The sequence below is a fragment of the Monodelphis domestica genome, chromosome 3 (genome assembly GCF_027887165.1).
Source record: "Monodelphis domestica isolate mMonDom1 chromosome 3, mMonDom1.pri, whole genome shotgun sequence".
Taxonomy (NCBI): Eukaryota; Metazoa; Chordata; class Mammalia; order Didelphimorphia; family Didelphidae; genus Monodelphis; species Monodelphis domestica.
The window spans coordinates 480,657,752-480,901,544 of record NC_077229.1 but is presented as its reverse complement, the minus strand read 5'-3'; the positions used below and the strand labels follow the sequence as shown (position 1 = coordinate 480,901,544).

Sequence of the window (243,793 nt, the reverse complement as noted above, 5' to 3'; positions counted from 1 at the left end):
CTGATCTCATCATTCTATTAATTGCTTTTTTCTTAGTCCTCATTCTTGACCCATCTTCAGTCTTTGACACTTTTGGTCACCCTCTTTTCTTTAATACTCTTTAAACCCTAGGTTTTCTGTTCACCACTTTCTCCTGGCTCTCTTTATAGCTACCTGACTATTCCTCAACCTCTTCATCCAGATCATGTCACTTAACTGTGGATATGCCACAGGAGTTTGTTTTGAGCCTTCTTCTATTTTCCTGTGGTACTTCAGTTGGTGAACTCATAGATTTAATTATCATCCCAATGCCAATGATTCTCAAATTTTCCTTAAAGCTGACCTTTGAATATTTGACCTCCGGTTCATGGCTGCCTACAATTTCCTTTCCCTCCTCCCCCCCCCCCCCCCATTAGATAAGTAGGAGGACTTTGTACTTCAAAGCACATTTCCTACTTCTCTATGACTAACACGTGGGACACACAGACACGTGAGCTCTCCTCTTGGCGCTTGCGCACTCATTTTCTTATCCCCCTTCCTCCCCCTCCTCAATCCCAGCCCACCACTTTATTCCGTTTATTACTGCAGCTCCTTCTCAGCCGTCTTTGAACTTCTAATTCACAGTACTTTCCCCATGATAACTGGGCTTGTTTCTTGTTCATGGGAAATTTTCTTGTAGGTTTTCAAACCTACAAGATTAAAGTTTGGATTGACGCCTCTCACCCTTAAAGGACATGGAGGAAAGGAAATAATGGCTTGATTTAACTGCCACCATCCTTACCTGGTGGGTGAGCTAATATAATATCCCTCCTCCCATTCATTCCCTTCCCCACTTCCTACCCACTCTCCTCAATCAGAACAAAAGCCCGAAAATCGTGAAAACACTAACGGAAAGGGACCACAATGACAGGATAGCAAAGTAGCTGTGAACCAAAAGACAAGGACGAGTAGCTTCCAGAGGAAAGAAAGTGGTCCCTCTTCATAGATCTTCCTGTGTCAGCTGCCTTTACACGGGTTGACTAACTGAAAGGAACTAAGACGGAACAGATCAATGCTTCTTCTGCCCCTTACTTAATCTAGTAAATTACTCTCGCCGGTTTCCTCCTTATTCTCATCCTCAGACTGAGGTCTTCGTCAAATCACCTCTTTCCCGCTCCTCATTTTCCTTCCTCTCCCGCAGATGTGCACCTTTTCGCCAGATTCCCTTTCTCCTCTCCTGATTCATTTCCTCTCCTAACCACACCTCACAAATCCTATTCTGGTATAGGTTCCTCCACTCCCAGCTCTTTCTTTTCCTTTCCCCCAACCTCTCCACTCTACCTCTCCTCAGGCCCCATGTATTCGGAGCTACACTCCAGGCCCCCAAAGACAGCCCCCAGCCTTGGCCAAAAAGTTTACAGTCTCAAAATGTGCATGTTGGACACGTAGTATCTTGTATTTCCTTTTTTAACCCTGGCTTCTTTTCTTTCTTCACTGATTCTAGAGCTGCCACTGCCTCTACTGCACTTCTAGCTCCTTTTACAGTCAGAAAATGATTCTGAACATTTTTCCTTTTTCCCATCTTAAACGTCGTCTCAATTGCTAGAAAACCAAGTGGCTGGGTCTACCTGGCCATTTTATTTTTAAGCGTCTTAAAGGTTTGGTTTTTGTTTGTTTGTTTGCTGTTGTTTGTTTTGGGCTTATTTTTCATTATACAATTACAATATGCGTTTTTGTTCATTCCCATCCTTGGGTGGTTCTTCTTTCGGGAGTTGGGGTGATTCTCCGCTGGGAATGCAAAACCGACCAAGAAGAGATTGGCCACTGCGCTTGTTCTTGAAAACGAAGGGAAGCAAGGTGAGGGGTGGCAAGATAGCCCCCGTGGAAATACGGGAGCTCACGAAAAAAAAAAAAAAGCCCTGGATCTAAGTGTAATTGTTTTTCTGGGTGTAGAAGTGATTGTGATTATAATGCCTTATTATTTTTTTAAAGGAGTCATTTTTTTTCTTTACCACTCTACTGCATGGCCTTCAGTCTCCGTCGTTTTTGTATTTTCAGAATGGGAGAAAGAAATTCGGTTTGAAACTTTTTTGTGCGATTGTGGTGTATGGCATTCTGGACACAAGGTGCAGCCCCAGCAGCTGCCATCACCACTTCAGAAGCTACAGCTGTATTTTGTGATTGACAGCGTCTGCCCTTGTCCTGGATTTTTTGGAGGAGGGCGCCAAGTCTCCTTCCAGCAAGCTGGAAGCCCAGCAAGCCACAGAGTCAGAAAGCTAGGCCAGCAGGATTTGCTCAGAGGGTAGGCAGACAACACTCTATCTCCGACATTTCTGTCCCTGGGTCCCAACCAGGACCTGAACATGAGCTTGTTTTAATGCTATCCTACTTCTCTGAGTCTTCATACTCTCCATCCTATGCCAATGATTCTCAAATGTTCCTTATAGTTGACCTCCAATCTCACATTTCCAGCCATCTGTTAGACACTTTGAATAGGATGTCCAGTAAACATCTACACGACTACTACTGCCATTATTCCTATCTGTCTTTCCTAATTAAAGTAGTTCATATGGGAATTCTCCACGTTTCATTCCTCCCCCAAAAGCAGGCAAGCCAACAAACAAAGGTCTGTAAGTAGATTGAATTTGGAATGGTCACACAGCTGGTTCAAGAGAGCAATAAAAATAGAGAAATTAGAAGTTATGATTTTATTTAGGCAGAATAAAAAAAAACATAAATCTATGGTGGCAAGTCTTGCCAAAGAAACAAACAAAAAGAGCAACTGATTTGAGCAAACAGGATCACAGAAGTATATTTGAAATGTTCTATTGAAATGGCAGTATTCTTTTTCCCAATGATTCTGCTAATGGATTTATATCCCAAGAAGATAATTATCCAGATAGGAAAAGAAGCTATTAAGAAACAGAATTTACCTGGAGAATCTTCATTCTTTATAAAAAGTTACCCTTTCTAGTTAGTACTTTTTAAATTTTGTGTGGCAGACAGCTTTAACTTTATATATTTGTTATTTTTCCTTAGTCACTTCTTAAGAATATAAGCATCTTTTAAGTATATTTCATTCTTAACCTACAATAGGAACTGCTATTTAGAATAAGGTAACTGATTTGATTTGGTTCCTATACTAGTAGTATACACACACACACACACACACACACACACACACACACACACACACACACACACATAGTAGAAGGCATTACATAAGACTATTAAATTAAATACTCATAAATTTTTAATATTTTCCCATAGAAATTTATTAAAGTATAAACAAATGTATCATTTCTAAAAGTGAATAAGGTGAAAAATATTTGGTATCCTAAAGGCTTAAGGAGAATATCATGCATAGTGTTAGTTTCAATCCTTATTTCTATATTGATATACATATATATATATAAGATTATGGAATTAAAACCAACATTGCAATACCTTGTTTCTAAAAGGACTTTAATTCTTCTAAAATGGCAGAAACAATAATTCTCAATGTTTTGTTTGGTAACATTAATTTTCTTTAAAGAACTAGAAAAGAATCAGAATTTGAATTTACCCCACAGGATAATCATATTTTATTATAGGAAGAAATTAAATATAATTTATTTAAAGTTTTTCTAATGTGTAAAAGATTTACTTGCTAAACAGCTTCATAATATTTAAATTTTTTCAGCCACCTCACATCCATCTACCCAGAGGCATACAAGCACATTCTAAAATATGGACTTGGACTTTTTGTCAAATAGATATAAAATGCAAGGGTACAAATTTACCAGGAATCTATCACATCATAAGATTTATAGCAACATTTGTTTGAATAATATTTTGTAGAAACATGTAGCTATTCTAATAAACCTTTCCTTCTGGATTACAAATATAAATGAATATGAAAGCAATCCACATGCCACTGATATCTACAAGAACAATCTTGCCTCTTTAATTTGTTGGTGTTCATCAGGAAGTAAACTGAGCTCATTTCACATGATCATTTTCTTTTCATTTTTGCTTTTTCTGATTCAACTCCAAAAGTAAATAGGGGCATACTCAGAAGTGATCTTTTCCTTAGGAAAGTGCATAAAATGATAAGAGGAAATTAATAACTGAATACTGTATTTTCATTCCTCTTCCAAAATGTTTTGTTATTCTTTAGCAAGATTAAATGAAATCATTTTATCATTTTAGATAACTTCTAAAAATATATTAGAATCTACTGTAATAAAACAATCAAGATGCTGATACCTAAACCAGAAAGAGCAAAAATGGAGAAAGAAAATTGTAGACCAATTGCTTTAGTGAATATAGAAGTAAAATCTTAAATAAAATACTAGTTAGGAAACTACAAAAATACATCACAAAGATTATAAATTGTGACTGATGGTTTAATATAAATAAAACTATCAACAAAAAATATCAAGTTAATAAAAATCATGATTAAATCAATAGATGCAAAAAAGCCTTTGATAAAATAAAACACTCATTCCTATTAAAACACTAGAAAGCATAAGTATAAATGTACTTTTTCTTAAAATGATAAGAAATATCTACCTAAAACCATCAGCATATATTATTTGTAATGGGGATTAGCAAGAAGTCTTAATAAGATCAGGAGTGAACTCAATATACATATTATCACCAATATTATTTAACTGGATATTAGAAATGCTAACAATAGCAATGAGAAGAAAAAGACATTGGAAAAATTACAATGGTCAAAAAAGTAATAAAACAATTTCTTTTTGCAAATGGCATGATGGTAAATGTGGAAAATCCTAGGGATTCCCCTAAAATTAGTGGAAACTATCAATAATTTTAGTAAGTAGTAGGATATAAAATAAAGTCACAAATCATCAGCATTTCTATATATTACTGATAAATTTCTTTAAGAAGAGAAATAATCATGGACAGAATAAATACCTGGGAGCATATCTGCCAAAACAAACCAGGAACTACATGAACATAATTCTAAAACAATTTTTATACAGAAATAAAGTAAGAGCTAAATAATTGGAGAAATATTGTTTGTGGATGGGCATAGCCAACATAATTAAAATGAAAATCCCAACTAAACTAATCTGCTTATTCAATATCATACCATTCAAATGACCAGAAATTATTTTTATTGAACTAGAAAAAAATAAAAAGTAAAATTCATTTGGAAGAGTTAAAGATCAAGATTATTAAGAGAATTATTGGGAAAAAATGTGAACAAGTCTAGCAGTACCAAATTTTAAACTGTATTATAAAGCAGTAATTATCAAAACTATTTGGTACTGACTAAGAAATAGAAAGGTAGAACAGGCAAACAGTATAGACACAAAACAAACAGTAAAACATTATGGTAATATTGTATTTAAGAAAATTATAGATCTAGGATATTGGGATAAGAAATCACTATTTGATTAAAATTATTTAGACATATTGGAACACTAAAACACTGCTGGTGTTGTGAATTGGTCCAGCCATTCTGGAGGGCAATTTGGAACTATGCCCAAAGGGAACTAAAAGACTGTCTGCCCTTTGATCCAGTCATAGATCCCTGCTGGGTTTGTACCCCAAAGAGATAATAAGGAAAAAGATTTGTACAAAAATATTTATAGCCATGCTCTTTGTGGTGCCAAAAATATTAGAAAACGAGGGGATGCCCATCTATTGGGGAATGCCTGAACAAATTGTGGTATCTGATGGTGATGGAATACCATTATGCTGAGAGGAGTAATGAACTGGAGAAATTCCATGTGTACTGGAAAGACCTCCAGGAATTGATGCAGAGCAAAAGGAGCAAACCAGGAAAAATTGTAAATGGAGACATTGTGGCACAATCAAATATAACAGACTTTTCTACTAGTAGCAATACAATGATCCAGGACAATCCAGAGGAATTTATGAGAAAGAATGCATGCTATCCACAGTCAGAGAAAGAACTGTGGGGGTAGAAATGCATAAGAAAAACATATGATCAATCACATGGTTTGATGGTTATATCATTGGGGTTTTGGTGTTAAAAGATCACTCTATTGAAAATAATAATATGTAAATAGGTTTTGAACAATGATATATGTATAACCCAGTGGAGCTGCTTGTCAGCTCTGGGAGGGGGAGAAAAGAGGAGAGGGAAAGAACATGAATCATGTAACCATGGAAAAATATTCTAAGTAAATAAATAATTTTTAAAAAATTGTTTGGACAGTCAGAATGAAGTTTGGCAGAAATTAGGTATAGACAATTATCTTACACCATTCACTAAGATAATATAAAAATGGATGCATGATATAGATAAAAAAGGAGATATAAGCAAATAGAAGAATAAAGAATATATTATCTGTCAGTTTTATGGATAGGAGAAGAGTTTATGAATGAGTGAGAAAGAGATTGTGAGATACAAAATAGATAATTGTATTTTTATTTAAATTTTAATTAGTTGATTAAATTTTTTAATTTTTAAAATTTGGAAAATTTTAATTAATTTAGAATATTTTTCCATGGTTACAAGATTCATGTTCTTTCCTACCCATTTCCCCAACCACCTCCCACAGTCTACACACAATTCCAGTGAGTTTTATATGTGTCATTGATCAAGACCTATTTCCCTATTATTGATATTTGCATTAAGGTTGATTATTTAGAGTCTACATCCCCAATCATATCCCTATCAACCCATGTGATCAAGCAGTTGTTTTTCTTCTGTATGTCTGTTCCCACAGTTCTTCCTCTGGATGTGGATAGTGTTCTTTCTCATAAGTCCCTCAGAATTGTCCTGGATCATTGCATTGCTGCTAGTAGAGAAGTTTATTACATTCGATTGTACCACAGTGTATGGTCTCTATGTATAATGTTCTCCTGGTTCTGCTCCTTTCACTGTGATAATTTTGATTATACTACATTTTAAAAGTTTTTTTTGTACAAATAAGACAAATGTTGCCAAGATTAGAAGGAAAGAAGAAAATTGGGGAAAATTTCTTGTAAGACAGCCTCTCTGACCTAAAAATCAGTCATATATAGGTACATGAAAAAAATGCTCTAAATCACTGATTAGAGAAATGCAAACCAAAACAATTTTGAGGTATCATCTCACATGTATCAAGTTGGCTAAAATGAGAAAAGGGCAAAATGACAAATGATAGAGGGAATGTGGAAAAATGGAAATACTAATTCATTGTTGGTGAAGCTGTGACTGATTCAATCATTTTGGAGAGCAAATTGGAAATTACATCCAGAGTATAAGACTATATACTTAGTCTTAACAATACAATTACTAGGTCTATTTCCCAAGGAGATCCAGGAAAAGGGGAAAGAACCTATATTTCCAAAATATTTATAGCAGCTCTCTTTGTGGTGGCAAAGAATTGAAACTTTAGCAGATGTCCATCAGTTGGAGAATGGCTAAATAAATTGTGGTATTTTATTGTGAAGGAACACTACTGTGATATAAGAAAAGAGGAGTAGAATATTTTTTTAATTGGAAAGAACTACATGAGATAACGAAGAGTGAAATGAATAGAACCAAGAGAATATAATATATGGCTTATTGATTTAATACTTGAAGAATAATTTGTGAATTTTTACCTCCAAAGAATAAACAGAAAAATGGAAATATAAAAGACATTATATATGCATATCTATTTGCTGCATGCACCTTCTACAGTGCAAGGAGGAGGAGAAGATGAGCTAACCATGAAATAAATTCTTTTAATAATTTTTTAAGTAGATGTTGTTCAGTCATTTCTGTTGAGTTGAACCCACTTGGGATTTTCTTGGCAGAGATACTGACATGGTTTTTTATTTCTTTCTCCAGCTTAAAAGATGAGAATTTTAAAGGAAATAGAGGTTAAGTAAGTGATTTGCCCAGGGTTACACAGCTAATTAAACATCTGAGGTCAGACTTGAACTCAAGTTTTCTGGACACCAGCTTCAACACTATTACTGTGCAGTACTAGCAGATTATTGATTTAAAAAAATGTCCCCGTTATGCAACAGATTATTTATAGTAACACTTTTTTTCTAGTAGGGAAACTGGGAAAAAATTAGAAACCCATTGATTCAACATTGGCTAAACAAATTGTGACATTTGAATGTAAAAGAATGTTACTATGCTGTAAGAAATGACGAATATAATCTAGAGAAACTTCTAAAAACTTCCATAAACTGATGCAAGTAAGCAGATCCAAGAAAACAATATACACAATGACTACAATCATGTAAATTTGAGAAACAACCATAAAAATATTACAAAGAACAAGTGTGACAAGAAGATACAACACACCCTCCTTTGCAAAGGTTAATTGGCATGGACAATTTCATATATTTTCAGGCTTTTTCAATGTATTGGACAGTTTTGCAACATTTTTCTCTTATTCATCATTTTCTTAAAAATATCATTTGGCTCTCTGGGAAGACATTAAGGGAGAGATACTGAGACACATCTAGATGATTTTTTCATTGGCTGCTCTGCTTGGTTTTGACCCTAGGAATATCATTGCTTGAAGTCATCACCTCATCACCATAGAGATTAATTCAGCTTTGTTAGAATCTTTTCCCAGAATCTTCAGTTTTTGCATCTATTTCTGAAGCATGTTACAGAAAGCATATGTACTATTAATATAATGAATACAAGAACTATTGTGTCAAGTAAGGTAACTGAAAGTCATATTTTCTGCATGGTTATCAGAATTGTAACTTATAGCAGGGAAGAAAGGATAAAGGAAAAAAGAAGAGGAGGAGAAGGAAGATATAAACATAATTTATATAATAATTTAAAGATTACAAAATGGTCTCCTCATTTCAACTTTTTCAGTTCTCCATTTTACAAAGTTTCTGAGTGTTAGAAATGTTAAGTGATTTGCCTATGGTCACATATCTAGTAAATGTCAGAGCTCTCATCAAATCACTAAATATTTTTCTTTTTTTTTTACACTAACAAACATCATTTCCATATACGTAGTAGAAAAGAAAAAAGAGATTGTATGTGAAATTTTATCTGTACACCTCGTTTTTCCTTTTAAAATATATAGTAATTCAACATGTAGCTTTTTCAAGTTGACATGCTTCCTTTTTTTTTGGCCATCTTCTGTTCTCATCTATATATTTCTTTCCATTTTTTCCCTTAGATACCCTATCCCTTCTACCTCTCCCTCCTAACTGCGCCCCCCAATCAGACCAAAACACTTTTTTGTAACACATATTTGTAACATATTTGTAATCACATGTGTGGTTAAGCAAAACAAATTCCCACATTTAATTCCTTGGATTTGTCATCCTTCTGTTGATGATTCTACAATATAATTACTCAGTTCTTAACTTCTCTTCTTATCTCCAATCTCTTGTCTAAAACTGCATATTAGACTCAACTTGCCCAAACTGAATTTATTGTCTTTTCCCCAGAAACTTCCCCACTTCTAAACATTTTTGTGACCTAGATGTGGACCACCAACTATTCCTGTTATTCAACCTCACAATATAAGTGTTCTCTTCAAATCCTAATTCTCATTACCATTTCCACCTATTGACAAGGCAATCTGATAATTTGATAACAAATAACAATTGCTTACATACCAACCACTCCCACCCCTGACTTCCCTCTACTGACATTGCCACCATGTTAATGCAAACCTTCATTACTTCACACCTAGACTATTTCAAACACCTGCTGATTGATTTTCCCTCCACAAATGTCTTGTCACTCCAATCCATCTTCCACTCATCTATTAATGTGATCCTCCTAAAGCAAAAGTCTGACCATGTCACGTACACCACCTACTCAGTAAACTTCCTATCACCTTCAGGAGCAGATATAAATCTGCTTTGGGGGATTTAAGCCCTCCATAATCTCCTGTCCTTTTCTCTCAACCTTACAGTCTTCTTCCATCTTAAATCGTCCCCCTTCATATACATTTTGATCCAGTAACACTAGTTTCCTTGATGTTCCTCACACAAGACACCTCTATTGACTGGGCATCTTCACTGATTGAGCCTCATGCATTACTATTTAGTGACTTTGTTAACAGTGAAAATATGTCTCATTGCATACCTTGAATCCATCACCATTCTGTCACAAGGTGGGTAGCATGCTTTATTGTCTGTTCGCTAGAATTATTAATCAGTGTTCTTAAGTCTTTCAAAATTATTTTTCATTATGATGTTTTTGTTAATGTAGAAATAGTTCTTTATCCTAGTCATTTCACTCTGTAAGTCTTCATGTAACCTTTTTAATCATTTCTTATAGCGCTATCATATTCTATTACATTCATACACTTAAATTTGTTCAGCCTTTCCTCAGTTGATGGACATACTATTTTCCAATTCTTTTCTATAATAAAAAGTAATTGCACTATACTCATATATATGAGTAATTTCCCTTTTCATCTGATCCACTTGGGGTACAGATTCATATGGTGGGTTAAAGAGGATGCAAAATTTGGTGTTTTTTTAATTATAGTTCCAAATCGTTTTCCCAAATGGCTAGGCCAGTTAAGAACTCCAGTAACACCCACATTGGTATGCCTGTGTTCAGATAGCATTTCCAACAATGATCCTTTTTCCTTTTGTCATGCCAGTGTGATGGGTAAGAGTTAGAACCTAGATTTGCTTTTCTCAAATTATTTATCATCTTAATATTTTTTCATATGGTTGTTGATAGATTACTTTCTTTAAAAATTGCATGTTCATATATCCTTTAAACATTAATCTTTCTTACAAATTTGAATCAAATTTTTATATATGTTTATGTAAGATCTTTATGAAAAAGTTTTACTGGAAATATTCCCAGTTAGCTGATTTCCCTTCTAATTTTAATTGACAATGGTTTATTTAAATAGTTTAAGTACTGTTTATAACTGAAGAAGTAAAGAAATAAAAAGGAAAAAGTTTCCTTGCAAGAATGCCAAGAAAAAATTTTAAGGACTGAACACATTATTTATATAAGATTTTTTTTAAAGCAAATGCTCGATTCCTTTGAGAAGTATTTTAAAATTGAAACATATTAAAACACTACATAGCAGAAGGCTTTTCTACTTTCAAAAACAAGGGTCATATGTTGAATTTTGTCTAATCAATAATTTTATCAGATCAGGAATATAAATCAATTCTCTTTATGCCAAGTTCTTTCTCTGTTGTGTATAGGTACACTGAATAGCTACACCTTAATCAGATATCATTCATTTAGCAAGCATGATAACTCATATTTTTAAAGAATGCAGTCTATTACACATTATATTATAGATCCATAACAGCAAATAAAAGTACAAAAAGTTCATTGTCATTCCTCGGATACTACTACTATTTTGTATTTGTATGATAATAGATAAATATGATTCTTGCCCTTTTGAATCTATCCCTTTGCCAATGAGTTACATCCTACCCCTGCTCACAGGAACCTCATCTTCAACTGTTCCCAATCAAGGAGGTATTGTTATTGTTATTGTTGCAGCCAACACAATAGATTTGCCATAAAAGCTTCCCGAAGTATCTCAAAACACCATCCGACTTTGGTTGCCATCGCCATAGCTAAACTTTTTCTTCCACTTGACATTTTGTCATTTTCTACCCAGGAAGACATAAAGTCTCTTTAAAAACAACAACTACTACCCTCTTGGTTCCAGAATTCTGACAGAGAGAAAGGTGACTCTGCCAGTTGCCAGTGACAGTTTTGGCAGTTGGGAACAGGAATGAACCCCAGGCTCAGCTCCCCTGATTCCCCCTGCTGCTGGTTATCTGAACAAATCTTTGTCCTACATGACACAGACTTCCCTGATATTTCAAATGAGCTATACATTCCCCTGAAAGGTGAAATCTCACCCTTTAACTCTTGTTCATTTCAGTCCATTTTATTCTTTAAAATCAGACATTGATGAATGCAAGATTTCCCCTGACCTTTGTGGAAGTGGTACTTGTGTCAATACTCCAGGCAGTTTTGAGTGTGAATGTTTTGAAGGCTATGAAATCGGGTTCATGATGATGAAGAACTGTATGGGTAAGTATGGTTGACTTGCTCTCAAAACTTGAAGCAAATGTAGCATAGACTCATTATGCTTGCCACATAACTGTGGACCAAGATGTAACAGAATAAATTGATGAAACAAAAAAAAAATATGTTCCTTGATTGCTTTTAGCTCACTAAAAACTCAACATCTCAATGGGAGTAAAATAATGATACTGAATTCTATTTATTCATGGAAATCTAAAGTCTACAAATAAACTAGGTTCACACAGTTTTATATTAAAATTTATAACGTTTTATTGGAATTATTATTCCCTTGGCCCAGGTTTTATAACACCTTCAATTTTGAGTTATTGCAACCCTAATCATATGTTGTTTTAACCCACTTTTAAGTGAGCAAATTATAAATTTCTGTTCTAATATTTAATTTGGCCTCTTCAGTGGATATTCATTGGAGAGCAGCTATCTGTTCCCAAGAGTTTACATTCATTTAGAAAACCTGAAAATTAACACTAAAAGTTAGAAAACAAAATCTTTTCTTCTAATAATTTGTGATGAATGTGTTGCCTTCCTTGCCTAGTTTGTGATATGTACTTTTTCTCCACCACCACCCTCTCCACTCAAGCTACTAAATTTCTTAATAAAATAGTAATTTTAGTTATATTAGGACTTTTTATTAGATAATATTTTTCCAGTACTATATTAGAAGACAAAGGAGGGGCTTTCATAAATAAAAACATATATCTCATTTTTGAAGTTCATTCATTTTAAGATAATTATTACATTTCTCATTTTTAACTATTTTTTCTAAAAATCATTTAATTGATAATATTTATTTTTCAGACATTAATGAATGTGAACATAACTCTCTACTTTGTAGAGGTGGAGACTGTGTGAATGCAGAAAGCAACTTTGAATGTGACTGCCCACTTGGACATGAACTATCATCATTACATGAGGATTGTGTGGGTGAGTTTGTCCCCAGTGTGTATTCACCAAATTAAATGAATCTTAGTCAGAAAATGGAGCTACCCATAATGCTTTCTACATTATTTGTTCTTTATCATTAAATTTGAGTATTGGATTAGAAATCAAGAAACCTGGTTATGATTTGATTCTGGGAAGAAAGACTGAGGATAAAAAGCCTTTTTTTTTTACCTTAGTGAAACCATTTTACCACTCTGGGCACTCTGGACACTCTGGGGGTCAATTTATTCTTACACTGATGAGGAAATTGGACCTGATGTTTCTTGGGTCTCTTTTAGTTCTAAAGATGAATTTTCCACTCGTAAAAAAACTTTCATAATTTAGATTTTAAAAATCCAGATCTTCCACATCCATATTCAGATTGCTTTTTTTACAATTGATTTTATTTGATCTTATATATTATCATTTGCAGTAAAAGTTCTAGATGCTAGGAGAAAAGAAATGTGTGTGTGTGTGTGTGTGTGTATGATGCTGTTTTAAAAGTCTTTTTGCTTATGCCCTTAAGATCTTGCACAAATGTTTCTACATACCCCTGAGCACATACATGTAAAAATGTTCCCTTCTCATCTTGGCTCTGACTCCATATCTATCAAATGAGATATTTTAAAAGTGTTTATCACAGTCCCTGGCATATAATCATTGCTTGATAAATTTCTTATTCCTTTCCTTTCCCTGTGTCACATACAAATTTCTAAATTTATCATTTATATATTTAAGATCAACTTTTCTGTTTATGTACATTGCTAAACTTTTGGTTTTATAAGGAATGAAAATTAAATATATATATATATGTGTGTGTGTGTATACACACTATATATGTATATACACATAAATACAATCTATGTGTACACATATAAGTGCATATGTCTATATGATATTTAGATCATTGAAATGCCCCAGTAGAAGTCCACATCAGTTTGTGTACTGTCTGCCTTAACTCTATTGAATTTCAGGGCATCACTTTATTATCCAGCAAAGGAATAAAATGTCTAAATAGTTCACAAATGGCCTTTTTCAAAAGTTACAGCTAAGTAGTCTCATTTAAGACTGCTAAAAGGCTGCATTATCTCCACTAGCCACCAGTCGGCACTGAATCTACAAGTATGCAGAATATTCTTCCTCCACTTTTGAGATGTACAACAGTCACAGACTGAATTGCCTGATTTGAAATACTGCTCAAAACATTAAAAAAAAAAATTCTGGTGCCACCCATATTAAATACAAATTGTTAATAACTTGTATATGGATAACCCGGCTTCAGATATTCCAAATTCCTTCTACTTAGTCAGTATTGGAAGGATAAGGAAAAAGGGTATATGTTTCCAGATCTGGAACTCCTGACTTCCAGATTGTTTCAAGGGAAATTAGAGGAAATAAGAGAACAACTGTACTTCTTTTTTCCTCCATGATCCAGTTAGCTGGCTGACTCTCTGGACTAAAAATAATTGATACTAATAAACTCTGCAACACTAATTTCAAGTATTCTCAGACAAGTAGTTAGAGTCTTAGGTAGGTACAGTTAGTGGGTCCTCAGCATTTTATTGGATATCCAAACCCTATAGTAAACTAGATGAGCAGAAAGATTTCTCAAGGGCAAAAAGACAGGAAAAGAAGCATTAAATAAATGTCTACATGTAGGCTTGCCACTTTCCTGTATTTTTTGGTCTTTTTTTGTCCACTGCAATTATACTTCCCCTAAACCCAGTGAGGGGGGAAGAGTATACATCAGAAATACCTTTCTAGTCATCTCTGTCTTTAATTCACTGGCACTGAACTAAACAATAATTGAGAACATCCAGGGGTTGAGGCTTTTGTCAGAAACAGACAGGAGAGTGTATAGAAAAAGAAATATACTTGTCATTACAGAAATCCACTTGTCTTTGAAATTTGAAAATTGACTTCATAAATTGAGATTCTCTTATGCTGTTGGATAGTTCTTAGTGATTCTTTCATGTGAATTATTACAGAATGATTAATTTCTACATAGAAACATAACTTTTTTCTTTTGCAGATATTAATGAATGTTCTCTGAGTGATAATATGTGTAGAAGTGGAAAATGTGTGAACATGATTGGACTATACCAGTGTACTTGTAATCCTGGCTATCAAGCAACTCCAGATAGGCAAAGCTGTATGGGTAAGAAGGGGGCACATTTCTAAAGTCAGTAAAAGGAAGATAATCACACTTCTAAGTCACTGAGTTCTCGGGATATTTCATATAATCAGGCTTTCCTAATATTGTTTGTCCTTTGTAATAAGAATCCTTTCACTGTCTTTTTTGGTGTCATTTATACTTCATTTTTTGTTCAACTTCTATAATAATTTGGTACAGTTTGCACTTTTAGTTTGTGTTCACTAACCAAAAGTAAAGCTTTAAGATTAGGAAGCAAGTAGTTCCATAAGTCAACATGGTTCTTTTCTTTGCCCTGTAATCACAGATATAAACTCCCAACAATATATTCTTTTATTTCATTGATCTTAGCAATTATGTTCCTAATTTCCTTAATCTTGGGAAAATAAGGAAAATGTCAAAAAGAATACTACCCAAAACAGCTGCTAGTTTGTATAGGCAAAAATAAAAAAAAATCATCATGAGAAGTGATTAAACATTCAGCATGATCTGTATAATTATTCTTTTAAAAGGCAAACTTTTGCAAAATAAGAATAGCTGACAAATAATACATTTTAAATGTTTTTTCCCTAGATGTTGATGAGTGTATGATAATGAATGGAGACTGTGACACTCAGTGTAGTAACTCAGAAAGCAGCTATGAATGTAATTGCAGTGAAGGTTATACCCTGATGCCAGATATGAGAACCTGTGCAGGTAAGGAAACAAAAACACAATGGTTTTTTTCATTTTAGCTAATTTTCATGTACAAATTGGCCTTATTTAATTCAATTCATCCTAACTAACATTTATTAAATGCTTATTATATACAAAGCAGTGTGATAGTCACTGGGAATACAAAAATAAAAATGAAACAAACCCTTCCTCCAAATACTTTCCATTTTACAATATGTACAAAGGTAAGTAAATAGCAAATATATACACAAAGCAGTTCCAAAAGTCCTTATGACATGGCATTAGAATTGTCTTTGAAGTCATGTTTCGATTCTAAGGAGTGGTGGTCAGGAGGGAATGCATTCTAGACATGGAGTACCACATGTGTAAAGGTGTGAAGATAGAATGCTGTGCAGGAGGAACAAATAGGAGGGCAGTTTGACTGAAGTGAAGATTCCATGAAGGGGTGTAAAGTGAAAAAAGACTGAAAAGTGTATCATGGCCAAACATTGTCTAGCTATGACTAGTACAATGGAACTCATTGAACATTTTTTAGAAGGGAGTGATATAGTCAGATCTGTATTTTAGGAATATCAGTTTGCCATTTGTATGGAGGTTTGATTAGAGAGAGAGAGAGGATAGATTGGAAGCAGAAAGACAAAGCAGAACACTCTCTACCAGGTAAGGATAGGGACCGTGTAAGTGAAGAGAGGAATGATGTGAGATATATTTTGGAAGGAGAATCACAAGGGATAAGATATGGGGAGTGAGGAAGAGAGAAGAGCCAAATATGACTTTAAGGATGCCAACCTGGGTGACTGAAAGGAAGGTAATATCCTCAATAGAAGTTTGGGAGAAAGTTAGGATTTTGTGCCAAAGGGAAGGAAAAGTAAAGAAGGAATATATAATGAAGTTCATTTAGGAGATGCTGAATTTGAAGTGCCTATGGGACATCCACCCGGAAAAGCCTAATAGACAGTAATGTTGAATTGGAGTCCTGGAAAGAAATTTGAACTCAATATAAATGTGTATGGAGCCTTAAAAGACAATTCCTTCTTTGTGTGTTTTATGTCTTACAAAAGGGTTGGAAATAGGAAATCTTTGGTATGCTCAAAAATTACTTTAATTTTATTTCTTTAGATATTGATGAATGTGAAAATAATCCTGGTATCTGTGATGGTGGTCGATGTGGTACTAACATTCCTGGAGTGTATCACTGTCTCTCTTATGATGGTTTAATGGCTTCTGTGGATATGAAAACAGATGTTGGTGAGTATTTGGAGAACAAGATATTAAGTTTATACATTATATAATGTCACTAGATGGAGATATAGATATTTTGGTCCAGCTCTTGTCATTTCATTTAATGTAGAAACTATTCTCATCTACTAATGCAGGTCAGTAACTCCCTGGAAAAGTATAGTCTTTGATACGTGGAGGTCAAGGGTCTTGTTCAGAATCATATAGCATTTCTATGTCAAAGGCAAGACTTGAACTCACGACTTCCTAGCTTCAAGATCTGTTCTATCAATTGTACCATGCTTACTCTTAATGTTTATGTATATGTAGACACATAGGGTTTCATGATGTTCATATAAAAATAGATTTTTCTAAAACTTCCAAAAAGTTTGAAAAGAAAAAGCTTCAATGTGTTAAACTAGAAAAATATGGCTTCAGCCCTCTGTGTTTGAATAAAATAATAGTAAATGTTTATTTATTGCTTTATAGTTTGCAAATGTTTCCACTACTTATTTCATAATTGTGAAGAAAGCATTTTCCAAATGCTTATAGTGACCTCAGACTCCAAAATGATAAATTGCTTTCCTGCAAACACATATCTAGTTAAGTTTTTGAGGCTGGGACTCAAAACAAGTTCCAACTCAAATTCTAATAGCTTTATTCCTCTAAAAGATTCTGCCTCTTTTATGATTCTATTAAAACAACAAATATGCAATTATTAATGAAATAGATGGTTTACAGTAATGTTATTATAGTATAGAATTCTACTGAGGTCTTTGAAAGTCCTCTGACACAGATCTCAGACCTTTCAGTAGAAAATCTTCTTGTATTGTTAAAACTAATAAAAAGTAAATTCAAGTATGGACAAAGAGTCCACACTATGGCAATGAGCCCCTCTAAAATTTAGTTAGACTACTCCTTTGTCAAACCATTTTCATATGCGCATATATATAAACATATGCATATATATATATACACATACACATGAACATATCATGCAATCTTCCAGAAATCAGGTCAGCTCCATATTAAGATGAGACATTTGGAGTAGGACTTTAGTAGAGAAAGCTAATAGTCAATTTAAAGCATTTTCTGCTTTTGATTTAAAAACTTGGTTGTCATTATGAAATTGAGAAAAGTAAAGAATTAAATAATTGGTGTTATTTGGGTTGCATGTGTTTTAATTTCTCAAACACTGTAATACAAGTTGGGAAATAGGAAGGACATACTAGTTTTTTAAACACATCTCCTGAACTAATAAATATATTGTGTTTCTGAAAAATGTGCTACCCAAAATAGATATTTAAAATATATTTAAATATTAGCAATACTTTTGATTTCTGTCATTTATACTTGGTTGCAGATAAAAGACATTTCTTTATATGTGATGGATGATTATTATAGGTAAATGTTAACCAAAATATTTCAATATAACCTTATAGATGTGAATGAATGTGACATAGATTCTAACATCTGTATGTTCGGGGAATGTGAGAACACAAAGGGATCCTTTATTTGTCATGGTCAACTGGGCTATTCTGGAAAAAAGGGAACTGTTGGATGTGCAGGTATGTGCTAAACATGTATCCATTGTTACATTTTTCTATTTGCATTTCAGGGAGCTATCATCCTCATTGTGCTATTTATTTAGTTTCTTACTCTAGGTAAGCCCAAATAGACTGACTAAAAACAATACTCCAATATAAATTAACTACAACATATCCTATCTTATTGCCTCTGAAAGATGGAAAAAACTGAAAACAGTTGACTTGGTTGTAGTATATTATCACAGGAGGAATTAACTGGTATACTATGTAAAGAATTCATTAGTTATGATGTTCTTGGGTCTAATTATTGTTTCAGCAAAATATGTATGTCCTTGATCATATCAAACCCAATTCTAATCTGTTAACTTATAATAAATCTATATGCAAAAGGCATTCTGAAGCCCCCAATTTAAAATTATTTATGAGATATTAGAAGTTTTCATATTTTTATTAATATTATGCTAAGTAAAATGTATTTGGAAGTTGAATTAAAAATTTTTATGTCAAATTTTAAAGTTTCTGTCTTCTACTGCATCATCTTACTTTTATTAACCAACTGTTTTCTTAGATGTAGATGAATGTGACATTGGTGTTCACAACTGCAATATGCATACCTCGTGCTTAAATATCCAAGGAAACTTTAAATGTAGCTGCAGGAAAGGTTGGGTTGGAAATGGTTTCAAATGTGTTGGTGAGTATGCAGCCATGGGTATCAATTACTAGGAAACAAAATTACATTATTTAAATATATATCTATTCAATTTTTGCATGAATTTCAACTTACATACTTGAATTTAAAACATTGATTTTCTTACTGATTTTTATCCTAAAAGCCAAAAGATAGCTTTAGTTGCAAGATCATCTGTGCCTAGAAGTTTCTGTTAAGTTTATTATTGAATTATATATTGAATAACAAAAGTATGATGTAGGATCTGTTTATAGAAAAGTTTCTATGTGACGACAGCATTTAAGGTAAATCCAATTATATGATGAAAAATATCTTATATATTTTCCAACTAATTTTTAACAAGTTTTAAAATTCAATGAAATGAGCAGGGAAGGTAAGACTTTTGTGACTTAATTTGAACATGCAGTGACTGGTTAACATTAGCTTTTTCGTAAAAATAAAATAAAATAATTCCTCCAACAGTCAAATTTCAAATATTTTACTTGAAGCAAAAAGGCAATGCAGTTGATATTTTATAGGCCTAAGTTTGAACAAGCTTTCGCTTTTAGAAGGTGAAGAACTATACTGTACTTTTAAAGACAGATACATTCATATTTAAACAACTTGATCTTTTTAATCCATCTCAAATATTTTATCAACCATTACCTAGGACAATTGAAAAGAAAAGTGAAACTAGATGATTTTCCCCAATCACAAATAATGTACCTACTTTGAGTGTATAAAAAAATCCATTATTTCTATTGATGATATCATTCAATTTGGCTATATCATCTTTATTGTCTTTGTATATACAAACTACTTATTTAACTTTATAACTCATATCATTTTGACATATGAGATGTAGTTTTTGCTATTCAGCTTTATTTTGCCACATAGCCATTCTTTGTCCTGTCCAACTAGTAAGCATTCCTTTTTCTTTCCTACATTCCTTCTCATTTTCATCCATTTAACTTTCTTTAATCTTTCATTACAAATTATTACCCACTCTACTTATCATCCACTTTTTACTGCTTCCTACTCACATCACCATGCAATAAAAAAGATGATGTAAAATTAAAACCAATGAAGTCTTTTGCCAAATATAATGAGAATTATAAGATAATACAATATTAGAGATTTAAGTTGATCATTAAATGATTTGAGAAGCTAGATAATATGTCTTCATTATGGGATAGAGAAGAAGATAGTATCTTTGTTATTTTAAGTTTTTATGATTTTTCAGATTTTTCATATGACTCATTTTATGCATGATTTTCTAGGGATGTCTTGTGAGTATGTGCATTTCCAGGGGTTTGGGGGAACATGTTTATTTGCTACATGCTTTTTCAAAGCATAATCAAAACTTATTTTCTCATTCCAAAATCAAATTAAGGCCAAACTTAATATTTTAAGTGTGTAAATGTTCTGGCTTAAGTTTTATTTTATTCTCTTCTTATACAGATTTGGATGAATGCTCTAATGGAAGCCACCAATGTAATATAAATGCCCAGTGTGTGAACACAACAGATTCATACCACTCTACTTGTTTTGGAGGATTCACTGGAGATAATTTTAGTTGCTTAGGTTAGTGAAATTTCAAAGATATATTTTCCAACATCTTTTATCTAGTAAACAATTTTTCTGTATTCTTTATTTTAAAATAATGCAATTAAATAAAATCAGCAACCATCTTATGGCTATAAATACAGGATTTTAAAAAAAGCTTTCATACAGGACATAAAACCATGTTACATATTTTTATTTTTCCACAAACTACAAAAATTAAAATTTATTATTAATTTCCAATGTTTTCCTGTTATCCATAAAGGTTTGACTAGAGGAAAATACCATGTATATCATTCAGAGCTCCTTACCTTTTCAAGCATGAGGATTTTTTAATCTCAAAAAATATTGTAGACCCTTCTAGTATAATAGTTGTATTATGAATATTCATTGATCTGGAAAACACATGGTACAAAAAAACTAATATGAATGAATTTGCATTTCATTAATCATGACAGCATCAATATGCTTTTGAAAAATAGTAATTTGAGCTACAAAAGTTGTTTGGGCTTTTATCATATTTTGTTGCATTTAAATGAAGATCAAAATGACAATGCCAGATATGCATGTAGATACATAGAACCTTTGTAATAAAGGATGATTTTTGAAAGTATAATGTCATATTCTGCTCAGTAAACTCCAATGACTCCCTATTACCTCTAGGATTAAATATAGTATTTTTTTTTTAATTTAAAGCTACTCACAATTTGATCTATTCCTACCTTAATAGTCTTCTTACGCTTTTACTTTCATTTAAAAATCTACAATCCAGCTCTACTGACTTAATGTTCCATGCACCTAATACTTTTAGCTCCTCTCTCTGTTCCTCATTTTTGGAATACTCTTTCCTTATCTGTAAAATGGAATTTGACTAGGTGATCTCTGAGGTTCTTTCCAGCTCTAAATCTATAATTTTATGTACCTAAGTGGTCTTTCAGACTAAGACTCACTTTAATAATATCCAATTAAGCCTTACTTTTAATGGTATTCTGGGTCATTTTTTATGTTAGAGAATTATTTGACATAATTAATAAACTAGAAAGGTTTTTGTCATTTATTTTTCATTGTCATTTTAAATATTGCAGTGCTTTTAAAACTGCTGAGGTTCTAATAATTTATCTCTAAACTTTATGGTGATTTAAGGAAATAAACACCACATTTTATAATAGTACTAAAATTATTCTGAATTTATTACAGTATTATCAATGAAGTGACAATAACAGAAATTTGTTATGAAAAAGAAAAATAACAAACATAACAAATACCCCTTAAAATTCCTTTAGACTTTTAGGATTATTGGTTCTGAAGATTTAAATGCTGCATGTCACTTGCTGTAATCATCCAAATAATTTGTCTGATGAAGGAACAAGCAAGAGAAAAAAGGATTCTTGCATAATGAATCATGAAAAATCATAATTTAATAGTAATTCTTTATTTTTCTTCTACAGATGTTGATGAGTGTGCAGAAAACATCAATCTTTGTGAGAATGGACAGTGCTTAAATATCCCTGTTACATATAATTGTGAATGTGAGATGGGCTTCACTCCAGGTTCAGATTGCAAATCCTGCCAGGGTAAGCCACCATTTTGAAGTTTGAATTGGCTACAATGAATAAAGAAAACCACAAAAAAGGAGCTGGAATGACCTTAACCTGGAAGCATATATTTCACATATAAAAAAGGATATTTTCCAGTATAGATTATTTTGCAGTGTGAATAATGATGAAGCTAGTATTCATATCTCATAATGTTTTCCTTGCCTAGAACCATGATTTCATTGTTTGTTTTGTTTTATTTCATTTAGCCATTTCTCATTTGTTATTTTTGTAGTTATTCTTTTTTATTGTAATAAAAAAAACTATTCAACTTTTTTCATTAAGTGAAATGTAGTCTACACAATTCTCAACTACTTATTTTGGGTAGCATCTTCATATTTCCCTTTTCTCATGTGATATTCTGGGTTTTGTCTCTCTGATAATACTAATCTCATTCTTCCTTTAAATTGTGATGTTGTCTCCCACTTCCCAGAATTGTTTTTGTGTTGTCTGATATATTTCTTTTTTTTAAAAAGGATATTAATTAATTTATTTAATTAATTTGGAACATTATTCCTTTGTTACAATAATTACATTATTTCTCTTCCTCCCCTCCACCCACCCTTCCCATAGCTGACACGCAATTTCATTGGGTATTACTTATGTCCTTGATCAGAACCTATTTCCATTTTGTTGGTATTTTCATTAGGATGTTCATTTAGAATCTACATCCCCAGCTTTATGCCCTCAACCCATGTATTCAAACAGTTGTTTCTGTGTTTCTGTGTTTCTACTTCCACAGTGTTTCCTATGAATGTGGATAGTGGTTTTTATCATAGATCCATCAGAGTTGTCCAGAATCGCTGCATTGCCACTAATGGAGAAGTCCATTGCATTAGATCGTACCACAGTGTATCAGTCACTGTGTACAATGTTCTCCTGGTTCTGCTCCTCTAACTCTGCATCAGTTCCTGGAGGTTGTTCTAGGTCCCATGGAATTCCTCTACTTTATTATTCCTTTGAGCACAATAGTATTCCATCACCAACATATACCACAATGTGTTCAGCCAATTCCCAATTGAAGGGCATCCCCTCATTTTACAATTTTTTTGCCACCACAAAGAACACAGCTATAAATATTATTGTACAGGTCTTTTTCCTTATTATCTCTTTGGGGTACAAACCCAGCAGTGCTATGGCTGGATCAAAGAACAGACAGTCTTTTAGCTCTCTTTGGGCATAGTTCCAAATTTCCCTCCAGCATGGTTGGATCAATTCACAGCTCCACCAAGAATGCATTAATGTCCCAACTTTGCCACATCCCCTCCAGCATTCATTACTTTCCATTGTTGTCATGTTAGCCAGTCTGCTAGGTGTGAGGTGATACCTCAGAGTTGTTTTGATTTACATTTCTCTGATTATAAGAGATTTAGAACACTTTTTCATTTGCTTATTTACAGTCTTGAGTTCTTTAACTGAAAATTGCCCATTCGTGTTCCTTGCCCATTTATCAATTGAAAAATGGCTTGATTTTTTTGCACAATTGGTTTAGTTCTTTATAAATTTGAGTAATTAGACCTTTGTCAGAGGTTTTTGTTATAAAGATTGTTTCCCAATTTGTTACTTCCCTTCTTATTTTGGATGCATTAGTTTTTATTGTACAAAAACTTTTTAATTTGATGTAATCAAAATTACTGATTTTACATTTTGTGATTTTTTTCTAGCTCTTGATTGCTTTTGATATCTTTCCTTTCCCAAAGATCTGGCATGTATAGTATTCTGTGTCACCTAATTTGCTTATAGTTTCCTTTATATTCAGGTCATTCACCCATTCTGAGTTTATCTTGGTTTGGATGTGAGATGTTGATCCAAACCTAATCTTTCCCATTCTGTCTTCCAATATTCCCAGCAGTTTTTTTTTTTTAATCAAATAGTGGGTTTTGGTCCCAAAAGCTGGGATCTTGGCACTTATCATAGACTGTCTTGCTGAGGTCATTTGCCCCAAGTCTATTCCACTGATCCTCCTTTCTGTCTCTTAGTCAGTACCAAATTGTTTTGATGACTACTGCTTTATGGTATAATTTGAGATCTGGGACTGCAAGTCCTTCCTTTGCATTTTTTTTTCATGATTTCTGTGGATATCCTTGATCTTTTGTTCTTCCAAATGAACTTTGTTATGTTTTTTTCTAAGTCAGTAAAAAAGTTTTTTGGTAGTTCAATGGGCATGGCACTAAATAAGTAAATTAATTTGGGGAGGATTGTCATTTTTATTATGTTAGTTTGTCCAACCCATGAGCAATCAATGTTTTTCCTACTGTTTAGATCTGGTTTTAATTGTGCAGAGAGTGTTCTGTAGTTGTGTTCATATAGTTCCTGTGTTTGTCTCGGCAGATAGATTCCTAAGAGGTTTACTAGGGTGATTTTAAATGGAATTTCTCATTCTAATTCTTGCTGCTGAGATGGGTTGGAGATATGAAATGCTGATGACTTATGTGGGTTTATTTTTTATCCTGCAAATTTGCTAAATTTGTTGATTATTTTGACTAGCTTTTTGCTTGGTTCTCTAGGACTCTTTAAGTAGATCATTGTATCATCTGCAAAGAGTGATGGCTTGGCCTCCTCATTGCCTATTTTAATACCTTCAATTTCTTTTTCTTCTCTAATTGCTACAGCTAGTGTTTCTAGTACAATGTTAAATAATAGAGAGGAAAATGGGCATCCTTGTTTCACTCCTGATCTTATTAGGAAGGCTTCTAGTTTATCACCGTTGCAGATGATGTTTGCTGCTGGTTTTAGATATATACTGTTTATCATTTTCAGGAAAGGCCCTTCTATTCCTATACCTTCTAGTGTTTTCAATAGGAATATGTGTTGTATTTTATCAAAGGCTTTTTCTGCATCTATTGAGATAATCATATGGTTTTTTTTTTCGGTTTGCTTGTTAATATGGTCAATTATGTGGATGGTTTTCCTAATATTGAACCAGTCCTGCATTACAGGTATAAATCCTACTTGATCATAGTGAAAGACACTCCTGATCACTTGCTTGAGTCTTATTGCTAGTATCCTATTTAAGATTTTTGCATCTATATTCATTAAGGAGATTGGTCTATAATTTTCTTTCTCTGTTTTTGACCTGCCTGGCTTTGGAATCACTACCATATTTGTGTAGTAAAATGAATTTGATAGAACTCCTTCTTTGTATATTCTGTTAAGTAGTTTTTATAATATTGGGATTAGTTGTTCTTTGAATGTTTGATAGAATTCATTTGTGAATCCATCTGGACCTGGGGATTTTTTCTCAGGGAGTTCTTTGATGACTTGTTTAATTTCTTTTTCTGATATGGGGTTGTTTAGGTAATCTATTTCTTCCTCTGTTAGTCTAGGCAATATATATATTTTGTAAATATTCATCCATATCACCTAGATTACCTTATTTGTTGCCACATAGTTGGGCATAATAGTTTTTAATGATTGCCTTAATTTCTTCTTCATTAGAGGTGAGGTCTCCTTTTTCATCTTGGATACTGTCAATTTAGTTTTCTTCTTTCCTTTTTTAAATTTTCCTTTTAAAAAAATTTTTTTAAATTTTTAAATAAAATTCCTTTTAAATTTTTAAATTAAAAAGATTGACCAGTACTTTGTCTATTTTATTTGTTTTTTTCAAAGTATCAGCTTCTAGTCTTATTTGTTAAATCAATAGTCCTTTGACCTTCAATTTTATTAATTTCTCCTTTGATTTCTAGGATCTCTAATTTAATCTTCTTCTGAGGATTTTTAATTTGTTCACTTTCTAGTTTTTTAATTTGCATGCCAATTTCATTGACTTCTGACCTCTCTAGTTTGTTAATATATGAACTCAAGGATATAAATGTCCCCCTGAGTACTGCTTCAGCTGTATCCCATAGGCTTTGAAAGGATGTTTCATCATTGTCATTTTCTTCAATGAAATTATTAATTGTTTTAATGATTTGTTCTTTAACTAACCGGTTTTGGAGAATCGTATTGTTTAATTTCCAGTTAATTTTTGATTTGTCTCTCCATGATCCCTTACTAATTATTATTTTCATTGCATTGTGATCTGAGAAGGTTCCATTTATTATTTCTGCTCTTTTGTACTTGTTTGCAATGTTTTTATGTCCTAGTACATTGTCAATCTTTGTGAATGCACCCTGTGCTGCTGAAAAGAAGGTGTATTGCTTTTGGTCACTATTTATTTTTCTCTACACATCTACTAACTCTAATTTTTCTAGAATTTCATTCACTTCTCTTACCTCTTATTTATTTTTTGGTTTGATTTACCTAGTTTGGAAAGAGGAAGGTTCAGGTCTCCCACTAGTACAGTTTTCCTTGAGTTCCACTAGTTTCTCCTTTAGAAATCTGGATTCTATGCCATTTGGTGCATACATGTTGAGTACTGATATTTCCTCATTGTCTTTACTGCCTTTTATCAGGATGTAATTACCTTCCCTTCTCTTTTGAGTAGATCTATTTTTACTTTGGCTTTGTCGGATATCATGATTGCGACTCCTGCCTTCTTTTATTCAGTTCATGCCCAATAGATTTGGTTCAATCCTCTTACTTTGACCCTATGCATATCTACCTTCCTCATGTGTGTTTCTTGTAGACAGCATATGGTAGGGTTTTTGATTGTAATCCACTCTGCTATTCGCTTGCATTTTATGGGTGAGTTCATTCCATTCACATTCTGAGTTATGATTACTAGCTGTGTATTTCCCAGCATTTTGATTTCTATTCCTAGTCCTGCCTTTTCTTCTTTCACTATTTCCTTCTACATCAATGTTTGTTTTTAATCAACCCCCCTAGTTCCCACCCTTATTTTACTTCTCTTTCTACCCCCTCCCTTGTTAGTCCCCCCCTTATTATCTTTGCAGTCTTTTTAAAACTACACCCCCACCCTCTCCCTCCCTTATACTACTTCCCTCCCCACCAATCCATTTGTTACCCTTCTATATCCCCAATGGGTTGGATTGTTTTTCCCTCAATTTGGGTCAATGCATGTAAGTGTTGAATATTTCCTATCTCCGACCTCTTTAACCCTTCTAGTTTATTGATGTTCTCCCACCTCCCACCATGAACTTCTTTGTGACATATAATTTACCCCCTTTTTTTCTTTTACCATTTCTTTTAGTATTAAACTCTTTTTTGACTCTCTTTGTATTTATATACACATGTATTTGTATTTATGCCCATATATATCTATATACATATTTATGTCTTGTCATTTCTTCCTATACAGTTTGTTACTGTTCCCTCTAAGTGTAATTCTTCTAGTTGCCCAGATGATCATAACAATTTTTAAGAGTTACCAATGACCTCTTTTCTTATATGGATACATATCATTTTAACTTATTGTGTCTCTTAAAAAAAAAGGGGTTTTTTTTGTTTGTTTTGTTTTTCTTTTTCCCTCTTTTTTAATTACCTTTTGATAATTCTCTTGAGTTCTGTGCTTGGGCATCAGATTTTCTGTTCAAGTCTGGTTTTTTCTTTACAAATGCTTGGAATTCTTCTATTTTGTTGAATGACCATAATTTCGCCTGTAAGAATATAGTCAGTTTTGCTGGGTAGTTGATTCTTGGTTCTAGACCTAGTTCCTTTGCTTTCCAGAATATCATATTCCATGCCTTTTGGTCCTTCAGTGTAGATGCAGCCAGATCCTGTGTTATCCTCACTGTGGTTCCATGGTATCTGAATGACTTCTTCTTGGCAACTTGTAATATCTTTTCTTTGCTCTGATAGTTTTTAAATTTGGCTATAACATTCCTGGGTGTTATCAATTGGGGATTAAGTACAGGAGGTGATCTGTGGATTCTTTAAATCTCCACTTTTCCTTCTTCTTCTAGAATATCGGGGCAGTTTTCTTGGATAATTTCCTGTAGCATTACATCCAGGCTTTTTCTTTTGTCATGGTCTTCTGGTAGACCAACGATTCTTAAGTTGTCTCTCCTGGAATGATTTTCTAAATCCTCTGTTTTATGAATGAGATGCTTCATATTTTCCTCAATTTTTTCATTCTTTTGGCTTTGTTTTATACTGTCCCACTGCCTTGTGAGGTCACTTAATTCTAGTTGTTGTATCCTGGTTCTTAAAGACTTTACTTCATCTTTGGCTTTTTGGTCATCCTTCTCCTTCTGGTAAGATTTTCTTTGGAGGTCATCCTTTATCCTCTTTACCTCATCTTTCATCTCCTTTGCCTTATCTTTCATCCTCTTTACCTCATCTTTCATCTCCTTTGCCATGTCTTTCGTCTTCTTTGCCTTATCTTTCATCTCCTTTACTTCATTTTCAAGCTGGTTGATTTTGGCTTTCAAGAAACTTTTTTTCTGTTTCCAGATGATTTATCTTAGTTTTTAAGTCCTTTTCCCAATTGTCTTCAGCCTCTCTAATTGTGTTTTGAATTGCATTTTGAATTCTTCCAAACCCCGTATCCAGTTTGCTGGGATTTCTGTTTTATTGCTTGATGTTCCTTGATCATCCTCTGTTAAATTTGCTCTTTTTTCATTGCCTTTATAGAAACTGTCGATTGTAATTTCTTTTTTCTTTTTTTTCCATTGTTTGCTCATATTTACCCTTCTTTGTTCCCTGTAGTTGACTGTTCTCTTGCTCCTCTCATTTTTTTAAAGGTTTTGGGGTTTTCTCTCAGTCTCCCCTCTTGGAGATTAGGAGATCTTTCAGTGCAATCTGTGGGGGAGGGGTGTTGGAGCTTGAGCTTCCCTGTCCTCTGGAGACTTTTGATGTGATTAAGTTCAGCTGGGCTGGACTGGATGTGTCCTGAGGGTAAAACCTCCTGGAAGGCTGGAGCAATATGGAGGGTCTCTGCCACTGTGACCAGACTGCCCACTATGCACTCCCTGTCCAGCTCCTTCCTGACTGCCTGTGTATGACACTCTGAGCCTGGCACAGCCCTGCCTGCAAGCTGCTCCCTCCAGACCATTGCCTTTGCCTGCCCAGAAGTTTCAGCTGCCGCTGGAGGCTTAGTGTTCTAGGTTGGGGAGGGGTCCCAGGACCTTCCTTCTTCCTTCCCCTTAAACCCGAGTGTTCTCAAATTCTGGTTTTGGGGAGGCGTACCTTCTGAATTGAGTCCAGCAGGAGGGTTTCTTGGCTCTGTTTTGTTGTTAGGTTTGATTTTCAGTCCCCTAGGAGCATTTAGTTTGTAATTGGTAAGGAAGGGTTTTCAGAGGTCTGAACTTTTGCTGCCTCTACACTGTCATATTGACTCTGCCCCTCCTCTGTCTGATATATTTCTAAGAACCAAGGTTTTGGATTTTCTTTTAAATTTTATATTTATATATATATATATATATATATATATATACATACATATATATATATATGCATACATATATTATGCAAATTACATAAAATGTTACAGATCCTTTTTTCTTAAAGAAATTATTCAAATCTACATCTTTTAAACAGGAAATTGGCTAGTGGAATGATTTTTTGCCCTAGTCTTTTTTTTTAAGATCATACAAAAAGACCACAATATCTGAAGAAGTTTCATTTGTTTTAGGAGATAAATGTAATTCTCATGTTTAAAAGTCTTAAAAAACTAAGTTGTTCATAGACAAACTGGAAACATGGCATATTATAATAACTTTAGAAATCATTCTAAACATTGCATATCCTTGAAATTAAATTTATTTCCAGCACATATAACTTTTAGTTTAAGTTGCTGGTGAATAAAATGCAGAGAAAAATCTATACAATAGAAAAGTGACTGTATTGTTTATGAAATCTGGTTTCATTTTGGAGATTTATTATCAGAACTACCTGTTCAACACAATCTGTTCCTATTAATTTTATCATAGTGGAAACTAATCATTTTATTCAGAAAACTTATGTGGAAAATTATTACATGTGATTTCTAAAATAAAATATCGTAAAAATAGAAAAATAAAAGGGGCAAAAAGAATCTAATCATTAATCTCTTTGTAAATAAGTTCTTGTGACAGATTAGAAGTTTCTATTCATCTCAAATTATGGCTAATTGAAGAAAGCCATTTAAGATATTTTTCAATTCTAAGAATCTTAAGGAAATTGTTTTTAAAGAGCCTACCTTCTTTCTGAAATGTACATATATATGCATATACATGAATATAAACACATTTACTCCAATATCAGTACAAACATGTTCATGTTGTGTTGGATGAGATTCAATGTGTAATTCTCAGAGTAGTATTTGACTTGTTGTAACCCCAATTTTCAAGACCCCTTAGTATTACTATTCCTTAGACTAAAACTACCTCCCCTTCCCCCATAAAACTTTTAGTTTTCCTGATCTATTTTCAAAAGCCTTGAGAGGAGTTTATCTGTACCCTGAGAAGAAAGCCAAACTATAAGATAAGCTGAAGGAGAGAAAGTACAGTGAGTTTCAAAAGTATCATTCTGGTCCCAGCCAAGGAATCTCATGATAGTCATGGGCTTTTCTGGATCATAGGGGTCTTTAAGGGAACGTAATGTTGAAAATTGTACACTTGAGACTTGAAACATCACAGCCCCTTCTTCTGTGGGACTGCACAGAGGGAAGGAGAATCTTGTGTCAGGATTATTATAAAAGTCTGATATTGTACCTAGAAGAAGAGAGGACATTTTTGCCCCAAGCAAACCACTTGGGAAGAGTTCCTTTTCCTCCCCTTCTACCCCCCCCCCCTACTGCTGTCTGCTGTTTTCTCAGAATAAAGCCATTTTTCTCTGCCAGCATCTTATCAAGTCTCCTCTCTGCTTATTAAAGTCATTTCTGGGAGTATAAGCCCTCCCAGAATTTCACTCCACACAGTGTTCATCAGTTTTAATACAGGAACAGAAAAATATCCTTATTTATTGATATTAAATTAACTATGTTTCTGGCTATAATTCAACAAAAATACTTTGAATGATGGGAAAAAAAGGGATGCTGGTAAGAATTTTAGAAACAAAAACTTTCCTAATAAACGCAATTAAGAAGATTTATGTTAGGTAACTTCTAGCTGAATAAAATATAAACAAAATTACAAAACATAAAAGGTTGAAATTGTCTTATAATATTATTCAAAAGAAGGTTTTTTCTATGTATTTGGTGATTCTTTTATCTGACATTTTTGACTATGGGCTATGCACCCACTGCTTTTAAGAACTTTTAGTTGAAAATTTAAGGTTTTTGTTTTTGTTTTTCATTTTGAACACAGAACCTTTAAAATTTTTTTTCAATTTATTTTGGTTTAACAAAAAATTGCTTTCTCATTCTAACACATGATTAATAAAATCAAAAATAACTAACTCATAAAAATAATAGGCATTTATAAATAAGTAAATAATTTGTAGATAAATTAATAAAATATAAATAAATTTCTATTAGTACCAACATTTTTACGTTACTGTTCTGTAAAATAATTATGTAACAATGTATATTTTTACATGGCTTTAGATATTGGTGAGTGTTCATTCCAGAATATCTGTGTCTTCGGAACCTGTAAAAACCTTCCAGGAGAGTTTCATTGCATCTGTGATGATGGTTATGAACTGGATAGAACTGGAGGAAATTGTACAGGTCTGTCAATTATGGATATATAGAAATCTATGCTAAAGACAGTTAATGTTTCAATTAGTGTATGTGAATACTATTTATGTAAATATAGATTTAAGATAAGATAAGACAATTATATAGTTATTTTGCCTTTTACATCTCTTTTTTTCTGCCTAATAACAACCCAGTGAAGTTGGCATTGCAGTACCCTCTTTTTACAGATGAGACTAATACAGGTTGAACATATTAGAATTATAATATTGGTAATGGAAATAATAGAAACAGCAAAAATAGCATTTATATAAAGCTTTAAGGTTTGCAAAATGATTTACAAATACTTCATTCAACTCTTGGAATATAGGTGTTATTATTATCCCCATTTTACAGATGAGGAAACAGAGGTAAACTGAGGGTGAGTGACTTGCTCAGGGTCATGTAATGTCTGAAGTTAGTTTTGTGACCTTCCCAAATGCAGACTCAGAAGTTTTACTTACCACATCACCAAAATGCCCTGGCACTAATCTGTATATTTGGATTAAAAGTCATTTTACAGTATATTCTTTCTCAATCTCAATTGATTGGTTAGTTAAACTTTTATAAGTTAGTTTTTTATTCTTCCTGTTTAAAAAAAAAAAAGCTTGTACTTATTATAAATGGTTTACTAATTCTTAATATTACAACTCATTTTGTATATTTGACTATAAATTGATTAAGTAATATACATTATAGACTACTAATCCATTGATTATTATGTTAGTAGATTAGTATGATCATATGAATGACTCAAATAATATTCATTATCTAATATGCAGCTATATATCCTTCCAATAAATTTTTCTGATCAGTATGTGGAAGACTTATTAAACATTGCTATGTGCAGGAAAATATATTCTGGGGATAAAAAGAAAAGCAAAAATACTCTCCTTGCCGTAAAGAAGCGTAGATTCTGATGGAGAAAACAACATGTAAATAAATTGGTCCATACAAGATATATACAGAGTAGACAGTAACCCAGGGGTGTATTGGTGGTGGGGCCTGGAAAAGACTTCCAATAGAAGGTCAGATTTTAAACGTCAAGTCAAAAAACATTTATTAAGTACTTATTATGTACCAGACACCGTGTTGAGTGCTAGGTATGCAAATAAACGCAAAAGGGAGGCAGAGAAATTAAAAAGAAGAGGGATGAAGAGGTCCACTCTCATGGAATCCTAAGACGGGGTGGAGTCAAGAAGGCAATGTGAAGAGTCACAATTGCCAAACTTTCTCTAAATCTTCACTTACAACATGACCACAGAAAGCAATAAATTTAATTCTGAGCAAAAAAAAAAACGACAACAGAAAGAAATGGTGAGTGATTTTTCCAGATTTTGGTAGCTTGGGAAGAGAGAAGGAGATATCTATGGATCCCAAAGTGGGGACTGGCTAGGAATATAGTACACAGGCACAAGAGAAGTGGTACTGACTCAGCATCTTGGAGGAGATAGCTGAAGCAGTAGTAGAATCAGCTGGAACACTGTGAGAAAAAAGGGGACTGAACACAAGATTCTAGAGTATCTTTGCAAGCATTGGGTGCAGGACTGGATGCCATTTGGTAGCTCTGTAACCTGATTTCCAACTTCCAGCCATAGTTCCAGGGCAAAAAGAAAGAGTTGTTGCTATGAGAGAGCAGGGGCCCTACCTGAGTAAGGACCAGAGCTCAGACTCCAAGATTAAAGTACAGAAGCTGCTGAAATCAATCATTTACCAGTCTAATTTTCCTTCCCAGAAGTGAGAAGATCCCAAATCTAACATAAGTCCAAAATTAAAAAAAAAATTAACTTGTAAACTGAACAAATAAACAGAAATAGAATCCAGCCATATAAACTTCTATGGTCAAAAAGCCCAAGATATAAAGATAATTTTAAAATATAAGAAAAGCCACAATGAAAAACACAGATTGGACACAGGCCCAATAAAAATGTATAAAAGAACTAAAAGTGATTTTTAAAGCAAAAAAATATATATTTTTAATAAAATCAGGGCAATAGAAGAAAAGAGACCTATGCAAGAAATTATGAAAAAATTTGACAAAAAATGGAATTCTCATGTAAGGAATGGTAGCTAGATGGCAGAATACATAGAGGTGAGTAAACTATAAGAATGAGATGATATAGTAGAGGAAAGGAATCCCTAAACTCTCCCAAATTCTCTTCCACACAATGCTTCAAATAAATAATTCAAGAAAGTCAACAGTGAAGGAGACATTTTAAAAATCCTGAAGAAAATAACAAGTTTTTAAAACAGAATAGTCCAAATGGTAAAAGAGGCATGGAAATCAACTGAAGAGAAGAATTCTGGCCAAAAAGAAAAAGGTTACAAAAATTCATGGACAAAGCTTATTAAAAAGTAGAATTGGATAAGAGGAAAACTAATTATTGTACATGAGACACCAAGAAATAATAATAATAATAATAATAATAATAATAATAAAACCTCCTCCCAGCTTTCTACTTCTCATTTTGGTTGCATTTGTTTTGTTTGTACAAAATTTTTAAATGTAATATAGTCAAAATTACCCATTTTCACATTTATAATGTTCTCTGTCTCCTCTTTGGTCCTTAATTGTAACCTTGTTCATAAATGTAAGGTAGATTATTCTATGTTTTCTCTAATTTTTTTATAGTCTCATCCTTTATATTTAGATCATGTACCCATATTGATGTTCTCTTGGTATACAATGTGGGATGTTGGTCTATTTCCAATCTCTGCCATACCATTTCCAGTTTTTTCCAATAGTTTTTATCAAATAGTAAATTCTTATCCCAAAAGGTTGGATCTTTTGATTTGTTAACCACAAAATTACTATGGTCATTTATTACTAGACTTCCTATACATATTTTATTCCACTTATCCACCACTCTATTTCTTAGCCAGTACCAGGTTGTTTTTAACACTTATTGCTTTGTAATAACAGTTTGAGATCTGATACTCCTAAGTCACCTTCCTTCACATATTTTCATTGATTCTGACCTTTTCATGATTCCTGACCTTTTGTTCTTCCAGATAAACTTTGTTATTATTATTTCCAGATGTATAAAATATTTTTGGGCAGTTTGACTGGTATAACACTAAACAAGTATATGAATCTAGGTAAAATTGTCATTTCTATTATTTTTTGGTCTACCCCATGAGCAACTAATATTTTTCCAATTATTATATCTGCCTTTTTTGTGTGAAATGCCTTTTGTAATTAAGTCCATAATTTCCTCAGTTTGTTCTTGCAAATAGACTGGAATTTCTTTTTCTACCTCTTGCTGCTGGACTTTGTTGGTAATATATAGAAATGCTAATGACATGATTTTATTTTATATTTTTTAATGTTGTTAAAGTTGTTAATTATTTCCACTAATTTTAGCTGATTCCTTAGAATTCTCTAAATATACCATCAGATCATCAGCAAAGAATAATAATTTTATTTATTCATTGTCTATCCTAATTCTTTCAATTTCTTTTTTCTTCTCTTATTGCTATAGCTAGCACTTTTAATGCAATATTGAATAGTAGTAATGATAATGAACATCCTTCCTTCATTCCTAATCATATTTGGAGAACTTCTAACTTATCCCTATTACAGATAATGCATGCTGATGGTTTTAGATAGATACTATTTATTTGAAGGAAAGCTCATGCTCTTTGATGTTTTTAATAGAGAGAGATGTTGTATTTTGTCAAAATCCTTTTCTGCCTCTTTTGAGGTAATCATTTGATTTCTGTTGGTTTTGTTATTGATATGGCAAATTATATTTGTTCTTCATTTAGGTGTCAGCACCATATTTATGTCATAAAAGGAATTTGATAGGATCCCTTCTTTGCCTATTTTTTCAAATAATTTATGTAGTATTGAAATTAATTCTTCCTTAAATATTTGGTAGAATTCACTTGTGAGTCCATCTAACTCTGGAGATTTTTTCTTGAGGAATTCACTGATAGCTTGGACAATTTCTTTTTCTAAGAGAGGATTGTTTAAGTATTCTTTTTCATCTTCTATTAATCTGGGCAGTTGACATTTTTGTAATTATTCATTCATTTCACTTAGATTATCAAATTTATTACTATATAATTGAATAATATAACTCCAAGTAATTGCTTTAATTTCCTCTTTATTGGTCAAAGCATATGAGCAGCATATAGTATCATCAATTGGATATATTGGATATCAATAATAACCATAAATATGACTTTTATTTGTCAAAAGATATTAATAGGCAGTTTTCAGACTAAGAAATCAAAGCTATCTATAGTCACATGAAAACATGTTCTAAAAAGTATTGATTAAAGAAATGCAGATTAAAGCAACTTTGAGATACCACCTCACTCTTATCAGATTTGCTAATATGACAGAAAAGGAAAATGATAAATGCTGGTTGAAGTGTAAGAAAATTGGAAAATGAATGCACACTTAATAAAGTTGTGAACTGGTCCAAACATTCTAGGGAAAGGACTTATTTGGACAAAACTAATTATTGAAACTCTTTTGTAGTAGCAAATAATTGGAAATCGAGGGGATTTCCACCAATTCGGGAATGGCTGAACAAATGATGTATAATTATACATGAATGAAATACTATTGTTCTATAAGAAATGATGAGCAGGATTTCAGAAAACCCTGGAAAGACTTGCATTAATGGAAGCAGAGTGAAGAGTGAAGAACCAGGAAGTTGTTGTATACAGTAACAGTAATGTTTTATTACTTTTTAAATTCTTACCTTCCACCTGAGAATGAATACTGTTTACTGGTTCCAAGGCAGAAGAGCAGTAAGGGATAGGCCAATGGGGGTCAAGTGGCTTGTCCAGGGTCACATAGCTGGGAAATGTCTAAGGCCAGATTTTAATCTAGGACCTCCCATCTCCAGCTGCCCTCCCAATAATATTTTATAATGAACAGTTGTGAGTGACTTAGTTATTGTCAATGATCCAAGATAATTCTCAAGGATTCATGATGAAAATGCCATCTCCCTCCAGAGTCAGAATTGTTGAAAAGGTTTTACTTTATTGAACATGTAAAATCTATATCAGATTGCTTGCAGTTTCTGGGAGGGCTCAGGGAGAGAATTTGCCTCAGAATTTTAAAGAATGTTTAAAAATTGTTTTTACATGTAATTGGGAAAAAAGAAATTTTTTTAAAATGTAAAGGTCAGCATAGAATTGAATGATTTATCAGGGTTAAGGTATGGAAGGGAGAAGAGTGGAGCTTAGGAGAAAAAAAGCCAAATAGTAGAGAAATTGGAGGTTATGCCAGGAACAAAGAACAGGATTAAGGATCATAAGGATCATAAGACCCAGGGAATGATTTGGAATGCATTAATAGGACTGGTACAATTGTGAATGATTGTAAGAGCAGGAAGATGAGGTAGAAGGTAGGAGCAGGCCACTGAAATTTAATTCCTTGAGGAACTATGAAGCCATTACAGTTTGGAAGAGTTCAGAAGATTAGAAAGGGCTGAGAATAAGTAGAGAGAAATGCTACTGATTGCTGTCCTATAGATACCTTCTTGTTTGGTAGAATTGTTACCTGACCATAGACTTCTCACAATTAGAAGACTCTTTCCCTTCTCTTTTACAGTCTTAGGGTATTTTAATATTATACTGAAAGTCTCTGGAATACTTTCCATTGTGATGAAAATATGAATTGAATTAGATTCTGAAATCTAATAAACTTTTATGTTTAGATTTGGAAGACTCCTTCCTTCAAGGTAGGGTCAATTTCTACTGATCTCTGACCACTGTACTATCCTATAATGTATGTACATATATTATGTGTATCTATTAAATGCACACATACACATAAGTACATACAATTGTTAATCTAAGATAGGAATGGGGAAGATAGAAGGGAAGGGCAGGAAGAAAGGGATAAATATTTATATTGCACCTACTATGTGTCAGCCTCTGTGCTAAGCCCATTTTTTAATAACATATTTTTGTGATATCAACTGCTTCTGGAGTGAAAGAAGAGATAGTAGAGGAAGAATGATGTTATATGTAGGTTTGCATAAATATTTGTACATATGTTAAAGCTCTGTAATATCAGGCATGAGTTGAGGTAGAGAGCCCTGAACTCATTATGGAGAGAAAACTAATGTCCTGAGGTTGATAAATGATAGCTACCAGAATTTTAATGGGGAGTTTAATTCAGATAGTGTAAAAACCAAAGAAAGAGGTAGTGCTGTATGATTATGGTAGAGGGATAGTCTAAAAATGTCAATGGAGAGCAAGGAGTATTCCTCCTCAACTTTACAATACATAATAGTCAAACACTGACTTTATTTGAACTCTAGCCCCCTCCCCCCCCACACACAGAAATCCATTTTCCCCATTTGAAATTCTAGAAGTCAGTATCAAATTTCTCCTAACATTACATAATTGATCCTTCAAACTTTGTTTATTGTATTAGTGTGGAAGTTTTTGAAGGTTTCTTTGTACCTTTCCCTTTTATTCATTTTAAACCTTTATCAACAATTTAACTGATTTGGAGCATCATCCCATGTGGCAAATTGAAAGATTAAAAATTGTATTAAAATGTTTTTCTCCTAGATGTTGATGAGTATGCTGATCCCATCAACTGTGTCAGTGGTCTTTGTGTCAATAGTCCTGGTCGATATGAAAGTAACTGTCCACTAGACTTCCAGCTAAACCCAACTGGTATAGGTTGTGTGGGTATGTATAATTTAAGAAAAAAATATTCAGAAAATAATGAATATTTATTCAACTTTCTTAGAATATAAATTCCAATGATCCTTTTTAGAGAAGATTTTTAAAATATCTAATTTAAGTTAACTTTCCCCTAATTCTTGTTAGCTGGTGGTTGTTTACTAAATATTGGGCAATGGCTGAACAAATTGTGGTATCTGTTGGTGATGATTCGAATATCATTGTGCTGAAAGGAATAAAGACCTGGGGGAATTCCATGTGACTTGAAATGACTTCCAGGAATTGATGCAGAGTGAAAGGAGCAGAACCAGGAGAACATTGTACATAGAGACTGAGAAATTATGGCACAATCGAATTTAATGGACTTCTCTACTAGCAGCAATGCAATGACCTAGGACAATCCAGAGGAATTTAGGAATATCTACATCCAGAAAAAGAACTGTGGAAATGAAATGCATTAGAAAAATATGTGATCAATCACATAGTGTGATAGAGATATGATTGGGGTTTTGATTTTAAAGGATTGCACTACTGCAGATATGAATAAGACAGAAATAAGAATGGCTTGTTGGATTCTGGAGGGGGGAGGAAAGAGTGGAGGGGGTTATCATGAATCCCGTAACCATGGAAAAATATTCTAAATAAAAAAGGGGAAAAAAGATATTAATTATTTGTAGCATTCTTTCATCCAGTACCAGTAATTTTAAGTTCCCATTTTGTTCTACAGATAATCGAGTTGGTAACTGCTACCTGAAATTTGGACCCCATGAGGATGGGAGTTTCTCCTGCAACACTGAGATTGGTGTTGGAATTAGTCATTCCTCATGTTGCTGCTCTTTGGGAAAGTCCTGGGGAAATCCTGGTGGCAGTTGCCCACCTGTGAACAGCAGTAAGTATAAATATCTTTAAAAATGTTTTCCAAATGTCACAACCTTTTTCAGATTCCCCAGCAAGCATCCAAAACTAACAAGAAATGAAAGGGGGTGGGGAAGAAATCTAAAAAGTTGGTCCTTGTGTATCTTGAATGAGTGTATAAATGTCAAAGAAATAAAAATGTACTGATGTCAACAGTAACTTAATGTTGCAGTGAATGAATAATCTGTATTTTATATATATTTTAAAAATTCTCAAAAATAATTCCATCAGGCTTTACCAATTTTAATTATAAAATGCAATGGACTACTTTTGGCACAATCCCCATGGATTTTCTATCATTCAGTTAATATTCTTCAGATTGGCATGAAAATTCCAAGTACAATGTAATATTTTCCCTGAAAATAAAGTTCATATATCAAGACTTTTCAAGAATTCAGAATGTTAAATGGCATGTCTGTTCTGGAACAAAATGCACCAACCATTGTCATTTTTAGTAATTTCCAACTCTTTGTGATCCCATTTGAATTTTCTTATCAAAGCTAAGAAATTTAGCAAAGCTAAATAATTTTCATAGCAAAGCTCATTTTGCAGAAGAGGAAACTGAGGTCAACAGGGTTAAGTAATTCAATTTGTCTAGGGTCACAGTGTCTGAGACCAAATTTGAACTCAGGAAGAGAAGTCTTCCTAACTGCAGACCTGGCATTCTATCCACTGCTCTACCTAGCTGGCCTTTATGTCTATATTTACAAAAACATATATGTTTTTGTTTACAAAAAGGAATTTGAATTTTTGTCATTTTTCAAGTTTCTGTACTATAGTAAAGTATATTAACAAGAACCCAGTGTAAACCACAATGTTGCTTTCATTGTATCATAGAGAAGAATCTATTGTATCTTTTCTCAGATTCTGTTATGCTGTTTTGAGATTAATTTCCTTTTTTAAATTAGTCACCTTCTTATCTTCCAAATGCTTTGAAGTTCCAGCACTGGAAGGAGCTATAGCTCATTTTCTGTATAGTACTGAGTTTTTATTTACAAGAGGAAAGTTTTTATTTACAAAAGAAAAAAATTTTTTTCCTTCCCCTTTATTTCCACAGAATGCATATAATTTAAAAGGTTGTAACACCATTGAAAGGAGCTTTTGGAGAGTCAAAATTACATGACCAGCACAATAGTGGGTTTAATTTATATCCTACTATGCTAAAATCATTAACTATTTTAACTAACTTTTTAGTTGTATTTCTAGGATGTTTCCATATATCCCATGATATCATTTGCAGAAAAAGTTTTACCTCTTTGCCCATTATGATTTTTTTTCCAAAGCACTTTAACTTTTCAAAAAGAGGATTTATTTACCAAATATAGAGTACTTACAGCTAAATCCATAGTAGAAAGAAGATAAGAATTCCAGCATTATGAATTAACACCAAAGATCTCTGTTTAATCCTTAAAATTGTCAGCATGCTATCTCTCATTTACCTTTACACATCCAAGGAGGAATATATAAATAGAAGTGGTTAATAGTTTGTGCAGAAACTGATCTTGTCGTTTTCTCTTCAAACTATTGTGGAGACTCTACCAAGACTTCTTTTCTCCCCCAACCCTAAAAAAATCAGACACTAATTAATCATAACTAAGGGCACCAGACCTGAAGGGAAGGGTTTATAAATCTAGTAGGCCTCTCCTATACCTCTATAGAAAATAGTGAGGGTAGTAGTGACCAAGCTCAGCAAAACCCATGTCTTTAAGGCAAAGATGCTGAGGCAGTATTGTAGCACAATGTCTTGGTTATACTCACCAGCAAAGGAAGAGAGGCCATAAAATTAGATGTGGAGAAAGTTTTAAAACTTGAAACACTAAAACTTTCAAAAGAGGAGGCCCATAAATCAAGTAGACAATTATACAGCAAGAATCCTAAAACCAGAAAGAAAAATAAATTCAAAGAATTCACAAAATAAACAAATATAACTAAACTAAATATGGAAAAATAAAAAGTGCCTCATTAAGTCTTGTGGACAACGTGAGTGGACAGCAAAGAGAGTGGACCAGATGGGTTTGCAAGCAAATTCCACTAAACATTTAAAGATCAACTAATTCCAATAGTAAAGAAATTATTTAAAATAATAGGTCAAGAAGGAGTGTTATCTAACTCCTTTTATAAAACAAATATGGGACTGATACCTAAATCATAAAGAACAGAAACAAAGAAAATTATGGGCCAATTTCATTAATGAAAATGGATGTAAAAATACTAAATACAATCAATACTAGACAGGAGAATACAGCAAAATCACAAAGATTGTGAACAAAAAGGGTTTATAGCAGGAATGATATAAAGGAAAATTTTAATAAAATTGACCACATCAATTCAAAAGTAATAAAAATTCTAAGATTTTATCAATAGATACTAAAAATGGTTTTGAAAAAACACAACATTTATTCCTATAAACACTAGAAAGCACTGATATGAATGGATTTTTTTCTTAAAATGATAATAAGTACTTAACCTAAAACCATCAGCTAGTATTATTTATAACACGGATAAGCTTGAACCTTTCCCAATAATATCAGAAGTGAAAAAAAAGAAAATCCATTGACACCACTCTTAGTCAATATTGTATTAGAAATGCTAGAAATAGAAATGAGAAGAAAAAGAAATCAAAGGAATCATAATGGGTAAAGAGGTAATAAAGCTTTTTCTGCAAATGATATCATGGGATATGTGGAAAAATCCTAGAAATGCAACTAAAAAGTTAGTTAAAATAGTTAATGATTTTAGCATAGTAGGATATAAATTAAACCCATATAAATTATCAACATTTTTAATGTAACCCTAACCAAGCCTTGTAAAAAGAGATAGAAGGAGATATACCATTTAAAATAACCATAAACAGAATTAAACACTTGGGAGTAAGCCTGACCAAACAAGATTTTTAGTTGATTCTCTAGGATTCTTTAAGTAGACAATCACATCATGTGAAAAGAGTGATAGTTTAGTCTGCTCATTGCCTACTTTAATCCCTTCAGTTTCTTTTTTTTTCCTCTAAACACTGCTAGTGATTCTAGTACAATGTTAATAATAGAGGTGATAATGGGCATCCTTGCTTCATGCCTGATTTTATTGGGACTCCTCCTAACTTATCCCCACTGCAGATGATGCTTTCTGATGGTTTTAGATATATACTGTTTATTATTTTGGGGAAGGGCACATCTACTATACTTTCTAGTGTTTTCAATTAGAACGAGTGTTATATTTGGTCAAGATTTTTCTACATCTATTGAGATAATCATGTTATCTCTGTTGGTTTGGTTGTTGATATGGTCAATTATATGGATAGTTTTCCTGATATTAAAGCATCATTGCATTCCTGGTATAAATCCCACTTGATAACAATGAATAATCCTCATGATAACTTACTAGAATCTTTTTGCTAGTATTCTGTTTAAGATTTTTGCTTCTAATGTTCATTAGGGAGATTGGTCTGCAGTTTTCTTACTCTGTTTTTGGTCTACATGGCTTTGGAATCAGTATCATATTTGTGTCATAAAAGGAATTTGGTAATACTCCTTTGCTTATTTTCTTAAATAGTTTGTATAATCTTGGAATCAGTTTTTCTGTAAATATTTGATAGAATTAATTTGTGAGATCATATGGCCATGGGATTTTTTTTAGGGAGTTCCTTGATGACATATTCAATTTAGTTTTCTGAGATGGCATTGTTTAAGTATTTTATTTCCCCTGTTAATATGGGAAATTTACCCATTTCACCTAGATTGTCATATTTTTTGCCATACAATTGGGCAAAATAGTCCTTAACAACTACCTTAATTTCTTCTTCATTAGAGATGAGGTTCCCCTTTTCATCTTTGATACTGTTATTTTGATTGCCTTTTTATTAGATTAACAAGAACTTTATATTATTTGTTTTTTCAAAGTAATAGTTCCTAGTTCTTTTACTTTCAATTTTATTAATTTCTCCTTTGATTTTTAGAATTTGGGGATTTTTAACTTGTTCACTTTCTAGTTTTTTAATTTGCATGCCCAATTCATTGACCTCTTCCCTCTCTGATTTATTGATATATGCACTCGGGGATATAAAATTTCCCCTGAGTCCTGCTTTGGCTGCATCCTATAGATTCTGATACGTAGTTTCCTCATTGTCATTCTCTTCAATTAAATCATTAATTGTTTCTATGATTTTTTTTTCTTTAACCAACCAATTTTGGAGAATCATATTATTTAATTTCCAGTTAATTTTTGATTTGTCTCTCCATGTAACCTTACTAATTATAATTGTTATTGCATTATGATCCAAAAAGTTGCATTTATTATTTCTGCTCTTTGCATTGTTTACAATGTCTTTATGCCCTAGTACATTGTCAGTCTTTGTGAATGTAACATGTACTGTTGAAATGAAGGTGCTTTACTTTTAATTCCTATTTCTTTTTCTCCATATATCAATTAACTCTAATTTTTCTAAGATTTCATTAACGTCTCTTCTTTCTTACTTTTTTTTGGTTTGATTTATCTAGATCTGATAGAAAAAGGTTGAGGTCTCCCACAAGTATAGTTTTACTATCTATTTCCTCCTTCAACTCCACTAGTTTCTCCTTTAAAAATCTAGATGCTATACCAAAAATTTGGTGCATACACATTGAGTACTGATATTTCCTCATTGTCTATACTGCCTTTTATCAGAATGTAATTACCTTCCTTATCTCTTTTAATCAGAGCTATTTTTATTTCGTCTTTGTCAGATATCATGATTGTGACTCCTGCCTTCTTTTTCTCAGTTAATGCCCAATAGATTTTGCTCCAGCCTCTTGCCTTTATCCTGTGTGTGTCTACCTGCCTCATGTGTTTCTGTAGACAACATATGGTAGGATTTTGGTTTCTAATCCATTCTGCTATCTGCTTTTGTTTTATGGGTGATTTCATCCAATTCACATTCAGAGTTATGATTACTGCCTATGTATTCCCCATCATTTTGAGTTCCTCTTTTAGTTATGCTCTTTCTTCTTTCACTATTCCTTTCTAAACCAGTGTTTTGCTTTTTAATCACTCCCCATTTTCTCATCCCTATCTTACTTTCCTTCCTCCCCCTCCCTTCTTATTTCCATTCTTTAAGGCCTATTAATTGTGACCCCTACCTTTCTCTCTCTTTTAATACTCCCCGCCCCACTCCCCCATTTGTTATTCCCCTTCACCTTCCCTATAGGTTAAGATAGAATTATATAACCCAATAGATCTGGCTACTCTTCCCTCTCAGAACTGGTTTCATTGAGAGTAAGGTTTAAGTACTATCTATTACCACTTTCTTCCTCCCCTTCTTATAAATAATAGTATTCTTCACACACACATCCATGCACCTCTTTATGTGGTATAATTTATCCTATTTTTTCTTCTACAGGTTTCTCCTAGTAACAGTCTCTATTCTCTCCTTTTTTTATATCATCTTAAATAGCTTAGTACCACAACCTCTGCCTATGAAAAATTCTTCTATCTACTATGATAATGAAAACATTTTTTAAGAATTACTGATATCATTTTATCATATAAAAATATAATCAATTCATCCTTTCTTAAGCCCTTATATTTCCCCCCTCCCCTATTTCTTAATTACCTTTTAATGGATCTCTTGAATTTTGTATTTGGACATCAAATTTTCCATTTAGTTCTAATCTATTTTTAGGAATGTTTGGAAATCTTCTGTTTTGTTAAATGCCCATACTTTCCCTTGGAAGTATATAGTGAGTTTTGATGGGTAGATGATTCTTGGTTTTAGACCTAATTCTCTTGCCTTCTGGAATATCATATTCCAAACCTTGCAATCCTTTAGTGTGGATGCTGCCAGATCCTATGCAATCTTGACAGGTTCAATGATATTGAATTGTCTCTTTCTGGCTGTTTGCAATGATTTCTTCTTGGCCTGGAAGCTCTTGAATTTGGCTATTACATTCCTAGGGGTTGTCTTTTGAGGATTTAATGTAGAGGGTGATCTGTGGACTCTTTTGATGTCTATTTTGTCCTCTTCAAGAATATCAGGGCAATTTTCTTGGATAATTTCTTGTAATATGATTATGATTTCAAGGATTTTATTTTTCCCAGACATTCAGGTAAACCAATAATTATCATATTGTCTCTCTGGCATCTGTTTTCTAGGTTGGTTGTCTTTTCAATAATATATTTTATGTTTCCTTCTATTTTGTAATTTTCTTGGTTTTCTTTTATTAATTCTTGCTGCCTAGTGAAAACATTGGCTACCCAAATGTATTTTATGGTATAAAAATGATGAGTTGAAAGTAATAAACAGGGAGAGAAGAAATAGGAGGAGAGAGGGAAATGGATAATGTCCAGTGTTGAATAGTGAAAATATAATGATTTTGATAGTTTCCCAGATATAGTGGGAGGCTGCAGAAGAAAAGGATTGATTCTGGGTGACAAGCAGGAAATATAAAACAATAAATATATATATTTGTATAATATTAACATAATAATAAAAATATATAAGACCCTTTATGTAGAGAGGGTCTCATTTATAAATATTCCTGAGGGAGAGGAAGTATATGCATAAAATATAAGATGAGGCATCATGATAGCATTAGTCTGGAAGAAGTTGGACTATTTGAAATCCATCTTCCCTGAGGAAGTGTTGTGTATCCTGCCTCAGGAAAGGAAGGTATGATCTTTAAGGGGTTAGCTGACAGTCAGAATAGTGAAAATACAGATGCAGAAGTGAGTTGGTACAGCCTTTATTGCTAATAGGCAAAGAGAAGACTAAACTATCACCCTTTGCAGATGATATAATGGTCTACTTAAAGAATCCTAGAGAATCAACTAAAAAGCTAATGGAAATAATCAACAACTTTAGCAAAGTTGCAGGATACAAGATAAACCCACATAAGTCATCAGCATTTCTATATATTTCCAACACCAGCAGCAAGAGTTAGAAAAAGAAATTCCATTTAAAATCACCCTAGACAATATAAGATATTTAAGAATCTATTTGCCAAGACAAACACGGAAATTAAATGAACACAACTACAATACACTTTCCACACAATTAAAACTAGATCTGAATAACTGGAGAATCATTAATTGCTCATGGGTAGGATGAGCTAACATAATAAAAATGACATCCTACCCAAAATAATTTACTTATTTAGTGCTATACCAATTAAACTACCAAGAAGCTTTTTTATTAAATTAGAACAAATTATAATAAAGTTCATCAGGAAGAACAAAAGATCAAGAATGTCCAGGGAAATAATGAAAATAAAATGTAAAAGATGGGGGCCCAGAAGTAGCAGATCTTAAACTGTACTATAAAGCAGTGGTCATCAAAACAATATGGTACTGGCTTAAAGTCAGAAGGAGGGGTCAATGGAATAGACTTGGGGTAAATGTCCTCAGCAAGACAGTATATGAGAAACCCCCAAATCCCAGATTTTGGGACAAGAACCCACTGTTTGACAAAAACTCCTAGAAAATAGGAAAACAGTATGGGAGAGATTAGTCGAGATGAACATCTCACACCCTATATCAAGATAAATTCAGAATGAGTAAATGACTTAAATATAAAGAAGGAAGCTATAAGTAAATTAAGTGAACATAGACTAGAATACCTATAAGATCTATGGGAAAGGAAAGAACTTAAGACCAAGCAAGAAATAGAGAATATTACAAAATGTAAAATGAATAATTTTGATTACATTAAATGAAAAAGGTTTTGTACAAACAAAACCAATGCAGCTAAAATTAGAAGGGAAGCAACAAATTGGGGGGGGGGTGATCTTTGCAACAAAAACCTCTGACAAAGATATAATTTCTCAAATATATAAGGAACTAAATCAATTATATAAAGAAATCAATTATACAAAGAAATCAAGCCATTCCCCCAATTGGTAAATTGACAAGGGACATGAATAGGCAGTTTTCAGATAAAGAAATCAAAACTATCAATAAGCACATGAAAAAGTGTTCTAAATCTCTCATATTTAGAGAAATGCAAATCAAAACAACTCTTAGGTACAACTTCACACCTAGCAGATTGACCAATATGACAGCAAAGGAAAGTAATGAATGCTGGAGGGGATGTGGCAAAATTGGGACACTCATGCATTGCTGGTGTTGTAAATTGATCCAATCATTCTGGAAGGCAATATGGAATTATGCCCAAAGGGCTTTAAATGACTGCCTGCCCTTCAATCCAGCCATATCACTGCTGGGCTTGTACCCCAAAGAGATAATAAGGAAAAAGACTTGTACAAAAATATTTATAGCCACCTTTTTGTGGTAGCAAAAAATTGGAAAATGAGGGGATGTCCTTCAATTGGAGAATGGCTGAACAAATTGTGGTATATGTTGATGATAGAATACTATTGTGGTCAAAGGAATAATGAACTGGAGGAATTCCATATGAACTGTAACGACCTCCAGGAATTTTTTTTTTCTACTAGCAGCAATGCAATGATCTAGGATAATTTGGAGGCATTTATGAGAAAGAAAGCTCTTCATATCCAGAGAAAGAACTGTGGGAGTAGAAAGTACAGAAGAATGACATTTCCTTGATCACATGGGGATATGATTGGGGATGTAGACTCTAAGTGATCACTCTATTACAAATATTAATAATATGGAAATAAGTCTTGATCAATGTAAACATGTAAAATCCAGTGGAACTCGTTGGCTACAGTAGGGAGGTGGGAGGAGGAAGGAGGAGAAGGAAAGAACATGAATCATGTAAAATAATGGAAAAAATTCTAAATTAATTAAATGAAAAAAATTTAAATAATAAAAAAGAAGAAATAAGATTATAGCAGAATCCGTTGGAATGGGAAATAAATAATAAATATTGTGTAGAACAAAGTGTAAAGAATAAAACCCCCAAACTAGGGAAAAAAGTGAGGAAAGCAAAAGCAGAAGAGACAGAAAAGTGGGAATAGTAGTTTAAGCAAAACTATTAGACAGTAAAGGGGGGGGGGGGAGTTAAAAAGTTAACAAATACTTTTAAAATACCCGAGAAAAAAATGACAGAAAACACAAGCCTTTAAGCTTGTAATTTAGTGTGAATGGATTAAACAATAAATTCAATAAATATCTTTCAATAAAATGAAAGATAAAAACAAAATACATCAGAAAACAAAATCTATATTATGTTTTATTAGATTAGAAGTATTCCACTAAACAAGAAATGACTAAAATCAAAACCAGATTCTAGAATTAAAATTTGTTGAACATCAGGTGAATATAGAAAAAAAAAACAAAAAAAACCTGGAATTGGAATCATGCTATCAGGCAAAATAAATATTGAAATGAATAAATAAATTGCATTATACTTTTCTAAAAGAACCATAGACAATGAACCAATATCCATACTGAAAATATCAAGTGACATACTGCTCAGATTTTTTTAAAGTGTAACTGAATTGCACATATGTTATAATGAGTAGGAGACCTTAATATTTTTCTCTCAGATTTTTTGCATAAATCTAACAAAATGATAAAAAAAAGAGGAGATATAGAAATATCGAACTGGATAAATTGTTGGAGGATATATTGTTTAAAAGCTTTTGACACCTGAGTAGAAATATTTTTAAAATATACATACTTCAGGAGACTAGCAACGGTGGCCTAAAAAGAAAGAAGCTCAACACTTCCTGAAATTATTCTAACAAAAACCTAGACAGAATGCTAGACCAAGTTGTTTATCAGGGATCCTGGAAATCAAGTGAATCATATTTCTAGTCTAGGTCTTCAGAGAGAGAAATCTGCAGATCTAGAAGCAGTGGGGACAAGGTATTGAGCAGAGACTTCCAGCACAAGGTCTCGTCTGGGGCCCATGTCTATGCTCATGGGCCAGAAGGGACCTGTATTGATGAAGACACCATATGGAGAGCAGAAGCCATCTGGCAACTTGATCATTTGTATTCTAGAACTGGGTTACTAATTAATTGTGGACTAAAAAGGAAATGTGTGCCTGAGAATGTCAGACCAAGGCAGTACACACACATACGCCTAAGGCCTGCAAATGAGTAATCAGTAAAAGGAGCTTAGACCACCAGGGGATCCAGCAGATCTGTTATTCTGAATCTGAGGAACCTTTTTATCTAGTTTACAGGGACTGGGGCTAGCAAGAGATCACATGAACTCAAATGAAGGGCAACTTTGCAGTTGTGTTGCTGAAGTCCAAACCAGAGCTTACAAGGATAAAATAAAAAAATACCAAGAATGGGCAAAAAGGAAAAAATGTTGTTGACAACATGATAGTTTACTTCTCAAAATGTATCAAATCTTAAGGAATCAGCAAAGTTATTAGTTAAGGCCAGGATACATACAAATTAAACTCACAAAATCAACTGCATTTCTATATAATATCAATAAAAACCAAAATAAATGATAAAAATAATAGACATAATAATAGAAAACTTAAAGTAACTCAAAAATGCAAAAAAATATCTGGGTATTAATTGTACTAAAGCACTAAAATCTTAAATAGACAAATTATGAAAATCTCATTGGAATAAAGATAAAGAACTGGTAGTATTTTCATTCACATGAATGGGCTATGCCAATACTGAAGAAAAGGAAGTATTACTGAAACAATACCACTAAAATTGATAGATTTAGTACTAAATCAGGCAAAATACCAATATGATAATTTTACAGAACTAGATAAAATAATTCATTGGGAGAAAGAAAAGATGTAGAATGGCAAGGAAAATAATGAAAAAATAGAACTAAAGAAATAATAACATGTCCATGCCTCAAACTATATTACAAAAGCAATAATCATAAAAATTAATATTATTTAAAAATAGGAAAATAGGTCTGTATAAGAAACTAGATGAGGAACAATTAAAAAAATGAAACTAAAAAAAGTCCTGCTGTTTGCTAAACTCTAAAACCCAAGTTATACATAGAGAAACTACCAGTTTGAAAGGAGGTACCAGGAAAATTGAAAATAGGCGGCAAAAAATTAGATTCAGACTAAAATTTTATTATAAACACCAACTGCATATGTGGCCTGAATGTTAAATAATGTCATATAAAAGTATGTGCCAGCTCAGTGGGTGGAAAGTCAGATCTAGAGATGGGAGGTCCTAGGTTCACATCTGGCCTCAGACACTTCCTGGCTGTGTGACCCTGGTCAAGTCTCTTAACCCCATTGCCCAGCCCTTACTGCTCTTCTGCCTTAGAACCATTCTAAGATGAAAGGTAAGGGTTTAAAACAAGGAATTTGATGGTTACAGAAGATACAGAGTAAGCTTAAGAATATTTAAAAGGCTTTTGTATGCATAAAAATAAACACAAGTGAGACAGGAAGTAATTAATTGAGGGGTCATAAAAATATCAGTTTGATAAGGGTTTGAAATCCAAGATATATAGAGAACTAAAAGAAAATGACACCATTTTTCCTCATTAAACTGAGACAGAAGAACATTTCTCTAAATATGTAATAATGAGAGAAATTAAAGTCAAAATAATTCTATGGTTTCACTTCACACTCATTAAATTGGCAAAGATGGCAAAAAATGGAAACAATTTGTTAGAAGGATTGTAGAAAATAGGTACACTAAGGCTCTTAGTAGAGCTATGACAACTATTCTGAAAAGCAATTTGAATTTATGCCTCTAAAATAATTATTTAACTGTTACCTTTGACCTGGAAATTACATTGCTAGATATGTTTTATGGAAACCAATTATTTTTTAAAGTCTTTTTAAACATACACAGAATTTAGTCATTAGTACTTATACTTTCTACTACTGGAAGACTGATAGCAGTGATTGACTTTAAGAGTTCTGAGCTTCAGTAGTGCTGTTGCTGTTTGGATATCTACCCTGTCTGGCACCAATATGGTTAGCCCCCAAGGAGCAGTGGAACAATTAGGTTTCCTCAGGACAAAGTGGTCAAGGTCAGAGACAGAGCAGTAACATCAGACCTGTGAGTGGTCATTGGACTTTATGAACTTTAAATTACTCCACCCTACTTAGATCTTACTTTATGGTGATGATAAAGTTGTAATCTCCTGACTGAACAATGAAGATACTTAGTTCTTACTTTATAGTGAAGCTAGAGCTTTAAGCTAAGTCTGTTTTTAGAGCTTAATACAAAAAAGGTGTTAAGTAACTATAAAGGTTAAATTAATCACAAAAAGGTTAAGTAACAAAAAGTAAATTTAACAAAGAAGTATTAAGTAACTCAAAAGATATAATTTAATCAAAGAAGATGAGAACTAAACAATGGGCAGTCCTGGAGAAAAGCCTCTGATATGATTGGTAGACGTGAAAATTTAGAGGAGGGGACACAAGAGTAAAAGGTCTATATATTTCCCGTCACTTCCTCTCTCTGCTACCTTTGGCGACAGAGAGATGACTGGTGGCAGCATGCTAGGCCTTTCAGCATCCTGTCGTGGCTATAGCTATTGTCTGGTTCGGTGGTGAGTTTCTGGCTGAGTTTTTCCCTCCTTTACTTTCCAAACTTTATCCTCTTAGCAGCCTCTAATCTCCTTCAAAGGCCTAGTGGCAAAAATCTTGAACTCTACCTGGCACAGGCCAGGCAGGAGAAATCCTATACCCTCTTCCCTCTTTCTCCTTAAATCCTTCCCTCTATATTAATTAAAATTACCATAAATTTCCAGACTGACTTGGGTATTTTATTTGGGACTTATCCCTGGCGACCAATTAATTTAGATTTTAAGTCACAACCCTAAAATTATCTTTACTACTTCTACCTTGGGTAAGAGAGGGAGACCACAGTATAGGATTGGGAAATACCTTATATATACACCAAAATGTTTATAGTAGCAAAGAACTGGAAACAAAATATAGAATACATAGATGTAATGAAATATTTTCTTTAAAAAAATTACTTATTTTTAACATTCTTTTTTAAAAATTTGAGTCTTGAATTTTCTTCCTCACACCTCTTCTCTATCTATTGAGAAACCAATTACACATGTAAAATCATGCAAAACATTACTGATGTTGCAAAAAAAGAGAGAGAAAGAAAAAGTGAAAATTATGCTTCAGTCTGCACTCAGACTCCATCAATTCCATCTCTGGAGGTGAGTAGAACTTCAAAAATGCTTCAGAATAGCTTGGATCATTATATTGATGAGAATAGCTAAGATGTTCACAGTTGAACATGATATAATGCTATTCTGCTCACTTCATTTTGTATCATATATTTCATATAAGTTTTCCCAGTTTTTTTAAATATCATGCTCATAATTTCAGAAAGCATTATGAGATTACATAATAATGGTAAACTATGACTTGTTCAGCCATTCATTAGTTGATGGGCATTTCCTCACCAATTCTTTCCATCACAAAAAAAATGCTGTTACAATAAACATTTTTCATATATCAGATTCCCTTTCCCTTGATCACTTTGAGATACAAATCTAGAAGTGATATTGTTGAGTCAGTATGTGTGTGCAGTTTTATAGTCCTGTCAACATAATTTAAATTGTTTTCCAGAATGGTTGGACCAATTCATGATTCAACCAACAGTACATTAATGTCCCAATTTTTCAACATCTCCTCCAACATTTGTCCTCTTTCTTTTCTATAGAATTAGCCAATTTGATGAGTGTGAAGTAGTGCTTCAGAATTGTCTTAATTTGCATTTATCTAAATCAAAAGTGATTTAGAGTACATACTTATATTACTATACATAGCTTTGATTTATTTTTCTGAAAGCTGCCTATCAGATGGTGTGCCCTCTGGTCATTATCAATTGTAGAATGGCTTATATTTTTTTTATAAATTTGACAGTTCCCTATATATTTGAGAAATGAGGCCTTTATCAGAGAAACTTGCTGTAATTTCTCTAGTTTCTGATTTCCTTCTAATCTTTGTATTGGTTTTGTTTGTGCTAAAACTTTTAAATTTAATATGATAAAAATTATCCATTACAATTTCTATGATCATCTCTTGTTTGGCCATATATTCTTTCCTTATCCATAGATTTGACAGATAAATTGCTTCATTCTCCCCTAATTTGTTTATGATATCACCCTTTGAGAATAGTTGATATTGACTTTCAGAATAGTTGGATCAGTTCACACTCCACCAGCAATGCATTAGTGTCCCAGTTTTGTCACGTCCCCTCCAACATTTATCACTTTACTATTATATTAGCCAGTTTGATAAGTGTGAGGTAGTCCCTTTGATTAGAGAAATGCAAATTAAAACAATTGTTTTAATTTGCATTTCTCTAATCAAAAGGGATCTAGAGCATTTCTTCATTTGAAAACAGTTTATTCATATCCTTTGTCTATTTATCAATTGGGGAATAACATGTATTATAAATATCTATGAAATGAGGTTTTGTGAGAAAAATGTGTTATGAAAAAATTTCCCCAGTTTGTTGTTCTTCTTCCCTTCAGTTTCCCCTTAACCCGTCTTCTTCTCCTGCCTTCAAATCAGCCAAGTCACCTCCAACTTGATAATCCCAAGTCCCAGAGATAAACCCAGCTTCTTCCTTCACATCAGCCAGAAAGCCCCAAAACCAGTCACCATTGGCTTGGCTCCAAACTGCTTTTCCTGGTAATATTCCAAAGGAATTTTCCTTTGATTGACAGTTGATCCATCTCCAGCTTCTGTCCTTTGCATGTATGCCTCTTCCACAGGAAGAAGTTAAGGAGATGAATAGAACCTCATATAAGTAAAATATGAGAGATATTAGAAAACCCTCACTGACCACCATGAGGTTAGTAAACCTCTAAACATAAGCATACATATAATCCAAGCATAGTTTCTGATGGGACAACAATAGCTTAGAGACCATAAATATTCTTTAATAGTCATCTATTCTGAATTATTGAGAGACTGTGATATTGGAATGAAAGTTCCACTGGGTATGACCCAGGTGAAAAGACTTGGTTTTGGAAACGTATGGTCCTAGTAGCAGATTGTGTCTGCTGCCTAAGAAACAACCTACCTATATATAGCCCTGGTAATGCATATTAACTGAGAAACTAGATGGGTTAAAGTGATCAAATTAATTGCTGATAGAAACTTCATAAAACAAACCCAATATTACATTCCTAGAACAGTAATGAATTTGTTTTTTTAGAAAAGAAGATGGAAATATACATTAAGAACTCTTAAGCTGTTAATGCTCATTGACCCTAGGTATGCCATTGCTAAGAATAGGGCCTAAGGTCATTATTGAGAGGGTAAAAGCTGCGTATGTATGAAGAAATTCTTGGAAGCCTTGTTTCTAATGACAAAAAAAATTGGAAATTACACAAAAGCAATTATTGGGAGAAATGGGTGAATAGATTGAAATATTTGAATGTAATGGATTGTATTATGTTATTTGAAATGGCAAATATTGGAAATATAAAGAAAATAATGGAACTTTATGAAAAGATAAAAAGAGAAGAAAAGAAAATAAGAATAACATATTGTGATTAAAATTTAAAAATAACAGCTGTAAAATCAAGAGGAAAAAATCTCCAAGTAAAACAAATCCAAATTGAACTCAAAAGCAGAGTATGTTGGGGGCAGCTGGGTAGCTCAGTGGATTGAGAGCCCAGGAAGTCCTAGGTTCAAATCTGGCCTCAGACATTTCCCAGCTGTGTGATCCCAGGCAAGTCACTTAACCCCCATTGCCTAACTGTTATTACTCTTCTGCCTTGGAACCAAAACACAGTATTGATTCCAAGAGGGAAGGTAAGGGTTAAAAAAAAAGCAGAGTATGTTTATATAAGCACAATTTACATATTTTAAACAAATTGTAAATAATATGGAGTTTGTGGTTTAGCATTTGTTTATTTAAATGTTTTTGGTGTTAGTGATGGTTATTGTGTGTGTGTGTGTGTGTGTGTGTGTGTGTATACAAGTGGTGTAATTTGGGGAAAGATGTGGTTATTCCTCTCCGATCTGTGTTCGGGATTACCTAGGAAGGACTCCTGATCCCTTGGAATTGCAATTGAGACTGCTCCTTAAGGCTCTTGCTTCCTCTTGACAGAATATCCTCCTCTTAGCCCTTACTGAACAGCATTTGCTCCTACATCTAGTGCAGTGCTAGCCCGAGGGGTCCCTTATAATCTCTTTCTTGCCATTTGCCAGAGCTCCTTTTGTCTCTGGCTAGAGATGTCCCAAAGCTACTGTTCCTTCAATCATTACCATAGTCTCACCACTGGTATTTTGTCCACATGGACTCCAGATTAGCCTCCACCCATGACACAGGTCTTTCTTTCTGACTTAGACCTTGAAGAATGTTTGTCTACAATCATTTTTTGACTCTTGTGGCATTTAAAAGAGTGGGATGCCATAAACTGTAATATTTTAAATAGTGGGAGACATAAACTGTAAGAGTTAAAATGGTTGAAGGCTATAAACTATAGTGAGTAAAAATAGTTGAAGACTAAATATATAAGAGTGGGTGAGTAAATTGACCTCAGAAAATATGTTTTCACTACAGTGTCTTGTTTTAAATCAATATATAAGGTGGTCGCCAGGGAAATATTCCCAATTATGAAATATGCCCAAGTCAACTGGGTTTTATAGAGAATTTAATTAATAATACAATGAGGAATTAAAGAAAGAGAGAGAGAGAGAGAAAGGAAATAAATGAGAAAAGGATAGACCGGCCCAGGGTAGCCCTGGCCAACCCAGGCCTAAGTCCTAAAAGAAAAGATCAGTCAGTCCTTAATCACTCACCACAAGATCTGTCCAAGCAAGGATTCTAGTGACACCAGGCCAGCATCATCTCAGCTGCTTTCACCAGCTCAATCCTGAATCTGAATGTTCCCGAGAGGGTCTCAAAAGAGACCCTTCAAGGCAGCTTTTCCCAGCTGACTGTCTCAGAATGAGTCCCTTGAGCTCCTATCTGAGCTCCCATTTAAAGGGCAATTTCTCCTATGCCACCTCCCCTAAGACCTTACATCTACCAATCACAGTAGACATTTTCCAAAGGACTGACCATTCTTAATTCACATCTTGCTCTCACCTTTTCTGGGTAGACTAAAACTTCTGAGTAATTCACATCAGGAAACCTCTGAGTAAGTTTTCACCTCTGCTCCTTGTAAGTTCACGAGTTGCTTGACCTTTATAAGTACTTAGCACCCCTTTCTAAAAATAGGCATGGCTTAAGTATGGATTTAAGTACTTTTCATTGTTCTGCAAGGAGTTTTCTTTCATAAAGCAGTCTTAAGTACGGGTGGAGTAGAGGTCTTCCCATTTCTGACTTAAGTAGAGTTCTCACATTTTAGATCTAAGTAGCTTCATTGTTTAAAATGGGGAATGGTCTTAACCAAATGTTCTAAGGTAGAGTCTGAGAATCTTTTAACATTCACAAGTCTGAGAAATTACAAGATTCACACTCTTGACACTCCAAAATTCATTTTGAGGTTGTTGTTTTTTTAAGTTGTTTATAGGGGAATATTCTTTCCCTTCTATTTCTTTTAACTTTATTACAAAGTTGACTTCTGTTTCCAAGGTGGAAAGGCCACTATCTTAAGCTTCAGGATTTATTGTGCCGCTGTTTTCAGAGCTAGTTCTATGGATCTTAAGTTTCTGGTGCTTACAAGGTGGTGTGATCCTAGGAGAGGTCTGTTCACTGATCTCTGATGCTATACCCTGGTCTTTATTTAAGAAAGAATCTTGCTCCTTTGCAGCCACAAGTGCCAGCACAATTGATCTTAAAATTGTTACCAGGTTCTTTGCTCTCCTATGGCTACAAATTTGAGTGCTCTCTCCTGCTTTGAAACTGACCAGGATCCCTGTTCCCTCATGAGCAACCACAAGCACTTTTCTTACCCCTGGAACTGTAAATGGGCAGCAGAGGGTCCCTGCTAATCTTTCTGGCCACTCATCTGACTTCCTTACCATCTCTGGACTGAAAGCTACCAAAGCTACTACTGCTCTTGTAGCAACTTCTAATCCCTGCTGCTGGTGTTAGTATACATGTATCCAGGACACCTGCTGACCACCACTACCTCTCCACCCAGTGATCACAGATCTCTCCTGCCAACCTAGTGAGTTATCTTAGACTGGGAAGAAGTTTCACCCTGACTTTTGATTGACTGTGTCACTCCAGAATTCAATTTGAAATACTATTTTAAAGTTGTTTGGAGGAGAATATTAAGAGTGTTCAGCTTTGTTTCTTCCTCTGTTTTGCTCTCTTGGCTCTACAGAAAAAAAAAATGGAAATTTTACTATGCTATAAGAAATTTAGAATAGAATAAATACAGAAAATCATGGGGAGACAATTTGAACTGATTTAATGTGAAATAAGAAAAATCAGGTCATGATGACAATGGTAAAGTTACTTTGGAGGAACAACAAAAACAAAACAAAGCTGAATTATGTAACTTCTAATTTAAAAAATCAAGCTTCTTCCCAGTGAAGACTTATGAGATGACTCCCCTTATTTACTGAACTCAGGTGCTTAGAACACTGCATGTGATATCAGACTTTTTCAGTGTGTTGATTAGTTTTATATTGTTATTGTTCAGTTGTTTATAGTCATGTCCAACTCTTTGTGACCCCATTTGGGGTTTTCATGGCAAAGATACTGGAATGGTTTGCCAATTTTCCCTCTCCAGCTCATTTTACAGATGAAGAACTGAGGCAAACAATGTTAAGTGACTTGCCCAGGGTCATACCGCTAGTAAGTTTCTGAGGCCAGATTTGAGCCTCTGGAAGAGACTGGCACTCTATCTACTGCACCACCCAGTTGCCTAGTTTTATGTAAGGCACCTATCAAAGCACTGTGCTCATCTATTGTAATTATTAAGTAAGTATACTTTGATTTATGATTATTGCTATAGCCTTATTCTTTGACTATGCATTGTAAACACAAATATTACACTTTCTTTTTTCTTCTAGCTGATTATTATACTCATTGTCCAGGAAGTGAGGGCTTCAGACCTAATCCTATCACTATCATCCTTGAAGGTAAGTTCTTATCAATAACCACCAATATCTGAACTAGCTGGAAAACATACTACTACTGAAAATAATTTTAAAATTATTCATGAAAAATTGATGTAAAATTGAAATTTATATCCCACATATCATCCAGAAAAGTTTTAGAATGCTGCATTAAAAATTGGGTTTAGCTCCATTTTATGCATGACACGCATATTATAGAAAAATAGGTAATAACAATAATGGATAGACATATTAACTATGAATGTTTCTCTTTGCCCGTTGGATACTGGGCATTTTATAATCTTTGAAACCTGTAATAATTTATGACTTGTACCAATACTATATCATTAAAAGATTATGATAGTTTAAAATGAGCCTATGTTTTAGGAAAAAGCTTTGGGTCATTAAAAAGACTGTTAAATCTTCATGCACAAGTGTCTTTGTGCACAAAAACGCACAGTCAATCATCATCCTCGGTTACTGAGAGACTACGACAAGTTCCCAAATACTTTTTTTTACTCTTCTCATTATAACTTCATCCCAGTAACCATTTGTAATGTCTAAACAAGAAATATGTAGTAATGGAAGACATCTATGGGTACTTCATTCATCTAGGTGTAGTATTTAATTTTTCCTATATGTATTAAGCCCAAATCTTCTGAGTTCTTATGGATTACATTTAGGAGATTTGGAAGCATGAGTGGCTTAAGACAGTTGTAATACATTAGAAGCAAAAAATTATGCAAAGGAAACTGATTATATCATCAGAGATATAGAGGACCAGAAAATAATTTAGGTCAGTCAGGAAATAAGAACAAGAGATTACCTATAAATAGCCCACATATTGTATTGGTATGTTGCAATATAAAGATATAGAGGACTACCACACATTCTGATGACTGACAATGGCAGATTTATAGGAAAATAAGGTAAAAGTTGCTCAAGGAACAGCTATATGACTCAGTGACTAGAAAGCCAGGCCTAGCAATGGGAAGTCCTAGGTTAAAATCTAACCTCAGACACATCTTAGCTTTGTGAACCTGAGCAAGTCACTTAACCCAGTTGCCTAGCCCTTATACTTTTCTGCCTTGGAACAGACACAGACACTTAATACCAATTCTAAGACAGATGGTATGGGTTTTTTTTTAAAGAATTTGTCAGGCATGGATGAGGTATGATCTATGCCACTGGAGGGAATTAACTAAAAATTACAGTTCATTAGAATAAATAAAAAGTCAATTTAAAGAAAGCAAAATAATAAATATTGTTCTCACAAAGTAGTTGCACCACAGTACTAACTGAATGATATACAGCAAACCATTTTTACCTTCATTGCCAAATTTGAATCATCCTTCAACTCCATCACCCTTCTAAGATTATAGTAAAACTAAATAGTCAATCATCCAGAAAATCATGTCAATTCTATATGCAATAGCTTAGCTATAATGCAATTGTTTATGTTAGAATCATTTTTGTACTACAGAAATTATTTTCAACTATAATTATACCTGTTTTGCAGACATTGATGAATGCCAAGAATTACCAGGTCTCTACCAGGATGGAAATAGTATCAACACTTTTGGAAACTTTCAATGTGAATGCCCACAAGGCTACTACCTCAGTGAGGAATCTCGTATTTGTGAAGGTGGAGCCAATTTTAGCAAATAAACTAAAATGCTTAAAGAAAAATTAGGGGTTACTTCTAGAGAAAATATATACAAATTCTATGAGAGAAATCTTTTTATTTGGGCCCATCATACTTCTTTCCAAAATGTTTTTGTAAGTCCTCAAAATTATGTAGGCACTTAAAATATTTGCCCTGAAATGTTCATTGAAATTATTCATAGTGTATTTAAGATGTTAATGTTATTTCATTTATCTTCTATTTTCAGAGCATTTTGAAATACTTTCTATTAAAAAGAGGATGGAACATATCAATTCATAAAATGTGAAAGTCTAATGACAGAGAAGAGCTGGGTTGAAGTCTCTGACACATATTGGCTGTGTTGACCTTTGGAATGTCTTAACCTAGATAGCTGTCAGAGACTCTTAAGCAATTGCTGATCTGAATTGGTGGAGGACATTTCCTCATGACAAAGAAAAAATCTAGTCACCATGAATTCTGAGAGAGTTTAGCCTGATCCAGTGGCTCATTCCTCCACAATAAATGAACCAGGGTTTTTCTTGGGAGAGAATTATATAAATATATAAAAGGAATTTTTATGAAACAAAATTATAACTCAGTAGCTCCCATAATTTCAGGACCGTAGCATACATAGTTTGTGAAAAACAAAACCCCTTCATCTATAGACATTCTGTGTCTACTCTTTTCCCAAAACAGTAAACATGGGCAAACAATGGGAATGAACTAGTTTATAAACATTAGACTCAGGCTTATAACAAGCAATGATGTTTAGCAAAACAGGCATAATGGTGTCTTTCAATGAATGAGTTTCTTAGCCAAGGAGGGAGAGTCCACTACTAATCAGGCATTCTTCCACTCAGGCTGCTGCAGAGATAGCCTGTTTACCATTCTTAAATAATCTGTCTTGTTTTCTTGTCTGCATGGCCTTTGTCCACCATGCCAACTCCTGTGCCAGCATAGAAACTTGATGGTTTAGGTGATAGAGCACTGGAGTAGGAAGACCTGAGTTCAAATTCAACCTCAGACTCGAAATTCAAGTTATTTAACCTTTGATTGCCTTCATTATCTTAGTCATAAAATGTAGATAATAACAGTACCTACATTGCAGGGGTATTGTGAGGATCAAGTGAGATAATAATTATAAAGTGCTTAGCATAGTGCCTGGCACATAATAGATGTTATATAAATGCTTATTTTTCTTCCCTTCCCCTTCCTTAAACTTTCTTGGACTGCCAGATCTACCCCATTCCCCAAAGAGCTACGGAATTCTTCCTCCAAAGCTTATGATCTGGAATATATTAGAATAACAAAATTTCTGTGTGACCCTGGGCAAGTCACTTAACCCCCATTGCCTAGCCCTTACCACTCTTCTGCCTTGGAGCCAATACACAGTATTGACTCCAAGACGGAAGGTAAGGGTTTCAAAAAGAAAAAAAGAATAACAAAATTTTCCAAAAGTATGAAAATTCAGTAAATACAAAACTACATTGGTAACTTATTTTAATTATTGTTATATTTGATAATTATACCAGGTAAAGTGGAGAATGGGGCAGAAAAATTGCATGGCAAAGATTTGTTCTCCAAACTTTTTAAAATGATGTACCTAAGCTATAAAACATCTTTGAGCAATTTCCCCAATATGTGCACATATAATTTATATTCTATTTATACTTATTTATATGTACACATATAATTTTAATACATTTATATTATGTGTGCACACATAATATAAATATACTACTGCACGGATATATTTAAATTATAAAATTTACACAAAAGATGAAAATAGGAATTGAACTTGTTTGAGGAAGGAAACTCCATTTACCAATGTGATGTAGTACTTTGTAACTTTTAATTTTAGAGAATAGACTAAAGGTCTGAAAGGTTAAGTGAAATGTACACAACCAATACGTGCCAGAATCAGTACTTGACATCAAGTCTGACCTGGTCTTCAAAACTTACTTTCCATTCACTATGCAACACAGCCTTTCATCATTAAAAAACAAAAGGAAAAGAAAAAGAAAATTTTAAAGTATGAGATAAAGATGAAATAGTAGTTGATCTTATAGTAAAATAGGGAAACATTGGAGTTTATTGAGTAGCAGCAACATAATCAGTCTAGTGCTTTAAGACAATTACTTTGTGTGTGCTAAAAAAAGATTTCAAAGAAAATATGAGATAGGGAGATAAACTAGAAAGGCATTATAGTAGTACCAGGGAGAAGTGATGAGGACGTGAGATAGGGTGATACATTATGTATTTTTCTTTTCTTTTTTTTTTTAATTTTTACCTTCTGTTTTAGTATCAATTCTAGTTAACTGATGTTAAATGACTTGCCCAGGGTCATACTGCTAAAAGTGTCTGAGGTCAAATTTGAAACCAGGTTCTCCCAATTCTAGACCTGAAGCTCTATCCACTGTGATACCTAAGGGTCCCATTCTTCATTACATATTAAAGTTAAGCATGCTAGTTTAAGTAGAGAGAGAAAGGGAACAGATAAGAGGGCTGCTGAAGACATAGAATGGCAAGTTCTGGTGACTGGTTGGACATGTGAAATGAGGTACAGAGAATTGAATGTGACACCAAGTTGATGAACCTGGATGGCAGGGAGGATGATGGTGTCCTTGACAAAAATAGGGAAGTTTGGAAGAAAGCTAGATTTGAGAAAATAATTTAATTAGAGCTGAGATGCTAGTTAAAATCTATTCCCTACAGCTCATCTCATAAGACTCACTTTGTCCTACTAAAAATAAAAATAAAAGAAGGCTTTTGTCTGTTACTGCCCCAGAATATGGAGCTCCCTCTCCAAAGGAGAGTAGCTGAATGCCAAAGGGGACTTGAGGACAGGGAGTAGATGTTATACAGAGAGAAGACTTCTAATGGTATCCACGAAGCTGTTGCTTTATGTGTGCCCCAGTAGCAATTAAGTTTTAACTATTTTAAGGGGCTTACACAAGAAGTTTCACAAGAAATTGCACTGTAGTGTAAGTATGGATCATAAGACTAGGTATGATTTTGCTAGAAACAAGCCCCAGGAATGGCTGTCAGAGAAAATGAGATGTAACCCATTTTTCTATGTTCTAATTAGCAAATTACATACTCTTTGGAGTTAAGCCATGACCCCTTTCAAATCAGACCATCAGCTCTCCTTTAGAGGGACTTGTCATAGAGATCAGTTATAAAAAGTGTTTCCAAGTCAAATGCTTTGTTATCCTATTATGAATCTATTAAGATCCCTTTAAAATTTAATATTAATATGGGAGAGTGAACAGAGTACCACCTTTCAGATCAGAAAGATGTGGGTTTAAGCCCAGTGCCTCAGGTACCTCTCTAAAATTATAAACTAGAAAGTTTTCACATTAGGACCTCCTCTTTCCAAAGAAATTTTCACAATAAAAGTTCCTTATCTCAAATAAGCCAACTTATATTCTGTTAGGATATCTTCTCATTTTTCAATAATTATTATTCAACATTCTCTGCTTAATAATTATAATTCTTTTTCTAGATATTGATGAATATTTTCCATATCCTGGTGTCTGTGGGCCTGGGACCTGCTATAATGCCTTGGGAAATTACACTTGCATTTGTCCTCCTGAATATATGCAAATCAATGGTGGGCATAACTGTATGGGTATGTAAAATTCTGTATAAACATCATTAATTTTTATTTTTAAGGTTTAATCTCATTTCTTATGAACTATATAAAAAATCTGACAAATCTTTATTACTGATGAGAAATTTGGGAGACATCTCACACTTCTTGTATGTATAAAGTTTGAAAGTTCTTGCTACTATATTTTCTAAACTTGTCTTCACAGTTGCAAAGATTTCTGTAATGTTATATTTTCAACTACCAAAAGTATGTATTAAAAAATAATGTCAGTAAACTAGAGGTAGTAATATTTTAAAACTATGTTTATGTTTCATTCACAAGATAAGATTTTTACCTTAAATTGAAAGAATTTAGGATCCTAGAATATAGTCCCACCTTGCCATTTTATAAGAGATAAAGCCCAAAGAGTTAATTGTATTATCCCAGGTACCTGAAGTAGAATTTTATATTTAAATTCATATTTGTCAATGATTAGATTGACAAAATTAAAAAACAAATTACCATTCATTATTAGCATACTATTTAATAGACCCAAGAACCCTAACCTTAAGTGTATAGACTTAAGAATTCACTGTATGTGAGGAACTTCTGGAAAACTGGAAAGCAATCCAGCAGAAACTAAGTTTAGATCAACATTTTACACCTGTAAGATTAAAATTAATACCTAATAACTCCAAGTATTATATTTTTTAAGATTTATTAATAATCACTTGAATTAGAAAAAATAAAAGAACAAAAGCAAGCCTAAGTAAAGACAGGTGAGAAAAATTCTGCCTCTCACCTCGCCCCACCTCCACAAACCCTGATCAGGTGAAAAGAGAGCAAGAGGTGGGGCTACATCAAAATATATCCTCCCTATGTAAGTATATAGGTAAACATGTAAATAGGATGCTGGGATTTAGAGTTCTCGGGAACAGAGTCTAATTATACACATCATGTGCCATAAGAGGTACCAAATGAACATATGAACTAGATACAAAATATAAACAAATTAGAGGAGTAGTGAAGGACATGTTATTTATAACAATAGATTAAAGATTTTTTAACTGAAAAATGAACAAAGAGGATTATAGGACATGAAATGAACAATTTTGACTCTAAAATCTCTAAAGATTTAGCACAAATAAAATAATTGCAATTAAAATTAGAAGTAAAGCAGGCTAGTGTGGGGGAAATCTCTTGCAAATTCTTCTGATAAAGCTCTGATAGTCAAAATAAAACTGATTCAAAAGCTGTTCTACAAAATAAATGGTCAATCAGACCTCAAAAGAAAAAAATGCAAACTATCAACCAAACAAAAAAATATTCCAAATATCTGTCAGTAAGCAAACTGTACATTAGTTGGGCAAAGATGATAAATATGGAAAACAGAAACTGTTAGAAAGGATGTGGAAGGACAGGCACAGTTAGCAGAATTGTAAATTGATTCAACCATGCTATTAGTCAATTTGGAGTTCTCTTCAAATTCACTAATATGTGCTTACCCATCAACATTATTAAGCATATAATCCCAAAGAAATGAAACAAATAGGGAGAGGGCCCATATGCACCAAAATATTTACAGCAGCATTTTTTTCCTTGTGTTGGGGGAAAAAACCAAAACAAAACTGAAAACAGAGGAAGATACCCATAAATGGGAGAATGACTGAAAAAAAAACAGTATATGAATGTAGAGAAATATTACTGTATGGGGGTATGGATTCAGAGAAAATTGGTTAGTCATGTATAAACTTTTGCAGAATAAAATTAACAAAATCAAGAAAACAAATTATACTTTGATTACACTGTGTGTTATGCTCAACCACAGTTCTAAAAGACTAATGATGAATAATGCTTCCCAGCCCTTGACAGAGAGTTGCTGAACTAGCAGTACAAAATGGGACATTTTCAGACATAGTCAATGTGTAAATTTGTTCTGCTTAACTATTTTTGTTTCTTACCAGAAAAAGATAGACCAGTAGAACAGTTTTGGAACTGTGATCCTATACAAATGTTCACAGTTTCGTGCTTTTTGTTGTTGTTCTTTTACATGTAGAAATGGTCATAATTTTCAAATTTATTTTAATAAAAATAAATTATTAAACATTAGAAGATCCCCAAAAAGCTACTAGAGTTTAGAGCTACAATTATGTGAGCTTCAGCAATGGACAACTAATATATTAGTCATTTTACAACTGTTTGCTTTATTTATAGACATGAAAAAAAGCTTTTGCTACCGGAACTACAACAAAACCACAGGTGAAAATGAGTTGCCCTTTAATGTGGCCAAAAGGATGTGCTGTTGCACATACAATGTTGGCAAAGCTTGGAATAAACCTTGTGAGCCAAACCCAACTCCAGGAGCAGGTAAGAGTTCATTTTTATATATCTGTTAAAAGTTAGTCTTGAAACCTAAACGTGCTTTATAGACAACTGTGCACTGAAACCAGTGTAGTTTAAAATATAAGAGATAGTGTGATTTTGTGCTGAACGTAGAATCAAAGACACATTCAAGTACAGATTTGGACACTTACTGACTATATGACCCTGGGAAAGTCACTGATAAAAACTTCAGTTTCTTCACTGCACTATCATCCTTGTAGGTTTATTGTGAATAAATGCTTTTGTATCAGAGTGACATATAAATGTTTAAATACTTGTGCACATAAAACCAAGATAACCTAGTTACTATGGAAGAGTTCAAGCATTTAAAATGAGTGGACCATTTTGATTTATGACTGAAAAGCCAACTGTAATTCTATGTAAATCTATAGTATATGTCTAATAAAACTCGACAGTTGAAATATTATATTGTATTAAAAGTACTGTTCTATTCCATGTTTTTTGCATTTTTAAGTCTTGCCTGTAGAAATTAAATTTACCCATCAAAATGCATATGAATAATTTACTATTACCAAAAGAACTCTTTTCCTTGTAGCTCCTCCTTACAATACACATTAAATTTCACATTAAATTTTCCCCTACAAGGAATAGGGATCATTATGAAAACTATATTGAAAAGATCACAAGACCATAAATTTAGAACTGGGAAGAACCTTTAAACCTCATATCCTTCATTTTCTGTTGGAGGAAACTGAGGTCCGCAGAAGTTACAGGATCACCCCCCATAGTGTTAATATAGTGAGGATAATAGAATTAAACTTTTAAAATTAAAGTAGGTATAACAATAATGCCTATTCTTATAGGATCTGGATCATATGGTCAGTGTTTATTTTCATAACTTCTTATTCTGTGTGTTGTTGTTCCACTCTGTGACCCTATTTTGGGGGTTCCTTTTTGAAGATACTTAGTGGGTTTCCATTTCCTTCTCTAGTGTATTAAGGCCAACAGAGTTTAAGTGACTTGTTCAGAGACACACAGTTAGTGTATGAAGCCAGATTTGAGTTCAGGAAGATAAATCTTCCTGATTCTAGGCCTTGCATTCTATCTATTGAGCCACCTAGTTGCCTCCTCATTTTGTATGTGGGCAATTTTTAAAAAAGGAAAGCATTACATAAGGTTATGAATTGTTACATTTTAATTTAACATTACATTTAATGAGAATAGTGATAACCCATCATTGATACATTTCAGAAGATCAAATATTATATATGTGTACATAAATATAAATTATAGGGGTTAATAAAATTGATTTGCTAATATAAACTAAAACAATTCATAACAGTGAATATTCAGTTTACTCTTTGTTAAAAAAATGCTTCCCAACATGCTGACCTGAAGATCTGGAGACCCTAAAATCTCTTTTCTTTCCAATATGTATATTTCTTTTTACTAAAACATTACTAGTTCTCTTTAGAATGATAGTTGATATCCATTGTTAGGGGGAAGATGAGATGGCTCAGTGGATTGAGAGCCAGGTCTATAGACAGAATGTCTTATATATTTCCTAGCTGTGTGACCTCGGCAAGTCACTTAACCCCCACTGCCTAGACCTTACCACTCTTCTGCCTTAGAATCAATAGACAGTATTGTTTCTAAGACAAAAGCCAAGACAAGAACATCAACAACAAAATCAACTAGTAGTTAACATCTCTGGTAACAAGTATCAATGTATTAAAAAGAAAAGCGATATTTTAATCTCAACTTTCTGATCTTTAAGTGTTTAAGTTGTAAAGTTTAATGAATTAATTAATTGATGACTGTTTTGGTAATTAAGTAATAATCACAGTATATATATAGGAAAAGATAAGACTTGAATTAATATTATATTAAGCATTTAATATACATCAATTATTGTGCTGTGCTAGAAATAGAAATAGAAAAATTGGCACAGTCCTTGCTTTCAGGGAAATCATACTCTAATTAGAGAAGAACATGCTTAAACAAAATTCAGCTCCAGGATAAATGGAAAGGACTGGAAATCCTAAGGATACAACAAAGAGGCAATAGCAGGACTCAGAGGTCATTAGGTTTCATTTTGAAATGTACATTATAAAAGTTCTTTTTTTCCATAATGAAAAGTAGAAGTCTTAAAAAGAAATGACTGCATGTAATGTATTTCCTAATGTAATGTAATGTAATGTAATTCCTAAGTGAAGAGGCTATAAACTAACTTGCAGAAGATACTGCCAGAACAGTTGTTAAGAACACTGGGCCTTCTGGGTTAAGATGGCTGCAGTGTAGAAGCAGGACTTTTATCTCCTCACCACCAACCAATATATGATGCCACAAAAGGACAAAAAAAAACCACAACAAGTTACAGCAATGAAGGTACATGGGATTTGGGCATTCTCACACTATAAGGGGGTGAAATAACTCACACCAAATGCAAGTTGATCAACCCTCCCTCACCCCAGCTATGGTGCCACAATCAGAGCCAGTGCTCCAGAATCAGAGTATAGCAATATCTAGATTCTTGGCAGCTGATTAAAGACCAGGGACTTACAACCCTGAGAGCAACTAGACTTGAGACCCCAGGAGCCTGAAGAGTGTGGAGAGGGGCAGCACACAGTAGAAGCCAAGGAGACTCAAAAAGTAGTCTCAGGCAAAACTGCTCCATAGCTCCATGCACAGAGAGCCTGCCCTCCTCACTCAGACTTCTGGCAAGGAAGGGAAGGAAAACCCAGCATAGGGATGGCCATCAATGTCCAAGAAATACAATCTTCAACCACCAAAAAAACTGAAAGTCACTGACCCTGGTAATTTTTATGGAGAAAAATTCAAACTACAGAGGAGACAGCAGAGGATGACAAACAACTAAACCTTCTAAAAAATGGAAATTGGTCACAAGCTCTTGAAGAGTTCAAATCTGAAATTATGAGAAAGGTAGAAGAGATTTGGCATGAAAAGTGGGAAGTAGTTCAAAAAGAAAATGACAGTTTAAAAGACAGAAACACCGAATTGGAGAAAGAAGCCCAGAAATCAAATGAAATGATAAGCAAATTGGAGTCCAAAATTAAACCAAAAAGGAAAAAAAAAAGATTATAGTGGAAAACCAGTCTTTAAAGACCAGAATTGGGCAAGTAGAAGCCAATGATCTCGTAAGACAGCAAGAATTAATAAAACAAAGTCAAAAGAGTGACAAAATAGATGGAAATATGAAATGTCTCACTGAGAAAATTAATGACCTTGAAAAGAGATATAGAAGAGACAATTTCAGAAATAAACAGAAACATTGGCATCATACTTCAAGAAATTATCCAAGAAAACTGCCCTGATATTCTTCAATTAGAGGACAAAATAGACATTGAAAGAATCTATAGATGATCCTCAACATTAAATACTCAAAAGGCAACCCCCAGGAATATAATTGCCAAATTCAAGAGCTTCCAACCTAAGGGGAAAATTTTACAAGAAGCCAGAAAGAGACAATTCAGATATCAAGGAACACCAATCAGGATTACACAGACTCTGGCAGCCTCCACACTAAAGGACCACAGGGCTTGGAATTTGATATTCAAAAATGCAAAAGAATGTAGTCTTCAAAAAAGAATCACCTATCCATCAAAACTGACTATATACTTCCAGGGGAAAGTATGGGCATTCAACAAAATAGAAGATTTCCAAGTACTTGTAAAGAAAAGACCAGAACTAAGGAGAAAGTTTGACATCCAAACATAAAAAATGCAGAGAAACATGAAAAGATAAATAAGAGAGGAAAGAAATTTTTTTTTAATTTTCTTCTTTAAGGGCTTCAATAAGATCCAATTGTTTATATTCCTATATGGAAAAATGTTATTTGTAACTCTCAAAAATTGTATTCACTATTATGATAATTAGAAGACTTATTCATAGGTAGAGGTTGGGGTACTAAATGGTCTAAGATGATATGCAAAAAAAGAAAAGGTGGGGGAATAAGATGGCACCAAAATAAATTTGAAGGAATAAGAAAAAGAGGATCATATATACCGCACAAAAAGGCGCATGGGAAGAGGAGGGGAAGAATACTACTATAAGAAGGATAGGAAGACAGGGCTTGTAGGTAATACTTAAACCTTACTCTCAGTGCAATCAATTCTGAGAGGGAAGAGCATCTAGATCCCTTGGGGTATTGAATTCTATCTTATCCTACAGGGAAAGTGAGAAGGGAAAAACTAAGGGGAAGGGATGCGGAGTACAAAAAGGGAGAGAAAGAGAGGGGGAGGAAATTTAATATACCCTAAAAAAATAATAAGAGAACAAAAAGGGACAGGGTGGAGGAAAGGGAAGTAAAATAAGGGTAGGCATTAGGAGGACTGATTAAAAGCAAACCACTGGTTTAAAAGGAAATAGCAAAAGAAGGAAGGGCAGAACTAGGAGAGGATATCAAATTTGGTGAATACAGAGGTGGCAATCCTAACTCTGAATGTGAATGGGATGAACGCATCCATAAAATGAAAGGAAATTGTAGAGTGGATTAGAAATCTAAAACCTACCATATTTTGTCTACAAGAAACACACATGAGGAAGGTAGATACAAACAGAATGAGGGTCAAAACTGGAGTAAAATATATTGGGCTTCAAATGAGAAAAAGAAGGCAGAAGTTGCAATCATGATATCTGATAAATCCACAGTAAAAATAGATCTGATTAAAAGAGATAGGGAGGTAATTACATCCTGAGAAAAGGCAGTAAAGACAATGAGGAACTATCAGTAATCAACATGTATGTACCAAATGGTATAGTATCCAAATTTCTAAAGGAGAAATTAGTGGAGTTGAAGGAGGAAATAGATAGTAAAACTATACTAGTGGGAGACCTGAACTTTCCTCTATCATATCTAGATAAATCAAACCAAAAAATGAATAAGAAAGAGGTAAGAGATGTGAATGAAATCTTAGAAAAGTTAGAGTTAATAGATATGTGGAGAAAAATAAATAGGAACAAAAAAGAATACACTTTCTTTTTGGCAGCACATGGTACATTCACAAAGACTGACTATATACTAGGGCATAAAAACATGACAAATAAGTGCAAAATAGCAGAAATAATAAATGGAACCTCTTTAGATCATAATGCAATAAAATAATAATTAGTAAGTGTACATTGAGAGGCAAATCAAAAATTAATTGGAAATTAAATATGATTCTCCAAAACCAGTTAAAGAACAAATCATAGAAACAATAATTTCATTGAAGAGAATGACAATGATTAGACATTTTTCAAAATTTATGGAATGCAGCCAAAGGAGTTCTCAGGGTGAAATTTATATCCTTGAGTTCATGTATTAACAAATTAGGGAGGGCAGAGGTCAATGAATTGGGCATGCAAATTAAAAAACTTGAATGTAAAAAAATTTAAAATACCCAGATGAAAACTAAATTAGAAATCCTAAAAATTAAAGGAGAAATTAATAAAATTGAAAGTAAAAGAACTATTGAATTAATAAATAAGACTAGAAGCTGGTATTTTGAAAAAAACAAATAAAATAGACAAAGTACTGGTCAATCTAATAAAAAAAAGGAAAGAAGAAAACCAAATTGACAGTATCATAGATGAAAAAGGGGACCTTACCTCCAATGAAGAGGAAATTAAGGCCATTATTAAAAACTATTTTGCCCAATTATATATGTCAATAAATATGGCAATCTTGGTGATATGGATGAATATTTACAAAAATATAAATTGTCTAGATTAACAGAAGAAGAAATAGAATACTTAAATAATCCCATTATTAGAAAAATTAATTAATAAGCCATCAAAGAACTCCCTAAGAAAAAATCCCCAGGACCTGATGGATTCAAGTGAATTCTATCAAACATTCAAAGAATAACTAATCCCAATATTATGCAAACTATTTGACATAATAAGCAAAGAAGGAGTTCTACCAAATTCCTTTTATGACACAAATATGGTACTGATTCCAAAGCCAGGCAGGTCAAAAAGAGAGAAAAAAAACTATAGACCAATCTCCTTAATGAACATAGATGAAAAAATCTTAAAAAGAATACTAGCAAAAAGACTCCAACAAGTGATCAGGAGGGTTTATAACAGGAAGGCAAGGATGGTTCAATATTAGGAAAACCATCCACATAATTGACCACATCAACAAGCAACAAAAACCACATGATTATCTCAATAGATGTAGAAAAAACCTTTAACAAAATACAACATTCATTTCTATTGAAAACACTAGAAAGTATAGGAATAGAAGGACCTTTCCTAAAAATAATAAAAAATATATATCTAAAACCATCAGCAAGTATCATCTGCAATGGGCATAAACTAGAAGCCTTCCCAATAAGATCAGGAGTAAAAGAAGGATGCCCACTATCATCTCAATTAGTTAACATTGTACTAGAAACACTAGCAGTAGCAATTAGAGAAGAAAAAGAAATTGAAGGTATTTTGGCAATTTAGGCAATGAAGAGACCAAACTATCACTCTTTGCAGATGATATGATGGTCTGCTTAAAGAATCCTAGAGAATTCACCAAAAAGCTCGTTGAAACAAGCAACAACTTTAGCAAAGTTTCAGGATACAAAATAAGCCCACATAAGTCATCATCATTTCTATATATTTCCAACACATCTCAGCAGCAAGAATTAGAAAGAGAAATTCCATTTAAAATCGCCCTAGACAATATAAAATACTTAGGAATCTATTGCCAAGACAAATACAGGAACTATATGAACACAACTACAATACTCTTTCCACACAACTAAAACAAGATCTAAATAATTGGAAAAACATTAATTGCTCATGGGTAGGATGAATTAACATAATAAAAATGATAGTCCTACCCAAAATTATTTACTTACCCATCGAACTACCAAAAAAATTTTTCACTGAATTAGAAAAAAAATATAACAAATTTCATTTGGAAGAACAAAAGATCAGGGAAATCCAGGGAAATAATGAAAAAAAAATGTGAAGGAAGGTTGGCCCAACAGGACCAGATCTCAAACTATACTATAAAGCAGTGGTCATCAAAACAATATGGTAGTGGCTAAGAGACAGAAAGGAGGATCAGTGGAATAAACTTGGGATAAGTGATCTCAGCAAGACAGTCTATAACAAGCCCAACTATCCCAGCTTTTGGGACAAAAATCCACAATTTGATAAAAACTTCTCGGAAAATTGGAAAATAGTATAAGAAAGATTATGCTTCAATCAACATCTCACCCCCTACACCAAGATAAACTCAGAATGAGTGAATGACTTGAATATAAAGAAGGAAACTCTAAGTAAATTAGGTGAGCACAGAATAGTATACAGTATATAGATCTTTGGGACAGGAATGATTTTAAGACCAAGCAAGAGTTAGAAAAAATTACAAAATATAAAATAATTTTGATTACATTAAATTAAAAAGGTTTTTAACAAAAATAACCAATGCAACCAAAATTAGAAGAAGCAACAAATTGGGAAAAAATATAATAAAAAACTCTGACAAAGGTCTAATTACTCAAATATGTAAGGAGCTAAATCAATTGCACAAAAAAAAAAAAATCAAGCTATTCCCCAATTGATAATGGGCAAGAAACATGAATAGGAAATTTTCAGATAAAGAAATCAAAACTGTTAATAAGCACATGAAAAAGTGTCCTAAATCTCTTATAAACAGAGAAATGCAAATCAAAACAACTCTTAAGGTACCACCACACACCTAGCATATTAGCTACCATGATAGCAAAGGAAAGTAATAAATGTTGTAGGTGCTGTGGCAAAATTGGGACATTAATGCATTGCTGGTGAAGTTGTGAATTCATCCAACCATTCTGCATAGCAATTTGGAACTATGCCCAAAGGGCTTTAAAAGATCTAGCCATTCCACTGCTGTGTTTATACCCCAAAGTGATCATAGGGTGAAAAGACTTGTACAAAAATATTTATAACTGCGCTCTTTGTGGTAGCAAAAAATTGGAATATGAGGGGGTGTCCATCAGTTGGGGAATGGCTGAACAAATTGTTGTATATGTTGGGATGGAATACTGTTGTGCTCAAAGGAATAATGAACTGGAGGAATTCCATGTGAACTGGAACCACTTCCAGGAATTGATGCAGAGTGAAAGCAGATCCAGGAGAACATTGTACACAGAGACTGATACACTGTGGTTCAGTTGAATATGATGGACTTTTCTACTAGCAACAGTGCAGTGATCCAGGACAATTTGGAGGGATTTATGAGAAAGAATGCTATCCACATTCAGAGGAAGAACTGTGGGAGTAGAAACACTGAAGAAAAACAATAGCTTGATTACATGGGTCAATGGGGGTATGATTGGGGATGTAGACTCTAAATGATCACCCTAGTGCAATTATCAATAACATGGAAATAGGTCTTGATCAACAATATATGTAAACCCAGTGGAATTGGGCATTTGATATCGGGGGTATGGGAGTAGGAGAGGATGGAAAGAACATGAATTCTGTAATCATAGAAAAATATTCTAAATTCATTAAATACAGTTTTTTAATTTTAAAGAACTCTGGATTTTAATTCAGAAGGCAATGTCTCGGCAGCCTTCAGCAATTCATGTCACCTTTATGGACCTGATTTTACCTGTGTAAAAAAAACTAGATGATCTCTGAGTTCCATTACATTCTAAATTTTCTAGGGATTCAGGAGGCTTCAAAATCATGTGAACCGTTTAAAATATTTGTTCATAGTGTTCATTTAAGTTATTCAGAGTATCATTTTTTGCATCTTTATAGTACCTATATTTTCCCAGAAGGTCAATGCAGGTTGATATAATCTTGATTTAAGGGTCTGGACACATGATCTCATTAATATAATATTAGCTAACATTTATTAGGCACTGTGCTAAGTGCTTTAAAATTATCTCATTAGATCCTCACAACATCCATAAGATGTAGGTGCTATAATTATGTCCATTTTACAGATGAGGAAGCAAAGTTAAAGTTAAGTGATTTGTACAGGGTGGTCACACAGCTAGTAAGTATCTAAGGCTATCTTTGAACTCAGGTTTTCATATCTTCAGGATATATCTTCCAATGCAGAAAGCCTCCAAATGGCTTTCCCCAATTCTCAAGCAGTATGAGTTGTAAACAAGACCTCTACCTCTAAACTTCTTTCACTCCACTTCTCCCAGGCTCCAAGACCCTCTGTCTATCATATCATGCTGATCATATTTGGGGGGATAAAACACTCAGGTTATATTAAAAAGAAAGGAGCTTTCACAGGAATTCACAGGAATGACTACTGTTTTGGTGGTTATATTTTTCAAATAGCCATTTTCTTCAAAATGAATGAAAAAGTGTTGTCATTAGCAATATCTGATATTTTGTTTTATGTTAAGAACAGTTTCAGAACTTTGGAAAATGGAGAAAGAGTAAGAATTGTTTTACCTGAAAGGGTAGTTCATCTCTTACCTCCACAAACACAAATTAAAAGCTAATTAGCAAGAAAATATATATAGCCTGTGCCTTTATTAGTATGTGATTGAAAGACTTCTAATTGAAAGGAATATACATTATGACTATAGACCGTAACTATTGACAATATGAAAATATATTTTGAGTTTGAGTTAATTGTTAGAATTCTTTAACCAACATATTTGCTTTATTTTGATTTTAAAGTTGAATTTAAAGCCATATGTGGAAATATTCCTGGATTTACCTTTGATATTCATACAGGAAAAGCTGTGGGTGAGTTTTTCTGAAATAAGTTAATTTATACACAATACTTGTAGTACTTTGTTAAATATCACTATGGTGTTTTAAAGTAACAAAATTTGTAAGAAATCATGATTCTTATTATTATTTCTTGATCCTTTGCTAAGTCTCTTCAGATTCTGAGGAATTTGGAACCTGAATTTCTACAACCCAGAATGATTGCTGTTACTTAAAAGAATTACACATTTGCATATTTCTGAACAATTAAAACAATTTTAGCAATACATCTACACCATGATTTCCTTGCCATATTGTATAAAGAAATGAATGTCTGACAGTATAATGAATGTTGGGCAAATCTTATGATTCACTGATTTCCTGTGTATCATGCATTCAATAACTCACATCCAGAAAAAAATATAAAGATCATGTTAATACACAAGCTTGACATTTAAATATTTCTCAATTTATATTATTGTGTTCTTAAAACAGAACTAAGAAGGAAAAGCCACATTGTATTGTTAGATACTAAATCCAAAGAGGCTCTCAAAAGCCTAAAATTTTAAAAAAGAATAAAACTTAAAAAGATGTTTTCTCTCCTCTCTACTTTCAATCAAATCAGATATAGCTTATATACATATAAGTGACCTTAGAACATTTATCTTAACAAAATAATACTGGAATGCCTCTTCATAATTTTTGGTTGGATTTTTCAGCATCCTTTTCTACTCAGTGCAATTGAACCTTTAGAAAATATTAGAATTATTTCTTTCTGGAGTGATTTTTTTTTAACTTTTTTATTCCTCAGAGAAAATAATACTGATAATTTATCAAAGGAATGACAAAAGTTAAGCTAGTTTCTTTATGTAATTAAATGAGAATATATTGTTTAAAATGAGAATCAGTTCACTAGAGTAATAATAAAATGTCATGGTTTAGTTTAACAAATTTTCTCCTCAGTTATTGGGAGGAAAGAATCCAGATAGTTATTTAAATACTTTTTTATATACCACAAAAGTATTTAAAGTTTAAGTGATACAGAAATCCCTCTTTTCAAATAATACAAAGAATAGTGTAAATTATTACAAAGAAAATGAGTGAAGAACAAGGAAAACCGTGGTGTACTTAATTACATCTGTTCAATTTCAGACATTGATGAATGCAAGGAGATTCCAAGTATTTGTGCAAATGGTGTTTGTATTAACCAGATTGGCTCTTTTCACTGTGAATGTCCTACAGGATTCAGTTACAATGATCTACTCTTGGTCTGTGAAGGTAATTCAGAATGTAGTTTTATTATCATAATGTTAAGCTTCTTACAATAAGTTCTTTGGAGGGGTGTAGAGATCAAGTGATCTAATTTCTACTGGGATATCTCATTTTCTTTTTTTTAGCTTGTTTTTATTTTCAGTTCCAAAGTTTCATTTTCCTTCTGCTCTCTCACCTACTCATTGAAATTATAATAAATATGATAACTCATTGCATATGTGTATGTGTAAATATAATCAAATAAAACATTTCCTCAGTCATATTCTGAAAAAAGTAAGAAAAATAAAGAAAAGAAAAAATGTAATTTCAATATTTATTCTGAGATGATCAGTTCTCTTTCTGGAAGTGGTTAACATTTTACATCAGAGGCCTTTTGGAAATTTGATGTATCTCAGTATTGACTATAATTATCTTCACAATATTGCTTTTCTGTGTATATTATTTTCTTGGTTCTACTCATTTTAATTGCATCAACCCATATAAACCTTTCCAGGTTTTTCTGAAACTCATATTCATTATTACAGCATAACATTCCATAATTTATTTGACCATTCCTCAATTGGTGGATATCCCCATGAGTTTACATTTCTTTGTCATCACAAAATGAGTCTCTATATATTTTTGTACAGATGAAATGTCTTTTTTTTTCTTTGAGATCTTTGGGAATAAAACTAGTAGCAGTTTTCAGGTATAGTTCCAAATTGATCTTCAGAATTATTGGACCAGTTTACAACTCCACCAACAGTGCATTAATGCCACTATTATTCCAATATATACCCTACAGCATTTGATGGATGTGGGGGTGGTACCTCAAAGTTGTTGTAATTTATATTTCTCTAATTATGAAAGACCTAGAGGATTCTTTCATGTGATTATTTTTTTTTCTGAAAACTGTCTGGTCATAACTTTTGATTATTTATCAAATGGACAATGATTCTTATTTTTATAAATGTGGCTCAGTTCCCTATTATGTTTCTGTAAAACCTTTTTAATTTTCTGTGTTCAGAATTAATACATTTTACTTCTCCTGAACTTCTGTCTCCTGTTTGGTCATGAATTCTTCCCCTAAATATAGATCTTACAAGTAATTTCTACCATGCTTCCCTAATTTGCTTTGTGTCTAAATCATGAACCCTTTGTGCTTTTCTTGATATATATTGCAAGATGTTGGTCTAGGTCTAGTTTCCACCAAATAGATTTCTAGTTTTCCTAGTAATTTTTATGCTCAAAAAGATTGGATATTCACATTTATCCAACAATATATTGCTATAGCCATTTGCTACTATATACTGTATACTTAATCTAGTCTACTTGTAAGAGTTAAATTTAGGGTTTATAATTGAATATGAGAATTGTAAAGTAATATTGTGGTTGCTGATTTAAAAATATTAAAACTTAAGTAAAAATTACTTTTAGCAGCTTTATTTACAAAGAGGTAGAAAGAATAAAAATGGAAAAATGTAAGAAGAATGTAGAGGATTGTCTAGTCTATCACCCTAAGTGCTACTCTGGTGTCCACCTCAGCCCTGGCAGGGCCCCCCAAGTCAGATCTCCACATGGATTTCCTGGTAGTCCTCAGTTAGAGGTCCCAGTGGTGTCTTCAGCCAGAGTTCCATCAATACAGCCACCTCCAAAGCCAAGGCAGGGATCTCAGCCACTCACTCCAAACACCAGGAAGGAATGAATCTCCAGAATGAATCTCTCCAGAAGCCAGGAAAGGAATCTCTCTAGACCAAGCTGGTCTCTTTTTTTTTTTGCTCTTTTTTTTTCATCACTTCCTGTCATTTCTCCTTCACAGAAACCAATGGCAGGTCTTTCAATTTGCCTAGCACTGCCCAAGGGGTTGGCCTTTGGGAGGAGTGAGTTTACTCTAGTAAGTTACTAGTGAACTCTTACTTAGTGTTAAGCATATTAATATTCAAGGTAGAGAGAGCCATAAGAGTAAAAATGACAATTTAAATAATTCATTTACCTAGTGCCATATCAATTAACTTATCAAAGAAATATTTTAGAGAGCTATTAAAAAATCCTAAGATTCATGTGGAAGAATAAATGCTCAAAAATATTAAGACAATCATAAAAATATGTATAAGAACCATGAAAATCTTGAATTTTCTAAAAAATGGATTGGTGGATCCATGTATAAAGATAGGATTAATTCTTCCCTTGTCTATTTTTAGCTACCAAGTATTTTATACTTTTAGCAGTTCTTTCAAATGAAATTTTTCTATCTTTTGTGACAAAATTTTGCTGCTTATAAGTACGTTTCAGCTCATTTTTTTAGTTGACTCCTAGAGTTCTCTAAGTATACTGACAGATGATATGCAAAGAGTGATACTTGTTTTTTATCATTACCTATTTTTATTTCTTCAATTTCTTTTTCTTGTCTTTTTGCTATAGCTAGTATTTCTAAAATATAATATTTAATAATGGTATTGACAATGGATGTCCTTGCTTCATCTTTGACTTACTGTAATGACTTCTAGTTTATCCCCATTACAGATAATATTTGCACTTGATGTCAAATAGATGATCTAATCATTTTAGGAAAGTCTCCATATACTCCTATTCCTTCTGGTGTATTTAATAGGAACGGGTATTGCCTTTTGCCAACAGCTTTTTCTGCATCTTTTGATATAATTATATTCTTCTTATTTCTATTATTGATATGGTCGATTATGCTGATAGTTTTCCTAATATTAAACTAGCACTACCTTCGGGGTATAAATCCAGCTTGGTCATAGTGTATTATCCTTGAGATAAATTTCTGTAATGTCCTTGCAAATACTTTCATCAATATTCATTGGGGAAGTTAGCCAGTAGTTTCTTTCTAAGAGTTTTATTTCCCTGGATTAAGTATCAAAATCGTGTTAACAGATGGAAATTGGTAGAACTGTTTCTCCCCTCCCAATATTGGAATTAATTGTTCTTAAAATGTTTGGTATTGCCATGTTTGTTTGTTTTTTCTTTCAAATTAGCCTGCTCATCATTTCTTAAAGCACGATAGTATTCCATCACAATTATACCATGTTTTTTTTTTTCAAATTAACTTGTTCATCATTTCTTAAAGCACAGTTATATTCCATCATAATTATGAGCCACAACTTGTTCAGACATTTTATTCTGTAGTTGAAGGACATCCCCTCAATTTCCACTTCTTTGCTGCCATAAAGACAGCTAATATAAATATTTTAGAAGATATTGGTTCTTTTACTTTTTCCCTGATCACCTTGGGAAATACACCCACTATTGAAATTGCTGGGTCTAATGGTATACACAGTTCTATAACTCTGGGTGTAAGTCTAGATTGCTAACCAAAATGAATAGATTAGTTCAAAGTGTATTACTGTTCTCATTGTCCTACATTTGCTCCAATATCTGTCATTTTCCCCTTTTGGGGCAATCATGTAGGTATGGGATAACATTCCAGAATTATTTTGATTTGCATTTCTCTAGTCAATAATGATTTAAAGCACCTTTTTTCATTAAATTGTACTTGGCTTTGAGTTCTTCATCCAAAAACTGTCTGTTCATACCTTTCGATCATTTATCAATTAAAGAATGGCCCATATTATTATCAATTTTACAAAATTCTTTATAGATTTGAGATCTTTGAGAAGCTGTCTATAAAATTTTTCCCCCACCCCAATTTACTGCTTTCTTTCTAATCTTAGCTACATTAGTTTTATTAGTATAAAACCTTTTAAATTTAATGTAATCAAAATTATCTATTTTATATCTCACAATCCTCTCTCTTGTTTATTCATACATTTCTCTCCCATTCATAAATCTGATAGATGACATATTTCCTATTGTAGTTTGCTTAGGATATATCCCTTTATGTATAGATCATGAATGCATTTTGATCTTATCTTGGTAAATGGTGTAAGATTTTGGTTTATTCATGGATTCTGCCAAACCACTTTCCAGTTTTCCCGACAATTTTTACCAAATAGTGAACTCTTAACCCTCAAACTTAAATCTTTATTTGCCAAATACAAGATTACTATAAACTTTCACTATTGTTTTTATGTCTTTCTCTTATACTTATCTATTGCCAATACCAAATACTTTTTTGATAAATACTGCTTTAATATCTGGTACTTTCTCTATATTTTTTCATTAATTCCTTTTAAATATTTGACCTTTTACTCTTCCAAATGAAGTTTATTATTTTTTCCAATTCAGTAAAATATTTTGGGTTAAATTATTGGGATGGCATTAAAATATAGATTTAGTTTTAATTTTAATTACATTGGCTCTGCTCACCAATGAAAAATTCATATTTAAATCTGACTTTGTGCAAAATGTGTTTTATAATTATCTTCACATAATTCCTGGGTTTGTTTTGGTATATAAACTCCCAGATATTTTATTCTGTCTGTTGATATTTTTATTTTATTTTATTTTTTAACAATATTTATTTTGCTCATGCTGAAGGTCTTCCCTTTATTTTTCTATTTCATTAAAAATTATTTATTTATTTTTTAAAGATATTTTTCCATATTTATGTAATTAATTTTCTTTCCCTCCACTCCCCCCCAGCTGACAAGCAATTCCATTGGGTTGTACAAATGTTGTGACTTGATACCTATTTCCATATTATTAATTATTTTTTAAGGCCTAAACCCCAAATCACATACTCATATATACATGTGAATATGTGATATCATGTTTGCTTTTGCATTTCTATTTCCATCATTCTTTCTCTAAATGTGGGTAGCATTTTTTTACATAAGTCCTTCAGGAGTGTCCTGGCTAGTTGCATTGATACTAATAGCAAAATTCTGTACACGTTTTAAATGGCATATCTCTATCTCTTCTTGAAAGTCTTGGTTAGTAATATATAAAAATGCTGATGATCTATTTGGGTTAATTTTATATTCTGCTGCTTAGCTTAAAATTATTATTTCAATTATCTCTTTAGTTGAATTTCTATGATTTTCCACATGTATCATCATATTGTCTACAAAAAAAGAGTCTTATTGCCTCTCTGCTAATTCTGATTCCTTCAATTTGTTTTTCTTCTTTCACTATTATTGCTAGCATTTCTAATAAAATACTAAATTACAGTGGTCATAATGGACATCCTTGTTTCACCCCTGATCTTATTGGGAAGGCTTCTAAATTATCATCTTTACAAATAGTACCTGCCGATGACTTGGACAGATGCTTCTTATAATTTTAAGAAAAATTCTATTTATACCTACGCTTTCCAGGGTTTTGATAGTCATGAGTGTTTTTTGTCAAAAAATTTTTCTATATTGATACTATCATATAGTTTTTGTTACTTTTGTTATTGATATAATCAATTATGTTGTTAGTTATATATTAAACCATACCTGCGTTCCTTGTATAAATTCTTTCATCACAGTTGCATCCATATTAATGAGATTAGTCTATAATTTTCTTTCTGTTTTTGCTCTACTTGGTTTAGATATCAGCACCATATTTGTTTTATAAAAGGATTTAGGTATAAGGAGGTTTTCTCTTTAGTAAATTTTTTATATATCTTTTTTTCATTTAGCCAATTCTCCTTCTGATGAAGTTCTCTTCAGTGGATTTTTGTGCCTCTTCTGCTAATTGAGCTTTTAGATATTATTTTCTTCAGCATTTTTTGTGCCTCCTTTACCAAACTGTTTACTCTTTTTTCATTATTTCCAGCATCACTTATATTCCCCACCTCCACCAGTGTTTCTTCTACCCCTCTTGTTTGATTTTTAAAATTCTTTTTATGTTCCTCCAGTAATTCTTTTTTTGGCTTGAGACAAATTCATATTTTTCTTAGAGGATTTAAATGCTACAAAACTAACTTTTTCTGACTTTGTATTTTGGTCTTCCCAGTTAACAAAATAACTTTTTATGGTGAGTTCCTTTTTTTTTGTGTGCTCATTTTCCAGCCTTTTTTATTGTGTTTTAGTTTTAAAAACTTCTAACTCTAGTGAAGGGAGTGCTGTTCCAAAATTCAGGTTCTTTGTGTAGCTACCTTCAGAATTCTGGGGATCTATAAGTTTGCATTCCCCTAAGGTTATATGATCTAAAGAGATGTGTGTTTAATACTCTCCTGGCCTGTATTCTAGTCTGTGAGAAGCCACAAACATTCTTTTACCAACTTCAAACTGTGACCAAGGTGGCCTGCTCTCCTGAAGCCAGAAGAAGCTGTATGCTTCTTCTCACTCCTGGCACCAGGACCTGGGATTTTGCACCCAGCACCAAAAAGACTTTCTGAGCAGTAATCAGATTCCCTTTACTATGTATGGATGAGAGCCCTGGAAGCTGTTGCTGCTGATTCAGCTACCCCCTATGCCTGTGCTACTTTGCTGAGATGGATCTGTTTCAGCACATTGGTTTGTGCTTCACTTCCTCTCTAGTGGGACAGATCTTTTGTGCTAGTCTTCTGAGTTGTTTTGAGCTGAAAAAAAAATGTTTCACCCTATCCTTTTGTGGATTCTGTTACTCCAGAATTCATTTTGACCAGTTGTAAGTTATTTGAGGGAAATTTGGTAGTGATCACGTGGGTCTGTATATCTTTGTCATCTTGCTGTCCTTATTTGTATTAATTTAGTCTGTTTTTTTTTTTTTTCTGAACAGTGCTTGCATGAACTTGGAGCGTTCAGATATACTTCAAAGAGAGCAATCCCTTTGGATTCATCCCCCTGCCTTTCACCATCCATTCTTTCTGCAGTAGCACTCAAAACTTGAGGGAACATTTATGCTGAAATTAGTAGATATAGAGACAGGGATTGAACCTGTGATTTGGCTAATATAAAAATTAACATGCAAGTCATAAAAAATTCCAACAACAAACATTTCTTTACCAATTAAGTGTAAAAAACAATTTTTTACTATTAATTTTGTTTTCCGTATTCTTTCTGTCCTTCCTTCCTCTCTACCTCCCTTCTCTGAGGTAGTAGATCATTTGAAATTGGTTATTACATGTGCTATCATCCAAAACCTATTAACATATCTGTCATTTTGTGGAAGAAGACACATTAAAAAAAACAAAGAAAATAAAGTGAGGAATAGTTTACTTTGAGCTACATTCAGACTCCATTGGTTATTTTGCTAGGAGTGGATAGCATTTTTCTTCATAAACTTTTGGGATTGTCTGGGATCATTGTATTTCTGAGAAGAGCTGTCATTCACGAGGCTTGCAGCTGTTTTTCCTGGAAGTTTCTTGTACTGGATTGATCTGAATTTTACTTACCCTGATGCTAATTTGCCCAGATTCTGCCTATGCTGGATCTTCTCTTACTTTAGGGAACAGATTTTTCCTGCCAACTTTCAATATTGTCTTCAGATTGAAAAATGTTTTATCCTGTCATTTGTTGTTTCTGCCTCTCCAGAATTCATTTTGAGGTGTTTTTGGTTTGAGGTTAGTTGTTTAGAGGTGAATTTGTGTGATCCCAGAATGTTCCTCACCATCTTAGCTTTCAAAAGCCAACAAGCATTTATTAAATGTCTTTTATTTTCCAGTCACTATTCTAAATCCTGGGAATAAAAAAAAGGCAAAAAAAACCAGTCTCTTCCCCTAAAGGATCCCACAATGTGAGAAGAGAACATGTAAACAATTATTTATACCAGAACCCATTGGACATCAACTCAAAAAAAAGTCATGAGCTTAAAAAATAATGGGAAAAGCTTCTTTCAGGCAGCAAGATTTTAGCTGGAGTTGAAGGAAACCAGGGAATCCCAGAGACATAGATTAGGAGGGGAAAAAAATTAAGCATGGAGAACAGCCAGTGAAATACATGGAGTTGAAATAAAGTGTCTTGTAAAAAGAACAAGCAAAAAAAGAAAAACAGTCACTGGAGAGTAGAGAACAGGGAAAGAGGTAAGATAAAAGACTGGAAAGTTAGGTTATATGCAGTTTTAAAGCCTTATAGGATTTTATATTTCATCTGCAAAGTAATAGGGAGCTATTGAATATGAGAAAACCATGGTAAAATCTAAACTTTTAGAGGATCCCTTTGATAGCTAAGTAGTGGATGGACACTAAGTAGAGAAGACCTTATTTAAGAAAAAGAGGCATACCAGAAGATGATCATCACTAGTCTAGATGTAAGAAGATGAGAGCCTGCACCAGGGTGGTGGTGGTGGTGGTATCAGGAGAGAGAAAGGGGCAAAGAAAAAAAATTATAAGATGTTTACAAGAAGTCCAGTTCAAGGTATCCTAATAGAATGTTTAAATGTGAGACCTGGATAAATAGATTTGAGAAATTGTATGAAGTTGGTAATTGAATCCATGGAAGCTATGATTACCATGTGAAAGAATATAAGGAGAAGAGACATGACAGCCTTGACCTGGTTGAAAAAAAAGCAGACCAGTCAGATTAGGAGAGGTCAAACAGATTGAAGAAATGCCAGAAGAGATCAATATAACAAAAACCTAGAGGAAAGAGTACCATGGTAAAGAAGGCAATCAACATTGTCAAAACTGCAGAGAAGTCAAGAGACATTGTGGGATTGTTAAGGAATCTATTAGGCAATACTTAAATCTAGTTCTTTTCAACTCCAGGGCTACTTCTCATTCTAACATTCTAATTCTCTCTCTCTCTTTCTCTCTCTCTCTCTCTCCATGCATGGTAGAATATATATATATATATATATATATATATATATATATATATATATATATGTGCCTTTTTAGTAAACATGAAGTTTGGTATGGTTGAGAGCAAGACCTTCTGTTTATTTAAATTCTTTGGATGACAGCTACATAGTGGCACAACTGAGATTATAATTTTCATCTTCTGACTCTTAATCTAGTAGTCTGTCACTACACAAAGGATTGTGTACCGTGTAGATCACTTTTCTATCTCATATGTTATTATTAATTAGTCTAATCTAATGCTTGTAGTTTGTTGATGTTGTTTTTAATTTCATGTTCCCTGGTTTCCAGGAACATATAGGTTCTCTATGCCCACTATATGGACTTTAATAGCAGTGATTAATTTAAGTAATTTTCCATATTTCTCAAGCTCTTATTAAAAGGCATATTAGAAAGGTAAGTTTTTAAGTGTACATCTTTGGGGTCCCTTTTTTATTTTCTTTTTTCTTGAATTTCTATCTTTAATTTCCAATTTCATACAAAAGGCTAAGGATTTGTTTGTCACAGTGCTAATTAACAAAATATATTATGAAATAATTAAGTACCTCAACCAGTTTTGCATAATTAAAATGTTTGAATCTTTTGTGAAAGATTCTTGCATTGTCATGAAAAATCAAAACTACCTTTTAGATTTATACATGAAGCAGTCCTCAGAAATTGGCCTGGATATGTATTGGCCAAAGGATATAAATCATGGAAATTGACCTTTTAAAATTAATTATCTTGGGGGCAGCTGGATAGCTAGCTCAGTGGATTGAGAGCCAGGTCTAGAGATGGGAGTTCCTGGGTTCAAATCTGGCCTCAGACACTTCCCAGCTGTGTGACCCTAGGCAAGTCACTTAACCCCCATTGCCTAGCCCTTACCACTTTTCTCCTTGGAACCAATACACAGTATTAATTCCAAGATGGAAGGTAAGGGCTTAAAAATAAATAATTAAATAAATTATCTTAATATAAGCGAACATTTCTCAAATAAAAAATTTAAACTATTAACATATATATGACAAAATGTTCCATATCACTAATAATGAAAATAATTTCAAGCCAACATTTTCCATCAAGAAAAGTATGAAGTTTTCCCTCTCAACCAGCAAATTGGCAAAAAATGACAAAGACAAGGCAAGTCAAAGTTGGAGGGATTTTTGAGGGAAAGGCAAAATAATGTTTTATTGGCAAATCTGTGAAATGCTCTAATCATTCTGGAAAGCAATTTTGAATTATATTTTGTTTTGTCCATACCCTCTAGGCATATTTTGTGGTAGCAAAATAATAAATGTAACAAATATAATAGATTCAATGAAGCATAAAATGTTCCAAAGTGTAGTAGTTAAAGCCAGGAAAACAATATCTACAGTAACTACAATGTAAAAGCTACAACAAAACAATAGAAATTTAGTTGTAAAATTTGCATCTATTTGAAATGTTACAAAATCAATAATAATAAAATATGCAAATCAAAACAACTGAGGTTTCACCTCATAACCCACAAAAAATAGAAATAGTTCATGTTAATGCAGGAAAAAGTCCTATATATGCAAATTTATTCACAACATTATGTTTATGGCAGTAAGTATCTTAAAACAGGTATCCATAGACCTGAAGAGGGCCAAATTGTGGCACATCAATGTGTTATTGAGCTATAATAAGAATTCAGAGAAACATGGGAAAACATGAAATTATATAAGTAGAAATAAGCAGAATTAGGAAATTAATATGCATGTTGACAATGTAAAAGGAAAGACAAAAACCCCAAACTAAACACTATAATTATAAACGTAAAGCTTGACTAGAGAACAGTTGAGAAAATTTACCATCCTCAGAACTCTAAAAGGAAAGGCAAACATAGAGCTAATCACAAACTCAATCTAGGACCAGGCCAGAAGCACAGAATCAATCAGATGATTTGGGATTGCAGACTTAGCTCCCAGAATTCCCTATCAAGTCAGAAGCGTTATGATTGTCTATAGAATGAGTAGACAATGAGTAAACAAAGATATAATGCTGAGAATGACCTAACTACAAACCCAGAAAAGGAAAATAGCTCCAAAACACATACAATTATAGCCTAAAAGAAAACTCTAGCTGGCCCAAAATGTCAACTAGAATTTCTAGATGAAATGATGCAATAGGTTTTTTGTTTGTTTTTTAGTTAAAATATTATAAATTAAATGAGAGCATGAAAAATAAGATTTGGAAATGAAATAAGAGCTTTTAAAAGAAACTCGGAAAAAGAATGAAAAGAAGCTATACTTTAAACTATCTAAAAATTGAAATGACCCAAACAAAAATTAATGACTTCATGAAATCAAGAAATATTAAATCAAGGTAAAAAAGATTAAGAAATAGAGCAAAAAACATTTTCTCATGCCAAAAATGGCATGAAAAATATTTAAAGAAGATCAATGAAGAGGCATTAGACTACCTGAAAACCATGACCAATTTTTTTTTTTAATCAGGATATGAAAGAAATTTGACCACAATAAAAATAGAATCTACTGGTCACTTCTTGAAATGAGAACTCATACCAAAAATCCAGTTTCCAGATCAAAGAAAATACTGTAAACATGCAGAAAGAGTTCAGGTACTAGGACACTACAGCCAAGTTCACACAATATTTAGCAGCTACAACAATAAAGGAGCAGAGTATATGGAATAAAATATTCCAAGAGATAAAAGATAAGAAACAAGAACAACTTATCCAGCAAAACTGACTATCACCTTATAGGGGGGAAAATTTGGTTTTTTCAGGTACTGATGAATGCAACAGTGGCAAAAGTATCCATCATTGAGATGCAAACTGCCTCAGTATTCTTCGTAGTTACTACTGTGAATGTCTTGCAGGTTTCAAACTTTCCCCTAATAGTGATTTGGTGGTAAGAAATTCATTTGAGAATTCCTTAGTACAATACTTTTTTTTTTTTGCTAAAATGTTTCTACTTGAATCACTAGTAGAATTTCTTAGACAAGTTTTTAAAATAAATATAAACATTTAAAATAAGGCTAATTTACCTTTTGGATGGGAAGGAAGGAAAGGGAATAAACATTTATATAATCCCTATCATATTTCATATTCCAAGTACTTTGGAAAATGTTATCTCAGTTGATAACCTTGGACAAAACTTAGGCAAACAAAGGTTAAATGACTTTTCCACGGGTCATAAAGTTTGTCTGAGGCTGGATTTGAATTTAGTTTTCCTGACTCTAAGTCCAGCACTATCTAACAGTTATATGAACTGTCTCATGTTGATATGAGTAAGATTATTTCTTTCACTAACAATTTTGAAAATGAAGCCCAAATAAAACTTGTAAAATTAAATTTTATTTTGTTTTTTCCCAATTACATATAAAATCAGTTTTCAAAGAATATTGGGTCTCAAATCCTCTCTCTCCCTCTCTTCCCCTAACACCTCCCAAACTCATTGAGATGATAAATAATCTCATAAAGATTTTACATGTGTAATAAGGTAAAACATTTTCCCATATTAATCCTTTTGTGGGAGGAAATTTGAACAAATTAAGTTAAGAAAATGTGAAAAAATGAAAAAAAAATTTGCTTTAGTCTGGATTCAGCTTCTATCGGTTCTTTTTCTCTAGAAGCATTTTTTTTTTATCATGAGAACTTGGGTATTGGTTTTGGATCATTGTATTGCTGAAAATAACTTATTCACAGTTATTCGTTGTAGTGTATACTTGTCACTGTGTACAGTGAGTGTTCTCCTGGTTCTGTTGATTTTGCTCTGCTTCAGTTTGTGTAAATCTTTCCAGGTTTTACTGAGCTTTTCCTGTTTGTCATTTCTTACATGATAATAATTTTCATTACAAATATACACTCTGATTTACTAGACCTTTCCCCAATTGATGGGTATCCCCTCACTTTCGAATTCTTTGCCCCTCAAAAAGAAATGCTTTAAATATTTTTGTACATACAGGTCTTCTATGTTGTTTTTTAAATATATTTTTGGCATAAACCTAGTAATGATATTTCTTAAGTCAATGTTTTATAGCTTTTTGGGCATAGGTCCAACTTGCTCTCCTGAATGAATGAATCAGTAACTTCCCCAATAGTTTTTTTTTTTTCCTGTCCCAGTTTTCCCACATTACATCCAAGTTTTTTCATTTTCCTTTTTTGTCATAATAGCCAATCTAATAAGTGTGGGGTTGTGTCTCAGAGTTGTTTTGATATTTTTCTAATAGTGATTTAGAGCATTTTTTTTTGCATGAACATAAAGAGCTTTAATTACTTTGAGACCTACCTATATCCTTTGGCCATTTATCAATTGGGAAATCACTTATGTTCTTATATATTCAACTCATTTTTCTTTGTATTTGAGAAATGAGGCTTTTATTAGACATGTAAACATTTTTTACATTATTATAATTATTGTATATGGTCCCCTGTTTAGTTTCTGACCTCCACTGCCCCCATCTGCCCTCTTTACTATGAGCCCCATCCTTTCTCTTATCCCCATTCCCTCCTACTTCCTGTAGGGTAAGATTGCTTTCTCTACCCAATTGATTGTGTATGTTCTCCCCTCATTGGGCAAATTCCAATGAGAGTAAGATTTACGTGCTCTCCCCACCTCCCACATCTTCCCCTCCATTGCAGATGCTCTTTCATGCCTTTTTTATGTGCAATAACTTACTCCATTCTATTTTTCCCTTCCCTCTCCTCCCAATGCATTCTTCTTTCTCATGCTTCATTTTATTTTTTATTTCATCTTATCAGATTCAAATCATACTCTTGCCCTCTATGTGTATACACACAGAGAACAAGGGTGTATATATATAAATACATATATATATATATGTGTGTGTGTATATATATATATATATACACACACACATACATTCCTTCTGGAAGATATATATGTTATAAAGTTCTTTGTCATTACAAGAATTATCTCCCCATGTAGGGTTAACCTCACTGATGTCTTTTGATTTATTTGAGAGTTAGACTTTCCATTCAGCTCTTGTCTCTTCATCATTATTTTTTGAAAGACTTTTATTTCACTGAATACCCATTTTTTTCCTCTGAAGAATTATGCTCTGTTTTGCTATTGAAGTGATTCTTGGTTGAAGTCCTGGCTCCTTTGTCCTCAGTAGAATCATAATTCTAGACCTTATGATTCTTGACTCTGGCTCCACAATATTTTACTTGTTTCTTTTTGGCTGCTTGTGATATTCTCTCCTTGAACCTGGAGTTTGGGAATTTGACTATGATATTCCTGGAAGTTGTCCTTTTGGGATTTCTTTCAGGAAGCAATCAGTGGATCCTTTCTATTTCTATTATGGTCTCTGGTTCTAGAATATAGGGACAGTCTTCCTTAATAATTTCTTGAAAGATAGCTTCTTAGCTCTTTTTTTTAATCATGGCTTTCAGGAAGTTCAATAATTCTTAGATTATCTCTCCTAGATTTATCTTACAGGTCAATTGTTTTTCCAATGAGATATTTTACATTTTCTTCTATTTTGTTTTCCATACTTTTGATATTATTTCTTGATATCTCATGGAATCAATTGCTCAGTTCTGATTTTTAAGACATTTTTTTGAGTGAATTTTTGTTCTTCCTTTTCCATTTGGCCAGTTATACTTTACAAAAACTTCTTTTCCTCATTGAATTTTTGTACCTCTTTTTCCACCTGACCAATTCTCCCTTTTAATAAGTTTTGGTTTTCAGTACATATTTCTGTATATCTTTTTCCATGTGACCAATTCTGACTTTTATGAAGTTCTTCATTGGAATTTTATGCCTCTTTTACCAATTGGCATATTCTGTTTTTTTAAGATATTAATTTCTTCAGTATGTTTTGTGCCTCCTTTACTAAACTGTTGATCCTTTTTTTCATGATTTTTCCACTTTCTCATTTTTTTGCCCCAATTTTTCTTCTACCCCTCTTATTTTATTTTTAAATCCTTTTGGGAGCTTTTCCACTTATTCTTTTTAGGTTTGAGAGCAATCAGTATTTTTCCTAGAGGATTTGGAAGAAGTGGTATTGATTTATTCATCTCCTTTTAAGTTTGTGTTTTGGTCTTCCCTGTCACCAAAATAACTTTCCACGTTGTTTCTTTTTTTGTTGTTGTTATTGTTTGATCACTTTCCTACCTTTTTTCTTTTTCTTTTAATTAAAAAAAATGTTAAAGTTGTGCTCTATAACTGTGGTAAAGGGAACACTGTTCCAAGCTTCAGGTTCTTTGTATAGCTATCTTCAGAACTGGGGATCTGCCTGGTATGTTGTAAGGAGAGGTATGTTTAATACTCTCCTGTCCTGTGCTCTGGTCTGTGAGTAACCCCAAGCACTCTTTTACCCTTGATTCCCCATGGTCACAAGAACTGATGTCTACTAGTGCTCCAAATTGTTCCCCAGACTGTGATCTAGTTCTGTATATGGGCACTGAGAGTGAGCAAAGATCTCCTTCTGAGCAGTTGTCCAATACCACTTACTGTCTATGGCTGAGAGGGCTCCAGAAGCCATTTAGCTGCACCCAGGGCCTGTTGCTTTGATGGGGCTTGTCCAGGCACACTTTGCTTTACCTCTACTTTGGTGCACTAGATCCTTCATGCTGGCCTTCTAAGTTGTTTTGGACTAAAATATTACTCATCCTTGACTTTTTGTGGGTTATGCTGCTCCAGAATTTAAGGTATTATATCAACGCTTTTTTGGAGGGTAATTTGGTACAAATCAAATGGGCCAATGTACCTTCTCTACCATCTTGGCTCTACACTTCCCCAAACTTTTAAAATAAAATAATAAACTTAAAACTTTAGTCAAACATGAAAATAGCTAGAACTAATAAATATATAAAAAGCATTTCCTTATAAATCATGCTCATTTTGATTGTTTTGATTATGCTTTTGTTTTTAGCCTGTCTTTAATAATTATTAGCAGAATATAGAAGTATTCTGTGAAAACAGAGGAATCACAGTAGATATCTACTGCCCATACTAAATATTTTTCATTTTTTTTTAGATCCCAATGAAGGTTTGGAAATTCCAAATATTTGCAGTCATAGCTTGTGTGTGGATTTGCAAGGAAGTTATCAGTGTGTCTGTCACAGTGGTTTTAAAGTATCAGAAGACCAGACCATGTGCATGGGTAAGAAACAATTTGATTCTTAACCCTTAGAAATATTCCAAAATAACTAAATATATAGAATATTGTATATTTACTTATGTCTCATAAATATTTATCATGTGCCTAATAACTGATATCCTTCAGAGTTAACTTCTTAAAAATTGTAAACATTTTACTCCAACTTTTCTCAATTTTTTTTGGTCATATGTCAGTCTGGTGGGTGTGATGTGGTACCTCAGAGTTGTTTTAATTTGCATTTCTGTAATAGTGATTTGGAGCATTTTTCATATGACCAAAGAAAGTTTTAGTTTCTTCATCTGAGAATTGCCCATTCATATTTTGACTATTTGTCAAGTGGGGAATGTTATGTGTTCTTATAAATTTGACTTCATTTTCTGTATATTTGAGAAATGAGGCATTTGTGAGAGTTACTTGCTATAAAAAATTTCGGTTACTATTTTCAATATAAAGTTTTCTAGGTAAAATAAAATCTAGTTGTTTAAGAAAACATATTAATTACTACACTGAATTTTAGATACATCTTTCAGAAATAATTTTTTAAAATCCTTCTCCAAATGTCAGGAACTATACCCAAAGATTTCCAGAGAAATTTTAATGAGCATTCTATAATAATAACTGAATGCCAGCTATTTACTATATAATCCAGATCCCAAGTTGCATTGTCTACTTCAAGCCCTCCCTTCCAATGCCATTTTTCTTTTTAATCAACTCTAGAAAATGATTTTTCTTCCCTTTAAAATTATAAAAATATGAATCTATAATTTTCTTTAAAACTCTGTCTCTCCTCACCCCCTTCCCATTGGGGCACATTACCCCCTCTGACTCCTTCTGTCACCATAGGGACAAATACAAATTATCAGTGAAATGTTAACAACTTTATTTTATGTTAGAGAAACTTTTTTAACATAAGGAAAAAAAGCAAAAATTGAGAATAAATTCTTTTTGCTGAGAGTGAAAGTAAAGAAAAAAAGGAAAGAAAAGCCATGACAGGGAAGTAAGAAAACATCAGTTTTGTTCTCAGAAACATGATCTGAAGACTTCCAGCTACACTGTATCTCTTCTGCCACCTTGCCATCACCTTTCTTCTTGTCTTATTTCAGTAGAGTGGCTGTAATCAGCTTCTTTTGGAGTTTTCACTTTTACTCACACCACTGGCTCCCGGCTGGGTTACTAGATTCCAAACCCCAATTTCCCCAAGCTTATTCTAGTTCCATACTTCAAACCCCTCTTCCAATCCCTTGGGAAAGGGAAGAAATAGGTTATAAGTCATTGGATTCCAAAACCTCTCAAGAAGCTTAAGTGGAGAGAGTTCTAGAATTTTCTGACTTCCTAAAGACATTGTCTCCATTGCCTTGTTACATTAGACACTAGAGATAAAATGTACAATGATGCTTTGGGTTTATGATTCCTTACTGCTATATGAGGCAAATAATAAATAACTATTATATAAACTGTAAGAAGTATAAGAACTGTATAAAGTACTATAATAAGAATCTGGTTTTAAACTCCAGTCTTCTTGACCTTAGACCAGCACCTTATCCATAGTTCCACCAGCTGCCTAGTGAATCAGTCTAAAATGTAACCTGTTTTATATTTTGTCTTCATTTTAATTTGATTTTTGTCATTTTATATTTTAACATTTATTTTAAGTATCATTTATATACATGTTTTGCTTTATATATCTTGCACTGGCCTTTGTATTGAATGAATGAATGAATGAATGAATGAATTAATTAAAAGCTTGTACAAAGACAGTGCCAAACCTATGGATTACAAATAGAAAAGCAAACAAGTCTCTGCTTTCAAGGAGCTTGTATTCTAATAGGGGCAGCCAGCCTACAGAGGTTTTTGCTGCAAATCAGATGGAAAGAACCAGTAGTTCTTAGACTGCAGAGGCAAAACAGATGATAGTTAATCTTCTTTAGTGTCATTTTCATTGAAAAAAAGCTTTCTCTTTCTGACAGTGCCTTAGTTTGTTATTAGTTGTCAGTGCCTGACAGTAGTTTAGGGAAATGGACTTTTTAAATGAGTTTTCAGCAGCAATGACTGCTGAAGAGACAAGAGTTTGTAGTACAAAAACACTTACCAGATCATATTGCCTCAGATATCCATTGGAGAAGGAAATGACAAACCTTCACAGTCCTTAGTGAGGTAGATAGCATGGGCATTATCCTCATTATCAAATAGTGGAATAAAGTCTCAAAGGTGACAAATTACTGACACAGCTCAGACCTAGTTTTCTGTTATAGCACTATGCCAAGAACATAAAGAAATGTATTTCTTGATTTTTCTCTTCCTAATCATCTCTTTCACATGGTTATTGTCCCTCCCACACAATAACTTCTCAATTTCTTTCCAGCTTTCACTTTGAGAATAGTATTCAAATCAATACTACCATTTCTAAAAAGGATACGTGATTATTTCCTTATAGTACCAATCACCATTGCCTCTGACACTCTTCCCTGACCACTGTAAAAGAAAAATACTGGGAAACAATCTTCTGAGCAAAAGAGATCTTACTGTGAAAGTGGTTTCTTCAAAGCTTTTGAGATATGAAATATTATAAACTTATGGCCTTAGAAAGATCTAGACACATTCCAAGACACTGAAGGCATGCACAAATTCCCTTGGCAAGGCTATCTATATGAAATTCTTATTTTTAATGTTATTATTAAATGGCAATTTAAATATTAATTATTTAATAGGATATAATTCACATATAGTTAAAAGATAATTATTAATTATAGAATTTATAATCCTACATATATTTTAATTACATATAATTATAATTAAAAATAAATTAACTTTACTATTTGTTTTTTTTTACTGTTGCAAACTATAATTATTGATTACCAATTCTCATGCACAGTTACTCCTTCAATTAATAATTTGGGTTATTTCTTACTATTAAATCTACTATGATTACCATCTATTACAATACTGTGTATTTAATAGGATTACATGCAGAGAATATGAAGCTATAAGGAGACATAAAACAATTCATATAAACTGATTAAAGCTGCTTATCTTTTACAATTTCCCACATCTTGTCTTTGAGCCGAGTCCAGAGGTGAGCAGTTCCAGAGATACTCCCTTACTATTCAAAGATGGCAAGAGAAATTTGATATTTATATCAAAGGAACAATGGTAATAATAATACAATATATAGCTATTCTGGGTTATAGGTAATATTCTCTCTAATCATTGCAAGGTTGTCATCAATTATCTGAGCAAAGGAATCGATCTTCTGAATACAGGAATTAAAATACTTAGATTGCTTGTTAAGATCGCAAGAAACACCATCTAGCCTATTTTTTAAGAGTCTGAAATGTGCTTGAGAGCTATAGGCATAATGCTGGATATCATATGAATAGGCTCTAAGTGGATATTGAAGTTTTGATTGTTATTTTAATTTTTATTTATTTTATTCCAATAACAAATTTACACATAAGTTTTTCTAGGTTACATGATTCCTGTTGTCTCCCCACCCCTCTTCTCTCCTCTTTCACAGAGTTGACAAGCAATTCCACTGGGTTATACATATATTATCACTCAAAACCCATTTCCATATTATTTATTTTTGTAAGAAAGTAATCTTATAAGACCAAAACCCCACATCATATACCCAAATAAACAAATGATAAATCATATGTTTTCTTCTGCATTTCTACTTGATCAGTTTTTTCTCTAGAGGAGGATAGCATTCTTTTCATAAGTCCCTCAGAATTCTTCTGGATCATTGTAATGCTGATTCATTTGATCTTCCTACAATGTTTCAGTTACTGTGTATAATGTTCTCCTGGTTCTGCTTATTTCACTGAATATCAGTTCATGTAGGCCTTTCCAGTTCTATAGGAAATTTTTCAGTTCATCATTCCTTATAGCACAATATAATTCCGTCACTATTCCATCACCAATTTGTTCAGCTATTCCCCAATCGATGGACATCCCCTCAGGTTTTTTTTTTCCCCCACCAGTTTTTTACTACAACAGAAAGTTTAGCAATAAGTATTTTTGTATGAATAGATCCATTCCCATTTTTTTTTTATCTCTTTGGGATACAGACCTAGTAGTGGTATTGCTGGATCAAAAGGCATACATTCTTTTAAACCCTTTGAGCATAATTCTATATCACCTTCCAGAATGGTTGGGTCATTTCACATTAGTGTCCCAATTTTGTCACATCCCTTCCAATACTTATTATTTTCTTTTATTGTTATATTGGCTAATCTGTTAGGTGTCAGAGTTGTTTTGATTTGCAACCTCAGAGTTGTTTTATTTTGCATTTTTTCATATTATTATTAATAGCTTTGATTTCTTCCCCTGAAAACTTCCTATTCATATCCCTTGATCATTTTTCAATTGGATAATGACTTGGTTTCTTATAAATTTGACAAGTTCTTTATATATTTGAGAAATTAGACCTTTATCAGAGAAAAGTTATAAAGATTTTTCCCAGTTTGTTGCTTCCCTTCTAATCTTGGTTTTGTTTGTACAAAACCTTTTTAATTTAATATAATCAAAATGACTCACTTAACATCTTGTAATGTTTTCTATCTCTTATTTGGTCTTAAATTCTTCCCTTCTCCATAGATCTGACAGGTAAACTATTATATGTTTACTCAATTTACTTTTAATATCACTCTTTATGTTTAAGTTATATGCCCATTTTGAACTTATCTTGGCATAGGGTGTGAGTTGTTGATCTAAACCTAATTTTTGCCATACTGTTTTCAAGGTTTCCCCTCTCTTGTATTAATTATAATGTGGCAGCATCCACCTTCTAGACAGATGAGTAATGACTTTCTATGTCAATTTTTCTTAAAAGTTTCATCACAAGGATTGCAATTTAATAGTCCATAATGGTAACCACCCACAATATTCCCACAAACTTTTCAATGTGATAAACCTAGAGATGATGGAGGCTCAAGAGAATCATCATCATGATGGCACCATACCAAAAACAAACAATGTATAAAGTAAAACTTGAGCTAGGGTGTCTAGAAATGAAGGCAATGCCAAAATTAGTGGCTGTTTGCCTAGGTCCTTTGCTGAAGTGCCAGTTGTTGTTGAAGGGCATTAGGCTGGACCAGAAGACATTAGGAAAGGAAATTCACTGTTAAAATAAATAAAGTCACATTCCTAAAATGATAGTTGATCTGAAGGTTCTTGGTCTGTCATAACTGTCATAACATTTTTAACTCTAGAAGAGTAATAAGGCTTAAAAATAGGGTTAGCTTGGGGATAAAAATTGACTGGAAGTCCTTGGTGGTTGGGAGGATAGTCAAAGGTTGGGTCATAACCTGCATTTAGTCCAAAACGGTCATCAGTTGGACACTGATGAATACTTCTGGAACATCTAATTGTCATAATCATTGTCTACACATTCGTAAGTTATTATGATAGGGGCTGGTGAAATATATTTTGGCCTTGTAAATTTCTTGGGACTACAAGTAAAGAGGAAGACACACAGTTTTGAACATAATCTAGTACAGCAAACAAAGCAACATTTAAGTAACACCAGACCAAGTATAATAATGGCTAGAACAATGAGTACTCATCTGAACATAGGCATAATCTCAGTACCCCAAAACCAGGAAAAGGCTGAGGAAAGCCAAGAAAACTGACCCTACCATGAGTGAGACAAGGAAACATGAGTCTCATTTTCAACTTGGTGAATTTTTGCTAGAACTCCTTAGAGTGAATAGGCATCTACAATAATGTCATTAGAGTGCTTTATGCATGAACAACAGGAATGGTTAATAATGGTACAAGCCTTGCTTTGTGCACCAATGAGAAGTGCAAAAACAAGTTGATTCTGAATAACCACTTTGTAATAATAGTAGTTCTGTTTAGAATTTTCCTAGAGCCTCTTACAAATTTAGTGTATGAGCAATAGATCCAAGAGTCAGTTTCTTTAACCGTAACATCAGTGGGTTTGTAATAGTACCCAAACCAGACTTTCCCAGCATGGTTATGTACCCCCAGTCCAGTGGAAATTTTGACATAGACTTGATCACCAGGTTGAAAATAATTATAAAGAAAGTCCAGAAGTACAAGCTGTGTAGAAATATCCGCTTTAGGTTTAGCACAGAAGTGTGACCAAATGACATTTTATAAGGTGAGACATGTAATTCTCCCTAACTCTTGACTGAAGGTAGAAGAGAGATAAAGGCAAAATATCAAGTCATTTGAAGTGGGTTTTGTTACTGAGTGTCCTATGATTATCTTAAGTTCCTTGTTCATCCTCTCAACTTGTAAACAGAGAACTCAATATATATAGTGAAACAAAAAGTAAAAGTGATAAAATAATGATTATCAAGATTAACATCAAGTCCCTTTGCATTTGTTACTCACCACTATTGTCAACAAGCTTAATCTTAGATTTCAGATATTCCACACAGTTGCATCTTTTCTTGAACATCCAGAGATAGGTCTCCTCCTTTATAGATTTACTACTTTGGTTCCAAGTTACTTGTTAGAGATTCCTTACATGATTTCCTCTAAAATATTTTACAAAGCAGATTTCAACACTCAGTAGTAGAACTTATTTCTTTCTAAGATGGTATAGTAGGGTAGGAAACTTTCTTACCCTTCTAAATTCCCCTGCAACCAAATAAAAATAAATCCATAAAACTCAACATTAAAAGCAACAAAAATAGATGAGTCCTGAGTTAAAGCTGAATAGCAAAGGACAACTAGGGAGAAAGGTTTTTAACTTCCCTGGCCTTAACCTCACAAATATAGGTCCTGGGGCCAGGGACAGAGCAAACAGAGGGAATCCACAAAGCAACCTGGGAAAACTAAGGATTGAGGATTAAAGGAGCACAGGTGAGTGTTTTTACTGAGGGATTAGGACCCTTCAGCTATGGTCACTCCCAAGAGAATGGAGTTCCTGGTTGTTTCCACAGCTAGGGCTTGAGCAGGGGGCTTAGAGTATATCTGACTCAGGGCTACAAAAACTTCAATAACTAAATAGGATGCAAGGAAAAACAAACACACACACAAAATTCCAAAACCTGAGATAACATACATGAACAAAATAGGAATACTGGGACTTTAGGGGTAAAAAAAAGGTCAATAATTAAGTTGATTTAACTAGACTGCTAAAATTTAAAGTCATGAACAAGAAAAGAAAAATTCAATTATTTATAGCTCTTATGGGGACAGAGAAGATTTTGGCTCAAATTCAGAGGAGATTGAAGTAAAAACATTTTAAAAACAGCACAGAAATACAATAAATGATCACAAGCTCAAAAAGACACTTTGGAAGAGCTTTAAAAAGAGCTCAGAAACAAAATGAGAGACATGGAGAAAAAATTAGGGAAAAATGCAATAAAATTAGGAAAGATCACCCAAAGGAAAAGAGATCTAGAAACTTATGGAAAAATGTATTAAGAACTGAATTGCTCAAGGAGAAGCTAATAATTTCCTAAGCCAACAAGAAATAAGCAAAAACAAAAGAATGAAATAATAGAAGAGATTATGAAACATCACAAAAACAACTGACCTGGAAAATAGATCAAGAAGAGACAATATAAGATAAGTTGGATTCCCAGAAAGTTACAATTAAAATAAAAAAAGTTGAATTCATCATGGAAAACTTCCCAGAAATTTTAGAAACAAGGTAAAATAGAAATTGAAAGAATTCACTGATCCCCACCTCAAAGAGATTCAAAGATGAAAAATATAGGAACATCATTGCTATCATAGTTACTAGGAGAAAATACTATAAGCAACAAAGGGAAAAAAAGAAATTTAAATACTATGGAGCTACAGTCAGAATAACACAAAACTTGGTGGCTACAAATATACACCAACTAATATACACATAGATGTGTGTGTGTGTGTGTGTGCATGTATAACAACTACTAGGATAAAACATCCTTAAACTCTGTTTGACCTCATGTCATAGTAACCAATCCACCTGATAGCCAGACTCTGTAATAATCAGATAGGAAAACAGTGGGGAAAAAAAAACAAAAGGATCACACTTCTTCTGAGTAATTTGTGGCATTTCTCTTGAATGGTGGGTTACTGACTGAATGATCAGTTATCCATCTGAGAACTATTACTGAATTCAAAACTTAAAATAATATCAGTAACAATTCCATAAGCTTCTATTTCAACTGAAAGGCCTCACTAGTCACAGTTTAGGGCAGAATATAATTAATCTTAAATGAAGTTGCAAACAAAGAAGTTTATTAGGATTCATACACATTCACACAAGAAATTTTATTTTGCAGCTTTCACTTAACTTTCTAATTAAGTTATGAACTAATTTTAGCATAAAGATCAATTGTTAGAAATCTTTCCTGTATTATTGAGAAACTTGTAAATTCTCAATCATCCAATTTCATTATTTAGAAATTTCATAACTAGAGCAAGTTCTTTTCACAGGGCCAGAGACCTTGCCCACACAGAAAGCTTCAAGCTTAAGAGTTGTTATTTTTTCTCAACTGCTACACACAGTAATTACCAATTCTTTATTTTCGTTATTCTATTTCCATATTTTTTCTAGTCCTTACCAAGTATAATTCTAAAATGGACCCAACTAATAGTATTTATTCCCTACTATTATAAATCATCTCTCTGGGAGTTCTTAGAAGAGCTTAAGCCTGCCTCTCCTGTCCCTTTAAAGTTTCTCTCTTTGTGATGGGGAAATAAGATGGTTCCTAAATACTAAGACTTATCTGAATTTCTTTTCCTGAAACTTTTACCAGCATCACCATCTCTAATGATGATTTCATCTTCTAGATGATTAACCACAAATCTGCCATTTTGGATATAGGGAGATGGGGAAATGCTCTTAATTGTTTTATAATAAAATAGCAATAGCTCTGACTTATTAGCATTTATACAACTTTCAAACCTTTTACCTTTAAACCTTCTTCTCACACAGTTAACACAGATTATAACTTTAATTTTCTGCCCCATTGTCCTGTCATTCTTACTTGCTTTTACCCAATACTTCCAATAATCTGTCTCTTTATTCTATCTCCCTATTTTACCTCCAAATCAAATTGCAATCATTACTACCATTATTCCCAATACAGGAAGTTCCACATTTTCCACAGATAAAATTTTCTTCCAACTAGTCTTATTCCAATAATATATAATAGTTTTTAGTATAATAACTTTACAGTATTGGCTTTTATTGAAAACATCAAAGGAGTATTAATTAGAGTTAACAGTATTCTACTATTTTTAAAAGTGTCCAATGGAAACTGAAATTTTCTGAATTGATGTAGATGTAACTTTTCTTCAATTTTCTTTCAAATCACTCAGAGACTAAGTCTATCTCTTCATTTTTCTTTACCCCAATTTATTACAAAAAACATTGTTTTGCTTTTCAGTTGCTTGCTGACCTCAAAACAAGCTTTTCCCTCTCTGTGCTAATAACAGAGCTTGTTTAGTATCTTTAGAAAGGATTTGCACCTAGATTTATGGTGTTAATCAAATTTCTGATCAGCAGGCTGGTTATTTTTTTAAGCAGAGATTCAAATTAAAAAACTACTTTCAAAATAAAAAGAAATATCATTTTACCTGAATGATGTAAGGGCCAGAAATGTAAGGGGTTGGACTAGATTATTTAAGAGTAGTGTTGCCAAGAATTTAATCAATTCCAAATGATTTTTTTTAGCAATTTATTTATAAAATGGAAGGAAAGTGTGAAAATAGAGAAATGAGAAAGAGGGCAGAGTAAGAAATCTAGCTTAATGAAGTAGACTATTGCTCAAGCCCTGGCTTTACTTTGGCAGGGCTCCAGAAGCCCCAGCAGGAGGGACTAAGGGGCAATTAACAAAAGTTTTAGCTAAGAGGCCTCCTCCCAGATGAGGGTTCCCCTCCAGAGGCTAGTACCTCAAGGAAAGCCAGGAAAAGGAGTCAGCCTTTTTCATTCACTCACTTGGTAGTTCTCCAAGATCCCAAGCTGGAGCTCCTTCAAGATCAAGATCTTCATAGGAAGTTCTTGGCATTTTTAAAGACCATTCCTTTTCTTCACTTCATGTGACTTCCTTCCATTTTATGTGAACCAATTACAGCTAAAGCTTTGTTTAGGACTGCCTAGAGGGCAGTCAGTGGGTTCTGATTATCACCCATAATAGTACAGGTGGGCCATAGACCTCTCCCACTCAGGTGTAAGTGGGGTGTCTTTGATTCTGGTGATTAAATTTTAAAATGGGCAGGGGAGAGTTAATTCCATCTTCACATTCATGATATGTTTAATATTCTTAAACCCATTAAATGTTATAGTAAACATCCCTTTGATATAGACTTTATAATTCAAATAATTTTCTACTTATCATAACTTGTTTAAACCTTCACACATAGAAACTTCAGCAAATTTTATCCACTAGATTTATCCATTAGATTCCATCCACATGAAAAACTGTCACTATTATTACATTTCAATTTAGTCACTTTATGTAATAGGACCAATATTCCCTTTCCTTACAGTTTAAGTAGGAAAATGGTTTTAACCTGAAAGATAAGTAATGGGAGAATAATGAAGCTATGTTCAGACTTATAGAAAGATAGTTTTGCAATAGTTTAGATACATTTATTAGATTGTAATATGTAATGTAATTCAGAAGTTCCTCCAGTCAAAAACAGAAAAACTTAACTTCTAAAAATTACACTAAACAATATGCAACATGTATAATATTGATAAAAATCTAGTATCTTTAAAGAACATTAGATTATTGAAACATATTGGAATAAGGTACTTTCAACAAAGTCTGCAGCATTACAGTAGTAATAACCCTATAAAGTCTGAAGGAGAAAACTCATCCCATTAGATAACTTGCTAACCCTGAATTATGATTTCCATATGAATCATTTTACCTGGATGGTGTAAGGACTAGGTTAGAGTAGGTTTGCCAGGAATTTAATCAATTCTAAGTTTTTAATTTCTAAACAGTCTGAATTGTAATTGAGAATTAAGATTTATCATGTTCAAAAGCAGTTTAAATCTCCCAACTTAGATTTTTTTTAACTTAACATTATAGACTCATTACTTTGAAATATGTGCAATTTTAGGGAGAACAGTCACAGTATCAGACAAAAAGAGTTAAGGAAGGAAATTATGATAGAAGGCATGGCAGACAATGAAACAATATCAACATTAAAACACATATATACCAAATGGCATAACACTGAGATTAATAAAGGAATAATTACATTAGAAGTAGACAAATCCAAACAAAAAATAAGAAAGGAATTATGGGGGTAAATAGAATTTTAGAAAAGTTGGATATGATAGACCTCTGGAGAATAATGAACAGAAACAGAAAGGATTACTTTTTCTCAGTAGTACATGGCACCTTCACAAAAATTGACCACATAAAAATTTCACATACAAATGTAGGAAAGCAGAAATATTGAATACATACTTTTCATACCACAATGCAATAAAAATTACACTCAACAAATGGCAGCAGAAAGACTAAAAATTAATTGGAAACTAAATAATATGCTAATGAACAAATGGGTGACAGAACAAATCATAGAAACAATTTCATTAAAGAAGATGAAAATGAAGAGGAAACATAACAAAATTTATGGGATGCAGACAACGTAGTACTTAAGGAGAAATTCATATCTATAATTACTTACATTAATAAAAGAAAAAGATCAAATCAGTGAATTGGACATGCAACTAATAAAGCTAGAAAAGTACAAATCAAAAATCTCCAATTAAACATCAAAATGTAAATCTTAAAAATCAAGGGAGAGAGTAAAAAAATAAAAAGTAAGAAATAATTGAAATAATAAATAATATAGAAGTGACTTTTTGAAAAAATTAACTTGATTTTTTTTTAAATCAAATTATTATTATCAAAAATGAAAAAGTCAAAATCACAACCAGTGAAGAATTAAAGCAATTGTTGGGAGTTATTTTCCCCAACTACATGCAAATAATCTGGCAATCTAAGTGAAATATATGAATCATTACAAAAAATATAAACTACCCAGATTAACAAAACGGGAAATGGAATACTTAAACAACCCTAACACAGAAAAATAAATTAAACAAAACATCAATGAACTCCATAAGAAAAATGTCTCAAGGCCAGATGGATTCACAAGTGAAGTCTACCAAATATTCAAAGAACAACTAATAATACAAAAACTATTTGGAAAAAGAGAGGAAGAGGGAATGCTTCAAAAATCTTTTTATGACACAAATATGACATTGATACATAAACCAGAAAGAACTAAAACAGAAGTAAAACTATAGTTCAATCTCCCTAATGAACATTGGTACAAAGATTTTAAATAAAATACAAGCAAAGAGATTACATTACATAAAACCATATACTATGATATGGCAGATTTTATGCCAGGAATGCAAAGATTGTTCAATATTAGGAAAATCATCAGCATAATTAACCACATCAATAATAAAACTAATTCAAACCACATGATTATTTCATTAGATTCAGATAAAGCATTTGACAAAATGCAATCATTTGTTATAAAAACCTTTTAAATAAATTGAACTATCCTTAAATTGATAAGTGGTATCTGTCTAAAACCATCAACAAATAGGGGATAAACTAAAACTCTTCCCAAGGAGATCAAGGGTAAAGCGATGATGCCTATTATCACCACTATTATTTAATGCTGTACTAGAAATGCTCACTCCAGTTATAGGAACAGAGAAATAAATTAAAGGAATTAGAATACAGAATTAAGTTATCCCTCTTTGCAGATGGTATGTTATACTACAGTATGCTTGAGAATCAACCAAAAAACTAAATTAACATTTAATAAACAGAATAGATCCTCAAATCCACCAAATTCCTAAGAATAACATATAATAAAATATTTTAAAAGAAAAAAAAAAGTAAGTACCTGTAATGAGTCCAGAATCAGGTTGCCTCTTAAAAGCAGAATTATAAGAAACTCGGCTGAGTTGGAGTCCTAGTTCAGTCCCTCAAAGTGTCACAAGGCATAAGTGTTAAATTCCAAATTCTTGGTTTTTGTGAAGTGCCAGTCTGTAAAAAAAAAAAATACTGGGAAGCAAGCTTCTGAGTAGAACTGACTTTACTGTGAATTCCTAAATTTTGTAAATTACAGGAATCCCCAGTACAGCCTGAGACTCCAAGCTCATCAGTTTACCGATTTTTATAAATGAGCCAGATTATACACATTCAGTTTAAAGGAGGTCTGCCAAGCAGTCTTTTTTCTAGAAGTTTTCCCTTGGAAGCAGGGCATCCTCTTAAAGTCAGATTACCCTTTATCTGTGAACTACCTGTCCATGTGTTATGATGTAAAGACAGCCAAGGCCATTCTGTAATTTCTTCAAAGCTAAAATGAAATATTATGAACTTACAGCCTTAGAAACAAGGGGCACATTCCAAGACACTGAAGGAATGCACATACTCTCTTGGCAAGGATATCTACAGGGAATTCTTTTATTAATTTTAAGCATGCTGTAATTATTGATGTCTGATTCTTGTACACAATTACTCTTTTAAATAATAATTGGGATTATTCCTTATTCAATTGATTATTATAACATCATTATAATATTGGGTATCTAATAGAATTACATGCAGAGACTATGAAACTGTAAGGAGACATAAAACAATGAAATAAAATTGCTTGTCTTTTATACCACCAATTCTCTATATGTTTTGTCATCTCCATTAGTATGGAGGGCTGTCTCATTGCATTGATATCTTCTGTACTTAGCTTAGTGTCATGCAAATAGTAGGCACTTAACAGCTTTTTCAGTCATCTAAACAGTATTTAATGAGACTATTATTAGTATTACTTCAGGCTACTAGGCCAAGATTTTAATTTTTCAAAAATTATACAGTATAATTAACAGTATGAATACATTTTTTCAGCTTTAATATGCTTCCACAATTATGACAGGGACCTACTTTAGTTCAATCACTTAATCAATAAACATTAAGTACCTACTATGTACTGGTCACAATTCTAAGTGCTAGGGTTGTAAAAAAGAGCAAAAGAATCTCTGCACTTGGAGCTAAAATCAAATGGGGAAGACAAAATGCAAACAAATATTTACAAAGCGAACTATACAAGATTAATAGAAAATCATTGATAGAGATGAGGTAAAAATTAAAAGGCTAAAGAGGATTTCTAATAAAAGATTTTATTTGGGCAGATAGAGAATGGAGAATATTCCAGGCATGGAATACAGCCAGAGAAAATGCCCAAAATTGAGAGATAGGAGCAAGAGGTTGGGCTTCAGGTTGTGTAGGAGTTTGAAAGTTAAACAGTAGAGTTTACATTTTATCCTAGATGCAATAGGAACCCACTGGTAGTACAGGGAAGTTACATGGTTCTGTGCTTTAAGGAAAAGCACTCTGGCAGCAGTGTATAGGATAGATTGGAGTGGAGAGAGACTTGAAGAAGAGAGACCAATTAATTTATTGGAATTATTTCAGGTCAAAGATGAGAGTCTGAATGGAAGTACTAGTTGTGAGTAGAGAGCAGGGGTCAGATGTGAAAGATCTTGTGAAAGCAGACATAAGAAGGCGTGGTAAAAAAATGGGCAGAGCCCATTATAAACCTGAGTGGCTGAAGGTAGCAGAACCAGAACAGTTTATATTACTGCAATGATCTAAATGAAAACAACTTTAAAAGGCATCTGAATAAATTAGTGCAATGGCCTATATTGAGCCCAGCAAATAGATGATAAAAAATAGCATTCTTACCTTGGAAGAGAGATGAGGGAATATGGATGCAGAACATTCTTATGTTGTCAGGTATGGCTACTGTTTTGGTCAGTTTTGCTCAATTGTTTTTTGTTGTTATTGGGAAGAGGAAGGGAAGCCTATATTAGGAACTGATTGGTATTTTTTTAAGAATACAAATAAAATATATAGTACTTTAAAATTTTCAGAATGTTTTAAGTTTTGGTTTGTCTTCCCACTATTCTAGTTAGGTATTTTTACAATCCATTTTCCAGGTGAAGTTATTTAGGGTCAGAGAAGATAGATTATCTATGGTAACAAGTTTATACGTGTCAAAGTAAATGCTTACTAAATGTTTTTGCATGTATTCTCTATGCTTCAATGGAAACTAGTGACATGCTTTTGATTCCATTTGAGTTATTTCATCGATTCTTTGAAAAGTTCATTGGAAACAATTGTATTGTGGTTATTCACATATAATAGTATTCTTGAATTTGATGCCTCTAATTTATAGATGTCACCATTTTGATTTGGATTTCAGTGAGGTGCTAACCACACTAGTAATGTAAATAATGTTTCCTGGAGAATATTTAACATAATTAATAATTATGTTCTCACTCCTCCAAAAAGTTTATCTTGCAAGAACTAGTAGTATGTAAGGGAATGGCAATTACACATAGCTTTCTTCTATTTATTAACACAGATCCCCTGAAAGTAGATTGTTACTACAGTTCTAGCTAACAAATACTCTGAAAAATCCATTACATTATTAAAATCTGCAATTTGAAATTTACAGTGATTCAAACTTGACTTTTATTAATTGCATTTGGGAAGTTTTATTAAACAAAAAATGAGTAAATTCATGGATATAATTCATTAGTTTTCATACAATATTAGACATGGAGAAAAATAGTTCCTTTATATAAATGTTTCTTTGTAGATGTTAATGAATCTGATCATCTGTGTGGAAGTGAAGCATGGAAAAACACAGTTGGATCTTATAATTGTCACTGCTACCCAAGGTTTGAACTTACTCATCATAATGATTGTCTAAGTAAGTACTTCAATCATTTTTTCCAACCCTTTCCATTGTCGTATTGTATTCTTAAAAATGAAATTAAGGAAAAATTAGAATGACAAATGTATGTAACCACATTTTTATATTATTTATCTGTAATATTTTAGATCAACAGTAATCACTGAATATTAAGTGCCTACCCTGTGCTAGGCTAGGCACTTTACTAAGTACTAAGGATACAAAAAGAGACAAAAAACAGCTCAAGGAGCTGACAGTTTAATGAGAGGGAGACAATATGCAATCAAATATGTAGCTTTGTTTAAAAGCTACATGCAGGATAAATAGGACATAATTTAAAGAATATTTCTAATTAGAATTATGATTTTTTATAGATTATGTTTAAATAATCACAAAACAAATGGTTGCTCTAGTCTCTTCTGTCAACTTGGCAAGAAATTAAATAAAAAGACCATCCAAAATGACTACTTTTTCTCCAATCAGTTCAGTCAAGATAGTAGATCATAAAATCATAAAATCAGAGTTGGAATGAACCTCAAAATCAGTCTTCTTCAAGCCCCTCATTTTACAGATGAGGAAACTGAAGCCCCAGTTAAGTGACTTGCCCAAGATCTCACAGAGGTGGCAACTTTAACTCAGTCCCTTCTTCCATGTCTCTTTTTATTCTCTATTCATACTATCCTAATACTTCTAATTTCTTTTTTTTTATTTAAGGAAATTATTTTCTAAAGAAAAGTTTGGAATTACTATATATATTTAAGCTTTAAGAAATTTTATTTGCAGCCTAGGAAAAGCTTTGTCCCTATATTTTTTTCAGAGAAAATTTTATGCAATGTGAAACATAGTTTAGGGCAATGGATCTCAAATTTTTTGGAATTGGGCCCCTTTTCTCATTTTAATTATGCTTTTTTTTTGCATGGATTATAATCACTAATCTTTACCATGTTAGAAAATTAAGACATTTTAGCATTTTTATAAAAAATATTTTTTATCTCATGGATTCCCCTGACAGATCTTGAATACCCCTGAGTGTCCCCAGACCACACTTTGGGAACTGGTGTTATAGGAAAAGAGTGCTGGATGTGGAGTTAGGAAGACCTGAGTTCAAATTCTACTTTAGCTATTTAACAGTCATGTGATTCTTTTTTTTTTTTTAAACCCTTATCTTCGAATACTGTGTATTGGTTCCAAAGCAGAAGAGTGGCAAGGGCTAGGCAATGGGGGTCAAGTGACTTGCCCAGGGTCACGCAACTGGGAAGTGTCTGAGGCCAAATTTGACCTCCCAACTCTAGGCCTGACTCTCAATGAGCTGCCCCCTCATGTGATTCTTTAACCTCTCTGAGCCTCAATTTCTTCATTTATAATCTCTCTGGGCCTTAGTTTCCCCATCTATAAAATGAAGGACCTTCCTATTTTCAAGTGCAGGTCATCCTCAACTTGTGAATAGGTCCTATTCGAAAATTTTATGTTTCTTCATTATTTGGAACTATGCTTTGGAATTTGCTTTTCTTTTTCCACAAAAATATTTGTATAAATAATGGTTAGGACCCCAAACTACTGAATATAAATAAAAGAAGCTGAAATTTACAATGAAATTTTCAATGAAAAGTGATTTTTTTAAACTTTTAATAAAATTAATAATCGAACATTTTAGTTTTCTCACATTTCCCAGACATTTTTAGAGGTTTAGAGAGATATTCACTTGTCATCATTACATTACTTTCCTAGACTGATACCTCTTTTTTTTTTTTATATCCAGGGTACATTACAAGTATAATAGATCCCTTGACTTATGTTCAGAAATTTTATGCTATACTAGAAAAGGTAACTGGGATAAGGTAGATGGAGAACATACTTCTCCCTTTTTTGTTGTTCTTTTACTTACTATATCCTACATAATCTTCCTGTAATTCCACAATTTAGTAAATGCTTAAGAGTATTATATTCAACTCCCACCAAGTAGGCACTGGACTATGATTTCTGATAGTCAACTGAGGAGTGTGAAAAGGATGTGGTTCTAGTTAAATACACTTTTAAAACATTTTAGAAATTGGCTGATATGGAGTCAATTCTAACCTTTGGTGAAAAGCAGAATATCTTACATTCTTAGTTTTCAAATCCACTATTAATTTAACAAATATATAAATTCTAATTATAATCCAGTGTTCCACATGATATTTACTTGTCTTTTAGATGTTTAAAGTTCTTTACCAGAGTAAAGGTTGGTAATTTTTAGTGTATATCCAAATGTAGCAATCTAAAATGCAGAGGAGCAAAATTTGTATTTTAGAGTATCAAATTAAATCCTTACATATATTTATTGTTCCCCCCAAAATGAAGATATTAACTATACAAGTATTCTTTCTTTAGCTTCTAAATGCCAGAAATCATTACTTGATTTTATACCTATAAAATATTAAATTACAGTGGTATTTAATACATATTTTAGGTGAAATATGTATATTCCAACATTCTAAAAAAATTATCCCCAAAAGTATTTGTCCCTAAAAGTTATCCTCTTCTGTTTTCTTACAGATATAGATGAATGTGGTTCATTTTTTGGACAGGTATATAGAAATGGGCAATGCTTTAATGAAATTAGTTCATTCAAATGTTTGTGTAATGAAGGATATGAATTTACTCCAGATGGCAAAAATTACATTGGTAAGTATTTCACAAAAATACTCACTAGAAAAATTCTTTACCAAAAGTAAAGAAAATATATTTTTTTTAAAAATGAAAAAAGGAGTGAATCATTCAGAATACATACACTTTGATAGAATTTTTAAATTGAATGAAAAATTTTATAATTAGAAGTATTGGATGGATGAATGGGAAAGAGAAATAATTAGAAGTATAAAATAATGTAGTCAAAGATTGAGTCTACCTCATCTACATGAAAGAAGGCAGAGGAAGAAAGTTAATAAAAGAATTCTAAGACCAAGTATAAAATTTGCTATCTATATGCCTAGAGGATTTAACTCCAATGATTAGAAAGATCATTAGATTTATGTGGAATTTCTGTTGAGATTACACTAAGTAGCTTTTTGTAATCAATACCTGTCAGATGTTTAACATCTCTGTTTCTATATCTGTTTCTGTCTCTGTCAAGATACTAATAAATGTGTTACCCTGCTGGGCTCTTGTTCTCCTGAAGCTTGTCAGAACCTAGATGAATCATTTCGATGCATCTGCCCAGGTTATGATGTAAAAAGTGAAAATCGCATTGGTAAGGCCAACTTTTTTCTGATGCTCACCAGTTCTAAGACTAATTGGTGCACACTAACTGGAAACAAGCTAGGAATAATACCACTGAAAACTTTCCAAAAATCAGAAAGTGGTGGAAATAATCCTCACATAAAATCAGTGATAACTTATGTGGTCTCCTAAACTTTCAGAGGAAAAAAATCAGACTTTGTCTGATAAGAATAAAGAACACGAAAATCAAACCGACTCTTCTGTTACCTCTCCTCAGATTCTGGTGGAAACAGCACCAAATCCTGAGCCCAAGAACTTGAGCAATAACAGTCCCCCACCCGGCAAACACAGATTCTGCTTCCATAGCCATCCATAGTCCAAGGAAGCAACTTGTGTCTGTGTGATTGTGGCAACTTACTTTGTAGGTATTGTAGCCCCTGCCTCTTCAGCAGATATGTTTACAAAACACTCATAAAGAATGTTTTTGTAAAACAATAACTTCAGCACTGTTAAATGATTAAACATCAGAAACATATGTAGTTTTATTGATGGAAATAACATTAAGGAAGATATTTTGCCATTGTGCCCTGGGGATTGTTTTTTGGTTGTTATTTTGTTTTTTGTTTTTAAATATTACTTAGAGTTAAAACCTGCAATATGTGTTGACTCCCTTGCCTAAAAGTGGGGACTGCCTTCCTTTTCTAATTGTATTTCCAGCACTTTGCGTAGTGCTTTGCACATATTAAATGCTTTTCTAGTCATCCTTATCCCAAAAGGCTCATTTCCCTTTATCTTTAAATCAAGAATCCAGGGATTTAATCACTGTATATCTGAAAATATTTTTATTTCCTATATTTACTAGCTTTGAAAGTTTAACCCTCTGCCTCAGTTTCCTCAGTTCTAAAATAGAGATAAAAGCATTTACCTTATAGGATTATTAAGATCAAATGAGATCATGTAAGAAAATGCTTTCATTTCACATATAGTAAGCACTGTTCCCTATTTTGCGACTCAAACTTTGGTTTTTTTGCAGGTTATTTTACTTTGTGTTACAGTAGGATTTGTGTTGCCATTCTCATTCAAGTTGATTGCTTCTAGATAATGATTAGACCTTTTTTTTTCCCTCTATATCCTTGAGCAGGTCTCCCACAACATACAATCATAAGTTATGTTCTGGAACTAATTTTATTGGTTCGGAGAATTCCCAAATGAAGAAATTCCCTTTACTAAGGCAGATCAGGAATTTCTCTATAATTTAGAGTTTAAAAGAGTTTTCTAGATCAATAAAATGTAGAGGAACCCACCCAGGATTACACACCCAGGTTTTCCTGAATCCTGAGATCAGTTATTTATTAATTTTACCTCACTGCTTATATACTTGTACATATATATATATATATATATATATATATATATATGTATGTATGTATGTGTATATAAGTTCAGTGAGACATATTTATATACATTATATGCATATATATAGTAGCAGATAATTTTCAATTTTGAAGAATGGCAATGAAATTTAAATGTTTGTATATAATTCATGTTTTAAAATACTAGCATTTATATAGAGCTTTAAGATCTGGAAATTGATTTATGTGTTTTAATTCACTTGATAGTAGCAATAATCCAGCCCTTTGACTGGTGCTAGTTTAATGCCCATTTTACAGATGAGACACAAAGAAATTAAATGGCTTGCCCAGGGTCACACAGGCTCAAATCTGATTTAAATTGAATTTTTCCTAACCCCAAATCTATGTACTTTTTGTTTTACTTACTGTCTTGAAGTAGTCTTAGATATTAAACATATAGCTAATAAAATTAGTGTCAAGAAAGGTAATTATGTATCATTTCTCCTATTATTTTACAGATATAAATGAATATAATGAAGATCCCAACATCTGCCTTTTTGGCTCTTGCACGAATACTCCAGGAAGTTTCCAAACTGTCTACCCCACAAGTTTTATATTGTCTGACAATGGACGGAGATGCTTTGGTAAGATTTGAAATAACAATGTGATATCAATAGCTATAAATATTACTTAGTAAATGGCATTACTTAATTTCTTAGTGGATTCTTGTTTCCATCATTGCAGATACGCACATCTACCATACCTGCTACAGTACCTCCCCACCTTATTTTATACAATTCTTGCTTATGTTTTTAACATATTCTCCATAGGGAATCAGACCATAGAGTTTCCTCAGATTTTTTTTTTAAAACATTAGAAATGCTATCATTTTATTCTTAATGTAAGACTAATTCTATTTTTTGCATTCAAGATAGGTATATATATATGATATGTAGAACCTTATATATATGTATGTGTATATATATTCATAGACGTGAATATAGTGTCTTTCTTTCATCCCAATACTCTCATTATTAACATGCTATAACTTTGAGTTGTCCATTGGCCATTAGGTGATCTGTAATTTTAATTCTTCTCTGATCATGATGTAGTACAGTTCATGGTAATGTTACCAAGGAAATAGTAGCTCACTGCATGGTATCCCTCATCCTACCACTCAATTTTGAGTCTACTAGGACTTGTTCAAGTTAATCTTTTAATAAATTTAATGGATTGAAATCAAAGTTTATGTCATAGCCTGATCAATATGTACTCTTCATCAACTTTATTTTACTGCTTTAAAAGTTTGAATCAATTTTTTTTCACTGTTTTGGTGGCTTTATATTGTTCCAAAGCTTAAGACAATTAGTACAATGGCATCTGCAAATCAGAGCATATAGATAATCTTACTTGCAATAGGTAATATTTATTTTGTTTGAACTTTGCACAAAATTACTCTTAGGACTTTGGTGGCATATTAGGTGGTTCCTTCATCCAGTTTTAAATTTCATTTGATATGAGTATTCAGCAAAATATCAATTATAGAATGTTCTGCTGGGTCAAATAATATCATCATCAAGATCTTATATTCTACACACTTTTTTGGTTATTTGTATAATTATAGGTATGCGATTTTCTATAAAAATCATGTGAAAACATTGACTTTTTTCATGTTTTCATCAAGTATAATTTTAAGATAGATGGAATATAGTATGGAATAATGTAGCTTCCACATGGAAGGTGGAAGCCATTTATAGACTATCATCATCATTTGAATAATGATTTTTAAAAGAAAACATAAGTTAGGTATCTTCTCAATTTTCCATTTATTTATATTTCTTATATAGTCTTTCCTTCATTGTTAAATTTCGATGATCAGTTTCCAGTCATATTTAAAACCCTAGTAACTGATTCATCAATCTGACTGAGTCGAAATGGCTGAATGACAAAAAGGATTTTTGCTTTAACTTGTAACAGACAAAAGAGTGGTTGCCATAAACTGTGACTGCGAAAATATGGTGTTTCAAGACTGTGAATTGCCCAAACTGTAAAGATAATTTTTAGTGTCTTGATTTTATATCAAAAATAAGTGGTCGCCACAGGAAAAATTCCCAAATATGAAATACCCAAGTCAGCTGGGTTTTATGGAGATTTTAATTAATATAAATGAAGGAATTAAAGAAAGGGAGAGAGACAGAGTAAGAGGAAATAATAGGAAGGCTAGGGCTTAGGCCAATGGCCTAGGCCTTTCTTTTAAGAGAGAAAACTAAGTCAGTCTTTAATCACTCACCACAAGATTGTCCCAAGCAAAACTCTAGTGTTCAGAGAGACCTAGCTACTCCAATTAGTCCCAGCTCCAACTCAACTACCAAAGCTAAACTATTTGGAACTCCTTTGAACTGGTTCAGACAGCTCCTTTTAAAGAGAATTTCTCTTGTGTCACCTCCCCTAAATTTTCACATCTACCAATTACAATAGATACTTTCCAAAGGACTGATCATTCTTAATTCACATCTTGTTATCATCTTCTTAATTCACATCTTGTTATCACCTTCTCTGGGTAGACTAAAACTTCTGAGTATTTCACATCTCTTTGCTAAGCTTGCCCTTTTAGTGATTAATTTGACCTTCATAGGTACTTAGCACCCTTTTGTATTAGATCTAAAAATAGACCTAGCTTAAGGGCTTTTGACCTCACTATAAGTATGGGTTGGGGACTTTTTCATTGTTAAGTAAGGAGTTTTACAACTTTATCTTCCCCTTAAGGTATGCCTAAATATGGGTGGAGTAATGGAAAGTTCTCACATACATTCCTGACTAAGTACCTCCATTGTTTAAAATGGGGAATAGCCTTATCTAAATGTTTCAAGGTAGAGTCCCTTGCACACTTATTCCACAACAACTCAGAAATCAAGCCAGGAATAATAATGGATGGCAAAGCCAAAGTCACAGTGAATCATTTTTATAGTCCATGGCAGTTTAGTAAGACAGAAAGGCTTGTATACACTGTGGATAGGAAGACATATTTTGTTCCATTTTTTCTGGAAATGATTATGACATTTAAAAAAAGCATAAATATAGTGCATTTTAATAATTTTTACTGGAACCCTTATTTAATCTGTGATGAGAATTTCATTCATCTGTAAAGAATTTCGTTTACCAATAGAGATACAAGATATGGAAGGTAGAAGCCATTTACAGAATATTACCAACAATTTATTTGAAAGGAGTAGCCTAAAAGATGTCATCCAGGAAATCTTTGATCATAAGAAGAGGAAACCTTTATTTTTATGGGAGAAAAAAGGATAATGGACAATCCAAGTACTATCTAGTACCCAAAGGATGTTAAAAAGTCCTAGAGAAAAGTCTCCAGTAAAATGGATAGATTTATGGAAGAGCAGTGGCAAGAATTCTCAAAAATAAGAAAAACAGTCTTCACTGTTTCAGAAAATATCCACATCAAAAGGATCATGCATACTTTTTGAAGTATTAAAATATTTTTTGCAACATGGCCGATATGGAAATATGTTTTACATGATTTAACAATATATAGTGAATATCATATTCCTTGCTTTGAAAGTGGGTGGCTCAAGGAGGAGAGAGAATTTAGAACTGAAATTTTTTTTTTAATGTTGTAAAGGAAAGAAAAAATAATAAATTAGTACACAGGTAAAAAACCATCTTGTTCATCTTTGACAGTTTACTGAAAATAAAATGACTATACTGGTTCACTTTTATAATTTTATTGCTGGAGTTAAACAATATTTTTTTCATATGCACATATGGTAAGGATTCTATGTGATTAACTTCATAGGAGGACCCAGAGCACATCCTGTGATATGGCCTGTGTTTCAGACAGTGATTTGTGTCTATGCCCCTTGTGTCACATTTCCTGTGGCCTTTGTGTTGGGGGCTCTGGGCTACTAACCAGAGTGGTTCATCCAGGGGGGAGTTGCCCCAGCTTGTAATGGAAGAACATCCTACTTTCTAGATTTATGTAAGGGGGAGAACTCTAGATTTATGTAAGATTTATGTAAGAGTGTAGAATATGATAATGACTGAAAAAAAGTACATAGAAACTGCAGTTTCTTTATGACATATCGGGAGTTTAGGAATTCTGTCACCAACCTAATGATGAATCTCCCTGAATATCATACCTGGGTGATGGAATTAGGCCCATGCTTAAGTATTTTTAGCTTGATAGAACCTGCTAAAGCATATGACCTACTACATTAGCCTTCAAGAATTCAAAGTTACTTTGATATACTGAAGAGGTATTAGGATAGGACTTAGGTAGAATAGTAATTGCTTAGTTTTATTTACACAAGACTTAATTCTCCTGCAAAATTTCAGAAGGCAGACAAATAGAGATTTCCATTTGTCATGGAGTAAGATATTGAAAAATTACTTTGGGATATCTAAATATCTCCTTCTAAAACTGCTGTACTAAACTGAATAGAACTAAAAGGCTTACTTCTTCTAATCAGAGATATTTGCATTAGAACATTTTCTATCTTCCTTTTTTTATATTTTTAAAAAACTGCTTAGATCCTCGCCAGAGCTTCTGCTTCAAAAATTTTGAGAATGGAATGTGCACAGTACCAAAAGCTTTCTGTACCACAAAGGCAAAGTATTGTTACAATAAAATACCAGGAGAAGGCTGGGGTGACTCTTGTGAATTGTGTTCCAAAAATGATGAAGGTATGAGTTTTAAAATACTGAATGATTTTTTAATGAGAAAGAAACCACGGTAACTAATAAGTGAAATTATTTCCTAGGTGTGTATGTTTCATTGAACAATTTAATATAGATAAGTTCTTTAAAATAGTTAATAACTCACGTAAATTTATGTGTTATACAACTCAATGATTACTTTATAAATGTTAGAATTGCCTGTCTTCAAAAGGAAGAGTATGGGAAGCAATGGAGTAGGAAAAAAGAAATAAATTATGTTACAAATTTCATTAGACATTTTATCTGGGTATTGTATCATAAAACAGCATGTTGAATGAGAAATCACATTTTGAGAAGTTGAATCAATATAAAGATTTTACAGGAAGATACTTTCAATATTATAGATTCTATTGCATTATAGAGAAAATAGCAGAGGCAAAATTATAGGTTAGTTTGCAACAAATCCAAAGCTATCAGACTGAAAAATGTAAAATATAAAGATGAAGAGGAGAAAAGAATTAAGTATATATGCTAGAGACAGGCCACTCTTTCAAAATATGTTGCTATTAGCTTTTGCTTTTGAAATAAACACACATATGGAATTAAACTAAGGAAACTGGTAAAAAAAATTGTTTTCAGATTGTAAAATAGAAACAAAACACACATTTTTAGGTTTTTAATGGAAAATAGCTATTCAATGATCAGGATAAATTGTAATTCTTATGCAATATTTCTCTGCAGTTGCTTTCCAGGATTTATGCCCATTTGGCCACGGAATTGTCCCTGGTCTTCATGATACACGGGAAGGTATTATTTAATTTTGTTTTAGCAAGAAAATCACAAATTCTCATTTAATAATCACATATTCCTCTGTTATTTCACAGAATACATGCACCTATTTAGAAAACTGTGATGCCATACTAAATAGCAGTACTAAATTCATATCTTTTAACATCTGAAAATTTGCTTAAGTCCACCCAACTTGTCAATTGAAAAAACATATAGAAGGCCGGGAATTCTGTTTTTCAGATGTCAATGAATGTCTTGAAAGTCCAGGCATTTGTTCAAATGTTCAGTGTATCAACACAAATGGATCATTTCCCTGTGAATGCCCTATGGGCTACAACTTTGATTACACTGGACTACACTGTGTGGGTAAGTGTAAATTCAGAGAATGTCTTGTTAGAGCTGAAAAGAGGCCTTAGAGATTAAAGAATTTCAGAGATATAAGAACTTTTCAGTGCTTCTCTAACCTAAGGCTTTCCATGAAATGTCTCCAATTAGTGGTAATTCAGCCTTTAGTTAAAGATTTCTAATGAGGGAGAACCTTATAGTCAGTCATTTATATTTATTAGCTAGCTACTCTGTGCAAGTCACTGATGATAAAGAGAAAAAGTAGCTTAATTTACTCTTGCATATCTCTAATTGTTATATCATTCAGTTAAACCCCTTAATTTTACAGATGAGGAAAAAATGTACTCATTTTCAGGAATATGTTTGGTGTTTTTCCTTTCATCCTTCTACAATATACATATTTAAAATTAATAATTCTTCAACTCCAGAAAGAGGTCTGCCAAGCAAGCACCTTTCAAATGAAGTTTTTCTGCCTCTTTTATCCTCCAGTCCAATCATGTTAATAATCAAATGGACCAGATAATTACCTGAATTCTGCCCTTGGACCAAAAAAAAAACCCCTGCATAATTCAATTTACCTGTCCATTATTTTACATACTGTGGATACAAAGGCAGAAACAAAAAGTCCCACCCTCAGCGAAATTATTAGAATACGAGAAACAAGTGGATAAAACATGTGAATAGATAAATAAAGGTAATTAAAGATTATCTTTCAATCACAAACTCAGGCTTCTACAAAGTGGAGATGAGAGGGTACCTTCCAGGGGTAATAGACAGACCAAAGACTACAAAAGGAATGGAGAATTCAGGAAACACAAGTTGATGACTTTCACTGGAATATAAAAATATATAAAAAAATTTTGTAAAATAAATCTAGCTGGAGGCAACTTATGGCAGACTTTAAAATGTAAAGCTTAGGAGTTTATATTTTATCCTAAAAGCAAAAGAGTGATATTGAAGATTATTGAACAAGGTAGTGATATGGTCATATATGTCTTTTGAAAGGATGATTTTGGCATGTATGTCAAACTTGCTTTAGAAAAAGAAGAGAGAGGAATCATGGAAGCATATTATAAGAAGACTATTGCAGTAGTCCAGATGAGAAATACTAAGTGTCTGAACTAGTGTGAAGAGAAAGAGAAGTCTGTAAAAAGTGTTATGGAGGTCATGTATAAGAAATGGCTCGAATAGAACAATAAGCACATATATTATAAAGTTGGAAAAGGAACACATTTGGCAGATTCACTCCCTTCTTCTGCCTAAAGAAACATACTGGAACTGTATATGTTTTAGAATGGTCTTATATACTCTCTGGTGTCATATTAGTGTGTGCCAAGAACCATTTATTCCCTTTCTCAGAGACTTGGGTGTGAATATGTGTATTTTTTAAAAAATAATTCTTTTCCAAATTTTCTTGTTTTCTTCCAGATACAAATGAATGTTCAATTGGGAATCCATGTGGAAATGGGACATGCATTAATGTTATTGGGAGTTTTGAATGCAATTGTAATGATGGATTCAAGTCAAGTCCCATGATGAATTGTGAAGGTGAGTTTTTAATTTCTTGTCTTTTTTTTCCCAATACTAGAATATTTTTATTCATTATTATTTCTGATTTTCTGCTGAGCATTCATTGCTTGTTTATTCTGATCAGAAGGAGATCAACAATTTTTCTGTAATTGAAGAGTTAAGAGATTTACCTATTGGCACATAGCTGATACATATTAGAAGCAAGACTTAAGGTCTCCCTGATTACAAGAATTACCAGCATACTAAATTATACTGCTTCCCAAGCTTTATTTAATTAAATACATCCTTCATGTAAAAAGATAATATCACCAATGGAGTTAGCTTCTCTACTTATTATAGATTCTCTCAATATCTCACTCTCTCAAATATCACTATTTATGGACACAATAGATACTGTTATCACCGGGTTTAAAGAGAATAAATGATACACCAAGAATCACGTAAGTTGTAGGAAAGTATTCTGATGCCTCATTCATGTTCTTCCACATTTTTAAACATGTGGTTAACCTGTAGCCTCTACTCAGAAAGTGCTGACCTTTTATAGCCACAACCATTACCTTTTTCACCTACATATCTTTTATCTTGTCTCCTTCATATGATACCATAGTATATCAACTACTCTAAGTTGAGTTCTCTATGACTATATAAATTCAGACTGTTCACAATTATATCATATTGTATGAAACCGCTTTAGTGCCCCTTCTTTCTTTCTTTGGTCAAAGGTAAGCACAATTTATCACTTAATTAGGTTCAATCAAATTTAAATTGACATCCATTAAGCATTATATGTGTGGCTACTCACTGAAAAAAGAGTTAAAACTTGCATAAAACAAAATCCATGTCCTTCATGGATCTTACAGACTAAGAGGATATGTGCCCATATAGAGATAATTGCAAAGCAATAATATGTGATCACAATTAGGGACAAATAGTGCTGTGTGTGATCTGATGGGGAAAATTCAACATTATTTGCATAACAAAGAGTGCCTAATGGTCCTCCATCATTTGATTAAATTGGCCATTATGTTGAGAACCAACAAATAAATGTATTTGCATTTTTATCTCTGTTCAGACTTCAATGAATATGCCCAGAATCCACTGTTATGTGCTTTTCGCTGCATAAACACCTTTGGTTACTATGAATGTACTTGTCCTTCTAGCTTTTCCCTAAGAGAAGATCAAAAGATGTGTAAAGGTACTGATATTTAATGAATAAAATTTAAGAATGCACTTAATTTTGTAAAAATAACCATATCCTATGAATATCAACCATGCTCATAGTGGAACTATACCTGTTCCAGTTCTTAAATGAACTTGGCCTAGTGCAGTATACATATTTGGTATCATACTGTTAACTTGGAAAAAACACAGAATTATTAAATAGTCAAGAAAAACAAATCTTTAATCAGGAGAGGGACAGGGTACAACTATTTAGGCCTCCATACAGAGTCATGTACTCAAAGCCACACAGAGTCAAAGGCTCTGGCTACTCTGCGTACCTTTTCCCTAGGAGTGGCACCAGGCTAGATGATAGTTCTGATGAACCATGAAAATTGGGAACTTAAATACCTCCTGGGAAACTGAAGATAGGGGAGAGTATGGTTGATTGACTTTATAAAGGCTACAAAGAAATGAGGAGTTCTAGACAGGATTATTAGGGAGAGGCTGATGCTTTATAATGGACATGAAAGGAAAAGATCCAGCCAAGGCCTGGGCTCCCTGAGAAAGGACTTTGATACAATAGGAGGACCTACTAGGACAAAACTCTGATTGAGTCTGCTAGCTCCACCTAAAGTTCTTTAAGGTCTATTGTTAATCTGAAACTTGTGAAATTGAAATTTCCCTCCAGGAGAAATTCTCATTTGGCAAGGTCAAACTTGGGGATCTCAAGATCTTAACTTGCTGCAAACTTGGGGTTTCTAGATTGGTTTCTAGATTCCACATTGACAATACTATATTTCATTGGTTAAGTAATCTTAATCTAAACTTCTGGATATCTGTTGTTCTCATGATTACTTTGAATTTAGATCAGTGGGAGATTGTGGGGTGGTATAAGAAATCATTTTATGATACTATTATTAATCGTTATTATTCTGTTCAAAATAAACATACCCAATATTCTCAATTTCATTCCATTAGGAAGTTTTTCAGATAAGTCAGCCTGAATATTTGGGGGTGGAGGGAGCATTTACAATGGAAAATAACATTTTAGTTAATAATGCAAAAAAAATAATTATTTTAAAATATTTGTGCTTGAACCTTGAACATGAGGATCCCTTTTGTATAAAGCATTTTGTTTCTTACAGATCTAGATGAATGTCCTGAAGGTTTACATGACTTTGAATCTAAAGGCTTGATGTGTAAGAATCTGATTGGTACTTTTATGTGTATATGCCCCACTGGAATGACACAAAGACCTGATGGGGAAGATTACATCGGTAAGAAGGGGAAAAAAATATTTCTATTCATTTTCTAATAACTTTAAATGGAAAAGATCAACTTGAGTTTAGTCCAATAAAACAAGACTCATCTGTAGAAAGTAGTCAGTAAATATGAGTCTACCTAGCAAATTGGTGGGTCACTCTGTCTTTGCTTTCAATAAATAGATATTTTGTTAAATAGTCAAAATTTCAACATCTCACTTTTCCCCTTTAGCCATTATTATTAAACTAACCCAAATGTTGGGTGTTATGGGGGTCGATGTGTTACCCTTGGGTTTCCCTCTTTCTTCTGGGCACCAAAATGTTACGGGCGGGAAGGATACCCTTGGGGTTCGGGAAGGATACCTTTTGCAAGCATGCAAGATTCCAAAACTTAGATTAAAAAGAGATTTATTAATTTAGAAAGAAATGTTGAGAGTGGCCAGGAGGATAGCAAGGTGGAATAGCAAGATGGAGAGCAGTTCCTTGGGAGGACAGCATGAAAAGAAAGGCTGTTCCTTCATGGGGACAGCATGGGTGGAAAGGCTGTCCCTCAGATGACATCAGTTCTGGGGTTTATATACTCTTTAGATGCTATGTCCTGGTGTGGATGTGACTTTGAGAGTATTATTAGTCCCTCAGGCATTTGGTGGGGTGAGGTGGTCATCTGACTGGGGTCTGCCTGGAGGCATAAAGATTCATCTCTTTGCCCACCTTAAATCTAGAGGACAAAAGAGGATAAACATCTCAGGACCCTGGGTGGGGTCATTGGGTGTTTCTAGGTTAAGAGTCACCAGGAGGCAAAGCAAGGGAGTTGGCCTGGGTTTCTGGGGTACAGTGCCCATGTCATTGGGTGCTGGTTCCTTTTGCAAATTATATTTAAGTTATATTTTGGCAAGTGTTTCAAAACTATACTATAGCCAAATTCTTTTCTTTTGGAGTATCTATTTTCCTTAAATTGACAAACAAACTGGTAGTTACCATCACAGTACATGTTATTTTTCTTATTTTCTTTTGCCAGTTCTAGCTTCCAAAGGCATAAAAACTATTTCCAGTAAACTGACCATAGGGATTTTTAAAATGTAGCTTAATATTTAAAGTTTTACCAGATTGTTATTTTTAGGTTTCAGACATATCAATAGTCCTATGAAAAAATGCTCTAGATTACTATTGACTAGAGAAATGCAAATTAAAACAACTCTAAGAGTGTTCTCACAACTCACACCTCAGAAATGAAAAATACCAGAAGGGAAGAGAAAAAATAATAACACTAATAAATAAAAAAAATAACACTAATAAATTGTTACTGGAGTTGAGAACTGATCCAACCATTCTGGAGGACAATTTGGAACTGTTCACAAAGGACTATGAAACCATCCATACTTTTTGACCTAGCAATACTGCTATGTTGTCTGTATTATAAAAAAGGGATCAGAGAAAAAGGAAATATACAATATATACAAAAACATTTTTAGTCACTCTTTTTGTGGTGACAAAGAGTTGGAAACTGAAGGAATGCCTATCAATTGGGTAATGAATAACAAGTTGTGGCATGTGATTTTGATGGAATACCATTGTTCTATAAGAAATTGTGAGGGAAATGGTTTTAAAAAAATGGGAAGACCTATATGAACTGAAGCAAAGTGAAATGAGCAGAACCAGGAGAACACTGTATACAGTAACAGCAATATTGTAATGATAATCAACTGTGAAAGATGCAGTTAAAATGCAGTGATCGAAGACAATTCTGATGGATACATGAAGAAAACTGCTATCCACCCTCTAGAGAGAACTGATGATCTCTGAGTGTAGATTAAAGTACAATTTTCTTTTTTTTTTTTGCTTTTTTTGCACTAGGGCTAATTTGAAAATGTTTTACATGACTACACATGTTTAATTGATATCATATTGCTTGCCTTCTTAGTGGGTAGAAAGAGAGGGTGGAAGGAAGGGAATTTGGGATTCAAAAATTTAAAAGAATGTTTAAAATAATTTTTTTTAAACATAAAAAATATTTACCTGTATCAGTTGGTAATGTCCCCCACATTACCAGTGCTGCCAACTCAATACAGGATTAAAAGTCTACTCATCTGGGTTATAATACAGTTTTATTTGTTCTTTGCATGAATTTTTTTTCTAAAGATGAAAATGAATGGTGGACAAAGCCAGGAATCTATGAAAATGGTCATTGTATTAACATTGTTGGGAGCTATAAGTGTGAATGTAACGAAGGATTCCAGTCAGGTTCATTAGACACTGAGTGCCTTGGTAAGTTGATATACGATTTTATATAATATCATCATTTTCTTGGGAAATAAGACATCTATACTATGATAGTAAAATGGAATGTATATATTTTTGCCTGCTGAATGAGATCTCATTAACATGAAAAATTCAAGTAATTTGATTCACTAGGACATTTATATGTATATATGCTATGTGTATTTGTGTGTAAATATACATACATTTGCATGATGTAAACAATGATCCTTAATATTCTTTTCCAATATTAAGATTCACATCTATGTTTTTCCATAAAAGAATAGAGCAATAAAACTACAATAAAGCATTTCATTCTAAAATAAAAATATTTATGAATCCGATTATTTGAATAATAATGAAAAATAAATATGATACTTTAAAATTTAATTAATTTTGAGCTGGAACAATTTTATAAGATACTTAACAGTAAATAATTTATTAAATGTGTGTAAATCACTGCAAGAAAATGTACATCCTAACAAGCCGTTTTATTAGCTTACTGAGAAGAAAAAAATCGTATTTAGATTTTTTTAAAGAAATGCGCAATGAAGTTTTAAAATTGATTAAATAACATCATTTTGCATAAGCTATACATTTCTAAATAAAATGCATTTATCTTTAAACCATTAGAATGATTTTAAATTTTAATTCTCTGCCCACTGTACAAATCCTAAACTATACACATATGTTTTATGTATGTACATATATCACATTGTATGTTTTCTGTTGCTGAAATAAATGTTTGTTTAATTTTTTATCATTCACATAAATGAGCTATCGCCATTCAAATTCAAAATATTGTTCCACTAATACATACTTTAAACATGTAATTCTGCTGTAGAGAATATTTATCCCAACAGACAAAAAAAATATCAAAAACTTTCACAGAGATGTTCATTTAATACACTTCTCCAATCAGCCTTCTTTTCTTGTGAAGTTATTTCACTTTGTAATGAATCATCAGCAACTTACATAGAGATGCTCATAGGATTTAGAGGCAAAAGAGACCTTAGAAATCCCTTAGTTTCTCATACACAAAATGAAAGAGTTGAACCAGTCTCTTTGCATGTGAGAAACCAAGGTTCTAAGGGGCGACATAACTTGTCAAGTAATCAAGAACAGATTACTTCCTCTCTTATTTTCATTAAAACTACACTTTTCTCAAAACATACATTCTTTTACATAAGATTATTATTCAGTGCCATTTGAAATATTATTGTGATGTTCTAAATAAGCTATATTTTAAACAGATCCCCAACATTCTTAAAATTTTGATATTGCCATTAAAAAAAAATTCTATTAGCATGTGATTCCATCATATAGGGAACTCATGGAAAGCAACTTTCTCTGCCAATGTAAATTGACAATTTTTCTTCAATTTCGGCTTTCAAAGCTTGCCTGGACCACTAAAATGTTAATAATCATTTGCACAGCATTATATAGAACAGAGGTAGGACTTTGAATCCAAGGCTTCTTGACTTTCCATTATGCTAGACTAACCAGAATAAATTCTTCAGAATCTATTTTCCATAGGGGTTCAATGTTGAGTATAAAGAACGGGTTTCAGTTTGTGAAATCTTTTTGGCCTTCAAAATAGAATTCTATATCTAGAAGGGACCTGAGTCCATATATATGTATATATATTTATGTATGTATATTTGCATATACATGTTATATATTTATATATAATTCTCTCTTCTAGCAGTAAGCATTCACCACTACTTTCTTCAGCCTTTACTTTACTCACAGTACATGATTTGATCTTCTTCCTATATCCCTCTGCCCTCAAGATTAGAAGAAGGTGACTGAACTTACCCACACCAGCAAGTGCTTCCTACTCTTACCCCCTGACTATGAAAGTGACTGCCGCCTTTGCTGAGGCCTGATCAGTAGGATGACTGACTCTCTAGCAAGGCTGTCCAGTGAAAATGGATCCCGGGGGATCTTAATAGCATTTACAACTTAGTTATGGTGCTTTTGTATTCTGAGATTCTGCCTTGCTGTAGGGATATACTGAGGGTTGGAGAAAATTGTTTTTGTTTATTTTCCACAAGCATTTAATTTAAGAAGAGAACTTAACTCTTCATCCTCATGTGCTCCAGTGAAATACTACCATTCAACCAAGCTTAACTGTAACTCAGGTGTTGGGAACCTGGAAACGGCAGCAGCTCCTTTTTCCTGACACTATTTACAAACAAGGAAAGCCCTAACACATCATTTTGCCATGCACTTTTAACAGAAAGTTGCAGTTTTGAATGTTAACTCTATAGTTGACAGACAAAAAGCTTTGGCCCTTGGGGAAACTGAGCCTGCAGAATGCCTGCCTAGTCAAGTTTGTTCTCCTGTTACTCTTTAATGCCCAAATGAATCTGTTACCTGGAAAAAATTAAATATTATTAATATTTATATTATATATAATAATAAAAATGTATTAAATAGTCAGAAAAAAACAAGTCTTTAATCAGGAGAGGGATAGTGTTCAAATATTTAGGCTTCCACACAGACTCAAGCACACAGAGCTGATGGGTCTGGCACTTTGACAACAGTATGCCTGGGATTATCACCGTTCTAGATGATAACTGAAGAAAAAAGAAATTGGGGAATTTATATAGCTCTTGGGGAAATAAGGGTGTGGAAGCATGATGGATTGACATTACCATGGCCACAGGGAAATGGAAGTGTCTAAATTACATTGACAGGATACAAACAGGCTAGGGAAGAGAACCATAGCCAGAAGCTGGGGTATCAAGGAGTGGCCTAATTACAATAGATACTAAAAGGATGGTCTTCTTGGGAATGGATCTCTGATACAATGAAGAAGACTTTTAAAATTAAAAGAATACATTGCATCTGCTTAGATAGGCTAGCCCCACCTAAGCTGGGATAATCAAGCACTCCCAAAGTCTATTGTTCAGTCTAAAAAGGCCAAGTCTGAGACTTCCCTGGAGGGGAACTCCCAGGGGAACAAGTATAAATTTGGGGTCTCCAGCTTTAAAGTTGACCAAACTTGAAGTCCCCAGATTTCAAGTTGACAAATCAAATAGGGTGAACTCTGATAATGTTATCTGTTATCTAAGCTGTAAAGGAAAGATGACCTACACTTGGGAGACTGAGAATTCCAACATGACATTAAGAAAACCAAGAACAAAGGCAGGAAGCCCCCAGCCAGAGTTGGCAGACATGTCTTGTCAACTTTGCTTTCAACTTTAGGGGTTTGACCAGATAGGAGAGAAATATAGTTACCACTAAATTTTTCTGCAGCAACTACACTAAAAATGCCACATCAGTCTATCAACAGCATTGTCTCAATGACAGTACAAGTTACTCAAATAAAATATTCTTTTTTACATATGCCCTCAATTATTGTGCTATTTGAAGAAGTTTCAAGGTGAAAGAAGGACTTTGTTTAAAGTAAGGAACTAATCCCTCCTTCCTAGAGCTCCCCTCTCTGAGCAGTTCCCTGAGTGGGACCTTTGCATTGGGAAAACAGCCTGATAGTGTCTCAGCCCATGAAAAGTCAGATATTATCACTGTGTCATGAAGATACAAGCTTATTGAGGCAAAAAAAAAAATAGAAATAAAGTATTGACCAAATCTTGCTGAACTGAGATTATCATAATATCTTTTCATTCTGTTTACAAAACAAGATTTACTTGTCTCAGCTCAGAATTCAGTGGATAAAGACCCTGAGGTAAACCAGGGACTTCAGGCAAATGCCCTTCCTCCCTCCACCCCCATGCTCCATGTTGATGAAGTAAATCTGCCCACTTCTAGCTGAAAAAAAAAAAACCCTCCACTAAGAGTCTATTTTGTCCTACTTTCTCCTTTTACAGAACAGAAAGCTGCAGCCCAGGAATGTTATTTGCCCAAGTTTAGACAGGTAACAAATGTCAGAGGTGGGAATTGAGCCTATTTTTTCTATCTCAAGTTAGTACTCTGTCCCCCATACCACATGTCTAACTGGTTGAGCCACCCCAAGGGTAGCCATATCCCAACCCTTAAAGATATTCCATCTGAGATCCTGAACTCACAGACTCCTAACTTTCTATTTCTTTCCTACTTCTTCAGCCTTTCGATATGCTCTTTATCCTATTCATCACCTTAGTCACATGGTTTCCTAGTCCATAAAGTACTGGCCTCCATTTTTTAATCCCTTGTCCTTGCTCCCATTTCTTTTGATTTGTTCTATTCTAGCAATTGTTGAATTTATGTTGTCTCCACTATGCCCTTCTCCTTTTTTTCCCCAATACCAAAACCCTGAAATAATGTCTGTCTTAAGTACCCACTGCCATGCACTATACTAGGTGCTAGAAAATCTTATCTAATTCGTTAGTTATCCTTCCCAGTTTTATCTAATGTGCAGTTTATAACTGTGTCCTCTATGATTTTATCAAAGTAATTGATAAAAATGTTGACATGCACAGAACAAAGCAAAGAACTATAACAATCTTCAAAATTTTTCATCAAACTGTTAGTGAATACCTTTTGGGTCTAGCTATTCAAACAGTCCACCTAGTTGTACTATCACTATGTCCTGTAGCCTACATCCCTTTCTCATTTCCCTCAAGAATGTTGAGGGAATGTTACCCTCCCAAATGTTCTTATGTTTTATCTGTAACTATATGTAAAGCATTCTACTGATCTCTCGGCATAAAATATTCTGGGCATAAGGTTAACCTGGCATGACCTGTTCTAGATGAGACTAGACTTTCTATTAGAGGTATTTTCCTTTTCTGTAGGTCAGTCAACAAGTATTTATTATAGGCACTTATTATAGGCTAAGCAGTGGGCTAAATTTTGGAAGGAAAAAACAAAACAACTACAGCAGAACAGTCCCAGCTCTCAGGGAGCTCACAGTTGTATTAGAGACACAATTTTCAGTCTTCTGGCTTTCCAAAGCCCAAATAATCTTCCTTTGGTCAAAGTGTGTGGGATGGAAACTGAAGTGCTCTCCTTACCCTCCCAAAACTGTTAGACAATTCAAATGCCTAATTTTGAACTAATTTCCTGGTTTTATTCAAAAACCCACAGGGAGAGACCAAGTTCCTTCAGTCAGTCCAAACAATTATCACTCAAATATCTTTGAGAAATTAATTCAATGGCCTCATTCATATAGATCATACCTCTGATTTATTTCATTTAGGTTGAGTGTTGGTTGATTGAATTAACCAATCAAATGTGAATAAGCTATTAATTTGGACCTCTATTCTTCTGCTTTTGAGTACAATATATATAATCCATTGCCTAAAGTTACTTCAAGACATAAACTTAACTTCTTTAATTGCCTTCTCATTGGCATAATTGGTCAATATCCTTCTTTTCATTAATTTTTCATTAGCAGCCCCTATTGTATTTTACTCTTTATCATAAAACTTTATCTACATGTCTCCCTATTTCTTTTTACATGAGCTTCTTGATTTCAAACAACATGTGCCTAGTGGCTGGCACTTTATATACGAAGTTCCCTTTGTATATAAAAAATGCCCAATGCATTTATTTATAGTTAACTATAATTCAGTTGCTGCTAAGTGAAGAACACTAGAAAAAATTAACTCTATTTCTAAAGCATATTGCACCCCAACTCAAGGATAGTTGTGTTCTAAAAAAGATCATATGAAAATCGATTATTTGGGAATAAGAATGCATTTTCCATAAAAAAAAAAACAACAGGGCAATCAAAGGTGATTATATTTCTGGCCAATTTAAAAAACTCTGTTGTAATTTAATGATATACCTGAAATATGGTACTATGTATTTTTCCATTTTTTGTAGTTCTTGTTGATCAAATAAATTCATAGTTCCAGCTTGGGATACTACAAACACTTTCATTGTTCATGTAGGTGTGTCTCCAACTGCTTGTATCTATGTGAAATGAAAAGATTCTACTTCCCTGCTTAAAGGAGGAAGGCTTCTTATTCCCTTTCCTTTTATCTCCCACTTTTAGAATTCAGATATCACTAATATTTTCCAGGTGCTTCCCTTCTCTCATTCATTAACTTTCTTTCTAGTCTAGAAAATGGAGAAAGCCCAAATCCCTTCACCAGACAGAAACTACAACTCGGCTCACTATTTCTAGGAGGAGAATAGAATCATATTGCTTCCCCTTTTTGTGAAGTTAAGTGTAAATCAATAAATCTTTTTCATTTTATTCCAGAAACTTCAGAAAGAAAGATCCTAGCAACTTCAGACCATGAATCTGTTTTCTATGTGTAATGCCCAAGTCTGTTTCTGTCTCTCACATCCTGTTCCTAATAATAAAATACATAAAAATCAGTAATTACTATTGTCTATCACATTTGCATCAGCTTTTAATACTAATAGAATAGAAAAATAAATAAACTTTAAAGAATAGATGGACCTTGAACTTAACATATACTTTCCAGATGAGGGAAAGAGAAGGGAGGACAAACAGGCAAAAATTACCATCTGTTCTTCTGAATGGAAAAATCTGAATGGAAAAATAAGCCACAACCAGTCTTCCCAGATACACTTCTTCTTTTAGTTTCAGAAAGTTCTTTCAGCTGTGGAAGACTGAGGCAGCATCATTATGGCCTTCCTAATCCCAGGAGCCCTGCCTACCTCCACACTCAATACAGGCTCTCTCAAAACCCCTGCACAGAACATCCACATCCTATACAAATAACTTTCCTCTTGCAAAGATTTCTCCTTCATGGAAAAGGAAGGAGAACATTGTTTCTTTAAAAGTATAATTTCATTTTAGTTAGTGGTTCAAAAACAAACCATGTCTATCCTTTCAAGTCAGTTTCATTTTAGCTGTTCTAATTTCTGTTGGTTTTTTTTTTGTTTGTTTGTTTTGTTTTGTTTTTTATGGACAGTGAAGAAGTGCTATACTAGCATATCTTTTTATTCCCACCAAGTAAGGAAAGCTCTCTTGGTTTCTCCTGAGAAGGATTCATGTCACTAGTGATGGTTACTCCTCACTAATGAAATATCAGCAGGATAGAGACTGAGAAAATGCAGCTAGAGTAGGAAAGGAAAGGGATCTCTGGAAAGAAGGCAAAGATGGGAGATGAGAGCCAGTATGGTAGAAAGGAATCTATTATCTCGAATAAGATGGAGTAAAGGGATGTGACTAAGAGATGGAAAAAAAAAGATAGGCTACAAGTTTTGGTAGAAGATAAAGAGTAGGAATTATTCAGTCCTGAGCTCTTTTGGTCACTGAAAGGTAATGATATATCTTAGAAGGTTTTAGTCAAATTTAGTAAATATTTCATTAAAAAGTTTTTTGAGCTTTAATTAAACTAATAATTCTTGTGTTCAAATATGTGTAAATTTCCTATACTAAGTATCCATGGCAATGCCATTTTAAGATCAAAACAAATACATAATATATGATGTAATATACATAATATAATATATATATATATATAATTTTATTGCCTCTAAGAGAAAATTTCTGTGATACCTTAAATAGTGATGATTGTCTTTGAGAAATGTTTTGAGGTAATTATAGCAAAAGTGCTCACTGAACAAACCTCTTTTTAAATAACCATCATTGGCAGATATATTTAAGATTGCCTTGTAAACATTGATAATAAATAATAACTAAGATAGGCCTTTATATTGTTTCCATTTTTCCTCTACTCTCTTCATACAGACCACAGAAAAGGATTCTGTTTTGCAGAAGTTCTACAATCAATGTGTCACATGACTGCCAGTAGCCGGAACCTTGTCAGGAAGTCAGAATGTTGCTGCAATGAAAGATGGGGTTGGGGAAACCAATGTGAACTTTGCCCTCTTTCTGGAACTACCCAGTACAGAAAGATTTTTCCTCATGGCCCAGGATATGCCACAGATGGAAGAGGTATGTATTGATGCACAGTGAACATCCATAATTCATTCTAATTCTAATAAATGACAAGTATGATTTGTTTTAAATACTTAACATTAAAAGAAAAATTTGATTTTATTATTCAACATTTTGATGAATTCTTTTTGTATTTCAAAAAGATCCAATTAATTCAAACTAAGTACTAACAAAGTATTCTGCAAGTAAAAATCAACTAGATCTTTTTTTATATATAGGTGACTTTTTTGTAACAAGTAGCTACTACTTACACAAAAGTATGTTCCAATTCAAAAGTATTTTTTCTATTTGTAGGTTAAATATGCTTAAATACATTATATAAATTATATTAACTATTAATTTTATTTAGGAAGCCTCTTTTCTAAGTATTACTGAAAAGACACTAATTTTTTTTAGGTTGATGAATCGATTATGGACTTCAAATGTAAGGTTTTAGGGATAAAAGGGCATTCCCTGATATATTTTTATAGTTTTTAGTTGATTGAGAAGTTCTGCTAGAGGAAGTCTTCATATGGTTGTGGTAGACATCTCATTAAGTCACCAAAAAGTTTGAGGACTGTCAGTCAGTAACCCTCAATCTGGTTTAACCCATCTGAAGATCTGGTTTTATTGAGGTTTGGCCACTGCATATACTACAGTGTCTTGGAGCCACAGAAGAGTATTGGGTATTCATCAAAACTGGACATTCAATAAACCCACCAAAGAATTGAGTGGAAACCAAAAGTAGGTGCACAGCACTGAAAAGGGTTCAGCAAGCCCTCACATTGAAGGTGCTAGAACTTCCTGAATACCCCATATACTCACAGAGTAAGAGTATATCCTAGTTCTCGCCTCTACTGCTCCCACAAAAGTAGAGGAAGAGCACCAGAGTGAGAGGTAATTGGGATGTCTATGGAGAATACACAGTGGCTTGTTTTTCTAGGCCATATTAGCAAAGAAAAAGCAGTCATAGGACATGAGAGAGTGTAGATACCAGTCAAGTCTGCACAGAAGCTTCCAGTAGGGAAACTGGACTGATTGTGTAACTATAAACAGAGCAGTTAAGAGCAAGAAGTACCAGCCAAGAGCCATGTTGTTTCTGTACTGAGCATGTGGTCAGATCCACATCAATAGCAACTTAACAACTCTGTCACTTTGACCCTGCAATCTGATCTTGTGTTCAGCTGACAGACATGAGCTGGAACTTGTAACTAGTAACTAGAACAAGGAAATACAAGACTTAGAAGTGTACCAGAAGTTATCTCATTCTGAAAGGGCAAGATCTGCTGGCCAGATAATGGGGATTTGTGCAAAAACAAAACAAAAACAAAAACAACCACCAAAAACAAACAAAAAGACAAGGAAAGGCTATATTTTCAAACTTGAGTTGGGAGCTGATAAACCTCAAGCCAGAAAGGATGAAGTCTGACCACTTCAGAGATTAGTTAAGTTAGAATATACTGAAAGTTTGCATCTTCCTGGTCTGAAGGATATCGGGGATCCTTATAGAATACAGCACTCAGTAACCAAAGAAAGCCATGATAGCACTCCAGATGATACATTTAATCTAGAATTACAGAGAACATTTTCCCAACACAAAATCCAAATTCACAATGGAAGTTTCAAAGATGAGTGTGACACTGACAATAAAGAACACCAGCTACTCTTAAGAAAAAAAAACTTGGGGGGGGTCCATCTGGATAGCATCTGGGTAGCTCAATGGATTGGTCCTGGGTTCAAATCTGGCCTCAGACACTTCCCAGCTGTGTGACCCTGGACAAGTCACATAATCCCCATTGCCTAGCCCTTACCACTCTTCTGCCTTGGAGTCAATACACAATATTGATTCTAAGACAGATACACAGTATTGATTCCACAACAGAAAGTAAGAGTTTAGAAAAACAAAGTCAGAAGAGAATAACTTTATCCCCTAAAGAAAGATTCCAACTTAGGGTAGCTAGAATTCCTAGAAGCAATGAAGTAACAGTTAAAAAATTTACATAAAAGAAATGTGAGCCCCAGGGAAAAGAATTGGAAATGTATTAATAATAATAGCTAGCATGTATGTCAAGCTTTACAAATATTATTTCATTAAATCTTCTCACCAATCTTGAAAAGTAGATGAGGAAACTAAGACAAATAGGTTAAGTGTCTTGCCCAGCCACAGAGCTAGTGAGGCTGGATTTGAACTCAGATCTTCCTGCCCCAAGCCCAGCACCCTGTCCATTACATTAGCCAGATACCTAAAAGATCCCAGTGAAAAGACTTAGAAAAATAATTATTAGCTTAGTTCAAAGGCTACAGAAGCTTACCTAATTAATAGATCAAGCAAGATTGGGGGTCAGTGAGAATTTGGAACACTTCATATTTGAGAATCTTCAACAAAGAGATGTAGTTTATAATAGTCATTTCAATATTAGGAAAACCAAAAATATATTAGACCATGTTAATAACAAAAGGAATAAAATCACATGATTGCCTTATTAGATATAGAATAGATTTTTTTGGTAACATAATACTTATTTTTATTTAAAACTCTAAAAGTCATGGGAATAACTTTCTAAAACCAAGAGCCAGAACTATCTGGAAGTGGTATAAACTAGATTTTTTAAAAACAAAAATCATAGATTCCACTATCATTTGTATTTGATACAGTAATAAAAATGCTATAAGACAGTTAATCAGTGAAATGAGACAAGAAAAATTGAGTGAACAAAAATGTAGTTAAAGGGGAAGTGAAATTGTTGCTTACGGGTAATGCAATGGCTAACTTAGAGAACCCTAAAAATTAATTAAAATAAAAACTTCATCAAAGTTTCAGTATATAAAATAAACTCATATCATCACTCCTCTGATGTTACTAATGAAACCCAGCAGGAAGAGAGAGAGATTTTTATCTATCATAAAAACAGACCTAAGTAATCTAAGAAAATTAATTGCTCCTAGGTAGTCCAACTCTATAAATGACAGAACTAAGTCAATTTGTTAATTAGTGCCATACTAACTTAGAAAAAATTATAACAGCTCATCAGGAGAAATAATCAAAAATCTCAAGTGAAATAATGAAAAAAGTCAGAAGGAAGTGGACCCAGCAATATCAAATCTCTAACTATATAGCAAAGCAATAAATATTAACAGTTATGTAAAAATAATTTATTTCTATATTTTTCAGATCTTTGCATGTTTCACAATGGCTTATGTAAATGAAAAGAACACTAATTGTCAAAAAACAATTTACCCAAATACATTTGACATAATTTAATTAATCATTCTCTACTTGATGAGCCCCCTCTTATTTTTCAGTTCTTTGTCCCTATAAAAGATGCTGCCATAAATAGTTTTGTATATATTTCTTTTTTTCAGGTACAGGCCAAGAAATTAAAAGGACATGCAAAATTTAGTGACTTCAGAAGCCTAATTACAAATATTTTCCAAAATACTTAGCCTAATTTACAATTCTACAACAGAAATGCAATAATGTGCCTGTTTTTTTTCAATCCCTCCAATATATGTCATTTTATTTTCTCATCATCTTGGCCAATCAGATAGGTGACATGTGTAGCCTAAGAGTTATTTTATTTGCATTTTTAATTCTAATTATTTTAAATATTTATTGATAACTTGGGTTTCTTCTTTTGCAATTCTATTTACATCTACCATTTATTTACTGGGAAATGGATTTTGTCCTTATAAATTTAAATTACTCACTTGAAAAGTATTTCAGGTAATATTCAGAATATATTCAGAAATATATTCTAAAGATGGAATCCATTAAAATATTTTGTTCACCTATCTTCAGAGTTCAATCTTCACAGATCAGGAAATAAATTTATTTTATTTACTTCATTTAATTTTTCCTTCCCATAAATTTATATGAATGTAAAGCTTGTGTAATAATGTCAGTGTATTAATACTGTGGCTTCATTCAGATGCTTCTGCAATGTTGGCCATACAACCGACACAAGTGAAACATCTTGTGTAGGTAAAACGTATCAACTTTTTCCCTGATTGTTTCATATTTCCTGAAAGTCATTTGTTTTCATTAATGTCTTCTTACTGAACTTGGAATGTGAGTTTTGCTATATAATAGAATGGGACTAATCCTTTTTAACAATAGTCAAGTTGTGTACAAGCTTTGTTCAGCTAGATAATATCTCAATGACAATAAAAGGTTATATTGACTATTACACATATAATTTAAGGAATACATTTTGAACCAAAACAAACAGGAAATAATAATTAACATTTTAGTATGCCAACTTGATGACATTACATACATTTCTCACAACAAAATAATCGTCTATCACATTCACATACTACACTTTGTTTAGCCATTCCCCTATCGATTGGCATCTGCTTTATTTCTAATTCTTAGCAATTACAAAATGTGCAAATAAAATGTACAAAATAAATATCTTGAAGTATATGAGGTCTGTCTTCTTATCAATAATTTCCTTGGGTATAAGCCCAGTAATCAAGTATTTTCTTCAAAGGATATAGACCTCTTAGTCATTTGATTTATATCATCACAAATTTCATTCTAATTATTAGCTAGATAATGTTCTACTGGTCTATAATTTTATGAATACAAATTTGGAATAAAAAATATTTTGTGTCTTTTAACCAGGTAATATTTATGCTATTTATTCATTACTTAGATCTTGATGAGTGTCCCCAGTCTCTTAAACTTTGCAACTTTATCTGCAAAAACAATGATGGAAGTTATCAGTGTTCTTGTCCTCGAGGATATATTTTACAAGAAGATGGAAAGACCTGTAGAGGTAAGACGAAAACTTTGCATTATTCTGTATTTTTTCATCTATAAACTTCAGTATAGATCAGTCCTAATGATTGTTTAACTTCAGAAATTGAAAACTTTAGCTGTATAGTGGAGGTAACAAATACTCAGGCAGACCCAACACTCCTAAGGGTAACCTAAAGCAGATTAAAACTTCACCAGTGGAAAACAAACCCCCAGATAATTGTATTGACACCTTTGCAGTTGTTATTTAAATGTTGATGAAGGTTTCATCAATAGTCATTTTTAAGTACTGACTAAGTGGTAGGTGGGGGTGGGGGGGACACAGACTAAGAAATGAAGATGAAGAGGGTAGAGCATTACTGTCAAGGAGATTGGAGTGCCATGTTCAAGAGATTGGAAGTTTCACTGAAATATAATGTGAGTGACAGTGGAGTGTAAGAAAATGGGAAAGACGCTTTCCTAGAATCAGATTATGAAGAACTTTAAATACCAAACCAAAATATTTTAAATACCAAAAAAGAGTTTATGTTTCATCTTAGAGGTAATAGGGAGTCACTAGAACTCTGTGACATGTTCAGAAATGCTCTTTATTGTTTCCCAAATTACATGGAAAAACTCTTTTTAACATTAAAAAAAAGTTTGAGTACCAAATTCTCTCCCTCTCTACCAACCTCCACGAAATGGTAAGAAACATGATAAAGAATTTTCATGTGCAGTTTTGTAAACCATTTTTTCATATTAGTCATTTAATGAAAGAGATCTCAAACAAAAAATGAAGAAAGTAAAATAGAGTATATTTTGGTCAGTATTCAGACTCCCTCAGTTCTTTCTTTGGAGGTAGATGGCATTTTTCATAATGAGTTCGTGTGATTATCTTGGATCACTTTATTATTGAGAATACGTACATTCAATTGTTCATCAAAAAATATTCCTATTACTGCGAACAATGTTCACATGGTTCATCTCATTTCACTTTGCATTAGTTTATGTAAGTCTTCCAGAGTTTTTCTGATTTCATCCTTGCCATTTCTTATAATACAAATAGTATTCCATTATAATCATATACAACAATGTGTTCAGACATTAACTTTAGAATAATCACTTTTGCACCTAAGTAGAGAATTAAGAATTGGAAGAGATTTGAAGCAGGGAAATTGGATAAAATCTTATTTTAATATCATAGAGAAGATACATAGAAGAATGAAAAGCAATGTCACAAAAATCTAGTACTGCCAAGTATAGTAATTAGGGATTTTTTTTCTGTAATTGATGATAAGCTGATTAGTTTCCTGATAACTCATGAACATCTACAGTCAAATACTATTCTCAGCATGAAAGTTTTTTTTTTGTTTATTTCAGCAGAAAGGTAGGACTTCATTTCACCTAGTTATACAACTATCTAGATTTAAATTTAAAAACCAATAATACTAAACCATTGTCCTCTCTGATTTTGCAGCATAGTGAAAAGAGGATTGGACTGGAAATTAAGATTGCTAAAATATTGTTATTGATCTTTAAAAGATCTTGTAAGATGTCAGTATGGTATAATGGAAAGAGGTTTGGCTGTTTATAGAATAAGAGTACCTGAACCTTAGTCCAAGCTCTGCCATTTAATATCCATTAAGAGCAAATCACTTAGCTTCTCTTGGGTCCATTTTTCTCATCAATAAAGTTGGACTAGACTAGGTTTCTATGGCTCTGTTTTTATGATCTTAAGATGAGACAGGACCACGTGTCCAGATTTGAGAGAGATATTAGTGTCTCAAAAACTATTTGCTTTAATTCTTTTTTTTTTGAACTAAAATGTAAAGAACATTTATTTTTTCTCCCCATTTGAATTAGTTTATTTAGTCATTTTAGAACATTATTCCTTGGGTTACAATAATCACATTATTTTCCTCCCTCCCCTCCACCCACCCTTCCTGCAGCCAATGCGTAATTTTGTTGGGTACTACTTGTGTCCTCGATCAGAACCTATTTGAATGATGTTGTTTGCACGAGGATGTTCATTTAGAGTCTATATACCCAACTATACACCTTCAATCCATGTATTCAAGTAGTTGTTTTTCATCTGTGTTTTTACTCCCACAGTGTTTCTCCTCTGAAGGTAGATAGTGTTCTTTCTCATAGATTCCTCCAAGTTGTTCAGGATCACTGCATTGTCATTAATGGAGAAGTCCGTTACGTTTGATACACACAGTGTATCAGTCTCTGTGTACAATGTTCTCCTGGTTCTGCTCCTCTCACTCTGCATCAATTCCTGGAGGTTGTTCCAGTTCCCATGGAATTCCTCCACTTTATTATTCCTTTGAGAACAATAGTATTCCATCACCAACATATAACACCATTTGTTCAGCCATTCCCAATTGAAGGGCATCCCCTCGTTTTCCAATTTTTTTTTGCCATCACAAATAGTACTTCTATTGTGACAAGGAAATCACTTTAAAAGATTGATATATATTAATTTAAGGTCGCCAAGGAATTCAGCTATGTAATTCCTAAATGAAAACTCAAGTCAGCAGTCAACCTTATATGGAGTTTTTAATTACAAACAGGAGGAAGAAAGGTAAAAGGTATTAGAGAGAGAGAGAGAGAGAGAGAGAGAGAGAGAGAGAGAGAGAGAGAGAGAGAGAGAGAGAGAAAGGGGAGAGAAGGGAATAGGGCTTAAATACCCCCTCTGTTTAGGCTGGGCCAAAAGGCCCAAGCCCTTAGATAGCTGAGGCAAAGAAAAGAGATCAGTCCCTATCACTCACATGACCAAAATGGAGAAACAGTCTCAGGGGCCTCCACCTCCAGCCTCCTTCAGAGCCAAACTTCTCAGAGCACAACCTCTCAGAGCAAAACCTCTCCCCCCCCCCCAGTCCTCAGACCCCGCTATCTTTAAGGAAACCATCTAATTTCCCTCCCCTCAGTTCTCACATCTACCAATCACTGTCCATGTCTTCCCTGTGCCTATGGTGGCTCTAGCTTAACCCAGGACCGCCCAGAGGTCTGCCCCTTTGCACATGTCTGTTGAAGGTCATATTCTCAAATAATTAAATCTTGATCCTTGCTGCAGCCCTTCCTAAATCCTTTTACTCTGAGTAGGGTGGAGATTGTAGTTTCAAGACCTGGTTCTGTCATTCCAAGTATCTCTATTATATCAATTCTAAAATCAATCTTAAGCATAGGTCAAAGCCCTTTCCATTGTTCAGCAAAAGGTTTCTGTCCTAAAGCAGTCCCAAGTAGGGAGGAGAAGGATCCTCCCATGCCAAGGGGGTTCACATTCCAATAGAGTTTTTACTATCAGTAGGAAATTTTTTCCAAGTATGAAACTTTCCAATGGTGAAATTTCCAATATTCACAAGTCTAAGAAATTTCAAGGTTTACACTATGAATATTCTTGTATAAGTCTTTTCCCCTTATGATCTCTTTGGTGTATATACCCAGTAGTGGTATACCTGGATCAAAGAGCAGACAGTCTATTAGTGCCCTTTGGGCATAGTTATTTGCTTTAATTCAAGAATCCATTATTGAAGGGACAATCTACAAGTTTTCCTAAAGGAAAGACAGAATGACCTCAGGAGCCAATTAAAGACAGACTAATTTATAGGTTATAGTTCTTCCTTTCATCACTTCTAGTTCAACAGAATAAAGAGTAGATCAGATAATTTTACAGACATAGTTTAATTATATATAAGCAAAATATTTGGCAATCTCTCATGCTGTCTTTGGGATAAGAAGTACAAATATGGGCCAGACAATAGTATAGTTAGGCTAATGCCAGTTTGAATGTCTGAAGTAGACCCCCAAGGTCCTTAGTCTTCCAGTGAAGGGGAATATAACTATATAATTAAAATAAGATGAAGTTGTATAATTATAAATGTAAAGTTTTATATTTGAGTTAAAAAAAAAAACAAACTTTGGAAGTATAGTTCCTAAGTGTCAATTCTTGTGAAATGTATCACTAACATTCTATGATTCTATAGCTCTTACTTTATTTGGTTTATATGTGTCATTCTTGCCATTTCTGATTTTGTCAGTATTGACAGTAGAATTTTGATGTTGTCTTCTAAATTAGAACATAAATTACTTGAGAATAAGGATTTGAATTCCTAGCTTCTAGAACAATGCTTTGTGACATGAAGACAATAAATGTTTACTGATAAATTTAAGAAACTTAATAACCTGTGAACCATTTTGAAATTCCATCATTTGGCCCAGAGATTTTTTTTAATTTTCTCTTTTGATTCAAAGCTGATAATAGATGAATGCTGAAAATAGTTACTTTTAGGTGGTTTCTCAAGATCGTAGAACCATCTAGAATACTGATCAATAATAGAATTATTCTGTTGTTACTGATTCTTGAGTTCTCCTCTTTATAGACCCTATTTTACAGTACTTGCATTTATAATTTTTTTGAGAATTATGAAAAATTTTAAGGATGTTTAACAGGTTAGTTAGCAAATAAGAATAATAAGAATTCCCCTTTTCAAGGTAGGATTGACCACATGTTATGTTCTAGAATTTCAGAGTTGTAATAATTAGAAGTAATCTAGTTGAAATCATTTCTAATTAATAATCTCTACAAAACACCTAAGAAGTTTTTACTTAATGATTTCCACTGAAGCAATTCCATTCCATTTTTAGATAGTTCTCATTGTTTAAGAATGTTTTGTATCAAACCTAAATTTAATTATCTGTTCATTAGTTGTGCCATTTGGAGCTATGGAAAACTTAGAAAATATCCCTCCTTTATTTATATGTACATATACAAATCCATACATAGGGAAAATAGTTTAGAAAAGAGTAGAGGTTTTCCATTCTGAATAATTTCTGTTTTATGTATCTTTAAAAGTAGTTTTAAAATAAAGGAAAAAGTAAATGTGAAAGAGTAACTCCGTCATTTGCTTTTTTTTTTCTCACTTACTTTTTTTTAAACACTTACCTTTGTATTGGTTCCAAGGCAAAAGAGAATTAAGGGCTAGGCAATGAAGATTAGTTAACTTGTTCAAGGTCACACAGCTAGGAAGTGTCTGAGGCCCTATTTGAACCTAGCACCTCCAATCTCTGGTGTTGGTTCTCAATTCACTGAGCCACCTTGCTACCTCCATCATTTACTTATTAAAATACTGCCTTCCACTCCCATACACTGGATAATAATCAGTAAGTCATTTACACTGACTGAGAGTATCTAGCTCAATATTTGGGTTAAGACTTCCATCAGTGTCCAAATTCTGTTGGATCCTTATTTGAAACTTCCCTAGAAAAGAATATAATAATGAGCAATATATTTCGTATTTAAGTGCTTGGTTCACTGCTAGAAAGAACTATGCCTTTTGGATAGTTTCTTAGCAGCCTAGCTATGTTGTCTGTGACCTTTCTTGTTCCAAGCAAGATAAATATTGTTTGCTTGTTTGGATTGAACTGTGAAAATAAATCTTTAATTCAATTAAGTCCAAGTATTTATTTAGTGCTAGACACTGTCCTGAGAGTTGAGGTTGCCATTAATACAATTGCCATTTGTATTTCTGTATAGTAGGTAGGAGGAAAGTAACTACTTACTCAATACAAATGGAAGTTTATAAAACTTTTAGTGAAATGTGGATCAAACACTATGATGCAAATATGCACTTGCTTTTAGCTTAGTGAGAAAGGAAAGGATATTTGACCAGAAGACTTTTGTCAAGTTTAACAGCAATGTCTTGTTACTTTCAGACCTTGGTGAATGTCAACCCAAACAACAAAACTGTCAGTTCCTCTGTATTAATACCCTGGGAGATTTCACATGCAAATGCTCACCTGAATTCACATATATGAGTCATGGTAAGAAAATTTCACATATGTAAGGGAATTTTACTTTTTTGTTACTTTTAATACAACTACATTTAATAATAAACATTTTTCTATTTTCCCTCTATTTTTCTTAATCCAGGAGAGCTATTATTAATAAATCAAATCTTTTGATATTTTATAATAAGTATATATTTATTATATAATAATAAGATATAATAAAATTTCAAAAAAAAGTGGTCATTTGCCAAAGGAAAAGGGGTGGGAAGAGGGAGTTAACAAAATCCACTTACAGTAAGCATTTTCCAAGAAGTTACTTTGTGTTGCTTTCTAGTTGTAACCTCGTTTATTTATTACAGGCTCAGTATAATCACGAACACATTAAAGAATTGATTCCTCCAATGTTAAAAGATAAAAGATGTTAAATTTCTTCTATAATCTATAATCTTTAATCTGTTCTATAGCAATCCAATATATTAAGTTTTCAACTCCCTTAAAATTCACTTTATCCTAACACTTTATTTCCTTAATTAAACTTGAATTTATATAAAAAGGAACTGTGTGTCAGTATATAGACACATGCCTTTTCTTAGAATGGAATTTTTCTTCCTAGTCTGTATAATAAGTAGGTGACACAGTTGATAGAGGACCAGGCCTAAAGTCAGGAAGACTCATTTCCCTGGGTTTAAATGTGGCCTCAGACATAAGTTGTGTGACCGTGGGCAAGTCACTTACCAGTGCCTCAATTTTCTCATCTGTAATATGAGCTAAAGAAGGTAAGGCAAATCACTCTAGTATCTTTGACAAGAAACTTCAAATGGAATCACAAAGTTCATGACTGAACAATAACAAAAACCTAAATCTTATAAACTCATTTGTCACAATTTTATTTTAATATTTCTTTTTCCTTCCTAGAAAACAATGAGTGTGGGTATCAACCGTTGCTTTGTGAAATGAGGGGAATCTGTCATAATATTCCTGGAAGCTTCAGTTGTGAATGTCAGAGAGGATTCTCTCTTGATTCCATTGGTTTGAAATGTGGATGTAAATGTTGAGTTCAGCAGTTAAACAGCCATTTATTTAGTTCCTATTATGTAATAAGTATGAGATAGGAAGAGTGGATGGATGGAGAGAGAAAGCATTTACCAGATGCTTATTATGAACCAGGTACTACACTAAGACTTAAAAGCAAGACAACAAGATAGTCATTAATCTCAAGGTGCTTAACGTTCTAGTGGGTGGAAAGAATAGGTAAATGGATGCTGAAAACCTGAAGGAAATAGAGAAGCTCTCCATAAATGAAAAAGTACCTAGTAATGTGGAGATTGCTAGAGTGAGATTTAGATCTAGAAGTGAAATGAGCAAACCTCATATCCACTAAGAGAATGGGCCTCACCATAGAAAGAAATATTTAAAATAGCTTTGCGGTCTCTTAGTGTGTTAGCCGCTAAGTCCTGTGTGATCCTTATGGGAGCCCCCCTATATCTGAAGCTCCTCTTCTTGGCTTCTTGTAGGATTTTCTCCTTTTCTTGGAAGCTCTTGAATTTGGCAATTACATTCCTAGGGGTTGTCTTTTGGGGATTTAGTATAGAGGGTGTTCTATGAACCCTTTCCATTTCTATTTTGCCCCCTTGCTACAGAAGGTGTGGGCAATTTTCTTTTATAATCTCCTGTAGAATAACATCGAGTTTATTGTTTATATCTGGTTTTTCTGGGAGACCGATAATTTGGAGGTTGTCTCTTCTTCCTCTGTTTTCCAAGTCTGTAACCTTTTCAGTGAGATATTTTATGTTTTCTTCTAATTCATTAATTTTTGGGGTTTGCTTTATTGATTCTTGCTGTTTTATGATCTCACTTTCTTCGAGTTGCTTAATTCTGGTCGTTAGGGACTGGTTTTGCTTTTCAACTTTGTCTGCCCTTCTATTGGATGCTTCCAGCTCTTTTTCCAATTGAGCAGTCTTATCTATCAGACTGCTGATCTCTTTCTCCCATATTTCTTTCCAGGTTTCCATCTTTTGGGTAAGTTCCAGTTTGAGATCTTCCAGAGCTTGTTGATAGTTTCCATTTTGGGAGGCATGTTCTGATTTTTTTTTTGGATTTCCTCCTCATTCTCTTCTTTACCTTGGGTACTTCCACCATAAAAGTTTTCAATAGTCACCTTTTTCCGTTTCTTCCTGGAGGCTTGATTTTGGGCCATGTGAGCCATCCCTTTGGTGGTTTTATTCCCCTTTCCTTTTTGGTCTGGGGTCTGGGTGATATGGGCGGGTTTTCTGTGAATTTAGGTTGCCTCAGACTAGTTCTTCCCAGCCTCCGAGGTTTCTTAGAGCTCTGCTCCCCTGATCACAGCCAAACTGCCCAGGTGTTCAGCTCCTCCCAGATAATGCTCTGTGCAACCGCCCCAAGTACGGCTCACTGGGTCCCCTGTGCTCAGCGCAGGATTCTCCCGTGAAACCGACCTGAGACATTTTTTCCTGGCAGTCCCCAGATCCCAAGCTGTCCCAGTGAGTGCTCCGGTAGCTCACTCTGGTTTGGTGGGGGAAGTGTGTGGGGGGGAAGGGCGGCTCAGTTCACATTTCTGTGCAAGCTTTTCCTCCTTCTTATTATAGTGTGGAAATGTTCAAACCCCACGTACCTTCACCTCTGTGGGGTACTGGGGAGTACTGGGGAGTCCTTCTGTTCCTCCAAAGGTGATTTTCATGCTCCTTTGATGTAGTCTATTTCATTCGGTGCCAGGGAGAGGAAGCGTGTGGCGTCTAGATTGCAACCATGATCATCTCTACTGTTTTTAAGAGAAATCAATGTTGTATTTTTGTCAGAATCTTTTTTTCCCATCTATTGAGATGATCATGTGATTTTTATTGATTTTGTTATCAATATGGTCAACTATGCTGATAGTTTCCCTAATAACGAATCAACCCTGCACTCCTGGTATAAATCCCACCTGGTAATAGTGAATCATCCTTGTGACATATTGCTGTAATGTCCTTGCTACTATTTATATTAAGTATTTCTATTCTAATTGTTCTACTGAAGAAGAAATTGATGATAATTTTTAATTGTATTCCAGATTTTTAGATTACTCTGAATTTAAAAGTATTCTGAATTTATAGCTACTTACTGCATGTGGCCCTTATAACCATCACCATTTGATACTATTTATTGATTATCCCTTTTGTTATAGAATAGATTTATTTCATTCCTAACAATTTACAAAATTTTAGCTTTTATTCTAAATAGTGACTGTATTAGTGTGAGATAAAAAATAGCTCTTTATAGATATTCATATATATTTAACATAGGTCACATGAAACATATGTAACTACATAAATATATATTAATATGCCCAAGATTAATTCTAATTCATATTGTTTCTAAATAAAATGTTTAAATATACTAATGAAACTGACATCTAATTGTTGTAGAATTTTGTTCAATAAGTTTGTGGACTTTGGTATTTGTGTCTTCTTAAAGTAAAATTCACATGGTAATTATTTTCAAAAGTGATAATATATTTAATAAAGATATATTTGACTAAATAACAAAATTGACAAAATTTTGTTGCTACAAATGACAAAAAAATCATACTTTATAAGTTTATAGACTAGACAAGAATGGAATGTTTAGTATATATGAGTATCTTCCTTAATGTTACCATAATTAGATTTTTTTTAAAAACCAGTGCCTTAGTTTTATCAAAAAATAATGATAAATTAATTACTGTCAGATTTTGTTTTCAATTTAATGTGAGAACATTAGGTGAAAAACAAAATATTAATATTACTGGATTGTTTTTGCAGATGTGGATGAATGTGATGGAAACCATAGGTGCCAGCATAGCTGCCAAAACATCCTCCAAGGTTACAAGTGTGGTTGTCCACAAGGATATATTCAACATTATCAATGGAATCAGTGTGTTGGTAAGAGCATAATTCCTTTAGAGATATTGAATATTGCTGCTTCAAATAAGAATCTTTTCTAAAGGTTCTTATTTTTTTGTGAAATGGACTCCTTTGTAAGTCCAGTAAAGCCTTCTCGTGATACTATTTTAAATGCACAAAATAAAATAAATGGGATTATAAAGGATAACATTTGTACTAAAATACATTTACTAAAGTATTTTAATATATTCACAGACATAGATTAAGAACCCTCATACTACATAATTCTTGACCAGTTGATATAATAAATAGGAAGTCAAAGTTTAAAATATAGAATTGTATTTATTCTCTGTTAAGTATATTAACTATTTTAATTTACATTGCAACACTATGTCATCATTGAATTTTGCTACAAATGGTTGTCTCCTTCCATTAAAAAATTGAAAGTAATTTAGTCTGATACTGAGAATTATCTAGGTCCTCTCTTTCAAACACAAACACCTATCCTTTAAAATAACAGAATATAAAATATTAACGTAGAAGTATAATTGGTATTTAATTCCAACAAACACTATTGGCAATGTCAAAAAAATGGAAAATTTTCTAACATTGATGATTATTCAGCTTTGTTTCCTAAATTGAAGATGTATATGTAAAGGCTGCTTTTAAGGAATATTTTTAAGGAATAGGACATGGAACATCATTTTTATTTTAAATATTTATAATTTTGTGAGTTATCTAGAAGACAATTAATAGAGTCCATCATTTTGCAACCTGGAAAATCAGAAAATGGCATACTTAAAGAACGAACAAAATGGCAATGTGGTGATTAAACAATGGAAAATTTCCTTGTCTTACCAACCAAGTTGAATTTAGTCCACATTCCTGGTTAATACTTAGTATTAAAAGAACCCCAACAACTTACCTACTGTCTTAGAATCAGTAATGTGAATTGGTTCCAAGCAGAAGAGAGGTAAGAGCTAGGCAATGGAAGTGAAATGACTTGCCCAGAGTCAAACAGCTAGAGTGTCTGAGACCAGATTTGTACATAAGACCTCTTGTCTCTAGGCTTGGCTCTCAATCCACTGAGCTACTCAGCTGTCCCCAATACTTAGTAATAAGCAAAATTAATGGATTTTATTTCATTTGTTGGTGGATTTCTCAAAATTCTATCAATAAGTCTTTCAACAAGCATTTTATTAAGCATCTTCATGACAGACACAAAGGTTTTGTGATACCAGAAACAGAACAGAACAATCTATGTTCCAATAGTAGTTCATAAATTGAGAAGACATTTCAATGTCAAATACCTTCTATGAAAGTCAGAATGATGTATGTTCTTATTTCATGGCTAGTCATTTGAGAAGAACTTGTGCTACATATACTCTATTGCCAAGAATAGAAGATTTGAATAACCAAGTCCTTTGAAAGTCCTCAATTGCAATCCTCAAATGCAGTCCCTAAATAAAGATACAATGTGGTTTTGTAAAATATATAACAGTATCAGGAAACCTAGGATGTTTGTCACTTTGGGGAGGTTACTTAATCTTATTAAGCTTCAATATCCTTGCCTCTAAATGGGAGAAAATAATACTTTTGTGACCTATTTCATAATGTTGTTGAGAGGAAAGTGTTTTGCAATCCCTTTAGAATACTAGAAAAATGTCAGTTAATTTTTATTTATGGATAAATACAAAAATGTGAATTATCTGACTAAAATGAAAGGTTAAAGACATAATTTTTAAGGAATTATTGAAGGAACATTTGGAGAGTTGAGAATCAAACTATAGACATGCTGAAATATATCAATGAACACTTAAGTGATACATGGCCTCAAGGTTAAGAACTCCAACTCTAGGTGCTAATTTATGGATTAATTCAGCAATCATTTTTTAAGCATTTAATATGTTCAAGATGTGATGTTAGGTGCTGGAAGAATACAAAAATGAGAAACAGCTCCTCCTCTCAGAAATTAAGTTGGAATAGCAATTTTTATATATTCAGGTATAGATTCATATATAATGACACAATTCAAACACCATAATCTCAGTTTTGACAACATTTTTTATAGTCACTAAACAGTTAAATGATGTTAAATGTTTGAAAATTTCTGTTTCTATTTTACAATATGCCATGATGATGTTGAAGAATAATATACAACTAAATAGTTCATGGCAATACAGCTTAAACCATTATTTTAATAAACATACTTGAAATGTTTTCTTTTAAAATTTATAAAGCATTTTCTTAAAATAGTATATTTAAGGCTAATTACCATAATCAGTTTATTGACATGATGATTTAACCACATACTTCAACATTTCTGAAACATTCTTTAGCATTGTTTCAAAATTAGCATGATCACCATTAGTTCATTTTTATTGAAATGTGTCTGATGAATATTCCAGGTTAGAAAATCCAGGTATAAGATTTAGTAATAGCACAGTGTAGTTACACAAGTAGAAAGTGTACTTTGGGAGAGCCCAGTGCTAATGCCATTAAATATAATAGTAAATGTATTTCTGTTCAGTATAATTTCTTTAAAAAAAAAAGCACTACCTTAAATGCAGTCAGAAAATATTCTGTACTCTATAGAGGTGTCTTCTATTCTCTTTGAATCTCTATTCAAAACAGACTTTTTTAGAAATTATATTTACTCTTTTACTAACTAGATCCTTTACTCAGGAACTTTATTGTCTGTTTCCATCCATATTCTAAGACACCTTTTCAATTAGATAATCAATTCCAATGGAAAAATTCTAAATTTTCTGTTTAAGCTTTTGGAAATCACAGGCTATCAGTATATAGCTGCATATGGACCAATTGCAACATATGAAAAATAATTTGTACAAATATACTATTTTAAATAAGCATTTTAGCACTCAACATAAATACTCGTAAATTACAAAGAATTTCATGAAGGTGAGTTTTCCTCAGGCTGAAACTATGATTATAATAATTACCAGAAGCAGGCAAACTACATAGTGCATATTCTGTATCACTTGTACAATTAAGTATAGAATCATAGTGTCCAAAGTAGTCAAACTGTGAGCCTATTATAGACATATTAATAAAATATAAAATAACTCCTTTTTTTGGCTAATGCATCATCATTGTGATGTTAGTAGTCTTTAAAAAAGCTACACATTACTATGTTTTCATGAGCTCAGCTAAGAAGGATGTCCTTTCCATAAAACTGATTTTTAAGAAGGTAAAACAATATTAAGAAAATAGTTTTAGATTATTTATCTTCATTCAGTTTCTAAGTCTTTTACATTGCTTCTCCCTACAGAGTGAAAGAGTATTTCTGTCAGAAAGGAAATAAAAATTGAAGTAGTTATAGTTTAAGAGTAATTATTCAATAATTAAATATTTAACTCTTTCAGAGAGATGTAACATTTCATATACATATATATAGCTTGCAAATAAATCATAAAATATAAAGGGCATTCATGTCAAAACCTCACTGTTAGAGTTTTTCAACTTCTTAAATCTTCATGGTCTTGGAAATACATGAAATAAAATTCTCCTATTATTTTAAAATTCTAAAGGCTTTGGGAAGTTTTAGTTCTATCTATATTATGTTCCTGAATAACAATCCTCTGTTTTCCAAATAGATGAGAATGAGTGCACCAATCCTAATACTTGTGACTCTGCCTCCTGCTACAATACTCTTGGAACTTACAAGTGTGCTTGTCCATCTGGATTCTCTTTTGACCAGTTTTCCAGCGAATGCCATGATGTGAATGAATGTTCATCAACAAACAACCCATGCAATTTTGGTTGTTCCAACAATGAAGGTGGTTATCTCTGTGGCTCTCCACCTGGGTACTACAGAGTCGGACAAGGGTGAGATAATCCCATCAACAACATTAAGATTTTTGTATTCTGCCTTCTATATGATGCTAAAAAAGAGACACTACTTATTGTGTGAAAAATTGTCCTAATACTAATGATGATAAGCAACCTGTTATTCGTATTATGAGCAAGGGAGGGTGTGGAGAATGGCAGAGTAAGAAAGTATCAGCCAGGTTGATGTACAAAAGGGACTCTATATGTCCTAAGATTACTATAATAGATGCAAAAGCCTGGAAGAAATCCTGAAATGCTAGTTGATTAGACTCTGGCAATGCCACTGATTGGGTTAACACCCCACCACTGTGATGAAACTGCTTCTGTGAATTTAAGAAATAAATGGGACAAGCAGTGCCTACATGAAACTGACATGATGATCATCCTGACATAAAGGACCTGCGCTGTCCTTCTTATTCTGGTACCCCACGAAGGCAAGCTACATTGGAAGAAATACAAAATACACCTGACTGATATGCTTCAGTACAGATGACACTGGCTATAAAAGCACATAAAGCACAGGTTTGCATGAAATATCTATATTATTCTCTACTACTATATCATAGCAAAATGGAAAGAGATCTCACCAATTATAGACCTCACGCTTCTTTTATCACTCCTGTTCTCACAACTATATATTATGACCAGTGCAAGTCAATCATAGAAAGTAGCTTCATTAAAAAAAAGAAAGTAACTTCATGTATAATCCTATGTAAATTGGTGCAAAAGATAAAATAAAAGTTGTTAAAAATTAGGAGAGAAAAGTTTGAAGATTCCAGTCATTGAAAAGTGCAGATACCAGAATTTTTACCTAATGATGAAATAGATGACATAACAGTACCAACATATGAATTGATTTGGGGAGGGAAGAATACTTAGACAAGAATTCTGAAAATCTCTAAATTTAAAAGCACGAGTCCAAACTGGCAGATCATTTTTTTCACAATGGAGTTATTTTAAAAATCTGATACCTTCATGAACAAACACATTCTCTAATAGTATTTGACAGAAAGTACAAAAATGTTTCATCAGTATATGTTATGGTCTTTGTCAGGGTAAGATAGATAAGACGAAAGCTGGATCTAACAAAGAATACTCTTAAAGAGAGAAACCAGATATTGGCATGATAGAAGCAATTGACAGATCTATTGAATATCTGTAGAAATCTGCAATGGCAAACTATTCTAGTAAGGAAGACTACATCAATATCTAGTTGGCACATGCAACAGAAAACTTGAAAGTCATATCACCCATAAAGCCAACAAAATAGAAGCCTTTGGCAAAATATCCAAAAAAAAAAACAACAGAAACTAAATTCCTTAGCAATTGAAAACAGAAAGACTAAATGTTTAAAATCTTATCAGGCAGTAGAGCAGCACAGAGAAACAAAAGTAAACAATTTAATATAAATTAAGAACTTTACTTCAGAGACTTGAGAAATAAATTGGAAATAAGAGGGCACACCTGAAGGATAAGGAAAATTTCTGGTGTATATGATCACAAGAAATTCATCAGGCAAGTTGAATCATGAGAAATAGAAAATTTGTGCATTGTTAGTATAATGAACAACAAGCAATTATATCAACTGAAGAAAGTTTATAAAGGCAATTCTGGACCAGGTCTTTGCCACAAAATTGCAAAAGGGTAATCCTTAAGCAGCTGGGACATAGTGATCTAAATAAGGAAATGATAGAAACTTCAAAACATTGCTTCAGGCCATAAAATTTAGCACCTTCTAAATACCAAGAAAGAAAGAACCTGATCACAAGAATTCTACATCAGAAGAATATTATCTTACATCTTCTGACAGATGATAAATCCTCATACTACAAATATAGGCTTTAAAATATACTATCAGATATCATAGAATAATCACAGACTGAACATAGTATTACTATCACTGTCATAACTTTGGGCTGTAAAAAATTGAGAATAGCATTTTAATAAATGCATTCATACCAAATACTCAATCTTTAAGATACATAGAAAGAAAAGATCTTTGGGCTTCACTGAATAAGATACCACCTACCCCTAGGTTCTACTTCAAGGGATGACCTAAATTGTCTGATATCCCTCAAAGGATTTCTCTCCACTGAAGAGTCTGACCTCAGTGGTTACTATGTTGTTCTTATCCCTCTCCCAGTAATCCTGTATCTCCTGTTGCTTATGTAAAATATCACTCTTATCCCTCAGCCCTATACACTCCAACCCTATGTCCTCATAGTCTTGCCATCACCTATGAGTATTTTGCTTCTATGTTTATGAACTCTGAAATTCCCTTATCTGATAAAAATCTAATATAATTCTATTTTTCTCCTATGTCTTATGATCTCTAATCTTATTCGTCACCCTCCTCCACCATGCTGCCTGTCCCTTATATTGTGCCATCTGAAATGTCTGATCCAAAAAGAACAACTTCTTTTCCTCTTAAACCTCTTTCTCTGGCCTTCATTAAGATCTTGCTTATTCCTACTGACACCATTTATCTTACCACCTTTTATCATAATGTATATTACTGGCATATACTGTTATGATCCATTTTATAGTTGCAGCTAGGTATCCAAGTGTATAGACTTTCAGGTTTGAAGTCAGGAAAACTCATCTTCCTGGCCTCTGACACTTTAGCTGTGTAACCCTGGGCAAATCACTTAATCCTGTTTGCCTCCATTTCTTCATTTGTCAAATGAACTAGAGAACAAAATAGCAAACCATTCTAGTACTTTTGCAAAAATAAAATCAGGTGACAAAAAGATTTGACTGATATGACTGAACAACAAAAATCTATTTCACACTGCTGACTGTCATACACCTCTCAAATTACTAGTTGTGGTGGTGTTGGGGCAGGGGGTTCGGAATATTCCTAGCTCTTCACTTGCTACTCTAAAACTCAACTATCTTCACTAAGCAAAGAGGAAGTCTTTTGAGGTTTACACCATACACATTTATCAGCTAATCTAAATCCTTTTGATTTCTATAATCTTCTATAATTCCACCTTTCCCTTCCTTATGATTCCTAAACTCTTCATTGATACTATGACTATTCATGACTCTTTCCCACTATTCTTTCCCTACCTCAATTCTTTGGTGAACCAGTTCAACTTTACACTCAAACCTTCTTGTCTTTTCATTGATAGTGTCTTGTTAGACCCCTAGGCTAAATTCCTCTAATCTTTCCTCCTTACTCACATGCTATTGAACAGACTTGGAGGAAGTCAGGAAATTAGCTGATGGAGTGCACTACACATTAATGTTATTTAATCTCAATTGATTTTATTCACTTCAGGGCTATTCCAAACCTTCCATGACATTCCTCTCCTAAGGGTATTCTTAGCTGAGGATTTTGCCTCACATTTCCCTATAAAAACAAAGACCATTCACTGAGAGTTCACATCATCTGGACATTTTCTATTGCTATATCTTTCTTTATTCTTGTTTCTAGTGAAGAAGTGTCCTTGCTCTTACCAAGGCCAAATAATTTGAATTCAACTTTGATTCCATCTCATCCTATCTACACCAGCAGATGGACCCTTTTCTCTCCTCTTCAATTGTCTAACTTTTGGGTCCTTCCCTGCCACCTACGAACTTGTCCATGTTTACTCCATTCCTAAAAAACACCTTCATTAGATCTTACCTTTCCTGCTATCATCTTCCCTTTCATGGTTAAACTTCTTTAGAAAGCCATTGCAATTGTCTTTATTTACTCTTCTCTCAATTCTAAACCCTTATACAATCTGATTTCTGACCATTTCATTCAACTGAAAAGGTCCTCTCTAAAGTAACTAATAATTTCTTAATTGCCAGATCTAATGGCCTTTTCTTCATTTTCATGCTTCTTGACATCTCTGTAGTACCAGATGCTGTGACTACTTTTTCTCTATTTCTTCATGACTTAGGTCTCTACTGGTATTCCTATTGTGAATTTTAAAAGTCTCCATCTTGGTCTAGCACCCAAAAATTGTGCACACCCACACTACTCGGGCATGGCTAGTCAATGACAAATCAGAAATAACTAACTGCCCACCTGGGCTGTCCTAAGCCAAGCTAGAGCCAACCATTGGATTTGTGAGACACAGGAAGTGAGGTAGGGAACAGCCTCTGGAATTCGCGCACTTCCTGTGTCTCACAAATCCAATGGTTGGCTCTAGCTTGGCTTAGGACAGCCCAGGTGGGCAGTTAGTTATTTCTGATTTGTCATTGACTAGCGCATGCCCGAGTAGTGTGGGTGTGCACAATTTTTGGGTGCTAGACCAAGATGGAGACTTTTAAAATTCACACTATCTGCTGCTTTTCAATCTCTTTTTCTTGTTCCATACATTTGTCGGGGGTGGTGGTGGTGAATAATCTTCGAAAGTTGTATAGCCAAGCATTCTTATCTTTTAACTCTATATTATCTTGCTTGGCAATCTTATTATCTCTCATAGATTCAATTATATCTAGAAAGATGACTCTAAGCCTAAATCTTTCTAGAGCTCTAGTCCCACATAGCTGGTTACCTTTTATTATAACAGCCTTCTAATTGCTTCAAGTTTTTTTCCTCATTCTAATCCTTCTCTTCAGTTGTCAAGGTGATTTTTCCTTTTAAAATTATTCATATGAATAAGAAAGAGTAGATGCCTCATCAGTTAACAAGCATTTCCTAATGGCTAAATGTTGTGTTTAGAGCTGGGAATACAAAGAAAAAAGAAAAATCATACTTGTTTTCAAGGAACTTACATTTTAATGAGAATGTACATTGATTTGAAGAACACGTGACAAAGCTGTGTATATGGCTATAATGGAATGTAATGACACTATAAAATATAAATATGAAAATTTTTTCTATTTTTAATTCAATCTTATTTTCACATCTATCTCATTCCCTTCTTCCACTCATTCTACTTTACCCTCTGTCTGATTTAAAAATATCTGGGTAATTTTAAAAATAATTTCTTGAAATTTAATGTCTAGGTTTTTTTTATTGTTGTTCATGGTTTTCAAGTAGTTCTATGCTTCTTAAATTATCTCTCCTTTATCTTCCAGGTCAATTAGTTTTATGATTAGATATTTCCCATTTTCTTTTCTTTTGTCTTTTTCACACTTGGAATTCATTTTATTATTTCTTAATATCTTATGGAGTATTAGCTTCCAGTTAGTCAATTGTAATTTTCAAGGAATTCTTTTCTTTAATAATTTAATTATTTGTGAAATCTATTTAAAAACCCCATTTTAAAAGGTTATATTTCATGAATTTCATAAATATTTCATAGTTTAATGCCTTCTTGTTTGACATTTTGTTCATAGCCTTGAGTTAGTTTTAATTCACTATTATATCAAGATTTAATATATCTCAATTTTCAAAGTGGATTATGATTTATTTACATTATTTCATTCAGAAAAAAATTGAGAAAAATTATGACTAGAGAAAATACTGTGTTAGATGTTCTTCCTTATAAAGAACAATGTCTAGGGGGCAGCTGGGTGGCTCAGTGGATTGAGAGTCAGGCCTAGAGAATGGAGGTCCTAGGTTCAAATCTGGCCTCAGACACTTCCCAGCTGTGTGACCCTGGGCAAGTCACTTGACCCCCATTGCCTAGCCCTTACCACTCTTCTGCCTTGAAGCCAATACACAGTATTGACTCCAAGATGGAAGATAAGGGTTTAAAAAAAATGTCTAGGAAAGCACTCTTAAAAGAGCACTATGCAAAAATAAGGCAGAAATAATAAAAATATTTGGAACTAATTCTCCTGTAAAATCTTGAAAAAAAATCCTTGTTTCCATATAAGAAATTGCTTTTAAGTTATATACTTCTTCTGCTCTTGTTTCAGTAAGAGAGTTCCCACTGGCATATAATATGATCTTTTATTCCTCTTAGACAACTTTCAGTTGAACCTATAGTAGTATAATTATTTAGGAATTAAAGTTCTATTTAAGTGGCTATGCTTTTACAATCCATTAGTAAAAGTCACTGAAGATTGGTTAACTAAGACAGAAGGTAGTTGGTATAGGCTTCTATTAAGCACTTGACTAAAGTTTTTTAAAAAGGGAAAGCGGGAGGGGAAATATCCTAAAGTTCAAGTTTAAAATAAAATATATCTTCTCATACTTACATGCTCGTCATTGAGGAGTCGCTAAATCTACTCCAGAAAAGAATTAATTTCAAATTATTATTCTGAATGGAAAATATTTTTTTCCACCTAACAGCAAAGTACTTGTTGGAAAGCTATAAAATCTTCAACACTAAATGCTTATGATGAAGTTGGTTGACAGTTCTTTTAATTTCCTTGAGTCTCATGTCTATTTTCTTTTCTTTTAAATGTTCTTTTTAGATCAACTAAAAGTAAGTCAACCAATAGACTAATTGGGGAAAGGTTGAAGATAAAAGAATATTATTGTACCCTCCAAAAATGGAGTTCAGATAAACTTAGGAAGAACAAACAAAATATACATAATGATAGCAATTCAAATCCAAACTTGACCACAAAGGAGTTGAAAAAAATGTTCCTATAGAGGAAGCATGGTTGAACTAGCTTGTTTCAATCCCCATGCCAATCCCACCACAACTGGTAGCCTTAGCCCTTCACAGGTTCCCTTGTCCTGTACCCACCACAGAAGGGCACTGCAATGGGGGCCTGCAGATTGGCAGGAAGGTGGTGGGTTCACTGTGAGAGGTCCCTGCCACCAGCTCAGGAGCTACGGAAGTTAGGGAATGGTGTATATGATATCTTCATGATGTTAAATGAACTAAATGTCCACTTGATTCAAATATAGCCTGAAACACTTCTGAACCAACTCTTCCCAAAAGATTATATATTATTCTTGAAAATTAACCACAAAAAATCAGTCTCAATCAATCCCAAATGGATCTGTACCTAAACCTCTCACTACAGACAAAATGTCATAGAAATGGGAAGTTCTGTGAATGCTTTTTCCCACCAAATGGAGGGGGGACACTATAATAGTGGAAGAACTGTTTCAGGAATTTAACAGAAGAGCCAGTGCTCTTCAGTTCACAGCAGCAAATAACTCTGAATACTGCCCTCCTGTTTCTCAGTATAAAAAAGATCAGACACTTTGAATATGTTAAATCTAGTAGTTCATTCAGTGCACTTAAAATGGTATTCTTTTATATGCACTGACGCAGAGAAGCTAGACATCAAGATCTTGGTGTTTTTTAATGGGTCTAAATGCCAAGAATAGTCATAGCATCTTAGCTAAAATAACATAGCATAACAATAGGGGTTATGATTGAAGAGCTGAAGAAAAACACATTGGCAAAGGCAGCTTTTAACAAGTATCTGAAGTCTATGACCACACACTTCACCAGTTCACCTGAAGAAGGTTTCTAAAGAAAAACACTTTCATTGACAAACAGCAAGGAAATCAGGACTCTTACTGAGCTTCTTAATAAATAAGATAAAACAGGGCAGCATGAATATTATTCACAATCTTGTCTGTCTGGTCTTTAAACTGCTATTCATGGACCTCTCTGAGCTCAGGGGTTCAGTGTCCCACTGGTGCACAAGTGTACTCAATCTCTGGATGCTTTCCACAAAAAGATCTTTGTAATATGAAGCCAGAAAATATTTTAAAACAGGATACTACCAAGGTTATTGATTTGGAATCCAGCCATTTTGAGGACCAGGAACATACATTGTCTCATTTCTATAGAAGAACAGAGATCATCTTAGAAAGTTGATATGCCTATTGCTGTCTGGAGCTTTGGCAGCATTCTCATAAAACTTTTGAGAAGTTTGCCTCTCTCTTCTTTGGATAGGAAGCCTTTCTTCCTTGAATGAAGGAGTTTCTGGGTATGCCTCCTCCAAGACTTCTCTAGCAAACTAAGTATGTAAAGTGCTTTATCAGTTCCAAGAGTCTGCCTCTGATCTTGTGCAAAGTCCTCAAGGCAACAAAAATCTGAATGATAGTACTACAAAGATGTGAGAACAGCTTGTTTATAGAATTCTTAAAAAGATATCTTCACCTGACTCTAACTTGGATCTTAAGACAACCTTAATTTATATTAGTAAATCTCTCACTACAGACAAAATGTCATAGAAACGGGATGTTCTGTGAATGCTTTTTCCAGTGATTGGGTTCCAAATTGTTTCCAGGCACTATCATAGCCAACAAACTTACAATTAAATGTCAGAAACTAATGTCAATACATTGTGCTGCTCAAATTCATCAGCTAGTAAAGATTGTTCTTTTTGGAAACATACATGTGATATTTTTAATGATCCTTGAAAGTCTGCAAATTGGAAGCCTTATTTTTGCTAGACAAGATTTTTTTCAGACCAAACTTTGTATACACATGGAAACAAATTTTTCATGGACTAATTTACCTTGTTTCAGCTACATTGGGGTACCTTTTAAGTTACTTTTTATAGATCAGTGGAGAGACAGAGAGAGTCAGAGAGAGAATGTACTTCCTTTCATAGAAGAGATTAGTGACCGCTGATGTGAAATGTTACATTTACTCTCAGACTTTGTCAATGTTTTGGGTCTTAGAGTGTTATTTTGCTTTCTAACCCTTGCTCTAAAGGAACATATAGTGGAAAGCAGAAAACTGAAAGGAGGATAATTGGAAATGAATGTAATGTTTCACAGTAAGAAAAAATTGAGAGTAGCTTCCTCTATCCTAAATCTCACCAAGTTTCAACAATTACCATTAACTTTTATAAACTTAGCAAATGGGATATTATCAGATTGAATAGTGATTTTTTTAAAACTTCCCACTGTACATACAAACTAAATATTGAAGGGAAAAAACTTTTAACAGAAATAACATAATTTCCACAAAGAAAAAGGTCAACATTATAAACTGTATATTGTCTGATGGAAGTGCTTTTAGTGTTATTGATATCATTTGTGCTGCCCAATGAATAAAATCATTTTGGGGGATCAAGTTAATGAAATGAGCAAAATATACAAAAGAAGGCAGAAAGTGTATGTATGTCCCAAGTCAACTTCATTCTCAAAATCATGAAACTCAAGCTCAACTAACAGCAAGAACAAACTCTATGATGACTAACTTTCAGGATATCAACTTTTTAAAAAATTAATATAATTCTGATCAGTGAAAACAGCATTTTTGTAATATATTCTGAACAATTACATAGAAGGGATAATAATTACTAGTACTTGTAGTCATAATGATGAATTTTTTGTTAGCCTTGATGAGATATCCTGTTTCTATAGTTGAGAAATGCATTGTAGTAAACAAAAATGCTCTGAATTCCTCTAATCTATGGGCTAAGATTTAAATACATTTTGTAAAAATCTATATATTTTTTTCTTCTTCTAAGACCTCTACTACATCTAAGAGCTTTTCTGTTATAATAAGGAATAGGATAATTGATATTTTAATAAGGCATGAGTTAATAATTTTTTGTGAGTTCTTCTGGTTAAGTACAATATAAAAGATTTATTGTCACAACTAGTGACATATTCCAAAGGCCATTTACCAGTCAATAATCATGGAAGGTGAAGGAGAATTGTTATTAGTGAGTCTCTGTCAGGCTCTGCTCTCCTTCTAAACTTGCTTATGTTGATAGAAAGGAGTTAATTTCCTTCAATAAGGTTTTCCAAGGTATTAATTCTCTTTTCACATCTTTCTTCCCTAGCTCACATTTCTTTTCCTATTTTTTCTTCTACTTTTCTCATTTGGTCTTTAAGATCATTTTTAGCTGTATTTTTAAAAACTCTTCCTTTAGCTCTTTTAGGAACTCTTTTTGGATTTGTTTCCTACCTGCTTTAATTTTTTTCTTTATTTTTAATAAGGTTTTATCTTCTGATTCTTAACATAATCAGTTTTCCCCAGTATTTTCCCCCTCTCCCACAAATAGGATTTCTAGAGGAAAAATAAGTCAGCACAACTGACTTAAACATTGAAAACATAACAAAAATGTAACAACTGTGCACCACTTATATCTATGAAGGTCTTTGCATAAGTCTTCATTTGAATCATATTTGACTTTTATAATTTTGTTTCATTCACTTTTGAATTTTTGTTATATGGTTGTTTGTTCTATTTTCATCATTATAGTTATAGAGTATATTGTTTTCTTCTCTCTGCTTAATTCATTCTTAACCAGTTCATGTCAATTCATACTTCTCTGTCATGTAAATCATTTCTTATAGCACAGTAATATTTCATCACATACATATGCCACAATTTGTTCAACCATTCTCAAATTAATAAATATCTCCTTTGATTCCAGTTCTTCACTGTCACAAAAAGTTCTGCTATAAATACTTTGGTGTACATGAGGACTTAATTTTTTATAGTTTCCTTGAGGTATAAGACCCAAAATGTAGTCTGGAAGCTCAAAGCTTATGGACATCTTAATCAATTGATTTCCATAATTCTAAATTGCTTTTCCAAAATGTCTTTGCCAATACACAGCTCCATCAACAGTGTATTAGTGTACCTCTTCTTCCACAATCCCTCCAATATTGACTATTATCATTTTTGTTATTGTTGTTCATTTACGGGATGTGAAATGTGACCTCAGAATTATTTTGATTTGCATTTCTCTTATTACTAGTGACTTTTAAAATATTTTATGTAATTATGACTACTTTGCAATTTTTATAGAATTTTGTATCATTTGACATAATTATATTGCCATTTGTATTATTTATTACTTATGTATTATTTATTAATATGGTTATTATGCATGCAAACATACTTATTTATGTATCTTGAATTCCAAACCCTTATCAGAGAAATTTAATACAACGATTTTTCCCATTCAACTATTTCACTTCTTATTCTAAGTGTATTAATTTTATCTGTGTAGAAGCTCTTCAATTTCAAGTAATCAATTATCTATTTTATCTTGAATAATTGTCTTGCCTTCGTGTTTGATAAAGAATGTCTCCTATCCATCACTGTTAAATGAATATGATCTGTTTCTTTTCTAAAATTTTTATAGTATGACCGTTAATCACTAAACATTTAGAGTGTATTGTGCAGTGTTGTGTCAGACGCTGGTTTGAGCTTAATTTCTACCAGCTGAATTCCTAGTTTTTCCAGCAGTTTTGATAAAATAGGGAGTTTTCCCCTACGTAATTAATGCTTTTCACTTTATCAAACTTTGGGTTATTGAGTTCTGTTGTTCCTACATCTCCCTTGAGTACTCTGTTCCATTGATCTATTTTTAAAGAGCAGATAGTTTTGCTGACTCTTGCTTTATAACATAGTTTAAGGTCTGGAAGTGCTAATCCCCCCTTTATCCTATTTTTTTCATCATTTCCCTTAACAGTCTAGGTATTTTGTTTTCCAAATGAATTTTGTTATCAGTCTTTGTAAAGTATCCTCTTAGTTTTTTGATTTGCAGAGCATTAAAAGTGTATATTCATTTGGATAATATTACCATTTTTATTTTTTTGACGTATAGGTACTGAATATTCTTCCAGATATTTATGTTGTTCCTTAATTCTTTAAAGAATGATTTTCATTTGAATCCATATCAGTCTTTTGTTTGGGGAGGTAGATACCCAGATATTATATCTTATTCCTTTGTGTAGTTGTTTGGAAGAGGATTTCCCTTTCTATGATTGCTTCTTGTGTCTTGTTATTATTATATATGCTTTCTGTTTAGTTTTGAGGATTTATGTTATAGCCTGAAACTTACTGAAGTTATTGTTTCAGTTAGTTATGTCTGTTGATTCCCTGGGTTTATTATCTCTATGCCTATACTTTTTGGGGGGCTTTTAGCATAAAAGAGTGCTGTACTTTTGTCAAAGGCTTTGTTTGTATCTATTGAGGAGATCATGTGATTTGGAATGTTTTAGATTTTAATATGATGAATTAATGTTAATCCATTTCCCTAAGATTAAATCATTCTTTCATTCCTGGTATAAATCTTCCTTGATGATAATGAATGATTTATTGTATTAATTGCTGTAGTGCTTTTCATAGGTTTTGGTATGAAAATTTCCAGGAAATATTCATTAGTGGTATTTCTTTGCTTTAAGAATGAAAACTTTTGCCTCAAAAGAATTTAGGGATATTTTTTTCTCATTTTTAAGAAGAATTCATGAAATAAAGATAATGATTTTTATTTCAGTCACTTCCTCCCTTCCCTATACTACAGAAGATATCATTTGGTGATGTATATATTGATTGTCTTTTGTGTTTTATCAGTTCATTCTCTGCAGATTCATAAGTTATTCTTCAAATGCATAATCTGTCATTGTGTATAACATTATTTTAGTTCTACTCGTCTTTATTATATCATGTAGTTCTTTCCAAGTTTGTAAAAATTAATCTGCTATTTTTTTAAAATGACTGATAGAATTCTCCTTTGAATCCATCAGATCCAAAGGCCTTTTTGGGTTTTTTTCACCTAGTCCCTTTGAAGCAAGATCTATTTCCTTTTCTGAGACTAAGTTGTTTAAGATATCTAGTCTGCTAGTAGTTTGTGTATTTCATATTTTTGAGAATATTCCTCTATTTCTTTTATGTTATCAGTTTTGTTAATATATATGTGCACATAATATTCCCTTCATTCTTTTTATTTCTTCTGGTTTTGCTATCTTTTTATTTTGTTCACTTGCCATTTTATTGATTTGATTTTCTGCCTTTATTAGTATTAGGTAAGAGTTGATCAATTTTATTACACTTTTCAAAGAATGAACTTTTTGTCTTATTTATCATTTCTGTGCTATGTTTTTTCTTTATTTATTTCCAGTCAACCATCTCCATTCAAGGTGTTTTTTCTAAAAAGTAATTCTGACCAGGTTCAATGAGATTCAATGATTCCCAATTACCACCACTGAACCACCCCGCTGCCCCCTCTTCTATGTACTCTTCATTCCAACAACACTGGCCTACTTGCAGTTCTTTAAAAAAGACACTATATCTCCTGTCTTTGCACTTTTGTATTAGCTTTACCCTCCATTAGAATGTAATATTCCATCTTTTTTCTTAGCTTATATGATTTCCTTCAAAGTGCTACTAAAATCCATCTACTCTGGGAAACTTTTCCCAGTACTCAGAGTTGCTCATTTCTTTTCCTTTCCCTTTTTCTTTTTGTTCAGTTGTTCAGTTGTATCCAACTCTTTGTGGCTCCATGAACCATAACACATCAGGCACTTCTATTCTCCACTATCTCCCAAAGATCATCCAAGTTCATGTTCTTTGCTTCCATAATACTATCTATCTTGTCTGCCATTCTCTTCTCCTTTTACCTTCTATCCCAATATCAGAGTCTTTTCCAGTGTGTCCTGTCTCCTCGTTCTGTGGGAAAAAATATTTAGGCTTCAACTTGACCTTCCAGTAAATAATCTGAATTGATTTCTTTAAGTGTTGATTGATTTTATCACTTTGCTGTCCAAGGACTTTCAAAAGTCTTCTCCAGCACCGCAGTTTGAAAGTGTCAATTCTGAACTGAGTTTTCCTTGTAGTCCAGCCCTCAAAGCTATACCTTACTGCTGGAAAAACCCTTTAATAAGGTGGAGTTTCTGCTTTTTTTTAGTATGGTGCCCAGATATGCCATAGCTTTCCTTTGAAGGGACAAGCATCTTTTTATTTTGTGCCTATGGTTATCATCTGCAATGATCTTTAAATCTAAGAACATGAAATCTGACACTGATTTCATTAAGATCTTCTCCCTCCCTGTTAGAAAAAGATGAGACTAGTTCCACCATCTACCCTCTATATCACATATATCACATGTATTTATATACATAAGCACAATTATGTATATATGTGTATATAAATACATATTTGTTAATCTGATGTTTTACCTTAGAATATAAGTTGCAAAGTTGTAACAAGGGTCCTTTCATCATACTACTGTTATTCATCTACAAAAGCCAATATTTTTTTCTACCTGAGTAATAAATAGTCCACAGAAAATTAAAAGAAAAAATATAAATTAGTGAGTATATATAAATATATGTGTGGATTTATATATATATATATATATCAGAAATATGAAAAGAATGATGGTGATATCGATGACACTAACAACAATTAAGATAAGATTTGCAAAGTATGTTATCTTAAATTTAGACAAGCATGGAACATACAGGAATTCACATACTTTTTCTCTTTTTTATATTAATGTTTAATAATACATTAATGACCATTTTAAAAATCTCAATGACAAAAACAGTTAACAACTTTTAGAATACTAGGATAAGTGATCAGGGAGTTATCTAGAACACATGGATAATTCAGTTATTTCACTTAAGTTAAACATATCAATTGACCTATTAGTTTAAAGTAAAATGATAATCTCATTTTATTATTATTATTTTTTAAACCCTTACCTTCCATCTTGGAGTCAATATTGTATATTGGTTCCAAGGCAGAAGAGTGGTAAGGGCTAGGCAATGGGGGTCAAGTGACTTGCCCAGGGTCACACAGCTGGGAAGTGTCTGAGGCCAGATTTGAACCTAGGACCTCCTGTCTGTAGGCCTGGCTCTCAATCCACTGAGCTACCCAGCTGCCCCCTCATTTTATTCTTAATTACAATTTGATAGCATTATGACCTTGTCCCTCAAAAAGAAATTCATCAGTTCTTCATATAATAGTCAAGATAGAACTTTAAATTTAAAGATTTTATTTAGCCTATCATCATAAAGATAAATTATGGTGTTGTTACTTAAGTAGGCATCCAGAAATCATATATATATATAGAATAAACAGTAAACTAGATATAAACACAGAGTTATAGTTGGAGTGCCAATGTGACATTTTAAAGGACTTTTGTTGGAAACTGATTTCTCTGATTCTAGTTTCTATAGTCCATACTTCTTGATATTTTAAGAAGTTTTAGGAAATGAAGAATAGGAGATGTTCAGGTTGTGACATCATGTATTTTATTATTTTCAAGTCAGTTCAAATAAGATTTTCCCCAATAGAGTAAAACTCTATTTATAGTTTTAGAAAAAGGAGGGCATTAGTTTTATGGGAAAGACTGCTTGTTCTTTTTCAGAAGACCCTCTGGAAGAAAGCTAGGAAGAAAATCTGGGCAAATGTTGACAGATTATGCGTTTAAAAACTGTATCATTCACATACTTGTTTTTTTAACAGTCACTATGTCTCAGGAATGGGATTTAACAAAAGCCAGTATCTGTCAGTGGATACAAAGGTAGACAAAGAAAATACTTTCTCTCCTGAAACATGCTATGAATTCAAAATAAATGGCTACCCTAAGAAAGACAGCAGACAAAAAAGAGATATTGAGGAAACTGAACCAACCTTGGTAAGTAAATTTACTACCTAGAATTCCACTTTTTTTATAATGTTTTTGATACTAATGAATATTTTATTTTATCTTCTTTGGTGCAATAGATAGGTGAATTGCACTGCTGGATAAAGTTTGAAGTGCTAATTCAAAGACCAAAGAGAAAATGCAGGAAAATGATTGGTTTAAGCTTATCTACTGGAGTATTTGAGTATTAAATAAATGTGTCCAAATGGATACTGAATTTCCTTCTAAATTAGCAGTGTTAACTTTTATTCACCGAACTTATTACAATTAAGTGCTAGAACTCTATAACTTCATCAGTCTGGGGAATTACAAGTGTGAAACTTCCTCGCCAATTCAAATTGGTAACTCCAATTTATAGTTTAGGTAAAACACTGTATATAGTTCCTCTTCCATCAAGGATCTGACTAAGCATATTATTATAAGACTAAAAGAAAGTTTGGATTGGGAGATTCAAGTTGTTGAGTTCATAGTAATACGATCTCTGAGAAAAACTAGAATTGACAGAACATGAACAAGGTATAAAGAAGTCATCATCTCATGTTAAGCATAATAATGGCCTTGGTATATTTGAATTAACTATTCATTAAAATGTGGCACTACCTTGAGCATAGAGAAAATTGTGATGAATTCTTAATGCATCTGAAGACACTATTAGTAATTGAAGGAATGAAAAAATCACTTAATAAGCATTTATTTTTTGTCAAACACTGTTCAAATAGTAATGGTAAATCAATTCCTGCTCTCAAATCCACCTCTTAATTGGAGATTGGAGTAAAAAAGAGGTTTGTAGAACAAATAGAAAGACTTAAATAATTAATTCTGAAATGACTGGTCACTTAAACCAAGAAGAATCACCTACTCAGGAGATCTTACATGGAATGAACCCAACCTCTATACCTTTCTCTCTTACTTTCTACCAAATGTGTCAGAATATTTTGATACATCCATTTTGTTACCTATTATTCTATAAAAAGGAAAACCTGTCTTGTCAGAGGAAAGAAGGAGAATGTCACCAAAGGAGGACTGAGACCTATCTTCTTATTTTGAAACAAATAGCCCATAAAGTTTCTCTTAATGACACATTTCTCTATTATAATCCCTTTATTAGAAAAGGAAGAAAAAATTGAAGTAGAGTTTGTGATATTTTTCTGTAGCAATAATAGCAAGCACTAACATAATAATACAAGGATCTGGGATACTCATCTTTGCTTTTTATTAAGAGGGTCTTCTCAGAACTGGACACAAGGACATAGTTGGGGTTTAGTCTCAATGGCCTAGCCCCTAAAGAGAGGGTTAGGACTTTCCCTATAATCCCTGGAGTATAGAGGGATCATTTTTAAAACTTAAATTTGACTGAGGTGTAACATTGCCCCTAAAGAACGTAGAAAAGTACAAGACATTTATTTTGTACATATTTCCTAAATGTATTGATAAAAAAAATTCTCTTTAAATAAACAGCAGTAACTTATAACTAGTAAAATAGGACACATTTGGTGATATTGCTTTATTTGAATTTTATCTCTCCTACACTTTCTGATTGCCTGAACAATTCCCATAAGATCCATATCTTCAGATAAGTCAGACCAAGGTTTGGAGCTTTTCCTTCTGTCTGTGGTCATCTTCTTTGAATAAGTTTAAGTTGCAGAACAAGCCTCTGGTTTCCAATAATCTCTAAGTAATCCAAGAGCTCCAGACCCTCAAATCCAAATCTGCAAATATTTTAGGTTTACCATTCAGTCACCTATACTCAGAAAAGAACACATCAGAGGAAACTTTCTGATCTAGTCTCAGGCTCACCTTGCCAAGTTCATGTGCTGGCTATGATCCAGGAGCAATTACCTTTTTTTTTTTGCAAGGATTGAGGTATATACTCAAACCTTTCTAATCAAAAAATTCAGGCCTTTCCCTCACCCCCTGAAGAAAAGGAGAAAAGGCAGACTCACTACCTTTAAGTTCAACTGAGTGCAATACTTACTTATCAAGGATAAATACTCTCTGAAGTAGCTTTCCTCTTTACCGGGTCTACCAAAAGACCAACCAGGGTTTCCTTGTATCATCCTTAAAAACCATATTGTTTTAGCAGTGAGCAAGCATTCTGTAAAGGATGAGAACAAATGTGTCTTTGGAAGGAGCCCAGTTCCAAGCCTCCTACTCTGACCAAAACTAATAGAAAATGGAAAGAGTGGTTCACATGAGTAAATGAATAATTAGTTGGGGCCTTCACCAGAATAAACATAAAAAAAGCAGTGCTAATCCAAGTAAGGAAAATTGTAAAAAAGTGGAGTAAGAAGGAGCATTAGAATAATTTTAGACTTAATGAATCCTCATAGTTTTTACACTGATGAAAAATCTCTGAAAAACAATGCTGTTACAATACTATCCTTCTGAGAATCAAGATTTTACAGCACACAATTCTCAGACCTTTCATAGTCCCCTGACTGTATTTGTTTCACCTGCATGATGATAGATTTTTACCAATGGATGCTTCGGATGCTTCACTTTTGAGCTCTGAAGTCAATAATTTGTCCTCCATAAACTAAGTCTTTTAAGTAGTCCTAAGAATAAGAATTAGAATTCCTAGACCAGTAATGGAGAGACTTTTAGAAACTGAGTACCCAAATTGCAACCCTCACACTGTTTGTGAGCCCCACCCCCAACCCCAAAACAGGAGGGAAGAAGCACTCTCACTGGGCTGCTTGGCAGAGTGGTGGGTGATGAGAAAAATGTCCTCAGGCATGTGTGGGGGAAGGGAACAGCCCTCCCTCTCTGTCACATGTGTCATAGGTTCACCAACATGGTCCTAGGCTATCCAGCTATAGTGGTTTTGATTTAGTTTCCAGCAATGGGAATACTAAATAAATACACAATTTTTTATTGCAAATGGATTATAATCTACAATTACCTATTAAAGTCACAAAGGTTTTAAAAACTTATAGAAAACTAACATTTCTCCCAGCTCATAAGGATTTTTAAAAAATGTATTCAGAGGAGGTAGTGGATGAGAGACAGGGCTAGCCCTTACCACATAGAAGGTAAGAGTTTAATTTTTTTTTAATGCATTCAAAAACCAGAAATAAGAAGGTTTGATTAATTAATCTGATGTTGCTCTTATTGCTTTGTTGACCTCATTTCTGAAAATTGTTGTCTCCATTTTCTCAGGTTGAAAAGATGAGCTTAGAAAATATAGACCTGGACACTCCAATAAAAATGAAATTCAACTTTTCCAGCCTTGGAAATAAGTTACACATTCTAGAATTTATACCTGCCATTGAGTCACTCAACAACCACATTCGATATATCATCTCCCAGGGGAATGAAAATGGCATCTTCCGAATACATCAACAAGATGGACTAAGCTACTTGCACACAGCCAAGAAAAAATCTGTGCCTGGAACTTACACACTCGAAATAACTAGCATTCCTCTGTATAAGAAGAAAGAACTTAAGAAACTAGAAGACAATAATGAGGACAACTACTTCCTAGGGGAGCTTAGTGAAGCTCTCAGAATAAGGCTCCATATTCAACTCTACTAACCCCTTTTTGGACTTGGTTCAATGCTCAGATCACTTCAGTTCTCCTATTTAATCTACTTGAGCATGTCTAGTCTTCAAGATATAAAGAGTCAGTGACTTTTTTTTTTAAGCAGAAAAAAAATTATTATTTCTTCCCTCCTTTCCCACTTACCCTTGTCTTCTAAACTTCAGAATGATAACCTTTGCAGCAGCTGTACTTTAAACTCTGATGTGGCCAAAGATTTGGGTTCAAAGGCAACTTTGGTTACTTCTTTTATATATATGTGTATGCTTATACACATATATATAACCTAACTTTAAAATACATTAAAAAATGTTCGATATCAGCATTTAGGCACTAAGTGCACAAAGATAATGTGAGCTTATTTTTTTTCCTGTTAGCAGTCTGTAACAAGTTAGGTATTTTGCTATAGTTCCTAATTTTGAAAATATAGATGTTTATTTATTTTTAATGCAGTAACTATATGGAGAAATGAACAGACTAAACAAGAAGGGAAACTAATTTGTTTTTCTTTAGATTAGAAATTTGAGCTATTTCATTTTAGAGGTGATTTTTTAAAATTCCAATAGATTCAAGAGATGTTACCTTTTATTTTTCCAGTCATCCAACTTGTTTTTAAGAGAATCTTGCAGAACTGAATGCATATTGTAATTATTTAAGAGATGAAAATTACCTAAGATTCTGTTAAGGAAGATCTAAATTAGAACAGCTCACTGTGTTTGTGTTTCACCGTACATCAATAGAAGATGAAACACAACCACTGTAGCAAAATACCTTGACTGCTTGTAATACTATTAGCATTGCAGACCAAATTGTACTGTATTTCCTTCTCAAAGAACCACATATGCTACCCACAACACCTAATTCTTACAAAGGGTGCTCTACATATTTGTGTTACTATAGGCAGCTGAAATGTCATTCCTTTGAAAGGAACTCCTGAAGTTTCCTAGGGTTTGGTGCTGGCTTAGATTAATGGTGCATTTACTATGATCAAGCTATTTCAGAATTGCCATATGTGCAAACTAATCATGCAGTGCAGCCAAGGAAATATGTTTTTTGAAAAATTTTTTTAGAACTTTCATTAATGCTGTAGTTATATGCCATATGTTTCATTTTGTCACATTTTATTGTGTATGAAAGGTGTTTGTATAATTAATTGATATTTAGTTTGCTTTAGTCATTGTTTTAAACCTGTACTATTATGTGCTAATAAGATGAAGTCCCAATGGTGTTTTGACAACAATTACCTATAAGGACACATAACCAAACCTCATATATAACACAGCCAAAGCACATAAATAATCTAGTTGTGTTTCTATCTTCTACCTGTGCTGACCCAAGATTAGTAACCAGTTATATCCTGTATTTTGTTTTTTGTTTTGTTTGGGAAAAGAAACATTGTACATTTGTAATCAAGTGTTTGTGAGGAAAGATTTTTGGTTTTTGCTTTTGTTTGTTTTTATAGATCTGTATCAAATATGAAAACATTCTTGCATTAAAATCTTATTTGGGGGTAAATGTTCTGGAATTACATGTGTTTTAACAGTATAAAGCACTTGTTACACAAAGGTTTTCTCACAAAGGATATTCGGCATTTATAAAACATAAAATATTATCTCAAACATATTCATTTTCAATATTTTCAATGGAACATTAAATCTCAGGAAATAGCCATGATGTGTATTAAAAGATTTAGGCTCAAATCCTGTCTCTATCATAAGCTGGTTATATGACCCTGGAAAAGTAATAAGTTTTCAGAGTTCCAAGTCTATAAGTTTCTGAACTGGTAAAGTAAGTTTCTTCACTAGAAATTCTCTTTGCTAATGAAATCATAATTTAAATTCATTTTTTTTAAAATTCAGAAATAGTCATTTCCCAGAAGCCTGGTATTTGCTTAAATGTGTGCTTTTATGAGAATTCTAAGTTTTAGAAGAGTGAACTAAAGCAGAGATGTGCCCTTTTATAGTCATGTTAAAATTATGTCAAGATTATATATGTAAAGCTGTTAAGGACTTTAAAAATTGCTCAAGTCAACTCTCTCATTTTACACATGGAGAGACTGATTCTGAGACAGGATTTGAACCAGTCTTCCTTTAAGTCCATTTCCATATCCACTATACCATGTTGCCTAATCCATCACTAATCCAGAGACAGGATTCCTTTGGAAAGCTTTTCTACTACAGTCATGCCCAGAGTAGGTTTAGGACATTATTTATGGATGATAATTCCTTCTGAATCTTACCATGCTTTTTCTAAATATTAACTGAGGAAGCCCCAAGACAAAGATGCACATACACTGACAGTAGCAAATGTGTTCTCTCCAACAAAACTATTATCCCCTTCCTATATGTATATGTGTATACATACACAAAAAATAACACAATTATTTACATATGTACAATAACATGTAATGCAAATGCATGTGCATAATGTTATGTATATAACATACAACATGCCTGGAGCTTTAAAAGTCACATTTGGGGAGCAGGGGGCAAAGCCAAGATTGGAGAAAGTTCTACAAAAATACACTATAAACAACTTTAATATAAAACCTCAACATGAATTCTGGAGCTGTGACACCCACAAAAAGATGGGGCAAAACAATTCTTCAACCCAAAACAACTTAGAAAGTCAGCACAAAAGATTTATATCAGTGTGGAAGTGGAGCACTGACCAGCACACCAAGGCAGGCCCCATTCAGCAAGTCAGCACAGGGACAGCAAAGTCCTCAGATGATATTTGGACAGCTACTCAGAAGGAAATAAAAGGGCATCTCTGTTGTTTCTGGGTGCAATTCTCTCACATTGCCCATACATAGATCCAGGTTGCAATCCTGGATGGAAGTCCCAGGGTGAGGAACTAGTACACAGCAGTGTTTGTGACCATAGGGGAATTCTGGTCCCAGTTCCAGGGCAGAAAAGAGTGCTGGTGGTTTCTCACAATATACAGGCTTTGAAAATATTAAATGCACTTCTAGTTAGATCATACCACTTTGGAAGAACTGAAAACTTAGAGATCCCCAGAGCTAGCTCTGCACAAAGAACTTGAAGACTGGAGAAATGATCCCTTCACCAAAGTAAAATATAATACTTGGAGTTATTGGACATTAATTTAAATCTTATAGATTATAATACTTATATGGGTATATTTTTAATATATCAATAGAATAAAGGATAAATACATCTGCTTTTGATATTTTAATCTAACCACATACACACATATACTTTTCATGATGGTGGTGGCACGGTATGTTAGATAAGAATTAAATATCACTTATTATAGACTCTGAACAAACATTTACTGCCTGTTTCCAGTTGCCCATGAAGAGGATTTGGCAGCTTATTTCTAGCCATGAGTAACTCAGGGGGCTTACATATGATATGGCAACCCCTAATTGACTACTATGCTTGAAGGCCTGATAACTCAGTTTATGTACAAAAGGGATGACATACCCCTTCAAGTCCTGTGAGGACCACTTCATGAAGCATCTAGAGAGAAAAGTCAGGGGAAGGAGCAGTTGCTTTATCTCTCAAGAAACTCTGCGCTTCTTTTATGTTTGTGCCTTCTTGATCTCAGGCAAAAGGGTGGATGTGTGCAGGCCTAGAAACAACCTTATGAATTCAAAATTTCTGACATTTTCAGCATCAGTAAAAATAATCAGTTGTGATAGAGTCAGAAGCAAATCACTGCAGGGGTGGGAGTAGGGACTGGCCTAAGCAGGGGTAGAGAATAAGTATTTATAGAATGCCAGCTGTAAACAATGTGCTGGCAGACTTTTTACAAATATCTCACTTGATCCACACAAATACTCAGTGACATGGGTACTATTATCCCCATTTTATATTTGAGAAAACTTAAGTAAACAAGTTAAATGATGGCCCCAGAGTCACAAAGTTAGTAAGAGTTTTGAGGTTGGATTTGAACTTGGGTCTTACTGAATCAAGACAAGAACTGTTACCTGCTACCTCTGAGCCTGCCCATTAGGAGTGGATGGACATTGTAGTCCTGAAGTAAGATATTAAATGCCCATTTAATAGTCTTACAAAACTGCTTTATGCTCTGATGAGGATTAAGTTACTGAAATGCTTTACTAATATTTTTCTTAATATATGTTGTGATTGGGGTTTTTTGTTTGTTTGTTTTTGCTTCACATTCCTTTCTGTGTATAGGAATAAATTTCCTGGACCATGCCCAATTCATAAGGTGAAGATTTGTGAACCTTTACTTAAATGTAACAGGATTCCAGGGTAAAGGACTATTAAGAAGCCCATGACTGTGAAGAAAAAGATTTCATTATTATTCCATGGTCAGAAATGAATTTAATCTGACTTTAGTTGTAATTGTCCTGAGAACAAGGTACTGGCAACATTTTTATGAGAAGAGCATGAATCTTCTTCCCTACAAAACCAGCAAAGTAGTCTCTCAAATGCTATACTCTCTAAATCTAATTATGCATGACATTGTGGAATATTTCAGGTAAAAATCCTAATCCTGTCACTTGCTCAGTCAAGAAACTAAGACCCAGAGAGGTTAAGTGATTGGTTTTCCACAGGGAGAAAGTGACAGAGTTAGGATTTTTACACTAAATATTCCATTTGAGAGCCTACTTTCTCAGTATGCGATTGAACTGCCAGTTCTCTGCCCCTTGAAGTTCCTGGAAGTAGAAACAGAGACTGGTAAAACATGAATTGCTCAGCATGGGATGAAATTGGCATGCTTTTCAAGTCCAGTGCAAGGAAACCAACATCAAAGGAGTCAGAAAGTGAGAGATAAGAGAATATATGGATGTGATAGTGGAGAAAAATTACCAAAAATCTCAGAAGGAGAAAAAAAACTGAATGAAAGATTTTGAGCATAAGTAGATAAATCAAAAAAGAAGGCCTGAGTAACATAAAGGAATATGGTCTCTAGAACAGGTCAAAATATCCAAACATAAGGATCCCACAGATCCCACAGAAGGATGTACCCAATTCTGTTAAAAAGAATGACAAGAATTTTAAAAGCAGAATTTAAAATTTGCAAAGCAGAAATAACTGGCAGAATAAAAATATGAATCCATAGTGACAAGTCTTAAAAAAGAAGCAAGAGAGTGAATAATACTTTGGAAATACAAATACACAGAAGTGAAGAATCATCTGGAAAAGTGAAAAGCAAAAAGAGTAATGTGAAAATGAAACAAATAAGAAAATTATATTGATCTCAAAAACAGATATATAAAGGATTAAGTATTAAAGGTCTTCCAGGATAACATGGTAAAATAAAAGACCTGGACAGTGAAATGAAAATAATGATGATAATAATAACATAAAAAAATTGCCCAGAATTTTTTAATTCAGAAAACAATGTCAATGAAAAGAATCCATAGACTACCTACAGGGAAAAATCATGCTGCAAAATCTAAGATATATATTTTTGGAGGAATTACAGAGATTGGATTTCTAGATATTTATTTCCTTAAAGATGAAAATATGTTTTACTAGTTATATTTCAATAATTCATTTTATAGGATAAGAAAAGGAAGGATTTCCATTGGTGCTATTAAAACACAATTGTTGGTGTAAATGGGTCTTTACATACAAAATAAAGAGATTTAGTATTCTTTACCCTATACAACTATTGCAAAATTATCTTTTTGTCTTAAGACATAATGCCCTTAAAAAGCATCTGGATATATAGGGAAACCCTTTTTAAAAAAAAATTTTAAACATTATTTTATTTGGTCATTTCCAAACAATTCACTGGAAACAAAGATCATTTTCTTTTCCTCCCCTCCCCCCCTCCCACTACCTTTCGCTCTCCAATAGCCAACGCACGATTGCACTGGTTATCACATGTGTTCTTGACTCGAACCCATTTCCCTGTTGTTGGTATTTGCATTAGAGTGTTCATTTAGAGTCTCTCCTCAGTCATATCCCCTCAACCCCTGTAGTCAAGCAGTTGCTTTTCATCGGTGTTTTTACTCCCACAGTTTATCCTCTGCTTGTGGATAGTATTTTTTAGATCCCTGCAGATTGTTCAGGGACATTGCATTGCCACTAATGGAGAAGTCCATCACCTTCGATTGTACCACAATGTATCAGTCTCTGTGTACAATGTTTTCCTGGTTCTGCTCCTTTCGCTCTGCATCACTTCCTGGAGGTTGTTCCAGTCTCCATGGAATTCCTCTACATTATTATTCCTTTTAGCACAATAGTATTCCATCACCAACATATACCACAATTTGTTCAGTCATTCCTCAATTGATGGCCATCCCCTCGTTTTCCAATTATTGGCCACCACAAAGAGTGCAGCTATGAATATTCTTGTACAAGTCTTTTTCCTTATTATCTCTTTGGGGTACAAACCCAGCAGTGCTATAGGTGGATCAAAGGGCAGACAGTCTTTTATCACCCTTTGGGCATAGTTCCACATTGCCTTCCAGAATGGCTGGATCAATTCACAACTCTACCAGCAATGAATTAATGTCCCCACTTTGCCACATCCCCTCCAGCATTCATTACTTTCCATAGCTGTCATGTTAGCCAATCTGCTAAGTGTGAGGTGATACCTCAGAGTTGTTTTGATTTGCATCTCTCTGATTATAAGAGATGTAGAGCATTTTTTCATGTGCTTATTAATAGTTTTGATTTCTTTGGCTGAGAACTGCCTGTTCATGTCCCTTGCCCATTTGTCAATGGGAGAATGGCTTGATTTTTTGTACAATTGATTTAGTTCTTTGTAAATTTGAGTAATTAAACCTTTGTCAGAGGTTTTTATGAAGATTGTTTCCCAATTTGTTGCTACCCTTCTGATTTTGGTTACATTGGTTTTGTTTGTACAAAAACTTTTTAATTTGATGTATTCCAGATTATTTATTTTGCATTTTGTAACTCTTTCTAATTCTTGCTTGGTTTTGAAGTCTTTCCCTTCCCAAAGGTCTGACATGTATATTATTCTGTGTTCACCTAATTTTCTTATAGTTTCCTTCTTTATGTTCAAGTCATTCACCCATTTTGAATTTATCTTGGTGTAGGGTGTGAGGTGTTGATCTAAACCTAATCTTCCCCACACTGTCCTCCAATTTTCCTAGCAGTTTTTATGAAATAGTGGATTTTTGTCCCAGAACCTGGGATCTTTGGGTTTATCATATACTGTCTTGCTGAGGTCACTTGCCCCCAGTCTATTCCACTGATCCTCCTTTCTGTCTCTTAGCCAGTACCAAATTGTTTTGATGACCGCTGCCTTATAATATAGTCTGAGATCTGGGACTGCAAAACCCCCTTCCTTTGTATTTTTTTTTCATTATTTCCCTGGATAACTTTGATCTTTTGTTCTTCCAAATGAACTTTGTTATGTTTTATTCTAAATCAGTAAAAAAAAATTTTTGGAAGTTCCATGGGAATGGCACTAAATAGATAGATGAGTTTGGGTAGGATGGTCATTTTTATTATATTGGCTCGTCCTACCCATGAGCAGTTAATGTTCTTCCAATTGTTCAAGTCTAGTTTTAGTTTTGTGGAAAGTGTTTTGTAGTTGTGTTCATATAGATCCTGTGTTTGTCTCGGGAGATAGATTCCTAACTATTTTATTTTGTCTAAGGTAATTTTGAATGGGATTTCTCTTTCTAGTTCTTGCTGCTGAGCTGTGTTGGAATTATATAGAAATGCTGATGACTTATGTGGGTTTATTTTGTATCCTACAACTTTGCTAAAGTTGTTGATTATTTCTATTAGCTTTTTGGTTGAATCTCTAGGATTCTTTAAGTAGACCATCATACCATCTGCAAAGAGCGATAATTTGGTCTCCTCCTTGCCTATTTTGATGCCTTCAATTTCTTTTTCTTCTCTAATTGCTACTGCTAGTGTTTCTAATGCAATGTGTAAAGATTAAAATTTAGGAGAGACAGGGAGACTGAGGCAGGTAGAAATTAGTTTCTCTCTGCAAGGAGTATTATATTTTTTTAGAGGTTTATTAAAGGTTAAAGATTAAAGAATATACAAGTAAGAAACATGTGCCTAGGCCAGAGGCCTAGACAAAATAACCTCACATCACGCAAGAGACTGCCTGCTCCAAAACGGAAGTCCAAAAAGAGCCAAGAGAGAGAGAGAGAGCCCTCAAAAGCCTTTGAATGAGCTTAAATACCTTCTCGATCTTGGCCCAGATGGGATTACAAGGCATTCTGGGGAAGTGGAGCAAAGGCTCATGGGGATTGTAGTCCTGTATTCGAGTCTATTTTTTACATTTCTCCATGTGATCATTTTTGGAAAAATTAATTTTTCCCCAAAAGGATCATAAAAACATAATAAACTTAAAAGATTACAATACTGTGAGGATAAGAGAAAAAAGAATAAAACCAATAATTGCTGAACACATTGACAAAAAGCCGTTAGGGGGCAGTCCCCTTTGGCATAAAAGTATACATACAAATAAATGTTCAATCAACCACACCCAAAGTTCAATTTTGTGCAACTTGTGGTCTGGAGGCTTCTTCATGGTGGCTTCTCCAACAGTTCAGTTCTGAATTCAGAGAGGTAGCATCTTCTTTACCTAAAATTCTTCTCAAAAGGAATTTAAAGTTTGCAATTTAAATAATGATTTTTTTTTACATTCCCCCGTGTTGTGGGTGATTGAAAGATTCAGAATCAGTTAGGGATGCATGGCTGAGGTATGAGGTATATGAATCAATTGGCAAGAGATATTAAAAAGACATCAGAAAATCCAAAGGAAAAGAAAAATTTCTGGATGAAAATATAGACTATCAAACTCTTATGTGTAAAAATTCCAAGTAGAAGAAAAATAAATCTATAACAGGTCCTTCAATCAGGGCCCAATCAAAATGATCTAAGTAATGATGCATTTACCCAATCAGTGCCAGGACTACAGAAAGGTACCACACTATGAGAGGCAGAAAAGAGGACCAGATTATAGGAGCCAAGGTTTCGGGGATACTCGTCTGTGAGTATCTTCAGGGTGAATGTGGATACAAGGAAAACCCATGTCTTAACACATGTTAAACATAGTAACCTCGAGTCTTCACACTAGGTTCAAGACCTTTTTATTGGCCTAGAAGTGCATCAATCCATCCTAGATTGGCCTTTCTTTGGCCCTATGAAATGGCTCTTGTGTGTATCTCTTGTCCTGGAATCAGACAGAATCATTAAGCAAAGTCCCATAATTTATTTAAATAATTAGTGGCATCATTTTTATAGTCACAAGCCTTTTAGGGCATGCATTAGCAAATGTATCTTAAACTTAAAAATCAAAAGGTTAAAGAAAATCTTAATACTGGTGACATGTGCTTCAAATATAAAAAGGAGAGAAAAAAATAATAAAAAACTGAAAAAGTATATTGCACATGCAAGAAAAATATAATAATAAAAGAGCTTTAAAAATTCAAAAATATAGCTTATAACCATTGACACTCTGTGTCAGTTAAGAAAATATAAAATGCAAGGCTTTCTCACCAAAAAATGAGATCCATTTCCTCTTTGTATCTGGCCATGATCACTGTGAGTAGAAGGCAAATGAATTGAATAAGGTTAACAATTTTTTCATCTTTAAAAATACAGTAGCACAAATATGTAGATATCAAAATCCCCAAAATTCTCAATAGCCCAATTAATTACAATAGCAAACAAACACACTTTCATATTTCACATAAGTTGCTGTATGACATTTTTAAAACCTATGAATTGATAGACATTTGTCACAATTTTTACAAACATAGCAATCCTTCAACCTTGGAATTTAAACATATTTTTTAAAACAAAGTAAAACTCATCTTGGGTTTAGAACATAATCAAGAAATCTATATATCATTCTGGTAGAAGTAAAATAGTGAGCTGAAGAGCATAAATAAAGGGGTGCTCCTTTTTCTTGGAGGCTTATAGGGATACAAATGCCCTGAGATTAACTGCCCAACTTCCATTCACATGTGGGAAGGTTGGGGGTTTATAAAATGTATTTCACTTCAGCTAATGGGCTTTACCTCGTGGTAGGGGCAGGCAAAAATAACCAGATTGTTAAAAAAAATTCCAAAAATCATATTTAAAAAACCCTTAAAATCAAATCATTTGAGGTATTTAGCACATTAAAATTCCAAAAGTTGTTAATACAATTATAACCAGTTCTGAAGTCCATCTATCCTCAGCAAAATAGAAAAAAGCTGTTTTTTCATATATGGGCTTATTCACAATAATATTTGTTCAACACAGTTATAGGGGAAAAACAACAGAATTTCAAAACTCAGTACATTCAAAATAAATTCAATCAACCTTCAGTTCACAGAATAATATTCAATCCAGTAATATATGAACTTAAAATCACAAAGTTATATCTTAAACAAAACAATGCAATAGAATACAGAGATTTTTTAATAAACCATTGGAGTCTGAAATGCCTTAGAATATATAGCCTTTAGTCTCTTCAAAGTTCCTTGGGGTTTTTTTTTTATTTGTTTGTTTGTTTGTTTTTAATTATCCATTTAAATGTCTATTGTCTGAAGGTAGAGTAGTAAAGGCTAGGCTATGGGGTTCAAGGGATCCGTCCAGGGCCCCATAGCTGGGAAGCATAGGAGGACAGATTTTAGCTAGAGACCTCCTGTCTCTGGGCCTGGTTCCCAGTTCGCTGGGCCACCTATTTTCCTCCCCAAAGTTAAAGTTGAATCTTTGGGCTGAGTCTGCTCCCAGACAGGCAGGTAAAATCAATGAAATTGCCAGAAGAGTAAAAAATCCTTTTAAACCCATTGCTTTTTAGGTTTCTGTTTGAAAAGATCTGTTTCTTCTCGGTAGTCTTTTCTCTCTTTCCCCTCTCTGATCCCCCTGTGGCCTATACCCCCATCCACGTGGAGGCTTAGCCTAAGGGAAAACTACCCGGTCTCCTTTCCCTCTCTTCTCTCCCCTCCACCCACTTGGCCAATACTGTTACCAGCTGGTCTAAATGAGTCCTCAGCAATCTGCTCCAAGGATCTGGGTGATGAGCCAACTGGGGTCCTGCTCGTGGGTCTGGGGGCAGAAATAGGCAGGCAGCAGGCCTGTGAGAGGCCAGGAGCAGGAGTGGCTGTGGGGGTGGGCAAGGCCGGGACCAGGTACCAGGTGAGGATGATCAGGGCTGCAGGCTGTAGGCAGGAAGCGGCGGGGCCGAGCCAGGTGGGATGGGCAGCAGGTCTGGAGCCTGTAGCAGCTTTGCGAGGGTAGAAAACCTTGGCCAGAGAGATATGGCTCAAAAAAAAAATTTTTTTTCTAGGTACTAGATATTAAAGATTAAATCAGAAGATTTAGAGTTTTTTCTCCCGAAGTGGTTACGCCAACTGTAAAGATTAAAATTTAGGGGAGACGGGGAGACTGAGGCAGGTAGAAATTAGTTTCTCTCTGCAAGGAGTATTATATTTTTTTAGAGGTTTATTAAAGGTTAAAGATTAAAGAATGTACAGTAAGAAACATGTGCCTAGGCCAGAGGCCTAGACAAAATAACCTCACATCACGCAAGAGACTGCCTGCTCCAAAACGGAAGTCCAAAAAGAGCCGAGAGAGAGAGAGAGAGAGAGAGAGAGAGAGAGAGAGAGAGAGAGAGAGAGAGAGAGAGAGAGGGGGGGGGGAAGAGAGAGAGCTCCCTCAAAAGCCTTTGAATGAGCTTAAATACCTTCTCCATCTTGGCCCAGATGAGATTACAAGGCATTCTGGGGAAGTGGAGCAAAGGCTCGTGGGGATTGTAGTCCTGTATTCGAGTCTATTTTTTACAAATGTTAAATAATAGAGGTGATAATGGGCATCCTTGTTTCACTCCTGATCCTAATGGGAATGGATTTAGTTTATCCCCATTGCAGATGATATTAGCTGATGGTTTTAGATATATACTGTTTATTATTTTTAGGAACAACCCTTCTATTCCTATGTTTTCTAGTGTTTTTAGTAGGAATGGGTGTTGTATTTTATCAAAGGCTTTTTCTGCATCTATTGAGATAATCATGTGGTTCTTCTTGGTTTGCTTGTTGATGTGGTCAATTATGTGGATAGTTTTCCTAATATTGAACCAGCCCTGTATCCCTGGTATAAATCCTACTTGATCATGGTCGATGACCCTTCTGATCACTTGCTGGAGTCTTTTTGCTAGTATCCTATTTAAGATTTTTGCATCTATATTCATTAGGGAGATTGGTCTATAATTTTCTTTCTCTGTTTTTGGCCTGCCTGGCTTTGGAATTAGTACTCTGTTTGTGTCATAAAAGGAGTTTGGTAGAACTCCCTCTTTGCTTATTATGTCAAATAGTTTGTATAGTATTGGAGTTAGCTGTTCTTTGAATGTTTGATAGAATTCACTGGTGAATCTGTCAGACCCGGGGATTTTTTCTTAGGAAGTTCTTTGATGACCTGTTGAATTTCTTTTTCTGATATGGGATTATTTAAGAAATCTATTTCTTCTTCTGTTAGTCTAGGCAATTTATATTTTTGTAAATATTCATCCATATCACCTAGGTTGGTATATTTATTGCCATATAGTTGGGCAAAGTAGTTTTTAATGATTGCCTTAATTTCCTCTTCATTGGAGGTGAGATCCCCCTTTTCATCCTTGATGCTGTTAATTTGCCTTTCTTCTTTCCTTTTTTTAATTAGATTGACCAGTACTTTGTCTATTTTGTCTGTTTTTTCAAAGTACCAGCTTCTAGTCTTGTTTATTAGCTCAATAGTTCTATCACTTTCGATTTTATGAATTTCCCCTTAATTTTTAGGATCTCTAGTTTGGTTTTCTTCTGGGGGTTGTTAATTTGTTCGTTCTCAAGTTTTTTGATTTGCATTTCCAATTCCTTGATCTCTGTCCTCCCTAATTTGTTAATATATGCACTCACGGATATGAATTTTCCTCTAAGTACTGCCTTGGCTGCATCCCATAAGGTTTGAAAGGATGTCTCGCCGTTGTCATTTTCTTCAACGAAATTATTAATTGTTTCTATGATTTCTTCTCTAACTATCCGATTTTGGAGTATCATCTTATTTAATTTCCAATTAATTTTTGATTTGGCTCTCCATGTACCTTTGCCGATCAATATTTTTATTGCCTTGTGATCTGAAAAGGCTGCATTTATTATTTCTGCTTTTCTGCATTTGAGTGCCATGTTTCTGTGACCTAGTGTATGATCTATTTTTGTGAATGTGCCATGTGGTGCTGAGAAGAAGTTTTCTCCCTATTTATTTTTCTCCATATGTCTATTAACTCTAATTTTTCTAAGATTGCATTCACCTCTTTTACCTCTTTCTTGTTTATTTTTTGGTTTGATTTATCTAAATTTGATAGTGGTTGGTTCAAGTCTCCCACTAATATGGTTTTACTGTCTATTTCCTCCTTCAACTCTCCTAGTTTCTCTATTTAAAATTTGGATGCTATACCATTTGGTGCATACATATTGATTAGTGATATTTCCTCATTGTCTATTCTCCCTTTTAGCAGAATATATTTACCTTCCTTATCCCTTTTGATCAGGTCTATTTTTGCTTTGGCTTTGTCAGATATCATGAATGCAACTCCTGCCTTCTTTTTATCAGTTGAGGCCCAAAAGGTCTTACTCCAACCTTTAATTCTAACCTTGTGAGTGTCAACCCGCCTCATATGTGTTTTTTGAAGACAACAAATGGTAGGGTTTGGGGTTCTAATTCAATCTGCTATTTGTCTACGTTTTATGGGTGAGTTCATCCCATTCACATTCAAAGTTATGATTATCGTTTGTGGATTCGCTGGCCATTTTTATATCTTCCCCTAGTTCTGACCTTTCTTCTTTAGCTATCTCCTTTTGAACCAGTAATTTACTTTAGGTCAGTCCCCCTAGTCCCCTCCCTTGAGATGTTTCCCTTTCTAGCCCCTCCCTTTTATGCTCCCTTCCCCTCTCCCCTCTCCTTCCCTTCCTTTTTATACTCCCTCCCCCCACCCCCTCCTTAATTTTCCTAAATTTCTTGCCCTAATGGATAAGATAGAATTCAGGATCCCCCTGGATCTAGATGTTCTTTCCTCTCAGATCTGATTTCACTGAGAGTAAGGTTTAAGTAATTCCACTTCACACTCTCTTCCTCTCCTTCTCATATGAGAGTTCTTCCCCTCCCCTTCCCATGTGTATCTTTATATGGGAAAGATTATTCTATTAAGTCCCCCCCATTTCTTGAAGTAAATCTTAGTATTATCGACGGTTCCCCCCCTCCCTTTTTCTTTCTTTGCCCCCACTTTCCCCAAATCTTCTTGATGCCCCAATCTTTCCCTATGCATGTTTCTTCTAACTACTCTTATGATGCATACAATTTTTGAGAGTTACACAAAACATTTTCCCCACATATTAATATATATATAATTTGATGTAAATGTAGTCCTTATAGAAGAGAGTTTGACTTAAAGAAAAAGATAAGATTTATCTCCTTTTCCCTTTCTTTCATATTTACCTTTTTATGTTTCTCTTGCTTTCTGTGCTTGGATATCGAACTTTCCACAGAGCTCTGGTCTTTTCTTAGCAAATGCTTGGAAATCTTCTATTTTTTTGAATGCCCATACTTTCCCCTGGAAGTATATAGTCAGTTTTGCTGGGTAGTTGATTCTTGGTTGGAGACACAGCTCTCTTGCCTTTTTAAATATTGTGTTCCATGCTTTGCGGTCTCTTAGTGTGTTAGCCGCTAAGTCGTGTGTGATCCTTATGGGAGCCCCCTTATATCTGAAGCTCCTCTTCTTGGCTTCTTGTAGGATTTTCTCCTTTTCTTGGAAGCTCTTGAATTTGGCAATTACATTCCTAGGGGTTGTCGTTTGGGGATTTAGTATAGAGGGTGTTCTATGAACCCTTTCTATTTCTATTTTGCCCCCTTGCTACAGAAGGTGTGGGCAATTTTCTTTTATAATCTCCTGTAGAATAATATCAAGTTTTTTGTTTATCTCTGGTTTTTCTGGGAGACTGATAATTCGGAGGTTGTCTCTTCTCCCTCTGTTTTCCAGATCTGTGACCTTCTCAGTGAGATATTTTATGTTTTCTTCTAATTCATTAATTTTTGGGTTTTGCTTTATTGATTCTTGCTGTTTTATGATCGCACTTTCTTCGAGTTGCTTAATTCTGGTCGTTGGGGACTGGTTTTGCTTTTCAGCTTTGTCTGCCCTTCTATTGGATGCTTCGAGCTCTTTTTCCAATTGAGTAGTCTTATCTGTCAGACTGCTGATCTCTTTCTCCCATATTTCTTTCCAGGTTTCCATCTTTTGGATAAGTTCCAGTTTGAGATCTTCCAGAGCTTGTTGATAGTTTCCATTTTGGGAGGCATGTTCTGATTTTTTTTTGGATTTCCTCCTCATTCTCTTCTTTTCCTTAGGTACTTCCACCATAAAAGTTTTCAATAGTCACCTTTTTCCCTTTCTTCCTGGAGGCTTGATTTTGGGCCATGTGAGCCATCCCTTTGGTGGTTTTATTCCCCTTTCCTTTTTGGTCTGTGGTCTGGGTGATATGGGCGGTTTTTCTGTTTAGGTTTTTAGGTTGCCTCAGACTAGTTCTTCCCAGCCTCTGTGGTTTCTTAGAGAGCTGGGGCCCTGATCACAGCCAAACTGCCCAGGTGTTCAGCTGCGCCCAGATAATCAGTGCGTGGTCCACCCCTGGTGTTTAGCTCCTCCCAGATGTTCAGAGCAACCGCCCCGAGTACAGCTCCGCCGACCCCCATGCTCAGTGCCGGGTTCTCCCGTGAAACTGCCCTGAGACGTTTTTTTCTGGCAGTCCCCAGATTCTAAGGACCCTTGAGTGTCTCCCACCTCCCCCCCCCCCCCCCCGGGCCAGACAGAGACGTTCCCCACTCACTCGCTGTCCCGGTGAGCGCTCAGGTAGCTCACTCTGGTTTGGTGGGGGAGGTGGGGGGGGGAAGGGCGGCTCAGTTCATGTTTCTGTGCAAGCTTTTCCTCCTTCTTATTATAGTGTGGAAATGTTCAAGCCCCACGTATCTTCGCCTCTGGGGGTACTGGGGAGTCCTGTAGTCTATTTCATTCGGTGCCAGGGAGAGGAAGTGTGTGGCATCTAGATTGCAGCCATGATTACCCAGAAGTATGGAAGCCTTTTGAAATAAGAAAAACCATTCAATGGGAAGATTGTAGTTCATTCAAACTTACGAACTTTTGTTCAATTGAAATACATTACAATTAGCCTAAAGAGTTCTACCTTTTGAGAGTTTTGGGTAAAATTAATGTTTTTGGTCTTTGAATTAAATTTGGTAATTAAATTAATTTTGGTAAAATTTCTTTGCAAATAATAGAGAAAAAATTATTCCCTTTGTGTAAAATATTTAGTGAAGGAAAATGTCTCTTTTTGGGTGAAAGAAATCCTAATGGATCCTTGAAGTAGATTCATTGATTGTCACTGGGAATATATAAAATCAAAGTCCTTGAACTGTATCAGTTCTCTCCCTGAAATTTTTTCCGCTTATTGTGACATCTAAAATGCACATAGAGCTTTGAATAACTTCAGGGAGAAGTAAGATACAGAACTCCTTTCACTTATACTAAGCCCAGTGCAATTCTGGGGGACTGAGTTTCTTTCCACATATGTCACAATGTAACCTTGAAGAAGAATGCTAGAAAACCTTCAAGATCTCCAGTCCTAGAATTAAGAAATAGTTTCAGTGATTTGGAATGTTGATTTATACAGGAACTTTTGCTCTAATTCTCAATTAAAAGATGAGAACAAGGGATAACATAGGAGAACTGGGAAGAGGGAAGAAAAATGGGGTAAATTATTGCACATAAATGAGGCATAAATGGAAGAACTCTTAACTTGGAGGGCAAGATGGGACTATGGTGAATAATGCTTGAATTTACTTTGGAATTGGCTCAGGGAGAGAATAATATACATATCTAATTTGGCACAGAAATCTATACTAACCCACAGGGAAAGAGAAGGGGAAGGGAACAAGAAAATGCTCATGGTAGGGTTAGCTAATGGGAGAGTGGATTAAGGGAGTCAGTGGTCAGAAGCAAAACAGACTTTTGAGGAAGGACAGGTTAAAAAGAGAGAGGGTGGAAGATTAAAAAAAAAGATCATAGGATGTAAGGAAATACAGGTTAATCTTAAATATTAATGTGAAAAATATGAACTTGCCTATAACATGGAAACAAATGATAGAGTGCATTAAAGACCAGAATTCAATAATATGGTGCTTATAAGACACAGCTGAAACAGAAAGACAGTCAAAAAGGGATTAGAACATAATATATTATGTTTCAACTGTAAAAAAAAAAGCAAGAGTAGCAATCATAATCCCACATAAAGCAAAATATATCAAATTAAAAGAGAATATAAGTGAAACTACACTTTTCTAGAAGATACCATAGACAATAAAAATAACTAAACACATATGGAGGGGACACAGAGCCAAGATGGCAGCTTAGGAGCAGCAAAAGTTGGAACTGCTCTGTGAATCTTTTCAAACCAACCTTAAAATAGTACCTCAAAACTACTGGACTCACAGAACCAACATAAGGATGGGGTGAAGTAATTCTCCTACCATAGCATACCAGGTATATTAGCACCTTGAAAGTATTATTGATGTATTTATATTGTTTTAAAAAAATAAAAAAAGTTGGAAAGGGAATGTACCCCAAGGGGAGGCTTGGACCCCAAGGTATATGAAGAGAGAGGGAAAAGGAGGAGAACCCCCTACCAAAAGTGGGGTTCAGGGGAGACAGCATTTGTAATGGGTTGACTCAGAGAGAGGAGAGGGAGTTTGAAGATTTTTCCCACTTCTACCTTCCCTCCTTAGCTAAAGCTTCTCTCCCCAAGTCCCTCTTGTCCCTCTTGTCCCCCCTCCACCACTCAAGACCAAAAAGGTCTTCCCTTGATCGGTCCACTCACATTCAGCTTGGGGAACATAACTTTTAATGATAACTCAATCAGGTAATACAAAAGAATAATGGGCAGGGAAGAAAAAGGAAAGTGGGAAAAGGGGGTCCCTGTCTCTATCTAAACCCTTTTTCCTCCCTCCTTGAGTTTGGAGGGAACTCAGGCCTTGGCAGCTTGAGCCCCCCTGAGAGAAAGTCAGGTTGACTCACCACTGGGCAACAGGAGTTGAGGTAAAGTCTGCTCAGGTTTCTCTTCAGAAAGTCCCTTCAATTGGGAAGTATTGGGGGGAAAGATTTCCAGTCACCAGCAGGAAAATGGGTAACCCTCAGGAGAAAGTCTTTTCCCCACCTTCTCTCTTCAGTGTTTCAAGACTAAAAGACACTCATTCCTCTCCTCACCGGAGTCATCTCCCCCTTCTGATTCCACTCCTGAGGCCCCTCCGCCATTGAGGTGATCAATTTCACATACTCTTCAGTCTGACACTTTTTTTCTAGTGCCAGCCTCTGTCACAAATCCTCCATTTCCTGTTGTTCGTGTGGTACCACTTTGGCCCATGCCAGTTACTTATCTTCTATGCCTATTCTAATCTATCTATGCTACTTATTGTTCCCATCTAACCTCTCCCTTCCCAAAATAACAAAATTTATCCTAATCTGTCTATTTGCTAATCTAAGTTCCTATCTAATGCTAAGACTGATTTGTGGGAAGAGGGTTAGGATTATGTACCAACAAATTTTTTTACAATGTAACAATTCCTTAAGACAAAAATCATTATTATTGCAATCAATATTTTGAATTTGAATCTTAAGTAAAATTGAACTATCCTATGACTTATATAATGCTAATTCCAATGTAACAATTCATAACATTTATAAATATATATATATATTAACTTTTATCTAATGAAATCTGATTTATTCTGTCCCTATGTTACCTCTCTAGTTATAATATTCCCTTTTCCACCCTAAACTACTCTGTCCCTGTCTATTAACGGTTAGTATTTTAACTCTCCTTTTTAGCTATATTACTGTATTAGATCATTATTATGCTATATATACAAACATGTCTGCTATTTTTACACATTTACATATGTCACATGTTATTTAAATACATATATACACATATATCTTCAGGTAGTTGAGATTTATTTATAAATATGCAATTTATGGGCTGTCCTTATTTACAGAACAGCCCCTAATGTCAATGTGAAATTTGTTCATGTTCTATATATGTTGTGGTGGATGCATATTTATTCCAATGTATATGTGGATGTACTTCCCTATATGTGAAGTTAATGTGATCGGCGATTAATCTTACGTGATCCATTTTCCTGAAGTTCATTCCCCATAATGTCCTTGATTCAAAGCTCTTTCCAGTTGTCCACGTATCTTTCATCCTTTGGTATTGCTTGAAGTTTGTCACAGGTCTGGGGTGCCTGTCGTCTCACCTTGAAAGGTTATCTCAGGTAGCCAGAACTACAGGATCATGCATGTGTGTAAGATTAACATGTGCATCCATGTAAGAGTGAATATTTTGATGCATGTGAGTGAAAATTTATATTGGATGTTTATTCCATCCACATGAATGCAAGTAAGGTTTTTTTTAATGTAATGAATATAGGTAACTTTCTTTTTTTTTTTAAATATATTTTATTTGATCATTTCCAAGCATTATTCGTTAAAGACATAGATCATTTTCTTTTCCTCCCCCCCCCACCCCCCATAGCTGACACGTAAGTCCACTGGGCATTAGATGTTTTCTTGATTTGAACCCATTGCTTTGTTGATAGTATTTGCATTAGAGTGTTCATTTAGAGTCTATCCTCTGTCATGTCCCCTCAACCTCTGTATTCAGGCAGTTGCTTTTTCTCGGTGTTTCCACTCCCATAGTTTATCCTTTGCTTATGAATGGTGTTTTTTTCTCCTGGATCCCTGCAAGTTGTTCAGGGACATTACACCACTACTAATGGAGAAGTCCATTACGTTCGATTATACCACAGTGTATTAGTCTCTGTGTACAATGTTCTCCTGGTTCTGCTCCTCTCGCTCTGCATCACTTCCTGGAGGTTGTTCCACTCTCCATGGAATTGCTCCACTTTATTATTCCTTTTAGCACAATAGTACTCCATCACCAACATATAACACAGTTTGTTCAGCCATTCCCCAATTGATGGGCATCCCCAAGTTTTCCAGTTTTGGGCCACCACAAAGAGCGCAGCTATGAATATTTTTGTACAAGTCTTTGTGTCCATTATCTCTTTGGGGTACAGACCCAGCAGTGCTATGGCTGGGTCAAAGGGTAGATATTCTTTTGTCGCCCTTTGGGCATAGTTCCAAATTGCCCTCCAGAATGGTTGGATCAGTTCACAACTCCATCAGCAATGAATTAATGCCCCTGCTTTGCCACATCCCCTCCAGCATTCATTACTTTCCTTTGCTGTTATGTTAGCCAATCTGCTAGGTGTGAGGTGATACCTCAGAGTTGTTTTGATTTGCATCTCTCTGATTATAAGAGATGTAGAACACTTCTTCATGTGCTTGTTAATAGTTTTGATTTCTTTATCTGAGAACTGCCTATCCATTTCCCTTGCCCATTTATCAATTGGAGAATGGCTTGATTTTTTGTACAATTGATTTAGCTCATTATAAATATGAGTAATTAAACCTTTGTCAGAGGTTTCTATGAAGATTTTTTCCCAATTTGTTGTTTCCCTTCTGATTTTCGTTACATTGGTTTTGCTTGTACAAAAGCTTTTTAGTTTGATGTAGTCAAAATTATTTATTTTACATTTTGTGATTCTTTCTATATCTTGCTTGGTTTTAAAGCCTTTCCCCTCCCAAAGGTCTGACATGTATACTATTCTGTGTTTACCCAATTTACTTATGGTTTCCTTCTTTATGTTTAAGTCACTCACCCATTTTGAATTTTTCTTGGTGTAGGGTGTGAGGTGTTGATCTATTCCTAGTCTCTCCCACACTGTCTTCCAATTTTCCCAGCAGTTTTTATCGAATAGTGGATTTTTGTCCCAAAAGCTGGGATCTTTGGGTTTATCTTATACTGTCTTGCTGAGGTCGCTTTCCCCCAGTCTATTCCACTGATCTTCCTTTCTGTTTCTTAGCCAGTATCAAATTGTTTTGATGACTGCTGCTTTGTAATATAGTTTTAGGTCAGGGACTGCAAGGCCCCCATCATATGTGTTTTTTTTTCATTATTTCCCTGGATATCCTTGATCTTTTGTTCTTCCAAATGAACTTTGTTATGGTTTTTTCTAAATCAGTGAAGAAGTATTTTGGTAGTTCAATGGGTATGGCACTAAATAGATAAATAAGTTTGGGTAGGATGGTCATTTTTATTATATTGGCTCGTCCTATCCATGAGCAGTTAATGTTTTTCCATTTGCTCAAGTCTAGTTTTAGTTGTGTGGCGAGTGTTTTGTAGTTGTGTTCATATAGTTCCTGTGTTTGTCTTGGGAGGTAGATTCCTAGGTATTTTATTTTGTCTAAGGTGATTTTGAATGGGATTTCTCTTTCTAGTTCTTGCTGCTGAGCTGTGTTGGAGATATATAGAAAAGCTGATGATTTATGTGGGTTTATTTTGTATCCTGCAACTTTGCTAAAGTTGTTGATTATTTCAATTAGCTTTTTGGTTGAATCTCTAGGATTCTTTAAGTAGACCATCATGTCATCCGCAAAGAGTGATAACTTGGTCTCCTCCTTGCCTATTTTGATGCCTTCAATTCCTTTATCTTCTCTAATTGCTACTGCTAGTGTTTCTAGTACAATGTCAAATAGTAGAGGTGATAATGGGCATCCTTGTTTCACTCCTGATCTTATTGGGAATGCATCTAGTTTATCCCCATTGCAGATGATATTAGCTGTTGGTTTTAGATATATACTGTTTATTATTTTTAGGAATGACCCTTCTATTCCTATGCTTTCTAGTGTTTTTAATAGGAATGGGTGTTGTATTTTATCAAAGGCTTTTTCTGCGTCTATTGAGATAATCATGTGGTTCTTGCTAGTTTGCTTGTTGATGTGGTCAATTATGTGGATGGTTTTCCTAATGTTGAACCAGCCCTGCATCCCTGGTATAAATCCTACTTGATCATGGTGAATGATCCTTCTGATCACTTGCTGGAGTCTTTTTGCTAGTATCCTATTTAAGATTTTTGCATCTATATTCATTAGGGAGATTGGCCTATAGTTTTCTTTCTCTGTTTTTGACCTGCCTGGTTTTGGAATCAGTACCATGTTTGTGTCGTAAAAGGAGTTTGGTAGAACTCCCTCTTTGCTTATTATGTCAAATAGTTTGTATAGTATTGGGATTAACTGTTCTCTGAATGTTTGATAGAATTCACAGGTGAATCCATCAGGCCCTGGGGATTTTTTCTTAGGAAGTTCTTTGATGGCTTGATGGATTTCAATTTCTGATATGGGATGATTTAAGAATTCTATTTCCTCTTCTGTTAGTCTAGGCAGTTTGTATTTTTGTATATATTCATCCATTTCTCCTAAATTGGTGTATTTATTGCCATATAATTGGGCAAAGTAATTTCTAATGATTGCCTTAATTTCCTCCTCATTGGAGGTGCTGTCCCCCTTTTCATCTTTAATGCTGTGAATTTGCTTTTCTTCCTTCCTTTTTTAAATTAGATTGACCAGTACTTTGTCTATTTTGTTTGTTTTTTCAAAGTAGCAGCTTCTTGTCTTATTTATTAAATCAATAGTTCTATCACTTTCGATTTTATTAATTTCTCCCTTAATTTTTAGGATTTCTAATTTGGTTTTCTGCTGGGGGTTTTTAATTTGATCGCTTTCGAGTTTTTTCAATTGCATTTCCAATTGATTGATCTCTGCTCTCCCTTGTTTGTTAATATAAGCATTCAGGGATATGAATTTGCCTCTGATTACCGCTTTGGCTGCATCCCAAAAGGTTTGAAAGGATGTTTCACCATTGTCATTTTCCTCGATGAAATTATTAATTGTTTCTATGATTTCTTCTTTAACTAAACGGTTTTGGAGTATCATATTGTTTAATTTCCAATTGGTTTTATATTTGGTTTTCCATGTACCATTACTAATCATTATTTTTATTGCCTTGTGGTCTGAGAAGGCTGCATTCATTATTTCTGCTTTTTTGCATTTGTGTGCTATGTTTCTGTGACCTAATGTATGGTCAATTTTTGTGAATGTGCCATGTGGTGCTGAGAAGAAGGTGTATTCCTTTTTATCCCTATTTATTTTTCTCCATATGTCTATTAATTCTAATTTTTCTAAGATTTCATTCACTTCTTTTACCTCTTTCTTATTTATTTTTTGATTTGATTTATCTAAATTTGATAGTGGTTGGTTTAAGTCTCCCACTAGTATGGTTTTATTGTCTATTTCTTCCTTCAATTCTCCTAGTTTCTCCATTAGAAATTTGGGTGCTATATTATTTGGTGCATACATGTTGATTAATGATATTTCCTCGTTTTCTAGAGTCCCTTTTAACAAAATATAATTACCTTCCCTATCCCTTTTGATCAGGTCTATTTTTGCATTGGCTTTATCAGATATCATGATTACCACTCCTGCCTTCTTTCTATCAGTTGAGGCCCAGAAGGTCTTACTCCATCCTTTAATTCTGACCTTGTGGGTGTCAACCCGCCTCATGTGTGTTTCTTGAAGACAACATATGGTAGGGTTTTGGATTCTAATCCATTCTGCTATTCGTCTACGTTTTATGGGTGAGTTCATCCCATTCACGTTCAAAGTTATGATTGTCATTTGTGGACTCCCTGGCATTTTGATAGCCTTCCCTAATTCTAACCTTTTCTTCTTCGGCTCTACCTTTTAGTCCAGTGATTTACTTTGAATCAGTCCCCCTTGTCCCCTCCCTTGATGTTTCCCTTTTTAGTCCCTCCCTTTTTCTTCCCTTCCCCTCCCCCCTCTCTTTCCCTCCCTTTTTGTTCTCCCTCTCCCCCTCCCCGCCTTGGTTTTCCCTTCTCCTTACCCTTGTTGGGTAAGATAGAATTCAAGATCCCAATGGATCTGGATGTTTTTCCTTCTCAGAGTTGATTTCCCTGAGATTGAGGTTTAAGTAACCCCCCCCCCCCTCTCTTCCTCTCCTTCTTATAGGAGTTTTCTTCCCCTCCCCTTCCCATGTGAATCTTTGTGTGAGAATGATTATTCTATTTGGTCTTTCTTTACCCCCTATTTATACATTACATTTTCCCCACATATTAGTATACATAGGTTGATATAAATGTAGTCCTTATAGAAGAGAGTTTGAGTAAAAGAAGAAGATAGCATTTTCCCCTTTCCTTAATATTTACCTTTTCAGGTATTCCTTGCTCTTTGATTTTCGGTATCGAACTTTCCACAGAGCTCTGGTCTTTTCTTTGCAAAAAGTTGGAAGTCTTCTATTTTGTTGAATGCCCATACTTTCCCTTGGAAGTATATAGTCAGTTTTGCTGGGTAGCTGATTCTTGGTTGGAGACCCAGCTCTCTTGCCTTTCTGAAGATCATGTTCCATGCCTTACGATCATTCAGAGTAGAACTTGCAAGGTCTTGTGTGACCCTGATTGGCATTCCTTTATATCTAAATTGTCTTTTTCTGGCTTCCTGTAGGATTTTTTCTTTTGTTTGATAGCTTTGGAATTTGGCAATTACATTCCTGGGAGTTGTCTTTTGGGGGTTTAGTGTAGAAGGTGTTCTGTGAGCTCTGTCAGTGGCTGTATTGCCCCCTTGTTCTAGAATCTCTGGGCAATTTTCTTTGATTATATCTTGTATCACCATGTCCAGTTTGGTGTTTATTTCTGGCTTTTCTGGGAGTCCAATTATTCTTAAATTATCCCTTCTCCCTCTATTTTCCAGATCTATCACCTTGTCGGTGAGATATTTTATGTTCTCTTCTAATTTCTTGGTGTTTTGGCTTTGCTTTATTAGTTCTTGCTTTAAAGCCTGGTTTTCTTTTACAGTTTGGTCAAACTGGTTTTGTAAATGCGTGAATTTCTTTTGCATTATTTCCCACTTTTCCTCCCAGAGGGCTTCCATCTTTTTGGTCATTTCTGATTCAAATTCTTCATGTGTTTGTGGAGAGTTTCTATTTCCTTTGGAAGATTTTGGAGCATTTTCTTGTATATCTTCTTCTATCTGCTCTGTATTTTGTATTTTGGCTCCATAGAATGTGTCCAAAGTCGCCCCTTTCTTCTTATTTTTCTTGGTATTTTGGGGCTTCTGTGCTTCTGTGGAGTTTGCCATCTCTGAATGTGGAGGATTAGCTTTTCTTATCTCTGTCTGGTGTTCAGAGGCTTTAGTCCTGGGCAGATGTTGGTTCTATGAGCTTTCCCTGGGTTAAACTGAATATGCCTCACTGGAACTGGAATGGAAGGGTCGGACCACGAGGCCACACTCTCCCCCTGGCTCGCTTTCCGGAAGTTGCCTTCAGAATCGCTGGCCGTGAGGCTGTTTCGTCGGCCTGCGGGGGGATGGGCTGCAGCTTCCCCAAGCTCCGAGGGCAAGGACTTTCACTGAGACTTGGATAGCAGGATCCAGCCCCTGAGGCTGTCTTGTCCTCCCTGAGGGTTGCTGTTGTTTCGACCAGCTTTCTGCAGCGGGAGCCCCAGGCAGTAACTTTCACTGGGACTCGGGTAGAAGGCCCTGAGGGTTGTTGTTCCGAGGACCCTGCTCTCTGAGCCCGGCCGGGCTGCGGCTTCCGGGAGCCTTGGACTCTGCACTCCTACCCCTGAGGTCCGAGTGATCTCGGGTTCTGGCTTTTGAGGGGAGCCATACCTTTTGAACCGGGTCCGGGTCCAGGAGGGAGGGTTCCCAGGGTCTGTGCTGTTGATCGTTTTGAATTTCGGCGCCTTAGGAGCTTATAGTTTGAGATCGGTCGGGTAGGGTTTTCCGGAGATCTGAACTTTAGCTTTCTCTAAGCCGCCATCTTAACCGGAAGTCTATAGGTAACTTTCTTAATGTATGTTAGTAAGTAATTATTCTATTTCTATGTGGCTGATTGTAGAGGTTAATGATATTTTAGTCTAGGCTTGAGATTGAAATTCATATTGTAAAAATGGAGATTTGAACCCCAGAAATCAATCCCCAGAAGTCCTTGGTAGTTCCCAGAATTCTCTAAAATCTCTCCTGAGTCCTTACCTGGTCCGAGAACACAATTTGTATTTAAATTGACTCTCCGCCTACTTTGGCCCTCTCTCTGCTTCTACTTCTAAGTACACGCATGTCTCAAGATGTAGTAAGTGAAATTGAATGGGCTATTTAGCCCTCCTACACATGTGCTTTTCTTATTTTATATTTCTTTATCCTTGATTTCTAATAATCTTTAATAAACCTCTAAAAATATAATACTTTTATTATAAAAATTAATTTAACTTTTACAGTTTGGCTAAGCACATCAGATGTGATGAAACACCCTCAATCTTCTTAACTTTACTAAATCTTTTCTCTACTGTGACTAAGTTCAGCTTTTCATAGCTACTGCCTAGTATTTTTTTAAGCCACATTTCTCCAAGGCTTTTTAGCAAGCCTCTGGACTCATGTTGCTCCTGCCTGCCTGTTTCCTGGCTCCTGACTCTGACCCTGGCTCCTGGCTCTGACTACTGCTCCTGGCTATTGTGCTCAACTGGTCACCCTGCCCACCCCAGTGGTCTCTCTGTCCCTCATCTGGCCCAGCTGATCCCCAACCCCAGCAACTCTGGTCTCTGACCCAGATGGCTCATCACCCCAGGTCCAACCCCGGGACCCAGGCTGCTGGTAGCAGACCCAATTTCTTCAGGATCAAAAACCAGCTGGTAAAAACAGGGGGGTGATTTTTCCTTAGGCTAATATTAGCCTCCACATGGCAAGGGGCAGGGGGCATGGGGAGAGGGGTGGAGAAAGAGGAGAAGGAAAAGACTTTTCCAAACAGGTACTTACAAGCATGGCTACTTTAAAAGGAAATCTTTTGAGTACATTGATACTTTTATTTATCTTACCTGAGAGTCAGGAGAGAATTTCAACTCCCTGCAATTCTTTGGCCAAATTTGGGATTCCAAAAACCCACCCTCACTATGGGAAAGTAGCTCAGTAGCTCAGTGGATTGAGAGCCAGGCCTAGGGATGGGAGGTCCTGGGCTGAAATCTAGCCTCAGACACTTCCTGGCAGTGTGGCCCTGAGCAGGTCATTTAACCCCCATTGCCTACCCCTTAACAATCTTCTGCCTTCTGACAATAGACATCTAAATGGATAATTAAAACAACAACAACAACAAAAACCCAAGGAACTTTAAAGAGACTGGAGGTTATATTTTTAAGGCATTTCAGACTCCAATGTTTATAAAAATCTCTGTATTCTATTGCAGTTTACTGATTGTTTTGTTTAAGATTTAACTTTGTGAATTTAAGTTCATATATTAATGTATTCAATACTATTCTGTTACATGAATCATTTTAATGTACTGGGTTTAACTACTGTTATATTCTGTTGCTTTCCCCCTATAACCATACTGAAAAAGCATTATTGAGTAAGCCCATATAAAAACAGCTTTCCTATTTTTGACTTTGTAAATTGTCACAGAGAGGATAAATGGACTCCATCAGAAAATTGCTACAATTGTATTACAACCTTTGGAAAATGTAATGAGCTAAATATCTCAAATTGATTTTAAGGGTTCTTTGGACATCATTTTTAGAATTTTTTTAAACAATCTCTGGTCATTTTGCCTGTCCCTAACAGGAGGTAAGGCCTATTTTAGTAGCTGAAGTGAAATACAATTATAATCCCCACCTCCCACATTTAGAAAAATGTGAATGGAAGCTGGGAAGTTAATCAATCCCAGGTTATTGTGCCCCTAGAAGACTCCCAAAAGAGGAGCACCTCTCATTGATAACTCTTCAGCTTACTTTACAGAGGTTTCAGTTTTTCCAAGACTCCTCTGCTACATATTTGTAATGATATCTAGATTTCTTGATGATGTTCTAAACCCAAAATGAGTTTTACTTTGTTTAAAAATGTTTACCAAGGTTGAATGATTTGCTACATTTGTAAAAATTGTGACAAATATCCATCAGTTCATAGCTTTTAAAAATGCCACAGAGCAACTTATGTGAAATATGATAGTGGGCTTATTTGCTATTGTAATTAACTGTACTATTGAGAATTTTGGGGATATTGATACCTACATATTTGTACTATTGTTCTTTATTTTTAAAAAATAACTGTTACCTTGTAAAATTCATTTGCTCGTATTCACAGTGGATCATGACCAGATATGAAGAGGAAATGGATCTCATTTTTCGTGAGAAAGCCTTGTATTCTATATTTCCTTAGCTGACACAGTGTGTCAATGATTATAGGCTACATTTTTGAATTTTAAAACTCTTTTATTATTATATTTTTCTTGCATGTGCAATATACTATTTCAGTCTTTTATTTTTTCTCTCCTTTTTATATTTGAAGCACGTCACCAGTATTAAGGTTTTCTTTAAACTTTTTGATTTAGCAGTAATATACGTTTAAAATACATTGATATAATGTCAATGCATGACCCAAAAGCTTGAGACTATAAAAATGGTGCCACTAATTGTTTTAAAAAATTATGGGACTTTGCTTAATGATTCTGTCTGATTCCAGGACAAGATTACAAAAAGAGCCATTTCACAGGGCCAAAGAAGCAAAGCTAAACCTGAATTGTACCAAAAGAGCACAAAGGTCAAAAAATAAACCAATCCAGGAAGGATTGATGCACTTCTAAGCCAATACAAAGGACTTGAACCTAGTGTGAAGACTCAAGGTTATGATGCTTAATATATGTTAAGACGTAGGCCTTCCTTATATCCACACTCTTGGTGAAAATACTTACAGATGAGCATCCCAAACTTGGCTCCTAACCTGGCTCCTATAATCTAGTCCCTTTTCTGTCTTTCATAGTGTGGAAAACTTTCTGTAGTCTTGGCTACTGACTAGGTAAATGCTTACTTGCTTATATCATTTTAATTGGGCCCTGATTCAAGGACCTGTTATAGATTTATTTTTCCTTTACTTGGAACTTTTACACATAAGACTTTGATAGTATATATTTTCATCCAGGAATTATCTTTTTTATTTGGATTTTTCTGATGTCTTTTAAATTTCTCTTGCCAATTGATTCATATACCTCATAACTCAGTCATGCATCCCTAAATGATCCCTGTGTTTTTCAATCACCCTCTTCAAAGGGGGAATGTAAAAATATTATTTTAAATTGCAAAGTTTAAATTCCTTTTGAGAAGAATTTTAGGTTAAGAAACATGATACCTCTCCAAATCTAGAAACTGAACTGTTTGGAGAAGACACAATAAAGATACCTCCATACCACAAGCTACACAAGAAGATCAAGAATGAACTTTGGGTGTGGTTTATTGAACATTTATTTGTATGTATATTTTCATGCCAAAGGAAACTACCCCCTAACTGGTTTTCTGTCAATGTGTCTAGCAATTATTGGTTTTGTTCTTTTCCTCTTATCCTCAAATTATTGTAATCTTTAATTTGATTATGTTTTCATGATCATTTTTGGGGAAACCTTTCCCAATAAGAATAAAACGGGGAAACGTAAAATTGGAGATTTGAACCTCAGACTTGAATCCCCAGAAGTCCTTGGTAGTTGCCAGAATTCCCTAAAATCTCACCTGAGTCCTCACCTGGGCCAAACACACAATTTGTATTTAGACTGACTCTCCGCCTACTTTGGCCCTCTCTCTGCTTCCACTTCTAAGCACACACATCTCTCAAGATGTAGTAAGTGAAATTGAATGGGCTATTTAGCCCTCCTACACATGTGCTTTTCTTATTTTATATTTCTTTATCCTTGATTTCTAGTGATCTTTAGTAAACCTCTAAAAATATAAAACTTTTAGTAGAAAAATTAATTTAACTTTTACAATATGTAGGTTTAATAATTCTAAGGGATTCTAAATCCACCCAAATAAGCTCCCAGGTTCCGCAAAAAACCACTTCTCCTGTGTTTCAAAGGCTATGCTAATCCTCCCTGATCTAAATAACCCAACTTTATACTATCTATCTCGGGCATTATTCTATTTCGGATTCATGTAATAATTTTTGTTTGGGTAAGATGTTCCAATAGCATCTTGAATGTTTCTCATATACGTTTACTGGGGTTCATGGACTTGTCTCAGTTTTGTTTTTTTTTTCCACAGCCAGAGATTGTCATTATGGGCTTACGGGTTTTTCTGATTTGAATAAGGTTTCTTTGTGGATCATGTGTCAAATCTTATGCCTAGTACCGGTCTGGGTTCTTATAAGGTTTCGTGTTGTTTGCTACCCTATAGAACTCAAACCAATCCTGGTACCAAGTTCTCTATCATATTACTTCTAATTCAGTGTCACTGTCCCCGAAGTCATATTTCTTACAAAATTCTTCAAAACTACTGACTCCTGTAATATACAGTATTTCCTCTACTGATAATGAGTTTCCTATGTTTTCAATTACTGAATCAGAATCAGAATCAGAAAAGCATGTTTGTTCTGAATTCAGGTGTTCACTATGCCAATTTGTGTCAAATCTTTATGAAATTTATCATAAAGCTTAATGTACTCATAAGGTTCCCGTTCTTCATCACTGTTTTGTTCAACTATTATTGTACAATTTGGTACTGTATCATCTGGGTCTGAGTCTGACTCTTGGGCACTGATTTCTGTAATCTCCAGGTCTTTCATTGGCTTTTGTTCAGTGACCTGTTGTAATTCTGTGTCAGGTATTGTTAACCTAGGTTTTGTGTCTCGGTCTGATCCTATTTCAGTGATTTCTGTATTTCCCAATTCTTTTTCTATCTGTTTACCAGTAATATGCTCTAATTCTGAGTTCTGTGATAATAAATTTGATTCTTATGGGTTTACTGCTTCCTGCAGATCTGTTATTATGTTACTGGAGTGCATAGGTTCTACCATATCTTTTGGATCAGATTCTTGTGTATCTACTCCCTCTTGTGAATCTATTGACATAGAAACCATTCCCTCTATGGTGGTATCTTCTGGGAATAACTTCAATACAGATCCACTTGCCCCTATATTAGTGAGAGGTTTGTGCTTTTGTTCTCCCACTTCTATCCCAAGATATGGTTCTGGAGTTTCTTATTAGCTATTATGGTGTTTACATACACAGATTACTTTCTTGCCCCAGGGTTTGTAATACACATGTATAAATATTAGATGTTTCAGGTTTTGTAGATGTTATAGTGCAATCTACCATCACCTCTTTAGTTATTCCATACCCATGCAATGCACTATTATTAACTAGTTCTGTATCACCTTGGACCACTGCTGTCTATGAGCTAACAGCTTGCTCAGAGGAAAGATTTGTGTATGTATTAATTTCAGTTTGAGAACTGCTTGGATGAAGTTTCGCTATCAAAGACTCTTCTGTTCCCACTCCTTTATATTGTTTTGCAGTCTCTGGTTCAGGGAATATAAAGTCATTGGAAGTTTGATATTGATCTGTACTAAACCCAACCCCAGGACTGGTATCTTTGAGTGTTATAGGATTCTGTGGGTAAAAGTCTTTGGCTTTGGGGTTTAAGTTAGTTCTCCCCTCATTTTCCTTTTTTTTTTCCCCTTAGGTGTACAATTTTTACAGCTCCAAAGTCTCTTGCAATAATGTCACATTTCGCTATCTTGTCAGAATGGTCTGCATACTTAAGTTGCTGTTTGAAAGATTTGTTAGCCCCATTTGATTTTCCACTGTCTAGACCCATTCTGCAAGGTAAAAAAATTTCCAAAAAGGATTTAATCTGTTCCTTGCTTTACTCTATGCACTTTTGTGTACCCATGCATTGTGAACCATAAATGTCATATTTCATGTCTGCTATTATCTGTGCAATTTCACTCTCCATATCAATTATAGCTTTTTGTTTTTTACTAAAGTTGCTTCCCTTGGCATCTTGCCCAACTATCTAGCAGTGAGGGTCTTTTAGTCTTGAGATGCCAAAGAGAGAAGGTGGGAAAAAACTTTCTACTGAGGGTTACCCATTTTTCCTGCTGGTGATTCCCCCCCACTATAATTGATAGCAGACATTCATTAAAGACAAAGATCACTGGGTATCACATGTATTCTTGCTTCGAACCCATTGCCATGTTGTTAATATTTGCATTAGAGTGTTCATTTAGAGTCTCTCCTCTGTCATGTCCCCTCAACCTCTGTAGTCAGGCAGTTGCTTTTCCTCGGTGTTTCTACTCCCACAGGTTGTCCTTTGCTTATGGATAGTGTTTTTTCTCCTAGATCCCTGCAGATTGTTTAGGGACATTACACCGCCACTCATGGAGAAGTCCATTATGTTCGATTATACCACAGTGTGTTTGTCTCTGTCTACAATGTTCTCCTGGTTCTGCTCCTCTCGCTCTGCATCACTTCCTGGAGGTTGTTCCAGTCTCCATGGAATTCCTCCACTTTATTATTCCTTTTTGTACAATAATATTCCATCACCAACATATACCACAATTTGTTCAGCAAAAATCTTTAATAGGATACTAGCAAAAAGACTCCAGCAAGTGATCAGAAGGGTCATCCACCATGATCAAGTAGGATTTATACCAGGGATGCAGGGCTGGTTCAATATTAGGAAAACCATCCACATAATTGACCACAGTAAAAAGCAAACCAACAAGAACCACATGATTATCTCAATAGACGCAGGAAAAGTCTTTGATAAAATACAACACCCATTCCTATTAAAAACACTAGAAAGCATAGGAATAGAAGGGTCGTTCCTAAAAATAATAAACAGTATATATCTAAAACCATCAGCTAATATCACATGAAATGGGGATAAACTAGATGCATGCCCAATAAGATCAGGAGTGAAACAACGATGCCCATTATCACCTCTATTATTTGACATTGTACTAGAAACACTAGCAGTAGCAATTAGAGAAGAAAAAGAAATTGAAGGCATCAAAATACGCAAGGAGGAGACCAAGTTATCACTCTTTGCAGATGACATGATGGTCTACTTAAAGAATCCTAGAGATTCAACCAAAAAGCTAATTGAAATAATCAACAACTTTAGCAAAGTTGCAGGATACAAAATAAACCTACATAAGTCATCAGCATTTCTATATAATTCCAACACAGCTCAGCAGCAAGAACTAGAAAGAGAAATCCCATTCAAAATCACCTTAGACAAAATAAAATACCTAGCAATCTATCTCCTGAGATAAACACAGGAACTATATGAACATAACTAGAAAACACTCACCACACAACTAAAACTAGACTTGAGCAATTGGAAAAACATTAACTGCTCATGGATAGGAGGAGCCAATATAATAAAAATGACCATCCTACCCAAACTTATTTATCTATTTAGTGCCATACCCATGGAACTCCCCCAAAATTTCTTTACTGATTTAGAAAAAACTATAACAAAGTTCATTTGGAATGACAAAAGATCAAGGATATCCAGGGAAATAATGAAAAAAAAAACACAAATGAGGGGGGCCTTGCAGTCCCAGATCTCAAACTATATTACAAAGCAGCAGTCATCAAAACAATTTGGTACTGGCTAAGAGACAGAAAGGAGGATCAGTGGAATAGACTGGGGGCAAGTGACCTCAGCAAGACAGTATATGATAAACCCAAAGATCCCAGGTTCTGGGACAAAAATCCACTATTCGATAAAAACTGCTGGGAAAATTGGAAGGCAGTGTGGGAGAGATTAGGAATTGATCAACACCTCACACCCTACACCAAGATAAATTCAAAATGGGTGAATGACTTAAACATAAAGAAGGAAACCATAAGTAAATTGGGTAAACACAGAATAGTATACATGTCAGACCTTTGGGAGGGGAAAGACTTTAAAACCAAGCAAGACATAGAAAGAATCACAAAACGTAAAATAAATGATTTCGACTACATCAAATTAAAAAGCTTTTGTACAAACAAAACCAATGTAACGAAAATCAGAAGGAAAACAACAAATTGGGAAAAAAATCTTCATAGAAACCTCTGACAAAGGTTTAATTACTCAAATTTATAAAGAGCTAAATCATTGTACAAAAAATCAAGCCATTCCCCAATTGATAAATGGGCAAGGGATATGGATAGGCAGTTTTCAGATAAAGAAATCAAAACTATTAATAAGCACATGAAGTGTTCTAAATCTCTTATAATCAGAGAGATGCAAATCAAAACAACTCTGAGGTATCACCTCACATCTAGCCAATTGGCTAACATGACAGCAAAGGAAAGTAATAAATGCTGGAGGGGATGTGGCAAAGTTGGGATATTAATGCATTGCTGGTGGAGTTGTGAACTGATCCAACTATTCTGGAGGGCAATTTGGAACTATGCCCAAAGGGTGCTAAAAGACTGTCTGCCCTTTGATCCAGTCATAGCACTGCTGGGTCTGTACCCCAAAGAGATAATGGACAAAAAGATTTGTACAAAAATAATCATAGCTGTGTTCTTTGTGGTGGCCAAAAATTGGAAAATGAGGGGATGCCCTTTTGTTTTTTTAGTCTATTAAATTCTCTTTCCCCTCTCTTTCACTCCCCCCCTTTTAACTCCCCTCCCCACTTCCCACTTAAGTTTCCCCCTCTCAACTTCCCTATAGGGTAAGGTAGAGTTCAATACCCCAATAGATCTAGCTGCTCTTTCCTCTTTGAATTGATTCCACTAAGAATAAGGTTTGAGTATTAACTTTTAGCACTCTCTCCCTCTCCTTCTCATAGTTGTATTCTTCCTCTCCCCCTCCCATGTGCCTTTTTGTGTAGTATAGATTATCCCAATTTTCTTTTTCCTTCACATTTTTCTTGGCACCATTTTCTTGTTCCCCCCACCCCTTCCTTTCTTCTTTTTTATATATATTTTTAAATCACTTAGTACCCCAATCTCTACCTATGGATAATTCTTCTAACTACTATAATAGTAGATACAATTTTTGACAGTTACAAATAACATTTTTCCATGTGGGAATATAAATAAGTTGGCCTTATTTGAGGCCCTTAGAGAACAAAAATAAGACCCCTCTCTTTCTTATTTACCTTTTCATGTTTCTCTTTGTTTTTGTATTTCAATGTCAAATTTTCTTTTTAGTTCTGGTTTTTTCTTTACAAATATTTGGAAGTCTTTTATTTTGTTAAATGCTCATACTTTCCCTTGGAAGTATATAGTCAATTTTGATGGATAGGTGATCCTTGGTTTTAGACCCAATTCTCTTGCCTTTCTGAATATCATATTCCAACCCTTGTGGTCTTTTAGTGTGGATGTTGCCAGATCCTGTATAATCCTGATTGGTGCTCCTTGATATCTGAATTATGTATCTTTCTGGCTCCTTGTAATATTTTCTACTTAGCTTGGAAGCTCTTGAATTTGGCAATTACATTCCAATCTCTTGAGGATTTCATGTAGTGGGTGATTTATGAACTCTTTCAATGTCTATTTTGCCCTCTTGTTGCAGAACTACAGGGCAATTTCCTTGGATAATTTCTTATAGTATGGTGTCAAGATTTCTGCTTGTTTCCAGGTTTTCAGGTAAGTCTATGATTCTCAAATTGTCTCTTCAAAATCTATTTTCAAGGTCAACCACCTCTCAATGAGATATTTTGTGTTGCCTTCTAATCTGTCATTTTTTAAGCTTTGCTTTATTAATTCTTGCTGCCTTATGAGATTACTGGCTTCTACTTGCCCAATTCTAGTTTTTAATGACTGGTTTTTAGCTAAGATCTTTTGAATTTCCTTTTCAGTTTGAAACTGAAGGGAAACTGTGATGAGATTGCCCCTTAGTAGGGAAAATTTCACCTCCTTTTAGCATAGAAATGCCATGACTTTGACTACCTTCTGTGCTGTGTCCTACCATGGAATTCCTTTGCACATTTGAGTTTGATTTTGTCATTTTGAGGCACTTTGTCTTGATCAGTGGAGAGGAGAGTAGAACCCTGCTTTTACTCTGGAGTCATCTTTTTTTTTTAAACCCTTACCTTCTGTCTTGGAGTCAATACTGTATATTGGCTCCAAGGCAGAAGAGTGGTGAGGGCTAGGCAATGGAGGTTAAATGACTAGCCCAGGGTCACACAGCTAAGAAGTGTCTGAGGTTAGATTTGAACCTAGTACCTCCTGTCTGTAGGCCTGGCTCTCAATCTACTGAGCAACCTAGCTGCCTCCTCTTTGGAGTCATCTTGACCCAGAATTCCTACCCCGATATTCTTGAATAAGAGAGTAATATAGAAATTGAAAGAATCCACAGAAAACTTCCTACAATGAATCCCCAAATGACAACTCCAAGGATGGCCAAATTCAAGAATTCCCAGACCAATGATAAAATATTGCAAACAGTCAGAAAAAAAAGCAAACAACTCAAATATCATGTAGCCCTAGTCAGAATAACACAGGATCTGGCAGCTTCTTCATTGAAAGATTGGAAGGCTTGGAATATGATATTCCAGAAGGCAAGGGAACTGGATTTACAATAAAAAAATCACTTACCATTAAAAATAACTATATGCTTTGGGGTGAATGGTCATTTAATAAAATAGAAGATTTCCAAGCATTCCTGAAGAAAAGATAAGATCTAAACAGAAAATGTGATGTTCAAATACAAAAGTCATGAGAATCATAAAAAGACAAATAAAGGGAAAATATAAGGGACTCAATAAGGTCAAATTGCTTATATACATGGAAAGATATTTGTAACTCTTAAAATTTTTACCATTATCATAACAGAAGAAGCATACATAGATAGAGGGTAAGAATGATATGTTGAAATAAATCAAGGGGTAGAAAAAGATGAATGTACTGAGAGAAATGGGAAAAGAGTTAAAAACTTCTCTCTCTCTCTTTTTTAAAATTTTAAACCCTTATCTTCCATCTTGGAATCGATACTGTGTATTGGTTCCAAGGCAGAAGAGGGGTAAGGGCTAGGCAATTGGAGGTCAAGTGACTTGCCCAGGGTCATATAGCTGGGAAGTGTCTGAGGCCAGATTTGAACCTAGGACCTCCCGTCTCTAGGACTGGCTCTCAATCCACTGAGCTACCCAGCTGCCCCCTCCAAAATTATATCTCATAAAGAAGAATGGGGGAAAAGCTATTATAGTGGAGGGGATGAAGGGGTGGTAAAAGACAATACATAAACCATACTCTTATTGGAATTGACACAGAAAGGGAATAATAGCAAGACTTATTGGGATATAGAAGCCTACCTTACCCTATAAAGAAGCAGAAAAACAATAAGAAAGGTAGCGGTGGGGAGGGTAGAAATGAAAGAGAGGGGAGATAGGAGGAGTGATTAAAAACAAACCACTTGACTTCCGGTTAAGATGGTGGCTTAGAGAAAGCTGAAGTTCAGATCTCCGGAAAACCCTTCCCTACCGATCTCAAACTAGAAGCTCCTAAGGCGCCGAAATTCAAAACGATCAACAGCACAGACCCTGGGAACCCTCCTCCTGGACCTGGACCCGGTTCAAAAGGTACGGCTCCCCTTAAAAGCCAGAACCCGAGATCCCTCGGACCTCAGGGGTAGGAGCGCAGAGTCCAAGGCTCCCGGAAGCCGCAGCCTCGCTGGGCTCAGAGAGCAGGGTCTGAGGAACAACAACCCTCAGGGTCTTCTACCCAAGTCCCAGTCCGGGTGAAAGTTACTGCCTGGGGCTTCCGCTGCAAAGAGCCGTGGTCCGGGTGAAAGTTACTGCCTGGGGCCTCTGCTGCAAAGAGCCGCGGTCCGGGTGAAAGTTACTGCCTGGGGCCTCCGCTGCAGAGATCTGGTCAAAACAACAGCAACCCTCAGGGCGGGCAAGACAGCCTCACGGGCTGGATCCTGCTATCCAAGTCTCAGTGAAAGTCTGTGCTCTCGGAGCTTGGGGAAGCGGCAGCCCATCCCCCCACAGGCCGACGAAACAGCCTCACGGCCAGGGATTCTGAAGGCAACTTCCGGAAATCGAGCCAGGGGGAGAGTGTGGCCTCGTGGTCCGACCCTTCCATTCCAGTTCCAGTGAGGCATATTCAGTTTAACCCAGGGAACGCTCATAGAACCAACATCTGCCCAGGACTAAAGCCTCTGATCACCAGACAAAGACAAGAAAAGCCAATCCTCCACGTTCGGAGATGACAAACTCCACAGAAGCACAGAAGCCCCAAAATACCAAGAAAAATAAGAAGAAAGGGGCGACTCTGGACACATTCTATGGAGCCAAAATACAAAATACAGAGCAGATAGAAGAAGATATACAAGAAAATTCTCCAAAATCTTCCAAAGGAAATAGAAACTCTCCACAAACCCATGAAGAATTTGAATCAGAAAGGACCAAAAAGATGGAAGCCCTCTGGGAGGAAAAGTGGGAAATGATGCAAAAGAAATTCACGCATCTACAAAACCAGTTTGACCAAACTGTAAAAGAAAACCAGGCTTTAAAGCAAGAACTAATAAAGCAAAGCCAAAACACCAAGAAATTAGAAGAGAACATAAAATATCTCACCGACAAGGTGATAGATCTGGAAAACAGGGGGAGAAGAGAAAATTTAAGAATAATTGGACTCCCAGAAAAGCCAGAAATAAACACCAAACTGGACATGGTGATACAAGATATAATCAAAGAAAATTGCCCAGAGATTCTAGAACAAGGGGGCAATACAGCCACTGACAGAGCTCACAGAACACCTTCTACACTAAACCCCCAAAAGACAACTCCCAGGAATGTAATTGCCAAATTCCAAAGCTATCAAACAAAAGAAAAAATCCTACAGGAAGCCAGAAAAAGACAATTTAGATATAAAGGAATGCCAATCAGGGTCACACAAGACCTTGCAAGTTCTACTCTGAATGATCGTAAGGCATGGAACATGATCTTCAGAAAGGCAAGAGAGCTGGGTCTCCAACCAAGAATCAGCTACCCAGCAAAACTGACTATATACGTCCAAGGGAAAGTATGGGCATTCAACAAAATAGAAGACTTCCAACTTTTTGCAAAGAAAAGACCAGAGCTCTGTGGAAAGTTTGATACCGAAAATCAAAGAGCAAGGAATACCTGAAAAGGTAAATATTAAGGAAAGGGGAAAAATGTTATCTTCTTTTACTCAAACTCTCTTCTATAAGGACTACATTTATATCAACCTATGTATACTAATATGTGGGGAAAATGTAATGTATAAATAGGGGGTAAAGAAAGACCAAATAGAATAATGGTTCTCACACAAAGATTCACAGGGGAAGGGGAGGGGAAGAAAACTCCTATAAGAAGGAGAGGAAGAGAGGGGGGGGGGTTTACTTAAACCTCAATCTCAGGGAAATCAACTCTGAGAGGGAAAAACATCCAGATCCATTGGGATCTTGAATTCTATCTTACCCAACAAGGGTAAGGAGAAGGGAAAACCAAGGGGGGGAGGGGGAGAGGGAGAACAAAAAGGGAGGGAAAGAGAGGGGGGAGGGGGAGGGAACAAAAAGGGAGGGACTAAAAAGGGAAACATCAAGGGAGGGGACAAGGGGGACTGATTCAAAGTAAATCACTGGACTAAAAGGTAGAGCCGAAGAAGAAAAGGTTAGAATTAGGGAAGGCAATCAAAATGCCAGGGAGTCCACAAATGACAATCACAACTTTGAACGTGAATGGGATGAACTCACCCATAAAACGTAGACGAATAGCTGAATGGATTAGAATCCAAAACCCTACCATATGTTGTCTTCAAGAAACACACATGAGGCGGGTTGACACCCACAAGGTCAGAATTAAAGGATGGAGTAAGACCTTCTGGGCCTCAACTGATAGAAAGAAGGCAGGAGTGGTAATCATGATATCTGATAAAGCCAATGCAAAAATAGACCTGATCAAAAGGGATAGGGAAGGTAATTATATTTTGTTAAAAGGGACTCTAGACAATGAGGAAATATCATTAATCAACATGTATGCACCAAATAATATAGCACCCAAATTTCTAATGGAGAAACTAGGAGAATTGAAGGAAGAAATAGACAATAAAACCATACTAGTGGGAGACTTAAACCAACCATTATCAAATTTAGATAAATCAAATCAAAAAATAAATAAGAAAGAGGTAAAAGAAGTGAATGAAATCTTAGAAAAATTAGAATTAATAGACATATGGAGAAAAATAAATAGGGATAAAAAGGAATACACCTTCTTCTCAGCACCACATGGCACATTCACAAAAATTGACCATACATTAGGTCACAGAAACATAGCACACAAATGCAAAAAAGCAGAAATAATGAATGCAGCCTTCTCAGATCACAAGGCAATAAAAATAATGATTAGTAATGGTACATGGAAAACCAAATCTAAAACCAATTGGAAATTAAACAATATGATACTCCAAAACCGTTTAGCTAAAGAAGAAATCATAGAAACAATCAATAATTTCATCAAGGAAAATGACAATGGCGAAACATCCTTTCAAACCTTTTGGGATGCAGCCAAAGCGGTAATCAGAGGCAAATTCATATCCCTGAAAGCTCATATTAACAAACAAGGGAGAGCAGAGATCAATCAATTGGAAATGCAATTGAAAAAACTCGAAAGCGATCAAATTAAAAACCCCCAGCAGAAAACCAAATTAGAAATCCTAAAAATTAAGGGAGAAATTAATAAAATCGAAAGTGATAGAACTATTGATTTAATAAATAAGACAAGAAGCTGCTACTTTGAAAAAACAAACAAAATAGACAAAGTACTGGTCAATCTAATTTAAAAAAGGAAGGAAGAAAAGCAAATTCACAGCATTAAAGATGAAAAGGGGGACAGCACCTCCAATGAGGAGGAAATTAAGGCAATCATTAGAAATTACTTTGCCCAATTATATGGCAATAAATACACCAATTTAGGAGAAATGGATGAATATATACAAAAATACAAACTGCCTAGACTAACAGAAGAGGAAATAGAATTCTTAAATAATCCCATATCAGAAATTGAAATCCATCAAGCCATCAAAGAACTTCCTAAGAAAAAATCCCCAGGGCCTGATGGATTCACCTGTGAATTCTATCAAACATTCAGAGAACAGTTAACCCCAATACTATACAAACTATTTGACATAATAAGCAAAGAGGGAGTTCTACCAAATTCCTTTTACGACACAAACATGGTACTGATTCCAAAACCAGGCAGGTCAAAAACAGAGAAAGAAAACTATAGACCAATCTCCCTAATGAATATAGATGCAAAAATTTTAAATAGGATACTAGCAAAAAGACTCCAGCAAGTGATCAGAAGGATCATTCACCATGATCAAGTAGGATTCATACCAGGGATGCAGGGCTGGTTCAACATTAGGAAAACCATCCACATAATTGACCACATCAACAAGCAAACTAGCAAGAACCACATGATTATCTCAATAGATGCAGAAAAAGCCTTTGATAAAATACAACACCCATTCCTATTAAAAACACTAGAAAGCATAGGAATAGAAGGGTCATTCCTAAAAATAATAAACAGTATATATCTAAAACCAACAGCTAATATCATCTGCAATGGGGATAAACTAGATGCATTCCCAATAAGATCAGGAGTGAAACAAGGATGCCCATTATCACCTCTACTATTTGACATTGTACTAGAAACACTAGCAGTAGCAATTAGAGAAGAAAAAGAAATTGAAGGCATCAGAATAGGCAAGGAGGAGACCAAGTTATCACTCTTTGCGGATGACATGATGGTCTACTTAAAGAATCCTAGAGATTCAACCAAAAAGCTAATTGAAATAATCAACAACTTTAGCAAAGTTGCAGGATACAAAATAAACCCACAGAAATCATCAGCTTTTCTATATATCTCCAACACAGCTCAGCAGCAAGAACTAGAAAGAGAAATCCCATTCAAAATCACCTTAGACAAAATAAAATACCTAGGAATCTATCTCCCAAGACAAACACAGGAACTATATGAACACAACTACAAAACACTCGCCACACAACTAAAACTAGACTTGAACAATTGGAAAAACATTAACTGCTCATGGATAGGACGAGCCAATATAATAAAAATGACCATCCTACCCAAACTTATTTATCTATTTAGTGCCATACCCATTGAACTACCAAAATACTTCTTCACTGATTTAGAAAAAACCATAACAAAGTTCATTTGGAAGAACAAAAGATCAAGGATATCCAGGGAAATAATGAAAAAAAAACACATATGATGGGGGCCTTGCAGTCCCAGACCTCAAACTATATTACAAAGCAGCAGTCATCAAAACAATTTGGTACTGGCTAAGAAACAGAAAGGAAGATCAGTGGAATAGACTGGGGGAAAACGACCTCAGCAAGACAGTATACGATAAACCCAAAGATCCCAGCTTTTGGGACAAAAATCCACTATTCGATAAAAACTGCTGGGAAAATTGGAAGACAGTGTGGGAGAGACTAGGAATAGATCAACACCTCACACCCTACACCAAGATAAATTCAAAATGGGTGAGTGACTTAAACATAAAGAAGGAAACCATAAGTAAATTGGGTAAACACAGAATAGTATACATGTCAGACCTTTGGGAGGGGAAAGCCTTTAAAACCAAGCAAGATATAGAAAGAATCACAAAATGTAAAATAAATAATTTTGACTACATCAAACTAAAAAGCTTTTGTACAAGCAAAACCAATATAACTAAAATCAGAAGGGAAACAACAAATTGGGAAAAAATCTTCATAGAAACCTCTGACAAAGGTTTAATTACTCATATTTATAATGAGCTAAATCAATTGTACAAAAAATCAAGCCATTCTCCAATTGATAAATGGGCAAGGGAAATGGATAGGCAGTTCTCAGATAAAGAAATCAAAACTATTAACAAGCACATGAAGAAGTGTTCTACATCTCTTATAATCAGAGAGATGCAAATCAAAACAACTCTGAGGTATCACCTCACACCTAGCAGATTGGCTAACATAACAGCAAAGGAAAGTAATGAATGCTGGAGGGGATGTGGCAAAGTAGGGACATTAATTCATTGCTGGTGGAGTTGTGAACTGATCCAACCATTCTGGAGGGCAATTTGGAACTATGCCCAAAGGGCGACAAAAGAATATCTACCCTTTGACCCAGCCATAGCACTGCTGGGTCTGTACCCCAAAGAGATAATGGACACAAAGACTTGTACAAAAATATTCATAGCTGCGCTCTTTGTGGTGGCCCAAAACTGGAAAACGAGGGGATGCCCATCAATTGGGGAATGGCTGAACAAACTGTGGTATATGTTGGTGATGGAATACTATTGTGCTCAAAGGAATAATAAAGTGGAGAAGTTCCATGGAGACTGGAACAACCTCCAGGAAGTGATGCAGAGCGAGAGGAGCAGAACCAGGAGAACATTGTACACAGAGACTAATACACTGTGGTATAATCGAACGTAATGGACTTCTCCATTAGGGGCGGTGTAATGTCCCTGAACAACTTTCAGGGATCCAGGAGAAAAAAAACACCATTCATAAGCAAAGGATAAACTATGGGAGTGGAAACACCGAGAAAAAGCAACTGCCTGAATACAGAGGTTGAGGGGACATGACAGAGGATAGACTTTAAATGAACACTCTAATGCAAATACTATCAACAAAGCAATGGGTTCAAATCAAGAAAACATCTAATGCCCAGTGGACTTACGCGTCGGCTATGGGGGGTGGGGGGGAGGAAAAGAAAATGATCTATGTCTTTAACGAATAATGCTTGGAAATGATCAAATAAAATATATTAAAAAAAAAAAAACAAACCACTTGGGTGGAGGGACAAAGTGAAAGGAGAAAAAACAGTATTAAAAGGAAAAAACAAGATGGAGGGGAATACACAGGTAGTATTCATAACTCTGAATGTAAATGGGATGAACTCACCTATAAATAAAGTGGAAAGCATAGTGCAGTGATAGAAAACCTTTTTGAGACCAAGTGCCCAAAATGCAACCCTCAAGCTGCATATGAGCCCCATGCCTTATCCAAGTCAGGGAGGGAGAAAGCACTCCCATTGGACTACTGGGCAGAAGGGTGGGTGATATGAGAAACATCCTCAAGTGCACATGGAAAGGAGGAAGGGAGCAGCCCCCTCTGGCATGCATGTCATGGGTTCACCAATACAGCATTATTGGATTAAAAACTGTAATCCTATGTATGTTGTTTATAAGAAATACATTTGAGGTCGGTAGACACACACAGAATAAAGGTAAGGGGCTGGAGCAGAATCTATTGGGTTTTAACTGGGTTTTAACAAAAAGATTAAAAAAATCTTTTTGAATTGGGGTTTTGTGCTAGTATTAGAATCATTGCAAGTTATGCATTGCTGGATATTGTAGCTAGACCTGGATCATATCTTTCACTGCAGGTTCATAATGGGATAATATTAGAATGATGTTCTTCCAGATTAGATCAGACCTTTGCTACATGCAATATGGAAGCCATTTCCATATATTTGCTTATTGAGAGGCTTCTATTATATGATATCTAACCACAGGAATGCATATAAGAGAAGCAAAGTCTCTAAGCCAAAAATAAATAGGTTTATTAGAAGAAGGCCAGTCTCCCAACAAAGCCAGATTTCTGGTCAAGACCAAAAGACTCTAAGTCTTATGAGAAGACTTCTTTTATACTCCAAGAATATCACAATTTATGAAATAATCCAAAATGGTGATAAAAATAGAGAGATGTGGATTGGTTGAAGCAATTAGGAAATACTTCTCTTTGGAGGTCACTTAGTAATGACTTGAAAGTAATTTGATAGACAAGAGAGTGGTGGGGGAGCCTGAACCCTACTTTCTAAGCCTGATGATGTCAAGGATGATGTATAAATGACCAGGGTAAGGAAGAAGTTCCAGGCCCCCAAGCAGAGTTAAAGTCTGATGATGTATACTAGGGTGTATACAAAGGTGAAGGGGTGTCACTAAGCTTCTCACTGAGGCAAAAGCTTCTATTCTAATGAAGACCCAGTCACAAGTTCAATACCATAATTTCTGAGGGTGCATGACATAACAAGTTAAAGGCTAAGGCTAAAACTGAGGCCTATGCTAACAATGATTAACTATTATTATCTTACTTTAAAACATATTCTAAAATAATCATAAAAGGCCTACTAAAATCATCACTTATGCTAACATCATTTAACTATCTTGGAGTTACAAATATGTTTATCTTGTGATTATCTGAAGACTACTGTTAACATTAAAAATCTAATCCTCATATAAGCAGGTAGGGGATTTTTCACTCAAACTTCCTAAACTATCAATCTCTGATTTCTAAAGCCCCATCATGGGATTCGGGTTCTGGCTTATAGTCAAAAGCTTGACATAATGACCAAACCCCCTCCCAAAATATCCATCTTTTGGGATCTCAATTCTGGCTTGTGACCAAGAACTGGACACAAGGCTGGTACCAAGCTCTTCCCACAGTCTATAGATTTGACTTTCCTTTGAGTCTTCCTCAGCTAGGGGGGCAAGTCTTGCTAATTTCCTTGTGTAATTATTTCTAGAGTTCACCCTCTTTAGGTCTTCGCTTCTAGAGCAACCATCCAAGCTCAGGCTAATTCACTCTAGGTATCTAGGTATCATGCAGTTATCAGAGGTCTGCAGCTCCTGGCAATGGTCTCTGGAGCAGCACCAGACTAGAATTTGCACTGATTTTAGGCACTTCTATTGTTCCCAAATCCTACATGCACTGTCCATTTTCCCATGTTCTGTGTCTGTAAGGAGGTTCCAAGCCCAGAGTGTATCTTGTTTCAAATTGTCTTGTTCTTTATGGGATAAAAGATTTAAGTGTTTTCTTTCATTTTGGAATTTCATTTGATACTCTTTATTAAGAGATGTTCTTCAAGGAACTGGATCTACCTAGAATCTTTTACATTGCAATATTTACTGGAAATTTTTGTATTATGTTATTAAAAGCACATATTTTCACTTAATAAGTAAATTGTGTTTGCTGACAAAGGTATTTCCTGGGCTTCTTACTGTGGCAATTGTTTAACATTGGTTAAATTTTTGTAAATAATTATTATAATCACTGTTGGAATCATTTCTCTTGTCAAACTCCTATTTCATCTTACAAATTACTTGTTTCAGGATTCAGTTATTTCATTTGTTAATAATACCTGAGAAAATAGAGTAATGGAGAGGTCATGCAAGCACTTTGTCTTTTAAATTATCTAAGCAAAAAGTAGAATTCAGATGTTCTGACTTGAAATAACATGCTTCCTCTCCTATTATTTATTTGAATTTAGAGAACATCTTCCCTAAGACCCGTTTTTCCTTTTTCTATCAGTGACATGATTATTTTCTTATTCCTCTACAACAACCAACTAATATGCATGAGGAGTTATAAAATAAGCTAAATAACCATGATTGCAAATGTCCTATCATTGAATAGGCAGCCATAAGCTCCCTGAAACTATTTATTCTATAAGACTAGTTTGGTGGAGATTTGTCTTCAAAGATCAAGCTAATTCGGGCATCACTATACTGCTTTTCTGCTTAGCAAAAATTGATTTTATGTGGTCTGAGAGCATAGTATATGTCTGAATATTCCATTAGTAGCCGCTTTTTGGGACAAGTCATTTAACCTGCCTCAATTTCCCTATATCTACCACATAGCTACAACTCCTAATCCACAGGGAAATGACAGAGACCAGTGAAAACATACTTATTATGAACATCAGGCATTTCCCAGAGAAAAAATCAATGTATTTCTTTTTGACATTTTTATAATAATCATCATTTTAATTATCATATGTCTGCAATCAAACATTACTAATATTTCTTTAATTTTTAACCTATGTTTCATGCTTTCCAAGGTGGTTCTATCTTGTCCTTTATGGGATAGAAAATCTCAGTGTTTTTTACTTTTATTTTTATTTCTCTCCATGATTTGTTTTAGTCAAACTAAGTACATGCCAACAGCACCTTTATAAAAAAGTGAATCATAATTATTATTGAAAACAAAACATAATTATTGTTGAAAACAATAAGAAAGGTAAATCGGGATTTTAGTCCAATAGAATGATCATTTCATTTTATATAATACTGAATTACCCACTTACTGAATGATGATACTTCTTTTACTAGGGAAAATCAGCAACATTTTGGTCCAACATAAGAATTAAAAGTTTCTCAGATTGTGGCAATAAATTCATATGGGCCTCTAGATGGCATAGAACTATTAGAATCCAAAGGCAAACATGTTTTTAAGTATGTACAACATATTCCTCCTCCCTCCCCCTCAAGTTCTGCTCCATTTTGTTGTGGTTCACAATTGTGATAAAAACAGAAAAGAAAAGAAAGAAGTAGCTTGCCCATATGGCCCATGGTTCACTTATGGCTAGTAACTTAGTTTGACTTATCATTTTTCAGCCTTCTAGCTACAAACCTAAAAAATATAAGAAGTTCCAAATTCCTTTCCCATTTACAAACGAGTCATTTTAGCCAAGTGTGGTCCTAACTATTCTTCTCTCAGCATTTATGTCTGTGAAAAGATCTGCTTAAATTTCTGGTGCAGGAGCAGCTGTTGCTTAGGCGAGACCACTACTGGGGCCCTCTTTTCACTTAGCTCCTGTCATTCCCCTCCCCTTTGCTCAGTCTCTCTCTATCATGTGTTCTTTTGTCTCCCTCAAAGCAAACTCCCCTTTGACCTCTTGGCTAGCTCCAGTCTACCTCTTTTGTCAGCTTCCACATACAAGTTCCACCCTAAATCAAGCATTGTCTGAGTCTGCAGAAGCCAGCACGTGCCCACATCCCCCTAATCTTTTAATTTCACTCTAGGAAAAGGCAGCTGTTAGTGATACACGCAATGCACAGCTGTCACTGTGGCCTGCTGCCTGCTCCGGAATAACAATGATGAAGTAAAAAGTGGGGCTGAGGGACTAGAAGGAATGTATCTCTCTCCTCTTTCTTTTTCTCTCTTTCTCCCTGCAACAGTTGGACACATACGCTAGGAAATGTAGCACCAAAACATATACTTTTCCTTCCCTAGTTCTCTTTAACTTGCCCCTCACCACATTCTCTAACTTGTACTCCTTTAGGAAACATATGTTTCAGCTTCAGAATGCAGAACTCATGGATATGTATTCAATATTTTTCCTTAGCTACAAAACAGATCATCTATTCAATTACAAGTTATAGGCTAGCAGTGATTTGTTGCAGAGTCTGCACATGGTCACATTTAGATGCTTTAGTTCCTTTTCACTTCTTATTCTGAGGTGGAGGGTATAAAATAGGGATTAACTATTTATACGGAAATAGTGATCATTAGATTAATTTTGATGTAAATTTGATTGGTCAACAGGAGTAGAAAAAAGATAGCAACAGTCCACATCCTCCTAATCTTTAAATTATTTGCACCCTTGGTGTAGGACATTGGATGCTTCATTTGAAAGGATAATAAGAAAATAAATATATATAAAATATATCTAGTATGATAAATACAAATATAAATTCAAGTTAAAGCAAGAAAGAAAAATGATTTTTAAGGGTTAGTCAACCTCTCCATATTTTTTGAGCAGACACAATGGTAGAGTAATCAGTTCACTTCTCCAGGGCTCAGTTTCCTCTTTAAGGACACTTTCTCTATTTTCCATGATACCAGTTCTTGATGCAAAATATAGAAGAGTAAAAAGAAATGTCCCCAGTTGCATGCAACTTGATTAGTCCTACCAGCAGAGCTGAGATGCCTTGAAGAAGTTTCCCATGATGACTTTTTGGAAAATATGTAGTTTGTAAATGTTCCTGTTGAAAATTGCAATTTCAGAAGCAGTCACTAAGTACTGTATAGATTCCTTATGTCAGGCTCAGTATTTTTTTTTCTTCTTCTTCTTAGAGTCGTGCCACAGAGATCCAGGCTTCTGAGAGTAGAATCTTGGAAATCTTTACTATAACAGAGTAAACTTAGGCCAAAGACATTTGGACTGGGAGAAGAGGCTGCTTTAGGGGAATACTTGTCACTGACTTTATCTCACTCTATTGATAATTTTAAAGTCATTTAAAGAAATATGACCCTAAACAGAGCATATGGTAGATTGTGCACCTGCTCATGCCTTGCACCTGCTTAGCAATCTTTGGCTGTCAGGCAGCCTATCCTTGTTTTAGAGGCCACAGGGCAAAAGCATTCCAGATCATTTGCATACTGGACTGCAGCCACGTGCTTGGACTATTGGACAGATTTGACATCACATATCATTGCTTTTAAGATCAGCAAATCTAGATAAAGCTATCAGTATTGATAACAAAACAGATGCCTCATCCCAGATGAATGCTTACGCATAATCACTCAGACACATATATATGGGTATACACACACACACACACACATACACACACATATAATACAACGCAATTACTGTAAAATTGCATTTGATGCAGCATAAAATAAAATAAATTATATTTATGAGTCAGATTTGGTGGGATAATTGCTTATGTTGAACAAGGGACAACAATGCAAGGCATACAAGGCTGAACATATGCTGAACTCTCCAGTTGTTTCACAAAGTCTAATTGCAGAATTAGAGTTGAAGCATTTTTTCTTTTTAAGTTTGTTAATTGCATTAAAGTTCCCAAGTATGTCTCTCTATTTCCTTACCACATTAGAGAAGGCACTGTGTGTGTGTGTGTGTGTGTGTTTGTGTGTATAAAATACTGTCAATGATATTTCTGTTAATCAGTTTTTTTCTCCAGAGATAGACATTCACAATTATTCTTCAAATAATATTTCTGTTGTTGTTCTCTTGATTTTGCCCATTTCACTCTTCATTTTTCATGTAAGTCTTTCCATGTATTTTTTAAATTTCTGCTCATTTTTTTTACCATGTGCATTTTTAAAATTTTAAACTGCTTTTCTCTCTTTTTTGGTCAATTTTTGGTGTTTCAACTTTACAGAAAAATAATTCTAGAAATATTCTGATCTAATATTCATAACTAGTTTTCCCTCATTTTAAAATAGGCACAGTTCAGTTTCAGCATAATTTTGAGTAAGTCACTTAACCTTTCTAAGCCTCACTTTCCTCAGCTGTAAAATAAACTAACAATACTTATACCAAACATTTGAAAGGATTGTTTTGAGAATATATTTTGTCAACTTTAAAGCACTACAAAAACATATTTGCATAATCATTTCATAATAATCATGTATAATATTTCATTGATTCAAAAATAAGGGAAATATGAAAAATAATAACCAATCTTTGTGACCAAAAATAAAAATTATTCTTTATTTCACTAAAAATAAAGAAACTCACTTTAAACATTATGCTGTTTCTATTTTTAATTCTTCCACTTTCTATAGACAGATTTATTAAGATTCAAAAACAGACTCTGGGTGAACATGTCAACTAATTAAGGCTCAAACTTCTAAGGCATTAGGAAAATACAACAGGGTATCTTAGTCATAAAAAAATGTCATCTGTACGCTCACAAAATATTAACTTAAAATATTAACTTAAAATAGTCATTATTAGCCCTGTTCCAAAGGTGACCAGGGTAAAAGGGAAAGAATCAAAATATTTTAAAATATTTAGAGCATCTCTATTTGTGGTAGGAAAGAACTGGAAACTGAAAGAATGCTCTAATCAATTGGAGAATTACTGAAGAAATTGTGAATTCTATTGTGTGGCAAGAAATAATCAACAGGTTAATATAAAAATAGAAATATTGTCTTAAGAAAAATCAAAAATGTCCACCTACAGAGAAAAAAGTGATAAATAAAAATATGCGAGACAGTTTTATATATGCATATGTATTTTGTCAAATGATACCTTCTTTAATATGGAGAGGGGAGAGAGAGAATAAGGGAGGCATCTGGGAATCTGGATGTAACAAACAAACAAAAAACTTTAAATATAGCCAGGAATTACTCAAGCCAAATACAGATCTGACTCCTACAATCTACAGTGAATTGAGTGTATGCCTGAGGGACTGAGCCTAGCATTAAATGAATGGACTCCCCATCTGTCATAGTATCTAGGGTATTTTTGCTGCTTGATTGGTACAGGACTCAAAAAGACAGTACCAGATAGACCATGGGGCAAACTAGACTATTGGGGGAGGGGAAAATTTAAATAAAATATTGTGACATGACTGGTTAATTACAGCAGCTGATGGCACTAGAGTTCTATACATCCTCTTGAATCAAAATCCTACATTCCTGGCAATTCACTCCTTGCATTATTAATTTGGAACCCAGATTAAGATTTTACCCCATGCAGAACAAACTGGTGGAAAAGGCAGGCCCACTTTAAGTCCATTGAAAAAAACAACAAGAACTTTAAAGGATAATTTGAACAAATAGAAGAATGAAATTTGGCTTATACCAGAGACCCTGGTTTAGCTCATTATACAAGACAGCAGATGGAGAATAGCCGTTGCTGGGCAGAATTCTGAAGATCTGAAGGGATGGAGAAGAGAGGAACTGAAGTTTTTCCAAGTACCTCTTTTTTAATCATTAGAATTAGCAATAAAATTTTAACGAATTGTTATAGTGCTAAGTACTAGTCTTGACGGGGAAATGTACTTGCAGATTTTAAAATATGCATGTAGTTCCACAAAGCACCACCTACTATATATATATATATATATATATATATATACATATACACGCACAGATATATATACATATATATGTATATACTTTTAATTTTTATATTACATTTTTTCCAGATATTCCTTTTTTATACATACATACTCAATGAGTCATCTTGCTGGACAAAGGGGAAAAAAAGCAATTTAACAAAACTGACCAACACTGATGGAGTCTGACAATATGGACTATATTCCATAGTACTTCATCCCAAAAATGAAAAAAAGAGTTCATTTTTTCAACCCTTTTTAGGTCAAGCTTGATCAATATAATTGCATGTTGTCACTTTCAAGAATTTTTTCATGCCTTTTAAATTTATAGATAACATATCTTCCTATGCATTTTCTCAGAATAATTCCAAACTTCCTTTCAAAATGGTTAGATTACTTCACAACTCTACCAGCATACTATTAATGTACCAGGCTCTCCATAGCCCTTTCAAAATCAATTTTCGAATGCAGCCCCCACCATCGCAAGGATTATTAGAGAGACATCAGATTCTGGAAGTGGCTTTTGCAAATCAATCAGATTCTTTTTTCAGAATTCATCTGTCTTTGGCATGGGACCCTGGGTTTCCCATGACACCCAAAACCCTAGAAGTGTTTCAGGTCAAACAGACAGCAGAAAATTCTTTTCCTTCCTTGTATTCTTGTTAATGCTGAAGAAAAGGTGACTCTGAGCATCAGAGACTCACTATGAGGAAAGACCCCTGAGAGAAATATTCCCCTTGGATTTTCTCCTAGATTTTGAGATGGACACAGATATGCATCTTTTGATTATACTCTGATACCATTAGACTATATCTAGGACACCTATTTGTCCCCTAAACCACTTCTGGCCACCCCCAGTGTCTTTGGGACACAAAACATTACTTTAGACTGGTCAGATAACAAATTACCTCCCCATTTCTGCCCAAACTAATTTTATTCATATATCACTTGTCAAAAAGAGTATATAAAGCCCAGAACACATCTCCTCTAGGAGGAAGTGTCCCACTTGCATTTTCCTCCTAGCCAAATTCAAAATGAATTCCAAATTAATAAATTTCTCTTTTTATTTTTAAGCTAAGTTTTGGAGTCTTGCATTCTTGCAAAGGGTACCTGTCCTTAACATGGGGTTCACCTCCAGTCCCCCCACAACATATTGACTGGAATTTGCTCCAGGAAGGATCTCTGAGGAGGACATCTACCTTTTGGAGCCTCTCAGAGGAGAGTTGAAGGCCAAGGGCAGCTAATACCTGGCGTCTTCCTTACCAGCCTACTTCTTTTAGGAAGAACCCCCTATTTGTGGTGACCAATAACTGTGATACAAAGTCAAGGAACAAAACTTATTGGACATGTTGAATAAAACTGCTACAACAACAGATGAGAATTTAGTACCCTACCCTATACCCCCAACTAATCTTGCCTTGTAAAGAAGATTTCAGCTGAAACCCTCTTTGTCAGAGTATTAAGAGATCTGTTCAAGGTCTTCTTTTCCAGTGTGAGGAGAAGGAGACAGAGGAAAAGACCAATGAACTGTTCCTTCTAGACTTTCAGAAAAAAGTAGTCAGTGGAAGACTCCTTTCCTGGATGGGAGCTAAGATGACAGAGTAAGGGACTCTCAGCTTACCCATACTCTCTAAAAACATAAAAATTAAAATTAAAATACCTCAAAACAAATGAAAGCAGGAGGGGCACATCTAGCTGGGGTGAGAGGGCAGAATATCCCAGTGAGTGCTGCATGGGGGTGGGGGGGGACTTGCAGAGCACACAATAGTGCAGCCCAACTTGTAGTCAAGTTGCCTGAGGCAATGAAATAGCAGATGGGGAGCAGCCATATGGAGGTCTGAAGTAAAGAAACTTCTGAGCTGAGAATAGCCTTACACAGAGCCCAAGGCAATGAAACAGAGGATTTGGGAATAGCACTACTCACCTGTGAAAACAGCCTGAGGTAGCAAGACAGGAAAGTGGAGGAGCAGCCAAATTCTCAAACTCCCAGTTTTTACCTGGTTTGAGGTAAGGAAAGGGTACAGTGGGGAGTGACAAATAGCCTGAGGTAATGAAAGGGGGGGGAGCAGCTAAAAACCAGTTCTGCCCACTTCCACATGGCCTGAGGTAAGAAAAAGACAGAGCAGGGTATAGCCCATTTTAAGAGAAATAACAGGGAAACTGAAAGTTTGAGCAGTGGAATCCAGCTGAAAACAAAACAAAACAAAACAAAACAAAACAAAACTGCTGCTAGCCTCCCCATAACAAGCCAGCTGGTTCATTTCCTGGAAGTACAAATTGGGGTGGGGACAAAGACAACCAAACCTATCTCCAATACCAGAGGAGACTGAAGGTAAGGGTTTTAAAAAAACTCGGGGAGTCAGTTGGGTGGCTCAGTGGATTGATAGTCAGGCCCAGAGACAGGAGGTTCTGGGTTCAAATTTGACCTCAGATATTTCCTAAATGTGTGACCTTGGGTAAGTCACTTAACCCCCATTGCCTAGTCCTTACCCCTATTCTGCCTTGGAACCAATAGATAGTATTTATTCTAAGATGGAAGGTAAGGATTTCAATTTTAAAAAAAGAAGAGGGGGCAGCGGGGTGGCTAAGTGAATGGAGAGTCAGGCCCAGAGATGGGAGGCTCTGGGTTCAAATTTGGCCTCAGACATTTCCTAGCTGTGTGACCCTGGGCAAGTCACTTAACCCCCATTGCCTAGCCCCTACTCTTCTGCCTTAGAACCAACACCCAGTATTCACTCTACCCAAGAAGCAGAGCAGAATCTCAACAGATAGACCAGGTAATGAGGAAGGAAAGAAATAATAGCTATAAAAATGAGCAAAAGACAAAGAAAAGCCTTCTAAACTTAGAAATTTACTATAGTGACACAGAAGATCAAAATATAAACTCAGAAGAGGACAACAAAGGCAAATGGAAACAAGAAATATGACAAAAAAGGAAACATGTGAAGCCTCAAGGGAAAGTGAAAAAGTATATTAGGCCCCAAACAACCTCTTGGAAGAACTTGAAAAGAAGTTAAAAAATAAAATAATAAAATAAATGATAGAAATGTTCAACAACTTGGAAATTAGAATAGGCCAAGCGAAAATGTCAACCAAAAAAAGCCCAAATAAAACAGGGAGGAAAATAACTTTCTAAAGATTATAATGAGTCAAATCGAAAAAGAAACACCAATAATTGTTTAAAAATTAGAAATAAGCAAATGGAAGTTAATGCCTCTATAAGGAATCAGAAAATAATAAGACAAAATTAAAAGAATGAGAAAATAGGAGAAAATCTGAAATACTTCACTAGAAAAACAACTGATCTGGGAAACAGATAAAAAAGAGACAATCTGAGAATCATCAAAATACCTAGAAATTATGATCAAAAGAAGAGCCTGGACACAATATTACAAGAAACCATCAAGGAAAACTGTCCTGTTATCTTGAAGCAGAAGGGGAAAACAGAAGCTGAAAAAAATCTACTGATCACCTTCCAAAAGAGACCCTAATATATAATATCCCAGGACTATTATAGTAAAATTTAAAAACTTTCAGACAAATTAAAAAATACTACAAGCAATCAAAAGAAAACAATTTAAATATCATGGAACTACAGTCAGAATTATGTAATACCATGCATGGTCTATATTAAAATACTGGAAGATATGGTATATGGCATTTCAAAAGGCAAAGGAAATAGGCTTACCACCAAGAATCATGTGCCTAGTGAAACTGAGCAAAATTATCTAAAGGAAAAGAATGATGTTTAATAAAATTGAGGAGTTTCAGATATTCCTGACCAAAAAAAAAAACAAAACTGAAAAGAAAATTCAATGAGAAAATTTGCCATTCAAGAGAAGCATAAAAAGATAAATAGCAAAATGAAAATTTAAGAGTCTCATTAAGGTTGAAATGAATACATTCATACCTGGGAAGGTGACAATATAGACATTTAAGATAAATATGATGCTTGAGTAATGAAAGGTTCGTAAGATATTCAAGATACTTAGTTAAGATACTTAAGATCTTAATAGCTATTAGAACTGGAAGATGAATACACATAGAAAGGAGAACGGGAATAATAGGAATAGGATAGGTCAATAACCAAAAAAATAAATAAATAAAATCAAGGGATACGGAAAGAGGAATACATGGAGATAAAATAAAAGGGAAGAGAGAAGTGAGTAAATTATATCACATGAAGAAATGCCTACATGTCAATACAATGGAGCAGAAGATGGGGATATGGAAGGCAATGCTTAAACTTTACTCTCATCAGAATTATATCAAAGGGGTAATAACATCCACATTCAGCCCAGTATAGAAACCTATTTATCCTATAGGAAGTAGGAGGGAAAGGAAAATAAAATAAGGGAAGGAGATGGACTCAGGGAGTCAGTCAGAACCAAAACATCTGTGAACAGGGAAAGACTGAAAGGACAGAGAGAGAAGGATTAATGGGGAAAATAAGAAGGTAGGAAATACAATTAGTAATCATAACTATGAATGTGAATGGGATGAACTCATCCATAAAATGATAAATGATAACAGAGGAGATTAAAAACCCAAACCCCACAATATGTTGTCTATAAGAAACACATTTAAAGCAAGGAGACACATAGAGCAAAACTAAAGGGCTAGAGCAATAATCTATTATGATTCAGCCAAAGTGAAAAAAAAAGCACTGAGATGGTGAATTGTGTAAAAGGATTTGCCTTACTTTATTGATTTCAATCAAAGTATCCAAAAAGAACTTCAGAGAATTTGATAAAATAATAATATAACTCAGCTGGATAAACAAGCAGTATAAAATATCAAGAGAAATAATGAAAAAGGTAGGCATAAAAAGAGGATCAACAGCAGATATCAAAACCATTTTGAACTGGTTGATAAGTAGAGAAGTAAATCAATGGAATTAACTAGTCAAGAGAAAATCAAAAACAATGGAACTCAGTAAGATAATGTTCAATGATAAAGTAGAAAACAAATTATTTAGTAACAAACTGATGAAAATACAGAAAAGCAATCTAGTAAAAATTAGGCTCAAGTCAACATCTTATGCTATATTCCATAAACAATATATAAATAATATTTATTTGACCTTAATATTGAAGATCATAACACAAAAAAGTTAGAAGAGAATAATATATTGCACCTTTCACAGTTATGCATAGGATACATATTCTTTTTTTTTTAACCTTTATTTTCTGTATTGGTTCCAAGTCAGAAGAATGGTAAGGGCTAGGCAATGGTTGAATTACCCAGGGTCACACAGCTAAGAAGTGTCTGAGGCCAGACTTGAACCTAGAGCCTCCCATCTCTAGGCCTAACTCTCAATCCACTGAGCCACCCAGCTGCCTAGGATACATATTCTTAACCTAACAAAGGATAGAGAAAAAACTCTTAACTTGGGTGGGTAATTTTATAGGGATCCTTCATATTTGAACATTAGCCCTTGACTAAGGGCTTTCCATTTATCCCAAGAAACTTTTTGACTCTACAGTTCAATTCTATTTACTCAAGAAATCCAATCTAACAGTATCTATCTATCTCCCTGCTACATGTGCATTTGTAATCACAACTCCAAGGTAAAAAACTCTCAAAATTAACTGGTGGTATACAAGTCAATAAAAAAAAAAGTATTGGAATTTTCTTTGGTCTTGGGCCTGTTTTAGGCTATTATGGATGAGAGAGTTACAGACTGCATTGCAAGGACTTGGTTTGCAGGAAAACCTCATGCAGGAAGAGAATGGAATTTTGCTATCAATAGCGGATGAGGCTAGAACCTCTAGCAAGAAAAGCAGATCAACAGTTGGAGAGGGGGTTCTTCTTTTTTGAACTGGAAGAGAGAGGAGCATCTTTCTGAGCTCAACCTGTTGTGATCCCTCATCTATCTGAAGAAATCAGCTTAGCCATCCTTCCTCAGTGGTGGATAGAGACTTTTTCTCTTTCAGGAAGATAAGAGACTATCCACCCAAGTAGATTTTCAATTGATCTCTTCAATGACTGTACATCCCTCTATATCAGGAAAATACAATAGCCTGACTCCACAATCTCTTCAGGGACTCAGGTCCCCAGACCTCAGACCCCTGAGGGGAATGTAGGACAAAAATAGAAATTAAGGATTTCCTAATTTTCCCTCTACCCCAAACCTACCATTCCTAAATACCAAAAAGAATAAATAGATATTATTAATCCAGAAGAAACTGAACATCTTATTCATCTAATGTACTAAGGGGATCAGGATAATATCTATCAAGGGAAAAAGCCAGAAACTAAAGACTGAAGGGGATTTCCTCTTTACCTTTCAGCTCTGAACTTTGATCAAATCTCTCCCCTTCCCTTGTGTAGCTCTAATTAAGAGGTAGTAGTGATCTTTTTATCTGTCCCCTCTCTTTCTTAGATCTTTCGAGATTTGGTTCCTGACCCCCCCCCCCCCGCTAGTACACTATCGTTGTCCATACTCTACTTTATCTACTAATTCAGAAACGTTCTTCACAGAATGTATGCTTCGAATCCTGTTTGCAAAATCAACTTCACAATTAGAAAAATATTTTGGGGAAATATTCTCATGTATTTACTCATTTACTGCTCATTATCTAGAAAAACAAAACCAAAATGAAGGCTATCATCAATTGAATATATTTTCAAAGATACAAATAAAATAATAGCACTAAAGAGGGCTGCTTTGTTTAGTAGTACATTTCTGTCCTCACAGAGATATGTAGGTGCTTTACATACCTTAAAGCAGTGATGGCAAACCTTTTAGAGACTGTGTGCTGTGCCCCTCCCCAGCACCTAGTACTGGGCATGCCCTGCCTCCTCCTTATCCCACACAGGGGAGGGAAAAAAGCACTCCCAATGGTCTGCTGGATGGAAGGGCAGGTGAAATGAGCAATGTCCTTAGGTTGTGTAGAGAAGGGGAGGGGAGTGGCCCAAGCACTCTGCTCCCTTCTAGCTCTGCCTCCTGTGAACTGCCCACCTTACCCACTGTGCACTCCCATTGGGCTGCTGGGCAGAGGTGTAGGTTATATGAAAAAATATAATCAGGCACAGTAGAGAGGGGGAGGGAAGGAGTTCTATCAGAGTCCCTCTGCCTTTCTCATAATGAACTTTGTGGGAGAAGGGGGGAAGGGCATGTACGTGCCCACAGAGTGCTCCGCATGTCATCTTTGACGCCCATTCCATACATTCGCCATCATGGTCTTAAAGCATTAAATAAATACTATTATTTTCATTCTTATTATAATTGTCCTATTGCTCTTTAGAATTTGCAATTCAATCATTATTAATTAATATATAAATAATAAGAACATTATTCAGAAGGAATTAAATACCATTGACAACATATCATTGGACTTCTGTAAATTATTAACTATGAACCCAATAATGGAAATAGAAGGATATATCTGTGCAACACAATACAGATATATCCTCCCCTCTTTTTACCTTTTTAAATCAAATGTGAATTAAGGGGAATTCAATAGTGTTAATTGTGTGCATCAGAAAGAAAATAGGTCTATTTTATATTTCATAAATATAAATTGAATCTAATTTTTTTGTACCCTTTTGTTTTTAAATGACAGAACCTATCCTGTACAGAGTAACTAAATAATTACTCAATTGTTGCCTTTTAAAATTCCTTTTGGAGGACTGGAAAGACCTACATGAACTGATAAAGTTAAATAAGTTGAACCAGGAGAACATTGTACACAGTAACGGCAATATTATGGAATAATCAACTATGATAAACTTAGCTACTCTCAGGAACACAATGATCCAGGACATTTCTGAGGGACTTATGACAAAGAATGCTATCTATTCCCAGAGGAAGAACTGTTGGAGTTGGAATGCAGATGAAAGCATATGATTTTTCCCTTGTTTATTTGAGTTTTTGTTTTGGAGTTTGGCATTTATATGATTATTCACTTACAAAAATGAACAATATGGAAATATGTTTTGTATGATAATAAATGTATAACCCAGATCTGATTGCTTGCCAGCTCTGGGAGGGGTGAGAGAAAGAAGGTAGGGAGACAATTTGGATCCCATAACTTCAGAAAACTTATGTGGAAATTTGTTATTACATGTAATTGGTAAATAAATTACCAAAAGAAAAAGAAAATTATTTGGGGGGAAGAAGGGAGAAGTCACATGGGGATATAGAGGATAAGACTTAATCTTAAATATCTTCACACAAAAAAGCAAATAAATATATTAAGTGGAATTGCAAAAAAAATATTCAGTTTAAGGTACAACATCTCTCTTTTCTCTGACAAAAAATTATTAATTCACACTGGGCATGATGTGACTATCATCTTGAAAATATTCCTCTTAGTAGGAACTTTATGTCGTGGTATGGTTTTTAACTTTTGGCAGATGGTCAGAATTTTTAAACCTTTTAAAAATTACTTTGAGTTGTGGTTATTAAAGTTTTTAAATGAAATTTGTTATTGAATTCAAAGTTCCATGACAATTTCCAAAAGGAAATTATATTTTTGGATTAGGATTATAGCTTTACCACACTGCAAAAAAGATTCTTATTCTCTAATCACAGATTGTCCAAGATGTAAGGGCCCTGGGAGGATGACTAATCCAACCCATACCCGACCAAGAATTTCCTGTGCAACATAACTGACAGGTAGTCCATCCAGGTTTTCCCTAAAGAATTTACTTTAGAGCTCTTATTTGTAGGATGTTCTGCCTTCCATCTAACTGAAATCCATTTCCTTGCAATTTCCACATGTTATTCCTATTTCTGTCCTAAGGAATCAAGCAGAAAAGGTATAATGTAGATATTATTTCCCTCCATAATATCCCTCTAATACCTTCTCTTCTTCAGGAGAAACTTTATTGATGATCCCTTTGACTAATATTCATGTAGCAACTTTCTCCTATTCCCTCTCCTCCTCCTCTTCCTCCTAATCCCAATCCCAATCCCAACTCCTAAATAACTCCAGTGATGTATGACTTTAAAACTGAACCAAAACACATTATAATAGTTTCCAGTTGTCCTGTTGGCACTGTGCATATATTAAACTCATTAAAACTACTCAGTTTTAGAACTACTGCCACTTCACAATGTGAATTTACTCCACCTTTCTGCATAGTTAGAAAGTACTTCCTCATCAATTCTTCCTAATATTAAAGAAATCACAAGTCCATATGCCCCAAAACAAAAATATTGGTAGGCATGGAGGAAACACATACATACAATGTGATGTAAAGCAATGAAAACTTTTTAAAAATATGTGATTTATAGAAAGCAATTTGTTGATCAATAAGCATTTATTAACAAACCTAATATGTCATAAGCATTGCATTTGGTGCACAGGATACAAAGACAAAAAAAAAATAGTCACCACCATAAAAGAACTTCCATTCTTGCAGGGGTGTTTACAATCTAACATGTACACGTAGTTGTAGCATAAAAATTATATCTGTGGTTTTACTGCTATAGGGAACTCCCAGGGAGGAACCTCTACCAATGCAGATTGACATAGTCTATGGAATTTATAGCCATTAGAGCACTGATATCAAACGCAAATAGAAATGGAGTTGGAATGTGAAGAAGCAGGGAGGGGCGAGGGGTGGACCAACACTGAACCATTATAAGTATGCCTGAAGGCCACACGTTGCCTTAGAAAAATTGCCTCTTGTTAATTATTTTCTGGTTACATTTTAATCTGGTTCTGGCTCCACTCAGAAACATTGCAGGCTGCAATTCTGGTGGTCCCAAGTTTGATATCTCTGATCTATAGTAATGAAAAATTATGAAAATTTCCCAAGGTCATATAGCCAACATAAATCAGAAACAATTGAACCACATTTTTATGCCATAATGTCTTTAGAGACACTTAAGTTTATAATACTAAAGGTAATAACAATAAAACCAATCACTTAATACTTATATAATGCTTTAGGGATGGCAAAATGCATTTAGTATTTCACTTGATTCTTACAACTTAGTGAGGTAGGTACTATTATTATTTTCATTTTTCAGGTAAGGAAAATTGAGCTCAGAGACTGAATTGCCCAGGATCACACAGTTAATAAATGTCTAAGTCAGGATTTACACTGAGATCTCCCTGACACTGTGTCAGTTCACTTTATCAAATGAAGATAATTTTATCTTCCTAAGAGAGACACTAACCGCTAGGGAGATCAGGAAAGGTTTCATGTAGAAGGTAGCACTTGGCCTGAACAATAAAGAAAATGGATATTGTAAGAGTCATAGATGAAGAAGAAGGGAATTTTAGGTATTGGGGATAGCTTGTACAAAGGCATGGAAATAGAGGACATATCAAACATATGAATTATGATAATTTTTCATCTTTCAATTCCTCTATTAATTTTTATTATTTGGGGTGGACTCAGGACTGTTTCTACTAGAATATTGAGCTCACTAAAATCTGCCCCATGGTATATGAAAATTTATTTAATTCATTTATTCAAGCATTTCTCAGGTAAGAAACCAAAAAGAGAGTCAAGGTTTCATAAGGAATTTGATTTGAGGAAGGATTCATTTGACACCAACTCTATGGGCATAAAAATCTCCCCTTTAATCAAGTCCATTGTGAACCCTATTAATGTAGTTTAATCTGTAACTTGACTTAGTTTAACTATTGAGTTTGTTTAAGTATATTTGTGTCCTTAGAAGATATGAGATTATGCCTTTAAGGTTGTTCAACTTTTATGACATTGAAGGGAGCTTAGAATAATGAATTTATCTTTTTTAACTTTTAGGGCTTAAAAGAATGTATAAGATGGAAATATGTAAAAAAATCTTATTTTTTCTGAATGTCTGATACAACTTTGTCCATATGAAGCTTTGTTAGAATCTTTACTGTTGTTTAGAAGTTATTTCTCTACCTTCTCCTCTCACCCCTAGCTCCTAACTTGTGCTGAAGTATATAACATAATCAAGATTTTAAAATCTTTATATTTTCTGTGTTGTGGAAGATTTAGTTTGGCAGCTTACCATATGGACAATAAAAGGATATTTTTCTCTCATAACAAATTTGGTGAACCATAAAAGGAAGAGCAATAGGTTGGAAAGACTAGAGTTTCCACTTCAGAAGCACACTTGTATGCAGAAGTTTATATTTACTGTGGAGATTCTGAAGGGAAAATCCAGTTGAATCATAAAGACTGCTGTCCAAAATATGCAGAAAGGTGGCAAGTATGTGTTCTATGTGTGTCCTATGTATTATTATTGTTCTATTTTAATTTTTTTTGTTTTTACAATTGGGCAGTCTGTTGAAATTATGGGGTACTTATCTGCCTAAAATTTTTGATGAATAAGGCACTGTAATTCAAGTGTCTGTAGCAAGGACTAAACTAAGAAAGTCAGGATTTTAATAGGAAATACAATTTTTTTTTCTCCAAACCTTGAGCATTTTACTCTCATTTGCACAAGAAAGAAATTTATCTATGATTTGTGGTCTTTGTCTCTGAATCCTGAGCTAATCATTGGGGTAACAAAATTGATAAATGGTTGTTTTAAAATGATACCATTTAGAATGATCTCAATAATCATTTAGAGTTAGACATTTTGAAAATATTTCAGGGACTCTAGTCTAGCTAAAAACCCCATAGTAATATGTAAAAGTTTCAAAATATTAATAGAGTAGTAAACTTCATTTTGAGAAAAGAAACACAATTAGATTGCTTCTAAGTATGTATATTTATAAATGTGTATGCATATAAGCATGTAAATCAATCAGCTCTCTCTATATAGCTCAATCTGCAACCAGACTGAGTTGACCTTAGTTTACCTGAAGCACATTAAATATTTTATTCTAGTTTTTTGTCTGCTTTTTCAATTTTATCTTTATTAATCTTTAGTATCAAAAGAAAATATATATGTACATATATGTTACCCAGGAACATCATGGTTACCTGTTCTTTTGACATTGTTCTTAAAAACTTTTGTAAGCCAATCATTTTACAGTATATTAAATTAGTTTTGTTTCCTTAGGAGATATATGGCATATAATTCTGTTTAACCAAATTTGTTCAATTTTTACAGCTATAAAGAGGACATGGGATTATGAATCTGTCTTTTTAAACTTTTATATTTTAAAAGAATGCACAAAAGCAATATATAAAATAATTTTTTTTGTCTTTTACTCTGATACAATTTTGTCTAAAAATCCTATTTGTTGTTCAGGAGTTGTTATTTTTTCTTTATTTCTGCCTACCGCCCCCAATCTGTTCTTAAACATAATAAAACAAAGATTTTTATCTCTATTATTTTTGTTTAGACATCAGTTACTTAGTACATGATATTTCTCCTTTAACAAACCCTAAAGAAACCCATTGTGACTGGACTGAAAACTGTGTAGAAGAATATTGATTTATGACTGGAAAGGAAGGTTAGAACTACAATCTAAAGTGTTTTGAATTCCCAAAAGAGGAATTTTTATTTGATTGTAGAAATAATAAAGAGTTGATGAAATTAATCAAACATGGAAGATGGCAAAGTCATTTTGGTAGGTATGTGGAGAATGTATTAGGAAAGAGAAAGTATGAGAAAATGAGACCAATTAGAAAGGTATTGAAAACAACCAGACAAGATATGTGGTGGTGGATATATGAGTGAAAAGAAGAAAATGAAGGAGAAAGTTGCTATGGAAGTGAATCAACAAAGTTTAGCAACTGAATTCATATTTGGTAATGAGAGCTAGAATGAGAAGGTAAAGACGATTCTAAAGTTGTGAACCTAGGCAACTGGAATAATGGTGGCACACTCAAAAGATATAGAAATGTTCAAAAGAACAGTGCATTTAGAGGTGCATTTGAAAATGATGAATTCTGTTTTGGATACATTGCTTTGAGAATATGGGTATTCATATCCTGACAGAGACTGAGATGTCATCAGACCTATAGGAGGGGAACCAAAAAAGCTTAATGGTATTAAACACAGAGGCTCAATAGTATTCAAGATAAAAGAATGGTAAAACATTTCAAATGTTTCACAGAGTTCCATTCTATTGTATTATAGTCACATTTTGTATAAATAAAAAACTAAATAAAGAGGCTTAGACTTCTGAAGAACAGAACTATTAAAAAAATTGTCCTTATATCTATAAGATTCACTAATTTAGGTATAATACTTGTTTAGCACAGAGTACCTGACCAGACATTCTGAACACACATGCCTACTGTATACATTAGAGTCAGTATTTGACTTCATAGTCCTTAAGAACTTGTTGAAAGGCAGTGTGGGTGGAATCAAGATGGTGTAAAGTCAAGAGTAAAAGCAAGAACTCACCTAAACTCTTCCAAATTCTTCTACAAACAATTTTGAAATAATTCTTCACAAATTCTGAAGTAGAAGAAACAATAAAAGTCTGAGATAAAACAATGTTAAATAAAAACTTCAAATGATCACAAGCTCCCAAAATGTTTCTTGGAAGAGTTTTAAAAGACTATAAAAACCAAATGAGAAAAGCTGAAGAAAAACCAAGGAAAAAAATTAAAGCAATGAAAGAGATCCAAATTTCACCAAAGAAAATAACTTATTAAAAATCAGAATTCAACAAGGGAAAGTAATTACTTTTTAAGGCAACAAGAAATAACAAAGTAAAATCAAAGACTGAAAAAATAGAAAAGAATATGAAACATATTATTACAAAAATACATGATTGCGGTATGGCAGTACAAGAATTATTGGACTGCTACAAAGTTATGACCTTTTTTAAAAAAAAAGTTTAGGTACTACAGTTCAAGAAATTATTTAACCAAGAAACCAAGAAACCAAGAAAGAAAGGTACCAACAAAGAAAGAAACCAAGAAATGAAAAAAAATGGAAGGAAAGAAGGAAGGAAGGAAGGAAGGAAGGAAGGAAGGAAGGAAGGAAGGAAGGAAGGAAGGAAGGAAGGAAGGAAGGAAGGAAGGAAGGAAGGAAGGAAGGAAGGAAGGAAGGAAGGGAGGAAGGAAGGGAGGAAAGGAGGAAGGAAGGAAGGATATACAGGTAGTATGTAAGTTGAAAACTTGAGGTCAAGTTGAATATAATGGAATTAGTAAAAAACATTAATAAAATGGAGTAAGAAGAGCTAAAATAGAACAATTATCCTCCATAAAAGAGGCATGAGTAGAAGAGCTGTCACAGTGACAGAGAGGCAGGAATGGAGGGCTGGCAGTGCTAGAACCCTATTCTCAATAAGTCTGGATTAAAGATGGGGCAACATATACAACTAGGATGGTAAAAGTATTCTTAACTTACCAAGAAAAAAGGAGGGTAAGAAGATTTGGTAAGAGAGAGCCCAAGAGTTCCTTTAAGGGACTAATAAACTAAGAGAAGAATGTCTAGATTAAAAGAAAAGAAGACAAAAATTGACCATCTATTAGAGCACCAAAACCTTGCAGTTAAATAGAGAAAAGCAGAAATAGTAAATGTATCCTCCTCAAACTATAAAGCAATAAAAATTATGTGTAATAAGGGTCCAGGGAAACACAAAGTAATAATAATTGGAGATTAATGAACTTAATCTTAAAGACTGTGGGAGTTAAAGCATAAGTTATAGAAAAATAAATAATTTTATTAATGATAATGATAAGTCAATATACCAAAACCTATGGTATACAGCAAAAGCATTAGAAGAAAACTAATATCTCTAAGTGATTACAATATGATTTTTTTTAATAAAGAAGAAAAACAATCACTAGCATCAAAAACAGAAAAGGGTGAATATGCCACCTGTGAAAATGAAATCAAAGCAATTATTAGCACTTATTTTGTCCAATTACATGCCAACAAATTTAACAACTTAAGTGAAATGGAAGAATATCTACAAAAATGCAAACTGCCTTGACTGTCACAGAAAGAAACAGAATATCCAAATATAATTATTTTACAAAAAGAAACTGAAGAGGTCACAAGTGAACATCCTAAGAAAGAAGCATCAGGACCAGGCAAATTCCAGAAATAATCTAAAGAATAACTAATTCCAGTATTAAATAAATTATTTTGAAATAACAATTAAAGAAGGAATCTTATCCATTTTCTTTTATAAAACAAATATAGTGCTGATACCTAAACCAGGAGGATCAAAAACAGAGAAAGAAAATTATAGATCAATTTTCATTAATAAATATGTATAAATAAAACTAATTTACTTTTTTCATGCCATATTCCACTGAACTTGCCAAAAAGTTATTTTACTGATTTAGAAAAAAAAATTCACCTAGATGAACAAAAGATCAAGAATATCAAAGAATTTAATGAAAAAATGTAAAGAAAGGAAGTATATTAGTACCAGATTTTAAAATACATTGTAAAACTGTTATTAAAACTATCGGGTAATAGTGAAGAAATAAAAAGGTAGATGATGGAACTGAACAGACATACAACAAAGATTGGTAAAAGATTAAAGTAACTTTGTATTTGGCAAAAGATTAGAGCCAAGTTTTAGGATAAGAATTCATTATTTGGTAAAAATTGCTGGAACAGACTTCCGGGCTAAGATGGCTACAGAATAAAAGCAAGCATCTTCTTCTCCTTACCACCAAGCAAAATAAACCACCTCAAAAGAACAAAAATCAAAATCAGATGAGCAAAGGGGCTCTACCATAGGGAATAGCCTTGAAGATATACAGGGTTTGGGCATTTACACAAATAAGGGGGTAAAATTACTCCTAACAAAGTTTGAGTTGATCATCCCTCCCCAACTCCACCTATGGCACCAGAGCCAGAGTGAGCATGGGGCAATCTTTAGGTTCTTGAGGGGATGACTGAGGACACCATAGACTTATTCCTGAGAGCAGCAAGACTTGGGTCCCTAGGAGGCTGAGGAATATGGAGCTTGGGCACAGAGATAGGGGAAAGAGACTTCCCACAGCAGAGAGGTGGAGATTGAAAAATAGTCTCAAGGCAAAAAACACTCTTTAGCTTGATACACAGAAAGCCTGCCCTCCTCACTCAGACTTCTGGTTGGGAAGGGAAGGAAATACCAATACAGCAATGACACCAATACCCAACAACTACAATCTACAACCACCAAAAAAAATAATAAGAAAAAGACTTTGACTCTGGATAGCTTCTATGGGAAAAAAAAGAGCAGACTACAGAGGAGACAGCAGAGGGAAACAAATAAGCAAACACATTAAAACTTTCCAAAAAAATGGAAATTGATAACAAGATCTCAAGGAACTCAAATTTGAGTTTAATAATTAAGTAAGAAAATTGGAGAAACAATGGGAGAAAGAAATACAAGTAATTCAAAAGGAAAACAACAGTTTAAAAGCCAGAATCTCCCACTTGGATAAAGGAACCCAGAAATGAAATTAAATGACAAGCAAATTGGAGACCAGAATTGACCTGCTAGAAGCTATGAAAAGCAGGACAGACCAAACCATAATGGAAAACCAAAAGATCATGCCTGAAAACCAGTCTTTAAAGACTAGAACTGGACAAATAGAAGTAATGAACTCACAATACAGCAAGAACTAATAAAGCAAAGTCAAAAGAATCACAAAATAGAAGGAAAAATGAATAATTCATTGAAAAGACAACTAACCTAGAAAACAGATCTAGGAGAGACAATTTGAGAATCATTGGTCTACCTGAAAGCCTGGAAAAAATAAAAACCTAACATTATATTACAAGAAATTATTCAAGAAAACTCCCTGATATTCTTGAACAAGAGGGCAAAATAGATATTGAAAAAGTCCATACATCATGCTCTACATTAAGTCCTCAAAAGACAACTCCCAGGAATGCAACTGCCAAATTCAGGCTCTTCCAAACTAAGGAGAAAATATTGCAAGGAGCCAAAAAGAGAGAATCAAGACAATCAAGGATCACGAATCAGTATAACACAGGATCTGGCAGCCTTCACACTAAAGGACTGCAAGTCTTGGAATATGATATTCAGAAAGGCAAGAGAGTTGAGTCTACAGACAAGGATCACCCACCCATCAAAACTGACTATATACTTCCAGGGGAAAGTATGGGTATTTAAAGAAATAGAAGATTTCCAAGTATTTATAAGGAAAGGATCAGAACTAGATGAAAAATCCGATATTCAAATACAAAAATCAAGAGAAACATGAAAAGCTAAACAAGAAAGAGAGTAAAAAAATTTTAGGGGCTTCAATAAGATCCAATTGTTTATATTCCTATATGGAAAAATGTTATTTGTAACTCTCAAAAACTGTATTCACTATTATAGTAGTTAGAAGAATTATTCAAAGGTAGAGGTTGGGGTACTAAGTAAGTAGTTTAATATGATATGTAAAAAAAAGAGGGGAGGAATTGAAGATGGCACCAAGAGAAAAATTGAAGGAATAAGAAAAAATGGGATAATTTACATCACAAAAAGAGGCATATGGGAGGAGGAGGGGAAGAATAATATTATAAGAAGGAGAGGAAGAGAGTGCTAATAGGTAATACTTAAATCTTACTCTCAGTGAAATCAGTTGTGAGAAGGAAAAGCATCTAGATCCCTTGGGCTATCAAATTCTATCTCACCCTTCAGGGTAGTTGAGAGGAAAAAACCAAGGGGTGGGGTAAGGTGGGGAGTACCAAAATGGAAGGAAAGAGAGGGGATAAAGAATTTCATAGACCCTAAAGAAAAATAAGAGGGGAATAAGAAGGGAGGTGGTGGAAAGGGAAGTAAAATAAGGGAGGGGATTAGGGGGACTGATTAAAAGCAAAACACTGGTGTAGAAGGAAATAGTAAAAGAAGAAATGACAGGACTAGGAATGGAAATACAAATGATGGGGAATATACAGGTGCCAATCATAACTCTGAATGTGAATGAGATGAACTCACCTATAAAATGGAAGCAAATAGCAGAGTACATTAGAAACCAAAATCCTACCAATTGTTGTCTACAAGAAACACATATGAGGAAGGTAGACACACAAAGGGCAAGAGTAAGAGGCTGGAACAAAATCTATTGGGCATCAACTGAGAAAAAGAAGGCAAGAGTTGCAATTATGATATCTGTCAAAGCCAAAGTAAAAATAGATCTGATTAAAAGAGATAGGAAGGTAATTATATTCTGATAAAAGGCAGTATAGACAATGAGGAAATAGCAACACTCAACATGTATATACCAAATGGTATAGCATCCAAATTTCTAAAGGAGAAACTATTGCAGGTTAAGGAGGAAATGGATAGTAAAACTACACTAGTGGGAGACCTGAATCTTCCTCTATCAGATCTAGATAAATCAAACCAAAAAATAAATCAGAAAGAGGTAAGAGATGTGAATGAATTCTTGAAAAAATTAGAGTTAATATATATGTGGAGAAAAATAAATAGGGAAAAAAAGGTATTCCTTTCTTTCCAGAAGCACATGGTACATTCACAAAGATTGACTAGGGCACAAAAACATTGCAAACAAATGCAAAAAAGAAAAAATAATAAATGCAACCTTTTCAGTTCATAATACAATGAAAATAATAATTAGTGAAGGTACATGGAGAGGCAAATAAAAAATTAATTGGAAATTAAATAATGTGATTTTCCAAAATTGGTTGGTTAAAGATCAAATCATAGAAACAATTAATAATTTCATTGACAATGAGGAGACATCATATCAAATCTATTGGAAGCAGCAAAGCAATACTCAGGGGAAAATTTATATCCCTGAGTGCAAGAAAGAGGTCAATGAATTGGGCATGCAAATTAAAAAAAAAACTAGAAAGAGAACAAATTTAAAATTCCCAAATAAAAACTAAATTAGAAATCCTAAAAATGAAAGGAGAAATTAATAAAATTGATAGTGAAAGGACTATTGAATTAATAAATAAGACTAGAAATGGAGAAATGGAGACCCAGGTTCTAGTATGTAGAAATTTGCCTAGTCCTTGACAGCCAACTTAACCACAGCATTTCAGGACTAAAAGGCTACCAAGAGTTGTGACCTAGAAGCACCAGTACTACAAAACGTTGAATTATTGATACTCAACCTGAGAAGTAAGGGATATAGGGAGTGGGATAAGTCACCAAGACAGGACATCAGATGTCTTAGGGTCTGTACAATTCTCCATCAGGTCTAATAGTAAGAGCACAGCATTCAGCTGGGGCCAATTAAGGCCCCTCCAAAAGTCAGTTGGGCAGAGACCTAGACTCTGAATTGTTCAGAATGGGGAAGAGGCTGAGACACTTTGAGATCTAGCCTAAGAAAGCCACAATCAGAAGGAAGGGAGTTAGGAAGGGAGTAATAAGAAAAATAAATGAAGAGTGAAAGATTGAAAGCATAAAAGATTTCAGGAAGTAGAAAATTCAATACACATATAATATACAGAGAAAAATCAATAGGAAAAATATTAACTGAAGGAAATATGGCCTCCAGATCTAGGAAACAAGGGTGGAGAGAGGACTATTACAGGGGTCATGTATCAGAAAATGGGGATCTAAAGGTAAACAGAAAGAAAAAAATGGATAATGAAAAGAATGAGAGAAATCATTTTTGGAAAAGGATGCAAAAAATTAAATTTCAAAACTAGTGGAGAACATGAAATATACTTGACTGAGAGAAAAAAAAAGAGAAGAATATATAACCTCATCAAAACAGAAGAGAAAAAGAAGTTAATAAATGAACTCTAAAGAGAAAGGGGTATCAATAGAAGAGGGGATCAGGAGTAAGGGAGAGAGTGGTAAAGGGGCTACGTTGTGGGGGGGGTGGAGATTAAAATAACTGAAGAAACCATAAAATTGTGTTCACAGCAAAAGAGGAACTTGAAACTAAAAAAGATTCTCCCAGGGCAACATTAATGCATTTAAAATAAAAGGGAAGTGGTCAAGTGAAGAATATAGAATTGTATCAATTTCTCTGACAAAAGTTTGGTAACTAAGATATAAAAACAATGAATAAATATGCAAAAAGGGGCAGTGTTGGTGGCTTAGTGGATAGAGAGCCAGGCCTTAAAATGGGAGGACCTAATTTTTAAATCTGGCCCCAGACTCTTCTTAGCTGTGTGACTTTGGGCAAGTCACTTTTTCTCAATTGCCTATACTTTACTGCTCTTCTGCTTTGTAACCCATATCTATTATTGATTCCAAGATGGAAGATAGGGATTTTAAAAAACACATGAAGACTAATAATTATTCCTTAGTAAATAAATGGTTAATAATATGAATAGTCCTGGAAAAAACAACAGTAAAGTATACAAATAAAGTGACTAAAATGTCACATCCTTTGAACCAGACTCCATTTTTGAACTTATATACCAAGAAAGCCATTGCTAAGAAAAAAAGTCCCCATATTTAAGTAGCCCAATATATTTATAGCAGCACTTTTTATGATAACAAAGAATTGGAAACAAAGTAAATGCCCACCAGATGAGGAATGGATAAAGAAATTGTGGCACAAGAATGTAACAAAATACTATTCTATGGTAAGAGATGCTATGTATGATGAATACATAGAAGTATGGAAAGATCTATATAAGCAACCTAATGAAGAGTGAATTAAGCAGAGCCAAGAAATATATATACAGGAACTATAGCAAACTTAATTGAAAGAAGGAGGGGGCATGGGTATTAATTAAATATCTGGGGGATCTCCAACCCAGTCTAGCCCCGGAAGACTCACCATAATAAGTAGCCAAAGGAGTTAGAGTCATGTGTCTTAAGCTGCTGGTGTGGCAGGTGACATTCCTGACCTGGAGGCCAGAAGATATGAAGCCTAAGGGCTGAGGAGAAAACTTGGGCAAATTGAAGGATCCAGAGAAGGGGCTTAGAGCTAAAAAATCCAGGCTGTGAGGCTCTCTCTGACTCTCAAGACCATTCCTTTAGGCTTATGGAAGAAGCCCTCTCTCAGCCAGTCACCACATCCTTAACTATGTGGCCATCTCTGGCAAGTGGCAGCTTGGCAGCTGGGCTGGAATCGGGGACCTGATTTTATTCTGTTAGAAAGGTTGGAAACCTTAGTCCTCTCTTTTGTTCTCTTGACTAATAAATGCTGATAAATTTATTATAAAGTCTTCAAGGTTATTTTTATTCATAACTCATGAAAAAAATGAAAAGCAAATGTCACAAAATTATAAAGTTCAAGTGAGATTGGAATGAAAAGATATGAGAAAACACCCCCAACCTAGCCCTTCCAGGAAGGAGAAGGTCCATAGGTTTAGTTAACCATTGCACATGATTTTGGACTTCTTCAATATATTTATCAGTTTTTCTTACATTTTTCTCCTTTCCAAAAAATATTCTCAATAATGTGGAGTATCTTTAAGTCAGGGTAAGGAGAGATACATATATGGTGAGATAAGAAAAAGAAAGTAACAATAAAAACGTATTTAAAAAACAATGAAAAAGGTATTCTAAATGAAAATGAAGAAGATAAGGGATTTGGAGATGTAATTCTAAGGAGAAAGGAAAGAAGAAAGACATTGAATACTTTTAGCTAAATAACCGGTATGAGCATTTTTAGAGGAAAAAAAAAAGAGCTATAAATCATGATTTGGATTCACAGATGCCATCAGCTAAGACATCATCCAATAAGTGTCACAAGACCAAGAGATTAGTACTGAAAGTAATTCTAATGAGGGAGACTGAGGCAGCTTTTTGGTTCAATTGAATTCTAGAATAATAGCTTTTGTTACGAGGATATGGTACAATTTGACTGTAATTTCATTTTTTTATCTTCTTTTTTTAGTTAAAAAATGCAACTTAAGATCTCTGAATTGTTTAGAGTTTGGTCATAGACTCAAGTTATAGATTTAATCCCTAATGAGTCTAGCTGTCTTTGTTCCATTCCATAGCCAAAGATGTCAACCCTGATCCTGGCTGGCCAGTCAATCAATAAATATTTACTAAATGCATAACAAGAATTGTGCTAAGTACTAGGTTTTTTACAAAAAGAAAAAAATATTGTTCCTATCTTTAAGGAACTCAAAATATAATGACCAAATGGCAAATTCAGGACATTGATCTGAAAATGGCCTAGCAGAAAAAAAAAAATCCAAGCTCATCTTTCCTCTACTCAAAACCCTTTAATCACTTCCATCACTAATGAAACGAAAAAGAAACTCCTTATTCTGTCATTCAAGACCTTCCACCCCATAACTTCAAACTACTTTTTCATCATATCCTCCACTCACTTATACTTATCCTATAACCCTGACAAACGTAATTATGGACTCTTTCTTAAGCAATATTTTCATGTTCCACATCTTTACTGACTGTTCTCTCTACCTGGAATCATCTTTCTATCCATACTCTCCCTACTGAAATTCTATCATCTATCTTACCAAATGCTCCCTCTTCAGGAAGCTTTCTCAGATTCTCATCAGCAATAATTCTTCCTCTTTCTATGTTTCTCTAGCACTTTATGGCATTTTGGTTTATTTAGAAAGATCCTTTGAAATAATCTAGAACAACATTCTAATGTTACAGAGAAGAAAAAAAAATAAAGTCCAACAGTAGCAATGTTGTCATTAGTATTTTTACGAATATACATTGTTCTTTCTGTACAAACTTTACACATGTACATTATGTTACATTTGCATATGAATTCTGTTCAGAAGTTATTCAGACAAGAATTTTTTGGATCTTCCTATCTGCCTGAATCCTGCAGAAACTAAAAAAATATATGTCAGTATGAATTATGTGTGCATCATTTATGAGTTGTTACATAATTAACCCATCCATGAGATTTCTTCATGTTGTGCTTATGCATGACTGTATATGTATGCACCTATATGTGAAGTTAACTTGTATGATGAATTCTCACATGACGCCATCACCATCAGTCTTTAATTTCCAAATTCTCCCAGTGTCCTTGGTGTTGATTGTAGGAAACATACATGTCCTGGGTTTTTCATTTGTTCAGGTTACACATGTTGTCTGTCATCTCACCTTAATTGAAGTCCTGTGTTCTCTACTGATTTTAATATACAGGATCATGTGTTTGTGTAAGATTATAGTATACATGTGGGTAAGATTGACTTTTCTTCATGTGTGCATATGCATGGAATTCTTCATGCATGCATGCTAATCTTCT

The 243,793-nt window shown here is 34.2% G+C and overlaps 1 protein-coding gene across 5 annotated transcripts; it reads left to right on the top strand.

Moving 5' to 3' along the window:
• The first annotated feature begins 544 nt into the window (after nt 1-544).
• On the top strand, nt 545-171,102 carry LOC100010760 (fibrillin-2). 5 transcript variants are annotated; one of them, XM_056824700.1, is made up of 38 exons: nt 545-763; nt 11,804-11,932; nt 12,743-12,868; nt 14,898-15,023; nt 15,591-15,713; nt 16,812-16,940; nt 18,353-18,478; nt 19,026-19,148; nt 20,586-20,708; nt 22,136-22,261; nt 31,650-31,772; nt 38,322-38,444; nt 39,166-39,327; nt 58,162-58,230; nt 59,726-59,851; nt 63,357-63,482; nt 65,658-65,810; nt 75,426-75,494; nt 76,611-76,736; nt 92,311-92,436; nt 108,052-108,165; nt 110,683-110,811; nt 111,260-111,376; nt 113,216-113,341; nt 117,246-117,398; nt 118,113-118,178; nt 118,401-118,526; nt 119,934-120,053; nt 121,108-121,230; nt 122,342-122,473; nt 124,598-124,723; nt 132,336-132,542; nt 137,183-137,305; nt 142,984-143,091; nt 146,856-146,975; nt 150,554-150,785; nt 165,818-165,989; nt 169,158-171,101. In XM_056824700.1, the coding sequence occupies exons 2-38, from the start codon at nt 11,911-11,913 to the stop codon at nt 169,530-169,532; spliced, it is 4,896 nt and encodes a 1,631-aa protein (XP_056680678.1). In that variant the 5' UTR covers nt 545-763; nt 11,804-11,910; the 3' UTR covers nt 169,533-171,101. The 5 variants fall into 5 exon arrangements, with proteins under 5 accessions (XP_056680678.1, XP_016286823.1, XP_056680682.1 ...); XM_016431337.2 differs by lacking the exon at nt 545-763 and adding an exon at nt 773-1,058; XM_056824702.1 differs by lacking the exon at nt 545-763 and having other exon boundaries at nt 11,275-11,932; nt 12,780-12,868.
• The last annotated feature ends 72,691 nt before the right edge of the window (nt 171,103-243,793 follow it).

Bases quoted from the DNA above. Each gene is read 5' to 3' on its own strand.
- LOC100010760 (XM_056824700.1), top strand. From the start codon at position 11,911: ATGATGATGAAGAACTGTATGG. The intron at 117,399-118,112 runs GTATGAGTTTTA...ATTTCTCTGCAG, and splicing joins GTGTTCCAAAAATGATGAAG to TTGCTTTCCAGGATTTATGC. The intron at 137,306-142,983 runs GTAAGACGAAAA...TGTTACTTTCAG, and splicing joins AGATGGAAAGACCTGTAGAG to ACCTTGGTGAATGTCAACCC.